Source organism: Struthio camelus, chromosome Z, assembly GCF_040807025.1.
Source record: "Struthio camelus isolate bStrCam1 chromosome Z, bStrCam1.hap1, whole genome shotgun sequence".
NCBI classification, from domain to species: Eukaryota; Metazoa; Chordata; class Aves; order Struthioniformes; family Struthionidae; genus Struthio; species Struthio camelus.
Window position 1 is genome coordinate 5,213,552 of NC_090982.1, and position 288,358 is coordinate 5,501,909.

At 42.9% G+C, this 288,358-nt stretch overlaps 6 protein-coding genes across 11 annotated transcripts; 4 read left to right on the forward strand and 2 right to left on the reverse strand.

Annotated features, from left to right (window-relative positions):
* Positions 1-63,616: 63,616 nt before the first annotated feature.
* LOC138064574 (RNA exonuclease 1 homolog) lies at positions 63,617-78,119 on the forward strand. Its single transcript, XM_068927819.1, has 16 exons — positions 63,617-64,966; positions 65,388-65,480; positions 66,032-66,233; positions 67,400-67,542; positions 67,945-68,145; positions 68,511-68,705; positions 69,796-69,892; positions 70,141-70,273; positions 70,469-70,668; positions 71,104-71,217; positions 71,812-71,885; positions 72,146-72,256; positions 72,523-72,638; positions 73,530-73,668; positions 74,396-74,516; positions 78,028-78,119. Exons 1-16 carry the CDS (start codon positions 63,827-63,829, stop codon positions 78,117-78,119), a joined length of 3,171 nt encoding a protein of 1,056 aa, XP_068783920.1. The 5' UTR covers positions 63,617-63,826.
* TEK (TEK receptor tyrosine kinase) lies at positions 75,980-122,992 on the reverse strand. Of its 2 annotated transcripts, XM_068927612.1 has the most exons (23): positions 122,566-122,992; positions 109,643-109,954; positions 104,548-104,658; positions 100,844-100,996; positions 98,609-98,740; positions 97,411-97,551; positions 96,553-96,681; positions 95,328-95,482; positions 94,465-94,606; positions 93,934-94,095; positions 92,885-93,019; positions 91,840-92,133; positions 90,631-90,930; positions 89,940-90,097; positions 88,504-88,714; positions 87,566-87,676; positions 87,042-87,232; positions 86,553-86,666; positions 85,597-85,667; positions 84,934-84,974; positions 83,725-83,821; positions 83,139-83,238; positions 75,980-83,030 (listed from the first exon to the last, which is right to left on the reverse strand). In XM_068927612.1, the coding sequence occupies exons 1-23, from the start codon at positions 122,615-122,617 to the stop codon at positions 82,956-82,958; spliced, it is 3,387 nt and encodes a 1,128-aa protein (XP_068783713.1). In that variant the 5' UTR covers positions 122,618-122,992; the 3' UTR covers positions 75,980-82,955. The 2 variants fall into 2 exon arrangements, with proteins under 2 accessions (XP_068783713.1, XP_068783714.1); XM_068927613.1 differs by lacking the exon at positions 91,840-92,133.
* An 8,984-nt stretch (positions 122,993-131,976) lies between these two features.
* On the reverse strand, positions 131,977-172,399 carry IFT74 (intraflagellar transport 74). Of its 3 annotated transcripts, none has more exons than XM_068929062.1 (20): positions 172,290-172,399; positions 171,664-171,804; positions 171,077-171,212; positions 170,508-170,556; positions 169,550-169,648; positions 169,327-169,387; positions 168,828-168,887; positions 167,678-167,739; positions 155,110-155,248; positions 154,000-154,062; positions 152,917-153,060; positions 152,256-152,296; positions 149,999-150,078; positions 145,976-146,029; positions 143,821-143,918; positions 142,257-142,383; positions 138,564-138,727; positions 137,738-137,863; positions 135,197-135,257; positions 131,977-132,879 (listed from the first exon to the last, which is right to left on the reverse strand). In XM_068929062.1, the coding sequence occupies exons 1-20, from the start codon at positions 172,395-172,397 to the stop codon at positions 132,764-132,766; spliced, it is 1,929 nt and encodes a 642-aa protein (XP_068785163.1). In that variant the 5' UTR covers positions 172,398-172,399; the 3' UTR covers positions 131,977-132,763. The 3 variants fall into 3 exon arrangements, with proteins under 3 accessions (XP_068785163.1, XP_068785164.1, XP_068785165.1); XM_068929063.1 differs by lacking the exon at positions 172,290-172,399 and adding an exon at positions 172,011-172,273; XM_068929064.1 differs by lacking the exon at positions 172,290-172,399 and adding an exon at positions 171,980-172,006.
* Positions 158,557-166,695, forward strand: LRRC19 (leucine rich repeat containing 19). Of its 3 annotated transcripts, XM_068929066.1 has the most exons (6): positions 160,446-160,579; positions 161,262-161,354; positions 162,859-163,369; positions 163,561-163,770; positions 165,076-165,285; positions 166,527-166,695. In XM_068929066.1, exons 2-6 carry the CDS (start codon positions 161,271-161,273, stop codon positions 166,577-166,579), a joined length of 1,068 nt encoding a protein of 355 aa, XP_068785167.1. In that variant the 5' UTR covers positions 160,446-160,579; positions 161,262-161,270; the 3' UTR covers positions 166,580-166,695. The 3 variants fall into 3 exon arrangements, with proteins under 3 accessions (XP_009678368.2, XP_068785167.1, XP_068785166.1); XM_009680073.2 differs by lacking the exons at positions 160,446-160,579; positions 166,527-166,695 and adding an exon at positions 158,557-158,636 and having other exon boundaries at positions 165,076-166,019; XM_068929065.1 differs by lacking the exon at positions 166,527-166,695 and having other exon boundaries at positions 165,076-165,551.
* PLAA (phospholipase A2 activating protein) lies at positions 172,312-192,333 on the forward strand. The gene is made up of 14 exons (XM_068929061.1): positions 172,312-172,544; positions 174,695-174,742; positions 176,338-176,438; positions 176,524-176,644; positions 176,770-176,937; positions 178,003-178,138; positions 178,648-178,817; positions 179,804-179,961; positions 180,908-181,127; positions 183,470-183,538; positions 184,601-184,672; positions 185,677-185,778; positions 187,726-187,890; positions 189,410-192,333. Exons 1-14 carry the CDS (start codon positions 172,445-172,447, stop codon positions 189,973-189,975), a joined length of 2,196 nt encoding a protein of 731 aa, XP_068785162.1. The 5' UTR covers positions 172,312-172,444; the 3' UTR covers positions 189,976-192,333.
* Positions 192,334-197,230: 4,897 nt separating this feature from the next.
* CAAP1 (caspase activity and apoptosis inhibitor 1) lies at positions 197,231-218,226 on the forward strand. The gene is made up of 6 exons (XM_068929067.1): positions 197,231-197,543; positions 198,705-198,905; positions 200,471-200,555; positions 201,472-201,547; positions 211,166-211,239; positions 216,756-218,226. Exons 1-6 carry the CDS (start codon positions 197,412-197,414, stop codon positions 217,097-217,099), a joined length of 912 nt encoding a protein of 303 aa, XP_068785168.1. The 5' UTR covers positions 197,231-197,411; the 3' UTR covers positions 217,100-218,226.
* Positions 218,227-288,358: the final 70,132 nt, after the last annotated feature.

The window sequence follows — 288,358 nt, forward strand, 5'->3', positions numbered from 1 at the left end:
ACTTCGGACAAGGTGTTGAGGAAGCTGCTCAGCATCTTGGAGGACCGACTGCTGCTCAGCAGGCTCAGAGCTCTCACAGAGGACACCTGCATCCTCCCCGTGGCTGTGAGTTACCACTGCACGCACGAGACCTCGCTGGCCCTCAGGCCTGGGCTTCCTTCTACAGAGAAGAAGGCATGGCCCCTCTTCCCCCGCCTCCCCACCCCTGCCCCCAAGTGCTGACCTCTCCTGGGGCATGTGGAGTCAGCCCTTGAGAGCCAGCAGCAGGCTTCCGCTGCGCCGGCCCCGCGGGGCTGCCAAGCGCTGCTTGAGACCAGGAGCCCAGGCTGCTGTGCAGGACACATAAGGCATGCCACGCTGACCCTGGAGGGCTCGTCGTGCCCATGTTAGAAGTGGGAGCGCAGCCCAGAGGGCTGCCGCTGACATGGCCGTGGCCTAGCAGCCAGGCTGCAGTCTCCAGCTGTGTCTCCTGCACACCAGGCCAGCGCCTGAGCCTCACCCCACAGGTGTCCCAAGGGCTTTGGCACTGCCCCAGCAATGCCTTGGCAGTGAGAGCTCTCTCCGGCTGTTTTCTGCAGGCAACCAAGGCGCTCTACGGGATCCTTCAGCAGCCCACCTGCCAGCAGATGGTAACAGCGCTCTTCCCCCAGCTCTACATGGCACTGCTCGTGCAGATTTCCTTTGCGGCAGCGTCCATCAGCCAGGACATGAGTGCCTGCTGGAGGAAAGGCTGCCCGCGGGAGCAGCCTTCTCCAGCCAGCCCCCTCAGGTGCTGCCTCGCCCTTCTCCTGTCTTTCCCAAGGGCCCTCAAGCAGGGCCGGGCCTCTGAGCGTGACTGGCCTTTGCTCCGCATGCAGGTCTGCAGTGCAGGCGCTGAAAGCTCTGCTCCGCTCTGCTGGCTACCAGGAGCAGCTCGTCAGCATCGAGAAGAGGGGCGGCTGGCACCTGCTTCTCCAAGCAGAGACTTTTGCCAGCGGAATCAGTGTGCTGGCCAGGTGAGAGACCCTTTTGCCCCGCACTGCCTCCGCCTGGCTTTGCTGGGGATGCGGCACCCCGCACACGGGGGTGCTGCACACGGGCTTTCCAATGGCTTGGTGTGCTGGGAAAAGACCCGCGCTCCAGGAGCAAAGGCTACAGAAGCGGCCGCGCAGTCCTGGCCTGGGCCATAATGGCTGGAGTGGGCCGTGCGATCCCAGAAGAGGTCGGCCTGCCTAGCTCCTTACCGGCGCTTTCTTTGCCCTGCCAGGCAGATGAGGACAAACGCAGTTCACGAGCGTTCCTGGATCTTCTGCCAGGCGGAAACACTCCTCAACCAAGGGGAGAAATTCCAGGAACTGCCTGCCATGACGTTCTTTGTTGAGGTAGGTGTGGTGGCAAGTAGTGGCGCTCTGCGATGCCTCTGAACGCTGCAGTCTCTTGGAGGCATGGCCGCGGGGTGGCCAATGGCCAATGGAGCCTGGCCAACCTGGCCTTGGCCCATTTGCTGCTGCGGCCAGGCTAGTCACCCCCCTCAACCCGCCAACATGCGTGCCTCCGTTGGGGCCACCTCTGGCTAGTCACTCGCTCCTGCAAGGCAGGAGAGCAGGGCCCAAGGGAACACGAGGGGGCCAGGCCAGCAAGAGCAAGCAAGGAATGTGTGCTGGGTGCCGTGAGGCACAGGGCATGAGGGCGTCCCTGGGGGCCCTCCGCAACCACGGCCGCCTCCAGCACAGCCTTGCTCTGCGCCTGGTGCCCTGGCCGGCAGCTGCCGGTGGCAAGCAGGAGCTGCCCGGGCCGCGCAGTGCTGCAGGCTCTGCCACTCTCTCCCTGCTGTGTGCCTTCCAGCTGCTGAGCTGCGTGGAACTCAAAGGCGGCGACTGTTGCGTCCTGTACCTCCTCCAGAGGTATCTGAGGCGTCCAAGCATGGTGATGCGCTCGCTGGTGCTCAGAGGCCTCCTGATGCTTGCCGAGAGAGCGGAGCTGGTGAGCATGGGCATGGGTCAGGAGAAGGCATGCTGGCAGCCTGCGGCTGGGCAGCAGGCCGTGGGCAATGCAGTGCTTGGCCTTTGCTGGGAGTCAGGGGCAGTGCTGGTTGCTGCAAGGTGCCTGGCGCAGCCCTTTGTCAGCCCCCGCGGCCTTCAGGGCAGTGTGGCCGTGGGAGAAGAGCGGGCAGCGCAGGCAGCGAGGAGGAGCCTTTGCTGTCCTGGCCTGCTTGCCCGCCGCTGCTCTCGCCCACCCTCCTCAGTGCACCAGCAACTCCTAGTGCCTGCCAGGAGGCTGCTGCAGCACTTCCTGTGCGCCCTGCAGGGAAGCAAGAGAGGAGGCCAGGGCTGAAGCAGCCGAGCAGGTGTGGCCGCCTGGGCTTTCCTTGCTTGCCCCTACAGCAAGGAAACGCTGTGTTTGCTACAGGCCAGGAAGATGCAGGGTCTGCTGCCAGAGGTGCTGGAGGTGGCGCAGGGGGCCGCCGCAGACGTCAGCAGGAAGGCCCTGGTCGTCTGCGGGAAGGTGCTGCGTCAGGCGGACAGGGCGGCGGTGGGCCCCATGGCTGTGCACCTGGCGCAGAAGCTCGTGCCGCTCTTTGAGGAAGTAAGGCTGGTGTGGGAGGCTGGGCTCAGGCCGTGGCCTGGGGGAGCTCGTGCCGCGGCTGGGTGGGTGGAGGTGGGGCTGGGATGGGAAGGCAGGTTGAGGCGCAAAGGCCTCCGAGAGCTGTGCGGAGCCTGGCCGCAGCCTCTTGTGCAAACCGATGGCATTGCCTTCATGGGTGGCAGGGCCACTTTGCCCTGGCTGCAGACGTGGCCGCCAGCTCCTTGGTGCACAAGTGCAGTCCCCAGCAGCTCTCTTCACACGAGGCGCGGCACTGCTGTTGCTCCGGGTGGGCAGGCAGTAGGTGTTGCTGAGGTGCCACCCTCCTGCGTCCTGCCAGGAGGGCTGCCAGGTGCGCGTGCTCTCCATCTGCCGCTTCAAAGAGCTGATGGAGCTTGTGGAGGGCGAGGACAAGAAGCAGCTGAAGAAGGAAGTGCGTCGGTGCCTGCTCCCGCTCTTCTTCCACGTGCACGACGAGAACCAGAGTGTGGCCAAGGTAGAGATGTGAAAGGTCGGCAGGGAGGTGGGGAAGGGCATGCTGGCATGAGCTGGGTGGGCCTGCGCCTGAGGGCCAAGGGCTGCTGACAAGTGGGCTGCCTGAAGGTGTGTCACATGGGGCCCCAGCAGTCGGAGTCCGGGAGGACCAGCAAGAGCTCCCGTCCTTGCTTGCAGCAGGCCCGCCCCACGGCTTTCAGCCTGCCTCCACGCTGACCACGAACGTCCGTGAGTCCCTGGTAACCCAGAGCTAGCTGGGCACGGACGTTTCCCAGAGGAAACGACCTGGTCCAGGAGGGCTCAGCCACAGTGTGCGGCCAGCGAGGCCTGGACACAGGACTCCCTAGGGGCTCGCCAGCTGTCCGCACAGGCAATTGCCCCAGGCCATGCTTCTGGCACTGGCCTGCCTGGTGCCTCTGTCACTCCGTGCCTGACGGTCTCCTGGGCTGCTCGACAGCGGGAGCTAGCTGAGCTGGTGGCTGCTGCATGTCTCTGTGCTGGGCATGGAGCCCAACTGAGACTCTGCCCCCGCTGCTGCATCTTCCCACCACGGGCTAGGCAAGGGGCAGAGCGGAGCCAAGCGGAGGGGCACAGCAGACCTCCTCCTCCAGGCCGTTGTGTCATATGCCTGTCTCTGCTGCTGTGCAGGCCTCTTGGGAAGCCCTCGGCGTGGCTGCAGAGTGCCTGAAGTGGGACGAGCTGCGCGACTGCACGCAGACCAAGCAGACCTGGAGGACGGGCGAGTGCTTGGTAAGGAGAGCGCCACAGCGCCGGGGCCCAAGCTCCACAAGGCCTGTCCCAACTCGCGCAGCTGCCTGTGGGGTGGGCAGCTGTGCCTCTCCTGCCCTGCTCCAGCCCCAGGCCCACAACCCACACCTGTGTCCTGGATGCCTTTCCTCAAGCACCAGTGGGCTCTTCTGCAGGCCCCGCTGCCCGCTCGGACCTCCTGCCAGGAGGAGGTTGCGGAAGGAGAGCCTGGCCCAGCTGGGCCTTGGCAGCACACAGGGCTCTCAGCACTCCCAGGGCACGCTCTGCCTGCAGCTCTCGCCAAACCTCGGCCCCAGGCCAGGGCTGCTGCCTGGCAGGTGCCAGTGTCCTGGTGTGGAAAGGAAGGGCAGGAGGGTGGTGGGAGGAGGGCTTGGCCCAGCGCTTTGCGGAAGGTCTGTGCCAAGCCGCGGGCTCGTGTGCTCTGTCCAGCTGGCGAGAGGCAGGAGGCAAGTGGAAGAATACCTGCGCCAGAGCGTGCCCTACTTGGAGGACTCTCAGGCATCCTTGCGAGAGGTGGCCGTGAGGTTCATAGGTGAGGCACACCCCCCTTCCCCCCCGCGCTCCCTCTCTTAGCAGCTGGGTCCTAGGCCTGGCAGCAAGCCCCGGGGCTGCCAGGGTCTGGACTGCATGGTGCAGGGCGTGGGCTTGCAGGAGCCAATGATGGGTTGAGGGGAGCCTTGCTCATTCCCACTGCAGCCCCACCTCGGGCCCTGTGCTTCCTGGGGTGCATAGGGAAGGTGGCAGGGCCAGGGGAAGCTGTGCCGTGCTGGGGAGGCTCAGCAGTGAAGGCTGGTGTGTGCCTAGGGCGGGCCGGGCGACGCTTGAAGAGCCCAAGGGAGGAGAAGGTGCGGGAGATCTGCAACGGTGAGTAAGGGCAGTGCTGCGCTGGCCGCGGCGGGTGGGGAGGGGGCCAGAGCATGGGCAGTGTGCTCCAGGGCCGTGCCCTGGCACAGGGAAACATTTCAAGGGCAGAGGAGTAGGTCAGGGGCATTTAGGGGCATTGCTGAGCAGCAACGTCCAGCTGATATGGTTGCCCCAGCTGCTCCTTGCTCCTGCTGGGAAGAGCTGGGCCGGGGTGGCGCGCTCTGCAGGCTATGCCTGGGGGGTCTGCGCGGACAGATGGGTTTGATGTGTGCTCTGTTGCTTTATGTGGCAGTCCTTCAGCCCTTGGAGAGCGACCTGCAGCCCGCAATCCGTTCCCTGGCCACTCAGACCATCCTCATCCTGAGAACTCCAAGGAAAGAGGCACCCTCCAGATTCAAGCTGCAAGCTCTGCGCTGCTGCCTCCGGAGAGCCCGGGAGAGGTGGAGCCGTCCTCTGTGCAGAGGCTCGCCTTGAGCAGACCGAGCACGACGGTCCCACTGCCACGCTGCCCTTGGCATGGGCACCAGCAAGGAGGCTGCGGAACAGGCTGGCTCATTCCAGGCATCTGCTGCAGTTCCGCCCTCAGGCACAGCCTGGCCCCACTCTTCTTTTACACCTGCAGCCCTCTGGGAAGCTTTCCGCAAAGAAGCAGCCATGTTTCTGCAGCACGCGTGGATGTCTTTTTCTTTGGCAGGCAGAGGCCAAGCGGGAAAGCTGAGGCCCTGAAGGAATCACACTGGCCCTGAGGGTGGCCTGACGTTCGCTCCTTCCCGCAGCCCGCGGCAGCCTGGAACGTACGGCCACACTGTGTCTTTGGCCCAAAGCACCAGGTGCCCCGCTGGAGCACCAAAGCCAGGCTTGTGCCAAACCCGCCCTCTCCCAAGACACCCCAGGGCAGGAAAAGGCACCCACTGCCTGCTAAGCTCGCATCAGGCATCGCTCTTTGTCCTGGTGTTCTGGTGTGGCCGCCTTCTGCACACGCGGGGCTTGGGCATCTTTGCCCGCGAGCCAGGGGACAAGAGCCACTGTGGAGAAAGGGAAGAGCTGTGCCACCGTGCCCTGCACCCGCTGGGCTGGGCTGCTGGCTCCAGGCTCCATGCCCCTGGGGGCTTGGGTGGCTGTGGCCTGCTCTGCAGCTGTGCCGCGGGGCTGCCGCTGCTGCGGGGAGTGTGCTGAGCTGCTTTCAAGGCAGGAGCAATGTCCCCCTCTTTGCCCCTTTCCCCTGCACCAAGCTGACCTGGGTGCAGCTTCCCACGCAAGGCGAGTGCAGCCCTGCACGCACCACAAGTCTGAAGACGTGCACACCTGGGAGCATGGAGTGCTGACCCAGGGAGGGAGCAGGCCCCTGCTGGCCTCTCGGGGCAGGTGGGTGAGCGAGACCTCTAGCTGGCCCGGAGTTTTCAGGCCTGTGATGCCACGTGCCCCGAGGGAAGCAGTCTGCGTTGGGGCTACTCTCTGAATTGCCACTCCAGGTCTCTCTCTCTCTCTCTCTCTCTCTCTCCTCGGCCAGCCTGGGCTCTCAGTGCACAAACCAGAACGGCACGCTGAGAGTGCCAGGGGTTGTCCCTGTAGAGCAGCACCACGGCGCTCACAGGAAGCGGCAGACTCTGCAGCTCAGGTGCCTCCTTTTGCCATGCCTCGTGGCCCTTTGTCTCTCTCGCTGCTGAAACAAGGCAGTCCCATTGCCATCTCGGTTTCTGGTTTGCTGGCTTTCCCGTCTTGTTCCACGTAGTCCTCGATGAGCTGGGTGAAGGCACAGAGTGCACTCTCAGCAAGTTTGCTACTGATAGTAAAGTGTGTGTGTGTGTGTGTGTGTGGAGGGCGGGGGGGGGCAGGAGTGGCTGACACACCAGAAGGCTGTGCTGGCCTTGAGAGGGGCGTGGAGAGGCTGGTGAGTTGGGTGGAGAGGAACCTGCTGAAGTTCACCAAAGGCAAGGGCAGGGTCCTGCACCTAGGGAGGAAGAAGCCCATGGAGCAGGAGAGGCTGGGGGTTGCCCTGCTGGAAAGCAGCTCTGCAGAGCAGCACCTGGGTGTGCTGGTGGACAACAAGTGAAGCAGGAGGCAGCAAGGGGCCCTTGTGGCCAAGGCGGCGCATGGGATCGTGGGGTGCATTAGGCAGAGTGTTGCCAGCAGGTGGAGGGAGGTGCTCCTCCCCTGCGCTCAGCCCGGGGCAGGCCTCCTCTGGAGTAGTGTGTCCCCATTGTGGGCTCGCCAGGACAAGAGAGAGGTGGCCCTACTGGAGAGAGTCCAGCGGAGAGCTACGAAGGTGACGAGGGGACTGGAGCATGTCTCCTGTCCCCTTGGCACCTTGCCAAGCAAGGCTGAGCGAGCTGGGCCTGTTTATGCTGGAGAAGAGAAGACTGAGAGGTGATCTGATCAATGCGCCCAAGTATCTGAAGGGAGGCTGTGCAGAGGATGGGGCCAGACTCTTGTCCGTGGGGTCTAGCAACAGGACAAGAGGCAGCGGGCATAAACTGAAACACAGGAAGTTCCGTCGGAACCTGAGAGAAAACGTGTTGACCGTGAGGGTGAGAGAGCAGTGGCACAGGTTGCCCAGAGAGGTAGTGGAGTCTCCTTTGCTGGAGAGATTCAAAACCCGCCTGGACGTGATTGTGGGCAATGTGCTGTAGATGAGCCGGCTTGAGCAGGGGGGGTTGGACTAGATGATCTCCAGAGGTCCCTTCCAACCTCCACCCTTGTGTGATTCTGTGTTCTGTGATTTCTGTGATTCTGGGCGCTTGCACGTGGGCCATGTGTCCGAGGCCTTTGCAGCAACTGGCAGCCACACCTGCGCCCACCAGCAGGTCCTGGAGGGGTTGTGCTGGGCAGACAAGAGCAGCTGCACCAGCCCGGGACCTCGCAAGGACCAGCAGGCTGCCCAAGCCTCCAAGGCTGCCATCTCCTCAGCAGCAAGCTGCTCCCACACAGCACACGCACGTTGCCAAGGTGCCAAGTGCAGCCTGCATTCCCTCCGGTGCGGGCAGAGGTTCAAGAACTGCTGTGCGGAGCAGAGGGAGGTTTGGCCATGGCTGATGGGGGTCAGGCTCGGACCCACCCCCAGAGGTTTACTGCTTCTGCAAGACAGGTGTGCCAGGAAAGGGCCAGGAGGCTGAGGAGGGGGGCTTGGACTTCTGCTTTGCTCCCCGAAGATGGGAGGAGATGTTGGCAGGGGAGCTGCGGGGCAAAGTGCCGGGCCGGGCCGCAGCGGGGCCTTGGTGCCCCACCCGCCTCTGTGACACGGCCGCGGCCCTGGGGGCGCCGCGGCGGCCGGGGCCCCGGCCCCGCAGTCTCCAGGAGGACAGGGACGGCCCCGGCTGGCAGCGGGCCCAGCTGCTGGAGAAGCAGCCGGAGCGCAGCCCCGGCGTCCCCGGAGGCGGCCAGGCCCTCGGCGGGGCCCACGTCTTGGCGCGCAGGCTCCCCGTCCGCCAGGCAGGCAAGAGAGACGCGGCTGGGGCTCGGCAGCTCCGCGGGGCCCTGGCGGGCCCTCGGCCGCGGCGGGCTGGCCCAGGGGCTGCCGCCCGGCACAGCTGGGGCCGGCGCCCGGCCCCGCCGCTGCCCGGCGGCCCGCCAGCCCCAGCGCCAGCACCCGCCAGGGACCCTGCCCGGCAGGAGGCCCCCGCCTTGCCCCGCGCTGCTGGGCCCGCTCCCTCGGCCTCGCAGCCTCGGCCTGCGGGCAGCGCACGCCCAGGGCCCAGGCCTGAGCGCGCCTTCCCCCCGGGCCCAGCCCCCAGCGCCTCTCCTCCTTCCCGCAGCATGGCCGACGCAGCCGCCGGCTGCCCCGCGGCGCTCTGGCAGCAGCCTCTCGGCCCGGGCAGCCCCTCGCTGGCCGGCCAGCAGCAGCAGGCGCAGCACAGCGCTGCCCAGCCGAGCAGCTCTGCGCCACAGCCCTGCCCGCTCGGCCCATCGCGGCACCCAGGTGAGTGAGCCGGCCCGGCTGCGCTGGCCAGGCCGAGCGGCGCCGAGCCTCTCGCCGCCGCCTCTGCCACGGCCCCGGCTCTCCGGCCGCCTGCCTCCGCCGCCCCTGGCAGCAGGCCTCTGCCCGCGCGCAGCCTCCTCTCCTCTCCTCTCGCCGGCCTCCACCTACAGCTCTGCCTCCTCTCTGCCTTTCCTCCACCCAGGCTCTTCTGCCTGCCGCCACCTGCACCGGCCAGCAGAGCAGAAGGAAGCTCTGCAGACCACGCACTCACTGAAGGTACCGACAGCACTGCCCTCTGCTCCGTGCCTCCACCTCTCGCCTCTCGCCTCTCGCCTCTCGCCTCCTGCCGTGCTCGCCCGTGCCACCCGCAGGGCTGCTGTGCGAGCAGAGCTGCTCCCCTCCGGCCACCCCACCCCATCCTGGCATCACCGCCCGTGCCTTTCCCACCCTCCGCCTCCCTTCCCCTTCCTTTGGCCTGCGCCACATGCAGCAGCTCTGCAGCTCTCAGGCCTCCCCCCGGCCGCTGCACTGCAACGGCTGCCCTCCCCAGGCCGCACAAACTCCACTCGCTGGCCTGTGCCTGGGAGCCACCCCAACAGCACTGCCACAACCCTCCCTTCTCCTTGCAGACCCCGAGTGCTCTGGACGACCTGCTGCAGAGGCTGGTGCTTGATCCTCTCCCCTCCGGCCTCCTGGAGCTGCAGAGCATCTTGCAGGTCTGCCTTTTACAAGGGGAAAGCCCAGGAGGGGCCCCCTGCCCTTCCTGGGCAACATCCTCTCCTGCCCCCAAACCTTCTCCTTGCCCCAAAGCCCTGCGAGGACTTTGACCCTTCTTCCTAAGCGCCCCCCCCCGCCCCCCAACTGGCCCCTAGCCCCGGCACTGTCCTCTCCGGGCCTCCCCCTCGCTCCAGCTTTCCTCCCCACCGCTCAGCAAGGCACACACTAACGGGGACCTGCGCAGCCTGCAAGGGCAGCCCGGCCCTGAAACTCTCTTCCTCTGCCTTCCCAATGGGCTGTAGCACAGCTTTGCCACTGCAAGCCCCTAGCGAGCTTTCTGCCCCAAAGTCCGCTCGCTGCTCCTGCAGAGGGGTCTGAAGGCCCCTGGGGCATTCTGCAGTGACAGTGGCCTCTGGCTCCCTGCCTGGAGCCAGCCGCAGCCACAGCTGCTCCGTCTGAGGGATTGGAGAGCGAGGCTGGGGGGGCCTCGAGGGGCAGGAAGGCCCTTAGGAGATGTGCGCCCCTTGCCAGGAGGCCTTGGCGGGCATCCTAGCTCAACGCTGCCAGAGCCTTAGCAGAGCTGCGGCTCCTGGAGCAGCTGTCGGGTCCCAGGGCAGAGCGCTGCTTTTCTTCTCCCAGGTCCTGCTGCCCTTCACAGAGTCCCCGAGAGCAGCAGAGCGCGAGAGGGCGTTGAGGGCCATTGCCCGGCTGAGCAAGTCCCTCGTCAGCTCTTCCTCGCTGCAGGTAAGGAGCCTCAGGCAAGATGCAGGCAAGCCCCCGGCACCTACCCCGCCACACCTTGCCCGTCTCCCAGGTCCGGGCTCCCTCAGGGGCAAGCCTGGACGGACACAGGGTAGGGCACTCAGCACGGCTCTGTCGCCAAGACACTGTCCTTGCCCCGTCTCTGTAGGCTTCTCTCTTCAGGCCCCCTGCTCTCCACAGCTGCCAGGCCTGCCCTGGCAGCATGATGTGAGCCCGCGCCTGGCGGCCCTTGCTGCCTTGGCTGCTGCCCAGCTGCTGTGGAGCTCAGGGCCTGCAGGGCCCTCTGGCCCGTCCCCTTGCCTGCTGCCCCCTCCCCACGCACTGCCACGGCCCCAGCCCAGCAGCCCCCACTTTGCAGGGAGGCAGCCTCCTCCTCCCCTTGCCGTGGCTGCTGTGCACGGTCACGGGCTGCTCAGGCAGAGGCCAGGTTGCCCCTTGGCGGGGCAGAAGAGCTTGCACTAGGCAGAGCAGGCTGGCCTGGGACAGCCCCTGCCACAGCCTTTGCATGCGGGCTGCGAGCAGGGTCTGGCCCCAGCTGCCCCACCTTAGCCCTGCTGCCACCACTTCCTGCCTCCGCCAGCTCTGCGACCCCTGCCAAGGAGTCAGTGACGACCCTGCCCTCTTGGCAACGGAGGACTTCCACATCCTGGGCAAGCTGGTGGGGCGTCTCCTGCTGTGCTACGCTGTCCAGGAGCAGGGCATCCGCTGGAGGGCTGCGGACGCTCTCCACCTCCTCTACACGTTCGCCCGGCAGCGCAAGAGTAAGAGAAAGCGCGGCGCCTTGCCTCCTTCCAGGCACACAAGGCTGTCCAGGCCCTTCCTCACCTCCCTGGGCCTCATCCTCTCGCTGCTCGCTCACTCCCACCTTCAAGCCTTTTGCAGCCGCTGGGCAAGCCTGCTGCCAAAGGTGCTCTGGCCTACTCACTGCTCTGTGTGTTCCCTCCTGTCTAGGCAGGAAGGTGCCAGAGGATAAGCCAGAGCAGGCCCAGCTCCCAACGCAAAGGGAAGCTGAGCACACGGGCTTCTGGCTTGCTTTCACCACCAGCCCCAGCCAGCTGACCACGGTAAGGAGCTCCTGCCTTGCCGCCACTCTTGTCCGTGCCATCAGCAGCAGAGCGGGGGGAGCAAACGGGTTTGGACTCAGCGGGGCTCCAGTGGCCTCCCTCTGCCTGGTGGGAGGCTTCCCACTGTCCCCCTGGCGCTGAGCCAGCAAGATCTGAAGGCTGCGCTCCAGGGTCAGCGCAGCCGCTCCAGCCCGCCTGCACACCAGGCAGCTCGGGCTCTGTCTAGCGCCACTGCCCTGGGGCCCTCTTCCCAACTCTGCTGCCTGCTCCTGAGAGCCCTCTTCCGTCCCATCCTCCACAGGACACTCTCTGCAGCCCCTGCTTCCAGCTTTGCAGCCAGCTGCCCGCACTGGCCCTGCTCCACAGCCGCTCTCACTGCTGAGCTCCACAGCGCTGCCAGGGCGCTCCGTGTGACACGTCTTCCCTGCCCTCCTTCCTCCCACAGGTGTTTGGGCCATACCTCGAGCCCTCGGAGAGGACAGACATCATCCTCACAGCCATTGAGGCCCTGAGAGATGGCAGCACGCACGACTTGCAGGTGGCTACCAGCGTGCTGGATGTGCTCTTCATGGAGCCTGCCTCCTGGCTGAAGAACGTAAGCAGCCAGCGGCTGGACTGCCCTGCACCTTCCTCCCAGCTCCCTTGCTGCCAAAGCAGCTGTGGCGGGCACCCAGCACCCCTTGAAGCCAGCAAAGGGTGATGGGAAGGGAAGGAGCAGTTCTCAGGGGCGGTGCAGGAAACGGCTGCCCTCCTTCTCACCCGTGTGCCCTCCAGGTGCCCGAGGTCGTCAGGTGCATCTATGCAAACCTGACGTGCATCAGCACGGGGGCAGGCCGGCGCAGCGTGGACTTGCTGCTTCTCCTGCTCGCCCACGTGTACCCCAGCAAGGTGGTCGTCAGCCTGCTGAACTGCTGCCCGCCATGTGACAGGTACAGGCGCCAAGAGCCTTGAGGGCTTGTAGCATGTGGGCAGGCTGCCCAAAGACTCTGCTTGCCGCACCCAAGGACAACTGCAGGCTATCCCCAAAGGGCAGGGCTGCCCATGCCCTTTCCAGCCCGGGGCCATCTGCCCCAGGCGCGCAGCAGCCAGAGCTGACCAAGTCAGCCGCAGAGCCCAGGCGCCGGGCCCCCGGCTGCCCCAGCGGGAACCTCCGCTCCGCTGTCTGCTGCTTGCCCAGGCTGGGCCCAGCAGGCACTCCAAGCGAGGGGGCAGTGGGCAGGCCGGCAGCCTGCAGCCTGCGTGCCCTGGGGCTTGCTCAGGCCACGCAGCTGTGGCCGAGGCAGCCCTGCTGACTGGGCGCTCGGGGCCTGCAGCATCGCCAGCGCCATGTGGGAGGTGATGGTGTGCCTGCCCAGCACTTCGGACAAGGTGTTGAGGAAGCTGCTCAGCATCTTGGAGGACCGACTGCTGCTCAGCAGGCTCAGAGCTCTCACAGAGGACACCTGCATCCTCCCCGTGGCTGTGAGTTACCACTGCACGCATGAGACCTCGCTGGCCCTCAGGCCTGGGCTTCCTTCTACAGAGAAGAAGGCATGGCCCCTCTTCCCCCGCCTCCCCACCCCTGCCCCCAAGTGCTGACCTCTCCTGGGGCATGTGGAGTCAGCCCTTGAGAGCCAGCAGCAGGCTTCCGCTGCGCCGGCCCCGCGGGGCTGCCAAGCGCTGCTTGAGACCAGGAGCCCAGGCTGCTGTGCAGGACACATAAGGCATGCCACGCTGACCCTGGAGGGCTCGTCGTGCCCATGTTAGAAGTGGGAGCGCAGCCCAGAGGGCTGCCGCTGACATGGCCGTGGCCTAGCAGCCAGGCTGCAGTCTCCAGCTGTGTCTCCTGCACACCAGGCCAGCGCCTGAGCCTCACCCCACAGGTGTCCCAAGGGCTTTGGCACTGCCCCAGCAATGCCTTGGCAGTGAGAGCTCTCTCCGGCTGTCTTCTGCAGGCAACCAAGGCGCTCTACGGGATCCTTCAGCAGCCCACCTGCCAGCAGATGGTAACAGCGCTCTTCCCCCAGCTCTACATGGCACTGCTCGTGCAGATTTCCTTTGCGGCAGCGTCCATCAGCCAGGACATGAGTGCCTGCTGGAGGAAAGGCTGCCCGCGGGAGCAGCCTTCTCCAGCCAGCCCCCTCAGGTGCTGCCTCGCCCTTCTCCTGTCTTTCCCAAGGGCCCTCAAGCAGGGCCGGGCCTCTGAGCGTGACTGGCCTTTGCTCCGCATGCAGGTCTGCAGTGCAGGCGCTGAAAGCTCTGCTCCGCTCTGCTGGCTACCAGGAGCAGCTCGTCAGCATCGAGAAGAGGGGCGGCTGGCACCTGCTTCTCCAAGCAGAGACTTTTGCCAGCGGAATCAGTGTGCTGGCCAGGTGAGAGACCCTTTTGCCCCGCACTGCCTCCGCCTGGCTTTGCTGGGGATGCGGCACCCCGCACACGGGGGTGCTGCACACGGGCTTTCCAATGGCTTGGTGTGCTGGGAAAAGACCCGCGCTCCAGGAGCAAAGGCTACAGAAGCGGCCGCGCAGTCCTGGCCTGGGCCATAATGGCTGGAGTGGGCCGTGCGATCCCAGAAGAGGTCGGCCTGCCTAGCTCCTTACCGGCGCTTTCTTTGCCCTGCCAGGCAGATGAGGACAAACGCAGTTCACGAGCGTTCCTGGATCTTCTGCCAGGCGGAAACACTCCTCAACCAAGGGGAGAAATTCCAGGAACTGCCTGCCATGACGTTCTTTGTTGAGGTAGGTGTGGTGGCAAGTAGTGGCGCTCTGCGATGCCTCTGAACGCTGCAGTCTCTTGGAGGCATGGCCGCGGGGTGGCCAATGGCCAATGGAGCCTGGCCAACCTGGCCTTGGCCCATTTGCTGCTGCGGCCAGGCTAGTCACCCCCCTCAACCCGCCAACATGCGTGCCTCCGTTGGGGCCACCTCTGGCTAGTCACTCGCTCCTGCAAGGCAGGAGAGCAGGGCCCAAGGGAACACGAGGGGGCCAGGCCAGCAAGAGCAAGCAAGGAATGTGTGCTGGGTGCCGTGAGGCACAGGGCATGAGGGCGTCCCTGGGGGCCCTCCGCAACCACGGCCGCCTCCAGCACAGCCTTGCTCTGCGCCTGGTGCCCTGGCCGGCAGCTGCCGGTGGCAAGCAGGAGCTGCCCGGGCCGCGCAGTGCTGCAGGCTCTGCCACTCTCTCCCTGCTGTGTGCCTTCCAGCTGCTGAGCTGCGTGGAACTCAAAGGCGGCGACTGTTGCGTCCTGTACCTCCTCCAGAGGTATCTGAGGCGTCCAAGCATGGTGATGCGCTCGCTGGTGCTCAGAGGCCTCCTGATGCTTGCCGAGAGAGCGGAGCTGGTGAGCATGGGCATGGGTCAGGAGAAGGCATGCTGGCAGCCTGCGGCTGGGCAGCAGGCCGTGGGCAATGCAGTGCTTGGCCTTTGCTGGGAGTCAGGGGCAGTGCTGGTTGCTGCAAGGTGCCTGGCGCAGCCCTTTGTCAGCCCCCGCGGCCTTCAGGGCAGTGTGGCCGTGGGAGAAGAGCGGGCAGCGCAGGCAGCGAGGAGGAGCCTTTGCTGTCCTGGCCTGCTTGCCCGCCGCTGCTCTCGCCCACCCTCCTCAGTGCACCAGCAACTCCTAGTGCCTGCCAGGAGGCTGCTGCAGCACTTCCTGTGCGCCCTGCAGGGAAGCAAGAGAGGAGGCCAGGGCTGAAGCAGCCGAGCAGGTGTGGCCGCCTGGGCTTTCCTTGCTTGCCCCTACAGCAAGGAAACGCTGTGTTTGCTACAGGCCAGGAAGATGCAGGGTCTGCTGCCAGAGGTGCTGGAGGGGGCGCAGGGGGCCGCCGCAGACGTCAGCAGGAAGGCCCTGGTCGTCTGCGGGAAGGTGCTGCGTCAGGCGGACAGGGCGGCGGTGGGCCCCATGGCTGTGCACCTGGCGCAGAAGCTCGTGCCGCTCTTTGAGGAAGTAAGGCTGGTGTGGGAGGCTGGGCTCAGGCCGTGGCCTGGGGGAGCTCGTGCCGCGGCTGGGTGGGTGGAGGTGGGGCTGGGATGGGAAGGCAGGTTGAGGCGCAAAGGCCTCCGAGAGCTGTGCGGAGCCTGGCCGCAGCCTCTTGTGCAAACCGATGGCATTGCCTTCATGGGTGGCAGGGCCACTTTGCCCTGGCTGCAGACGTGGCCGCCAGCTCCTTGGTGCACAAGTGCAGTCCCCAGCAGCTCTCTTCACACGAGGCGCGCCACTGCTGTTGCTCCGGGTGGGCAGGCAGTAGGTGTTGCTGAGGTGCCACCCTCCTGCGTCCTGCCAGGAGGGCTGCCAGGTGCGCGTGCTCTCCATCTGCCGCTTCAAAGAGCTGATGGAGCTTGTGGAGGGCGAGGACAAGAAGCAGCTGAAGAAGGAAGTGCGTCGGTGCCTGTTCCCGCTCTTCTTCCACGTGCACGACGAGAACCAGAGTGTGGCCAAGGTAGAGATGTGAAAGGTCGGCAGGGAGGTGGGGAAGGGCATGCTGGCATGAGCTGGGTGGGCCTGCGCCTGAGGGCCAAGGGCTGCTGACAAGTGGGCTGCCTGAAGGTGTGTCACATGGGGCCCCAGCAGTCGGAGTCCGGGAGGACCAGCAAGAGCTCCCGTCCTTGCTTGCAGCAGGCCCGCCCCACGGCTTTCAGCCTGCCTCCACGCTGACCACGAACGTCCGTGAGTCCCTGGTAACCCAGAGCTAGCTGGGCACGGACGTTTCCCAGAGGAAACGACCTGGTCCAGGAGGGCTCAGCCACAGTGTGCGGCCAGCGAGGCCTGGACACAGGACTCCCTAGGGGCTCGCCAGCTGTCCGCACAGGCAATTGCCCCAGGCCATGCTTCTGGCACTGGCCTGCCTGGTGCCTCTGTCACTCCGTGCCTGACGGTCTCCTGGGCTGCTCGACAGCGGGAGCTAGCTGAGCTGGTGGCTGCTGCATGTCTCTGTGCTGGGCATGGAGCCCAACTGAGACTCTGCCCCCGCTGCTGCATCTTCCCGCCACGGGCTAGGCAAGGGGCAGAGCGGAGCCAAGCGGAGGGGCACAGCAGACCTCCTCCTCCAGGCCGTTGTGTCATCTGCCTGTCTCTGCTGCTGTGCAGGCCTCTTGGGAAGCCCTCGGCGTGGCTGCAGAGTGCCTGAAGTGGGACGAGCTGCGCGACTGCACGCAGACCAAGCAGACCTGGAGGACGGGCGAGTGCTTGGTAAGGAGAGCGCCACAGCGCCGGGGCCCAGGCTCCACAAGGCCTGTCCCAACTCGCGCAGCTGCCTGTGGGGTGGGCAGCTGTGCCTCTCCTGCCCTGCTCCAGCCCCAGGCCCACAACCCACACCTGTGTCCTGGATGCCTTTCCTCAAGCACCAGTGGGCTCTTCTGCAGGCCCCGCTGCCCGCTCGGACCTCCTGCCAGGAGGAGGTTGCGGAAGGAGAGCCTGGCCCAGCTGGGCCTTGGCAGCACACAGGGCTCTCAGCACTCCCAGGGCACGCTCTGCCTGCAGCTCTCGCCAAACCTCGGCCCCAGGCCAGGGCTGCTGCCTGGCAGGTGCCAGTGTCCTGGTGTGGAAAGGAAGGGCAGGAGGGTGGTGGGAGGAGGGCTTGGCCCAGCGCTTTGCGGAAGGTCTGTGCCAAGCCGCGGGCTCGTGTGCTCTGTCCAGCTGGCGAGAGGCAGGAGGCAAGTGGAAGAATACCTGCGCCAGAGCGTGCCCTACTTGGAGGACTCTCAGGCATCCTTGCGAGAGGTGGCCGTGAGGTTCATAGGTGAGGCACACCCCCCTTCCCCCCCTGCGCTCCCTCTCTTAGCAGCTGGGTCCTAGGCCTGGCAGCAAGCCCCGGGGCTGCCAGGGTCTGGACTGCATGGTGCAGGGCGTGGGCTTGCAGGAGCCAATGATGGGTTGAGGGGAGCCTTGCTCATTCCCACTGCAGCCCCACCTCGGGCCCTGTGCTTCCTGGGGGGTCAGCCCTGCCAAAGGGGAGGAGGGTGCATAGGGAAGGTGGCAGGGCCAGGGGAAGCTGTGCCGTGCTGGGGAGGCTCAGCAGTGAAGGCTGGTGTGTGCCTAGGGCGGGCCGGGCGACGCTTGAAGAGCCCAAGGGAGGAGAAGGTGCGGGAGATCTGCAACGGTGAGTAAGGGCAGTGCTGCGCTGGCCGCGGCGGGTGGGGAGGGGGCCAGAGCATGGGCAGTGTGCTCCAGGGCCGTGCCCTGGCACAGGGAAACATTTCAAGGGCAGAGGAGTAGGTCAGGGGCATTTAGGGGCATTGCTGAGCAGCAACGTCCAGCTGATATGGTTGCCCCAGCTGCTCCTTGCTCCTGCTGGGAAGAGCTGGGCCGGGGTGGCGCGCTCTGCAGGCTATGCCTGGGGGGTCTGCGCGGACAGATGGGTTTGATGTGTGCTCTGTTGCTTTATGTGGCAGTCCTTCAGCCCTTGGAGAGCGACCTGCAGCCCGCAATCCGTTCCCTGGCCACTCAGACCATCCTCATCCTGAGAACTCCAAGGAAAGAGGCACCCTCCAGATTCAAGCTGCAAGCTCTGCGCTGCTGCCTCCGGAGAGCCCGGGAGAGGTGGAGCCGTCCTCTGTGCAGAGGCTCGCCTTGAGCAGACCGAGCACGACGGTCCCACTGCCACGCTGCCCTTGGCATGGGCACCAGCAAGGAGGCTGCGGAACAGGCTGGCTCATTCCAGGCATCTGCTGCAGTTCCGCCCTCAGGCACAGCCTGGCCCCACTCTTCTTTTACACCTGCAGCCCTCTGGGAAGCTTTCCGCAAAGAAGCAGCCGTGTTTCTGCAGCACGCGTGGATGTCTTTTTCTTTGGCAGGCAGAGGCCAAGCGGGAAAGCTGAGGCCCTGAAGGAATCACACTGGCCCTGAGGGTGGCCTGACGTTCGCTCCTTCCCGCAGCCCGCGGCAGCCTGGAACGTACGGCCACACTGTGTCTTTGGCCCAAAGCACCAGGTGCCCCGCTGGAGCACCAAAGCCAGGCTTGTGCCAAACCCGCCCTCTCCCAAGACACCCCAGGGCAGGAAAAGGCACCCACTGCCTGCTAAGCTCGCATCAGGCATCGCTCTTTGTCCTGGTGTTCTGGTGTGGCCGCCTTCTGCACACGCGGGGCTTGGGCATCTTTGCCCGCGAGCCAGGGGACAAGAGCCACTGTGGAGAAAGGGAAGAGCTGTGCCACCGTGCCCTGCACCCGCTGGGCTGGGCTGCTGGCTCCAGGCTCCATGCCCCTGGGGGCTTGGGTGGCTGTGGCCTGCTCTGCAGCTGTGCCGCGGGGCTGCCGCTGCTGCGGGGAGTGTGCTGAGCTGCTTTCAAGGCAGGAGCAATGTCCCCCTCTTTGCTCCTTTCCCCTGCACCAAGCTGACCTGGGTGCAGCTTCCCACGCAAGGCGAGTGCAGCCCTGCACGCACCACAAGTCTGAAGACGTGCACACCTGGGAGCATGGAGTGCTGACCCAGGGAGGGAGCAGGCCCCTGCTGGCCTCTCGGGGCAGGTGGGTGAGCGAGACCTCTAGCTGGCCCGGAGTTTTCAGGCCTGTGATGCCACGTGCCCCGAGGGAAGCAGTCTGCGTTGGGGCTACTCTCTGAATTGCCACTCCAGGTCTCTCTCTCTCTCTCTCTCTCTCTCTCCTCGGCCAGCCTGGGCTCTCAGTGCACAAACCAGAACGGCACGCTGAGAGTGCCAGGGGTTGTCCCTGTAGAGCAGCACCACGGCGCTCACAGGAAGCGGCAGACTCTGCAGCTCAGGTGCCTCCTTTTGCCATGCCTCGTGGCCCTTTGTCTCTCTCGCTGCTGAAACAAGGCAGTCCCATTGCCATCTCGGTTTCTGGTTTGCTGGCTTTCCCGTCTTGTTCCACGTAGTCCTCGATGAGCTGGGTGAAGGCACAGAGTGCACTCTCAGCAAGTTTGCTACTGATAGTAAAGTGTGTGTGTGTGTGTGTGTGTGGAGGGCGGGGGGGGGCAGGAGTGGCTGACACACCAGAAGGCTGTGCTGGCCTTGAGAGGGGCGTGGAGAGGCTGGTGAGTTGGGTGGAGAGGAACCTGCTGAAGTTCACCAAAGGCAAGGGCAGGGTCCTGCACCTAGGGAGGAAGAAGCCCATGGAGCAGGAGAGGCTGGGGGTTGCCCTGCTGGAAAGCAGCTCTGCAGAGCAGCACCTGGGTGTGCTGGTGGACAACAAGTGAAGCAGGAGGCAGCAAGGGGCCCTTGTGGCCAAGGCGGCGCATGGGATCGTGGGGTGCATTAGGCAGAGTGTTGCCAGCAGGTGGAGGGAGGTGCTCCTCCCCTGCGCTCAGCCCGGGGCAGGCCTCCTCTGGAGTAGTGTGTCCCCATTGTGGGCTCGCCAGGACAAGAGAGAGGTGGCCCTACTGGAGAGAGTCCAGCGGAGAGCTACGAAGGTGACGAGGGGACTGGAGCATGTCTCCTGTCCCCTTGGCACCTTGCCAAGCAAGGCTGAGCGAGCTGGGCCTGTTTATGCTGGAGAAGAGAAGACTGAGAGGTGATCTGATCAATGCGCCCAAGTATCTGAAGGGAGGCTGTGCAGAGGATGGGGCCAGACTCTTGTCCGTGGGGTCTAGCAACAGGACAAGAGGCAGCGGGCATAAACTGAAACACAGGAAGTTCCGTCGGAACCTGAGAGAAAACGTGTTGACCGTGAGGGTGAGAGAGCAGTGGCACAGGTTGCCCAGAGAGGTAGTGGAGTCTCCTTTGCTGGAGAGATTCAAAACCCGCCTGGACGTGATTGTGGGCAATGTGCTGTAGATGAGCCGGCTTGAGCAGGGGGGGTTGGACTAGATGATCTCCAGAGGTCCCTTCCAACCTCCACCCTTGTGTGATTCTATGTTCTGTGATTTCTGTGATTCTGGGCGCTTGCACGTGGGCCATGTGTCCGAGGCCTTTGCAGCAACTGGCAGCCACACCTGCGCCCACCAGCAGGTCCTGGAGGGGTTGTGCTGGGCAGACAAGAGCAGCTGCACCAGCCCGGGACCTCGCAAGGACCAGCAGGCTGCCCAAGCCTCCAAGGCTGCCATCTCCTCAGCAGCAAGCTGCTCCCACACAGCACACGCACGTTGCCAAGGTGCCAAGTGCAGCCTGCATTCCCTCCGGTGCGGGCAGAGGTTCAAGAACTGCTGTGCGGAGCAGAGGGAGGTTTGGCCATGGCTGATGGGGGTCAGGCTCGGACCCACCCCCAGAGGTTTACTGCTTCTGCAAGACAGGTGTGCCAGGAAAGGGCCAGGAGGCTGAGGAGGGGGGCTTGGACTTCTGCTTTGCTCCCCGAAGATGGGAGGAGATGTTGGCAGGGGAGCTGCGGGGCAAAGTGCCGGGCCGGGCCGCAGCGGGGCCTTGGTGCCCCACCCGCCTCTGTGACACGGCCGCGGCCCTGGGGGCGCCGCGGCGGCCGGGGCCCCGGCCCCGCAGTCTCCAGGAGGACAGGGACGGCCCCGGCTGGCAGCGGGCCCAGCTGCTGGAGAAGCAGCCGGAGCGCAGCCCCGGCGTCCCCGGAGGCGGCCAGGCCCTCGGCGGGGCCCACGTCTTGGCGCGCAGGCTCCCCGTCCGCCAGGCAGGCAAGAGAGACGCGGCTGGGGCTCGGCAGCTCCGCGGGGCCCTGGCGGGCCCTCGGCCGCGGCGGGCTGGCCCAGGGGCTGCCGCCCGGCACAGCTGGGGCCGGCGCCCGGCCCCGCCGCTGCCCGGCGGCCCGCCAGCCCCAGCGCCAGCACCCGCCAGGGACCCTGCCCGGCAGGAGGCCCCCGCCTTGCCCCGCGCTGCTGGGCCCGCTCCCTCGGCCTCGCAGCCTCGGCCTGCGGGCAGCGCACGCCCAGGGCCCAGGCCTGAGCGCGCCTTCCCCCCGGGCCCAGCCCCCAGCGCCTCTCCTCCTTCCCGCAGCATGGCCGACGCAGCCGCCGGCTGCCCCGCGGCGCTCTGGCAGCAGCCTCTCGGCCCGGGCAGCCCCTCGCTGGCCGGCCAGCAGCAGCAGGTGCAGCACAGCGCTGCCCAGCCAAGCAGCTCTGCGCCACAGCCCTGCCCGCTCGGCCCATCGCGGCACCCAGGTGAGTGAGCCGGCCCGGCTGCGCTGGCCAGGCCGAGCGGCGCCGAGCCTCTCGCCGCCGCCTCTGCCACGGCCCCGGCTCTCCGGCCGCCTGCCTCCGCCGCCCCTGGCAGCAGGCCTCTGCCCGCGCGCAGCCTCCTCTCCTCTCCTCTCGCCGGCCTCCACCTACAGCTCTGCCTCCTCTCTGCCTTTCCTCCACCCAGGCTCTTCTGCCTGCCGCCACCTGCACCGGCCAGCAGAGCAGAAGGAAGCTCTGCAGACCACGCACTCACTGAAGGTACCGACAGCACTGCCCTCTGCTCCGTGCCTCCACCTCTCGCCTCTCGCCTCTCGCCTCTCGCCTCCTGCCGTGCTCGCCCGTGCCACCCGCAGGGCTGCTGTGCGAGCAGAGCTGCTCCCCTCCGGCCACCCCACCCCATCCTGGCATCACCGCCCGTGCCTTTCCCACCCTCCGCCTCCCTTCCCCTTCCTTTGGCCTGCGCCACATGCAGCAGCTCTGCAGCTCTCAGGCCTCCCCCCGGCCGCTGCACTGCAACGGCTGCCCTCCCCAGGCCGCACAAACTCCACTCGCTGGCCTGTGCCTGGGAGCCACCCCAACAGCACTGCCACAACCCTCCCTTCTCCTTGCAGACCCCGAGTGCTCTGGACGACCTGCTGCAGAGGCTGGTGCTTGATCCTCTCCCCTCCGGCCTCCTGGAGCTGCAGAGCATCTTGCAGGTCTGCCTTTTACAAGGGGAAAGCCCAGGAGGGGCCCCCTGCCCTTCCTGGGCAACATCCTCTCCTGCCCCCAAACCTTCTCCTTGCCCCAAAGCCCTGCGAGGACTTTGACCCTTCTTCCTAAGCGCCCCCCCCACCCCCCAACTGGCCCCTAGCCCCGGCACTGGCCCCTAGCCCCGCTCCAGCTTTCCTCCCCACCGCTCAGCAAGGCACACACTAACGGGGACCTGCGCAGCCTGCAAGGGCAGCCCGGCCCTGAAACTCTCTTCCTCTGCCTTCCCAATGGGCTGTAGCACAGCTTTGCCACTGCAAGCCCCTAGCGAGCTTTCTGCCCCAAAGTCCGCTCGCTGCTCCTGCAGAGGGGTCTGAAGGCCCCTGGGGCATTCTGCAGTGACAGTGGCCTCTGGCTCCCTGCCTGGAGCCAGCCGCAGCCACAGCCGCTCCGTCTGAGGGATTGGAGAGCGAGGCTGGGGGGGCCTCGAGGGGCAGGAAGGCCCTTAGGAGATGTGCGCCCCTTGCCAGGAGGCCTTGGCGGGCATCCTAGCTCAACGCTGCCAGAGCCTTAGCAGAGCTGCGGCTCCTGGAGCAGCTGTCGGGTCCCAGGGCAGAGCGCTGCTTTTCTTCTCCCAGGTCCTGCTGCCCTTCACAGAGTCCCCGAGAGCAGCAGAGCGCGAGAGGGCGTTGAGGGCCATTGCCCGGCTGAGCAAGTCCCTCGTCAGCTCTTCCTCGCTGCAGGTAAGGAGCCTCAGGCAAGATGCAGGCAAGCCCCCGGCACCTACCCCGCCACACCTTGCCCGTCTCCCAGGTCCGGGCTCCCTCAGGGGCAAGCCTGGACGGACACAGGGTAGGGCACTCAGCACGGCTCTGTCGCCAAGACACTGTCCTTGCCCCGTCTCTGTAGGCTTCTCTCTTCAGGCCCCCTGCTCTCCACAGCTGCCAGGCCTGCCCTGGCAGCATGATGTGAGCCCGCGCCTGGCGGCCCTTGCTGCCTTGGCTGCTGCCCAGCTGCTGTGGAGCTCAGGGCCTGCAGGGCCCTCTGGCCCGTCCCCTTGCCTGCTGCCCCCTCCCCACGCACTGCCACGGCCCCAGCCCAGCAGCCCCCACTTTGCAGGGAGGCAGCCTCCTCCTCCCCTTGCCGTGGCTGCTGTGCACGGTCACGGGCTGCTCAGGCAGAGGCCAGGTTGCCCCTTGGCGGGGCAGAAGAGCTTGCACTAGGCAGAGCAGGCTGGCCTGGGACAGCCCCTGCCACAGCCTTTGCATGCGGGCTGCGAGCAGGGTCTGGCCCCAGCTGCCCCACCTTAGCCCTGCTGCCACCACTTCCTGCCTCCGCCAGCTCTGCGACCCCTGCCAAGGAGTCAGTGACGACCCTGCCCTCTTGGCAACGGAGGACTTCCACATCCTGGGCAAGCTGGTGGGGCGTCTCCTGCTGTGCTACGCTGTCCAGGAGCAGGGCATCCGCTGGAGGGCTGCGGACGCTCTCCACCTCCTCTACACGTTCGCCCGGCAGCGCAAGAGTAAGAGAAAGCGCGGCGCCTTGCCTCCTTCCAGGCACACAAGGCTGTCCAGGCCCTTCCTCACCTCCCTAGGCCTCATCCTCTCGCTGCTCGCTCACTCCCACCTTCAAGCCTTTTGCAGCCGCTGGGCAAGCCTGCTGCCAAAGGTGCTCTGGCCTACTCACTGCTCTGTGTGTTCCCTCCTGTCTAGGCAGGAAGGTGCCAGAGGATAAGCCAGAGCAGGCCCAGCTCCCAACGCAAAGGGAAGCTGAGCACACGGGCTTCTGGCTTGCTTTCACCACCAGCCCCAGCCAGCTGACCACGGTAAGGAGCTCCTGCCTTGCCGCCACTCTTGTCCGTGCCATCAGCAGCAGAGCGGGGGGAGCAAACGGGTTTGGACTCAGCGGGGCTCCAGTGGCCTCCCTCTGCCTGGTGGGAGGCTTCCCACTGTCCCCCTGGCGCTGAGCCAGCAAGATCTGAAGGCTGCGCTCCAGGGTCAGCGCAGCCGCTCCAGCCCGCCTGCACACCAGGCAGCTCGGGCTCTGTCTAGCGCCACTGCCCTGGGGCCCTCTTCCCAACTCTGCTGCCTGCTCCTGAGAGCCCTCTTCCGTCCCATCCTCCACAGGACACTCTCTGCAGCCCCTGCTTCCAGCTTTGCAGCCAGCTGCCCGCACTGGCCCTGCTCCACAGCCGCTCTCACTGCTGAGCTCCACAGCGCTGCCAGGGCGCTCCGTGTGACACGTCTTCCCTGCCCTCCTTCCTCCCACAGGTGTTTGGGCCATACCTCGAGCCCTCGGAGAGGACAGACATCATCCTCACAGCCATTGAGGCCCTGAGAGATGGCAGCACGCACGACTTGCAGGCGGCTACCAGCGTGCTGGATGTGCTCTTCATGGAGCCTGCCTCCTGGCTGAAGAACGTAAGCAGCCAGCGGCTGGACTGCCCTGCACCTTCCTCCCAGCTCCCTTGCTGCCAAAGCAGCTGTGGCGGGCACCCAGCGCCCCTTGAAGCCAGCAAAGGGTGATGGGAAGGGAAGGAGCAGTTCTCAGGGGCGGTGCAGGAAACGGCTGCCCTCCTTCTCACCCGTGTGCCCTCCAGGTGCCCGAGGTCGTCAGGTGCATCTATGCAAACCTGACGTGCATCAGCACGGGGGCAGGCCGGCGCAGCGTGGACTTGCTGCTTCTCCTGCTCGCCCACGTGTACCCCAGCAAGGTGGTCGTCAGCCTGCTGAACTGCTGCCCGCCATGTGACAGGTACAGGCGCCAAGAGCCTTGAGGGCTGGTAGCATGTGGGCAGGCTGCCCAAAGACTCTGCTTGCCGCACCCAAGGACAACTGCAGGCTATCCCCAAAGGGCAGGGCTGCCCATGCCCTTTCCAGCCCGGGGCCATCTGCCCCAGGCGCGCAGCAGCCAGAGCTGACCAAGTCAGCCGCAGAGCCCAGGCGCCGGGCCCCCGGCTGCCCCAGCGGGAACCTCCGCTCCGCTGTCTGCTGCTTGCCCAGGCTGGGCCCAGCGGGCACTCCAAGCGAGGGGGCAGTGGGCAGGCCGGCAGCCTGCAGCCTGCGTGCCCTGGGGCTTGCTCGGGCCACGCAGCTGTGGCCGAGGCAGCCCTGCTGACTGGGCGCTCGGGGCCTGCAGCATCGCCAGCGCCATGTGGGAGGTGATGGTGTGCCTGCCCAGCACTTCGGACAAGGTGTTGAGGAAGCTGCTCAGCATCTTGGAGGACCGACTGCTGCTCAGCAGGCTCAGAGCTCTCACAGAGGACACCTGCATCCTCCCCGTGGCTGTGAGTTACCACTGCACGCACGAGACCTCGCTGGCCCTCAGGCCTGGGCTTCCTTCTACAGAGAAGAAGGCATGGCCCCTCTTCCCCCGCCTCCCCACCCCTGCCCCCAAGTGCTGACCTCTCCTGGGGCATGTGGAGTCAGCCCTTGAGAGCCAGCAGCAGGCTTCCGCTGCGCCGGCCCCGCGGGGCTGCCAAGCGCTGCTTGAGACCAGGAGCCCAGGCTGCTGTGCAGGACACATAAGGCATGCCACGCTGACCCTGGAGGGCTCGTCGTGCCCATGTTAGAAGTGGGAGCGCAGCCCAGAGGGCTGCCGCTGACGTGGCCGTGGCCTAGCAGCCAGGCTGCAGTCTCCAGCTGTGTCTCCTGCACACCAGGCCAGCGCCTGAGCCTCACCCCACAGGTGTCCCAAGGGCTTTGGCACTGCCCCAGCAATGCCTTGGCAGTGAGAGCTCTCTCCGGCTGTCTTCTGCAGGCAACCAAGGCGCTCTACGGGATCCTTCAGCAGCCCACCTGCCAGCAGATGGTAACAGTGCTCTTCCCCCAGCTCTACATGGCACTGCTCATGCAGATTTCCTTTGCGGCAGCGTCCATCAGCCAGGACATGAGTGCCTGCTGGAGGAAAGGCTGCCCGCGGGAGCAGCCTTCTCCAGCCAGCCCCCTCAGGTGCTGCCTCGCCCTTCTCCTGTCTTTCCCAAGGGCCCTCAAGCAGGGCCGGGCCTCTGAGCGTGACTGGCCTTTGCTCCGCATGCAGGTCTGCAGTGCAGGCGCTGAAAGCTCTGCTCCGCTCTGCTGGCTACCAGGAGCAGCTCGTCAGCATCGAGAAGAGGGGCGGCTGGCACCTGCTTCTCCAAGCAGAGACTTTTGCCAGCGGAATCAGTGTGCTGGCCAGGTGAGAGACCCTTTTGCCCCGCACTGCCTCCGCCTGGCTTTGCTGGGGATGCGGCACCCCGCACACGGGGGTGCTGCACACGGGCTTTCCAATGGCTTGGTGTGCTGGGAAAAGACCCGCGCTCCAGGAGCAAAGGCTACAGAAGCGGCCGCGCAGTCCTGGCCTGGGCCATAATGGCTGGAGTGGGCCGTGCGATCCCAGAAGAGGTCGGCCTGCCTAGCTCCTTACCGGCGCTTTCTTTGCCCTGCCAGGCAGATGAGGACAAACGCAGTTCACGAGCGTTCCTGGATCTTCTGCCAGGCGGAAACACTCCTCAACCAAGGGGAGAAATTCCAGGAACTGCCTGCCATGACGTTCTTTGTTGAGGTAGGTGTGGTGGCAAGTAGTGGCGCTCTGCGATGCCTCTGAACGCTGCAGTCTCTTGGAGGCATGGCCGCGGGGTGGCCAATGGCCAATGGAGCCTGGCCAACCTGGCCTTGGCCCATTTGCTGCTGCGGCCAGGCTAGTCACCCCCCTCAACCCGCCAACATGCGTGCCTCCGTTGGGGCCACCTCTGGCTAGTCACTCGCTCCTGCAAGGCAGGAGAGCAGGGCCCAAGGGAACACGAGGGGGCCAGGCCAGCAAGAGCAAGCAAGGAATGTGTGCTGGGTGCCGTGAGGCACAGGGCATGAGGGCGTCCCTGGGGGCCCTCCGCAACCACGGCCGCCTCCAGCACAGCCTTGCTCTGCGCCTGGTGCCCTGGCCGGCAGCTGCCGGTGGCAAGCAGGAGCTGCCCGGGCCGCGCAGTGCTGCAGGCTCTGCCACTCTCTCCCTGCTGTGTGCCTTCCAGCTGCTGAGCTGCGTGGAACTCAAAGGCGGCGACTGTTGCGTCCTGTACCTCCTCCAGAGGTATCTGAGGCGTCCAAGCATGGTGATGCGCTCGCTGGTGCTCAGAGGCCTCCTGATGCTTGCCGAGAGAGCGGAGCTGGTGAGCATGGGCATGGGTCAGGAGAAGGCATGCTGGCAGCCTGCGGCTGGGCAGCAGGCCGTGGGCAATGCAGTGCTTGGCCTTTGCTGGGAGTCAGGGGCAGTGCTGGTTGCTGCAAGGTGCCTGGCGCAGCCCTTTGTCAGCCCCCGCGGCCTTCAGGGCAGTGTGGCCGTGGGAGAAGAGCGGGCAGCGCAGGCAGCGAGGAGGAGCCTTTGCTGTCCTGGCCTGCTTGCCCGCCGCTGCTCTCGCCCACCCTCCTCAGTGCACCAGCAACTCCTAGTGCCTGCCAGGAGGCTGCTGCAGCACTTCCTGTGCGCCCTGCAGGGAAGCAAGAGAGGAGGCCAGGGCTGAAGCAGCCGAGCAGGTGTGGCCGCCTGGGCTTTCCTTGCTTGCCCCTACAGCAAGGAAACGCTGTGTTTGCTACAGGCCAGGAAGATGCAGGGTCTGCTGCCAGAGGTGCTGGAGGTGGCGCAGGGGGCCGCCGCAGACGTCAGCAGGAAGGCCCTGGTCGTCTGCGGGAAGGTGCTGCGTCAGGCGGACAGGGCGGCGGTGGGCCCCATGGCTGTGCACCTGGCGCAGAAGCTCGTGCCGCTCTTTGAGGAAGTAAGGCTGGTGTGGGAGGCTGGGCTCAGGCCGTGGCCTGGGGGAGCTCGTGCCGCGGCTGGGTGGGTGGAGGTGGGGCTGGGATGGGAAGGCAGGTTGAGGCGCAAAGGCCTCCGAGAGCTGTGCGGAGCCTGGCCGCAGCCTCTTGTGCAAACCGATGGCATTGCCTTCATGGGTGGCAGGGCCACTTTGCCCTGGCTGCAGACGTGGCCGCCGGCTCCGTGGTGCACAAGTGCAGTCCCCAGCAGCTCTCTTCACACGAGGCGCGCCACTGCTGTTGCTCCGGGTGGGCAGGCAGTAGGTGTTGCTGAGGTGCCACCCTCCTGCGTCCTGCCAGGAGGGCTGCCAGGTGCGCGTGCTCTCCATCTGCCGCTTCAAAGAGCTGATGGAGCTTGTGGAGGGCGAGGACAAGAAGCAGCTGAAGAAGGAAGTGCGTCGGTGCCTGCTCCCGCTCTTCTTCCACGTGCACGACGAGAACCAGAGTGTGGCCAAGGTAGAGATGTGAAAGGTCGGCAGGGAGGTGGGGAAGGGCATGCTGGCATGAGCTGGGTGGGCCTGCGCCTGAGGGCCAAGGGCTGCTGACAAGTGGGCTGCCTGAAGGTGTGTCACATGGGGCCCCAGCAGTCGGAGTCCGGGAGGACCAGCAAGAGCTCCCGTCCTTGCTTGCAGCAGGCCCGCCCCACGGCTTTCAGCCTGCCTCCACGCTGACCACGAACGTCCGTGAGTCCCTGGTAACCCAGAGCTAGCTGGGCACGGACGTTTCCCAGAGGAAACGACCTGGTCCAGGAGGGCTCAGCCACAGTGTGCGGCCAGCGAGGCCTGGACACAGGACTCCCTAGGGGCTCGCCAGCTGTCCGCACAGGTGTCCGAGGCCAGGCTTTGGACGCGCAATCCCTGTGGAGCAGTGCTGCCGTCAAGAGAGGCCCCGATGTCGGGGCCAGGGCATGCCCCCGCTGCCTAAGGGCATGCTCAGCCTGGGAGCACAAGTCCTTCCGCCCAGCTCACCGTGCACTAGGCCAGTGAACTTGGTGGCTGCAGAGGGGCGCAGCACGTGCAAGGCGTTGAGAGAGGCAGCCTGCTGGCCAGGCCCCCCAGGCTGGCTCGGGAAGAGTCGTGGAAAGGGAGATGCCGTCAGGGCAGGGGACTGGCGTGGCATGCGGGGCTCAAGGCTGTGGCCAGCTGGAGCCTGGGCAGAAAGGAGCGGTGACAGAGCAGCAGGGGAAGGCCAGCATGCTGCTGGGCAATTGCCCCAGGCCATGCTTCTGGCACTGGCCTGCCTGGTGCCTCTGTCACTCCGTGCCTGACGGTCTCCTGGGCTGCTCGACAGCGGGAGCTAGCTGAGCTGGTGGCTGCTGCATGTCTCTGTGCTGGGCATGGAGCCCAACTGAGACTCTGCCCCCGCTGCTGCATCTTCCCGCCACGGGCTAGGCAAGGGGCAGAGCGGAGCCAAGCGGAGGGGCACAGCAGACCTCCTCCTCCAGGCCGTTGTGTCATCTGCCTGTCTCTGCTGCTGTGCAGGCCTCTTGGGAAGCCCTCGGCGTGGCTGCAGAGTGCCTGAAGTGGGACGAGCTGCGCGACTGCACGCAGACCAAGCAGACCTGGAGGACGGGCGAGTGCTTGGTAAGGAGAGCGCCACAGCGCCGGGGCCCAGGCTCCACAAGGCCTGTCCCAACTCGCGCAGCTGCCTGTGGGGTGGGCAGCTGTGCCTCTCCTGCCCTGCTCCAGCCCCAGGCCCACAACCCACACCTGTGTCCTGGATGCCTTTCCTCAAGCACCAGTGGGCTCTTCTGCAGGCCCCGCTGCCCGCTCGGACCTCCTGCCAGGAGGAGGTTGCGGAAGGAGAGCCTGGCCCAGCTGGGCCTTGGCAGCACACAGGGCTCTCAGCACTCCCAGGGCACGCTCTGCCTGCAGCTCTCGCCAAACCTCGGCCCCAGGCCAGGGCTGCTGCCTGGCAGGTGCCAGTGTCCTGGTGTGGAAAGGAAGGGCAGGAGGGTGGTGGGAGGAGGGCTTGGCCCAGCGCTTTGCGGAAGGTCTGTGCCAAGCCGCGGGCTCGTGTGCTCTGTCCAGCTGGCGAGAGGCAGGAGGCAAGTGGAAGAATACCTGCGCCAGAGCGTGCCCTACTTGGAGGACTCTCAGGCATCCTTGCGAGAGGTGGCCGTGAGGTTCATAGGTGAGGCACACCCCCCTTCCCCCCCTGCGCTCCCTCTCTTAGCAGCTGGGTCCTAGGCCTGGCAGCAAGCCCCGGGGCTGCCAGGGTCTGGACTGCATGGTGCAGGGCGTGGGCTTGCAGGAGCCAATGATGGGTTGAGGGGAGCCTTGCTCATTCCCACTGCAGCCCCACCTCGGGCCCTGTGCTTCCTGGGGGGTCAGCCCTGCCAAAGGGGAGGAGGGTGCATAGGGAAGGTGGCAGGGCCAGGGGAAGCTGTGCCGTGCTGGGGAGGCTCAGCAGTGAAGGCTGGTGTGTGCCTAGGGCGGGCCGGGCGACGCTTGAAGAGCCCAAGGGAGGAGAAGGTGCGGGAGATCTGCAACGGTGAGTAAGGGCAGTGCTGCGCTGGCCGCGGCGGGTGGGGAGGGGGCCAGAGCATGGGCAGTGTGCTCCAGGGCCGTGCCCTGGCACAGGGAAACATTTCAAGGGCAGAGGAGTAGGTCAGGGGCATTTAGGGGCATTGCTGAGCAGCAACGTCCAGCTGATATGGTTGCCCCAGCTGCTCCTTGCTCCTGCTGGGAAGAGCTGGGCCGGGGTGGCGCGCTCTGCAGGCTATGCCTGGGGGGTCTGCGCGGACAGATGGGTTTGATGTGTGCTCTGTTGCTTTATGTGGCAGTCCTTCAGCCCTTGGAGAGCGACCTGCAGCCCGCAATCCGTTCCCTGGCCACTCAGACCATCCTCATCCTGAGAACTCCAAGGAAAGAGGCACCCTCCAGATTCAAGCTGCAAGCTCTGCGCTGCTGCCTCCGGAGAGCCCGGGAGAGGTGGAGCCGTCCTCTGTGCAGAGGCTCGCCTTGAGCAGACCGAGCACGACGGTCCCACTGCCACGCTGCCCTTGGCATGGGCACCAGCAAGGAGGCTGCGGAACAGGCTGGCTCATTCCAGGCATCTGCTGCAGTTCCGCCCTCAGGCACAGCCTGGCCCCACTCTTCTTTTACACCTGCAGCCCTCTGGGAAGCTTTCCGCAAAGAAGCAGCCGTGTTTCTGCAGCACGCGTGGATGTCTTTTTCTTTGGCAGGCAGAGGCCAAGCGGGAAAGCTGAGGCCCTGAAGGAATCACACTGGCCCTGAGGGTGGCCTGACGTTCGCTCCTTCCCGCAGCCCGCGGCAGCCTGGAACGTACGGCCACACTGTGTCTTTGGCCCAAAGCACCAGGTGCCCCGCTGGAGCACCAAAGCCAGGCTTGTGCCAAACCCGCCCTCTCCCAAGACACCCCAGGGCAGGAAAAGGCACCCACTGCCTGCTAAGCTCGCATCAGGCATCGCTCTTTGTCCTGGTGTTCTGGTGTGGCCGCCTTCTGCACACGCGGGGCTTGGGCATCTTTGCCCGCGAGCCAGGGGACAAGAGCCACTGTGGAGAAAGGGAAGAGCTGTGCCACCGTGCCCTGCACCCGCTGGGCTGGGCTGCTGGCTCCAGGCTCCATGCCCCTGGGGGCTTGGGTGGCTGTGGCCTGCTCTGCAGCTGTGCCGCGGGGCTGCCGCTGCTGCGGGGAGTGTGCTGAGCTGCTTTCAAGGCAGGAGCAATGTCCCCCTCTTTGCTCCTTTCCCCTGCACCAAGCTGACCTGGGTGCAGCTTCCCACGCAAGGCGAGTGCAGCCCTGCACGCACCACAAGTCTGAAGACGTGCACACCTGGGAGCATGGAGTGCTGACCCAGGGAGGGAGCAGGCCCCTGCTGGCCTCTCGGGGCAGGTGGGTGAGCGAGACCTCTAGCTGGCCCGGAGTTTTCAGGCCTGTGATGCCACGTGCCCCGAGGGAAGCAGTCTGCGTTGGGGCTACTCTCTGAATTGCCACTCCAGGTCTCTCTCTCTCTCTCTCTCTCTCTCTCCTCGGCCAGCCTGGGCTCTCAGTGCACAAACCAGAACGGCACGCTGAGAGTGCCAGGGGTTGTCCCTGTAGAGCAGCACCACGGCGCTCACAGGAAGCGGCAGACTCTGCAGCTCAGGTGCCTCCTTTTGCCATGCCTCGTGGCCCTTTGTCTCTCTCGCTGCTGAAACAAGGCAGTCCCATTGCCATCTCGGTTTCTGGTTTGCTGGCTTTCCCGTCTTGTTCCACGTAGTCCTCGATGAGCTGGGTGAAGGCACAGAGTGCACTCTCAGCAAGTTTGCTACTGATAGTAAAGTGTGTGTGTGTGTGTGTGTGGAGGGCGGGGGGGGGCAGGAGTGGCTGACACACCAGAAGGCTGTGCTGGCCTTGAGAGGGGCGTGGAGAGGCTGGTGAGTTGGGTGGAGAGGAACCTGCTGAAGTTCACCAAAGGCAAGGGCAGGGTCCTGCACCTAGGGAGGAAGAAGCCCATGGAGCAGGAGAGGCTGGGGGTTGCCCTGCTGGAAAGCAGCTCTGCAGAGCAGCACCTGGGTGTGCTGGTGGACAACAAGTGAAGCAGGAGGCAGCAAGGGGCCCTTGTGGCCAAGGCGGCGCATGGGATCGTGGGGTGCATTAGGCAGAGTGTTGCCAGCAGGTGGAGGGAGGTGCTCCTCCCCTGCGCTCAGCCCGGGGCAGGCCTCCTCTGGAGTAGTGTGTCCCCATTGTGGGCTCGCCAGGACAAGAGAGAGGTGGCCCTACTGGAGAGAGTCCAGCGGAGAGCTACGAAGGTGACGAGGGGACTGGAGCATGTCTCCTGTCCCCTTGGCACCTTGCCAAGCAAGGCTGAGCGAGCTGGGCCTGTTTATGCTGGAGAAGAGAAGACTGAGAGGTGATCTGATCAATGCGCCCAAGTATCTGAAGGGAGGCTGTGCAGAGGATGGGGCCAGACTCTTGTCCGTGGGGTCTAGCAACAGGACAAGAGGCAGCGGGCATAAACTGAAACACAGGAAGTTCCGTCGGAACCTGAGAGAAAACGTGTTGACCGTGAGGGTGAGAGAGCAGTGGCACAGGTTGCCCAGAGAGGTAGTGGAGTCTCCTTTGCTGGAGAGATTCAAAACCCGCCTGGACGTGATTGTGGGCAATGTGCTGTAGATGAGCCGGCTTGAGCAGGGGGGGTTGGACTAGATGATCTCCAGAGGTCCCTTCCAACCTCCACCCTTGTGTGATTCTATGTTCTGTGATTTCTGTGATTCTGGGCGCTTGCACGTGGGCCATGTGTCCGAGGCCTTTGCAGCAACTGGCAGCCACACCTGCGCCCACCAGCAGGTCCTGGAGGGGTTGTGCTGGGCAGACAAGAGCAGCTGCACCAGCCCGGGACCTCGCAAGGACCAGCAGGCTGCCCAAGCCTCCAAGGCTGCCATCTCCTCAGCAGCAAGCTGCTCCCACACAGCACACGCACGTTGCCAAGGTGCCAAGTGCAGCCTGCATTCCCTCCGGTGCGGGCAGAGGTTCAAGAACTGCTGTGCGGAGCAGAGGGAGGTTTGGCCATGGCTGATGGGGGTCAGGCTCGGACCCACCCCCAGAGGTTTACTGCTTCTGCAAGACAGGTGTGCCAGGAAAGGGCCAGGAGGCTGAGGAGGGGGGCTTGGACTTCTGCTTTGCTCCCCGAAGATGGGAGGAGATGTTGGCAGGGGGGCTGCGGGGCAAAGTGCCGGGCCGGGCCGCAGCGGGGCCTTGGTGCCCCACCCGCCTCTGTGACACGGCCGCGGCCCTGGGGGCGCCGCGGCGGCCGGGGCCCTGGCCCCGCAGTCTCCAGGAGGACAGGGACGGCCCCGGCTGGCAGCGGGCCCAGCTGCTGGAGAAGCAGCCGGAGCGCAGCCCCGGCGTCCCCGGAGGCGGCCAGGCCCTCGGCGGGGCCCACGTCTTGGCGCGCAGGCTCCCCGTCCGCCAGGCAGGCAAGAGAGACGCGGCTGGGGCTCGGCAGCTCCGCGGGGCCCTGGCGGGCCCTCGGCCGCGGCGGGCTGGCCCAGGGGCTGCCGCCCGGCACAGCTGGGGCCGGCGCCCGGCCCCGCCGCTGCCCGGCGGCCCGCCAGCCCCAGCGCCAGCACCCGCCAGGGACCCTGCCCGGCAGGAGGCCCCCGCCTTGCCCCGCGCTGCTGGGCCCGCTCCCTCGGCCTCGCAGCCTCGGCCTGCGGGCAGCGCACGCCCAGGGCCCAGGCCTGAGCGCGCCTTCCCCCCGGGCCCAGCCCCCAGCGCCTCTCCTCCTTCCCGCAGCATGGCCGACGCAGCCGCCGGCTGCCCCGCGGCGCTCTGGCAGCAGCCTCTCGGCCCGGGCAGCCCCTCGCTGGCCGGCCAGCAGCAGCAGGCGCAGCACAGCGCTGCCCAGCCGAGCAGCTCTGCGCCAGAGCCCTGCCCGCTCGGCCCATCGCGGCACCCAGGTGAGTGAGCCGGCCCGGCTGCGCTGGCCAGGCCGAGCGGCGCCGAGCCTCTCGCCGCCGCCTCTGCCACGGCCCCGGCTCTCCGGCCGCCTGCCTCCGCCGCCCCTGGCAGCAGGCCTCTGCCCGCGCGCAGCCTCCTCTCCTCTCCTCTCGCCGGCCTCCACCTACAGCTCTGCCTCCTCTCTGCCTTTCCTCCACCCAGGCTCTTCTGCCTGCCGCCACCTGCACCGGCCAGCAGAGCAGAAGGAAGCTCTGCAGACCACGCACTCACTGAAGGTACCGACAGCACTGCCCTCTGCTCCGTGCCTCCACCTCTCGCCTCTCGCCTCTCGCCTCTCGCCTCCTGCCGTGCTCGCCCGTGCCACCCGCAGGGCTGCTGTGCGAGCAGAGCTGCTCCCCTCCGGCCACCCCACCCCATCCTGGCATCACCGCCCGTGCCTTTCCCACCGTCTGCCTCCCTTCCCCTTCCCCTTCCTTTGGCCTGCGCCACGTGCAGCAGCTCTGCAGCTCTCAGGCCTCCCCCCGGCCGCTGCACTGCAACGGCTGCCCTCCCCAGGCCGCACAAACTCCACTCGCTGGCCTGTGCCTGGGAGCCACCCCAACAGCACTGCCACAACCCTCCCTTCTCCTTGCAGACCCCGAGTGCTCTGGACGACCTGCTGCAGAGGCTGGTGCTTGATCCTCTCCCCTCCGGCCTCCTGGAGCTGCAGAGCATCTTGCAGGTCTGCCTTTTACAAGGGGAAAGCCCAGGAGGGGCCCCCTGCCCCTCCTGGGCAACATCCTCTCCTGCCCCCAAACCTTCTCCTTGCCCCAAAGCCCTGCGAGGACTTTGACCCTTCTTCCTAAGCGCCCCCCCCACCCCCCAACTGGCCCCTAGCCCCGGCACTGTCCTCTCCGGGCCTCCCCCTCGCTCCAGCTTTCCTCCCCACCGCTCAGCAAGGCACACACTAACGGGGACCTGCGCAGCCTGCAAGGGCAGCCCGGCCCTGAAACTCTCTTCCTCTGCCTTCCCCATGGGCTGTAGCACAGCTTTGCCACTGCAAGCCCCTAGCGAGCTTTCTGCCCCAAAGTCCGCTCGCTGCTCCTGCAGAGGGGTCTGAAGGCCCCTGGGGCATTCTGCAGTGACAGTGGCCTCTGGCTCCCTGCCTGGAGCCAGCCGCAGCCACAGCTGCTCCGTCTGAGGGATTGGAGAGCGAGGCTGGGGGGGCCTCGAGGGGCAGGAAGGCCCTTAGGAGATGTGCGCCCCTTGCCAGGAGGCCTTGGCGGGCATCCTAGCTCAACGCTGCCAGAGCCTTAGCAGAGCTGCGGCTCCTGGAGCAGCTGTCGGGTCCCAGGGCAGAGCGCTGCTTTTCTTCTCCCAGGTCCTGCTGCCCTTCACAGAGTCCCCGAGAGCAGCAGAGCGCGAGAGGGCGTTGAGGGCCATTGCCCGGCTGAGCAAGTCCCTCGTCAGCTCTTCCTCGCTGCAGGTAAGGAGCCTCAGGCAAGATGCAGGCAAGCCCCCGGCACCTACCCCGCCACACCTTGCCCGTCTCCCAGGTCCGGGCTCCCTCAGGGGCAAGCCTGGACGGACACAGGGTAGGGCACTCAGCACGGCTCTGTCGCCAAGACACTGTCCTTGCCCCGTCTCTGTAGGCTTCTCTCTTCAGGCCCCCTGCTCTCCACAGCTGCCAGGCCTGCCCTGGCAGCATGATGTGAGCCCGCGCCTGGCGGCCCTTGCTGCCTTGGCTGCTGCCCAGCTGCTGTGGAGCTCAGGGCCTGCAGGGCCCTCTGGCCCGTCCCCTTGCCTGCTGCCCCCTCCCCACGCACTGCCACGGCCCCAGCCCAGCAGCCCCCACTTTGCAGGGAGGCAGCCTCCTCCTCCCCTTGCCGTGGCTGCTGTGCACGGTCACGGGCTGCTCAGGCAGAGGCCAGGTTGCCCCTTGGCGGGGCAGAAGAGCTTGCACTAGGCAGAGCAGGCTGGCCTGGGACAGCCCCTGCCACAGCCTTTGCATGCGGGCTGCAAGCAGGGTCTGGCCCCAGCTGCCCCACCTTAGCCCTGCTGCCACCACTTCCTGCCTCCGCCAGCTCTGCGACCCCTGCCAAGGAGTCAGTGACGACCCTGCCCTCTTGGCAACGGAGGACTTCCACATCCTGGGCAAGCTGGTGGGGCGTCTCCTGCTGTGCTACGCTGTCCAGGAGCAGGGCATCCGCTGGAGGGCTGCGGACGCTCTCCACCTCCTCTACACGTTCGCCCGGCAGCGCAAGAGTAAGAGAAAGCGCGGCGCCTTGCCTCCTTCCAGGCACACAAGGCTGTCCAGGCCCTTCCTCACCTCCCTGGGCCTCATCCTCTCGCTGCTCGCTCACTCCCACCTTCAAGCCTTTTGCAGCCGCTGGGCAAGCCTGCTGCCAAAGGTGCTCTGGCCTACTCACTGCTCTGTGTGTTCCCTCCTGTCTAGGCTGGAAGGTGCCAGAGGATAAGCCAGAGCAGGCCCAGCTCCCAACGCAAAGGGAAGCTGAGCACACGGGCTTCTGGCTTGCTTTCACCACCAGCCCCAGCCAGCTGACCACGGTAAGGAGCTCCTGCCTTGCCGCCACTCTTGTCCGTGCCATCAGCAGCAGAGCGGGGGGAGCAAACGGGTTTGGACTCAGCGGGGCTCCAGTGGCCTCCCTCTGCCTGGTGGGAGGCTTCCCACTGTCCCCCTGGCACTGAGCCAGCAAGATCTGAAGGCTGCGCTCCAGGGTCAGCGCAGCCGCTCCAGCCCGCCTGCACACCAGGCAGCTCGGGCTCTGTCTAGCGCCACTGCCCTGGGGCCCTCTTCCCAACTCTGCTGCCTGCTCCTGAGAGCCCTCTTCCGTCCCATCCTCCACAGGACACTCTCTGCAGCCCCTGCTTCCAGCTTTGCAGCCAGCTGCCCGCACTGGCCCTGCTCCACAGCCGCTCTCACTGCTGAGCTCCACAGCGCTGCCAGGGCGCTCCGTGTGACACGTCTTCCCTGCCCTCCTTCCTCCCACAGGTGTTTGGGCCATACCTCGAGCCCTTGGAGAGGACAGACATCATCCTCACAGCCATTGAGGCCCTGAGAGATGGCAGCACGCACGACTTGCAGGCGGCTACCAGCGTGCTGGATGTGCTCTTCATGGAGCCTGCCTCCTGGCTGAAGAACGTAAGCAGCCCGCGGCTGGACTGCCCTGCACCTTCCTCCCAGCTCCCTTGCTGCCAAAGCAGCTGTGGCGGGCACCCAGCGCCCCTTGAAGCCAGCAAAGGGTGATGGGAAGGGAAGGAGCAGTTCTCAGGGGCGGTGCAGGAAACGGCTGCCCTCCTTCTCACCCGTGTGCCCTCCAGGTGCCCGAGGTCGTCAGGTGCATCTATGCAAACCTGACGTGCATCAGCACGGGGGCAGGCCGGCGCAGCGTGGACTTGCTGCTTCTCCTGCTCGCCCACGTGTACCCCAGCAAGGTGGTCGTCAGCCTGCTGAACTGCTGCCCGCCATGTGACAGGTACAGGCGCCAAGAGCCTTGAGGGCTGGTAGCATGTGGGCAGGCTGCCCAAAGACTCTGCTTGCCGCACCCAAGGACAACTGCAGGCTATCCCCAAAGGGCAGGGCTGCCCATGCCCTTTCCAGCCCGGGGCCATCTGCCCCAGGCGCGCAGCAGCCAGAGCTGAGCAAGTCAGCCGCAGAGCCCAGGCGCCGGGCCCCCGGCTGCCCCAGCGGGAACCTCCGCTCCGCTGTCTGCTGCTTGCCCAGGCTGGGCCCAGCGGGCACTCCAAGCGAGGGGGCAGTGGGCAGGCCGGCAGCCTGCAGCCTGCGTGCCCTGGGGCTTGCTCGGGCCACGCAGCTGTGGCCGAGGCAGCCCTGCTGACTGGGCGCTCGGGGCCTGCAGCATCGCCAGCGCCATGTGGGAGGTGATGGTGTGCCTGCCCAGCACTTCGGACAAGGTGTTGAGGAAGCTGCTCAGCATCTTGGAGGACCGACTGCTGCTCAGCAGGCTCAGAGCTCTCACAGAGGACACCTGCATCCTCCCCGTGGCTGTGAGTTACCACTGCACGCACGAGACCTCGCTGGCCCTCAGGCCTGGGCTTCCTTCTACAGAGAAGAAGGCATGGCCCCTCTTCCCCCGCCTCCCCACCCCTGCCCCCAAGTGCTGACCTCTCCTGGGGCATGTGGAGTCAGCCCTTGAGAGCCAGCAGCAGGCTTCCGCTGCGCCGGCCCCGCGGGGCTGCCAAGCGCTGCTTGAGACCAGGAGCCCAGGCTGCTGTGCAGGACACACAAGGCATGCCACGCTGACCCTGGAGGGCTCGTCGTGCCCATGTTAGAAGTGGGAGCGCAGCCCAGAGGGCTGCCGCTGACGTGGCCGTGGCCTAGCAGCCAGGCTGCAGTCTCCAGCTGTGTCTCCTGCACACCAGGCCAGTGCCTGAGCCCCACCCCACAGGTGTCCCAAGGGCTTTGGCACTGCCCCAGCAATGCCTTGGCAGTGAGAGCTCTCTCCGGCTGTCTTCTGCAGGCAACCAAGGCGCTCTACGGGATCCTTCAGCAGCCCACCTGCCAGCAGATGGTAACAGCGCTCTTCCCCCAGCTCTACATGGCACTGCTCGTGCAGATTTCCTTTGCGGCAGCGTCCATCAGCCAGGACATGAGTGCCTGCTGGAGGAAAGGCTGCCCGCGGGAGCAGCCTTCTCCAGCCAGCCCCCTCAGGTGCTGCCTCGCCCTTCTCCTGTCTTTCCCAAGGGCCCTCAAGCAGGGCCGGGCCTCTGAGCGTGACTGGCCTTTGCTCCGCATGCAGGTCTGCAGTGCAGGCGCTGAAAGCTCTGCTCCGCTCTGCTGGCTACCAGGAGCAGCTCGTCAGCATCGAGAAGAGGGGCGGCTGGCACCTGCTTCTCCAAGCAGAGACTTTTGCCAGCGGAATCAGTGTGCTGGCCAGGTGAGAGACCCTTTTGCCCCGCACTGCCTCCGCCTGGCTTTGCTGGGGATGCGGCACCCCGCACACGGGGGTGCTGCACACGGGCTTTCCAATGGCTTGGTGTGCTGGGAAAAGACCCGCGCTCCAGGAGCAAAGGCTACAGAAGCGGCCGCGCAGTCCTGGCCTGGGCCATAATGGCTGGAGTGGGCCGTGCGATCCCAGAAGAGGTCGGCCTGCCTAGCTCCTTACCGGCGCTTTCTTTGCCCTGCCAGGCAGATGAGGACAAACGCAGTTCACGAGCGTTCCTGGATCTTCTGCCAAGCGGAAACACTCCTCAACCAAGGGGAGAAATTCCAGGAACTGCCTGCCATGACGTTCTTTGTTGAGGTAGGTGTGGTGGCAAGTAGTGGCGCTCTGCGATGCCTCTGAACGCTGCAGTCTCTTGGAGGCATGGCCGCGGGGTGGCCAATGGCCAATGGAGCCTGGCCAACCTGGCCTTGGCCCATTTGCTGCTGCGGCCAGGCTAGTCACCCCCCTCAACCCGCCAACATGCGTGCCTCCGTTGGGGCCACCTCTGGCTAGTCACTCGCTCCTGCAAGGCAGGAGAGCAGGGCCCAAGGGAACACGAGGGGGCCAGGCCAGCAAGAGCAAGCAAGGAATGTGTGCTGGGTGCCGTGAGGCACAGGGCATGAGGGCGTCCCTGGGGGCCCTCCGCAACCACGGCCGCCTCCAGCACAGCCTTGCTCTGCGCCTGGTGCCCTGGCCGGCAGCTGCCGGTGGCAAGCAGGAGCTGCCCGGGCCGCGCAGTGCTGCAGGCTCTGCCACTCTCTCCCTGCTGTGTGCCTTCCAGCTGCTGAGCTGCGTGGAACTCAAAGGCGGCGACTGTTGCGTCCTGTACCTCCTCCAGAGGTATCTGAGGCGTCCAAGCATGGTGATGCGCTCGCTGGTGCTCAGAGGCCTCCTGATGCTTGCCGAGAGAGCGGAGCTGGTGAGCATGGGCATGGGTCAGGAGAAGGCATGCTGGCAGCCTGCGGCTGGGCAGCAGGCCGTGGGCAATGCAGTGCTTGGCCTTTGCTGGGAGTCAGGGGCAGTGCTGGTTGCTGCAAGGTGCCTGGCGCAGCCCTTTGTCAGCCCCCGCGGCCTTCAGGGCAGTGTGGCCGTGGGAGAAGAGCGGGCAGCGCAGGCAGCGAGGAGGAGCCTTTGCTGTCCTGGCCTGCTTGCCCGCCGCTGCTCTCGCCCACCCTCCTCAGTGCACCAGCAACTCCTAGTGCCTGCCAGGAGGCTGCTGCAGCACTTCCTGTGCGCCCTGCAGGGAAGCAAGAGAGGAGGCCAGGGCTGAAGCAGCCGAGCAGGTGTGGCCGCCTGGGCTTTCCTTGCTTGCCCCTACAGCAAGGAAACGCTGTGTTTGCTACAGGCCAGGAAGATGCAGGGTCTGCTGCCAGAGGTGCTGGAGGTGGCGCAGGGGGCCGCCGCAGACGTCAGCAGGAAGGCCCTGGTCGTCTGCGGGAAGGTGCTGCGTCAGGCGGACAGGGCGGCGGTGGGCCCCATGGCTGTGCACCTGGCGCAGAAGCTCGTGCCGCTCTTTGAGGAAGTAAGGCTGGTGTGGGAGGCTGGGCTCAGGCCGTGGCCTGGGGGAGCTCGTGCCGCGGCTGGGTGGGTGGAGGTGGGGCTGGGATGGGAAGGCAGGTTGAGGCGCAAAGGCCTCCGAGAGCTGTGCGGAGCCTGGCCGCAGCCTCTTGTGCAAACCGATGGCATTGCCTTCATGGGTGGCAGGGCCACTTTGCCCTGGCTGCAGACGTGGCCGCCAGCTCCTTGGTGCACAAGTGCAGTCCCCAGCAGCTCTCTTCACACGAGGCGCGCCACTGCTGTTGCTCCGGGTGGGCAGGCAGTAGGTGTTGCTGAGGTGCCACCCTCCTGCGTCCTGCCAGGAGGGCTGCCAGGTGCGCGTGCTCTCCATCTGCCGCTTCAAAGAGCTGATGGAGCTTGTGGAGGGCGAGGACAAGAAGCAGCTGAAGAAGGAAGTGCGTCGGTGCCTGCTCCCGCTCTTCTTCCACGTGCACGACGAGAACCAGAGTGTGGCCAAGGTAGAGATGTGAAAGGTCGGCAGGGAGGTGGGGAAGGGCATGCTGGCATGAGCTGGGTGGGCCTGCGCCTGAGGGCCAAGGGCTGCTGACAAGTGGGCTGCCTGAAGGTGTGTCACATGGGGCCCCAGCAGTCGGAGTCCGGGAGGACCAGCAAGAGCTCCCGTCCTTGCTTGCAGCAGGCCCGCCCCACGGCTTTCAGCCTGCCTCCACGCTGACCACGAACGTCCGTGAGTCCCTGGTAACCCAGAGCTAGCTGGGCACGGACGTTTCCCAGAGGAAACGACCTGGTCCAGGAGGGCTCAGCCACAGTGTGCGGCCAGCGAGGCCTGGACACAGGACTCCCTAGGGGCTCGCCAGCTGTCCGCACAGGCAATTGCCCCAGGCCATGCTTCTGGCACTGGCCTGCCTGGTGCCTCTGTCACTCCGTGCCTGACGGTCTCCTGGGCTGCTCGACAGCGGGAGCTAGCTGAGCTGGTGGCTGCTGCATGTCTCTGTGCTGGGCATGGAGCCCAACTGAGACTCTGCCCCCGCTGCTGCATCTTCCCACCACGGGCTAGGCAAGGGGCAGAGCGGAGCCAAGCGGAGGGGCACAGCAGACCTCCTCCTCCAGGCCGTTGTGTCATCTGCCTGTCTCTGCTGCTGTGCAGGCCTCTTGGGAAGCCCTCGGCGTGGCTGCAGAGTGCCTGAAGTGGGACGAGCTGCGCGACTGCACGCAGACCAAGCAGACCTGGAGGACGGGCGAGTGCTTGGTAAGGAGAGCGCCACAGCGCCGGGGCCCAGGCTCCACAAGGCCTGTCCCAACTCGCGCAGCTGCCTGTGGGGTGGGCAGCTGTGCCTCTCCTGCCCTGCTCCAGCCCCAGGCCCACAACCCACACCTGTGTCCTGGATGCCTTTCCTCAAGCACCAGTGGGCTCTTCTGCAGGCCCCGCTGCCCGCTCGGACCTCCTGCCAGGAGGAGGTTGCGGAAGGAGAGCCTGGCCCAGCTGGGCCTTGGCAGCACACAGGGCTCTCAGCACTCCCAGGGCACGCTCTGCCTGCAGCTCTCGCCAAACCTCGGCCCCAGGCCAGGGCTGCTGCCTGGCAGGTGCCAGTGTCCTGGTGTGGAAAGGAAGGGCAGGAGGGTGGTGGGAGGAGGGCTTGGCCCAGCGCTTTGCGGAAGGTCTGTGCCAAGCCGCGGGCTCGTGTGCTCTGTCCAGCTGGCGAGAGGCAGGAGGCAAGTGGAAGAATACCTGCGCCAGAGCGTGCCCTACTTGGAGGACTCTCAGGCATCCTTGCGAGAGGTGGCCGTGAGGTTCATAGGTGAGGCACACCCCCCTTCCCCCCCTGCGCTCCCTCTCTTAGCAGCTGGGTCCTAGGCCTGGCAGCAAGCCCCGGGGCTGCCAGGGTCTGGACTGCATGGTGCAGGGCGTGGGCTTGCAGGAGCCAATGATGGGTTGAGGGGAGCCTTGCTCATTCCCACTGCAGCCCCACCTCGGGCCCTGTGCTTCCTGGGGGGTCAGCCCTGCCAAAGGGGAGGAGGGTGCATAGGGAAGGTGGCAGGGCCAGGGGAAGCTGTGCCGTGCTGGGGAGGCTCAGCAGTGAAGGCTGGTGTGTGCCTAGGGCGGGCCGGGCGACGCTTGAAGAGCCCAAGGGAGGAGAAGGTGCGGGAGATCTGCAACGGTGAGTAAGGGCAGTGCTGCGTTGGCCGCGGCGGGTGGGGAGGGGGCCAGAGCATGGGCAGTGTGCTCCAGGGCCGTGCCCTGGCACAGGGAAACATTTCAAGGGCAGAGGAGTAGGTCAGGGGCATTTAGGGGCATTGCTGAGCAGCAACGTCCAGCTGATATGGTTGCCCCAGCTGCTCCTTGCTCCTGCTGGGAAGAGCTGGGCCGGGGTGGCGCGCTCTGCAGGCTATGCCTGGGGGGTCTGCGCGGACAGATGGGTTTGATGTGTGCTCTGTTGCTTTATGTGGCAGTCCTTCAGCCCTTGGAGAGCGACCTGCAGCCCGCAATCCGTTCCCTGGCCACTCAGACCATCCTCATCCTGAGAACTCCAAGGAAAGAGGCACCCTCCAGATTCAAGCTGCAAGCTCTGCGCTGCTGCCTCCGGAGAGCCCGGGAGAGGTGGAGCCGTCCTCTGTGCAGAGGCTCGCCTTGAGCAGACCGAGCATGACGGTCCCACTGCCACGCTGCCCTTGGCATGGGCACCAGCAAGGAGGCTGCGGAACAGGCTGGCTCATTCCAGGCATCTGCTGCAGTTCCGCCCTCAGGCTTCTTGGGCAGAATGCAATAAACTTAGGGGTTTTCTGAGCATAAATTATTTCATAAGTTATTATAGCATTTCTCACATTATATTCCGTTCTGGGTTTTTTATTTCCTTGTTTTTTTTGTTAGTTCATCCTACAGTAATTCTTTTGGGGAAAATCAAGTGAGAAAATCATAGTGTATGACATCATTTGGCCCAAGAACAGTTCCCAAAGGCAGGAGGGACCTCATCCCTGTTGAACACTGAAGCGGTCTCCTTCTGAATGCAGGCACTCAGCTAGGGTTCAGATCGGGCACGTTGATACTAAAGAGACCCTGTATTTATGTGTGGAATGTAATGTATTTGTAAAGGCCATGACAGAAAATTCTCAATCTCATTAGCCTTTATCTTGTAGCAATGCGTATTCATTAAAATGGCAGGCAGTATAATTATTTCCTGAAAAATGAAGATGGCAGAGATTCTGTGATTCTCAGCAAAATGAGACAAGCAAAGAATAAAGACAATGAGGTTGTTGTAGATCAACTGTAAAGCAGCTAAGAGCTAATACCCTGAAATTAAGCCTCTCATAAATTATATGTACAACACAGACATACATATTTCTCTTCATTTTCTGTTTAGGGATGCAAAATATAAAGATTAAATAACCAACCTGCATTTAATTCCAATAAGGCATAGTTAAAGCCGAAAGACAGTTTAGACCACGTATATAAACAAATGTACTTGAAAATAAGATCTGATTTCTATTTTGGACATTTCTAAGTAATGGCAATTTGTTACCGTGCTACTTTTAGCACAGATCTAAATTATTTGTTTGCTGCATTTGAAACCACAAGGAAATAAAAGAATACCTGGAAATCAATTTTGTCAGTCATCCTCACAGTATGCTAAAATGTTTTATGTTAAAAATAAAAAATATTTTCAGTAAAAATCTTTTGTGGTATTTGAATTGCTACAAACTGTTGTTATCATTTCACGACCAAGGCATTCTAACATACTTTAGAATCAAATTGTAAATAAACTTTCTCTGATACGATCTCATCTCTGAAGCATAAATTTAGATGAATTCAAATATACAGGAAGGGTAGTTTTTTCTCTGTAGTCTTTTAAAATACTGCTAACAGGCCAGGACAGGGGTGGGTGAGATAGGGGAAATATGCTGTAAGTAAGTTCTGCCTGTCCTTACAACGCCACAGGACTTCATATTGGTGGTTACCAATTTCATCATTGTCCCTCTTGTGTTGGCGGACACCCTTCTAGGTCAAAAGCAGCCTGCTCAGTGCAGCAGTTTCTCTCCTTGCCCTTCTGAAGTGTTTGTTGCAGCAGCAGCCGCTTAATTAGCCAAATTACGCTCTATTGCTAGCATAAGTCAATCCCATCACTGCAGTCATGAAGGAATTGTTGGTGCATAGTAACTTTACTGCATATTTCTCTGATAAATGACGTCAGGTCAGAATTGATAAGAGATTCCAACGCGAGGTCATGGGAATGTCACTGCCAGACACCGCCTAGAAGTAAGCCAATTTTCTGAGGTGTACAGGCTCATAGAATCAAAAGAGTAATAAGGTACCCCACAGAATGTGTTTAGCTATAGCAAGATATCAGACAAAAGGTGTGTGATATGAATTAACACCTTTATGCACTGGGACATGTGTCTTCACTAGAAGCACTCAGCCAATATATACCTCAGTGACTTGCTGCTATCAGAGGAGGCCTGCCTCAGTTCCTGTATTGACTTCAAAAGAAAAAAAAAGAGGGGGGGAAGAGGAGCTATAGTCTTCTGCTGTGAAAAATCAGTGGCTGTTACATGGGTAACTAATGATCTCTCTCTTTATTTATTTTTTTTTTTCCACTGACTTTTCTTCTTGCTCCTTCATTTTCCAGAGCTGCTGAGTTCCTTACTCAGCATTGCCTCTCCAAAGTCAGCGGGCCTCTGAGAGAGAGAAGTTAGTGGCTCAGCAATGTCTGGAAACAATATCCAGGATTAACTGCTCCACCACTTTCCTAAGGATCAAGGTGAGGCTGGCCAGCCTGAGGTTCTCTGGACCCTCTTTCTCAAAGAGACAGGTGACGACTGATTTCTTCCAGTCCTCAGGAACCTTTCCCAATCACCACAACCTGTCAAAGATAATCAAAGTGGCCTCACAGTGACATCAGCCAGCTCCCTCATTACTCGTGGATCCATCCCATCAGGTCCAATGGACTTGTGTTTGTTGAAATGTTTCCTCTCTTGATCCTTCTCTACAGAGGGTGAGCCTTAATTGCTCCTGACTTCCCCACTGCTCTCAGGCCTGTGATTCCTGAGGGCCAGTCGTGCTGCTGTTTCACTTGTAGAAGCCCTTCTTGTTGCCCTTTACTTCCCTCACCAAGTGGAGTCTGGCTTTCCAAATGCTGTCCTTGCATGCTCGGGCAGTGTTTCTATATTCCTGCTACATGATCGGACCCTGCTTCCACCTCTTGTATGCCTCAAGTATGCTAAACTTGAGTTTAGTCGGGAGCTCCTTGCTCATCCAGGCAAGCTTCCTGCTGCCTTTGCTTGATTTTGTGTGCAGGGGAAGGAATCGTTCCTGAGCTTGGAGCAGGTGAGCCTCGAAAAGTAACTGGCTCTCCTAGAACCCTCTTTTCTCTGGGCCATATCCCTTGGGATTCTTCCCAGCAGCTCCAAGAACAAGGCAAAGTCTGCTCTCCTAACAACGAGCCTTGTGATCCTGCTCTTTGGCTTGTTCCCTCCTCCCAGAATCCTGAACTCCACCATCTCATGGTCCAAGGTGCACCAAGGCTGCGCCTGACCTTCCCATCACTAACCAGTTTTCCTTGCTCGTAAGGATGAGATTCGGCAGAGCACCTCCCCTCCTCAGTTCCTTGATCACCTGCACTGTCACTGCACTCTAGAAACCTCCTGCAGTACTTGTGCCCTGCTCTCTTGCCCTTCCAGCGTGTATCAGCGTGGACCAAGGCCCCCGTAACGACAAAGATCTATGAATGCAAAGCTTCTGCCAGCACTCTGAAGAAGGCCTCATCTGCTACTTCTTCCTGATCTGCTACTCTGCAGTAGACATCCACCCCAGTGTCACCCACGTTGGTCTGCCCTCTAGTCCTGACCTATGAGTTCTCAGCTGGCTCCTCACCCATCCCGAGGCAGAGCTCCATGCATTCCCACTGCTCTCTCGCATACATGGCAAGCATGTTCCTCCTGCATGTTCACTGTTATCTTCTTCATCTTGTATTCAGTTTTCAGCCTCCCCAGCTAGAATACAAAGAGGATAAGCAATACTCCTACAGTTTGATGAGAGTGCACTGTTCATCCCTGGGGTAAAAGTTCACTGATGACCATCCTGAGGTCCTTGGCACCTCTTCACCTTAATGTCCTCCTTCTAACATCTTCCAATATGTTGATTTAGATGATTTTTTTTTCCCCCAAGAGTCACCGCCTTATCATACGTCCATGTCTGTTACCTCAACGCCTGAGTTCAAAATCGTGTACGTTTCCTCATCTCTCGCAGCATATAGGAGCTCCTGGTATTGCCTTATGCCCCTGTTCATTAGCTGGTCCGTCACTCTCTTCTAGGCTGCCTTGTATGCGAACCCTAACACTGCAACCATGCCTTGCTTATTTAGAAGACTCCCATTCTGTTTAAGTTTAAATGCTTTTAAACATATTTCTGCACTACCTGTAGTGACTGAGTAGGCAAGGAGAGCATAAAAGCCTCTTCGGTGCTACTCTTCTCACCTCTAGTAAGGGATTTGCTTATCGCTTGAAGAGAACATACTCCAGACTGAGGCTGAAACTCCCTGTGTCTCCAGAGAGCAATGCATCTTGTCTCTGGTGCTAAAAGAAACATGCCATCTCTTACGTGAGAAAGGGTTCAAGCTCTCAGGTCAGAGAGATGGCACACTGACAATCACATAGGTAGTTTGACAAACTGCTACAGTCTGGGAGTAGGTAGCTAGGGGTTTCATTTAAAAATAGCCACGCCAAACGTTCCTCTAAGTCTGCAGTCTGTATTCTCTGTACCAAGACGCTGCATTTAGAAGTAATGAAATCTTGAGAAAGCTTGGACAAAAACCTTGCGGTCAGAAAGATGTGTTCAAACTGGTTAGAGTGCTAGTGCTTATAGTCAAACAAAAATAATAGGTGAGGACTGGAGGCTGTGTTGAATCGCATGGCTGTAGCTTGACACTGCAGGATGGATGCTGCAGGAAGAATTTTCAGCAGGGGAGGACTTCTTTTTTTTTTTTTAACAGGATCTATTAAAAACTAAAGAATAAGCAACAAAATCCTCCACCAACAAAACAACCCATAGCATGGTGAAACACTGAGGAAATTGGAGGAACAAGGAGATGTTCAGTCCTTCTTGTACATCCATATGGCCCTCGGCAGCTCCATTTGTAAGATCAAAGAGTAACTGTGTTGTCTTAAGTCTATGTCATCTGTATCTCCAGGGTTATTTGTGGTGTCTTTGCAGAAAGCAAGGCTTATGTTCTTCTCTGACTCACTCCCTGCAGGTGAAAAGGTGATGGTGATGTCACAGTACTCCAGAACGTGACCCTAGTGACTGGTATACCAAAAGCAGCAATGTAGATCCGGGGCACTAGCGACTACGAACAGCAGCACCCTTGCCGCTATGAATCCCGTGTGGCTTATCTTTTTAGCTCTGTTGACTTCTGCAGGGACTCCCAGACAGTATGCTTCACCTTCTGAAGGTACGTCCTAATCAAAACCTGTTTCCGGCAAAAATAATTACAGAGCTTATGTTCAGCTACAGGAGGAGCTCAAAGGCATTCTTTCCTCGTATTACTTTTCTAAGGAAATGATCCTTATTTTTTCCTCAGAAAGCTTAATAAGACCTCTCCCTTCTGTGCAGCTGGTAGCATTGCTGGCTTGAAAACACATGCTACCCTGCTTGTTCTGCCTGGGTGGAGGTGCAAAACTGAACAGGAGGTGAAAGTGCACAGGGCTTCTCCAGCCTCCCCAGCAACCACGCTACATCCAGTCAGAACAAAACTGTTAGAGCTCAGCAAGCCAGAGAGAGTAGCATCTACTGTGAGCTCAGGGACCCAAGCAATGAGTTGAACTGAGACTGGCATAAGGTTTGCCCCAACCTTTTTAGTGGTGATTCTTCTTCACTCCTGCAGCTACATGAGAGAGCTCAGTCCACAAGGACTGCAAAGCAGTAATACTGACATACACTGCATTGTTTTGCTGGCTGGCTCAGGTTCACGGTTTCACAAAAGGAAGGCAACAAGAATTTTGTTTCGCAAGGTAAACAAAGGAAAGTTGGTTTTCTGGCCATTGCAGCCATTATGTCATTAAGCCCCAAACTTGAGTCTGGCATGGTTTTCTTAGCGTGTATAATTTCTTGGCCTGACTGAGAAATACTGTAACTGGCATGCTACACCCTGAAGGCGGAGGGTAGGAGTGAAGTGGCAGCCTGATGCAGGACACAGTTCCTGAACGCCAATATATGGACACAGGTGGTGGAAGCAGGCAGTACTTAGAAACATGATCTCCTGTGACGATGCAGGTCTTCTTTAAAGAGTGAGTAACAGCACCTCCGAAAAGTAAACAGCAGAGGTTTAACTTTTATAACACTATTTCTAGAGGGGCTTGTTGCAGCCACCACATTTTGCAGCTTGTCCAGTCAGCAGCAAATATAGTTCTCAAAACCGGTGCTTTTTACAAAAGAGCTGTTCCATTCTCTGCATCATGCCAAAGCAGTTTTACCTGAAAGCCACTTGGAGGACGATGAAGAAGAAGAAGATGATGCTGAAGAAAACAGTAATGCTGAACAAAGTTCAGGTAAGGAGATACTTATAGAAACGGGTAAAATTAAGTTCCACAGTATACATATACTGTCATTGCAGAGTCAAGTAGGCAAAATGCTCTGTGAAATGGAATTCTCCTTAATGTTCACAGTTCATCCCCCTAATATTCTCTCACAGAGCTGCTGTCCCCACATAAGGCCCTTGAATGGCTTACACACCAACATAAATCCAGGAGTCTGTAAGAACAAGACTTTATAAACGCATAGAGGATCCTATTAGTTATCTTCCTGAAACACAACCCTGTTCTTTTGTCATGGTATAACATGTGCAGTGCTTACAGATGGGACAAGAGTGAAAGGTCTGCCTGCTAGAAGACACAGGCAAGAAGGCAATAGGCCACCTCTCCAGGACAGAGTCAGCTTGGCTCTGCTTCTGGCACCACTGGGAATACATACATTTGTTATACGAGAGCATTGCAAAGGTAAAGAATGGAATTATAAAATACCCCTGTAAGGAACAGGTTTCTGCTAAATGGTTCTCCTTGTCATGTACTGCGGGAGGAAGGAGGAAGAGAGAGGGATTGTGCTGTACTTAACAGTCCTTGAACAGAATATATACAAAATTTGTGCTATCCATTTACAAGTGGGTTGTAGACCGGAAACAAAGCAGTCCTTAATTAAAAAATAGAGGAAGAAACGCATTATCTCTGACCTTCAGAGCACGCATTTCGATTGTAGTTTAGGCAGTTAGAGAATAGTGCAATCCAAAATTTCAAAGAGGAGGATGGTTGCTGTCTGTAAAAATGACTGCATTCAATGAGCCACAAATGAGTTACAGCACAACTAGGTAGCCAGAAAACCAGCGCTCTCACTTGGGTGTGAATGTTTTCTTTAACAATTTGCATTGTGCTGTCCTTGGAAAACACCAGACTCGTATGCCAAAGATAAGAGTTTAGCCTCATATGTATTCATTCAGACATTTCTGCAAGCCCACCTGTGTCCGAACTTTACGAAACAGAGGAGCTGTTAAAGAAGAGCGCACAGAATTTGCAGGAGTATTGTAAGTAGCAGAATATACCATCTAAACAGTAAGAAGCCATATGCAGCCGCTTAAGCAGCTGCAAAGTCCAGAAGGAAGAGCCCGACTGGGCACAAGCATCAGGTCGTCTTGTGCATCTCAGATTCTAGCCTGCGTCATCTTCATTTGCTACTGATAAAACTGTTGTAAGAACCAGACACATTGATAAGAGGTTAGACCAAGAAATCCTAAATTAGTCCCAAACTAATAAATACAATAACAGAATGACAGATGAGAGAGGGCAATGAGTGTCCTGCTGCCCTCCTGCCTTCTAACAAAATACATTTATAGAGATCATTTGACTTGCGTGGGAAATCAGATCCCACCGGCTCCCACATTGTTTCACCAACTAGATTGAACCTAGCGCTCACTGGTGACCACTGCGATCACCAGGATGGCTTACAAGCCCTGTTTAAAGGGAGCCCACCCCTGGATTCATTGCGGAAAATAAGTAAAGCCAATACAGGTAACCGCCAGCAAGCTAGGCATTGCCTACACACAGTTACAGATTGTTTCCAGTTCTGCCCCACTCACGCCTTTAGAGATCTTTGCTACAATTTCGACTTAACAACTGAGGATGGTGAGAACGGATTCAAATAGCTATGTAGTAGTGAGCTACTGCATATAGGAAGTGATGTATTTGCACTGGCCCTTACACTCATCAGCTTCTCTGCTGAGAAGCATAAAAGGTGGCCTCACGTGAAAACTGTACGAGTCCAACCAGTACACCGCAGGCAAATGACACATCGCCTTCTATAAGCGGCCACCAACATTCAAAGGTGAATTTCTGCAAAAATACTTCTGCCTGAAATCCATCTGTAGAGGCTGGGATTTGCACTAGTAGTTACTTGCTGTCCTGAAGAGATTCCCCTGCCTAACTTCGACTGCTTTGTCTGTCACTGCTCACAGCAAAACTCCTCTCCATCCAGAGAGCTGAAGAGGAGAGGTCTCAGGAACAGCAGGCAGTAGGTAAGCGCTAACACACACTTTTTCATTCAGGGTTTCTAGTATTATATTGTCGTGCTATAAAAACATGTTTTGAAATGCTAATCTGACACGATTCTCCCAGTTTCATTGAGCTCAAGACAAGGTACTCTTTTGCTATTCCTAATTCATAACATAGCTCTTTCAAGGTCTCAGTTTTTTAATCACTGTCGAAATGCTCGAGACAGCATTCAAGAGAATAAAATATGGGGGGAGGGGTTGTTCTACAGAAAGTGGTCATAGCATTTTCCAGTCATGCCTTCTGGGAAACTTCACTGATTTCTAATGTTTTGCCTCTTCGACTTTGGACCACAATGAAGCACATTTCCTACGCGTGCTTCTTGTCCTTCCCTTTGATCTCAGATGTTGAACTTTATAATTTATCTTTCACTGCTTTATCTGAGAAATAATCTTTGCAGCTCTTCTCTCTCTCTCTCACTTTTTTCTTTTTTTTTTCCAGAATCGAGATTTGGACCCCATTACCTTAGCATTCACACAGAAAGCCCCAGTGAAGAACAATCTCTGGATGGTATGGTATGGAGAAATCAGCAGAAGATTAAATATAACTTTAATTTTTCCAGCTAAAGCTGGAAAATAAGCAGACCATTACCTGCTCTGTATTTGGTGGGCACAAACAAAAAATGGAAAGGAAACTTGAAGTCAAGAGAGTTTGTCAGATTTTCATCTAAGAATCATAGAACAAGGAAAAATCAATAGGCAAGCCCTGCTTTTGAAGCATATGCTGATTAACAGGTTGACAATCTGAAGCCCAAAGAGGATGAGTCATACCCCAGGTCGTATAGCATGCTATGGGAAAGTAGTGGAAAACCTGTACTTTTAAGCCTGGAGACATGCTTCTGTCCCCAAACCCTGTTTAGCTGATATCCTTCCACCTCCAGTTACATTCTACTACTACTGCACCCAGGGAAAAATGTCACATTCACTCACAACCATATGGACAAAGTTAAGTTTCCACGGACCTAAGTGGGAGACAGGCATTTATGAGCCATAAGGTGGAATTTGGCATGTTCTTGATCTGTATTGATTCATGAATGGAACAACAGTATATGCTTTTGGAACCTCTGGCAAAGTAATTTGTCTTGCTTCTCTTTCTGAGAAGTTAGGAAAACATACTAATCTCATTTCATTTTCTAACCAAGAAAATTTGCCAGCAAACAAAAAAATACTTATACAAAACAAACTCTAAGGAAAGAGATTATCCTCAATGGTTGGTTGGTTTGCCTGTTTGTTTGTTATGAAGCTGTGTATGGGATCATAAAAGGAAAAAACCCAAGTTACTGCTTAGAGGTAGGGTCTTCCTTCTGTAATACTGGAATGCCACTATTTCTTACTACCCTTTTCCAGGTCCAAGAGCCAAACTTATGAATGTTCATTACAGAATGTTTCTGAAAGCAAGAGTTAGCTAACAGCTAGCAAAAAATCTTGGTCTGGTTGGTACTACCTCTTAGGACAAACTGCACTCAAGAAAACGAACACAAACCAGGAGAATCTGAGGGGGGTTTAGATCTAGACACATCACACCAAAACTAAGATACATAGATAGCTGTAAAAAGCAGTAAAAACCACTACAGAATTCAAAGACAGAAATAATGCACTCACTGAAGACAGCTCAGAGTTTCATTCCTTTTTACAGGCATTAGAAGCAACAAAACGATGCAATCAAGTGTAGCTGCTATAGTAGTTGCAGACAAATTATTTTAAATCCCTCCAGTACAGCCCACTGTTTACAAATTCTAGTCCCAATCCTTTCTGCTCAAGGGAAAGAATGAGCTATAAGCAGCATGTGGAGAACGAGGGGAACATTTGGAACAGCATAAAAAACATTCTTATCGCCCAACAAGAGCACTTGAACAGGTTCCTGGTTTCCGTCACACCAGTTATCATCCAAGTGATGTACTCTTCTGAGGAACACCAAGTAAGAATACAGTACAGCTGCCTTGATGGGTTTTGCATGCAGTAAACTGTCAAATATGTAGAACTGATTTTCCTAAGGATACTTAAGACCACGGCATCCTCTCAGAGAGAAAAAAAATCCATTCTAACAGAACTGGAAATGGCAACAGACCTCTGCGGTCCACGAAGCCTGCTGAACTTCTGTCAAAATTACCCTTAGGATAGATACAAATCATGTACCGAAAGGTTGGAAGAGGCCTCACTTTGGGTTAATTTATGGACAAATAAATGAATTCCTGTTTTGGCAGGACTAGTCCTTTTACTAGGAGTGCTAATTCGGACTGGCAAATTGCATAAGTATAATCCTTTTCTGGGTATGTCCGTAAGACATTACCTATCTGCATACAAGTGATGTGGTATGTTTTATTGTTGTAGTGTCAGGCAAGACTGATTTGCTCCAAAGGAACCCTCCAGAGGAAACGAGTCAAGAAGATCTTAAAGCAAATGTAACACTTGCCATGTTATCTACAACTCTCGTCTTCTCCTTAACACTTATGGTATGCTGTGGCGTGGCTTTCTACAAGTACAGAACACAAAAAGGGTAAGTTTTCTGATCATGTGCCATGTCCATGCTATTCAGGTCCCTCTAGTGCACCTTGGAGCTCTCCATGAGCTGAAGGCAGACACAAGGCCTCACGTACTATACATGTCTATTAGTTACTATGCTGTGTGTTTCCTGACAGTAAAAAGAACTCCCTACAGACCGTAAATGTTAAGAGGACTGTAGACTTGGGGGTAATAAAGTGAGGCTGTTACGCCACACATAGCATAAAAACTTTGCACAAACGTGACAAAAGCTGGAAAAGGCTGCATATGCACATAGTTAATTTGCTTGCTTTCCCTAGAGAAATTATTAAAACATACAAACTGTTATTTCCAAGAGTCTATGCACGAACAATTTATAACATGAGATAGTCCTGTTTGTCAGTTCAGAGCTTGAAAAATGAAAATTTAGTAATTTATTATTCATCTCCGGTGACAACCATCAAGATTATGTGGGATTCCCCTTGCCAGAATAACATAATGACTTTCGTTCTGTGTTTTAGGAACACTTCTAATACATTCAGATGCTCGCCCAAACAACAGAGAGTAGCTTGCCCACGATCTGACAGCTCAAAATCAAAAACTTTACCCATCGCAGATTCCATAGAGGATGTATCATCCATTTCTGCTGAATCGACTCACAGCAGTACTCCTTCATACAAAGCCTTAAACGCAGACCAGAATTAAATATAAACTCAATGACAGTGGCAAAGACTGATGAGATCTCCAGCTCAGATGCTGCTGGTATAAAATGTGTGCAGCTATGTTTTTAAAAATAGTCTCTGTGAATCACTGAAAACAGGCAACTTGAAATTTCTTGAAGGGACAGAATGAGCTTTATATTTTGAAGGGAAAGGGACGTGAAATTAATTTTTCATTACAAATAAATGTTTGCAGGCAAACATTAACTGCTTCAGAATCAAGGGCCAGGGCATACAATCTGGATCTGTGTAATGCAGCTCTAGGCTAATACTGCCTCATGCCGTCATCACGCAGCTAGGATCGCCCCCCCCCCCCACCCCCAATAACCAAAACATGCATGCTCCTGGTAACAAAATGTGACAAAAGCACCCTCCGCACAAAGAGTTTCAGAACCCCAAGAGGGAAAAACACCTCCAAGGACATAACAAGGTGGCAAGGAGCTGATGAGTCCAGGTAGCGCTTCGATGACTCAGTAAATAAAAAGGGATTGATCCCACCGGGGAATGTGGAATTTCCCAAGCCGGTTGCCTCAGCCAAGTTGCTTGCCTGAAGAAACCATGCTCTGCTTCCTGCAAGCTTGCCTAGTAGCTGTGGTTTTGTAAGTACTCACACGCCTACATATTAGCCCTAGCTCACTGTTTTTGGATGGCTGCCTTTGATTTTTTTTTGGCTGGAATCACAAGCATATTTGCTTGCCTTTATTATTATTCAGTGGTTTCACAGAAAACTAGTTAGCCTTAAGCTACTAGTCGTGGTGTCGGTCACCATAACCCAAACCAATTTTGCAACTAAAGCTTTCTGTCCTTTCTTTTTTTTTCTTTTTTTTCTTTTTTTTTTCTGTCAGAAGTGGGACATGATATAGAGCACCATGCCTAGCCCGGACCCAGTGACCACTGCCTTGGACTACCCCGCCCGTGGGCATCAGATTCCTTGGCTGAAGGGACTGCTTCTTCTCTTCCCTTAGCCACCTTGATTAGAGAAACCAGAAAGACCAAAGCATGGAAGGGAAGTTGCCTTGTTTATTTTTCTCAGCTCACTGTCTTGATCCTATGAGCACTGCCTGAATGCAGGCAAAACCCAGTTTGCCTCCCTACAGCAAGAATTAGCTCAGATCCAGTAGGACACTCAAGCTGTGAGAGAAGGTCCTGGCACTGCTTGTGTTAAGAGCCTCCAGGCAAACGTGCAGCAATTGGAGCACAGTTGCACGGTCCCTCTGCTAATTGTATCCATCTGAGAAAAACTTGCCTAGCAGTTAGAGGCTACAGAAAAGGGGATCCCAGAAGCAAAACTTTGTAGGGCTTTGTAGGGCTTTGTAGGACTTTGGCTGGGACTTTCCCACTGGTGTCAGGTTCCAGGGGGAAACACAGAGTCCAGCTTTTGGGCATCATTAGCATGTGCCTGAGGAGAAATGTTCTGAGATGACTGGGGACTCCTAGCTCTTCACTGGACAACTCCTGTAGATTTGGAATTGAGCATGGGTAGGCTAGTGTTTAATTATGCTCTGGCTGCTGCCCTGGGAGCAGATGAAGACTTACGGGGACACCCTCCCACTGAAGTCCAGTGGTGTCCATTAGTTAAGAAGGGTCCTGGTCCACTCAGAGCTCATCTGATGTTGATAGCCTCTAGCCTTACTGCTGCAGCCCCTAGTCCCACGGGTCTCAGTTGCTGCAAAAGGTAATCTCAGCCATGCCCTTTCTTTTATCTTCCTGTCTCCCTGAGGATGCTATTGTGGTGGCAAACTGCCCCGTACCTGCCTAGTCAAAAATCCATCCAAACTCACATTCAAAGGCCTTGACCCAAAACACTTTGAAGCTTGGAAAGTCTGCTTAGCTTTGGGCATTCCTGGGCAGGCAATTCACCAGCTACCAGCATCAGTGTTATTGCCTCTTGCCCAAAACCCCCAACACGCCACACATTCCTAGGCTGGAGGTAAGAGCCCAAGTGCTCCTCCCCCTGCTCCTCCAGCTGGGAATCTGCAGGCCAGGAATCCTCCTGACCCGCGTTACCCTGACCTTTTGGATGTACAATTAACAGCATAGGGGGGGGTCAATCCCTCTGAAAGGGCATGGAGGGTGCAGCTCATGGGATCCGCCAATCTTGAAAAAGGTGTCACCCTTCATGATTAGGTACAGCTACATTGCCTCATTGATACAAGCACTCCAATTTCTGTTATGAATAAGTTATACTGGCAGGGACCACTTCCTTCAAGCTCCACTCTGGTCCAGGCAGTCATGGGACCTCCCTTGACTCTTTCCATAGTTATAGTCAAGTCTGACTTCCCTCAGGGACGTACAGTTGGAGGAACTGCAGTCTTGGGGGACTCCGACATCCTAGGCATGATCTTACTTAGAGACCAAGCTTTCCATGATGCTTATGGGAACACATGGTGACCAGTGCCTCTGAACTAAACCTCCCATTAGTCCAAGTACTCCGAGAAGCACCTCCACCACCCTCTCTGACTCACGCTGTTAATCTGCAGCAACACCCTGTAAACCTGCATGCCCCAAAACCAATCAGTTCTCTCCTCTCAGAGGAGCAGGGAGTAATCAATCATCCACAGCCACTCCTCTTTTAATAGCTTTGTATGGCCTGTATGCAAACCCAAAGGCCCTTGGCACCTGACTGTTGACTACTCAAGTGTAAACTCCACCTCTCCTCCTCTCCATATGGCTGTTCCCATAGCTGCCAAGGTACTCAATGCCATCCACCCAACTTCTTCTCTGTGGATGGCAGTGTCCAATGTTAAACAGATGTTTTTCCAATTCCTAGTCCACCCAGAGGACTGAGCTCGTTTTGTTTTTACTTAGGATGCCATTCAATAACCTCTGCTCGGTTGCCTCAAGGCTATTGCAACAATCCTACCATCACTCACAACCTCTGAGCTGCAGCATTAGACAAAATTCTTCCCACTCCTGCTGTCTCCGGTCACCAGTACATCGATGATCTCCTCCTATTGGGTAGCCCACCACACAAGATTGTTACACAAGATAATGCTCTCTTGATTTGAATCCTTAAGGAACACTGGGATCTTTCTGTTCCCCTGACAATTGCCTGGGCCTCACCCAGAATGTAGTCTTCTTAGGGGGTTCCCTGCGTGCCATATCCCTGAAAATATTTTACAGTCTTCCTGTAAAACATTTACCTACTCCCTCCTCCAAACATGACCCGCAGAGACTCCTCAGTGCTATAAATTTCTGGCATGGCCAGAACTAGCCAGTCCTTTGTATTCCCTACTGGGTAAGTGCTCCACCTGGATCTGCACGAGCAGCCACTAGCAGGCTCTAACCTTACTCTTATGAAACATCCAGCAGAACCAGTATTTAGGCCCCCTCACTCCTACCGGCAGACAGGAGCTCAGCGTCCAACACAGTGAGTGTGGGGCCTGGTGGGGGCTATTCCAGGAAAGAGGCCCTAAAGCTCCCACCCCGAAGCCGATTCATTTTTGTGGCAGAGTGTGGCTTGTGGCAGAGTGCACAAGCCTCACACCGAGAATGGGAGTGCACCTTACTTGCCACTTTTCTTGCCCTAACATTGACAAACTTACTGGGTACCATCCTCTCACACTTCAAGTTTTGTATCATGTTCTCCCTGATGTCCTCTGCAATACTACCTTCCCAGATGGAAAAACCCGTCACAGTTCAACAACATCACATCAGCACAACCCATCACAGTTCATCACTGGATCATGGGTATCTCTGCCATCATTGACTGAGTTTGCCCTCTAAGTTCCAACCATTTTATCCTCACTCCACAGTCTTTTTCCTATCCTGTTTGAGATGATGATCCCATAGGCTCACCTATTAAAGAAGCCCCTGTCATTCACCACCACACTGGAGTGTATTTGGTTTACCAATGGCTCTGCAATTTTCCACAATAACATTTGGTTCGGGTGTGCTGCTGCTGTCCACACTGCAGATGTCCAGGCCACTAAGGCTAAGTGCCGAGGTGGTACCCAGACAGCTAATCTCTAAGCCCTCCAGTCAGTCATGTGTTCTTTTGCCTGCACAGTATACACAGACTCATGAACTGTTTTTCCTGGGTGTACACTTTGGCTTCCCTCGTGGAAGGCGTGTTTCTGCCAAAGGCGCATGGGGAAATTTGGGGTCACTGCCTCTACGAAGAAATTGGGGACTATGCTTATTCTCACACTTTAACTGTAGGCCATGTTGAGTCTCAGTCTACCCACTCCACAGCGGACGCTCCGTGAAATGCCCATGCAGGTGCTGTGATCCAAGGGGTGGAGGTGGTAGCAGGTGATGAGATCCATGACAAAGTTGATCACAGCTCACAGTAGCAGCTGAGCCTGGGAAAGCTCTAGCTTAAATGCACAGCCTGGACCACAAAACTGACATAGTAGCCCATTATACTACATGAATATTACGGTCACCCTCATGCTAAAGCTTTGGTTACAGCTTGGCTCCATAGCTCCATAGCTGCACTATATGCCAACAGAACTCATGCACAGGTAGAGATTTTATAGGCTATTTGGAGATGGGCATAGGGCTACCTAACAGTGTTGATGCCGACATCCTAGCTAATAAACTAGACACAATGACTACCACACCGCGAAACCTTCACATCCCCTTACAATCCTGATCTATGTTAGGAATGGGACAGTGGTTAATCACCAACACCCTCCCTTTATGGAGACATCTGAATAATGACAACCACATTCTGTTACTAAATGCCTTTGGGACAACCTAAAGGAACGTCTTCTTAGCCTTGAGCTGCCACCAGGCCCACATACAGGTCCAAGAAGCTGTAGCTGGAATCTTAAGGGAAGGTGACAGCAAGGTTCTACCCACTGAAACCCATAAAATCATCTGGGATAATACCACCGACACCGAATGACAATTACAAGTGTGGTGGCACATGGTGAACTTTACCTATGGTGTAGATATGGATTTATCCATCACCTGCGTACTAACTGTACAAGATGCTACCACTGAATGAATGCTACCCCACTGTATCCCTGGGCCTACACCAAGCCAAATCCATGATCTGTCCTGTGGAACACCAGCAGTGGGCCTGGTGGGAAGTCAAGGGGTGGTGATCCATAGCTATTGAAACCTGCATCCCTGAACCAGGTCTGGGGTTCCTGTGTGAAGTGGATTTCTTTCAAACGTCTGATGTGTGCCTTAATACCCACAGTGGAGTTTGCCATTTCTCAGTACAGCCTGACAAACACATCAAGACCCTACTTGTTTATATCGGAAATGACTGCATATGTTTATTATCTTTGTGTCCTTTTGTATTTATTGACTCTATGAGTAATCAATCATACCTTACCTATGAATACTAATCTATGTGTTTAGACATAGACCATACTATCTGGATGTGATTTACCTATACAACCCCAGTTGCTACTCATCAGTTATTGTCTACCAATCAGACTCTCCATCACCCCTACCCCTATTGGTATGAACCTATCATTGATTGAACTTCTACTACAACACAGTAACTTACAACAGCTATTAAGGAAGGTGAAAGACCAAACACAACAGACTTTAATTACTGTCTTCCATGAGACCAGAGAAATCAAACAAATATTAGAATATGTTCAGAAAATCCAGATACAGTTGGATGGTCTCCCACCACAACAGAGATCCTCAATACCCTGATTCATACCCCAATTGTCACCCTTTTTTTGTGTGGACTTTTGCTTCTTTTAACTGTTATATTGTATGCTTAGTAGATTTTTTTCAAAAGAAGATGATTTTTCTATTCTTCTGTTTTCATCCCTCCCCACTCCCATCATTCTTGTTTTTGCCCCTCCCAAATAGAAGAAGCAACTGTTCTTCAGTTGAGTCTGCTCTGAAATGGGGAAGAAAAATGCAGTGAGACCACAGGGTCACAGAAGTTTTAAGCAACAGGGCATGAAAAAATGAGGTTTTTGCAGAGCGTATGTTGAATGTAATCCCTTTAAGGCTATGCAATTGATTTAGGAAAAAAAAGTTGTTTAGCCACAGTCTTCTGCAGCCACCTCAAAACCCATTAATTATCAGGATCTCAAGCATAAAAGTAGCTATAAGGACTTAAGTGTTGAAAATTATTTTGTCCCATAATGCAGAATACAAGATAACAGTAACATAGTCTTCTTTTTCATCATTCTGCCTCATATATGGCTATTTCGTTATTATCTTTTTGGGGACCTGATAGAGCAGACTTATTTTTTCCAGAGAATCTACTCACCAGCAGGTGACAGTTATATCAGTGTCACATTTCCAATTAGTTTCTTCATTCTTTTTATTGTTATTCCTTTCATGTTTTCAATATTTTTAAACTGCCCTTGACTATTCTAGATAATGTTTGGCCTCAGGGGTGGTACTCAGCTCACCTGACCTGTATGTGTTAACAGTGTCAACGATAACCTGCAAGAATGATCAGGAAAAAAAAAAAACAGTATATAAAATATGATTGTGCTGTTGTACAAATTGCCAGATAATTCACACTATAAATACTGGTTGTAATTCTGGTCCTTTGGTCTTAAAAATATGACAAAATCAGAAAAGGGTCAAGACACAGCAACAATGATCATCAAAGTTAAGTAACTGCTTCCACATTAGGAACAACAAAGCAGGTTGGAAAACAGGATGTGTTGGAGGGAGGGGAGAGTGTTAAGAATCATGAAAGAAGAGAAGCCACGGAGAAAGTGGACAGCAGTTGACTACCTCTTCCAATAAGAAAAGCAAAGAGCATCAAATGCATCCAGCAGGAGCCAGTTCAAAGTATGTAGCACAGGCTGGTTCCTGCAGTGGATTAGTAGATCTGGTTATCAGAGCAGGCTGTAGGTGGCAGAGAGCTACACAGGTGCAAGGAGAGAATAGACAAGGAGGTGTAGGGACAAGGCATTGCAGGTTACTGAACAGATAAGCCACAGCAGGCTCAGTAACCATGCTAAGCAGGAAGCATTTGAGAGCACTGGAGAGAAGCACTGGGGAAGAACCCTTGATCTGTTCACTCCTCCCCAGCTACGAGACCCTTGCTGGACCAGGTGGACCCTCGGCCTGTACTCTATTGACAAGTCTGTTCTTACGCAAGAGTTGTCTGTCACTTCTCATTCCAGCTGTTGCTGGATCGAGCTCTTATAGTCAACAGAGATGGAAGCTTTTCAGTCAGCCAGAATTTGTTCTAGTTTAGCACAAGCAGAACTGCTGTCGAGACTCCCGTGATTGTAACAGTGCCCTGCAGGCATAATTCACAAATAAACATCCGCAGCTGGGGGGAACTAAACACCGCCTGGAGAGGAAAAAGTACTCCCCAGGAAATAATGTTTATTCCTTTCGATGCCAGGTTCTACCACTTCCTCTCACCAGTTAGGACCGGACCTTTAAAGCAGTTCTGCTGTGCTTAACTGTGATGAACCCAGAATTGCTACCTTCCCAGTGGGTCCCAGGTAGGTGTCAAGCCCCTGATCAGCATGATTCCCTCAACAGCTTCCTCCTCCTGCGCGCCGTGCAGACGCAAGACACTCAAACCCCACCTCTCACTGCCTTACAGCGAAGTGACCGGAAGGCTTCACCCCTTTCCCTAAGCCACCTCCCCGCAGGCGGGGTCTCCCCCCCCCCCCGTAAGGGCTGCGGGACGGGCCGTGTGCCCCTCCTCATTCCCTTGCGCATGCCGCGAAGCCCAAGCGCCACGGCCACACAGCCACGAATAACGGCGCTGCACGACGCCCTCTTCGCCTCGCCTCGCCTCGCCTCGCCTCGCCTCGCCTCGCCTCGCCTCGCCTCGCCTCGCCCCTGCCCTGCCCTGCCCTGCCCTGCCCTGCCCTGCCCTGCCCTGCCCTGCCCTGCCCTGCCCTGCCCTGCCCTGCCCTGCCCTGCCCTGCCCTGCCCTGCCCTGCCCTGCCCTGCCCTGCCGTCCTCTGCCCCCACCACACCCCCTGCGCCAACCGCCAACCGCCAACCGCCAACCGCCGCCCCACTCCCATTGGCCGGCGGGGGGCGGGGGCGGGGCCGCGCGCGGCCGGCATAGCGCCGGCGCCAGCGGCCACCTGGCCCGGCCTGCGAGGAGGGGTGCGGTGGCGGCAGCAGCGGCGCCGCTGCGGCTGCTGCTGGCTGACGCTTCCCTCGCGCGCCCAGCGGCCCGCGGCCGCGGCGGGAAAGGGGATGCTCCGCCCCGCCGGCTACTTCAAGACCTTCCTCTGCCCTTTCGACTGCCCCCCGGGCGGCGGGGGCGGGGGTGGCGGCTGCTGGCGGCCGCACTGCCAGTACCGCCACAGGGAGGCGCGCCGGGTGGAGGCGCCAGGCGCCCCGCCGCTGGCTGTCGCCCCTGCCCTGGGTGAGGACGGGGCGGGGGGAGGCTAGCCTGGCCGGCGGGGGGGGCGCGCCCCGCCCCGAGCTGGGGGCAGGCGCTGCCTGGGGCTGGCTTCCCTCAGGGGCGCTACGAATGGTAACGGTTCCTCGCAGTTAAAATAAAGAGCTTGTAGGGCGGTGCGTGAGCACCGCGGTGTGGAGTGACAGGGAATGGAGTCTCTGCAGCCTTCCTCTTGGCTCTTAAAAGGCGTCATAACCTTGACAAACAGGGCAGTGGAAGCGCTTGCATTATAAGCTGGTGCTTGCGACTAGGGTGAGGCTGCAGGGAGCTGGACTCTGGAGGCTGGTTTAAACCCCTAAACGATAGAACAATATCAGCTGGTGACTTCTTACTTGTTTTGGTAGGAGTACGTGGCTTTTACCATCCTGGTCAGTGACCTCTACCCTGGGTAATGAACAAAAGTTGTAACGTGCATTGCAGTTTGCTCTTAATCTTTGTAAGACACCATTAACTTCCTTCCAGTCTGCCTGCATAGAGCCTGCTCTCATCTCACTGGGGACCTGCTGTTTACTGAAATTTTATTTAGCATGCCTCTGTCGTGGTACCCTTACTTTGTTCTTAGGGGTATGAGTAATAAGATTTTTAACTGGCTTTTCTGCTGCTTGTTTTGCTATTTCTGGTATGACTTGTGTTTTCAGGCAGCTGTAAGCTACACCTAATTACTGAGGAAGAAACAGCTAGACGAGGGGGCAGAGTACTAAAATGACTTTAAAATGGGAAGCATAAGACTTAGTAATGCTAACAGCCTCAATCAGTGCAAAAAAAAAATCAGCTTCTGAACTGGATTTGAAGAACATGTAAATGTACCTAGTTTGAAATGTTATTGGGTATTTTTGGCAATTAAATTTGTAGTCATTAATATTTTTGATAAAATAATTTCTTCCCTCAGCTGAAATCAGTGAGTGGATTGCAATTTAGTATGACTGAACTTCTTAAAGTCATGCCTCTTTCGTTTAGAGAGGCAGGTGATTTGCAGCACAGGTACTAAAATAGCAGTAGCTTCAGTTAAGACTGAAGAACAGAAGGAACTCTTGCAGTGTAGTCCTTGAGATGAAATGATTAAAACCACTTTGACTTGTCATGTGGTTTGAGTTTCCAAGCACTGGAATAATATTGGCTTTTTTTTTTAAACTTGAAAAATACATTGTTGATTGTAGTTATCAAACAACTTTCTTGAATATAACTTTCTGGTAAATTATTTGGCAGATCTCCTTATCCCTTCAGTGATGAAAGAGGATGAAAATGCTAAGCAGCAGTCTAAGCCAGAGGAAGTATTTCCATGGGACTATCAGGCGGGGAGTTCGAAGATGTCACCGTTTAGGAGTAGATGTGGCTCCACAAAGAGGTCAAGAAACTCTTCCACTGTGAAACTTGAAATAAAACTTCAAGAATCTGATGATGAATATGATCTTGTCATTGATGTGCCTCCACTCACTGTTGATAAAAAGCCAAGAATAACTAGGAACTGTAAAAACTGTAATAAGGAAGAAAGACTGTGTGCTGCAGTATGTGCAGAAAAACTGCATGCTAGGAACGTAGCAAACAGCCCTTCTAAGTGTACAGTAGAAAAATCAGAGGAAATAGTCACTTTACAGAAGAATAGCAGAGGTTTAAATAAGTCTAAAAAAGTAGATGATGTTTCTCCAAAAAATAAAACACATTTGCCTAATGTGAACACTGAAATACCAAAGGTTTCCGATAATCTTGGGGAGCAAAGAAATATTCTTTCTTGTTCAAAGGAAAAACATATGCCTTCAGCTATTTCTGTTGAGGCACATATGCAGAAGGAAATTCTGAAACAAGAGAATGCAGAAAGTAGCACGGTGGCTGAAGCATCTCTTCAGGGACATAGCACTAATGAAAACTGCCTGACTAGCAAACGAGGAGCACAGTCTGTCTTGAACACTGGCTACTCATCAAACAATGAAGCTGTGTTAGAAGGAAGTCATAAGGAAATAACAGTAAATACAGACAAAATTCAGAGCACAGAAGAAAATAAAGGTAGTGATGTTCTAGAAGATAAGTACCCTCATCCGACTTATTACTTAGCTGTGGGCAAGGAGGCTTGCCATAATACAGGTCTGATCAAAAACAGTAATAATAGTTCTATTGAAACTGCATGTGCAAACAACAAAGACAGTGAAATGGCTGTATTTAATTCATCTTCTGAGAACACGGAATCTAGTGCGGAGGATACAGAGCTCTCAGAGTCAGATGATCCTATAGAAGAGTGTCGGAGAATTTTCTACGAGTTTGAAAGAGAAGCACAAAAGAAAGAAGGTGATAAGCAGGTATTTTGTTTCCCTTTTTCTGCTCGCTTTTTTGTAAGCATACGAGGAAAGGAAGCGATGTGTAGTCAAGTTCCGGTACTCTGTCCAAAATATGTGTTAGTAAATGTTAAATATTTGAACCTTCACTACTAACAGACAAATTTAAAAGGAACTATTTATCTTTTTAGACTAGCTTGATAGTCAGAGAGCTACGTATTTACTAACGTGGAGAACTGTCCTGAATTGATGAATTGCCCACGTCCTCTGGGGTGGGCATTCTTAGTCTTACAGTAATAAGCAAAGTCTTAGAGAACTTTGAATACCACTGCCTAAGCTTCAAACCTCTATGGCTCTGATTGTAAAGTAACTGTCAAATACACATGGAATTGTAGTTTTCCTGGTGAGTTTTTTGACTGTGAATATCCTGACATGCTGGAGTGATTGGGTCATGAAGATACTACTAAAATCTAGAACTTTACAATAGTTGATCTAAATGGCCTGTTCTTTTTCTTAATAGGACCTTGGAGGAAATATGGATCTAGGTTTATTAGAAACAAAAGTAAACATTCCTGGACGAAAGAAAAGAATTGCACACACTGCAAAATTTGATGTGAGTTATAATCCTATGATAGGCGGAGCTTTGACATAGCCCCATTTAATATCAGTAGACTCATGTTGACTTCAGGTTGGCTGAGGTTCTATCTTGTAATTTAATTCTAAAAATATTTTGAAATGAGTGAAAACAAATTCCTCATAACTGCTTCTGCTAAAAGTTATTGCAAATACGTAATCGTGTAGCACTTAGAGTTGGTTCCTGGCATAGGCGAAGTAAGCAGCTGTCTAGAGCTGCTGAGATTAACAAAGAGGGCCATGAAAAGTCAGTTTGGATTGGAGACTGATACTGTGAGCAGCAGTTACAAAACAAAAGGGTTTCTTGCTCTTCTCTTTTGTACTTTAGGTGGCAATAGTAGTAGCAGGCATAAATCTTTAAGCCTCTTAGCCTTCCTGGTGCTCTTGCAGCTTTGTCCTTTCCTTCTTAAGGCAGCATGCTGAGCTGATACCCAGTTCAGTTTTAAGAAGTAATATATTAACTTTAACACCATCCTGCTGTGGGATGGAACTGCTTTCATGTTAACTCATCTATTTTTGTGTGTATATCAGGTACATACAAAAAAAGAAATCGTGCCTTTCAAAGCATCTCCTCCACAACAGGAGGCCACAAGAAGCCAGCAGGCACAGCAGGAAACAATGGTATTCACAGCTGCTGGTAAAAACGAACAAGCTTTTGTTGCTGCAACTTCTAGACAGAAGAAAAGTGTATATGGGTTGTCGACTGCTGAAGTTCAAAGCATAGGACCAATGGGTATGACAATATGATCCATAGATTTGACAAACTAAAGTTTGTTTCGTGTCAGATAGGCATCTTTTGAATGTGTTTCCTTCATTTTGTTGTGGTGAGTGTTAGCTGTGAGTTGAATAATGGAGGCAGTTAGCTTGTGCAGATAGCTGTCATAGCCAAATGCAAGGTTATCTTTTGGAAGCCCTAGTGGATTGGAGACAGGTACTTTATGTTAAATTCTTTGAACAGGTACAATTTTGGACAGAATCATTAAATATGTTTGTTATCTTGAAAGTCTATGAATTGAAAGAATGAAGAAAAAGACTTGCTGAGACATTTTGCTTTTAGTATGGGTATCAGTGGTTAGGTTTCTGGTCTTGAGCGTTCAGGCTGTCTGAATCAGTTTTCAAGAGATAAGATTTAATGGCATTTAAAATGGCAGGAATTTATCTAGTAACTAAACTCATGTAAATACTTCTGTGTAGTTTTAATCATGTTTTTATACAGATGCTGTAAACGATTGTTTAATGTTTCACATTAAATTGAGTCATTCTGCTTATGTAAGCATTCTTTATGAATAAAACTTAGAATGAACTAATGTATCTCATGCTGTGTAACCGTGTCTCACTATATGATAGGTGTAGTGCAAGTATGGTTAAGAGCCATGAAAGCAAGTGCTGATACCCTGGCTCTAGAATCTCATGACAGTTTATTTCCGAGATCTGTAATGTTCCTGACTTTCCAAAGTGTAAACAATGCTTTAAAGCACTTACTGGTTAAATTGGAAGGTGAAATTAAAAAGGTATTTCTCATGATTTTTTTTTTTCCTTTTGCTAGTGAGCTTTCAGCTGGGGGGTAGGGTGGAGGATGGACAAATAATTACTTAAAAATCATAAACATTACAGCTTAAAGATGGTTTTTAACTTGACTTGCACAGCTGCTTTATTCTAATGTCTTTGAGCTGTTATATAATCTCCAAATCATTGGAGGACACTTTACAGAAAGTCATTTGGCAGAAGTGAAATCTTAACGTGTTTCCTGAAGTTTGAGGCTTGCTTCTGCAGTTTAATTTACTTGTCCCTGCTTTACCAAAGGAGCTGTGAAGTACCCAAGTACCAGCTTAATGGAATCTGAACAACAGAGTTTACTTCTGGGGATTAGGTTTAATCTATATCTCTTGTTTATTTCAGCCTGTTTAAATTTGCTTGAAGTTCAGCCTGTTGAAACCAGCAATAGTCAACTGGGTGCCCTACTAGAAGGAGATGTTACAACAGCAGTGCCCTGTAGCCTTTCTAATAGTTCTTTTAAAAGGATTGTTGCTGTGCCATATAAGGTACTGTAGAGTTATCGCTGCAGAACTTGGGCACGTAGATGGGAGCAGAAATGAGAAACCACTGTTAATTTAAGACAGTATTAGACAATATTATACTTTTAATAGTGTGACAAACCAGTATAGCTGCTTTATAGAAAAAATATTTATTTCCTGTGTGCATTAAATGTATTCAAGTAGCTTTAAGTTAAAAATAACCTTTGTAGAGAGTCTAGCAGTAATATTCAAAGCTATATTGTTCTATTGGTAGGATTTCAGCTAGGGGTTCAACCTGTTCTTCTCCAGAATTGTTGCCCATTTACTAAGAGATGATGCATTTTTATTTTCAGATGATAGAAATGATTTTTCAGTTTCGTAGTTCATGAGAAATCACATACGACTCTTCTAACTTTCTGTTTTATGCAGTGTTTCTCAGTAACTGAACAGTGTGCTGTCACACATTGTCAGGACCCCTACTTTCAGGCCTCTCAGCAAAAAGTAAGTGTTTTCATTTGCAGCAGTTTCTCCAAAATAAATGGTACCTGGATTCAAAATGCCTCTCAGGCCAGTCAGCACTTACGCATCAGAAAGAAAAGGAGAGATAAAAATGGGGAAGGTGATTTCCTTGCATTCAGGCTCTGCTGACTCCTGCAGTTTCCCATTCTCCCCTGCATTTGGCAGGGAGTGGGGAGGGGTGGGGGGAAAGAAAAAGAAAATCCCATTCATTCTATAATTTCAAATTACTGTATTAGAAGACTCTCATCATTCTGATGGTAGCTAATAAAGGTATTGCTTTTCTCCCAGGTGAAATCAAGTTGCTATTCAAATTATATTTTTATTTTCCTGCCTCTAGTAGCTACAGATGTAAGCAACTCTAAAGAAATTATTAATCCAGGAGATTGTGGTAGGAGAATTAAGTACACCTTTTTTTCAAGCAACCCATGTTTGCGTTTGGTTACTGTGCCTTAAATAGCAGCATGTTTCTATGAAAGATTTTATTTAGCTTTAAGAGAACTAGCCTGTTGTGTGTGGCTTTTTTTTTTTTTTTTAAGGTTTCTACTGGGAAAAGGCCTTCCATGCCAGAATCAGGATCCAAAGTACCACATGACATAAGACAGCGATATTTCAGTTTCTTTCTTGAAGAATACTTCAAAATTTGTAGTACAGTGAATGAAGCTATTGACAAGGTTTGCAATGTTTGGAAGTTTTATAGGTCTTTACAGTTCTTCTCAACTGATGAATAAGTCAGGAGGTCCTACCTTGCACGGTGTGGTGGTATTTTTTTTAGAAAGGCAAATATTTTCAGCAAGCAGAAGTTAAAATATACTGGATCTTATACTTCTCCCATTCTTATCAATCAGTTCAAGTTTTCCCAAAGGAAGACCTTCTGTCTCTAGCGCTACTGGTTATCTTCTAAATTAACATGAGTAGGAAAACAGAAAAGCTTTCTTTTAAAATATGAACATACAAAATAAAAATCTTCAAGTGACTGTGGAAGGTTTCCTGCAATGTAAATAATGACTTTGAGGTCGGAAGTTGCCTGTTCAGGGCAGGAGAAAAACATGTTCTTCAAAAGCCCTAACTGTCAATCATTTTGATCTTATATTAGCTGTTTACACAACTTCAAGCAATACTCAAACTTATAACCAACAGATACAGGCTGATAGGCACATAATCTTCAGATGATCTGCGTTTCTTGCATGCTGGAAGTTGAAATATTTTATGAAAGTGTCCTGATAAGACTGCACATGTCTGTAACTGCACCTTGAATAAAAAGTTTGGACTTGCGGATTGCGGCATAGCTGCTGCAGTGATTCTGTTAGAAGTCACTGTTTATAGCTGAAATGGGCTTCTCTTTGGTTGACTATATAAACGGTAAACAGAGTGTAATAAACCGGGAAAACTGTTTTTCTTCTTCCAAAAGATTGGAACTAAGAAGTATAGTTTACCAATGTGATGCTTTTCTTCATAGTTGCACAGCTGATGGAACTTCCTTTCATTTCTCTCTCACAATTTGCAAAAGGAAAGTTAAGAAAATATTTCTTGATCTAGAAATGTAATGATGCTGGGTGGGATTTAAGTTCTGAGTTGGAGCATTTCTCTCCCCTGCAAGGTGACTCATTCACTTGGCTTTGTGTCTCTTGTTACACTTTGAATTTAGGATTCTACTTAAAGGTCTCTCCAACTCTAGCTTCAAAATCTCATTATTTTTGAATGGTGAGGTTGATAAAACACAGTACTGCACTAACAGTTTTTTATTTTTATTTTTTAATATAGGCCCTGATAGAAGAAAAATCCATTTATGATCGTTGTGGCAGTAAAAAGATGTACCTAAACATTGCTGTGAAGACCCTCAAAAAGCTGAGGGATCATGGTAGTCTTTCTTTCAATAACGTTTTTTAAATGGGTTGCATGTGCACAAATCAGAATGGGGGTGGAACGGTCTGATAAGAATTACTTAGTTTTACTTCACTAAAGATACTTCTGCATGTTTAAATTCTTCTATAGAAATATATCACTTGAAAGAAATATGGATGTTTTAATTCTGTATATCTACTTAGAACTTCAACAAGAAATCAAAATTTGAGAAGTATGGTAAAAATAACGTTTCCCTGCATTCAGGGCAACTTAATGATGGCAAGTCTACCCATGGAACTGGACCCATGAAGTCAGAGGAGAAGAATGGTAAAGAAGGGGAAGGAAGATGTCAGTTCTCCGCTGCAGCAAATAACTGGGTTTATTTTACCATGAAAATGTAACTTGCTTTTGGAAAGCTTTTTGTATTAGCCATAGGTAATTAGCCAAGGGTGTAACACAATCTGCTGCTTATATCTGAAGATTCATTCTTCTAACTTAGGGGAAAAATGTGAACTTGTGAAGCGTGGTGTACATCTTAAGATTTCAGTTTCATTTTATTTTGGAAGTACTAGGATATTTAAGTGTTAGTTAAATTTGGTGTAATATTCACTAAGGATGGGAATTTTTTGTCATTTATTTACTTAGATCTTACAGGTGCTGCTCTATATGAACTTTTAAAAGGCTATCTTCTGACTGAGGAACAATTGAGTGAAAATAACTTCCCTCGATCAAATCCTGAAAAAAATGGTAGTGCTATATTTAATGGGGGTATAAAAAAAGCTGTATATGATGGTAAGTGAGACTGTCTACTAGATTACAACAGACTTGAACTTAACTCAGTGGTTACACAGGACAATAAAATACAGCAATATCAAAATATAACTTGCAGTGGTGTCCTGTACTTAGTGATTGGTATGCAAGTGAATTCGCAAGCTTTCATTACTAAACCATGAAGTTTCACAAGTATTTTGTTCACTAACTCTTGTTATAACCGAATGATGGAAGAAATTGCAGATAAACTAAATTTTCTTACTACGCTAGAATGGATCTTTTCCCATACTTGACTAGTCTTGGGAAACTATACTTGCGTATTGATGCTCCACTCTAGCAATTTGCTCTACTTGTAACTTTTATTCCTTGCATGTGAAACAATACTGTTTCACCTATTTAGCATGTTTGAACTCTTTGACAAGCCAACTAGGAAATGTGCTGCATTGTCTTTTTCAGCTTTCAGAAGAGTGTGCTGTAGGTGTGGTGAAGTATATGCAGTTAGTTCCTCAGGAAAGCATACACGTACAGAAGAATGCAATTACCATTCTGGTAGAGTATTAGAACAAAAAGGCAAGTATTGTTGGTATTTAGTCTTTGTGGAAGCCATTTTAAATTGTAACATCTATTGTTAAAAGTGAAGAAGAGCAGAGAATGAGACTTCTTTTGCATAAGGCTCAACTGAGATAAGTTCTGCTGTTCTCTTGGGAACACTGCTCTCCAGTGAAGCCTGTTTTCTGTGCATATGTTTTACCTTTGGGGAACTTGACATTAATGAAACCCTGTGGGAAGAAGGTAGAAAAATATTCACTGTGTGGCCTTGCATAGACTTCTAAATGAGCTTTGTCATCTTTTCTGAGATTCCTTAAATACTCAGAGGCTACACTAAATAGATAAATGTGAACCTCCATCTGTGTACTACAGATCTCTTCCCCCATTCACTGGTATTTTCTTAGATAAGCAACCTGATCTGAGGAGGGGATGATGTACAGTTTGTCATCTTGTCATTGCTGGGACTAAACTGTACTCAAAATTGCTTCTTTCCATTGTACACTCTCAGGAGAAAGTAAAAAAGAAGTTTGAGAGAAGGAGCAAGGATGCTGTTTGCTCTCCGTATTGCCAGTTGCTACAAAAACTGCTCACTTCTCAACTTCTCTTTTTTGGCAGTTCCAGGTGGCTTGGAAAAACGCTATAGCTGTTGCGAGAGAATAGTTGGGTCTGCTGGGTGTCAGGTTGCAAAGGTATGAATGATGCTCTCAGAGGGCTTAATGCAATATTTTAGTTTTACTTTTTGTGTCCTTTTGACTCAGAGCTGAGTCAGCTTTCTGTAAACAGTTGGATAAAAACATTGCTCCCTTAGTAGGGCTTAGTAAATTACATGGCAAATACTGATCAAGAAATTGTATACGCTCCTTAGTCTGTTAAAGAAACAAATTGTCTGGCAATTTGGGTACGATATACTTAGCAAACTTGCTTTTTAATACTAATGGAAATTTTGCAGTTTCATGTTCATGATGGGAGAAGGGAGAACTTGGAAGGCTTCATGAAGACATTTGTTAAATCACCCCCTTTTGATGGAAATTATGGTGTATATGCTCTGGACTGCGAGATGGTATGAGCAACTTAGTTTGATTCAATTAACGATGTTGGCACTTATGAGACAGTTTCCTAGGTGCTGTAGTTTGTGGCACTGGTGACTGAGAGGCATGCAGAACTCTGACAAGTCACTAAGTGGCTAGACTTCAGTGCCAAGTGTGTAGTGGGCAAAGTTATTTGGATTTGTTGAGTTGGCAGCCAGCTCTGCTCTCTGTGCAATTTATACCATAAGGAAGCAGCATTGCTGTATAAACACTAGCTAAATTTACTTTTGTCTCCTAGTGTTACACAACACAAGGTTTGGAGCTTACTAGAGTGACAGTGGTTGATTCTAAGCTGCAGGTTGTCTATGATTCATTTGTTAAACCAGATGGTGAAGTCATAGACTACAATATGAGGTATGTGTATTATTAATCAATCTATAATACTTCAAGATTAGGCTTAATAAGTTAACTGATAAATATATAAGAAGGGACCCACTCTCTAAAATGTCTATTTCTAGTAACATAATGTGGAGACCTTCAGTCAGGAATGAGGCTTTCATTCTGATAAATGCAATTAATACAGATTTTTTTCTCTTCAAAACAATTCATATTTTCCAAATTTGAAGACTTATTTTTCTGCTTTCTTTTAAAAAAAAAAAAAAAAAAAAAAAGTTAAGTTGAACCTCCTAGAACTTGCAACATTTCCTAAAGGTAAAAACAAATACAAATATTGTCTATAAATATATTTCCACTGTTAAGCAGAATAGTTATATGCCATGCATTGAGACAATCACACTATTAAATTTTTGTCTGTACAGTTTAATAAGATTTGGCTGGATTTAGTGCAGAACACTTGTGGACAGTATTCCTGTTTGGTTTTTATCTTTGAGATGAGTTATTTGGAAGAAACATTTTATACTCCTGTCAGTTTTTGAAGCCTTGCAGCTGCTCAGAGATGCAGCTTCTGAGCCTCACTGTAAAAAGAGGAGAATGAGCATTATGTATGCCTGCTTTTTCAGTGAGATCTGTTTGCTCAGAGTTCCTGTCTTTGGTCCGTGCTTACAAAGACAAGTTCAGTTGCTCGTAATGATAGAACTAAGTTAATTTAAGGTCATCTAGCTTAGTTCATCTAGGAGAAGAAAAGAATAAAAAAAAGCCTTGTGGTCTGATTAACTTCAGCACTGTGTGATTTCAAAGCTGGCTAGGGTCAACTTGGCTATCAGGGAAATGACTGCTATAGCTCTTATTCTTCGTGGTATTTCTTTCCCTTCTCAGTTGGTGAAACTTTTCAAAATCTGTCCTTAGATTCTCTGGAGTAACAGAGGATGATTTGAAGAATACCACAACATCTCTTCGGGATGTACAGGCAATACTGCTAAACTTGTTCAGTGCAGATACAATTTTAATTGGACACAGCCTAGAAAATGACTTATTTGCTCTCAAGGTAAAATATGCAGGTTTTAATTGTTTGAAGCAAATTCTAAGAGGTGATTACTTATAGTATGACTGTCATCTAGCACATCTTGAAAGGGAATGTTGCATTTTCGCAGGTGAACATGTAAAATATAGTTGATTTGTTAAATGATAGCTGTATTAAAAGTAGTATTCAGTTTGGGGCAGGAAGAGATGTGTATATGAACACAGTACAGTAAAGACTTTGAGGTTTGAACTGTCTACTTTACTGTTTCGTATTTCTAGCCAGGCAACTGTACTTCACCATTGAATAATATTATCCTTATTACTGGTTTGGTAAAAACCTAGAACTATGTGCTTTCTGATCTCACTGAGCTCGTGACCACAAATTCTTCAGAGTCATTAATTTATTTCTTTCGTAACTTCCATAAAAGCGGTATGGTGTTAGATGTCTTTCTGAAAATAGAGTTAGTAATGTTCACTGTATATATACAACTAGTGAACAAATGTTAATGCAGTGTACAGAAATAACTGCAGAACATAATTTTTCTACGGTTTTTGCCCCAGAGTTTGTCATTCTATAATGAATAGAAGAACACAGGACAGATAGCATAATGTGAATGGCTCATGGATAAACCTGAGAATATTCCTTGGAAAGGAAAGAGTTTAGATGCTGGGTGGGATTTTTCTAATAAATAAAGAGGTGAAAGACTATAGCTGGATGTGTAATCGTTAATGTGGTCTGTGCTCTTTTTCAGCTAATCCATGACACGGTAGTGGACATATCAGTAATGTTTCCTCATCGGCTCGGTTTACCTCATAAAAGAGCACTTAAAAGTCTAATGGCTGACTACCTCAGGAGAATTAGTCAAGATGATGGTAAGAGCCCAGGTTCCTATTAAGCATTCAGAATATTGTATCATGAAATGGGAAACGGGAATAATGCAGGAAATTGCAGATGTAGTAATCCTGTTGCTTGTACTGAAGTCTGTCTTGGATACCATTATTTCAACAGTAGAGTGAATACAGAGAACATGCCAGAAGAATAGGATGAGTGGCTTGTCAAAGTTGTCACCATCTAAAAGTGTTCTAGCTACTTTCCTGTGTAGAAGGAGCATTCTCAATTCTAAAGGTAGTACGACAAGGCTAATTATTATTTCAGATTCACTTGCTAACTAGTACTGGTACAAGAGCTCTTCAGTCTTCAGTTCAAGTCTTCATTTTCGTTAGTAAAATGATAGTAAATGTCTTGGCTGGCTTTTGCAGAATCACAGAATGGTTGAGTTTGGAAGGGACCTCTGGAAATCATCTAGTCCAACCCTCCTGCTCAAGCAGGGTCACCTAGAGCATGTTGCCCAAGACTGTGTCCAGAAAGCTTTGAATATCTCTAAGGATGAAGACTCCATAACCTCTCTGGGCAACCTGTTCCAGTGATCAATCGCCCTCAAACACAGATCAAATTTGTTCTAGAGTGTTCATTTAACACTGGTTAAACAGTATGTGTATTTTGGATTGACCATGTCATTCTAAGCACCTGTTTTTAATTTGATCTGAGATACTCAGTTTAATTTACTTTAATAAACTGGGAGGTGCACAGTTATTCTTAATTTTTCTCCAGAAGGCTTCACTGACAATAATCTGTTTGCTCACATGACTTCATTGCACAGCGTTGAGCAAAACTGGATGGCCTTTGATTTCCAGTGAATAAGCTGGATGCTGCACTTCAAAGCTCATAATATCTTCTGACATTCCTTGCTCTGACGATCTGATACCCAGAATAGTGGGGGTGGGGAGGGGAAGGAATGTCGAAGATATTTTTACAAACTTTAAGATGGCTGTCTGAAATAGAAGCTCTGCCTTTAGACTCTTGTGCTTTAGTTTGGATTTAATATTTGACCACTGCTGAGCTACATCCCAAACTTTAACTGCAGAGCTGTGCAGCTGCCATTTCAAGAAAAAAGAGAAGAGTCCTGACACATGGTTTCCGCTCCCTGGGTTTGCATTGTTTTGTGCTGTTGCTTTGTGTAGTACAAGAGGAGGGTAATAGCCTTTATCTAAGTCCGAATTTGCTTTATTCGTAAACCTAGGATTAATAGAATGAAACATCCTTTACTATCACGTGGTGTGAGGCCTGTGGTGATTTAACTTGCTCTGAATTTAATTGACTGCCAGTTTTTCTTGACCATCTCAAAGCAACAAAAATGAATGAGTGGAAGTAAAGAGTCTCAGCTCAAAGATTTTTGATATCCCAAGATACAAGAGATGCGACTGTTGAGATATTTTGACTTACAGTATATCAAATAGTTGATTTGAATCAAAAATAAAATAACACATAACAAAACTAGAAAACTAAGGATTTAATAATTGAGCCTTACCAGACAGCTTACTACATGGAAATCCTAACTCATATAGGGTCTGTTGTACTTTCTTCCCCCCTTAAAAATAGTAGCTTAAGTGTTAAATGGCAAGGTGGAGCACTAGTCACTTGTAGTGAAGTGAGTAAAAATTGCAGCCGCCTTTGAGATAAGACAGTGGAGGGGGGAGGGAAATGCAGGTTCCTCTGTGTTTTGTTATCCTAATGACAAGCAAACTAGCTTCTACCTGATCATTGGCAACTGTCTTATTATAGTTCTTAAAATGCATTTAGGAGAGAACCTGCAAGGTTATTATTAGCTGTCTTCTGATCCTGAGAACAGGAGAACTTATGAACTGTTCAATTTCAGTAATAAACTATGACACTCCTGGATAACTTCCACAGTGGTGTTTTTTTGTCCAGTCTAAACAGAAGCTATACAGAATCTATATAGAATATAGAATATTCTATATAGAATATTCTATGCAGAATCAGGAATAGTTTTTACCAAGTCTACCAGTGAAAGTGTTTATGTAAAACATTTGTGCTGTGCCAGCCTGAATTGCAGCTATCTATCTTTAAATGTCTGAAGATCCTTGCTTCTGATTATAGACTGCTACATATGAAAAATGCCCTTGAATCATTAACTCCTAAGTTTTACAAGAGAAAGCTAAAAGCTTGTACTTCTGTTTTGATAGTGATTAGGTCCATTCTCCAAAAAAAGCAAAGGAACATATAAATTAAATCTAAGATAAAGAACTATTTTTCCCTTGTATGAACTTGTGTTATATGTTGTTGTAGTAGATGTTTTTGGTTGTTTTTTTTTCTCTGAGGCGGTTGTGACTTTTTGATTGGATGAGGAATCTATGCATGCCTATAACTCTAGGAAGACTTCCCTTTTGCTTTTTGAGCCGCTTGCTAAAAATACAAAAAGGAGAGGAGATTTTGACACCTTCATTTGAAAGTGCTGAACTGGATGCTATCAGATTTTTCTTCTGCAGCTCTTTTGGCTTCTAAATTACTATTCTATCCCAAGCCTGTTCCTCTGGGATACGTCCCTTTGTTAAAACTCCTACATTCAAAATGGTATCTGAGATAACATAAACTAAACCGTATAGGATTTAGATTTCCCGTGATTAGCTCTTTTAGAATTTAATGAGATGTAGAAATTCAACTATGTCAGTGTGAAACCAATTTCTCTTTATGAAGAAAGAGCCAGCTGAATACATTACGACTGTTTTCTACCTATCCTGGAATCGCTAGCAGAGACACTGCATGCGGTTGTGGCTTTCAGTAGGGAGTGCTTTCAGTAGTTAACTACTATTTACCTGTCAGCCAGGACTTTATTGTCTTGACTCACTGTTAAGAAGGGAATCCTGATGCCTACATTAAGTGCCAATTAATGAGAACTGGGTGGATTTCTTATTTGGATGACTGCTATTGTTTTCCAGCCAATAGACATTAAAATCTTTATGTTGTTCTTGGCCGTAGTTACAGGAATTGGCTAAAGCATTTGCAAACTTGTCATTGCAAATCATTGACTTACTAAGTTTTGGATAAACCTATTATAAAAATGTATATCCATACATAATTTAAATCTTTTAACTTCATTCTTTTGGGATTTTGTGGAGCTTCTCAAAAGATCTTTCTCCTTAACTAATCGAGATAGAAATGTATTGTCTAGTTGCAGTATCAATTTGTCTTCAGTTGCTCTTTCAGCTTCTGATTTGAAAGTACACCATTTGGATGAGACTGGCTTTTCAAAGCCAATTATTTTGGCTAGTGTAATCCAGGCTCGGCTGCATATTGAAGCAGGATGTAGTGGGAAGTAGAATACTACCAGACAATATTGGACTGTTAGAGGTATATTGCTATTATGTTGAATCCTGGTAGCAAGAATTTGCACCAAAAACTGTCTGAATACAAAGTATTATCTTAACATTTGCAACAATTGTTCACCTTCTTAATGAACAGCGCTGCATTTCTTTTTTATAAAAGAAATACGTAAGCTAACACTTAATGTTTTTTTCTCCCTAGTTGGTGGTCATAATTCCAGTGAAGATGCAATTGCTTGTATGGAACTAACACTTTGGAAGGTCAAGGAGGATAATAAAGGGAGAAAATGGTGACTAGTATGGTTTGGAGGAGCAGGAAGGGAAAAACAACATTGATTTGACTCGCTGTTTTTTAATGCTTCAGTATCAATCATTTGTCTGATGTCCAGTGGTGGCAATGGATGCTTTAATAGGAAAATCTGATTATATCTACTTCTGAAGCTAAAAAATGCACAGGAAGGAGAGAATAGGAATGCACTAAATACAAGTAAGCTACGTGGAGTAAATTCTTTTGTGTTACATAGCAAGCCTGTGCTGTTTTGTAAAAATAATAATGTTTCTGTAATCATCGTTACTGCTATGTGCAGCTGAAAGCTAGCAATTGCAAGAAGTGAAAGTACTAATTATTTAAACTTCCGGATATAACTTTGATTTTGTGTCAGGTTTGTTCAGCATATGTGAAATAAATCCTACTTTCACATAGCAGAAACTAGAGCTCTTGAATTTTAAGATGCATATTCTCTTTCGGTTTCCCTTCACATTCCTCTTTACCTCTCCTCTTCATCTGCTTCCAGAGGAGAGGAGGAAGAACTTTTAACAAACTACGTTAATTGACACAAAAAGACATAACAGCATTAATGTGACCTCTTCTGGAGCAGAATAAGCTGGTCTCTTTTAAAAAATTTGTGCCTACAGGAAGCTTTTCAATAGTAAAAAACCAGTGAGCTTTGCTGCTTTTGTTCACTGTAGTCACAGTTAAGAGCTCCCACAAAGTACAGTATTTTAGGAATAAAATGTGCTCGCTGTTTCGTGTAAATCTGACTATTTTCCAAGATATAATTCCCTGCCTCCCACTAAGGATGTGCTGAAGCATATGCTGCCTTCAGAGAGCGAAGTAAGTCAGGGACTTTAAAAGTCTATTTTTGTCACTTATTTTTGTGGGAAGGGAGTAGAGGCTCTGAGATGAAATTATACTTTGCCTTAATTCTTCAGAGACTGTTGAAGAGTGGGATGGAGGGCAGGATCACAGAAGTATTACCAGAAAACATGACAGTAGGTTTGCTTGATTTGAGCCTTAATAGCCTGGAGCAGTTTGGCCACTTTGTTGCAGCTGCTGTTTAGTTAGAATTCCTCTGTGTTGAGCCAGTCACCTTTCATATACTAATGGCTAATTGTGTGCCTTGGAAAGGAATGGGTGTGTTAGGAGCAGGGAATGCCATACAAACCAGGACAGGAAGAGAGCTAACAGCAAGAGGGAAAACTTCTGTTTGACCACAGCTGAACTATTCCCTCATAATTTAATTGCTTGTTTTTTCTACCTAGGCCTCTGCTTATTTTCTGCATTTCCCCTTACCTCATCTTCCAGAGATCAGAGAATCACCAAATTGCTGAGACTGGCAGTCGCCTCTGGGGATCATCTAGTCCAAAGCCCTGCTCAGAGCAGGGTCAGCTAAAGCAGATTGCCCAGGATCGTGTCCAGTCAGGTTTTGAACATCTCCAAGGACGGAGATTCTACAGCTGCTCTGGGCAACCTGCTGCAGTACTCAACCACCCTCACAGAAAAAAACTTTTTCTTCTTATGTTTAAGTGGAATTTCCTGTATTTCAGTTTGTGCCCATTGCTTCTTATCCTGTCACGGGGTACTGCCAGGTCTCTCTTCCTTACTCCCTTTCATCTGGTATTTATACATACTTTGAAAAGACATAGGTAATGATCAGCACTTTGTATTTTTGTTTCAGTAGATGCCTGACCATTATATTTTGGGTGGTTGAAGAGGGCTGTGTTTTACTTAAAGCATGTGTCAAGCACTGTCTGCAGAGAGACAGGAACTGAATATGCCCACCTTTTGAGGCCAAGTATATGTTTCCTTTTGGATTACTGGGGAGTGGGAGAAGTGCAGGCAGTGAGTGGATTAGTTGAATTCATATTGCTGCAGGATGGTTGTGTCCTACATTTCAGCCAGTCCATGAGGGTAAAGGTGCTTGTTTGACCTGTTGTTAACACTCTCCTCAGAATGATGCCTAGTGACCTTGTGTTACACTAGTAAGAGATGTCTGTTCTCATTTGATGTCATAGCTTTCCTGCCAAGCACAAAGTGTGCCTCTGTGGCTCCTGAGGTTCTCCTTAATCTTTAGAAGTATTAAGGATTTGTGTGTTTTATCGCATTGTGCTCTGACTTTTAAATAAAGTTGAGGATGAACCAGGAGCAGGTTTGGAGGAGGAGCTGTGGAAGGGCTTTAGTTTTGCCTTTGTCTTTTAAAAGGTATGCTTTTTTCTGATCAGGTTTCTGGTTCGCCTTTAAAGCACTGATAACACTTGACTGTAAGCAGTTCCCTGCCTATTCAGTAACACATACTCCTGAAAGTGTGACCAACTCCGCTTGTCTAAAACCATTCTCTAACCTAAACCTAAACATATACTGGTCCTGAGCATGAGTTTGATAGCTGTATATGAGAGAATATAGGAAAATTAAGGCTGTAGTATCAGAAAAGAGAGCACAGGGTAGACTGACACTGTAAGCTCGTGCATAGAGGTAGGCAGGTGTAGATAAGCAGAAGTGCATGAAGAATATTAGGGTATGGAGAACTTAGGATAATGGAACTGTTCGGAGCTGATAGCCTTATGCTCTTGCCAGCAGAAAAACAGGCAGAAGACTCTTGGGGAGGAGAGGATATGGAATCTGAAATATTGTGCTGCGGAAGACAACATGCAACCCCCTAGTGATTAAGCTGAAAACTTACTACCCACTCCCATGAATCACAATTTCCTATGCTCGATAACAGACAGTAAAATCTAGTTTTCAAACCTGGAAAACCCAGTGCATGTTCCAAGCCTAGAAACAATTTAACTATCTGAGATTCTGATGCAACTTGTGAGTAATTTTTAATAGCTGTAGCTTTGCAATATATAAATTGAATGGAGACATTCAGAGGTGTTTGGAGTTGTTCTGTGTATTTTTTTAAATGGTGATTAAAGTTAATCTTAATTTTATCACAATAGATTAGAAAATTAATGTATGCCACAATGTTAACTACAGACATAAAGAACATTATCAAGGACATATTTAAATGACCTTCAGCTAAATTTACAGTAAGATTTGAGCCCTTAAAACGGAGACAGTATTAAGGCTGCTGAATGATCCTGATTCTTTTCTTATGTGGTCTATTGATCAAAGTAAAAGTTTCCCATAGAAGAGTCTCATATCAAAGTGGCAGAATAGTCAGTAGGGCTGTCTGCTTGTTAGGGAATGAGATGATAATTTTAGACCCATGAGAAATTGTTTATAGAAAGTGGAGCAGTTCCAGCAGATGTTGTTAGCTAGCTTTGCCTGGCAGCCAAGCCAACGCACAGAGGAGTCCATTTCTATTCACCTTGCTGACCTGTAGGAGCCTACTCAGACAGCAGAATGCAATTCTCATGCTTCAGAGAAAGGCCCTGCCAAGTAGTCTTTTCTGAAAGTTATAGTGGATTTTTTTCTCTGTTCTCATTTGGAGTTATTCTACTAAGATTTCATTGGTCCGGTCGATCTGTGATCTCTTTGTAAACTCAGATTTTAGCAGTGGGACTTACAGTGCAACTCTGCCTATTTCACAACCATACAAGTGATGTCAACATTCTTCGTTGAGCTTTTCAATAAGGCTTTTGGTGCTTTTCCTTTTTGAGTCAGAACTGATAATATGCCCGCAGTGTAACTTTATACTCTGCTATGATATCCCTTCCTGGTATCCACCCACATGTTCCTACCCAAACTAAGCATCAATAGGGAAACTCTTCTCTCCATCCCTTTCCCCTCCTGCCCCAAAGTCCTAGGGAGTGATCCACACATCTAGAGAGTCACTGTGATCTGATAGCCAGTTATGAGCTGGTAAGTCATTGGTGATGAGGGGAACATATGTGCAAAGCATGAGGTAAGCTCTATGTGAAGTTTGAATAGGGTAAGTCTTACAGGATCGCAAGTTGTTGACTTGGTGCCAGAAGCTCACGGCTCCACCTACCTCTAATGGTCTAACATTCTAGAAATGTCCAGAAGACATTTCTGGCAGGCCATATATCACTGTTTTAAAGCATTTTAGTTAAACATTTTTAAGAGGCTATATCATACAAAAGCCCTGCTTGTATAAAATTGGGTAGTAATTTATAATCATGCAGTGAAACTATTAAATCAAATACAAATTGCTAAAGCTCCATGTATATGCAGGCTAATTCTAACAATGTTTTACAATATATAATATGTTTCTGAATCCCATGGTTCATGATAATTGCCATATGGCTGTCTGAATAGCATCAAACACTTCAATATATATGTGCATTTTTTCAAGTTAGGTAAACATTGATATTTGGCATAGAAACTGGCTGTTAAACTGCACAATGAAAGAGCAAAAGCATTCATTGTATCCTACAAGTGTCAGAATTTTTGAACAAATTATTTCTGCTAGCTCAGTTTTCATATGCAAATAGGAGGCTTAATTATTCTTAGTGGGGATACTGGATTGACATCTGCTTCTAACTTGCACTTTCACACTGAGCTTAGCATTTTTGTTTGAATCACAATGAAATGTATAACTTGCCGTAAGATTGTGGTTTTGCTATCAGTAGCTCTTGGAAAGTATCAAAAATACCTAACATGGTAACACATAATGCATTACTGTAACTGTATGCATACATTATATCTACATTTCTAGGGAAAAAAAACAGCTCATGAAACAGCAGATTTTATGACTTTAGTCCATTCCTACTAAGAACAGTATGTACACTTGTGCAGCCTGTGGAGGCAAAGCTTACTGTGTGATATACACATACATATCTGTAGTTAAACAATATTATACAGTTAGAGCTATACAGAGTTCTCACATTTTGGACTCCAGAAGACTGAGTTAATACATTATTGATGAATGAAGATTTTTCCCTGTCTTATGCAGCTTCTTCAGCGGAGCAATCAATGCCTGCGTAGGTGAACTTCTCATACAGGGTGGTATTCACATATGTCTAGGGAGAAAAATTTTTTAAGTGTGATAAAAGCTGCATTGTTTCAAGAACCCTAAACTATACTGAAATTATTCATGGCCTAATTCTTGTCTAGGGATTCATTCTTACCTTTCTTTCTTCTAACATCCTGTTCAGTGACACCAGTATCTGAGCAAATGACGGTCTTTCGTATGGCTTCTCTCTCCAGCACTGTCTCATTAGGTCATACCTTTAAAAATCGAACACCAACACATAATGGTTTAGACACATAAGTTAAAGCTACAAGTTCGTGCTTATTGAAAGATTGTGTTAGACATTCCATTTTTCAAATAAACTGCATAGCTGGATTTACATTGCCCCAGCTTGTTGCTGTCTAGAAAGAATTCTCTTTTTTCCTAGAATAATCAAAATGTTCTCTTTCAGCTGAAGCCCAGCCATGTTGTACAAAGAATGTTTGAGTATATGTGGCAGAAACAGAGCCTGGGAAGGGGTTCATGGCAAATAGGAGTGCATGCTGGGTACAAAAGGCCTTAAATAATTATTTCCACTTGCGCATCCTATTTAAAGTTTAAAAAAAAAAAAAAGTAACTTGCATATTTTCCTGAAAAAACAATTATTTTCTTAGTTTCTTATAGAGATCATTTATCTTGTTTGGCAGATCCTGTGTTGTGTTGTATTATGTTCTTTTGTTTTGTTTGCGGAGGTAGTTACTTACACTTCATCATCACAATTGAGAGGCTTTTCCAGTCTGTACCCTTGAGGCAATTTTTCATAGAGTTCTGCACATGTCATTCCACAATAAGGTGTTCCACCTAAAACAGATTTAGCCATTGTCATGGACACATTCTTCATAGATTTTTGTAAATGAAAATCTAAGTTTAGCAGAAATGAAAGAGTGACTGATTCAGTAGCATATAAATTAGTCCAACATTAGGCTATTTGTTGCAGCTACTCTTCTTGTTGCTGTGTCCATCCTGAATACTTCATAGCAGTGCAGAGAAAAATAAAAGTATACGTTTTTATCATCTGCAGGCCCGGCCCAAGTTTCTGTACAGTTCCAAGGACCTGCATCTGATTTAATATGAAATAGTTTTGCAGTACCCTCAGTGGCTATAGGTAAGTCATTCCTTCATTAATGTAGTATTAATAAAGTCAGATTTGGATCTATGCAGCTATTACTATGAAGCAATTTTCTTCATGTGCAGATGTTTAAATGCTTAGAATCTTGATTCTCCACAGTGAGAATCACTGTATTAGTTCACACCCATATCTAGCACAAGCTCATTTGCTAAAAAGTACAAATGGGCACAAATTAGAGAATAAGAGTTTGGGATTAGTCCTACATGCAGTGTGAACATCAATCAGTTTGCACCCCTTGGCCAGCAGACACTCCAAGACTAGTGATAAAGAGTATGTAACACAGTCATTTTGAATGGTTTGAGGCTGTACCACAAGTATCATGAATAGTAGCGTTCGCAGAATAGAGCTCAAAGTTCTATCTGAAGACGAATCTTAAAAATCCTTCTTCTACACTACCTACAGTAAGAGAGATATGGCAAAAAAATCCTTCAAATGTAAGTCTTGATTTAAAACTCAAGGATGCTGAGCAAAAGCCACCCATAAACCTCAAAGCATATTGGATTAGGGCCATAAATCATGTAATAGGCTGGATTTTTACATTTAGTTATTGCTTATGTTTTGTAGTAAAATAAAAGCATGGTAGCTTTGTTACTCTCATTTGGAATGGTACTGGAATTGAAAATGAGACAGTCATTTTTCCAATTATATTGAAGCTAAGTCAGATTTAGTAAAAAGGCAAAAATGGAGTATGGTTCAGAGCAAGGCGTGCTTTAACAGACTGAGTGAATGGAGCTAGAGTAGCCCAGATTTGTTTATTTGTGCAGTATGAAATCCAGATACTTACCTAAACTGACAATTTCCCATAACAGGACACCATATGACCATCTGCAACAGAGGGATATAATTCAGAGTGCTACAAGAATGTAACAAGATGTCATGTTTCAAAATGGTAGATAGTTTTGCTAACATTCAGAGGACACAGAGAAGTGTGATTTATTCTTTTCACTTTTTCTTACTATTTTTGCATAACAATAGGGTTCTTAGAATCAGAGCACAGAGAGTAAGATCCTCAGCAAAATTTATTGTCTTAAATCCATCCTTTACTAGACTGTTCTCTCTTGGAAAATAGCACTATTATAGAATTACTTTGCCAAATACTAACTCCAATTTCCTGACTAAAATACTGAATTACTTTGGATCTTCAAAGAATCCAGCACAATTCTGTTTAAAAAAAAAAAAACAGATATAGCTAAATTAGTGCCCCAAATTCAATTACCTTGTGGACTTAGAATAGTTTCATAGATATTGATGATGAAATAAAAATCTTTTTTTTGGTGATTTTTTTTTTTCCTTGCCATTTGCTCACTCATATGCTGACACAATTACTGATTTTTCTGAGTTAAATGAGTGGATGTCTCATCTCAGTTGTCAAACTTTATTTGATATTGATAAGGATATATATATATATATATATAAAATATATATAAAAGTTTGAAAACATGCTTACACATCACTGTTTGTGGTGTAAACACTGTAATTCAAAGACTCAATTGCCATCCATCGCACTGGAAGCCGTCCCTGGAAATTATTCATTAAAGTCAGTTTGTTAGTTGTTGGAGTAACAATACTGCAATTGATGCAATTTTTTTGCAAAAGCTACAGTAATGAAAAATTACTTCATGCAAGTCAATGTTATCAAGCAAATAGACTTACTCGGATTCCAAAACTTAAGTTGTGCATTTACTTTCCGGAGTTACAGTTCCCACTAAGGCTAACAAAAATTTATTGAACGAGAGTCCAGAGGAAGTGGAAATAATTCATGAGTGATGCTGTGCTATGCCTCTGACATTTCTGTCCCTTTCCCATGAGAAACATCTCATGGTCTGTGAGTGCATGAGGTTCATTAGGCGTCTTCCTGTTCCAGAGCTCTGAAAGCATTAGCTCCGGACAGCTGCTACTTTTTCCACACAGATCCTCAAATGCCTTTGGTTACCATCTTGTTAACTTGGGCCTCGTTCCTTAGAATTAGACCAGCTTATCAGCTGAACAAATCTAGTATGGAAATTTAATTGTCATAGCTGTACAGATATACACACATGCACATATCCAGTTCATATCAAATATATATTAAATATGTGCCTATAACCTAATTTGACAGTCTGATAACTAGCTTGCAAAACCAGTGGTTTTAGAGTTATTTTAGTTATATTATCAGTTATTCATATAATTAATTTTCAGTTATATTGTATATAATATTACAAATATTGTGTAGAATTGGTTTACAAGTAAGGTAAGTATAGTTATAAACATTTGATATAAGTGTTTATGCACTTTAATGATAAAGTATAAACAGTTAAATAGTAACTATGAGTATGCATTTTTGTTTACATGAAAACGCAAGAAAAGAGACAAAACAAAAAAGGAAGAAAACAGGCTATAGAAACAGTTTGTTTTGATCCTTACCATGGTCTTCTTAACATAAACTTCTTGACCTCTTGATAAGCCAAAGTCAGCTATTTTTGCAACATAATTTTCTCCAACCAAGATGTTCCTTGCTGCCAAATCTCGGTGAATAAACTACAATTTGAAAAAAGGAAATCAGCATGGTATGGTATCTGTGAGCTTTGCACATACTATTCTACTACTGTATGGAAAATTGTGGACATTCAGAGTAAAAGCCAAAACCAAGTGATTGGTATGTCACTACCAAGAACATTATTAACTTTAGCTAGAGAAGAAAGGAGATAGTTACCCAGTCAGTTCTGTTTTAATGTCTCTGCCATGATTCTCCATGATGCAGATTCTAATGGGGCTCCGTAAGCACAACAAAATGTGGTCATTCAGGTGGGTGTTATAGAAGCTAAAATTATAACCTTACTTGGATTTCATTAAAATGCATAGTCCTTAAAAAATGAATTGCTGTGCTTTCAGTGAGTAGAGTTTGGGACTGACCTGTTTCTGGCTTAAGTAGTCCATCCCTCTAGCGACATCTGCTGCAAAATGCAGAAGCTGCTGAGAGGAAAGTGTAGATGCAGTACTGTTGGCAATAGCAAATGCTGGATCTGTCTCTAGAACTCTGCTTTTCCGAAGGAAGTCCAGTAAGTTTCCATGGGGGGCATATTCAATTGCCAGGTAAAGATACCCTAATGTAAAATCAGATAGCACATCGCAAGGTAAGAGATCACTAATAATAGTATTTGGGCCCTTACACGGCTGTGTGTAAGAAAGAAAAAACAGACAAGAAGGAAAATATCAAACTAATTTCTATATGCAGAAAAGGGTTTAGAACTACTGATAAGCATCATAATTTCTGGAGGATTTATGTGATTTTGTAGCTCCAAAACCGGGTTTGTTTGGTTTTTCAATGGAAATGCTGCACAGAAAGGCCTGATCATGAACTGATGTTTCTGTGGACCAAATGGGCTATGCTGTTTCTTTTAACTAACTCAAAATACATGTACTCAGGAGTCTCTTACCCCGATGTTCGCATGCTCCCAAAAGATTTATGATGTTGGGATGATGACCAAGTTTACAAAGAACTTCAAGTTCTCCAGCAAAGTCTCTGTGATCATCTTTTGAGGCATACTCTGAAAATCAAATCAACGTACACTTATGTTTTCATTTGTGTTTCATTTGAACTGATTTTATGATGGTATCCTTGTTAGTTATGATGACTCTGGGCTGCCTGGGGCACTACTGCCTCATCCCCAAAAGAAAGAGGAAAAAACTCTTAAGATGTATCAATCTTTACTGAAAAAAGTATGATTTTTCTATTGAAAGGAAAAAAAAAAAGGCCAACATTATGCCTGTAGCAGCCATCTGCAGAAAAAGAAAGCATCTTAGTATACTAGATATATCACTTTCCCTGTCACTTTCAGATATATCACAAGTTTTTGCAATATCCTAGGTACTGCAGGCCTCTCTGAAACATGGCAGTTATGCGTAGCAAGTACAAAGAGTTAAGTGATCCTGATAATATATACCAATACGCATACATGGTTCTCTCTGAACTACTGAGCAAGGTGACCAAATGCTGTGCTCCAAGGTTAGCTCTGTGCTGTTATCACTCTGAAGTGTATCTCCTAATGACTCCCACTTTACAGATAAACTCACGTATGAGGTTCATACTACACTATGGATTGAAAAATAGATAATACTATTAGCAATTATTATTAGCAATAAATATTAACTATTAAAGAGAAATATGGAGCTGCAGCTTGGCAGAGCAGAAATGCAGTCCTTGCCAAGACATACGTCTTGGCCAGGTAACAGCTGATGTGATTTCATTAGTAACTTTGAATCCTAAGTATTTAAATTTATTTTAGGGCTAGGAGAGGGCTATTCAGCCTTTCTTATGAAGTGCAACACTTGAGCAAACAACCAACAGAAGTCTTTCGTCTCTAACCATTACTACCTTTCATTCTTTTAATCGCGGCATCCATGCGTAAGCCATCCTTCTTAATTCGTGCTTTTAGGACTTGCCCAAAGTTACCTTCCCCAATCACATCTTGAAATTTGATGTCATTCCACTCGAGAACTGGATAAATAGTGGGATCTGGGCTGTTTTTGGCTTTCCTGCTCAGGGTGAGAGTACCTGAGTTAAACTGTACAGCTGGTTCTTCCCTCTATAAACAGAATTAAACAAATGACATTAACTGTGGTTTATACCTTACAAATGTTCTGATTACACTCCTGAATACATGCTCACTCATGTATACATACAGAGCACGGTCTATTTCTTGCTTACAGCAAGTACAGCAGAAAATTATGCCTGCTTTACACACTGGCTGCATCAAGCACCAAGCACTAGTTCTAGATCCACAAAAATTATTCAGGCTCGTTATTTATACCCAAGTGCCTTCATAGAGTTGGGCCCTCTGAACAATTCTATTATAATTATCTTGAGAGCTGAAGGAGATGGGTAAAAATGCTCTTAGAGCCAATTTTAAGTCTCAGGGTAAGATTTATCACATAGTAGGACTGACTAAATCCTGTGCCAGTCAGGCTCAATGAGAAGACTGAGGAAAGGAGAAACAAGAAAGGAAAAGAGAAAATAATCCTTTGCACTTCAGCAAACACTTCAATTGCACATGACCACAAAACACTTTTGTGCAAAAAGGTTTAGGACAAAGAGCAGGAACTGTTCTGCGTGCCCTGGGAACTGATCATCATCTTGAATGAACATGCCTCCAGCCCTGTTTGTATGAAACAACCTATGCAGATCCAGGCAGAGCAGCTCTTTAGCCCGACTTCATTCTACTTCACAGGTGAGAGAACGCACTGGAAGGCAGAGTGATGCAGAGACTCCGGGAGGGTATATAGAGCACAGATAAGGCACAGATAATCTCAGCAGCTCTTTCTCTATCTCTACATGATGTTAGAGCCTTCAGCAGTTTCCTGTGCTCCTCTCAGCCAGGGCTATGATGCTGCCATTGGCTGATCCCTGGTTTCCTGTTCCGGGACTGAAAAGCCATGGTAGAGCAGTTGCTGACGCTCAAAAGCGACAGTAAAAAGTACTGCAGTTTTCAACATAGGGCACAACTTTACAGAGGGAGGACACACTCCTCTATTCTGTCTAGCTTGCTAGTTTTCATACACAGGTGCAGCAAGGCAAAGAAGAGAGATGGTCTAAACAATGTGCATCTTTTTTCAAGTCAGGCCTCTTAGCTTACAAATATGATTGCTTCAGCTCTAGATAACTAGCAGATAAGTTTTACAACAATAGTGCTAATTGCACACATGAAGAGAAGACTATATTTAGAAAGGCTGAAGAACAGGAAGTGGAAAGAACAGGAAAAGGTGGTGCCCAAAATGAATAACCACACTGACTCAGGAAAACTGGAAACCCACCACCACATTTTGGAAAGCCTGAGCCATTCTGCGCTGGAAGTTGGCTCGCTTTAACTGTAGCATGATGAGAAAGGCCAGGAGAATTGTTACACAGGTCATCCCTGCAGAGCCGAGGATAGCGATAAGCAGCATTTTGCTTCCCTTTGATTCATATGGAGCTGTTGATGAAACACAAAGAGTTCTTCATTACTTCCAGCTAACTCTGAAAGAGCTGTTAACAGTGCATAGCTAGATAGTCCCAAATTGTAGACAAACTATAAAGACATGAAAGTACGTTTCTTTCTTTTCTAAAAATGTCACAGACGCTGGATGCTCTGATTTTTCAATGTCTGAGAAGCTGTAGCCCCTCTTGAATTCCGGCAGATGTACAACTTCACTGCAGGGTGGCTAATCTCAATAAAATTCACTAGAGAGTGCAAGTCAGAGGTCAAATTAGGTGATGTAACAATCCTATACTCAGCTCATTAGTTTATGAGCTGTTGGGCACTTGCTAGTGTATATACACCAGTGTTGTATGTTGCCATTTCTCCAAGGCCGTGCAATGAGCAGGGAATCAAACTCTGGTGCTGCTATGTCAAGTGTCAAAAATCAGAGCAAAAGTAAAGTAATAAATTAATGTTTAAGGCTTAATTTCAGCTAACTAGTCTATACTATCAGCCCTAGTTTGTGCACATCCAGCATGCTGACCAACCTTTAGTTTCTGGAAGAGTCTTCAATTCAAAGGATGTGTTTGGGTTGCTCAAGCCAACATTATTCTGAGCATTAATCTGTACCTGGTATACAGTGTTTGGCTCAAGCCCCTTGAGATGGTACTGAGTAATGGTAGTGTTCTTTATGATAATATCGATGTGGTTGTACTCAGCCTTGCCATAAATTTTGTAGCTGATGATGATGGAGGAGATGGAATGCCCCTCAGCAGTTGTCCAAGAGATGACAGAGGATGTGTCTGTGGTGTTAGAAAACCTGATGTTGTAGGGTGCAGGAGGGATTCCTGCAAACAAACACAAGGACACACAAAACATTCTGGAGTATATCCACATCTTTCTCCTTCCCTCTCCTTCCCTTCAGTGTGACAAATACTTTCCTCAGAATTTTGTTGACAAGCTATGCTAACTGAATGCAATTGTTTTTGAACTTGATGTGCTATCACCCATATTGCAGTACTAAGCACTTCCAGCAGAGGTTAGAGTGGCATGCTTCTGTCCTTGGAAAAAGATGGGAATGCTCCAGACAGTACTGCAAGACAACATGATTGCCTTCAGATTAATGCAGAAAGGGTTTGTTTACTCTTATACCGACTTGTCATCTCCATGTGATTGCCAGGTCCTATACTTTCCACTGCTACGGAGAGCTTCAGGAATTCAGGAACATTAGTGCAGCACACTTAACAAAGCTCTGCTCTCAGCGTATTTACCTTGCATTGCATCTTCTCTTCCTTCTTTAAAAGCTGACTCTTTCAGTATTGACATAGCTGAATTACAGGGTCTGAGTATGTTTTTTGTTTGTTTTTTGGGGGGAGGGGGTTGGAATAACAAAAGAGCTTGGAGTATGGAACTTTGTCAGTTCATCATTATAAGGAGAAAAAAATGCTAAGTGTTTTAAAAGCATCATTCACACTGAAACAGAACACATGGACTCCCAAGGTTTTTGTTTGTTTGTTTGTTTTCAGTTTTTAGAAAAATCCTTATGAGTGCTTGATACTTCCCAAAGTAAGAATTGCTTTGGACACTGAACTTATCTTCATGATAATAATAATAGCAACAACAAGAAGTGGTCCTCAGAAGCTGAGTGTTACCAAAACAAAGGATTACATTTCTTGGAATCATTAGCTGATGATAGAACTCTGATCACTGGAGAAAAGAGAAAAAATTAAACAGAAGAAAGTGAATCAGCTACTTACTGTCACTGAAAGTCCATGCATACAGATAGTTGCTCCATTCTCCTTGTGATCTGGTGTTCACCCGTACCCTGCACATGTATTGCTGTCTAGGCTCAAGGTCTTTTATGATCAGAGTGGACATATTTCCTGGCACTTGGGTGATAACACTGCTCTCGTCACCATTGTCATTCACACTCTTCCTTTCCACTTCAACATGAATGTCATCCTCTGTCCTCAGTGTTAAAGGATGCCATGACAAATTCAGCGATGTCATACTTTTTGGAAGGAGGGTGAGGCCTTCTGGTGGAGGAAGACCTTGGAGGAGCCACAGTGAGACAGGGAATAACATTTCATGTCTGGTATGCAAGCTAGAATAGGGGTACCAGTTATTCCCTTGTCCCAACCACAGGCCATAGCCTAGAGTGACAAAGGATAATTCTCTCCCCCTCCCCACAAATTTGACTGTCATTCAAGGTGTTGATAGGCACAAAGTGTCTTATCAAGTGGCTGTTGGCATACATGGTAACAGATGGATCTCTTCACTGAGCTAGTGATGCGAATGCACTTTTTAGACAGGAGAAGAAGCCAGCTCTTTTGTGGTCTTTTTTGAGAATTTCTGTTGGAATCTGCATTCGTTTTGTATGTTAGCATTTAATTTTGGTGGTTTCTTCAATAGTTTGGACCTGTTCTGTGTGTTCAAGCATCTTAATTTTAAAAGTAAACTGATCTAATAGGAAGGAGTGATCTAGAGGAAGGACTCGCATGCAAAAGAAGTGATTTCTATTGCCAACTCTGCTGCATACTCAGACAAAATATGCAAACTTTCCATTCCCAGATTTCCCATCTGTGAATCAGGGAGAATAATAGCTCTGTCTCCCATATAAGGTGCTTTTCTTCACCTCTCATTTTTTTACTTTGCCTGAGATTGCTTCAAAAGGCTCTAAACAGACTTCAGGTCAAGCCCTTCTTTGCTCAAATGAAAATGCTCTGGCAGAGATCAGAGAACAATCCACAGAAGAAAACAACTGAAACATCCCTCCTGTGAAAAGCCAAGCTCATGACATACCAAGCGCAGCGGTTGTGAAGCTGGCCTGCGGTCCAGGATGGCCTTCCCCACCTTCACCTTGCCGACTCAACTGAACACAGAACTGATACTCTGTTTTTGGTTCCAAATTGTCCAGTCTTTTGGTTGAGCCTTTCACTGAGAACAAAAGGAGAAAGGAATAGTAAAGCCATAATCCATAATGGAAAATGCTAAAAAAGAAAAGGTTTGGAAAATGTTCCTGAATCACAGAAAATGGAAGGTAAAATACTCGTGCTCTTCTGGTGTTCCCATGCACTAAGACAAACTGTTATAGACAAACTGTTATAGTACAGAATGCTTATTATTAATGAATGTGGCACAAGCCAGTCATAGCCACTTGGGCTCAGCCCAAGGGATATTCCGTCTGTCCTTCCTTCAGGACGAAATAAGACTGATTGCTTAGGTAGTGTGTATTATGTATGCAGATTTTGTATGATCTTGAATTAATGTAACAATTATTTGTTTCTTGTTAAAGTTCCTGTAATGTTTACTTTAATATTTTAGGTCTTTCGTGTGGTCATAGTAAAAGAGGACTGGAAGAGGTCGTCTAACTCACAAGCATATTCAATTTTACTTGTACCACTCCTGGTAAATAAAAAAAAAAATATATATATATATTTATTTGTTTATCTAAATAAAAACATATTTGTCTAAATAGATGACACAATAGATAAGAAGGAAGATTGTAAATACTCTAGGACATCCCTGTGCTGCTCACTGGTTTTGAAAACCTGATATATGCAGGGGAGTTTTCAACAGCTGAGCCCAGCACTGAGGGCTGTGTAAGTTGGCAGAGGGGAGAACCTTTTGGTCACTTGAATAGACACTTGTAACTGCTACTGATGTGCCACATCCACATTAATATTATGCGGTAATGATATGCAGAGAGTTACATGTCCAGTCATGAAAGATTAAATGTTTATAGACTGTAGAGTCTTTGAGACTAAGTGAAGAGTAGCAACCACATTAGAAATAAGTTTCAGCATGCAGCTAACGTTTATTTTTAGTAGAATTAAAGACCGGACTCTTACCTTCTACAGACATCCAGGACTGATAACGTTTGGCTGGCTTGTACAGGAGTTTTGTTGAAACAACAGGTCCATCTCCAAGATGTAACTCAGCATTGATATCAATAATGAGAAAATTGTGTCCACTGTCTGTCAGCCTTGGGGCGTACTGAGGCACAGGAGGAACTGAGCAAGAATGCAAGTATTAAACTAGCCTTTTAATTCCCTACATCAGTAAAACCCTGGCACTTTCCTAGATTTACAGGAAAATGGGAGAAGTTCTTACAAAGCCCTACAAAATAGGGGTTTATATCCTAAAGCTTGTGGTTTACATCTTTCCAAGAAAACTTTTTTTTTTGTCATCTTTGCCATCACACTTATTTTCCAATAAATGTCATTAGGATGCTGCTTATAACAGGCTTCTATTCATATTCTGATGGCAGATATTTATTCAAACATTTTCCTACGGTGCAGAGAATAGAAGCCCTGCCACATTAGACTAAAGCTGCCTTTTAAAAAAAAGGCAAATGCATTTGAAGAGATTCATACTCTTACCTTTAACTGTAACTTGAAATGGTTTCTCTGCCATTCCTGCCACTGTCTGCACACTGCAGACCCAGGTTCCCGTATCACGGGGCTGAATTCGATTAATAGTAAACATAGCTTCAGAGCGATTACTAGTAACGATTAGGGAAGGCTGAAATGACAAAACATATAGGACCTGAAAAATGCAGTCATTTTAAAAAGTCCTCATGTCACTTTTCTCATAGCTTAGGAAGTCATCCAGAGTTTAGTGAAGGCAGTAGAGAGGCCTATGTCAATTACGTACGCTTTTTACATGCTCCAATTCACAAGTCCTTATGCTCCTCATCTGATGACTACTGTTTTTGATCATACATCTCCTTTCCTTCTGTTTAAATCAGCAGCTTTTTTAGTCTTTGTATATCGCATGTAACTTTGATCCACAAGGTTGACTGAATAATCACTGAGTATTTCAGATAATAATTTGCTTCCACTCTGTTTAATAACAAGGTGTACATCTTTTGCCATTTTGTCCAAAAAATCAGGACTTCTGGCTGTTCTCATTTATGAGAACATTGCCATGCTCTGACTTACTGGTTGAACAGTACCTAGCCTATGTGTTGCTCATGAAACACTTGTCTAAATCACTGGCTGATTATTATTTTGCTTGGTTTGTGAGTGACCCTTCAAGTCATGTGATTTCCTGCTATATTTTAAGCTTCTTTAGCAGTAATACAACAAATAAAGAACAGCAAATAATGAGGAATATGGTCATCTCAGAATACTGGAATTTCACATTTTCACATTTTCTGCTTGAAAGGCATAGTGTACATATTAACTACAAACAGAGTCACTAAATACCAGAAATAATAGGAAGTGATTGATCAGGAACCTACCTTAAGGACAGTTCCATCTTGTTTCAACAATTTAAATTCTTCAGCTTTAGGAAGTGGCATTCCTGTAGCTATACAAAAAGGCTTGAACTCTACGCCAGAATTGAGTTCCACAGGATCTAGTAAGTTTTCTATCTGAGGTGAAAGATCTGCTGAACCTAAAGAAGGTATACAGTGTTTATAGTATCATCCTTCAAACAGAACTTGACAAAGGCAGCAGCAAATCAGAGGTAGGCATAAAATAAGCACACACACTGGACAGCATAGCCATCTTAGGTGTTTCGTTCTTCCTTCACTTACACAGGCATACACAAGCATGGAGTTTGCCAAAGTCAGTTCTACTGCATCAGTGTAAAACTGGTGTGAGAAGAAGCATAAGGCCTGTATCCTTTCCCTTCCCTTCCCGTCCCTTCCCTTTCTCTCGTTCTAGGCACACACAGTCTAGCTGTGGTAAAATCATGCACATATTTTGTACTGAATGTGCAATATCTATCTATTCTTCATTACCTCAGTTTACAAGAGCACAGTGAATTCACAACAGTATAGAATTGTCTGGTTGGATCATGGTATTATTTCTCTGCTTGGTTTTGTGCTTAAAGCTTTTACAAGTTAGCAGTAGGTTTGTCACTTTCTTTATCAAGTAGTAATAATAGATGCTGAGTGTATTTCATAAAATATGGTGTGCCAACCTTGCCCGAATGCAAAGGATGATATGAGATAGCAACCATTAGATTGCATTGCCTTCCATTCAGCTCTGCAAGATTAACTTTTCTCTCAGAGAGATAGAACTGCTTTCAACTCTGGCATTGGCTTGGTGTTTAGTCATCGATTTCATGAGACAGACGGTTTAGGAATGCATGCAGCTGAACAAGAGGTAGGCAATGGTAAGGCATCATGAGCCTATCTAAAAGTTATCATTGCCACCACGATGTGCAGTTTGTGTCAGTAATTGTTACTAAGGCCAGTGTCAAAGCCTACAGTTTGCAAATCTACCTTTAACAAAAGCAACGTCAGATGAAACAGTTGCCTACTAGTCTACTAAATGCAACATATGGGGCAAGCGCTTAAAACCACTGCATTGCAATAAAGGTGTGTGGATGTGTGTGGGCCCTGAAATGCAGTGGATGATTTACAGATACCAGGCTGGAGTGGAAATGCTGTACCAGCATGAAGATCTGTTTCATTCACACTGGGGAAAGCCATTTACTACCGTGTTACCTTGCTTTACCTTCTTTTTCACATTGCAGACCATGCCAGCCAAGAGAGCAGATGCAGCCCTTAAATCTGTCGCACGTTCCTCGATTGTGACAATTACATTTCAGTTTGCAATCAGACCCATAAAAGCCAGGTTTGCACTCTGCAAGTATGTATGTTCCCAGTTAGTATAAAGATACTAAAAAATACCCTTCATTAGTTTTCAGTCTCGTGCATCAGTTCTCTAATAGGGCTTACTTCCCCAAGCTGGGCTGAAACTACAGGTATTAACACTAAATCAACTCTAGGGGATTCTGAGAACCTACTAGCATCAAAAAAATGGAGCATATTTGTGTCTGTGCCTGTCTTTTTTAGGCTAGATACCATTGTGGAAGCATCTTCTGTCTCCACTTGTTTTCACTCACACTAGGGTGGTGTGCAAAGGCTTCATCTGAGTTAGGGCACCATTGAGCAAGATGGTTCATACTCATAAACAAATATTTAATTCATATCCCAGAGTAACTGCCATCTGATTAAAATGGCAGTTTTAATACTGATCATGCTCAGTATTGTGCAGTAGTAAATCTATGATAGGCACTAAATCACTCAGTTTGACTTGTAGAAATACATCAGGACTGTGGCTGTTAAAGAATTTTTAACACCTCAGCAGAACATCAATGCATTTTGCGGAATACTTTGAATAATATGCAACTTTACTGTATCCTTCTTATGAGCATCTGAAATGCTCCTCTGTGGTAAGTAAATATTATTATCCCTTTGTTTCAGAATAGGAAAAATCCTGGCTTTGACCCTCCTCTGTTACTTCCGTTCTGTATTTTCTACATCCAACACATTAAGGACACTTCAGCATTCCCCATATTCTTGACTTTACCTTTGTCGCATTCCAATCCCATCCATCCTGCAGCACAAGAACAACCATAAGGATCTGGTAGACAGAACATATAATTTCTGCAGCCAGAGTTTTCTTTACAGTTCTCTTCACATGTTCTGCCAAACGTATTGGCTCCACAAGCTGTTGAAGGGAAAGAGGGGAAGAATGGCCCAAAAGCATTAAGTTCACAAAAGAGCTAATGCTTCCAGTGATACTGCCGTAGACAATACTAAAGATGAAGTAAAATGAAAAATAACCCTTTTAACGTACAAGCATTAGGTCTCTTAGCATCTGAACATGTTAAGCCACTGCTGCGGTAAGGGTAAATTCAGGCAACAGAAACAAACATAGCTTTCTCTCATGTGAGGCTCCATCAGCAAGGCACACGTTGCTTTGGATACTTTGGGATAGAGCTTCAGCAGTAAGCCGTCTTTCTATAGCCGTTTTAGTATAGAGTGGACAAACAGTGCCATGAAAACCAACTTGCCTTCTCAGAGGTCAGCACATGTGAAACTGCCCAGCTCAAGGTTTTGCTTTTCTGATACAATCAGTGCTACACTAGTGTGGTTCAGATGTCAGCTATTCCAATAGCTTAGCTCTAGTTTTTGCAGCGCTTCAGTTCAGTCAAAGTACTAAGATATATATTTATCATCAGGTTTAGAAGCTACGTAGAGAGATCAAGGCAGTGTGGTGCCTGCTCCAGTTATTTCAGAATCAAAACTAATTGTCACAGACGTAGATAGCACTAACAGAAATGTATGATTAATGTCCCCTTGTGGAGACACGTCACCCTGTGAGGAGGTGCCAACTTGTTCAGAGGTAGCCTGGGGATCTCTTGACACAGGCCTGCATTTCCCAGTGCTGATGTACCCTTAAGATCTCATATCCTATCATGCGTTCAGTCAGTAGCTTCAAGCAAACTGATTTTGGGGGAACTGGAAACATTCATTCGCTCTGGCAATATAATGTCTTTCAGGAAAGGAGAGGGAGAAATTAATTCATAACCGTAAGAGCAGCCATACTACTTCAGATCAAGGGTTCATCTCACCCAGCCTTATCCTGTTTCCAACACTGGCTCTAAATAGGCATCTACAAAGAGTAAAACAGCGCAAGCATACATGATGCTTCCCCCAGTATTCTAGCAACCTTCATTACTGTGTACAAATTAGTAGGAAATCTGTAAAAAATGTTTGCTTACCTTTCTCACATGTTTTTCCCATAAAACCAGGAGGACAGATGCATTCTCCAGTGTCTTCATGACATATGCCATTATTCATGCAAGCAGGGCAGTGGGAGCTACAGGAAGGGCCCCATTTCTGAGCTTCACACCCTTTTATGCAAAAACGTAAGGGCATATTAATTGTTTTATTGTTCCGTAGCTAGTCAACCAGTACAACTCTTTCTGATTAGGCAAATAGTAAAATATAGAGCAATAAGATCCGTATGGATCCCCAAAGTCCTGGCCAGCTGACCTAATGTAAGGAGTCACTTTTTGCATTGTAGAAATGCCCCCACTTCTGGAGCAAAACAGTTTCATAGTGCACAGTAACATTATATAACTTCAATAATCCTCATATATACTCTTCAGGGAAGGAACTGAAATAGTGTTTCCTTTTTGAAACTAGCAGTAGTTTTTTTTTTTTTTTTAAATTTGGAAAAATTAGTTTAGAAGTTGGCAAAGATGTTATGTTTAATTTTTTTGTTCCTGCAGCATGGATCCAAGACCTATAGACGTTTCAGGGCACTGTACTCTGGTTCACCTAGAACTAGCTGTGCTAATACTACACTAGCAAGTCTGAGCTTGGCATTGTTGGCATTGTGCTAGCATTTGGCAAGCCATGACTTTCTGTAACAAGATTTTTCTTTGAAGTACACTAGGTCAGTTTCATCTCTGTTGTATCTTTCCTATCTTCATAGTATCTTTATAACAAGGCTCAATCAACTGATGACCTGTTTCCAGAAGAATGGACTAAGAACAATCAGTATAAATGTCAGTTCTAATGCCTGTTAGGATTTTCTTTCCCATTTTTTAATCTAAAAATATACCACTAGCATTAATCCTGTCAGTGCAAGTTTTGACAGTGTTTTAGCAGAAGCTGAGCTCAGGCTCTCAACTTCATTACAAGAACATATGATCCCATCATGCAAATGCTTGATCTATCCCTGCAAAAAGCAAAATTCTCTCATCTGCTTTTGAAGTCAGTGGGAGCTGAGAGGACTCAATAATTTTCAGTATTTGATTTCTGACAGTCTTTCTTACATCATAGCAAGTGCTCTGCATTAATCCCTCTAATGCAAAGCCAGGAATGAAAAGGTGAAAAACTGGGAAGTCCTGAGGCAGACTCACTTAAGATGGAGTAATCCAGACTTGGAACAGCATTTTCAGATTTCAGTGTGCATTTCATGAGTCAACATAGCATGTAGACCTCCTTTTCCTCCTTCTCCTAAACGAAACTCTTAAATGTGAATACTTAGGGAAAAAGCCTTGCTAAAAACCTCAGGCTAAATCTGTAATAGTAAATCAAAGAAAGCCGGGACACATATTTGAGCAGTAGCATGCAATCATCCATTCTGTTTATTGTTAGCATGCTCTGTAGGACTCTCCAAAACTATGCCTGCTGAGCGTTCCCAATAGGTAAGATGGACAAAGCTTTTATATTCCAAAGGTGAGGAGAATTTGTGGATATGTCATCTGCTGTGCAGCTTGGCCTTAGAGCAGAGAACGGAACGCAGACCATTTTATCTAGCAAATGTGGCAATAGTTTTAAAATCCAAACTTAGGGCTTACATTGGTTCATTTGCAACTCCTGGAAACATCCTGTGGATGTTAGCAAATAAAATTTGTTTGACTATCAAAAATATTTGTATAATATAAGAGCTTTGAAGAGGTATTTATTTTCACATTATTTATTTCGCATACCTATTCAAGTAAAGGGAATATAATTTTGTTTACATTTGATGAAAATGAGCATGACAGCGTGACCTGTGATGGTTCATGAAATGAAAATAATGCAAACTAAAGGTGATTATCTAAGTATAAGCATGGTTTGGATCCAGGCCACTGCAGAGAAAGAAGGCATTTAAAAATTCCTATTTTGTTCTTAGATCCACATCTGATAGTTATGGAAGCTTCTATCCTTTCTTTTTTGTTCACACTTATTTGATGTTTGAAAAGCTGAGATGCTGGTAAAATAGCTCTTTCTCCTGATCCTAGCTAAAATGATTTGACTAAATTTGATATTATTATTTTTTCCCTCACAGTCACTTAAATCAGTATCAACTTATACCATTGCACAAAAATTTCTTCTAACATAATGTGATGGCAGCTTACACCAAGAAAGGATCAGGCCCTTTCTGGGAACAGTAGAAGTTTCATCTTAGATTCATTACAACTTCAAACAATGAACCATCAGCATGTGTTAATGAAACTTACGTCTTACAATAAGCCTTGTGTAAGCAGAAGTAAAGAGGTTTCCTCCTATATATCTGGCAGAGTAAACCCCTGCATCTTGTGGCTGAACATGAGAACAGGATACTTCCAGCTCACCTGGCACTTCATGCCTGGGCACAGAGTGAATGAAGGAACCTGGGGAAAGATCACACATGCGCAACAGACAGGTCATTCACCCTTTACAGTCAGATGAGCTTGAATCAGTTACTAAGGAAAGACAGTGGGGATGAACTGAGCAGCAAAATGTGTTTATTGGTTATGAATTTGCTGATAGGTCTTTAGCCGTACTAGAGTTTTTGATGTTTGGAGAGGTGCAAGTAAAAGCAAAGCTAGATCTTGAGAAGGTTGTACATATGAAAGGGACAAATAACTTTGAGTTAAGCATTACTTTGCAAGAGTGTTTTTAAGAATCTAGTGACAAAAAGTGTTAATTTTGTTTGTTGGCCTTTCTAGGATTGAGGGATTACTCTGTAAAAACTCTAAATGGAATCAAATAACAAATGCTAACCGTGTCCTATGTCATCTCAGTAGCAGAGGGATCTACTAAGCAGACCAAAGCAGGAAGAGCACAGTATGGCTTTATTTTTATTTCCTAGAGTTAACATGTTTCTGTCTCTACTATTTTTTCACCAAGGGAGCTTATCTGTGTTATTCTAGGCTTGCTGTAGTCAGCCTGACTTGCTAAATAGGACAACAGTATTCAATCTTCCCCCACCCCACTGGATCACTGAGTAACAAGATTGGCGTGTTGATTTCTGTCAAAGATAAGCTGAATCCATTGGACTTCAGGACCCATGGGAGTCTTCCCATCTCAGCCTGCTAGGACCAGGCTGGTACCAGGTCCAGGCTGAGCAGGTATCACCAAAACACACATGTGCACATACACACACACACATTCACCGTACAGACAAAGCCGGCCACCAACAGAGGAGGGTACACACACAGGGGAACTGTGTCTTTTCAGGCACTGCAAATGCACAAGAGCGCTCGCATACACTTCCGCAGTGCAAGCTGTCTGATTGTGCTCTCATTTGCCAGCTAGTCAGGCTTGCTAGCAGATCTCACACACTCACCCCTCCAGTAACAGGCCTCTCCAGTAGCTGGCCTGGACCTATGGTCTCTCCAATAGCTGGCTCTCAGACCTCTTATCCTACTCACTGGCTAGCCTGGCTTGAATTTCTCTAGTGGGGCTCCCTCGACCCCTAGCATCTGTCTCCAGTTGCTGGGACTCAGACCTGTTGTCCTACCTGTCTGCTAGTCTGGCACGAAGGTCGTTAGTGGATCATGCACATGCACGCAGGAAAGAGAGCATACTCACCAAGGAAAATAGTTAAGGATGGAGTTTAGTAAGATAGGACAAACTGCAGGGTAGGTCTTAGCCAGACAAGTGTACTGAACTGCAGCTTGTACATATACAAATCCTCCTTCCTCTTCATTTTCCCGTGCTTGCTCCTCCTTAGTTCACTTTGGTTCCTTCTCTTTCTTCTTTTTTCTCTGTCTCTAAATATCCCATAATCACAGCCCCCTCAATTATGACATAGTGGGTTTGCTCTTTCCCCAGGAGCTATGTGATAATCCTGTTTCCCCCTTTTTATCAGTTGCAAAGCTCTGGCAGAAGCTCCTCAGGGCTTTGCACGGTGGCCCTTCAATCAGAGATTAGGGAACTCTGGGCTTTTGTGGTGTCTCTGTTACCTTCTGCTCCTTAGCATTTCTGTATCTGGGGGTTTATATTCCTTCTCAGGCATCCTATCTTAGTCTTTAATGCTGAATGGCATTAACCAGATGGTAGGCTTACAAACCAGGTACCCTTACTATCCACATATCCTTACAGTTACAATGATAATAAAAAAAAATAAGGAGTCAGAGAACTTTTTTCACTTTGCTGAAACTATTTAGGAATTAAGGAAAATAGTGTCAGGCAAGATCTTTACTATCTGTGATCATACCATCTGATAGTCAAATGGCAGTATTTCAGGCAGCCTAAGAACACAAAAGTTTATTGAGGATCACAGTAAAAACAGCAAACAGGTCTTGGGTAAGCTTAATCCATGCAACACATAAAAGCTCTTGAAGAAAATGAGACCAAAGGAAAAGAGTGAAGGATGAAAATGAATTATTCGGAATTGCAGGGCTTTTGCACATTTTTGAGTTACAATCGGCAAAGTTGGCAGCAAAGTATTAGAAAGTCTAGCACCTTACACTCAGAGTCTGCTAATGAGGTTGTTTTTGTGGCCCATTATCTAAGACAGCATGTTATGTTTATGGCTTAAAGGAACCTTGTTTAGGAGAAAGGTTTGGTTAACAGACAGCCTTTGTGAGGGTCTACAAAGAGGAACTTGATACTTTAGGACACTGAAGTAAAAGAGAGCAGCAGTCAAACATTTCAGGATGTGTTTTTTTCTTATCCCTGCCAGGTACTGCATCAGGAATCCTGAAAGAAGATGTTTCAGTGGTAGTATCAGGAGGAGGACTTGACCTATTGTCCAGAATCATGGCTAATTTGGGGCTCTTTGACACATTTCCAGTGGGAAGCCCAATTAAAGCAGGACCAGTATGTGAACACTACTGCTCAAATGCATCAGTGGGTTTTTATATGGCAGAATACTGACGGAGGTCACAAAATTTCCTCTGGGATACTGAAAGGAAAGTAGTGGCAAACCTTCTGTACTGTGCACTGTCCTAGAGGAATCTCTGAAGAGTGAAGAAACAGATCCTTAAGAAATTCTGCTTTGCATATTGCCTTTTAAAGACACCTTGTGGTTATTTTTCTCCTCCAGCCTGTGGAGAAGTGCTCCAATTATTCAGTAACTGGGGGTAGGGCTGGCCCATAGTTTACATTCCTTTGCAGTGTACTGACACCTATTTCCCTTGTCCTGTTCTACTTAGTCCCAGCCTGTTTCCTGATACCTTACTCTAAGCCAGACTATTAGGACACAAAGATGGGCTGGTATGTTGCATATGCTTCGCACCGCTGAAATGTATTGGGGTTTAACATCCTGATGAAATATGAATGCACTGTGAATTTAACCATTCATATATTGGTACATTTCTATAGGAGATAGACAGTGAGCTGTACTTATTCCCAAGTGCTTAGCAGTTGGACAACTGAGACAGTTGACTGTGATTTAGGAGTTACCTTCAATAGAAAAGTTGATATCTTGAATTTTTACAGCCCAAGCCTGATTTTTACAGTTGAATGAAGTAAGGTTTAGATTTTTTTGACATCTTTCCCTTTTCAATAGAAGATTACTCATGCTTAATTTCTTATCCTGAAGTGCATCATCAAATTAAAGTCACTTCTAAAAGCCATATGAGGCAGGAAAGGTATGCACATGAAAGCAGTAGAAACACAAAGAAAGTTGAAATAAAGATGTCTAACGAGCAGCACAGCAAAAAGAGATGCCAGCAAAAGATAGGAGGGGATAGGGTAGGAAATGAAAAGGGAGAATGAGAAACAAAATCAAGGCACAAAGAGGATTTGGCATTCTGGAGGAAAAACAAATAAGCAGATCAGCTCAACACTTAGGTGTGACAAATGAGTCTGTTAGGCAAGGTTAAATGCAAAGAAATTATGCCTCCTCCATTTTCACAGCATGAGTATCATCAGCAATGATTTTAGTGAAGTTCTGTGGGGATTTGGCTAAGAAAATGAAAGTTGGAGAAGAGAGAAGACAGAGATTAACTACCATTTTTGTAGATCACTGCATCTTCCTCTTTTGCTGCCATTCTGATGAAGGAAATATTCACATGCTCTCCCTTATTTGCTGTAACAGTTAAGGCCACCGGGTGGAATGAAGCTGAAATCAAAACAGGAAAATAGTATGGGATCGATAATAACAGTTCTTATGTCTGTGTGATCCCTGGCCTGAAAGCTGAGAATAGTTTACAGCACACCCTTCTTCATAGCTTCTATTTTTAAATTTCCTTATAGCATTCATTTATCCTTTTAGCACCAGCGACCTCGACCTTATGTTTTGGCGGGGATAGAGAAAACACCTATGCCCTGGAACAACAGAGTGTGGCTTGAACCTGGGCTATAAAATTTAAGAGGAATTTGGCTGAGTAATTACTCAGTGGAAACACTTCTTAACTGGGAGCTCCAACTGTCTGTGAAATACTTTCCCAAATTTCTTCATCCCTTGAGACATTTTTAAATGCAGGCTGGATAAAGTACTGGAAACTATTGTAGGGCACAAGCTGTCATTGGCAGATAAATATAGCCTGAGTGACTCGTTTCTTTTCTGCCTAAGCTTTATGATGTAGAACAGTCACGGCGGTTCAGGAGACCACAATCAGGTAGGGTTAGCAGGGGACGCAGTTAAGATAGAGGAGGCCTGTGCTTGTGTTAATTCACCATACTTTCCATAAATAATGAGAACATTAGTTTGCACTGAGAAGAAAAGAGTAAACGATATTCACAGCTAGTATTATTTTTATGGAAAAATACCTGTATCTGAAAATGTAGCTTAATTAAAATAAAAATATTCCAGGAGGAAATGTCTAGATCAGTGGCATTTTTCAATTTTCCAAATGAAAATTCAAATTAATTTTACTACTCAAATAGAAAAATATTTTAATGCAATTTTTTGAAGTTCTTATTTAAAAAAAAAAAAAAAGGTAGTCAATTGAGGGATTTTTCACAGATTTTTTGCATTTTCCCTATCATTACCAGGGAAAAAAGAACCAGAAAACAACCAGAGAAGGGGAAGAAAAATCTCAAAAAAGAGTATTGTTTTGGACCCAGTGAAATGGTAATTTTGATTGCAACATATCACTTTTAAACAAGTTAAGAGAAGTTAAGGACACTTCTTTTCATTTAAAAATTGCAAGGGACAGTTGTGAGGGTTTTTTTTTTTTTTTTTTTTTTGGAGAACAAATTTCAGGGTGTTCTGACCAGTTTTAGCTCTGAGTTTTGATACCATACTGTAACTGATAAGCAGTGTGGCCAAAAAAAAAAAAAAACCAAAACCCTATTCCAAAAATATGTAATGTTTATTCTCCAAACTGTTCAGCGCTTTATCTGAGTGAGAACATCCTTCTTACATCTTTGTACTTTTTCTTTTAGATCGCTCACAGATGCAGAGCGTTGATTTCTACCACATTCTTTCCCCTTTCCATTTTTGGGGTTGTTCAGCCTCAAAGTTCTTCCTGCACAAGTTCCTCATGGGTAAGACCCTCTTGCATCTTGTTTTTGTACAGCTCCCAGGAGCCTCTTGGCACTGCTGTCACCTTCCTCACCAGCAAGATGAGTGGGACCTTTCAGACTGGAAGTCTCTCCCGAGCCTCACCTGGAACAAATCTTTCAGAAATCATTCATGCTCCTAGTTGGCTCTGTATTTGCTCAGGCTCTTTTTTTACTGAACTCGGATTTATTTTACAGGGAATATTTTGTTTAAGGAACACATATACAAACTGGTATAACTGGTGACATAATTTAATCTTTTTTTTTTTTCATTTATCTACAGTCATGCCTCTTTTTTGGTTCATTTTCAGAAAATCAGCAAGTGATTACAAAAAACAAATTTGGGGATTTGTAGCTGAAATTTGATTTTGAAGAAATTCATAGAAATAAGATAAGAAAGCAGAGAAAAAATAATGAACTAAATTTCTGTTATCTTAGGTATGCAGTAGAGCTATAAAAACAAGTGGGTAGATGTTACGTGAAATTTGAAACATCTACCTGTGGAGCTGAAACTGTTAGTATTTACACAATACTGTTTTGTAAAATCTGTGGAAAAAGTATAGTATTACTGCAATATTGGAGGAAAAAACATTTAAAGAACATTTTAGTATTTCTATTTTGAATACCGTTTTAGTTAAACATCAAAATGTTTTTGTAATGTAATATTAGATAAGGAAAATTTGAGAGAAAAAAATCAAGACATTTCAATCAGACTAAACCAACCTGTCTACCAATATTTTCTTTCTTGGAGAATTTTGATATTTTAAGGTTTCATTTCTAATTGGAAATAAGACAGCCATTGCAAACTCAAAATTCTTTACAAACTGGAATTTCCATCCTCTGTGCAGTTTTAGTGTTTATATTCTGAGCCTTTGGTATGTTATTTCATGCTTTTGTTTGTAAGTGCTATCCAGTTGGTTTCAGCAAGACTCTTCCTGCATGATGCTAAACACTGGGGGTCTACTGATCACCTGCCATATTACCTTTGTGTCAGTATCTGGACCTGTATCCTAGACAGAGAATTCTAATATGAAACAATAAAGTAAGTTCTCATTGGAAACAGGCAAACAAAAACTGAGAGCAGTGTCAGCTTCCCATCAACATCTGAGCTGAAAGTTATTTATGAATAATAAATGCATGGCAAAAATCATGATCTGTTTAAGGAACTGAAAATTGAACAGCTTTCCCAAAAATGAGTTGTTAATTATAAATGACGCTCAGTGTTTTTCTTGCAGTCATTTTTGGACCAGATTTAGTAAGGTACTATTAAATTTTTGTAATGAGGTATTAACTTTTGTCTTCCCATTTTGTTTTCTTTGTATGTTGTTTATCTTATCCACAAGACTTTTTCTTCATAGTATTTTTGCAGTGAAAAGGAACCCACAGTCCCTGGTGTGCTCAGTTCCAAAGTATTTTTCGATTGCAACTTGCATTTCATGTTTTTACAACTTGAGTGTACCAATTCCTTATAGAGACATAATGAACTGAGCTGCAAGGCAAACACCAAAACTCTTTCATTAGTGTTTCTATTATTGTCCATTTGCCTATGGTAGAGATTTTCTGTACGGGAAATTCATGTATGTATGAAAGTGTACATCTATTGCATAGAAAAACTGAATAAACTAGATTTGACTAGATGCAGAATAGGCTATATAGTATTCTATTCTAGATATGTGTACTTTATACGGTATAGTTATTACTCCCAATATATTTATAAAAAACATAGTCTGTTTTCTCTTATTGCATATATGAATATTACATGCTAACCATAACGCTAAAATATAACAGATGTGGGTTAATGAGCATCTTACTTTCAGTGTGGTGCATGTGTAGAGTCAAATAGGAAAGTGAACCACTTATCTTTCCAGATTATATGGGAAAAAATCTTCATGGTATCTGCATATCTGGTAATAGATACATAATTAGGCAAATGACAAATCCCGCTAAAGCCAGCGAGGCTACCCAAATGGATAATACTTTTGAGTAATTCAGCAGGTTAGTAGTAGCTACCTTCAGTAGTCTAAGGCCATAAAACTGTGGGTTTTCAAAAGTGAAATTTCAAAAGTGCTGCTCCTTCCTCTGTCTCTTGTGTCTTCAATGAGAAACTGCACATTTCAACTGTTACTCAACTTTTTTATTTTGAAGAACACTCTCTGACTTTAAAAATTTTTCAGACTACAGCAATAGAGGTGAAAAAGGCCTGTTTTCCAACTATGTTGGTTTGCCAAACCTCACAGTCCTTCACTGACCTCTTCTTCCTTTTTCTGTGGACTTTAATAGCTTTGAGAACTTCTGTCACACCTCTTTCTCACCCATTCAGCGCGACAGTGTTTATGCACATGCAGTGATGAGTTGCTAGCTCAAATTGTGTCATCCAAAGCTTTTGCAAAGAAAAGATGAGAAAGAGATTCAGGACCCAGAAACGACTCATAGAAATCTATCTACTGCCGCATGAATATTATGTTGTTTCTGGTCAGAATAACTTTTGCCATATAGGAAGCTCTCAAAGTTTGATTACTTAAATTCTCTGCTCCTGGGGCCACACATACTGACTGCAAAAAAAAGCCATGAGTGATTCGGAAGACTATCTTCCACCCTTGGGGATGGCTTTACATGAGACCCAGAGATGTGCTCAGTTCACTGGCACCCTGCCAGAGGCTTTAGTGTTTCATACTAACGGTTTAGAAAGACAGATAGGAGGACAGATAAATGTGTCCTCATGAATTAGCTGCCACAGTGTAAAACATTAGTACTGTAGTAAATTCTACTAAAGATTAGTTGAAGTTTGGGAATTTGGACTTGCTGCAGAAAATTACCCCAAATGTCTTACATTTATCTGGAGTTTTTAGTGAACTCTTTGCTTTGGAACTCAGCCTGGAAGTCAAATAAGGTGTAATAAGGAAATCTCACCTTCTAATCTTACTACTTCCCTGCTGGCTTTGTTTTCCTACTGTGCATAGCCTTACGACCAAAAATCAATAAAATAATCAACAGTGAAATCTGTAGTGGATCATTGTGGATAACTTTCTTAGATTCGGATAAACTTTTCTGGAATTTCTTTCAAGCGCTGTGCCAGATTTTTTTCTCTTGCTGACATGCACTGTGTAGATCCAGTGCTGCTGATCTGTGGCTTCACTGAGCTTTTGACAAAGCGGTTATTTTGAGGCACAGGCTTCCCATTTATGAAAAGAGGGTAGCATTGTTTACTACCTACCTCACAGACCTGTCGAGATTTGAGATGGAAGCATGTTTAGATCCAGTGGAGGAGTTACCACATGTATTATTTCATGCCATCGGTGAGGCCAGAACAGCTGTGCTTACCTTATCTACCACCTGCTTTTTTGTTCCTGGCAGTAGCCAGATACAGGCAGGATACCTACAGATGTCTGGCTAACTTGCATAGGAAAATGACTAGCTACTAGCATCAAACAATTGTCTCTGCACTTTAGAAAAACAAATGGACTTGAGCCAAGTCTATTTTTATTGACTCCTAACTGCCTTGCCCACTTTGGAGCCACTTTTGCACCCACTCCTCCTAAACCCAGGATAACTGCCGGGCAGCAAGGATTAACAATTCAGGTCTGACCAGCACACAGTACCTCCCAGAGGCATCTTCATAGTATGTATTCTCGTAACTTCATCCTTGAGTTTCCCTTCACAGTAATATGCTCCAATGGTTTCACTGGCCTGTTCCCTTTTCCACACCACTGTTTTGGCTGTTGCTCTCCTTGAATCTTCGTTAACTTCCAGTGGCTCTCGATGCTGGTTTGTCACATCCTCCTGGTCTCGGTCTATTGTGATAGACTCACGGGAACGCCATTTGGAAGTGATACAGATAAGTGATGTTTCTGAGTTGCCCACCAGAGGGAATGAATTGATCAGTATGAGGTCCAGGGCTGCTTCCACTTTACCTAGGAAGAAAACCAACAAATGAAAAAGTTTTCTACAGACTTTGAGTACGTGGTTATTCAAATCACTAGAGAAGCTCTTTCACCCAGTACTTGGCATCTCCCTGGCTGGTGTCTTACACAGCTTTTGAGAAAAATAAAAAGACTGTAGATAAACTGTTCCATTATACTATCTTTAGGATATATTGTTTGTCATGAACAGTTGGGGTTTGTTCTTCACAGCTTTCTTATTCTCAGAAAAGGAAATAAGCCTCCTGAACTCATGAATCTTCTTTTAAGATGGCTCAGCTGATGCAGGAGCCCAAGGAAAACCTTGGTCTGCAGAGGCAGATAGCTCCTTGGATAGTTCAATAGAAATATACACCTGTCGTAAGTACCATGCTTTGCCATAAAGGTGGTTGGTTGATCACAAGGTTGCCGGTTTAATAATGTTGTTTACTATGCCTTTAATAAGTGTTTAACAGGTTTCCGGAATAGAGACCATAAACAAAGTGTACATTTAGGTATGTATTATTACAGAGCAGGCACTTTTTTTAGTTATAAGATTTAATACTGTATATTTTGCACACTTGAAATATTGTTTCAACTATTTATGAATTTGGATTAATTTGGACTTCAAGATCCTTCGCATGCCAGGCCACTCACTGCCCTAATAGATAAGTGCAAGAATCACAGCACAAAAAAATTCTTTTCCAAAGGCAAATAACAAGTCAGGGGCAGTAGCAGAGCCACTTTTTTATAGGATTAGGCTTTAATCAATCAGCAGGGCTCCTTTCGATAAATAGAATCAATAGAAATACAGGGAGGTGGAACTTCTCTGAAGATGACAGATATAAGCCTATTTAAAAGAGTCCCTTTTAGAGACTGTTATATGTTTCAGTGGTTCAAATGCACATAGCAGAAGGGAAACACAGGTCTCCTATAATCAGCTCTTTGCAAATAACAGACATTTCCCTTTACTTCTGATGTTCAGAGTAAGGAGAAGGGAAACAGTAACATTCTTTCCAGACAAAACAGGAAGAATACTTGATTTCTTTTATGTATCACATTTGTTTTCCTGCTTTGGATTCAAATATATTTTGTAGGTACATAGAGAGACTTAAATATTTAGTGCCGTTCAATTTCCTAATGTTTCTTTAATTGGAAGAAATTGGAATAATCTTAAACAGAGAGGTCAAAGGGTCTTAGCGCTTATTGCAGACTTTGCGTGTTTATATTTAATGCTTGGGCCAAGGGAGGAGGTCCTTCTCTGCATTTAATGCCAGCAACCACTCTGGGGACTGAAGTATCTTGACAGCACATTGACACTTACCACACCCAGCCAGTCTGCTGCAGTTACCACCCTTTAATGTGCCAACCCAGATAACCTGAAATTACTTAATAGAGAAGTGAAACCTTCTGGAAAGGATGCAATAGCCATAGAAGCAAATATTGCATAAAAGTACAGGACATCCTCCTACATGTTAGAAAAAAAATGAATCCTTTGAATAAAGTTAAAGAATCACACAATACAAAGGAGGCCAGATTTGTGTGTCCATTTTAGAGCAGCTAGTCTTAAAGTCACTACTTATCTGAGGAACATTTTTGCTCTCACTACAGGTGTGACGTATCAGTTGAAGGCAAATGTAATTAAACAGTAGTCACCACTGAAAGAAAATGGCTCTGGTTTATATCAGCAAGGATATGAGCTATACTCTTGCAAGCCAGTGGAGAGAGTCTTAAAAAAATCATAAATTGCAAGATCCTGGTTTCCACAAACTTTGCGGAAGCTCAGAGTCAAACTCTGCGACTTGGTGTGATTATCTGTGGTGAGTGTTATGAACTAGCTAGTTAGTAACAGGGTGTTAGTTCTGACAGGGTGCTGTAGATTAGAATTCAAAGTTTTTTACATTTCTGCCTGGTAAAAATCTCAGGGCACAGAGATACAACTGTTTCTTTCCGGTACAGAAGTGTGGGCTCAAATTGCTGGGGTCCTTCAGGAGATGGATGCTTATTCAGGGTTGCAGCTCCATGTCACTCTAGGATTTCTCTGTTCCTGTGACTTCCAGTGCAAATTTAAAAGTGAAAATAATGTATTTCCCTCCTCACATCTCAACCTCATTTTAATATGCCAATAAAAAGTAGCAGTAGAAGTCTGAATTCTGAGGCCTAGCTTTTGTGTTGCCTTTGATCTTTATGCAACATATGGCAAAGCAGTATCATATCAGAGTCGTGGCATTGGCTACATAGTTTTCTCTTTCTTTGGAGTTGCATAAATCAAGTAAATCAAGGTGTAAAGCAATTATAACCCAGGCCTACTGCTTATTTACACTGGTGGTTATCCAAAATGAGTCAAAAAGACACTGGTGCATGGAGGACGTTTTCATTATCTAAACAGAGGTGTTTTGTGTCATATTAGATGCTGCAGGGTAGCCCAGAGATCTGCATGAGGCTGATAAAACGCAGATGGAGATCCACGTCCTTCTGGAGAAAGACCAAAAAGCCTTTTGGTGTCTAAAAGGGAGTAACTGTCTATGCATAAGTACCAAATCATTCCCCAAAGGTCTCTTGGTAGATAAGGTTTCACAGTTGGAATATATTGCAAGCAGAAGTGAAAATATAGTCCGAGTGAAAGTTTTGCACTCAGGTATGTTTTAAAAAAAATCACCTTAGCAGCACATGTACTTGAAGGCACTCAGGTTCTTCAAGACAGAATCTAGCAGGACTGGCTTTTTAAAGTCATTCTAATACTCAGTGAAATGATAAGAAGGCTTTCTTTGTCTCTTCTGGGAGTTACTGCCCTCAGATTATGAAAAAAAAGAGCAGAAAAGTGTAAAATGTACTTCTGCTGCATGCAAAGGGATTCCCTATGGCATTTCTTTCTGGTAATGCATCTCAGACTAATCCAGTTGCTTGCTAAAAAGAAATTTGCACTACTTAGCGCGGCAAAATTTAGGCAAATCCTGCCCTTGATGATAAAGAGGACTTTTGCAAGGACTGATTAAGGACAACAGGATTTAGCTCTCTGAGAAAAGTACAACAAATATAGGCAGGAAACAGCCTGCTTCTGTAAAAGTGACTGTCCTCTGTGTTTTCTTGAAAATGTCCTTTGACTCCTGCCCCAGTTCTTGAAGAAATGACCTTAGCAGGAAAGCAATTTGCTGTGTGTGCAAATGGATTTTGAGAAGACAGCACTTGCAGCAGGCTAATACTGAAAATGAGAGATGCCATGCAACCGGCATTCGTTGCCCGGTATTTATGACGTGCACCCATTGGTGCCCAGTGCTTTATGGCCTTCTAGTACAGGAAAAACGGAATCCTCTAAAGCAGAAAGTTTAAATAGCATTTTCTGCCTGCACCCACCATAACCCATATAGCAACATGTGTTCAGGGAGCTCTTTCCAGTTCCACATGGTCACTCTTAACTACAGGATTGCACATTTCCTTGTCAGATGGGGCCTGGCAATACTGGCCTGAGCACCACCAGAATGATCCTGTCCTTGCTCTTTCCCACCTTCTCTAGTACGTACTCATGTAGCAAAATCATGCCAGGCAAAGGACGAGAGTGTCTATTATGCTGCCTCTGCAATCCCTGTGTGTTCTTATTGAAATGCCATGTTCGTACAGGCATAGAGTCACCATGCTTTCTGGTCTGTGTTGTTCCAGTAAAACTCAGTCAGCACCAGCTTAGAAAAATGTCTCTGAGAAGTTCCCTGGAAAACATCCCAGACACAAGTCAGTTCATGGAGCAAGAAAGTCTCTCACAGAGTTTAAAACAGCACTTCCTTCAAACAGAATTGGCACTAGATGCTAGCTCAGGAATAAAACAATGAGGCAATCTCAATTTGAGACAGCTCAGTGCCACAGATTAATAGATACAGCATGTGCATAACAAGAATAGAAAAGTGTTACTGTTTGTCCTTTAATCTCTGGAAGTCCCTACCCAAATATTTCTAGAGTTGCACTGTTAACCCTTGCCTGGATCCGAGGAAATGTTCAAGTGAATTTCTGCCTCATGTGAGGCTTTGACAGAATTGCCTGTTACCGGGAAAGCTCTGCTCATTGTTGTGGCACAGCTAACGCTCCTCTACCATAGTGATCAGTGAGCTCCGTCAAGAGACAGTATAACTGTACTCCCAACACAAATTAATTACTAGTCAATATTTGCAGAGTGTATTGAGAATGAAAAAAACGTGAGTTTTAGCTATTTCTTAATTAATAAGGTAATAGTTTATGGGGCTAGAAATCTAATGATATATTCATTTCTGCTAGATCTGTTAAACCTTATTATTAATTGCCTGATGTGACTGTAAGGTGGAAGTCCTTTTCTTTGCATTTAGAGCATAACAGAAAAAAAAGAGCTGCAGGAAAAGATGGGTAGAAAGATTAATATGCTTAAGATGGACAGAGTATATGGCACATTCCAGCCAGGAATCAAGGACCAGGAATTTCCTTGCTATTTTCAGTTAATTATTATTCCTGTCACTTATTCATTCACGTATCTAGGCACAATTGTTTTCCACATGCTTTGCTTAAACCCTATGATTCATACCCCCCCCCCCCCCCCCCCGACGTTGCTTTTTCACTTGTTTGTCCTTTCAGGGAGTGTCCATAGTCACAGAGCACAGTGCTAACAGAGTTAGTTTGGGGTCTGAAACTTGCCCTACGGGGTGCCTTCCCGACATGCCCTATAGTTAAGGGATCTTCATGTTTCCCCTGGCCCTTCCTTTCTTCTTTGAGTGAGAAATCTATGCTGTTTTCATAGGAAGAGCTATCTCTGAATACTTTGTTCAATAAAGAGCGAAGAAAAAGACAAGGTCTCTCCAGACTTGAGCTACAGTTGACTCTTATCCTCAGGGGAGAATTTCACTCAGAGGAAGGAAATAGGAGCAGCATATAATCTAGCAGAGCACACACGGAGTCTGTTCCGCCTGGGCAACTGCTGTAATTGTAAAGATTTGTCCAGCCTCAGGTGATACCTGGTACCAGAGAGTCTACAGACACCTTGGTCTGACATCCACCTCCAGCGAAGTCAGTGGCAGAATTTCTAGTCTTAAGAAACATGTTCAGCAACTGTTTAAGAACAGACAAACAAATGCAAAACACTATGTTCAGGTACTATTATTTGAAAAATCTCTTTTAGAAACAGGACACTGCCCCTGTGTGCATTTTTAGAGCAGGAGAAGCGGAAATTTTTTGTTCTGCTTCAAAAAGCAGAAGTGCTTTCTGCTGGGTGATGCTTGTTAGAGGACTACACAAAACTTCAGAGCACTGAACTGTTTGTAGGAGGTGCTTTTCATGGCTGAAGCAGTAGTCAGAAAGGCAAAAACAGCATGAAAAGGCTTTGGGAGATGAGAGGAGTGATAAGAGAGAAGTTTCTACCCAGTAAATTCCATCCCTTTTTTCATCACTTGTAGCAATGGGAATGAAAGGTGATATAAATTCAAAATAATTAGGCTATTTTTATATTTATTTCTTATTGGTTGTAACCCAAAATATTTCTGCTAGTAACTACCTGGGAATATGAATATAAATCCTATACCTACTGTACAAGCAGGGATAGTAGAATCTGTGCCTAGCATAGGTTTGGTGTTGTTGCCTGTTAAGAGTAAAACAATCATCAGTTGCGTACTTCCAGATACCAACTGTGAGATTTAATTACTTAATTTTATTAATTATTTTGAGATTGGTGGAAATATATATCCCAAGCTGCAAAGACACCCATCCCTTCTCTTTCAAGTCTCTTAGAAAACAAGGTTAAGCACTTTGCTTGTAAGGTAAGGTTTTGATTTAGAACAAACCTAATTTGCTAAAGATCCTACACATCAGAATTTCTCTTTCTGGTATTTACAAGTTCAGTACCAAATAACGTCCTTGAGCATATTTTTCTTTATAAATTCACACACAAAATTAAAAGAATAAAATCAATCTATTTAGGAATACAAGTGGCAATCATTCCAGAAATTTTGCTGCAGAAGTGTAGTGTTTGATTAATTCTTAGCTAAAAGTGTTGAATAAATTATTCTGAGATTTATTTATTAACTAACTAATCAATATGGAAGGCAATCAGTACTGAAACAAGTGGAATATATATTAAAAAAAAAAAAAAATTAGACACCCAATCCCCATAACTCTTCTGCCTTAAATGAAAAGGGAAAGTAGAGTAATCCTTAATTTATATTAACTATAGTCAGAAACTGACCCAAACTTTTAGCTATTAGAGGATGTTAGAAGATGTTTTTGATGGGAGAGTGGAATATTGACCACCCCAGAATTTGGCAATCCTTATTTCACCATTTCCTTTTTTTTTTTTTTTTTTTTTTTCCTTACTGAACATGCATCTTGGTAAATTTTTGTTCAGTCATTTTTTTGAGGGGAGGTCTTTGAAATCACACATTTATTTTATGGGCTCAGTAGTCTCTTGATGTCGTGAATATTGATGCCTAACTTCTGTTACACAAAGACAGCAGTAGTTGGAGCAATTTCTCACAGTTAGTTGAGCTCTCCTGAGAGCTCAGTCCTTGCCAGAAGGACAATGCTGTCACATTTATTGACAATACTGTCATGAAATTATTATTACCCAAATTGGTTAGGATTCTCTGCCACACACAGCAGAAACAGGTGGGAAAAAGAGAGAGACAGAACTGCAGCTGATAAATAGCTGATGAATGAACAAAAAATTAGGTCAGGAATCTCTTATGAGAAGGCTCTTACTGCTTTTAGACCTTGCAGTCTGAAACAAACTGCAGGTCCCTTCCCCCTCTCCACTTGCCGTTCACCCATTCTCCTGAATCAAGGAGATTGCTTTGCTGTACAAAATATGTGTCTCACATAATGCTGCTGAGCAGCTGTGGGACTGCCTGTAACTCGAGGAATATTGGGGACTTTTGTCCTTAGAAATGACACATTATATGGGGAGAAAGGGCATCGTTAAACTAACAAGAGGTAAACAAAAACTAGTGATAGAACTTGATTCTGCTATTTAGTAGTAGCAGAAAGACGAGAGCACAAGTTTTAAAAATAAAATAATCTTGTCAAAGCTCCTAGAGCTAATATTTTCTCATGGGCTGTTGAGTACATCAGAAGCAACTGTCATGAAGGAAATGCAACTAGCTTCTTGTAAAATAGACTAAAATTATTTCCTCTGCATTTCAGTTCTTTCACAATCTATCAGAGCAATCTTTAAAGCTGAAAAAGCTAGAAAGGAAATATTAGTGGAACTTGGTTTAGAGCTTCCCAGTGAGGTTGTCTAAATGTGTGTTTGTGGGGAGTAGTCAAAATACAGGAAGAAGAAAAATGCTCTCGCATGACTTCTCCTTGGGCCTGGTTGACCATAAGCGAGTTAAGTGGAAAACAAAGTGTCTGCAGAAATGGCTTGCTCAGTAATCAGCTGCCAATGTTCTAGGTAATACTGAGAAAGGATGAAGAATGTGGTTTGAGTAGAAGAGGCTAAATATAGCTGAATTTGCAGGTAGCCAAATATGGGTCCTACTGTCAAAAAACTTCTTGCAAGCTAGAATATATCTATAACAAGGATGCTCTTTGTCAATTACATTGTAAAACTACTGGTGTGTATCTTGTTTGTGTGCATGTGCTAAAGTGTACAAAATAACCTATGAAATCAGTTGGTCTCCATAGAATATATCAGAGCATATAACGTGCATAAAATAAGCAGCGACGGGAAGCGTTTAAGAGCTTTGGCTGCTGCACTGACATACTCTACTCTGTTCTTGTCTGTACCCTCACTTTACTATTTACTGCTTTGTCTAAGTGAAGAAATGCAGGAGATGATTCTGGTGCTAAGCACACTTTGCCACTAAGGAGGCTAAGGCTCCCCAGGCTAGTGGTGTGGCTGGGATAAAGAGCCAGAAAATAATACAAGAGCATTGTATTGCATGCACCATCATTGTCAGAAATGCAGATGGAACTGTTTTGTCTAGACAAACTTGTTAAACTCCAAATATGAAACTAACCAAGCCACTTCATTAGACAGGTTGACCATAGAACAATGTAAGAAGCATCATGCAGAAGCAGTAGATGCATCCACTTTTGATATTGTTCTGTGCCTACAGCTTCCTCCCCATACGGCGCGCACCTTAAGACTCCTGAACAGGAAATGTATGTGCTCAAGAGCCAGGTCTGGGCCAAACAGGTTCAAGTCTGTGTGACTGACTGACAGCAGACTTCCACCACGAATAATTGCCAGGCGGCATATGAAGGACCAGCTCCTCACCTCCCATACACTAAAGCTGCTGTCAGTCTATATAGTAAAGCTCTCTGACTTTTCTGCTCCCTCTTCTCCACCTAAAGACTCCCAAATGATACTTTTGTGGCGATCAGACCATCTCTGCAAAGTGTTTCAGCTTCATTTTTCCCCTGAAATAAGCATATAAGCATCAAAAAAAAAAAAAAAATCCATTCAACCAACTTAATTATGATGTAATAGCTGAACAATCTAATATATATTTATATAAATATATATATAATGTGTTTTATATATATATAAAAATATAAATATATAACCTGTATCTAAAACGATAGCATATATTAATAATTGAACATAGCGTGAACATAGCGTGATTTCTTTTTACCCTTTTAGATTTGATTTTGCCTGATCTGATGTAACGTCTTTTCACTTTGACTGTTCCCAGCTGCTGGAATGGCTTTTGGGAACACAGGCTTCCCCAAAGCTACTCTGCTTTTCACTGGGGCTGAATCAGGCACAAACCATAAGCAAATGTAAGGCTAAAAAAGGAATGATGGGAATCAGGCCACTGTCGTAACTCCACTTAGGGTAGGTGCCCAGAGCTGACTGCACAGGCTGAAGCTGCTGTTTTTGGCTGCTAGCTGCAGAGTCAGAGAGCAATTAATCAGGTCACAGCTGGTACTTTTTTCTTTGCAAACATATAGCCAGAAATGTAATTAAAACAAGATAGCCCTTTTTTGTCCCAAAACAGAGATACATTGGTTTCATAGTGATGAACATCCAAATGAAATTATGCAGAATTGCTAACATTCAGCAGGTCACAGATGTTCAACCAGAAATTCCTCTGGCAGACCTGTAATTTCTGTAATTAGATGAAGGCTATATCTAAAGAAGAGTCCAAGTTTCACGTAAACTTAAGGCTCATGAAGAAAACACCAGGACAGCGCTCCTTGGGTGCTAGTGTGGCAGGCAGATGCAAATGCCAGATCTCACAAATCAAATACACTTCACGAATAAGAACTGGAAACCCTTTTTTTAACTTTTCCTCCAATTCAGAATAGTAGTTGTTTGAAAATGTAGATGTCCTAAGGGTACTGTACCAGTCTAATGTCTAGTTAAAATAGTTCTGAAATAGCAATCATAAGCTCAAGTGTGGTTTTTGTCAGCTGCTTTAGCTGTCAAAGGCTCAGAAACCCAGAGCTGTAGCCATTAGATAGAGCAAGTCTGAAGTTCAGGTGCAATTTCAATCTGGCAATAGTATGTTTGAAGACAATCACATGATTCTAGTCTCTGGAATTATGGGAAGAATGACATTCACATTCATTGTCAGAGGCCTGTATTAACCACAGAAAATAGGTTTTCTTTATGTTAACATCAAGCTTCACAAAAGGAAAAAAAAATATCTTGAAACAGAGTTATTAGGACTTACCAGTCTGTAACTAAAAAGTGCCACTTCTTTGTGATTTTGAAGTGACTACAATATACTAGCTGTGCTTTTGTGCATGTAGGAATGTATTTTGATTGAAGTTTTTAGCTTTGAAAGTATGGAAATGAGTGACATAACAATAATAAATGATTATATCTTTTTCTCATGATAATACCTAACTTATCCCAAAGAAAGTTCAGCTATCTACAGTTATTATACATCGTTATCACAGATTTCCACTGCACTGTTTGTTAGTTTCACTGTCATCCTTTCTTAAAAGGCTAATATAACCATATGTGGATGCAACAGCAAAATCCCCCCAAAAATAGTTCTAGTATTTTTAGAAACCCACTGGACCTAACATCATTGGTGCAGCGCAAGGCTGTAACACAGAAGAGTCTATCTCTCTTTGAGAATGGAGACATTTGATAATGTACGTTTCCTGCCAGAAACAGTCTATGAAATGTACTTGAAACTGGTTTCACTTGTTGCTGGTTTACACCGATCTCTGATTGATGGCGGCTATCTTACTAACATAGACTACACACACATGAACATTTCTGAGTGCTAGCCCACTGTGAGAGGCTGCAGGCGATTTTCCAGACCATATGAGGGTATTGTTAACAGCCAAAAGGCAAGCTGTTGACAGTCATTCCTTGTTGTGGCACTCAGCCTTTAAGGGAATACCCGCGTATAGAAGACTTCTTCTCTCAGGATTTAAAAGAATCTGTACGAAGCCGCAACCTTGGGGCTTGGATCCACGCTTTTTTAAGTACCAGAATCATTTTCATTCTACAAAACGTTGGCTGGAGCAGAATCAACCAACAGAAAAAAGTGATGATGCTCTGTTTGATTCAAGCCTTCCACTGAAATTAAATTCAATTTTTTATCAGTTTAACATGTGCCGTGGCAAGCAGTGATTGTATATATAGTGTGAAAGTGAATATGGACTATACTATGTACTGAACACTACCCCTTTCAAAGTTAAATTTTTATCTCTAGCTAACAATGGAATTATGTTATTAAAAAAAATAAACTAAAGGACATTTCTTGCGATAGGAGACAAGTCCAAGGTCTTACCTTGGAACAGGATGGAGCAACACACCCTCAAAAGCCCACTGTCACTGGAGACAAGGTTAATTCAGTTCACTGTCTGCCAATTGCATTGACTTTAATGCCACTCCTGCTCAGGGAATGTCAGTGCTGCTTTCCTGAACTCCGCCTGTTGAATCCAGACGAAAGCAGGCTCTCATTGTCTTCCACCGCTGGCCCCAGGAAACATGATATCACGCTCAAACAAAAGCGGGAAAGCTGACAGATCTATTGAGATGGGTGTGACTACAATACACACCTAACTGGTCAGCCACTGTGGAAAAGGCTGTGACTGGCAGCTCTTCGGTACTGGACTGTCTGCACCGTCTGTGTATCTGGCTGTCTGTGTAGCTGGCTTTTGTTTCACCCATACCCTGACTTAATGGATGTTACTTGATTTCGGTAGCAGTTCAGTACACATTGTCGTGCATAGAGAGACTGAAGGACAAACGGAAAAACTGTTGGAGTACCTGGATTTTCTTTTCCTCTCCATCCATTATGCTTAGAGCACCAGATATTTCCCTAAAGTGAAAAGCTGCCCGTGATCTGAAGGCTGAATAGGTTGAATGCAGCTCAACAACCAAGAAGCTTGAGCCATGAAAGAGGAACTGGTTAACAATACGCAGCCTGTTACAGCAACGACTAGATAAGAACACTTAAAAAGCACACGCAGGAGATTTTAAATCCTTTTTTTTTTTTTTTTTTGGTCTACATTAATCTCTAGCCTTTCTAGGTGCTAAAAGTAATCCAAAAATCAGAAACATCTATCCCATTTGTTCATAATTACACTGAGTTTTTAATTTTGTGAATCATGAAGATCTGGAAATCGTAAAGCAAACTACACTACAGTGAAGACCTCTATCTTTTCTTGCTACATTCTGTTTTCCATTGCAGCGCAATCCGCAGCTTTACAGCGCGTTACGCTTTATCTGGAGATGGACTGGAACAAACTCACTATACCCCAATGAAATATTTAGGACTGAGTAAGAGACTAAAGTTATTGTGTGAGTTGTAGGTCTCCTTTTCAGACTTTGCTTTGTATGTTACTCCTGAAGAAAAGGTTTAGAAAACCACAGTATGGGTGGTACTAGCAATACTTAAGTGCTGAGAGACTGAGAATCCCGAGGGAAGAGAACATGCTTCTTCAGGATTCACCTTATGATAGCTTCAGTAAAACATCTCTAGCATTAGTGTTCTGAATGCTGTAAACTACATCTGTATTATTAAAATCTTAACTGTATACCTTTCTGCAGATCTGCCTGTTCTGACTGACACCAGCTTCTGACTTGCTAAGCTAATGGCATTTGCTGATAATACTGAATCTTTCTTCAGCTGTATTTCAAGTGCTGTGAATAGACTACATACAATGGGCATTGTTCTACCTTTATGTCCACTGACTTATATCTAGATTCCATAATGAAGGGTTTGTCTAAAATCGAGTGCTGGAATACCAACACTAGAGAAACACCAGTGCTTCCTACTGCATGGGCCAGTTCCTGAAGTGCACAGAAAGAGTTGACGTTCAATGTCTATTCAGAACAGATTTGGGGGAAGGCGAGGTGGAGCTGAGGGTTTCAGAGTAATCAGCTTTATGGAAAATTTAATACCAGTAAGACGGCAGAGAAATCTTGTTACGATGTGCCTATGTGTTAGTAAATGACTTCTACACTTAGAAAGAGTAAGCAACAGGTCCTAAAAACAACTAAATTCTCCCTGATGACTTAGTCACAGTCCTGCTCTCCTCACTCACTGTAAGAGAGCGTCACAGAAATAAGCCGTGTTACTGAAGCCAACACAAGTATTTACATTAGCAAAGACAAGTCATAGTGTAAGAAGTAGGGAATCTTGTCTGCACATGAGAAGCAAGAAAGGCATGACATGTCAACTGCAGAAATTAAAGCAAAGGCTTACCTGAAATCATCAGGCTGAATCCATAAAAAATTAGATGTGCTAAAGGGTCCATGCTTTCCAAAATATATCCATCCAGTTCTTACAGCTGCTCATGGAGTATCCTTTTTATTGGAGTAGAAAGTTTACCAGTTACTCTTCTCTCGCATGGTACTCTGAATCTTGTTTACAAGTCACAGGCAAGAAATTGCAGCATGGGAGCAAGCTGGAACAGTCTCATTGCTGTCTGAGCGCAGGGAGTTTAAGTTCCTTTTCCTGTTTCCTATGTAGATTAGGATGGGAAAGGCAGGATCTTAAAGGCATTTTTGTATCAGCAGGACTGCAGGGCAGTGCAAATCCTGTCCATCTAGCAATATATCAAAACAGTTATCTGGAGCTGCTGGAGAGGCAGAGGGTTGCTGTTGGTCACAGTCAGCAAAATAGGAGCAATAATGGCATCCTCCAGTAGGAGAGAGAGTGCAAGTAAAAAGCCCTCCATCTAGCTACAGTAGGCAGAAAACGTCATCCCCTGCTCAAAGTGTAGATATGCTAATTGCTCAGGATACAATCATATTTCCAACTACTTATTTAATCCATGGGAAAGCTGCTGACTCCAAAGAATTCCATCACCCAATAATAAACACATGAAACAAAACTCTAACAAAACAACTAGTTGAATCCGGTGTACACCAGCGCTAGCCACACTCCAGTAAACTATCTCATTAGTTGTTATGAAACGATTGAAACGATTTTTCTCTCCATTTGATTATTGGAAACAGACTAGAAACTTGTTGCAATAATAAATCACAAGCAGAGTTTTTCTGACTTCAGTGGAACCAAAATGCCACATCACGCAAAAGGTCTTCAAAACACAGAAGCAATAACAAAATACGAATGAAAAACCACATGGACTGAAGAAGATGAATCAAATAAATGGAGAGGCAGCACTTAGATAAATAAACGTAACTGCAAATAAAGGGAAATCTTATTTACCATTTCACTAAATATAACCCATCACAATGTAGCATTTGAAATCCTGAGGCTCTGCCAAGAAACTAACACCCAGAATTACTTTTACAGAAATACCGAAAAGTGAATGTTTAGTCCCATTTGGGAAATGGGGTGTGGAGTGATACTGCTTTGATTTAACCTCCTTAACCTTTTAGCTGTTAGCCTTCAATTGGCACACATTTCACAAAGGAAGGCTTTCATATCCCAAATCTATTGCTGTATGGACCGAAAAGTATGACCAGCAGAAGTTTCAGTGCATCAACCACAGGCTGCTCCTTACATCCTCCAGAAATAAACCCAAAAGACAAATCAAGTAGGAAATTAGAAATTTCTCCAGCTGCAAAAACAAGGTGCCTATGCACTACTAAAATTCTGTGTTAAGGCTTAAAGGATGAGGCATATGTGATCTTTCCCTGCTCTGGGTTTTTTGCACATGTGTATATTTTGTTCACCTTGGATATTTTGAGAACATATTCTTCTACTCCTAGACATGAAAGGCAAGTGATTCATTCACAGAAGCACTCCAATTGCGTGTTAGCCTTTACATACCTGCTGGGATAAGTCCACTCAATATCAGAATACTTACTTATGAGATAATCAGTATTATCATAATTTCTGTATAGAGGATAGCTCTGCTTTCTTGCTCATTTAACCTATTTCTAGCTTAGGCTATCTGCAGTTTCTCTTCAGTGCTTATTGTTTTAATTTTTCTGGGATGCATCAAGACTTTCGTTCTTCAGATGGTTATTCTGTATTTAGAGTTTTTTTCAAGTATTTCATTTAAATCTCATTCCACAGGATGTAAACAGCTCACTGAAGAGAAAGCCTTGATGTCTCTTACTTGTAATGCACCTAAATACAAAGCAATGCACATGGATGGCTGCTGATACTGATTTTTCAGTACGCAAATTGGCTAGGTCAGCTAAGGTGAAAATTCACTGTTCTTCGAAGAGTCAGATTGTGCCTGCTGGTCATTTCATCTGCCACAGAAAAGTAGCTGTCCCCAGGATGAGTGTACAGCAAGACTATGCAATACTTCACAGATACAAGAAGAATGAAAAATCTTGCTGAAGCCAGAAGAGGAGAAATATGTAACTATGCAGGTTAGAATGTGATTAGGATAAGAGTCTCAGCAGGGTTATATTCTGTTTTGTGTTTCATTATATTGTTTCATTTTTAAACGAACAACAAATAGTTAAATATTTGCTAAATCATAGGTGCTACTTGCTTATGCATAATTTTGAGCTTATATCTATTTCTATTTAGAAAACAGAAACAGCGCCACAGTTTGATTATTGTTCCTTTTGAAGTCAAATCTAATGATGGATTGTGGAATTAAAAGGATTTCACTGTAACTAGCTCACTTTTACTTATTTATGCATCTGTCAGCCTCACTTTTCATATTTTGATCCTTACTTTTCATATTATTAGAATGTGAGTCTTCCCAGAAGTAGTTTATATTAAGCTCTGATCATCCCTCTGACTTTCGAATCGCATAGAAGTGCAGTAGAATCACCTGTCCTCTACCACCAACCAGCCGTAATACCATAGCCATACCCCATATAATAGTCCAAACACTGGTATCCAGTCCTCGGCTTATGTTGGCTGATGCTACAAATAAGAGGATCGTGTATGTCAGCCTGTATTCCCTATTAAAGGGAACAAGAAATGGCCTTCTGTCAAAATCAGATTATCAGTGAAAGAAACTTGGTGTTTAATTAGACAGCTTTCACCTGCCTGGTAAGGTGAAAGTTTAGTGCTCACTGCTAGGGACTCAGGGTTCCTGCACAGTGTAAGCGAAGATCAACATCTTAGAATTTGAAACTGCAAAATGGGGCACAGCGTGATGCTAAAAGTCAGAATTAAAGGTACAGTTACCCAGATGTTAAAAGTTATGAAAGAAGATGGCAGCAAGAACAAAGTAAGATATTGCGTTACTTAGGTTTTATTTGATGAGGGGCTAACGGAGGCTGATGATAACTGATCTGAACAATAGGCATGTCGTCAGGTGGGTTGCTACCTGCATTTGAGACCCACTCACTGCACCTGTTGCCTTTTTTTAAAGATACTGGGCAAGATTCAGAAAGGTTGTCCAATCCAATCTGGATCCTAAAGTGTTCCGCTGTCAGGAACATCAGTTCTATAAGTGGTTGCTGCTGATTAATAAATATCAGCACCCATATCTAACTTAACAGCCATCAGGATAGTTTATTTGAATTTTTAAATTGGCTACAATAGAGAAATAAATAATCTTTCAACATGTACTTATAACCCCAGCATTAAACATGACTGTCAATAACTCTGTTTATTGAAGGCTAATTTTATGACACGTCAAGTGCCCTGAACTCCTGACACCAGGCTTTCCTCTTTAGATAAGCAGCATGCTTGTCTCAAGGACAGTCCATTCATACATGCGGTAGCACATGGAAATATGTGAGGAGGAAAAGAGACAATGCAACTCTGCATTTCTTTAATCAGGTAGATATATTAGCAGAAAGTACATATCCTCTTGCAGCATCTGGCTATATTATGCTTTTTTGGAAACAAGCCATTGCTTTGGCCTTGATATGATAATAATATGTGTGTTTTAGCAAGAGGCAGCAAGCAGTAGGAATTAGAACTAAAGCATTAAAATGTAGGAATCATTACCACCGCAAGCAGCTAATGTGAAGCAGATGCTCATAAGTTAGAGTTCAAGCTTCCTTACTGCAGGTCCTACTCTGCACTATGCTGTAGAGGCTAATCACAGCTCTGAAAGCCATATATTTTGGCTCACCTGGAAGTTAGAGGTAGCAGCCCGTTGGCCAGTCTCCAGTTAACCAGTCGGAATGAGGTATCCCCTAGGCTGGGAATGGATACAGCGGCAGTGCGGCAGTGTGGGAATGGGAAGGAGATAAGGGTTTCTCTGGTGAGGGCTGTGGTTATGCTGTGAAAGATAGGAAATACCAGGATAGAGGACATTATGTGTGGAAAGCTATGATGTTGCAATGGTGCAAAATGTTAACATGGGCTCATAAGTGTGAGACAGTCTGTTTTTTGTAGCTCAGTCACTTGATTTGGGAGCCCCTGCTGAGAATTTTCAGCTACTTCATGCTTTTTCTACTCTCTCTTCTGCATATACTTAAAGGCAACCCAGGGGTGCTAAATAAAGCTATGATCAGTTTTTTATTCAGCACTTTTGTTTTCTTGTCAAAAAGGTGTTTTTCTGGAGCCTTCTGGAAACTATGGTGTGGAAAATGGCTGAGTATTGAGCAATCTATAGAATAGCCTTAGCCAAGGGGAGCTTTTACTCTCTTGTTTTCCTTGCTGCTCAAACGAAAGGGATTTTACTACAATAAAATCAAAGCCAAGATCTTGCGGGAATTTCTTTCAAGGGGGAAATTCAGCTGATTAAACAATACCGCATTATATCTTGTACAGAGAGGCCTCTCTAGCAGTAGTGTCGTGGAGAAGGACAGTCGCCTATGTGACTATGGACTAATACTTATATTCTGGAAACTTACTGTGACAATGACTTATATTTTGCTGAAATAGGCTTTATATGGGTTTTTTTAGATTTTAAAATGGCCGGTTGTCAGCAGAGGGAAATATTTTTGACAAAATAATTCTTGTTTCCCAGTTCTTTGCTAGTGATGAAAGGAAATGAGACTATTTTAAGAGGTACTGGAAAAATTGAAGTATGAGACATGAAGCTAAGAGTCAGCAACGATGATGGCTACTGATAGTGTCAAACAAATCTATGAAGTCACATGAGTGAGAAATAAGCTGTTTACTCTGGTATGTTTGTATGAAGGGGATATAATCACATCCTTGATGTCATCTCTTTTTGATCCCATTGTTGACCTGTTTTGGCGCATATCTGCTTTGCTTTTTAAATGGTGTGCTAAAAGGGGTGATTCTGAACACATGCTAAATTAATCCAAATTCAAGCTTTGGTTCTTTATGCCAAGACTGGATCAGATTCTTGGAGGACAAACCTAAGGGATGTTAATGCAAATGCTGTCCTGAAGTCAGTACAAAGTCTGGAGATGATTGAGGTTTTGCAGCCTTCCAGGCTGGAAGAGAAATCAACCAACATCAGATGACCGAAGCTGATACAGAAGCTATAGAGTTCATAATATTTTTCCTCTCTATATTTTGTTACTGCTTTTCTACCTAGTATTACTTTGCTACAACACATTCTGGAAGACGAATAAGTCTATATATTTACGTTTAAATGCTAACAACTCAATATCCAAATGTCTATAAAATATTAACACTGAATCATCCCTTGTAATTCTGGTGGGTAATACTAAGTCTGCCTAGAGTAGCCTGCCATTATAAATGAAACTGAACTGTAAGTAAATAAGAGCACTTTGGAGAAATAAAGATTATTTGTGTAACCCACTTAGTACGTATAAAGTTTGCAGTCCTGACTATTGCTTCCAAGGACTGTGAAATAGGTCATGCTAATCAGATCTCAAGGTTATCATTCTTATCCATTAAGGCTATAAGAGGTCATTCTTGAAATCTTGTGTGCAAGATCCACTATCTTCCACTGAATTCATCTCATAGCGTTAATGTGATTCTAACGGTAACTTTAATTTGATGACTGCATTGTTTAACTTTACAGTGATTAGAATCCACCCAAGGTTTGAATAGTTTTTTACTCATTTGTTAATTTGTCCTATAATTCTCCCAAAACATACATAGGCATTTTTTTCTCTCAAAAATTGAATGTTGGCCTCCAGCCTTCAACAGCAAATGTAACTTAGCAAGAAATTTGCTATCTACCTGGCTCTCCTTTCAAATTTACCTCACAATGAGACTGGCTAAAATCTTGTACTAATATAGGACAGTCAGAGACATACTGTGGGTGAGCTGCAGTGTACCCATCCCCTCCCTTGAAACCTTCAGCTTTCGATTCAGTCTTAACTCTGTACGAAAGGATGAACTGTAAATGGTAATTTTTTTGAGATCTTGAACAACATAATTAGAGCCATTCTTGAAATAAGGAAGAGTGAAGGAAATACACTTTTCATCTTGAGACGGGAAGTTAAAATGTGGATTTGCATATGGATAAATGACTATCAATATTCTACACTAAGCTCAATAACCCTGAAAAAAGGAAATAATCTTCAAACTATTTCAAATACAGCAAATCTGAAAACAAGTCCAAACCAAGCGATACCCTCTCTTTATTTGTGGAATAAAAAAAGGAACAGGAAGGATATTGGAAAGTCTATTTTGAACTTTGTCTCTCCTGCATAGCTGTTGGTATGATGATAATACTTTTTGATAATTATTTCCATTATAAGCACTACTGTACCCCTTCTTTTCCTTCTACATATAAAGTCTGATTTTCAGAGATGCTGAGTCCCCATTGCCCCACTTGAAATAGTCTTTGTGGACAAACTGACATCATATGTCAGACACAGAAGTCTTACACCTTTCTCATTCTTTACACCACAGCAGAAACGCTAGGACTGATCCAAAGATATCTGTGATGAGAGAAACAAGCTCAGCCACTTTTAATGAATGTAGCTTTCAAGTAGTTAGTTTTATAAATAGAAACCAGGCAGATCATTTTACACTTCTGGCTCATTTTTTTAAAATATGGGAGGATTCCTCCATTTTACATGCTTGCAATATCACCTAGTTAGCCCTCCTTCCTGCAATGAGAACCTGCAGTCTAGACCATAAGTAAAGGCAAGGAACGTTTCTTCTTCTGCTCCAAACTTCTGCCAATCCCAGTGAGTGATGGATCAAAGCTAGATTTGAATTCAAGTCATCTGTGCAGTTGTAAAATGCTTAAAGGCTTCCTTCCTCTTTACTGAAGAAGGAAAAAAAGATATCAGCTTGGGAATAATTCAGTTCCCCTTCCCGGTGATTAACCTGCATTTGGCAATACTGCCCTGGCTGCAATTGCCACCTACTGTCTAGCGTTCAACTAGTATTCATTGTTGTTGGGGGTGCATTCAAGTCAATCCCAACTTCATCCAGTCTCTCTCTGAACCCTTTTCTTTTTTTTTTTTTTTTTCTTCACTCCTGACAATTGCAACATCCACCCCACCCAGACGGGTGCCTCAGAGTAGTCTGAGGCAAATATGTTTCCAAGGAGTTCACTCCAAGACACTTAGCAGGATAAAGGAAAGCATGTTAATAGCTTTATCCTCAAAGTAAGATACTCTTATCTCTAATGCTTCATCATGAGGTCTGCTTTATTTATTTTTGTTTTACTTTTGCAGCAGAAAAATGGGTGTGTGCTGAAAGACTATATAGCACTTCAGAAATGTATCCCTCTGATTTTGAAACAGTACATACCAGCATTAAGAAGTAACTAACGTGGTCAGGTGGAACTAAATAAAAAGGATCTGAATCTTCTGCTTGTCTGAAATTGCTCATGGAAGAACTGTATCCTACTTTCTCCCAAGCTCACTAACACAAGCTAAGAATTCAACTGATTTTTGAAAGAAAAATAACTTTTTAAGTCGAAATGAGCAGCGGTGAAGATAAGATGTAGCAGTAAGACCAACAAAGGGATTGCTCCTGCAGCAGATGCACAGTTCGCCTGGAGATGCTGTGATATCCTGGGGTATGGAAAGATCAGTGCAACGTAGTCAGATTATGAGGCGGGAATAACAATTATTCCTATATTCATTGTCACACAAAGCACAAATACAACATAGAAATAAGGGACCTTCTGGCTAAATATTTTGAAACTGAAAGGCTTATTTCCATGTAGGGCGTCAATGAAGCGGGACGCAGGCTGGGGTTGTAACTACAGCCCGGTATTAGACAGTGACACCTAGTGTTCTGGATGATTTATAGAGGCAGATGTGATCAATCCTTGTACCCTCACACCTCAAGTGTGACACTTTTCTGCTCAGTGTTTATGCTGCCACTTAATTCATGCTCTCTTGTTTGAAGGCACTGCATAAAATGGGGAAAAAATTGCCTGGGTACAAAGACCTGTGCTATTGAATTAGTGTCTTGATACACACAGAGGAGCTTCAGTAGAAAAATGTTTATTCCATGCGTGCGTTCAGTACTTAAACTCGGCTAGAAAAATGACAAAGAGGGTTAAAGAAAGGGTATTTGACTTCAGACTTTGGGAGCTACATATGGATACAAATTACTCAGCTCACAACTGGGAGTGGCATGTTAGCAAACACACTAATCTCCTGGAAGGAAATCAGTACCACTTTTGCAATTCACCATTCGGATTCCATGCAGCTTTTTTCAGCCAAGAATAATGTGACCATTATCTCGGATCTTGAAGATGAACTGTTAGAAGAAGGAGTGACTGAAGCAGTTCTCAGGAAAAAACATGTAACCTGGAGAATCTGGAGACTATCCACAGCACAGGAACAAGAATAGAGAGCTGGAGAGAGTGTTTTTATGACTGACATCTCCTGGAGAACACCACAAATCTTTACCGCGCTATCTCACAGAATCAGTGCCAAGGAACAAAGAAATCCCCTGCCCTGAGTGAATGGGAATTAAAAGCTGTCTGTTTATTCAGTTTGCAGCTTCTTTCCCTTGTCCATTAAAACATGTTATTGTAGCACGAGTTGTACTTAGGAGGCAATCTCACTGGTTAATGAACGGTTCGAGTGGTGAGAACAGTAGACTTAATTTGAGCAAATAACGGTTCTCTCTGGAATAACTAAAACTCTGAAAGGAAGGAAGAGGCATTAGTGGGAATTTCCCCTAGATAACAAGACTCAGGTTTATAGAAATCCTGTTCCATTATCTCTAAATATTATATGGGCATAAATATAGAGAGTAATCGTTTTTACTGAGCTGAATTTGGAAACGGTCCTCCGTGTAAGAATCTTCAACATATTTGTTGTAAACATTTTTCCTACCTACTCAACATGACAACCACAGATGTGGAGAAATTCAGACATAAAAATATATAATTTATATTTTAACAAACAATGCATATTTTTAAATTCTCTGTCTGCTCAAATTTTATAAAGTGAAGCTGACAGTCTGCTTCTTTTTTGTAAAGACTTTCCTAAGGTCTAGTCTCTACTGTTCATGCCTCCTTCTTCTTTTTCTTCTTCTTTTTTTTTTTTTTTTTAATACATACATAAGACTAGATGACTGTCTGGCTAGGATTCCCAGCTACACTCTGCTATACTTCTTTCTCACTGACTAGACCTAGCTTAAAATATATAAGGTTAAGGAAATACCAACAGGGAGTTCATAATTACATTACAGGTAGAATGTGAGGGAAATAAATATACAGGGAAGTTTTGTTTTATTTCAATGTTTTCTGATATTTCTTTATGATTAAGCACATTGATGCTTCTATATTAGTCCTGGTTTTGTTCTAGGTTGAATGCTCTATTCCATGCGTTTTTCTCAAAGTACAGGTCACATATGACACTGTAGCTGGAAAGCTGAGGGAAAAAACATTGCAGAAAATACAAAGGATTTTACTCTTTACTTTTTATTGGTGAATACCACAAAACTATTGTTGCTGTGTACAAAGTCAGTACTAGCTATGTGTTTCACTACATTTTTATTGCAGTTCTCTCCTCATAACCACATTAAAAACATATAAAATAAGATGATGCTCCAGAAATTAATCAGTTCTCCTTTAGGAATTGAATATTTGTTGATACACTTGATACATCTTTAAAACATGCTTATTTTTGCTATGAGATTTTATAATGTGAAAGCATCCTAATTTAAGGAGTCCTTTTGTTCTTAGCTATTGTCCTTCATCACCATAAATTGCTATTTAGAGAAGGCATGCTTATATATGTTAGCTGAAGAATCACTTATTTTATTATACACTTTCATTCAATATCAATGTGTATAAAAGCCCAGACAGTCCTTTTCCAGGGAAGACTTCCATTCTGTTTTGTAGGAATAGGACTACAAGACAATTACACAAATTCATTGTGTAAAGCAGTCTGAAACTGCACCCCTAAGTAAAAATCTAGCAAGAGGCCTAAATAAATTTTTAATGCTTTTACACCTAGTACGCAACATATATTCTATTCATCTCTAAATATTCCTAAATACTTATTAACATTTAACATTTCTAAAATAAGGACTACTTTTAAAACTTGTAATTTCTATAAACCTGGAAATACACTTTTAAGAGCACCTATCACATTACTGCTGAGCCAATAAGCTCAGTAGCTCAGCTTTCCACGCTACTTGTGCACATCTCTCATTGATGGTCCACTGAACAAGAAGGAAGCGTCTGGGTTCAGTTCTTGGTGTTCTGTAAAGATTCTATGAGAGCTTTGTTATATTCTGTGATCAGCTTTCTCACGTTCTTCACTATTGGCTGGTAGTCACTCTCCTGACTTTTTGTTGCTATAACTGATTAAAAGAATTAAGGAAACAAACTGTTGATATAGCTACTAGCATAATATTAGCATAATAAAATTAGAGATCACAAGGGAACCATATTGCAGTAAGTTTTCTTCTGCAAAAAATGTCGAGGGTGGCAAACTCTACAGTTGAAAAACTCTAATTCAATTGAAAAGTTTTACACTAATCTGCTAGTTGTCAACTCATCTCGAGCATGACAAAAAGAGATTCCATACCTGAGTAACTGCTGTTTTTACGTGTATTGCCTCTTCAGCTGCCTCAAGGAAGACTCTGCCCACGTCAAAGCACACCAGCTCTTTAAAGTCATATGTTTGTGCACCCTAGAATTCAGGATACAAAAATCCCCCCAGCCCAAGCAAACTGGATCGTTTCTTTTCACGAGCCCAAGCAGACACATAAAACTGTGCAAGCATCTGCACTTGGATGAGTGATACATCGCAGTAAGCTAGGAGAAGCTTGTAGTAGTGTAATAATTATTTTTTTCTCTTGAGTTTTTTTAGAGGGTCTTTTTTTTCCCCCATTAGAAAGAGTAACATTCTTGACTTAATAAAATATTCCTATAAAGCCTTCTTAATGGTGCAGATTGCTCTATTTCTTGAATGTCAGTAGGCTCTTCTGGAACTTGATAGTAAGTCCTAAGATCTATCAAGGTGTGACCTCAGTCATGTGGAGGTAAGCTGGAGCTTACCAGAAGGTAAAATATTAATATTCACCTGATCCTATCTCGAAGAACAGTAGGATGCCCAGAGGTCAAAAATACATCATGTCATAAGGTGGTTAGTCTTCTGGTGGAAACCTGAGAAGGCACATACAAAGAATAATCCAAATGTGTATTGTTGATTCTTTTTCAAGAAAAAAAAGAACAGGTTATTTCACTTGAATTACTTCATTCTATTAGACTTTTAAGTATAACAGCTTATTATTGAACAAATATATTTTTCCACAAATATAGATATGGAGAGAGAGAAAGAGAGAAAAAGAGAGAGAGAGAGAGAGAGAGAGAGAGAGATGTATGCATACATATGTGTTACATATGTAACATATGTTACATACACATACACAAAAATTAAAAAAATTCACTACTGCTAAAGGAATATGCCTTTGTCCAAGACTCTCATTAGTGTCTTTTTTTTAAGGATTACAGCACTTATGAAACATAAGAATTGTGATATTTTGTACATGAAAAAAATAATAGTTTATGCAGATTCTATATTCAGCTCTTTTTCTGAGGGCTAAGGTACTATAGAATTGCCTGAAATATATCTTCATGTGTCTTTTTCTGAGCGCTGTCCATTATTTAACACACAGCATTGGTGTAGGGTTGTGAATACATGAATATGGTCTAGTTTTGCTGTTACTTTTCTAATGTATTTGTTCTGTAATTATAAAAAGTGATTCTATGTATCTTTGATATTTCATTAAGATGATCCAGAAGACAAAAATAAAGTGGGGAATTTACTGCAGTGAATTCATACTCACCGGAAAATAAAAGAAATTTACCACTACACCCTACTCAGATCTCTACAAGAATTATGGTAAACAGTACACGATGAGAAGTACACCAACTCTTAGAAACGTGACCACTTTTGTTAATTTAAAAAGCTATTTTATGAAAGTCATTTGCAGCAAATAAGATTTTGCTGGTAATTTGGAAAATCTTATGTGATTAGTGGGGGAGATTGTGGAAAGTACCTCTTCAATTAACATCATATAATGAGAAAATAACATCACAGTTCCCCCATCCTAGTTGATTCTGCAGTTAAAGACTCTCCTTGTCATATCTGACTAGATTTATTCCAAATTTTTCTCTCTAGTATTCAAATCCTCTTTTATTTAACAAGAAATACATAAAAATGCATAAAATAGATTGTTTTTCTTTTTCATTGTTGATATTTATTGTGCTTTGCAACGGCAAAATATCAGGCAAAGTCACCATGCCATATACATTTTCAAACAATACTACTCTTGCTGGATAATTTGAGGTAAGAACGGATAGACATAAGGATAATCTTTGAACAGGTATGAAACCTAATGGCAAAACTGACTCGACAGTAAAAAATCTGGACTGTAAAGACAAATCCCATTCTTTAAATGGGATTAAAATTGTTTCAGACTAAAGAAGCAAGTTTCATCATATATAATACCTACTAGGTGAAACCGGTATTTGCAAAGTATTGCTTTTTTCCCCTCCTCCCCTGTCTCCTGCTTCCCATTCTGTCCTGTCTTGTGCTGGTAGAGGAAATAGACTTCTTCCTTAATTACTACTGTGTGTGAATTTCACAGTATTTCTTAAATAAAAGGATACATTCCTTCATCATAAAGTTATTTTGCTCATGGTGCTGCCACTTCCTCTCCAAATTTGTAAGCTGAAAACACAAAAAGAGACTTTAGTAAGAGCCAAAACTGAAAATCATTATTACACACCTACTTAATATAAGAAATCTTCCCAAACTCATATTTCAGTACGCTGCATTCTATCTACTGGTAAGGTCAAGGTTATTCCACAAGAAAACTAGAAATGATAAATACTGGGAAAGCCGTTTTTAAAGCTGTCAACAACCAATTCATGCATAATTTATCATTTCATGTAGGTACTTTTTTGCTATGTATGTAGAAATATGGCATGTAACTGCAATGGTACATGGAAAAAATATGAGTATTTGAGATTGTTGTCATGTGGAGAAACATGTAAGCACATCAAAGGTAAAAAGATAAACACTGGAGGGTGATATGATTTTCATTATACTTATATCATTTAAATGATCTCTTCTTAAAATCAGTAAGACTTAAAATCACCAAAGATACAATATTTCCTGACACTGTCTTGGACTCTCAGCTATACAGAAGAAACTTCCTTACTTCCATAGTTAAGTTTCCTGTCTGATGCCAGAAGCTGTGATAAGAAGAGAGCTGCAGTGAGAAGATTGTAGGAGTTTGGATTAACTGTTGGCACTTCTTCAATTTTTTCAGCATCAACAGGAAACTAATGTGGACATTATATCGATGGCTGCTTCCTCACAATACAATTTTATAACATTAAATTGTTTTTTCTGATGCTACTGTTCATGATTTCGCTTTTCAAGATATGTACATGTTATTTTTAAATATAAAAGATGAAAATCATTCTGAAACTAAATTTTCAATGGAAATCACAGTAATATTTTAGAACAATATTGCTATATTTTACTTTACTTGAAATTTTATTCCTAAACCAGAAGATATGAAAATACTTGCTACTTTATACAAAATAGATTTTATAAGGGATATTCAGTTACATAGTGTACTGTTTCACAACAAATATGGCAGCCATTTATTTGCATGATAAGATATTTCTGACCAATTATGACTTTTACTGCATTCTTTGTGGATGTTGCTATGCGCAATACAGCTAGTAAAGGCACCCAGATTTAAAATACTTTTGATACAGGGTAAAGGACCTATTCAGTGATTTTTTTTTTAGTAACTCCTTGAGGGCCACACATCATACAGTTAATTGCCTGTAAAATCATTGTTTTCAATCATTTAAGACCTAACTTAGGATGTGCACTCTCTCTACATTTCAAAATGCTTGGGGACATGTCAGCTAATTAGGTGGTTTAGGACCATAGTTTTATTCATGCTAAGCTTTTAAAAGGATTACATAAAAAGCAAAGAAAAAAAAAAACCTTTTTTGCACACACTGAAATAGAATTGCCACAGCTTAATGAAATGAATAAACGTGTTAGTTACCTTTATGTAGAAACTTTTAGCATTATTAGGCAAATATCTTAACACTGATTGGGAGTCTGATTTACATAATCTCTATGAACGAGAATCTGATCTTGCATGAAGACTTACAGACTATGGCATGAGTCTTTGGAGATTTCTATCATCACCTCAGTTACTCCACAAAAATTCGCATAACATGAGCGAATATGTATCTCATTCAGAAGTATGCACACTTGCTCTTACTCTTCTCATCCATAAAGTTCACTCCAGAACCAAGTTATCTTAAATAAGTACAAATATCACCTTCACCTTGCAACTGAACTAGAAAAAGTAATGCTTCTGAGATAAGGGACCAAGATCTCCATAACCTCAAATAATAAAAACGAAGAGCAAATAAATGAATCAATTCCTCTGTTGGTCCAGCTTATTTCAAGTTTAACCTGTTTCCCTCTGCGCATACATACTTAAATATTTGACTGGGAAGTTCTGTTGCCAAAATGACAGCAATTTATTATACTGGAAGAATCAATGCTGCTCTAGACTCGATAAACATCTACCCTCCTGATTCACTCTTGAACTGTAAATGTAAATGTACTCATACACCAAAGTTAAATGGGATTAAAAAAGCCCAAATGAACCCTAAAACTCATTGGTCTATAGGGAGAGAAAGGATTGAAAAAGGAGAAAAGAAATTGTAGTACAGGTTGCAAAGCAGGAACTTATTATCACAAATTTAAAAGCAAAAGTGATCTTATCAAACTAATTGTGAGCTTTTTTTCCAGTAGTTTCTTTCCTTCTTGGTCCTGAAAACTTCTCAAGCAATCCCAATAAGATTGAAGGGAAAAGGAGGAATAGTTCTGTGTAAAAGTAATGCAAACACTTAAACGGTTTTCACAATTTTTAAGCTCAAAAAGATCTGCACTCAGCAATTTTGAAATTCAAAACTAAATATAAATTGCTTGGCTTGACATTATATTCGATTTGAATGCAGAAAATTTGGATGTGTATGCACACCACATAACTTTGAAAACTCACTCAGATGGAATTAACTGATTCAGTTCACACAATGCTTTATGCACATGAGAAGAGTGAAACCAGGACAACAACAACTGAAGACATAACGTGTCTTGAGCAATACCTGAGAATGAGTCTCATTCTCTTGCAGCTGTTTCTTTAGAGTCTCATACTCTGTATTCAAGCATTCCATTATTTTCTTGAAAGCACGACTACGTTTTGTCAATTTTATTTTGTCATCCTGGAGTTTCTAGTTAGGCAAAAAAAAAACACACACAAAAAGATTAACGGATGAGTCCATCCATTTTCTGCAGGCTAAATAGAAATTATTCTAATACCACTCTCAAGATGCTACTCTTTCTTCCTCTTTGAACACTACCATTTACCTAAAGAACCCATACAGCATTTCTCTAACAGTGCTTTCTCTAACCCAAAGATAATATTCAATAGTTATGGCAAAGTTGTAGCCCAGACCTTACTATATCACACAAGCGTGAACTCTGATGTTAAGAGTTTGTGGGAAATTTATCACATGTCAAATAAGTGCTTTAGCTGGAGTTTGACTTAGAGCAAATTAAGGATACGCATGACAGATTTTTCTTTTTGTTTGGGTTCTGTGATTAGATTTATATTGCCCAATTCAAGCTTATTGGTAGTTTAAGTTACAGCAGAAAAGGTCAGATGGGTCAGTAAAGCAAAATTTTGTGGAAAATTCTGTGGAAGGAAGTTATACTAAAGTGCCCAACTGATAGCCTGGCACATGTGCCCAGGTATTAAGTCATATATACAAAAAAGAAGCATTTGGATTCACGTGTACTGATGCGTAAGCCAGTTTTCAGTTACCAGCCATGATTCCCAGACACAGACCTGGATTCCCCTATAGTAAGTGTTGGAAAAACACACAAAACCCACATCTTCTGCATAATTCTAGGTTTCAGTCCTGTTATTACCTTTTTCTTCTCTTCTCCTGCTGCTTTCAGAGCAGGCAAATTATTATAGATTTCCAAGTCCTTTTTAGTTTGTTCAATTTTGTCTTTAAGAGAAGCCAGTTCATCAACCATCTTGCCTTCCAAGAGTTCCATCTTCTGCAGATCCATCTGCAGTCTTTGACTCTCTAGATCACAAGATACACAAACTCTAAATATCAATACTTTTTATGTTACAATATGTTACCCAATGTACAAGGGATTATCTGCACAAAAGCAATATAAACAGCTTCTGCATCTCGTTTTAACTTTGACATCTGTGGGAATGTTAATGTGAATGAAGTGAACCTCTTCATCTCCTTCACAGCCTCCCCATCTGTTAGACACCTGTATTACAAGTACTGTATTATACTCTGTAAGTGAAGAATAATGCAAACATGCGGTAATTTCATACACCACAGTGTGACACTCCTATTGTCGGGATTGTTTATACTGTCAGTCAATTTCAAGTTTTAAAGCAGCAGCAATCCTTTACAAAATGCTGATTGAAATAATGCAGACTAGGAATAAATTTATTTTTGTTAGATTTTTAATGTCATGTTTATTTTTATTTCTTTACTCAGTTACTTTTTATGGTAAGTCTTGGTTTTATGAGAGTAAATTTATAGAGAATTTTTCTTTAAATATTGACTATGTAAAAGAAAAAACAAGGAAAAAAAAAACTGTGGATGGTTTTCCAAACTCTAGGTCTCATTTTTTTATTTTCTTCATGATCCTGAATGTTTAAACACATGGCTAAATAGCCTTATGTTTCAGTGCTGTATATAAGTGAGAACAATTAATCAAATAACACATTTCCAGCGCATGATTTGGTTCCTGAGGTTTCTTTCTACACTTTAAAGTAACAAGTAGGCTATTGGAAATGATGAGATCACACAAAGGAACTTCTCTCAGGGCACAGACTGTACATGATACTCACACACTCAGTCCCCCGAGTTAATCATGGCAGTAGAGACCTTTGAGGCAGAAGGGAGTGGATATGTGTGTGTGGGTGCACGCGCGAGAGAGAGACAGAGAGACAGACAGAGACACAGAGACAGAGAGAAATTCACCTTTCCAGAAAATGTGGATATGGTTTATTATTTGGGAAAATCCTACCTGATCATGACCCTATCATAACAACATTTTGGTACCTATTTGGTACTTATTTCTCTTGTGTATTTATGCTACATACTCATTTTTGAGAATGAAATATTGGTATTTACTAACATTTTTGACTTATTATAGAGTGTTTTAGTGGTGTCTTTAGGAATCTCAAAAAAAAAAAAAAAGCAAAAAGCAAATGTTTTTTGTACAATATGTACTTATTCTGAGGAACGAATTTCCATTAAGGTTAAGACTTAAAGGGTCTGCATGTGTAAAGAGCATTTACATAGACACTACAAATTTCCATATCTGTAAAAGGAAGCATTTAAAAATATAAGGTTTGGAACTGTATTACTTTTCTGTGATTCAATATTTAGGCTGCCTTTGTTCATAAATGGCTTAAGACGACACTTTTCTTGTTATCTGAGTATTTTCTAACCACCCATAATTTCACTCTGAAGTGGCTGAAATTTGTCAATGCCAGATCCTAGAACAGGACTGAACAGACCTGGGCTCTACTTCTTTTGTTCCTAGAGCACCGCCATTTGAAGAGAATGATCAAGAACCTTGATAAATTAGGTCTTTAGCAATAAAAGCAATGAATAATAAAATTCTAAAATTAAAAAGAAAAATCAGAGGGAAATGGCTGCAAAAACAACTTTCAATTTTCTTAAAGATTTACACCTTATCACAGTGTTTTTGCTTTTAATATTATTGTTATTCTAACATTAATATTATTGTTATTTTAAAATAATATGTAAGCCAAAAGGAATAGATTCTCTGAACAGAACAGATTCTTTGACTCTTCTATCCACATACTGATAAAAACTGTAGCGAGACAGAAATGAGCTATACAGTCACGCTTTCTAGAGAAAAGGGAAGAAACTGGAGAGGGTGAATTTTACCTTCACCCCTTCAGCAATAGCTTCATTGAAAAAGAAATGAATAAACAAATAAATTCAAAACTTCTCTAGGGGAAGAGACAGGAAGAGGATGCAGCCCAGTTCCTTCTGATATGCCACGAGGTTGCAGCATCTAGCAGGCAGTGTATACTCAGTAGCAAACTCTGAGACAAAACTGCTGTGACCCAGGGAAATGTTTTTGGGAAATTATGCCATCAGCACTTCTGTTTACTCTTCATAGTTTCCTTTTCTTTTTTGCTGTTTTTCTTTAAAGGACTCCACTTTTTATACATTATTACAGCAAGAAAATACGGAAATCCAGATTTTAATCACAATAAAAGAATCCTGAAGATGACTGTGCTATAATTCAAGAGTTAGGAAGTGCTTCAACTGTGGAAACTGAATATTTGCTGTATTTTTAAAAAAATCTAAAGTTGTTTACTACAGTACCTGTGACTCCTAGCTTTAGGAATTTTACTTACGAATCACTTAAATTATCTGCGGAAAATTATATAGCTTAAGTTCTTCCTCTCCCCTTGCCAAGAAAGAGCTACATCTTTCAATAATGTCTCTATACTGCAATGTGCTTCCAGTATATTCTTCTACTGTAAAATAGTAAGGACTGATGCTCATACCGAAGAACAAAAAAATCACATTTGAACTTGTAATGCAAGACCTAGCTTTTTATACTAATTTACAACTGCAAAATGCACATTTGCAAACAAGTAAGTGCACAACTTACTGTGCACAACTGCACAACAGAACAATTAATTTCAGTAGCATTTTGTGCGTAACAACTGCTTATTTGCACATAACTATTTTAAAGTCACACCATAGGCTTCTATTTTGAAAATTACTACCAAGTACAGCACATAACAGTATTCTAACAAGAAGATTTATGGTCCTTCGTTCCTCCCCCTTCCTTTCAGTCAAATAAACAAGGAAAAGCTTGCTGAACCAATAATGATACTGGCAAAGGTTTAGAATTATGCGAACAATTGCATTATAAACAGTGCAACTGAAAAACTAAATAGATACCTGTTACGGAATGAAAGAAAAATATTGTCTGCTTTTTAGAATTACAGGCAAGAAACTGCAAACTCTTAGACTTAAAAATTAAGTGTTTGAGCATTCGCAAAACGAATTTAACATGGATATTTGCTTTGCAGAATCAAGACTGAGAATTTAATCCTTAGGACTATTCACATTGTAGTTGTCAGCTACTGTCACACGGCACGCACCCTTTTAGAAAAGCACAAACTGTAAATGATACTAAGAACTACACTTACAAATATATATACGGTTACTTAACTATACAGCTGTTTATTATTATTCTGTTTATTAAACGTTATTTTAAAACTGTGAATAACTTTTACTTTGAAGTGAATACTAATAAAATCAAACTTCTAGCTCAGTGAACATTACACGTCTGTGTTAAAATATACTTATATAACATATCTGTGCAAGTAACCTAATCATTTACTCATAATAGTAAGGGAAATATACTTATCAGGAATATACATAATTTGTTATTCATAATAGTTTCAAATGGTCAACTTGTCACTCTATTTTAATGTTCGGAGATCACCGACATTATATTTTCTTATAACAACTCGGGTAATCTAAGATTTTTAAAGGAATTAATTTGAAAATTCATTGCTCATCTCACCTGTACTCAGATTCTTAGCAGTGCTCTGTGATTTCTGCATTTCAGTTGATTTGAAAGAGAGGTCTTCCTGCATAATCTTCAGTTCTTGATTGGTAACAGATGAAATTTGTTTCATTCGATTCACATTCTGTATGTTACCAATAACAATAATGAAACGTTTTGTATTTTTGAAAACTATGAATGCTAACCGATAAGCAAGAAAGAAACTCTCCTACTACATTATCTATTATTTGGCTCTTCTACTACAAAGATTGAAAATACTGTCAATAGTCTGAAATGATTTAAATTTAATTTGATAAAAGATATACTGACATGCTAGTGAAGACAAACAAATTAAGATAAGGACAAACTCTGTCGCCATACCCATCTCATTTAAAGCAAGTGTCACCTGGAGTGCTGTGTCCAATTCTAGGCTCCTCAGTAGAGGAAAGACATGGACATATTGGAGCAAGTCCAGCAAAGGGCCACAGAGATGATTAAGGGACTGGAGCGTGCGTCATATGAGGAGAGGCTGAGAGAGCTGAGACTGTTCAACTTGGAAAAGAGCAAGCTCTGAGAAGACTGTACAGACGTTTATAAATGTGTGATAGGAGGGTATCAAGAGGATGGGGTCAGAATCTTCTTGGTGGTGCCCAGTGACAGGATGAGTGGCAGTGGGCACAAACTGAAACACGGGAAATTCCATCTAAATATGGAAAAAACACTTCTTTGCTGTGAAAGTGATCAAACACTTCTCAGATAGACTGTGGAGCCTCTACCCTTGGGGATATTCCAAAACTGCCTGGACACAGTCTTGCGTAACCTGCTGTACCTGACCCTGCTTGTGCAGGGAGGACTAGATAATCTCCACAGGTGCCATCCAACCTCAACTAATCTGTGTGATTCTGTGTCATTATGTAAGATACATCTTATAGTACGTCATACTAAAATAGTGCAGGAGACCCTTAAAATGATTATTCAGTCAAAACATTGCGCTGTTGAAACATTTTTATGCTAAAAAAAAATAAATTAAGAGGAACTAAAAATGTTACAAGGGAAAATATTTTGTAAGGGCAAAAAACGGCAAAGACTGCAAATGCAAATAAAATTTAAAGTATTTATGTTAAATATTACACCGGAGCATACTCCAGGCATAATTTTAATAGATCAGGAGGATAAGTGGAATACTATCAGTTACCTAATAGAGGTTACAGAATACCCATTAAATGAGATTTTGTATAAGCAAAATATTGCAAAAACAATAGTTTCATTTGCAGTACCCTGAATTGTTTTAGCATGACTGTAATGCTGTTCATTACCGCAATGACAATGAGTTACAGTAATGATACAGGCATTTCCTTTATTGTTGTCATCTAATTTTCAAAATCCTGAGAAATAACGAGAAATTAAATAAATCCTTTTTTTCCTTACAACTGTAAGTGGTATCTCTTTAATCTTGTTAAAGTTTATTATGTAAATACATACTAGATAATACGTAAACACCATCTTCCTGCTTATCGCTTCAGTTCCCTGTTCTGTGGTTCTAAATTCCTAATTGACCACAGCAGGAAGGAAATGCACTTACCCTACTTGAGTGCTCCAAGAGTGCAATAATATTGGCTTCTGTTTGGGCCTTTCTTTCCAGTTCCTGGGTCTTCACCTCTTCAAAAGTCTCAAGAAAATCTAGAGATCCACAAACAAGATAAAGGAGGCTGCTGTTTATACGGGCACAGCACAAGCCCTGGTGGTTCTTACCTAAAACTGTATTAAATTGGTAACTTATACAATTTCATACAGACTGCCAGATGAATAGTTTATTTAAAAGACTGGTGGCAGAGACCTTGAAACTTGTCAAATTATGGGTTGGAATGACAGACACGAAAAATTTTCCAGAGATATATATTTGACTGATTAATGAAATGAGGTGGGCACCCTCTTGGATATTGTTTAGTTGAGGAGTTGCCGTTCAATGGGAAAGCAAAGAGCTTCATCACCGTCATCATCATTTCTAATACTCCTTCTGAATGCTTGTCCCAGCAGCTGCTGGTCTTCATTCTTCTGAAAACTACCAAACTGGGCTACTAAATAAAGGAAACATAACTTCACTACCTCTAATAGCTTGGACTAAATCACCGCTTGGGTTCCGAGATTGATAATCACCTTGTATCACCTCTTTCTTACCATACAATTTCCCTTTGCTTCTTTTCTCTCATCACTTTACTTTTACATTCATTCTAGTATGTGTCCCACAAGGCAGCATGTACTGGTGTTATGCACTCTGCATTTGTCTCCTAAGCATCCTGAACTGAATTTCTGGTGATACATATACTGAAGAAGATGCTGGACACATCACAAATGTTAGAGGTCCATGAAGATTCCACCCATGGCTATAAATTACCATCATCTCTCACCTGCTGGGTCTCCTCCTGGAATATGGCTCATATACACAGAAGCACACTCTCTCTTCCATCATCCAATAGGTTAATAAAAATATTTACTAACCTAAATACTCCACATAGACTGCAACACTCCATTCAACACATCCTTTTATTTTGACAGTGTATCCTTTATAATTATTGATTTTTCCATGAAATGCTTAATAACGGACCATGTTTCCCTCGCTTGCTTCTAACAACTTCACGTGAGACGGCAGCAGAAGATATACTCATGTCAGCATACATGTCATCTGCTGCTTCTCCTTATTCTATATTATTTTTCTGTCACAGAAGGAAATTAGCTGCTTGTTCTTGACAAATCAATGGTAGCTTTCCTCATCTTCACGTTTCTATAAGGTTTATAATTTTTTTGTTTGAATACTTCTTCCAGAATCTTTCTGGAAATTCATACTAAGCTATAGTATGGTCTATAGATTGGTCTATAATTCTCTGGTTCTTCTTTTCCCATTTTCAAGATCCTTGCATATTCTCCCAAATCCCTCAGGGATAACCTCAAACAGCACTGGAACTGCATCAGTGCTCTCTGATGAAGTTTAGGAAATCAGGTAATTTGAAAATACAACGTCTCTAAGTACTGTCATTCATCCTTTGTTACTCCCAGCTAAGGCTTTATTTTTGCTACTGTGTTAGCCACTAAATTACAGTCAATATTTTTAGTGAACACTCACAAAAAGGTGTTATATATTTGGGCGCTCTTGGCACTATTTATTGATCATTTTCTCCTTTTGCTGAGTGTTGTAAGCTTCCTATTACAGTGCACTAGCAATAAGATATTTTTTAAAAACAGTTCTGTTTTTGTCCTGTGTTAGCTGCTGCTGAGACCTCTACAAAAACCTTTTCATAGGGAAGGGAGCTTTAGTAGCACTCATCTTTAATAAGTAAATATCAGCAACTTTAATTTTAAAGCATTATGCGGTCTCTATGCTTGTTCATTTTAAAGCTTTGCTTTTACTAGACCTGATTAGCTGGTTCTATTTATCTTTTATTTAAATTGATTACAAAATTAATTTCAGCATTGCTTTCATAAAATGCAACTGTTTTCCTAAAAAGCTTAATGTTTAATGCAAAGCCATGAAAGGTGCTCCAAACACCTGTAAATACCCTGTAAGTCTTAAAATACCAATTACCTGTTATTGTTCTGATATAGCTCTAAATCAGATCACAGAAACCCCACACTATGATCAATAGATCAGCTCTTTTCACCTCTAAATTAACTGAGATTTAACTATCCAAGTGGAATTCTTAGTGGAATTAGGCTTAATTAACGTATATTAGACAACTTACTGTCCATGCTTTCTTCTCTCTTCTTCAGTTCCTTGTATTTCCAATTTTCCTCTCCTGCAAGAAGTGTAACATCAAGCTGACTTGATATTGACTTAGTCCTAGATTCCTGACAAAATGTCAGTTTAAATCTACAAATTCTGCACGCCTACAAACTACAGGATGCACTCCATGTCATTTACCATAGTCATTTCAATTAACTGTAAGTCACACTTTTATATAAAAAAGGTAATTATCTTAACAAATCAGCTTCAATGTAATTTTAGAACTTTAAGAGGTCAGGATTTTTGACAAATAAGTGGAGGATAAATACTGTTGTAATAGCGTTCACAAACAGGGCATCATTGGATTTTACTGTTTGGACAAAGAAAGCTGGCAGAATTTTTCTGAAGTCAAGTGATTACAGCCATATAGGAAGAGTGCATTCACGTATTTGGGCACCATGGTTAGTTAAAACTTTCTGCAGTTCTGTTCAACACGTGGACCATTTCAACAGCACTATTTCATAGTTTAATGGACTTTATAAGGATATGCAGCTAGTAAGCAATAATGTGACATTCACACAGAAATAAGCTGGAAAACTGAACAAGCACTGGAATAAAAAAATAGAAGGCAAAGAAAGCTTTCTGCACTTATGCTGAAGAGCAGATCTCCAGAACATTCTTTACAGTGGTATTAGGAGTAATGAATACCATACAGCATACAATTCAGTCCATCTTTAAATGCAGTAATCTTAAGTTGTGAACATCTCTTTTTTAATTGTTCGCGTCTTGGTCATTGATTAAATTTCACATGCTTTTAACTTTAAGGAATACAAAGAAAAAGAATAAAGTGTGTATAAAAGAGTAAGCATATTCTCTCCATGTCTCTTTATTTCTACATCCTCCTGCTTTCCTTTTTATCTAGTACATACAAACAATAAGAATGTCAAGGGGCCTGAGGGGACTGTCATTTTGCTCCAGCTTCCTTGCAGCTGTGGTTCTGTTCCTTGCTCCCTTTCATTTTGTAAGGCAGGTCTTCAATACTTACAACTCAAAAATCTGTTCTGCTCTTAAAAAGTCTAATTATAGTGAGTTGTGAAAGAGGGAGCTACATGCTCTGGCAGGTGTTTAAGGAAATAGCTATTTAAATTAAAGACTGCAACCTTTAAAATGTCTTTATAGAGCAGTGCTCTTTGAAATTATTTTACCAATATTTTAACCGTTCATGTAATTTTTAAAGCGTTAAGTCTATTTCACCGTAAGTGCATTTCCATTTTGACTAATCATTTAAAAGTATCTTCTAATACATGAATCACATACAATAACTTGGTGAGTTATTTACTTCTTCAGATTTTTGTAAGTGAAAACTAAAAAAAATTGTTTCTATTTATGATCTGTTTATTTTTGATATTTCTGTTCCTACTACTGAAGTATTCATATTGAAATATTCAAAAAATTGATTAGTTGTAATTTTTGTCCAATTTAACTACAAAATTTTTGAGGCTGAAATGTTGTGAATGCTTTGTGATATGTAGTTTAAATACTGAGCCAGAAGTAAGTTGATAGTAGAGGAGGGAGGATAGCTGTAATCTTGAGGACTCCCTGAGATACTGAGTTAAAGCAGAAGTATGAATGGCCCTCTCATATATTTTTTGTTCATTCACGAATGAGGGAGTGTTGGGAGCTTAGCTTTCAGTGCCAAAAGCTAATCTTTACAGATACCTCCTTTATTCCTTGTATATTATATCAACTGTTTGTCAGAAAGTAATTGAAAAATTCAATGGGAATTTGGGAATTTGGTATACATTATTTCTCCTATGTTTCAATCAGCGTGAAAAATCAGTGCTTGTTTTCATAATTCTCCAGGATAGCACTACTTCACTTCTGCCCTTAGGACAGGTCCCACTAAAAATCTCACTTAAGCAGCTCTTTAACAGAGAGACATATCTGATATATGAACTGTGTACAACAGTCTTCAGAAATTGAGAATCACAGGACAATTATTATATACAATACAGAGTTAGGAAGAGGTATTGGTTCGCAAAGGAGAAATGACAATAGCTCATCAGAAGTCCTGTTGTTCCACTGTGGGACAGACAATCTAGCGAGGTCAAACTCTGTAGCCCTGGCTAACTTGCTTCCTCCCAGACTGGACTTCAGCTTGGTCACAGATTCACACAGGACAGGCCCAATTGCTGATTGTATTATTTAATTGAGCATAAGACCTGCTTTCACCTCAGAAATACGGGTTGGCCATCCTTTCTTGTTAAGAACCATGTCAATTCAAAAGACTCACAAAGAAGAGGACAGAGGACCAGAAGTGTTCCTCAGCATAAAAGAAATATTATTTCTGCTACTGATTTGAGAAAGGTCTTTATACATGATTCTGTTATTCTTTATATTGCTACAGAAAGCACTCAGGTACACAATCAAGTTAGGCATGTTAATTAGATTCCACAAATATGTTAAGTGTTGTAGGCACTGCATTCACTCTGCATAAACACGGATAAAAGAAAATTCAGATCGCTATAACTAATGGTTCGTATGAACACTTCAACAGCAGTTCAGTCAAACACAGAAAGATGTTCTCACGCTCCAACATATTGCAACTTTTGTAGGCATAAAAAAAGGCATTTGATTATGCTCTATTTCTTTTATTGCAAAAGTAAAAGGCCAGAGGGAACCTGTTTATGAGCTAGATCTATTTGCAGTTCATAATAGATGTGCCCTAAAAACTATTTCTCCTACACCACAGTGACAAACAAACTCCGGTTCAATGCAGACTTCTAGGTAAGTTTATGGGGTGGCTTTTTCTGCATATCCCGACTGTTCCTCACTTGTTGACAGAAAGTACGTGCTGTTCCTCTGCATGTACTTCAAACACTCCTTTTCAATAGAGATCTTTTTCTAAAATGGTGACAGCAGCACAGATGTAAGGAAGATGTAAGTAACAAATGCCTGCGTATCTAAACCTAAGTTTAAACTACAAAAGGCAACTCATTTCTTACCTTCTGCATTTCTCCAAAGATACAAAAAAAATGTTGCACACCAAATGAAAAAGAAAAATAAAAGTAAAATAGTAGAGTTGGAAATTATATTATCTGGAAACAAGAGAGCTAGCAAAACAGCTTTAATAAATTATTTGCAAAAAAATAATGACATATCTGAAGAAACACGGAATAGATTGTAATTTAAGCAACAAGAAGAGAAATAAAAAGATCAAGCATTTGTTTAAGGTCAATTTCAAAAATATTTGTCCACTTTGAAGAAATTCACAGTTATATTTTACGCTGTGTCTCACATGAAAGGAAAAGGTAGAAAGCAAAAGGTCACAAACACATTAGTATATTGGTGCTATAAAATTTAAGTAATTTGTTACAGAGTTTTCCAGAATATATGCATATTTATATAACTCTTGTCTAAAGAGAATTTCTTATCTCTAGAAGGTTTCTCTTGGGATTGACTTTCATTTTAAACAGAGTCTTCCACAACTGTTGAGGGCTAATACTTAATCTAATCTATTTTCTCCAAAGTAGTAATTTCCACTACTAGAACAAATCCAATCCTAACCTAGTCTAACATACTACAGCAGATATTTGCTGGAGAAAAGTTTCCAAGCTCATTCCATTTCTAGGCTGCTCCCAAAACTCCTGGCAAAGATTAACACAAGAAATTTCAAAGAAAGATGATAAAAGAATTGAATTTTGTCTTCTTTAATTATTATTATCAGTAAACATTCCCAATTCCACATTCACTGATAATATTTCAGATCATATAAAGGATAAAATAAATAAAAGCTTTTTTAAAAGCTGAGTTGGTTCTACAATTCTGCAGTAAGAAGGACTTTTATTTCTCAAAGAGTTCTGAAAATAAAACTGGGACAGAAAACTAGATAGCTGTAGTATTTGTACATTATTTTTCTTAATTAGTACAAATCCGATGAAACTCAAATCTGAGTATGGGTACTTGCAGTTCTCACATCCAAAGAGAGAGTGTTTTTTTCCTATCTGTTTTATGTCATCTGCTAGAAAGCTACTGATATTACCTTGATGATCCTCCAGATCCATATCAAGGCGTTGAATGACTTTTCTGAAATGGTTTGTCTTTTCTTTTACTTCTGTCAGCCTAATAAAAGAAAATGAAAACTGAAGTTAAAAAGAGTTGTAAAATATTTATATTTTTCGAGAGCAACGAAGAGAAGGTTCAGAATAAAAATAGCAAGCCTAATTTTACCAATAATAAAATATTAGGAAGATTACTGTTATTAACTGTTATATGTAAAGTACCAGTCACTTTAGTTCCTATACGTACTAAATATAACTACTGCTGCTCTTTTACTAAAAAACATTTCCTTTATGAATCATCAGTATTTGCTCTTATCTTACTCAATTGGTCCCTCTTCTGGTTCTTACACAGCTTTGCAGAAGTACAATATAATCAGCAAACTATTAACAAGAAACTGTTTTTCAGTAAAATTACCCATATAGTCACTAAAACTAGTTAAGAAATTTCCCAGTGGAACACTATGTTGCATAATCAATCAAATGAGAAATGAAATTACCTGAAAAAAATTTTTTGGTAAACTCTAAAATACAATTATCTGTTATTGTTTCTTATCAAGAATCCTTTTAAGCAACCTATTAGCCAATCAAAAGATGTCAATGCAGTTAAAAATAATCAAATGATCACAGTTGGAGATATTGTTTAAAAGAGTGCAAAATTTTTTTCTAGAAGATTTCAGAAATTATCTGTTTTTTTCTGTAAAGATGGAAAAATCAGAAGATTTAAAATCATATAAACATTGTATTACTCTATCCCCCTTGTAATATAGCACTGTTCATTATGACATTAACCAGAGCTTCTGGCAATTGTCAGAAAGATGTGGTACCCATGAATCAGGAAGGAATACTCAGCTGCTCTTTATAATTGAATTTTTAGTAAGTAACTTCATTAGATTGTGACAAAATAGAACAACTAAACACTCCAAAATGTGAGTGCAGTGTAAGGTAAGTTCACATTTATGGATGTCGCAGACGAACAGCTCTTACGCGTGAATGTGTTTTTCTACCTTAAGGAAGTTTATGTCAATACTATTAACAATTTATCTTCTTAGGGCATGTTCCTAAGAATAGGAGGTCTCCTATTATGCAGATCTCAACAATCCATCCGAACAATTATTCATTTCTAGTGGTCTTTTAAAACAAACAGCGGAGTTGAAGGAACACTACTGTTTTTAATTTTTGGTTTGGGGTACATAAGACAGAAGGCCTTGTTTTCCAAAGTTAGAAAAACACTTAAAATGCACTTTAATCTGTGAAAAAATAATTTTCTCAAAACACAGTAAAATCAATTTTTCTTGACTTGTCTGGCCTTGTAACCCTCATAACAATGAAGTGTGCTCCAGTGGTTTACCAATGTATTTTGCCTTACTGCCATAATAAACCAGAAATTATTGTTTCAAAGCAACATAGTGGTCTGGATTAAAATGTATACATAGGGATAATAAAAGATAATAAAAATGAAAAAACTTCAGGAGGAAACTTCATTCTTAATTTAGTTACTTATCTTCTGACTGCTATTTTACTTGAAACTACGTATTACAGACCACTTTGACTTATGCATGTTCATCCAGATTGGATAACACATATCAAATATTTATATATATGCAGTTTCCAGAATTTTGGAAATGCTTTCTGAAAACAATCTAAAATGAAAACATCCCAGCTGAGCACACTAGCTACATTTAAAATGATTCTCCAACCATCAGAGTTTATAAAGTCTAATAGACCTGATAAAACTCTTACAGATATTTTATCTAGAAATTAATGAGCTATTTAGGAATGACATAAAAATGGTCTATCACATTAGAAATTATTTAAATACTCCTGCCAGGTCTAAATTATTACCTCAGTATTCTAGTTATTCACTGAGAAGACTGCTATGGCAAATTAAGATATTATCACTTTCCAGTTGCTAGCCAGTATCCTTTAATCAGAGGTTGCGCTTCCCACAAAAGGGCTGGCACAATGGAATATGCATACTGTAACTTCACATTTTCACATTTTTGGTTCAGTATGTCGGCACAAATCTACCTACATTACTAAGCAAAGCTGGTAATTATTGGTGTTTGAATGGGTGTGGCTGAAATAGAAGGATATATTCTGTTTTCTGTGGAGGATTAGCATCAGATGAGGCTGGAAAATGTGATGATACTTTAAATGTCCATAGAAACATGTGATGGAATTCACCTGTCTTTAGGAGCTAAATGTAATTTGCAGCAACAACACAATAGCAGTACTCACTGTCTTTCCATGCTTGCTATTTCTTGATTATCTTCTTTAACCTATAAAAATGTATAACTTTCTTAACATATGAAATAAAATTTACAAATCAATACAGGGAATAGAAACTTATCATAGAAAATTACAAACTTGCTTTCACATTGCTCTGCAACAGTTCTTCACTGAAGAGAAGTGATATTTAATAGTGCTGTCTCCTCCAAATGCTCTCCTTCTTTCTCAATACGTATTTAAAACTTGAACACAGTAATTAGTGTTTTCAGTCCAACAACCTGCATAGTATATACTGGTTGTTGGGCAACACGGTATAGGCCCACACAAACAAACAATATTACTCCTGAATTAGTACATCTGCTCACTATCCCCAAAGGACACTATCTGGGCTTATGTTACTGTTAAACCAGATCAATCTAATTTTCCTATTCCAACATGACTGATAAATTGGAATAGGTCACCTAATTGAGAAGCTTACTGCCAATTTTGTTTTGGCTCAACCAGAAATATCCCTTCCAGTGAATCCATTAACTGTAGTCAATTTCAACTGATTTGTGCATCTGAGAGAACCATTAAGGGCAAGATTGAAAAATAAATATTTTCAAATATTACCATCCCTTATAACAGCATAACACAGAAAGCTTTAAAAGAAATCATTTCAGGTTCTTGCCTGCTTTAGCAATCTCTCTCTTTCTTCCTGTGGAGAACCCATGTTCTTGTCCTCAGTAATCATTTGATTTCGATGTTCCTCAAGCTCATGGAGCTTTTCATACAACTTCACAGCCTCCTGCTTCACCTGGGAGTGTGCTATTTCCTGTTGGGAAAAGTAAACACGTGTTCAGCTGCAGTTTCCACTTGGCAAGAATACTGCAGAAATTATGCTTTAGTTGAGCAACATTTATCTATATATTGAAAAAAGCTTATTTGTTACAAACAGTACAAAAAACCCGGTATAAAGTAACATCCTTATTCTCTATAACCTCACTACTGCCTTTTCTGGAATGGCATATTCCATTCATTCCCATTCAGCTTTACAAATCCATCCTCAAGCCAATTTTCTGAGTAGATTTTCTTCACCATTTCTAGCAGATCACCCAATATTCAAAAGGACTACAAAAAGTATATACTAGTATTCAGAAAAAATGCTTTCTTAAGATGTACATGACTGTACGTTTCAGCTCATGGATCCACTTTTGCCTAAGAGACTCAATACAAGAAATTTTCTCCCATTCTAGCAAAGCGGCAGCATGTTAGAAACTTGGGTTTATGCATGTCTGTAACAGAAAAAATTTCTCAGTCAGGTACCACTTTGTGTTTGAAATGTCAGTTCCTTTTCAAATGGAACATGGAACAGTAAAATCCTTCTCACACATACTAAAAAGCTGAAATCATACAGAGAAATTAGGTCTCACAACTCCTCAGGAAAGCTGTGAATGATAATTTCATGTTTATCTTCAGAGAATAACTGCTATTAAGTCAAATGCCAAAGGAACATTTAACAATCACATGAGTAACTAAAACTAGGAAACTTCATTGCATCAAACTTTTGTACCTGACATCTAGCAAAAATAACTTCTACACTCAACTGATTATAAACTGTTCGTGGAAAATATGAGCAGCACCTTTGCCACTATATTCTACAGCATGATCCTACAGTATCTGAAAAAGATTTTTTTTCTACTGCACGTTTTATTGTTTTTGACATTAGAGATCAGGAAAAATTGGTATGATGACTGGTTGTTGTCACACATACAGCTCTTAGAGACTCCTCCTTTACATTCAGCGCATCCAGCTCCTGCTGTTGAACAACCAATTCCTAAAGAGGAAAAAATGCAAAATTTAGCTAAGAATTACTATGTGGTGAGATTTACCTTTCTTGTTTGACAACTTAGCATTTAAAACATCTCATTGATCTTTTTAAAAATACAAATGACTGCATTACGTCCAGCTTCTCCAAATAGCTCAGGTATGAAATCTACTTACTTTTAGCATCCAATTTTTTCAATAAACAACTTATTATTGTTATTTGTAGTTAGGCTATAATCAAAAATTGTTTGTACTTTTTTTGCATCATATTTTTTAAAAGTAGTATTAAGAGTGGAATTGATCATTTCCACTTTAGATCTTTGAAGTCAGACTCTCAAATCTGAGCTAGCCGCCACAATTTATTTATAGTCATTAAAGAGATAGCTAGCCCTTGGATAGTGATCCAGGTGGGAAGCATTCACCTCAGAAGATGCTTATGTCTTTATACTGACTATAACAGGGAGTCTTACTAAGAATGTATGTCTGAAGTTAGATGAGGTTATTCCTATCCTAGAGATCTTATTTCTTTTGTTAATAATGATATCAGTGAAGTCACGTGAATTTTAAAAAGCCCAGTTTACTTTTCCTGTTCATACAGATAGACAATAACAACAACAAACAACAAAACTCAGATTCATTTTTGTACACAGGAGGAAATATCTTTACTTAGAGTGAAGTAAAAAAAAGCTAGGACTGTTTCTCCCTTTTGCATATTTTTTACACATTTGCCTAAATATCTAAGGACTACACAGGTTCTTAAAAGCTACATGTGTGTCAATCTCCAAATCTGAAAGGAAGAAAATGATGAACATCATTTTTTTAAATAAGAAATAAATAGTATGTTTTTTTTGTTAGTTGCTAGATTCATTTTTCAGGAACTCCTACAATATATAATTTATTTTTCAGGCACTCCTACAATTTATCAGGCACTTAAGATACCAGCAAGCTTTTCTGTTATATTACTCAGTTCTCAAGTTCTTTAATAGTTAAATTGTATCTGGAACTTACAGACTTGGATTCAGAAAGATTTTAGATATGTAATATGAAACAAACTAACCTGGCAGAGTTTTTCATTTGCAGCCTTCATCTCCATATATTTCATCTGATTTTCCTGAGACATGTCTTTTATTATGTCATCTGCTACTTTTTTTTGACATTCAATATCATCTTCCACAGCTTGAATTAATTTTTCTTTGCTGTAAAAAATAGCATACGTTTGTAACTTTTACTAATTGATGTTTATTTTAAGCACGCATTTCAAACTCTGGTTTGCAATCTGGCTTCGATCTCCCTGAAATGATCCCCTAGCACAAAACTAAGCAGACTCTCCAAAGAGGAGTTATCTTCTTGTATCTGATCTTCCTGGGGCTGTATTAGCTACATAAACATTCTCATCACGAGGTACAGCAAATGAAGACTTCTTTGCCCTCACAGTACTCATTTTATACTTCCCAATACCCCCAACCCTATCTGCAAGGATAGTCCCCGGAACTGAAGGGGACTCTTCCCTCTGAGTTTTTCTCAGTCAATGAATTCTGAAATAAAGAAGCTGGAATATGATTTGTGAATGCACATAAAGAAAACATATTATAAAGACAGCAGTACTCACTGGTGCTGGACAGTGATGAGTAAAAGGCCTTCTTCTAACAATGAATCGTTGGATTACTTAACAATGGGGAGCAGCTTATGATACTTGGGCAGTGTGGAGCTTCTCATTCATGACAGAATTACTAGTTCATTACTGTCCTGATTCATGATTGTAATCCCATTAGAAGAATCAAGAGACTGTAACCAACAAAAAATTTTCTACCAATGCACAGCTGTAGCATTGTACAGGCAAACATATTAGCAGAATCAAGGAACGCATAAAGAGTTCTTTCCAGGGCTTCGTGTAGAGTCTAATTCATGTGAATTTCTGTGACATTCCTACGAATTTCTATGACATTCATGAAAGCTAGAGAGTTTCATAATTTCAGAACATAGCTGAAGAGAAGATAAAGGAAATGAATAAAAACTGAGCAGAAGCTGAAGAGTATACCTTCTTCCTCAAAAAGCCCTCCCTTTACAGTTCAGGAAGGATTATTTAGACTGTTTGCCTGTTTCTAAAGTCACCTCTATTATTAGAAATGACAAAATTAGTTGGACACCTTCCTTCCAGATTTGTTTATTTTTCTTCCTTTTTTCACCAACGCCTCCTGAGTTGCAAGATGTTAAAAATTGCAAAGTATATGACTGATATTATCAGATCAACAATTACAAACAAAAACACCCTCAGGCTCAAAAGATGGTGCAAAATAATAGAATTGCAAAAGAGTACTTTCACAATAAGGGAATGATTAATATTTCATAGAAGCACAGTACAGTTGAGGTTGGAAGAGACCTCTGGAGGTCGTCTACTCCAACCCCGCTGCTCAAAGTAGGATCAGCTAGAGCAGTTTTGTCAGAGCCTTGTCCAGGAAGCTTATTTTAAGAATCTCCAAGTCAGGAGCCTTCATACCCTGTCTGGGCAATTTGTTCCAATATTTGACCACCCTTAAAATAAAAAAAACATTTGTGTCCATTGCCTCGTCCTGTCAATCAGCACCACTGAGAACAGTCTGTCTCTGCCTTTTTACTCCTTCCCATTAGGTATTTATACACATTAATAAGATTACCCTCAAGAGCCTTCTCTTCTAGAGGCTAAACTATCCCAGCTCTCACAGCCTCTCCTTCTCATTCCATTACCTCCAGTGATTATTCACGAGTGGAACAAACCTTTCAATCAGCTTCAGGAAAGATCTGTAATGCCCAAGAATTCGAGGTGGCTGAGCCACCGGTATGGCAAACTGCATTGCAAAGATGCTTTGGAGCCTGATGGTGAAGAAAGAAACGGAAGTGATGATGTTCTATGCTCCTCGTTGTGCAGTAGAACTGCCCAAGAAACGCTAGATAATTGTAATATGAAGGTACATGGAACAAACTGCTGAGAGTAAAGGTGGTTTGTTCAAAACCAGCCCAAAGAATGAGGCCCCTGCAGTAAATCCATCCGTCTATGACTGGATTATTATGTTCCTCTTCATGGTGGAAAGGGGTAACTTCTTACATGAAGTATGTTCTTAAGCTACGACACTAGTTTGCTTGCGACTGTACAGAAGCTTCTTTCTCTGGGCCTCCTCATGCCTATGAAAATTGTTGCTAGGTCTCAGCAGCAAATCAAGCCCAACAGGAGGCACTAATGAAAACAGAATTGGCAAGGAAGGATGCAAGAAAATGACAAGGTTGCTGATACCTGGAATACATCGCCACACTAGATGTAACTGTTCTGGAGAGGCTCTCAGTCAGTTACAGGGAGCTTACCTTTAAATACAAATAGTGCCTTTTTCTGGAAATATTGGAGTGTTTCGGGAGGAAAAGAAGAACACTACTTGCTACGTTCCTCCCATGTTCCAAAACAGCATGCAGAATGAGTTGCTGCTGCTGAAGACAGTGCTGTCTCCAAACTGCACTGAATTCTCCTCAGAGAACTGCAAGTATGTATGGCAGAATAAGGAAAGAACGTCTACTTTTTCAGTCCCACTGATTTAATGTGGGTGTGGCTATGTTACTGAGCAGCCTCCTTACCTGAGGCAAGTCTCTTTTTCTTATAGGATATGAACATGGAGCAAGATCCCTCAAACTTATCCAGTATGTCCCTAATAGCAGAAATCACTGATTTATCAGAGATCCATCCCCTCCGGTAGCCTACTTTCACAGAAGGTGAAACTGCTTTTCTAATAGGTAATGGAAATATTAACAATAGCAATCATATAAGGATAATTTATAACTTTTGAAGACTATGGGGAAACTGAACCAAGGCTGAGGCTTGGAAAACATGCAGAATGTTCTGTGATACTAAGCAAAAAGCAAAGTAGCGAAAACATCACAAAGAACTAGTGAAGTAAAATGCTTCCTGCTTAGCCAAGTATTTGAGATCAATGGAGAAGGACAGCAACCTAAACCTTTCTGTAGTTTCCTGCTATGCATTGGAGAGAATGAGGCTTACAGAGTAAGTACCAATACAATAAAAATTTCCTCGCCATACTGTGTATATATCAATATAATCCCTTCGAGAATGTGTTTATAGACATGCTCTCAAATGACGGTATCATTTTCTGTCAGATTTTCTTCACAAAATACCTCCCATATAACAGATGTCTCCAAATGCCTGAAATTCTTTAAAGATAATGAAATTTTATTCATTTGATGGTTGGATCACGTTAAAAAAAAATCTTTCTTTAACTGAACATAACCTCGCTCGCTTGTAAATTCCCCGTGGCATTTTACCTTAGTGCTTCCTGTGTAACCTGGAACTTGATACCTAAGTATATTACTATTAGACTTTCCTATTGGCTGCAGATCTAATTAAATCTAAGCCCATTATAAGAAATTGCTCAACCTAGTCAATCTTTTGCTAAAGATGTTCTAGTTTCATTTTTTTTTAAGCTCCTGCTTATTCATCAGGTACAAAGGTTGATAAAAACCAAGTGCTGTTGCACCATATCATTGTCAGAGCACGGGAAAGTATACTCATATGTACATACGCTGTCTCTAAGAAGCAACAGAAAGGTAAGACGCTCGGCACCAGATCTTTTTCAAAATGCAGGCAAGGATTTGATAGTGCAACTTGGCTGCTACGTTGGAATAAGATATACCCTGGGATGCGTTAAAGGTTCAGGAATTACTACGAACCTTGGACATGCCATGCTGTCAAGTAAATTGTGGTTCAGTAAAGAGAACAGTCAGATTCTTTTTGAAAAGTAGACTACTTGAATATATAAACTCCACTACCTCCCCAAATCTGCCTTTTTCTTTACAAATATGAGAAAAATAACAGCAGTTATTAAATGAACAAATCTTCAAAACCTCTCCAAGGAAAACTTTTTAAGAAAACACTTGTGAGCTCTAATTAGAAGAAAACGTCAAGATATTATCAATGTATTGCCAGCCTCAATATTTTTCTAAAATGATTACCTTAATTGGCAAGTCTTCTTTAAATATGGTTTTAGTGAAAAGCTACATTGCAATTAATTTATGGATGTTTTTCTGTTCTTCTACTGATTATAAGGGTTCCTTCCCTTCCTTGTAGTAGAGTAGTAGAGGAAGTCGTCTTTACGAAAAAAAAACCCGACTTTTGAAGAGACATGAAAGAAAAAACCCGGAAGTGTGTTGTGTGTTTTTAACATAATTGCATGAATTTTTAGAGAGAAGAATGATTTTCAAGTTGATGGCATCCCTTTCACTGAGATTTATTAACTTTTTGCTTAAATTTTTAAAAGATTTTTTGATTTACTTCGATTTTTAACTTGAATAACTGGTATAGATAATTTATAAATTGATTAATTTTAAATAAACGTGTATGGATTTTCCCCACTCTATGAACTACAGTAATTTTTCTTTAACTCTCCAAACCAAAATAATGTTGTTAATCTGTTCCTAGACTACCTGGTTAAGGCCTGCTTCTACTCTGTTTCTGAATTGTTTGGAAGAAATATCTATGAACTCCAAGTATGCCACAAATTCCGACTGTAAACAAAAAACAAATTCCAACTGTAAACATAGTCTGCAACAAGTGTTCAGACACTGTTATGTTTACCACTAGCAATACAAAAACTGGCTCCAAAAAGCATACAGGCCAACAGTATTATTATTGCCAAGAACCCAACAGTAGGCCAACTGTATTATTATAAGACAAGAACTTATTGCCTAATACCACAGTGGCTGCTGTTGCAGCCACTTGTCCCTGCTGCTGATAATCTGGTGAAAAAAAGTTTATGAACTTTGTATGCATTTAATGCAAATTTCAAAAAGCTGTAGATTTACACAGTGGATCAGGGCAGTAAACGTGCCATTTATCCTCTCATTCTTTCAAAAAAGTGAGAAAGTTACCACACAAATTCAGTTACGTGACTAAGGTCAGTCCTGGATCAGAGACACAAATGCAGAGAGGCGATCAACTACATTTGACCAGTTTGTCCTGTGTTCTCATCTATTATCATGCTGATAATAAATGCAGAGGCTTCCTAGCAACCTTTTTAAGAAGTGATGGAATTATTTTGCCATCTGTCTGACTTCTTAGATTTGGTATTATTCTTTGCTGGTGCAGCTGAGCTTCCTTACACAATTTTTTTCCTTTTTCTGTTAAATTCAGTGAATACGCGCTGCTGCTAAAGATACAGTAAACATTTTAAACAACTATCTATTCTTATCTTTTGGTCTTTTTTCTCTCTTTTTTTTTTAATCTTTTCTCTAAGAGACTTCAGATGCTTTAAAAAAGTGTAAAAATATCATCAAAATAATAATCTACCTTTTACATGCATTTTAGTTCAAATCTGGCACAAATAGAAATCACTTTAATATTTGATGGAAAAGATTGGATATTCCTGTTCAGAATGAGTAGATCTTGCAAATAATGCCTGATTCTAAGGAGAATATGGATGAGTTACACTTTTTCTGAGAGAAGTTAATGTCACCATTTGTCAGAAAAGCTCTCCTGACTTTCAAAAAATAAGGTATGTACCTCTTCAAAAAATTCAGCACTACAGACTGAATTGTGTTTTCTTAGTTCAAAAGACCAAAGCAACCATTAGACTTTCATAGCGCAGGGGTGCATGTTTACATGACATGATATATGTTATACTATGGATCATAAATACCATGAAGGTCAATCTACTCATTATAAATTTACAAAAAGCTGCTTAAGAACATGCATAACAACATAAAAGATGCCTGACTCGACAAACCCACAATCCATCTAGTATGTTATCCTGCCTCCATCAGTGACGAAAAGAGAAATTATTTGGAGAAAGCATGCAGGCTTGGACACTTTCTGCAGTTTATTCCTCTCATACTCTTCTAGTGTCCACAACTGCTTTATTAGGGATACTAATGTGTGCACTCCTGCCTATTCCGTTTACCCATGTATGCACCTGTTGTTCGCTAACTTGTTTAGTCTCTTTTTAATCTGCTGATTCTGCCTGGTCACTTGGTTTTAGGTTTATCCAAATTCAGTGAAAGCTGAATGCATTAAGGCTGTTAAGCGAAGATTATTTTCTTCCTTATACATTTGACAATAATTGTGTGGAACAAAATATATTAGCATTGAAACAACTACATCTATTAATCCATTAAAGAACTACTACAGAAGGAACTGAAATTCTGGTTTTAATATACAAAAGTGTTCTTTTTTGGTAGATTCTGAACATGAAACTCTCTTGGTTCATGATCTGGGCTGGAACACTGTTTTGGAATCCAGTCACTGCTGATTGCAACGTTACTTCTCAAATTGTAAGTTGTATATGTCTGTAAACTACCCCTTTTTTGAAAGACATGCTAGAAACTGAACATATTTTAAAAATAATATTATGAACATCAAATACTTGAAGAAAGAAGCGCCTATAGACAAACAAAAAGTCAAGGATTTTTATGAAGTGGACAATGAGCTGCCAGTAATCATTAGAGGTGGAACAGCACTAAAATACATTTGAGATGGTTTTATATCTCAGTCAAATCTCACTGCAGACCACAGGAGTGTATCCTTTGTCTTTATACAGTTTGGAACAGGCCTAAAAAGCAACAGTTCTTTGGAAAAGGCTAACTAGTGCTCAAGCTAGAAAGAATTATTGACTTAACAGCTGCCCAAGTCAAGTCCAAATGAATATAAGATACTTGAATTTTAAAGCATTCTTTCAAATATTAATTTAATAGATTTTGTATTTTGGGAGAATGGAGGGAAAGAAGGGAGTCTTGATTAACTGTCAAGTGGTAAAACGAGTATTGTAGTGTTCGCCCTGACTCATGGCTTACAGTACTGTGGCTGTTTATTTACCTTTGGGATGAACAGGAAGAACAAAAAAAGGTGTATGAAGGGTATGTACAGTGTAGAACAGTCAGGTCACATCCATTTATTTTTAAACAAGCCATCTAGACTCAATCCGGCCACAGTAGCAACAAATTGAGCACGGGTTACTTGTTTGGAAGAGGGTAACACAACCAAGCTGTTTCCAGGACTTTGAAGCTAATTTAAAGCCAGTTAAAGCATCTTGACACTTAACTGTAATCTGCATGCATATACATACACGTAAAACTACCCTTTTCAGAAAATAGAAAATATTTCAAGGCATGGAGAGTAAACATTCTCTAGCCTAAAGACTGCAACTGTGTTAAATTTTAATCCAGAAACCCAAGACAAATTCAAGTGCCGTATTTACAATAACAATATGTACTAAATCTTTGGCTGAAAATCTGTTCCAAAGCTGTTACAAAAAGTAAATATCATTACTAAAAAAAAAAAAAATATATATATATATCAAAAAAGCACACTTGAATTAATTCTCATTCTTGAATCTATGTTCCTCTATGATACCTTCTTTTGGTGTTTCCGGATTATGTGGAAAGGAATCCTTTTTATGATCAAACAGCTTTCATATTTGAACCCCCCCCCAAAAAAGCATATTATTTTGGAATTAGTAGTGCTAAAATGACTATATTTTGGCTGACAATCACATAATGTGCCCTGCACTTCAAAGAGAGTTTTCGTCTATGTGCTTTGGAATTTCAGGTCTCTGATACAGCAAAACAATTCCTTCTCCTATACTATGAGTCCACAAGCAAATTAAGAAAAACAAACAGAATTGCAGGAAGACGGGTAGAACTTCTCTTTCAAAGGGCTGGCATGACCAATTACAAAAAAGATTTTTTGTTCCATCAGTGGTCATCATTGGAATTCCATGGTCTTCAGATTTCCCTTCAAGATTTATTTTAATTCTCAATGTTCTCTTGTTTTCAACAGGTCACTTGTGAGGAGTTTGGAAAAAACCTCTGTGCTATCCCCATTAACCTCTGCCAAAACGTTACCAAATTGAGCCTCAAAAATAACAAAATCACTTTAAATGACAGTGACAGAAAGGTTCTTCAAAGGCTTACTAATCTCACTGAACTCTACTTAAATGAAAATGTAATTACTGTACTGCCTAATAACAGCTTCTGCAATCTGACAAAACTCACAATCCTGGATATCAGTAATAATCATATTATCACAGTACATCAAGCAGCGTTTGCAGGCTTAAATCAACTCTCAAAGTTGAATCTACTCCATAACAACATTACTCAATTAGATTCAGATGTATTTACATCGTTGAAGTGTCTGACAGTTTTGAATCTACAGGATAACCTGTTGAAATCTCTTCATATAAAAACATCTTTTAAGTTGATTACAGTCATCTTAGCTGGAAACCCATGGAACTGTTCCTGTGGCCTTCTTGATCTACAGAAATGGCTAACTACCTCCAACGTGACAATGGGTACGTAAAAGCAGCATTTCATATCTGTTTACGTCAAAGAGCCTTACCTTGTTTTTTTCTAGTTGAATAACATCCAGCATCAACTTATCCATAAATCATATTTTGCAATAATAAACGAGTTATCCATGGACATGTTTTAAATCTGTCAATTCATTAGTATCTCATAGCCTCTTCATTGTTCATATTCACAGAAAATGAAAACAACACTGTATGTGCATACCCAAACACTCAGAAAATAATTTCTATCAAGACTGCAGTTATCCAGACAACTGACTGTGATTTGAAAAAAGATTCTTTAGAAACCACTGTAACTTCCACTTCTGCCAACAAGCTTAAAAGCATTGCCTTTCTAACATCTCTGGCTTCTTCAAACGTTACCAGCGGCAATGGAACGCGTGTAGGTAATACATCGATGTTCCCCTTTACTGAGTATATGCTATTCAATTTGCTGTCTCGTGTTTTTTAAATTGTTCTGTGTTCCTAGTATATTGTAAACTTTCCATAAAAGCTAGGGCTATGAAGACAGTCCTATTTCCAAATTGTGTTAGGCTGTAAAAACATCATAGTAAATGTCGAGTTTTACTTAATAAGCACTCAAAACAAATAAACCACACCTTACCTCTCAAATGAAACTACAAATTCATCATATGAAAATGTCAAAGGATTAAAATTCAAACAACTGTATGGGTCTGTCTAACAGAACTAGGAAAGCATCTTACAAATCTGCCACCTCTTCTTCCAAATTAGTTTTTTTCCGGATGTAGTTGTTGTCTCAATACGTAAAAAAGCAAGCCTATTAATTATAGTCCTGCCCTCTACTGCAGTTCAGTGTAAAGGACATGGATGTGCCTGTCCCATGTTCTTTAAAATCTTCAGTGATATCTTCAGACCCTTTTCTTCACCTCCTGAGGCTAATTCCATCATCACACTGTAACACTCTTTCTCTTTCCTTTTGGCAAAAACCAATTATTTTCTTTTTCTTCCATCTAAATTAATGTTCCTCTCTGTTCTCCCATCTTGAAATGCTTCACTCCTTGCTTTCAGATAAAGTAGAAATACTGATCTCCAGATACACAAAGACTGTAAGCCATCACAAACTCTTTCTGCTGCAGCAGCTGAATGTATTCTACAGCAGCAGCCAGCATATAAAAACAATTTGTAAATAAAGACTATTAGCACCTACAATCTATTGAAATTTTATTATAAAAAAATTATAACTGAAGGAATACGCCAGACAAAAGAAATAGTATGTCCAGGTGCAGACATCCTCACCATATCAACTTAAGAGTGGGAACCAGAAACTAAAGTCAATGACTGATGATTTTTCCCATTTCAACATATAATCCTGGAATGGGGTTAAATTTTGAAAAATGATTATTTTATCTTGCATTTGTCCCAATACTTCAGCTGACTTTGAGGAAATTAATTAATTTTGATAAATATGCATGGGATGTATATTTATGTACTGATAAATATGCATATTTCTTTACAGTGCTAGGAAATATATGAGATATACACGCATTTTTGTTCTAAGTGACGGCAAAGGCTCTCTAGTAGTATAGAAATAACATTTTACTAATCCTTTGGAGTCACTAATTCCCCTCTAATCTTTTATTGCATGAGCTCAATCCAACTATGAAAAAATTCATATTACAGTTCTTTTAGGTATTACACATAAAGATTTTTCTTTCTTGTCTGTTTTAAAGAGTTACCACTTCTTGGCAAAAGTTGGACCTTCTTAGTGGGTGTCCTAGGGTTTGTCCTAAGCACTACGCTCCTGATTTTTACTGCTATAAAATGTCCAACATGGTATCGCCACTTGATCAGCTACAATCACCGTCGTCTGGAAGAAAATGACCCAGAGATGTTTGAACAAGAGTTCTCAGCTGATACGAATTCTTTTCCCACTGTATCAGGTACAAATAATGAACATTCCATAGTAATATTTGAGAAAATTCATGCATTTGTGCCTGAGGAGGACGGATTTATTGAAGATAAATATATAGATACTCATGGAATAACTGAGGAGAGCTAATTTCTTACATAATGGATGATCTGACTTTCAAAACTGTAGTAACCTTGTTCAATCTATTCAGCCTTGCATATTCTGTTACCTTATGTATGATAAAAAATGACACTGAGCAGTCCATCTCTTTCTCTTTCATCTGGTCAAATCTATAACAAGGTATTATTGCATGAATCACGAAGCCAAAAAAACAGGTAACAAGCATGCATTACTGTCATAACGAATATTTCAAAACATGTAAGAATACGCATCATCTATCTTACATGAAAACCTACTTGATCATTTCTTTGGGAAAAAAAAAAGCTTATTGTACGCTGCTTAACTTGACCAAATCTTTACAAAACAGTTTGTGAAGCTAACGTTATTACTGATGCTTTAAAGGTGAGGAAGCTCAGAGAGAAAAAATAATTCATCTAAAGTGCTGAAGCAGACCACGGCCAGACTGTGGACTGAATACAAAGTAGTGGTATCACAGCTCCATAGTCTGTTAGGCAAAACTAACATCCTCCAGTTAGAGAAGGGTATGCAGATTTTTTTTCACTTGAATTAGCAGAACAATAAGCTAACTTTTCTGCTGGCTTAAATGTGCTCACATACAATACAACAATAAATTAACATTACTGCATATGTAACGCCTTTATGTCTTATTTTGCTACTGAACCAAGTCTTTTCTCTTGACATTCTATTAACACTTGAAAAGACATTTAACAGGATAAAACAGATACATGTGCAAGCCGTCAAACACAAAAGTGTTATTGAAAAATGGCTCATTATTAAACAGCAAATTGCTGTTTTTAAAACTTAGTATCATCCTTATTGAATTACGTACAATAAGCAAAAAAAAAAAAGCTACTACCTACGTATTTTTTTCTTTCACAAAAGCAAACATAAATTAAGAGTAATAATGTTCTGCACTGTACAGTTTGATCAGAAGCAGTTCTTTCAATATCTACAGGATGAAATAATAAGAATTTAAACATGATTTTAATCTATTCTTGGACAGTTGGTAGTATTACTTAAGTATATATAGAGTTCTCACTAACAAGTTAAAAATGTATCACAAAATCTTGTGCACAGTGGAATACGTATGTGTTTTAGTATACTTAAAACTCCATAATTAATTTTCAACAGCTGTGTACGTCCGCTGTGAAGTGAAGATCACACTCAAACCAACAAGCTTCTAAATCTTGAACCGTGATCTAAGAATCCCTGAGACACCTAACCTATGCAGGTGTCTCATGTACTGATTTTAAAATTTCCCACCTAGCTATGAACGTGCCTATGCGCATGCACAGAATCATCCAGGGATGACAGAGATGAACATATTGAGGCCTATGGCCAGCCAGTATCTAAAACTTAGGTAAGATTTTGTTCAAGTATCTAGAGGAATGCACTCTGATGACAGTTCAATGTGAAGTAGAGAAACAGGACCAGAAAACGGAAAGAAATAATTTCTGTTTTCAAGTGAGTCTCTTAAAAGCCATGTGGAGGAAAAATATTTTTGAGTTTTTCACCTAGCTAGAAACTACCATTATTGTTAAAGCATATTGGAAATTATTTTTAAACTTATTTTAGAAGCCTGTTGGATACATAAAAGTTGTCTGTACTACAGACTATAGAAGTTGCATATAAAGAAGCTGTCCAGCTGAGTTTTTTTGTCTTTGAAACATAAGTCAGGGGCCATGGTAGACAGCATGTTGCCATCATTAGATAATGTTTAACAGAGAAAGGTACCACACGTTAGTTAAATTGGGAGCTCCTAATTTTAATTTAGTTTAGTGTTTCTACTGGCAACGGGTGCCCTTAAAACATTAGCGATAATTACCTTTTGCTCTGTTTCATATCAAAGGGAAGAACAGGATCGGGTATGACAGCCCCACCACCTCCATAAGGTATTACTATCACTACTAGAAAAGGGAGCAGCAAAGACCGCATTTGCAACATAATTTATCTTCTGCTTCCTCCTGTCAAGTCTCCAATTCCTAACTTACACAGCACAGCAAAACCTCCAAAAACCATGACCTTGACATTAGGTCCCTGAAAGCCAAAGAATCTCCACCCCCACTTGAACTCCTCTTAAATGAGATGGTAAGCATCTCCACGGCAGTTACTCCGAAGAGCTAAAAGCCAGGAACTCCAGCTGCAGCCTGGCACTGATTCTGAAACTGTTGCACGCATGGCACTGTGAGGGAACTTCTGAATTAGATCACGTCTCAATCTTCCCTATTTTACCAAGCTCAGATGTGATTTAACAACTTCTGAGAGGCATATAATATACTTACGCTTGTTTTTCTGTGAAAATTATATCCACACTCTGAGCTTCCCGGTCATTCTGAACCTTCAACTAAAAACAAACAAAAAAGCACACAACAAAATTAATATGCTAAGAAAAATACAGATTCTATGCACAAATTCAAAGCTGCATTTAAATGAGCAAGAGGCTGCTCAGAATGCAGTAGAGCAAGAAGCAGCAGAGGCCTCCTGCTCCAGAAGTTTTCCCAGGTGAAACTGATGAAATGGTTTCTGCAATTGCATTCTTCCACTGAAGGTCAAGGGAAATAAGAAGGCATTCACTGTCTCTGTTTTTGAGAATGAAATACTATCAAATTTGTAATAAATTAATTCACTATTACTGTGGAATTCATTAATGGGGCACTTCTTGGCAAAACACTGTTTAAGCCTACAGATAGTGTGACACTTGCAAAGCATTCCTGTTTTTATGACATCGATGTTGTGACCTTATTTTTCCGTTAAATGTGAAGAAAAATTATTTATTTTGTCTAAGAAATAAATAGTTGGCTTTTCATTCTATCAAAACGACCTTTTCTAACACTACTTCCTTTTGCTTATGGACAAAATGAGCACGAGGAATGGACCAGGATTAATGCCCCTTATTGCCTAGGGGCACAATCTTACTAACTTAGAACATCAAGAAAGAAACGCAAGGAAGAGCAAAGTTCATGGTTTCTGTTGTTTGTCATGACATAGAGCTATTTAATAATTACTATGCTGGAATAATTTAAAGGGTGGAAAACAAAAAAGAAATAAGGTTCCAGAAGCTCAGGCACCTTTACATGGCAACACAGTCCAGTGAGTTTGCCTTTCAGAAGATTAGTGTTCTCTGCTTCCTAGTCAAATAAACAATACATTTCAACACTGGTAAATTGTGTTGGGAAGATAACCTTCTCTTATCGAAAAGACGGAAACACTACCACAGAGCTTAGAAGGCAACGTTTCAGACAATTGTATCACTGCGAGCATTTATGTCACCAAGTATTATGCTCAATTTATTTGGGAAAATAATTACAGAAGTTTTAAATTAGAGCAATGCTTTTTATATATGTCATAGGATAGCATGCTTTAAAAGTGCCAATAAAGTAACACACAGTTTTTCATTTTATGTTGAAGCACAGCAAAAACTCTAATTCTTACCATATTGAAATCACTAATCATTTCTGCCATATCAGTACTGGTGTTAAGTTTATCCACGAGCTGAAACAAGACAGAATTCCAAGCTATTAGTACTCTTCTTTCTTTTAACTACACAACAAAAATATCAGACAAATAGGTACCAACGCACAAAGCACTCAGCACACAGCAAATTTCTATTATTGCAAATGGAAAATAAGAAAAAAAGGATGTAGGAATCTGAACAAATTAAACACAGTTTTCAGAATTAATCATCCTCATATGTAACTGTACAAAATCAACAACTATTATGCAGCAGTAACTTAAATCTATGTGCAGCTGCATCTCCTACGTTTTCTTCTTTTATGTTTTCCTTAAGTTCCACTTCATCCCTTTTCAACAGCTCAATGAAAGGTAGTATTAACCAGTACATTTTTACAGCGATGCTGAAATTAAGCAAAGACAGTACAAAGCAAACGGCAGAAGGGATAGTGCTGAGTATCAAAACCTGACAGCAGCATACCATGTTGTAGTCTGCTAGCTGACCTTGAAATTCTTTGATTTCACCAGCTAAAGCCTCTGCCCTAAACACAAAACAAAAAGCCAAACTTACAAAAGGAAGCACTACATATATTAAAATAAAATAAAATAATTATTTAATGGTTCCCTAAAGCTTGCACAGTATCCTAGAATATAGTCTTGTGACTGAAAAAAGCCAAAATTCCATTAGCTGCAACACATCTCACCTTTTCTCATACGACAGATAGACAGAATTCTCTTGGTTGTACATTTCTACTTCTTTTTGCAGCTTGTTAATTTCTGCTGTGAGGTCACTTATTTTGCTTCTGCAAAAAGGCATTAAACAAAAAAGAATTATTCAATTTTAAACGTGCAACTGAAACATAGTTGAGACAGTGGTACTTTATTATCAGTTATGTGCAACCAGTAGGTCTGCATCATGTTTCTAATCAGCTATTTGAAAGAAGAGCTGGAGAAATGAGGAAAAAAAGCAGAGTAGTTCTATCAGATAGAATCCGAGACAATCAACGGAATGTTTGGATATGAAATAAAATGTTTTGCTTTTTGCCCCATCACTAAAAGAGACACGAATTCTTCTCAGGCTGATTGGCAAAAAAACACAGAATCTTTTCACAGAACATGGCTATGATCCCTTTTTAAAAACAACCTCTCTTAGGACTGATCATTCAATATTGCAATGTGATCACGTGACAAAGCAGCATATGCAATACAGTTCCACAATGGCCTTGCCTTTTTTAGTGCTAGCTCAACGTATAATCCAAGGACTGCCTCTAACCAAACAGAAGCATACACCAAAAAGTCTGTCATCTGAAATGCTGCTTCATACAACTGGAGCTTTCAGACCTATCAGGTGGCACAGAGTAAGCTCAAAAAGTCTGACGCTCATGTTACTAATACTGCGGAGAGTGCATTTAACTTAACAAGCCCAACAACAAAATGGCCAAAATATCTACTTGTATCTAGACACAAGCATAAAATTCCTCTCCCCTAAAAAGCATGTCCAAAATAGCCTTCATAACTCTTGTACTAGAAATACCATAAATGAACACCACTTATCCCATGTTATCATTAAATACAACTCTTAACTTCACGTTGCTGCATTTCATTCCTTGGAATAAAGCAAAAAGGGACGAGCGCACTAAGCCTTCCATTGTTAACACATACCTCAGCAGTCCAAGATAATAGGTTTTATCCATTATCTGTCTCTGAGGACCTGTCAAAGGAGAGCAAATGATATTCTGATGACCTGTAAATTATGGGGGGGAAAACACACCCATCTGCAGTACTTACAAGCAGTAAATTGCCACATCCTTAGTATTCTCAAATGATTTTACCTGGTTAAAATAAATGAGGGCAAGGCAGAAATTCATTTTAGACTGCAGTAGAGATATACATTGCCCAATTAGCTATATGAAATTTGCTGCGTAACAAAATATTTTTTATTGTTCTGCAGTGCTGGAAGAAGATAAAGCTTATATCCTCCTCTTCTTTTTAAGGATTTTTAGTGAGATATGAACATCATAACAAAGCTTAGACACAGAAAAGCCTTTTTTTCTGATTGCCAAAAACAAAGAAAACCAAGGAGGGATGTGTTAATCGCCCTTTTCTTTCTCCTGCCAGTCATAGCTATTCACTCTGCACTCTGGAATAAAAAAGGTTTTCCTCTAAAATCTTTTAAATATTACTTTAAAAATATTTCAGACATGCTGATAGCTGTCTTTAGTAAAAAATACCTTTCATTCCCATTTTCATTCCACTTAATCCCTGTTGTGTCACTGGACGGTCTGCAACTTTAATCTGAGATGGCAACACTCCTCCAGTACTTGAAGAACCACCACGAGAACCAGGTCTTGATGTACTAGGAGGCATCTAGACAAAAACAAAAAAAATCTCAACTCAGAATTATGAATTTTTTATCCCTGTGCAACTGTCAAATCAATTAAACCTTAACAGTGAGACTCCTTTAAACTTTAGATTGTTCGCCTAGGAATCTGTCAGTATTTGTACATATCCCAGTAAACAAGCTTTAGTCAAGTGTCCAGCTGCAGGAAGGTAAGTGATTACCACTGACCAACCTGTCCACTGCTATTTCCATCTGAAACATTGCTGCTTTTAAGATATACCAGGTGAACTCTTGATGCAAGACTTCCTCGGCCCCTCTCACTCAACGTTACAGAGCTTACAAAGCAAGAAAACCTACATTTCTTCCTGAGAACTTATCAACCCAGTCACGGTACCCATGGTTTGTCTCATGAAAAATTACCAAAACCTGGTTAAAAATCTAAATACATCAAAGTCAACATTCAATTTTTTAACACACCGCTGTTCCTGTTCTGGTTGCGGATGGAGTCCTTAACGAAGAGGCAGGCCTTGCTGTCACCCCTACTCCTCCTCTTGAAGAAGGACGTGCTGTTGGAGGCCTGTGGTTGCTGGCCATATCTGTTTCCTTCTGAACTTGCTCCTAGAAAGAAGCATAATAAGTAGTGCTTTGATTTGCAGTGATTCTTAAAAAGTACCAGAGAAAAGAGCTAGAGGCAGAGGGGCGGCGGCACCCAAGGACAGCCAGCAGCCACCGAGGGGCGCGGGTACTACGCGCTACCCGCGACCGCCATGGCCGCCCGGGCGGACACAGATACCCCGCAGGCAGCAACGGCCCCTCGCCCTCACCGGACACCCAAGCGGCCGTTAAGCCTCCGCCGACAACGACGCCGGTATCGCAGCAACCGTCGGGCCAACCACCGCGGCTCCCTGCTATCGCGAGATTCAGAAATCTCGTTCCGGACGGCGCTTGCAAGGGGAGAGGGGAGGACGCGCTCCCAAGCTACCCGTGAAGACTACAACTCCCAGAGGCCCCGCGGCGGCCACGCGCCTGCCCGTCTTGCGCTCTGTGGCGCGGTCCCTGCTGGGACATGGAGTCTAACGCCCTTCTCCCCCCCTCCCCCGTGCCTGATGACGCCTCTTCCGGCGCGGTGGATGGCGGTTTCCGGAAGCGGCGGCGGCGGAGATTGTTGCTGTGTCAGAGCGCCTCGTCGGCCTCCTGCGCGCCGCCGCCATGGCTGGCGAGGGCCGTGTGTACCGGCTCCGCTGCTCCCTGGCGGGGCATGGTCAGGACGTGCGGGGCCTCACCAGCGGCCTTTTCCCTCAGGGTGGTTTCGTCTCCGTGTCCCGGGACCGAACTGCCCGGCTCTGGGCTCCCGACGGGTGAGTGCTGGGCCGCGCCGCCGCCTTGGCCGCCGAGCCAAGGGGGGCCGCGCCGCGGCCGGGCCTGGGGGAGCAAGGGGCGACGGTTTAGCTGCAGGTGCCTTCCCTGGGCCTTGCCGCCCCGGCGAGGGCCCCGGCGGTTGCTCCCTCAGGAGCTCGATGCCGGTCCGCGCGGACTGCCCAGCTGGCAGCCGCCGTTGCCGGTCTTGGGACCGCTTTGCTTCATCGGCTGCGGCGGGGGTGGGGGGGAGGGGGGGAGATGCGCCTGGCTTGTGCGCGGCGGTAGTGATTTTTTTTGACTAGTGTTTTTGTCAGGAGTTCAGGGTGAGCCGTCAGGTTTGTGGATGGCCGTGGTGCTTTTTTTCCCCCAGAGCAGGCCATCTTTTGGGGAACGTGGTGTTTGCCCAACCATGGGCTGTATTTCGACGTTTCAGTATTCTTTATGCAAGCTGGTAATCTCTGTGAATGTAGCATTGCTTTCTAGGTGATGTTCGGTGTCGGTTTCATCTCCCTCTACTCAATGTCAAAGTAATTTTACTATGTAAAACTATTCCTATATGGATAATAGGGCACTGTATTTAAAATGTTTTACGAAAAGTCTTTAGTCCTCTTGCTGAACAGATTTCTAAGAACATGAAATGAAACATGAATGAAACTACAGACAAAGCACAAATAGGCCAAGACAGTGGAATAGAAAGGAAATCTGTTATTTTGTCTCATATTCTTGCTACACAGTGTGGTTTGCAAGCGGATTTGCCAGTCGTTTAGTGAATTTTTCAGTGTGTCTTTATGATCAGAAGAGGTACTGCTAAGCAGTGTGGATGTGAGATGGTGGAGATACAGGTTACTGTATGCTGAAGTTGCCAGGCGTGCGTGTTCTTTACGCTGCCTTTCTTGTGAAGCAGAGATAATTGGCATGCTTGCATACGTTTTTATTAAGTGGATGTATGCTGCTCTGCAGTTAAGAGTGAGGAATAATAATTTGCTACATGCTGTTGGATTGTACCTCACTAAAGGAAAAAGTTTTTAAATTGCTTAAAATTTTTTTGCAAGAAAGGAAGTCTTTAGTTCTGACCTCTCATTTTTGAGGGTTGTGAGAGGAAGATATAGGTAACTTAAAGTCATAGTGTAGGTATTGATCATCTTTCTGCTTTGAAGATGTGGGATTACAGTAGACAGGGTTCAGTAGATAAGCAAACTACTATATACATTATTTTTATACTTCAAATTTCAGCAGAAGGTACATCATTACCTGCATTTTTTCTGTATAGCTTTGGCAGAAAAGGCAGAAAGGTAAATTTTAGAATTTAGAAAAATATCACAGCCTCCCTACCTCTTCCAAGCTTTAGAATGCAAACATGAAAATGTAAAATGGTATATGGTTTTTTTGAAATAAAACCTTTATCAAGTGGGGAAGATTACCGCTTCTCCCTCCCCTTCCCTCCTCCCCTGCCCTTGTTGAGTGCTCTGCCTACTGAGGCTGGCTCAAGATGGAGAAGTAAGGGTGCTACTTGAATCAGTTATAATCCATTAATTATTAATCTGCTATAGCGCTCATAACTAAAAGCCAGTGAATAGATTTTACAGTCAGTAAGCTTTCTTCTCTATTTACGTAGTCTGCTATTGTTACAGTGTACTGGAATAAGTATTTCTGTCTTCAGACAGCCAAGAATTTCTTACAGAGAAATTGTAGCTACAACTACTTCTGGTCACATTGGCCATAGTGTTTGCCAATGAGCAGGAAAAATATAATTACGTCCTTCCAGGCCCCTCACTTTTTGATAAATAAGTGAAAAACTTTAACTATTGCTTATTGGGCTAGGTTTTCAGAATAAATTTTTCTCTTAAATTATCATCTTTGTAAGTAATCCATAGTGTATTATTTAACCCATTGTAAGGATAAGTATTAATTCAAGAATTGGATTGTCAAACACCTGTTATATTTCAGTGCCTCAAATAAGTAATTTCTGTCATGACTCTAAACTGATTATCGCATATGTTTAGTCTTAACAGGGGTTTTACTGAAATGCACTGTATGAGTGGCCACTCAAATTTTGTATCTTGTGTGTGCATCATACCTCCAAGTGACCTGTATCCTCGTGGGCTGATTGCAACTGGTGGCAATGATCATAATATTTGCATTTTCACAGTTGACAACCCAGCTCCTCTTTATGTCCTGAAGGGCCATAAAAACACAGGTATGTAGTAATTTTGTTTTAGAGTTTGTTGCATAAAAGTTTTTATGATATGCTGGAGAGGAAAATAAGTTGAAGTTGTAAAACTGTATGTTGAATTCACTGGTATTTTAATATATTGAACTGTTTAACTACAGTCTCTACAAATACGATTTTATAATTTCAGTTCATGCAGTTCCAGTCAGTCGCAATGACTTCCTAGTTTGCACTATGAATGTATGATCTTTTCCTGTATAAACTCTCTATATATTATATCACATGCCAACTTACAGGCGTAGCAGAATGATGTTCATTTTGTCAAGAGCTTCATGTTTAAGAAGCAATCCATTTAGTCTGCTCTACAAGCCGTGTGTTTTGTTAAGCATAATTCTGTATCTAAACTGATAGCAGTAGCAAGAGTGAGTTTCCTAAACAGATAAAGAAACTTTCACTCTCTGGTTACTCAGACGAGGATCTAATATTAGTTGATGCTCTAGATACGTAATGAAGTCTAAAAGTACATTGCAGAAATTTTCCCTCTCTTCATTCTGGTCAATGCAGCATGTGATGTTTAACACGGTATTACGTACCCTTCCTTGAGCAATATAATAAAATATTCTGCATTTTTCATGTTAGCATACTAAATTCTTTTTTTGTGAGCTGATCTAGTATTTGATACACCTTTGAATGGTCTATTCTCATAATTATAGAATGCAAAATTTATTATTTCAAGTTTTGGACTCTTTTTCTGCTTTCTTATATCATTATATAAGATGGCAAGAAATAGCTTATGTACTTGGATGGGAAGCTGGGATGGGGGTGAGTCAATAACAGAACATGTGACATGCTCCCCCCAGAGTTGTAAAAAGGGATGAGGGTGTTCTAAAGAGGTTATGTACTGCCCCCTGCAACCTAACAATGAAATGTTTAGAAATAATTAAATTAATTTTTACAGTACTGTGAAGCTCAGATTAATCATAAATCTACTTTAGAAATGGGAAAAACTAGGGCATGAATAATTATTTTGTTTGATGACAAGGCTGGAATACGATCCAGTTCTCACTACTGCATCACAGAAGCAAGACACAGAAGGCTGTACTCTTCTTTTATGAAAGTCGGGTGGACCATATACTCTGCTCATGATTTAACTGCTTTTGTGAAGTTATTGGTTATTAGAACTTTATTTAGCACTATAGCGGTTTTATAGCAGCGTATTACTGGAGCATTTGCAGATTATTATTTGTTAAATAAATCTTTGAATTTAAGCACTATTTCTCAGTAAAGTATTTTGCCTTCCAAGAAGATGAGTTGAATACTTTGCTATGAAGTCTTGTTTCCTGAGGACATAAATTAACACAAATTGACAAAATCTTGGCTTTCTCATTAATCTTACAAGGAAATTGTTGTATTAATTCTCTGTCTTGACTGATTTTTTTGCCCTGCTTGTCAACTTATTCTTAATTAAAGGAGGAAAGAATGGGTGCTAAGAGAAATTTAGCTGCTAAATAGAACGCTGCTAATAGAACTAAATCTCCTTAAATGAATCTGCTTAAATTACAAGTCTAAGATTGCTGATAATGCAGGAAACATATCAGTGTTGATTGGCACCTTCATTTCAGTTTGCAGCCTTTCATCCGGGAAATTTGGCACGTTACTAAGTGGATCATGGGATACAACAGCCAAAGTGTGGTTGAATGACAGATGTATGATGACATTACAGGTATGAAGTTCTGCGTGAGTATTAAACAGATGCTTTATGAATTTAATTTTGTCAACAGAAATCAACAATGTTGGTTTTTTTGCAGGGTCACACAGCTGCTATTTGGGCAGTGAAAATACTGCCTGAACAGGGATTAATGTTGACTGGTTCAGCTGACAAAACTATTAAACTGTGGAAGGCAGGCAGATGTGAAAGAACATTCACTGGTAAATACTGTTGCAGTTGGTAATTTCATAGATGGTCACATGTGCTTTTTATAAACAAAAATTTCAAAAAAATCCTGAAGCCTCTGGTAAATTTTCTTCTTTTTTTTTTTCTTCCTTTTACAAAGGTCATGAAGATTGTGTGAGAGGTTTAGCTATTCTCAGTGAAATGGAATTCCTTTCCTGTGCGAACGATGCTAGTGTCCGAAGATGGCACATCTCTGGCGAGTGCCTGCAAGTGTATTATGGACATACAAATTATATATATAGCATATCTGTCTTCCCTCAGTGTAAAGGTAAGGTGGTTTTTTGTGACTATTACCCAACATTCTTCCAAAATAAAATGGCAAGGTAGACATTTGGTAATTCTGTAGTAGTTCTGTGGACCAGCCGTAACCAAAGATCTCAGGTGGCATTTCATTTCCTTCCGCACCCATTTGCTTCTTCCTTTTGCATAAGTACTAAAAGCGTCTGTGACTCAATCCAAATCCTGTATCAGAGCAATTCTGCCAGAGACTAGATGAGATGAAAGGTCCTGGGCCAGGCCTAATTATAAAGCTAGAGTAAAACTTCTGGTTTCTTGAAACGGTCGCCTGCGTTGTCACCTGCATATTGGCAGTGTGGCAAAGTAATGGAGTGTGGTACATGTGGCATTTTGAGGTAATATAAATTTAGGTAATTCCACAAAAAGTTGTCGAAGCACATTATAAGTAGTTTAGATTAAGAATTTTTTGTGTGTATGGGTTGATTACATTTATATTTGAAGTTTTGAAGTTTAGAGTTCAAAACTAACTTACAGAGAGTTGCAGAAGATGTTCCAAGTCAGTGACCTTTGTGTGGTATACGCAATACTTGCACGTTTGTTCACTAGGTGAATGGATCGATGTTACCGGATGCGTAGGTCACAAATATCTTCTATCTTAAACTGTCAACAAGAAGATGCTAAAAGTTAGATGAAGCACCATCAAAAGTCTATGTCTATGCTTCCTGAAAAAGCAGAAGCTACTCTGCAAAAACCTCGGAGATTTAAAAGAACTGTGAAACTCTGGAAACAGAGGTTGAGATAAAACTATGATGGTCTCAACATTACTCTAAGTTCTTTGTTTATATCCTTGAAAGGAGTAAAGAATCTCCTCTGCCATGAGCATAACTTCATTCCCTGTCTGGCTGATAAGTCCACAATTTATGTGCTTATTGTCTTTTATGAAGACCAGTATGCATGATTTTTGCTTTCTTCTAGCAAAAGGTTCCTTTTGCTCTTTTAATAGTTAGATGTGCAGTTGTAGGAATCCTTGTATCACAATATACTAAAAATACGTATAGCTTTCAACTCAGAAATTCTGTTTTTTCTTCCTTTTTAGATTTTGTAACTACTGGAGAGGACAGATCTCTTAGAATCTGGAAACAAGGGGAATGTGCTCAAACAATCAGACTCCCAGCTCAGTCTGTGTGGTGCTGCTGTGTGTTAGACAATGGTGACATCGTAGTTGGTGCAAGGTATCCTGGGTTTATTCGATAACTATGTTTGCAGATCTAAAATTGGAGAATCTTTGAAGTCGTATGCATTGTTTTGAATGTCAGAGTTAATTCTGTATTTAAAAATAAGCCATCAAGGTGAGAGAAGGTTAATTTAAGTATGTTCTTCTGTACTTCAGAAAAAAATCAAATTCTTTTTTCTGCGTAAACTGCAGTGGTAAAGAGCGAGTGCTTTGGGAATTTGCCTAACAATTGAATGCAGTGCTGTGGATAAGCCTATAGGTATTGTATCAGAACCTATTTGATGGGCATATCCTACCACGATTTTGAAATTATACTACAGATGCAGCTTCAAGTTAAGTAGTAAATTCCTGTTCTGGGCTATTTTCAACATGAGAGCTGGATTCTGTGTATAAAAATAATTTGAGGGTTTATTAGAAATAAAGATGTTTTCTCATTACATGAAAGACATTATTAGAATGTATATGAACATTCCGATATTTAAATTTGAATGTTTTCTGTCTGCTCAGTGATGGAATCATAAGAGTGTTTACAGAGTCTTTGGAACGTACAGCAAGCGCTGAGGAGATTCAAGCTTTTGAAAATGAGCTTTCCCAAGCATCAATTGACCCTAAAACTGGTGATTTAGGAGATATTAATGCTGATGATCTTCCAGGAAGAGAACATCTTAAGGAGCATGGTAAGCTACTTCACTTTTATTATATTATAGGTATCTTCAGATCTTAGTTCTGAGACATTGAAGCTTTTAATATCTTCCAAAATTGAGAAGACTTTGGTCACTTTATTAATAGAGTTACTGAAGAAAACAGCTTAATTTTGCTCTATCATTTTATTGTTGTCATTTCATTGATTCTTTTGGAAGCTATCCTGCAGTTTAAATGCATATCAGCAGTAGACTTACATGGTTTAAAAAAAAAAAAAACCTACAAGATATTTTAAAAAATAATTTTCAAGATGCTACAATGCGTTCAGGATGTGTTTTGGATCTGTTATGCCAGCTGTGCTAGCAGTATAAGAAAAGGTTGTATGATTTGTGAATGGACTATTGAATGTGGAATTTTTTTCCTAAACAAGAGAAGTAGACGTGTGTGTGTTTTCCCCCACCGCTGCTTTAGCTTTCAGCTTGAGAAACAGTCCGTCCTGATTGACTGAATGTACTTCTTAGAGGTACTCAGGACATTACTAAGGATACAGAAGAAGCAGTGATAATTAAGATTATTCCTAAACAGAAAAATATTTTTTTCCGGAGGTAACCAAATGACCTCAGCCCTTGGCGCTGATCACCAAGGGGCGTAAATTGCCAGTTGCCTTTCTTACAGCTATATGAAGTTTCCCATCTTGTTAGATCATGAGAGATTATTACCTCTCTTGATTGTCACCTCCTTGGGAAAATGATGAACTTGTGGAATACTTGACTTGAGGATCGCTTTTGTATCTTAGTCTTGTGGCAGATACCAGTACAGTAATTGTAAATGCTGTTGTCAGGATTTCTGTTACTGTTGTTGCAACATGTAATATGTTTTCATTTTCTGTGCTGTGACTTTGAATCTTTAGGAACTATCTTCTCCTCTTTAAATCTGGGTGCTACTTCTGAAGACTTTTTTTCTCCCTAAGGTAAATCTTGTTTTTAAATTTCTTGATGTTCTCAAGCACTTCTGTTTACAGGAACAAGAGATGGACAGACACGGCTCATTAAAGATAACGGGAAAGTTGAAGCCTATCAGTGGAGTGTTAGTGAAGGAAGATGGATAAAGATTGGTGATGTTGTTGGTTCTTCTGGAGCCACGCAGCAAACATCTGGAAAGGTTTTATTTGAAGGAAAGGTATGCAAACTTTTAAGTGTTTTACTCCATTGAGTAAAATACTTAATTGCACATTCAAAAAAATGTTATTCCAGTCTTTGCTTGCATCAAATGTAAATTAGAAAATAGGGATTTGGTGATACTTTTTTGTACTTCTTTGGGCTGCTAAAACTGGGGTAGAAGCATAAATACTAGCTTCTGTACTACATTAGAAAAGCATTTTGTAAAACCAGCTGGCCAATGTAGACAAATTATTTGGCAGAAAAGTAAACTATTAGCTAGTAGAGAAAGGATCAAGTTCTCTACTATTTATTGCTTATACCTTGAAACATTAGTGTTGACTTCATTTCCAAAGAGAATGGCCCTTACAACTGATCTGAGGATCATCTAATGTATTAGTTATCAGATTTCCTTGCCCCTTTCCTTAACTTTTGAACCGAAAGACAAATGATAATTTTAAAGGTAGCCATGTCCTTTATTGAAATTTACATAGAGAAAAGTCTGTATCTCGTGCCACCACTGAAAGAAGGGCTTTCAGGTCGTGATTGTATTGTATCTAGCATGCTTCAACAAAACCTCAGGGCTTTGTTCTTTTTTAGTATTAGAAGTGTCCTGAATTTTTTTTGAGGCATCTGACTGTCCTACAGTTTTACAGGTAGCCAAATTTGTCTGTGTAGGGTTATATCTGATGCATGAATTATTTTCTTGTAAATTTGCATATGTATTAGCATGATTTGTTGTCCTAGCTTGCTCTTTCTTGAGATACGGCATTCTGGAAAACACTCGATATGGATTAAATATTTCAAACTTGCAGTCCATATAGGAGACTAATATTGTCACTTGCAGTTTGTATCAAAAATAAAGACCCAGGGCTAAGAATAAGAACTTCTACCTACATTATATGCAGCTCTGTACAAAATATGATGACAAGTTTCTCATTTGCTTGTATATTTTATTCTACTTAAAGGAATATGACTATGTTTTCACTATTGATGTAAATGAAAGTGGGCCTTCCTACAAACTGCCGTATAACATAGCTGAAGATCCTTGGCTGACTGCATACAACTTCCTGCAAAAGAATGATCTAAATCCTATGTTTCTGGATCAAGTAGCAAAGTTTATTATGGACAACACTAAAGGGCAAACACTGGTGAATACAAGCACTCAATTTTCAGATCCCTTTACAGGTAAAAATTTAAACTTCCTGGTGCGCAACTAAAGATGTTAACTATCAAGGAGATAAAGATACGTATTATTAAATATTCATATTATTCTCTAATATAATAATTATAGTTAATAATTGCATTTTTTCTGTAAACATATTTCTTTGCAGAGATGGGATAGGAATCTAGCAGGATGCTACAAAGCATTTTGTACACTATAGTGCCAATTTAAGCCTGTTATTAAATATTTGCCCAGCATTGCAGGTCGCTTCATAAGGAGACGTCAGTGTCCTAGCTTCTATACTTGATTATACTACTGTTCATTTCATATCCTCAAATTATTGAGGAATGGCATGGGTAGTTTTGACAAGAAAAATGTGGAAGTTTAAGTCTCAAGGTATTTGTCGGAAAAAATCTTCAACAAAATATTAATCAAGCCTGTTGTATTTTTCAGTCAATTCTTTCTGTTCTGATGGGTAGTATTGGAAGAAAGCTGCTTTTTTGCATTAGTTTGATAGGTGGCCAGATGCTGTTATGGGGGTGAATACAATACAAAAATTTAACTAGAGAATGGACTGAAACTAAGCTGAGAGAGATACATAAATGACCCTTTTCAGGCAGGAGAAGGAAACTGTGATCATGTTAATTACTCAACAGCTGAATCATGTAAATCAATTACATCCTGCCTATCTCACTGCAAAATAAACCACTCTTATTTCAGCCCTCTTCAGAGTTGAAATTAAGAGTAGAAACTCCACGAGAAATGATTTTGAGCTAAATGTTTTTCTTGCAAAGGACTAGAAATGAGCGTACATACTATTACCAGGTTCAGATATAACTCATGAAACTGCAGGCATGTGTACTTATGCACATACAGAATTAACCAGACTCACAGAATGGTTGAGGTTGGAAGGGACCTTTGGAAATCCTCTAGTCCAGTGCCCCTGCTTAAGCAGGGTAACCTAGAACTGGTTGCTCAGGACTATGTCCAGGCGGGTTTTGAATATCTGCAAGGATGGAGAATGCACAACCTCTCTGGGCAACCTGTGGCAGTGCTCTGTCACCCTCATAGGAAAGAAGTTTTTCCTCAGGTTCAGACGGAACTTCCCGCGTTCCAGTTTGTGTCTGTTGCCTCTTGTCCTGTCGCTGGGCACTACTGAGAAGAGTGTGGCCCCATCCACTTGACAGCCTCCCTTGAGATATCTATATGCATTGATCAGACCGCCTCTGAGTCTTCTCTTCTCCAGCATAAACAGGCCCAGCTCTCTCAGCCTTGCTTCACAGCAGACATGCTCCGGTCCCCTCGTCACCTTCGTAGCCCTCCGCTGGACTCTCTCCAGTAGGGCCATGTCTCTCTTGTCCTGGCGAGCCCACAATGGGGACACACTACTCCTCTCAGAGGAGGCCTGCCCAGGGCTGAGGAGAGGGGGAGGAGCCCCTCCCTCCACCTGCTGGCAACACTCTGCCTAATGCACCCCACGATCCCATGCGCCGCCTTGGCCACAAGGGCCCGTTGCTGCCTCCTGCTTCACTTGTTGTCCACCAGCACACCCAGGTGCTGCGCTGCAGAGCTGCTTTCCAGCAGGCCAACCCCCAGCCTCTCCTGCTCCATGGGCTTCTTCCTCCCTAGGTGCGGCAGGGCCAAGGCCCTTGCCTTTGGTGAACTTCAGCAGGTTGCTCTCCGCCCATCTCTCCAGCCTGGCCACGTCCCTCTCAAGGGCAGCACAGCCTTCTGGGCTCTCAGCCGCTCCCCCCAGTTTTGTATCATCCTCAGGCTTGCTGAGGGTGCGCTCTGTCCCTTCCTCCACGTCATGGATGAATACATTGAACAAGACTGGAGCCAGGACTGACCCCTGGGGGACACCGCTAGCTACAGGCCTCCACCTGGACTCTGCGCCACTGACCGCAACCCTCTGAGCTCTGCCATCCAGCCAGTTCTCCATCCACCTCACCGGCCACTCATCTAGCCCACACCTCCTGAGCGTGCCTATGAGGATGTGATGGGAGAGAGTGTCAAAAGCCTTGCTGAAGTCTAGTGGAAGACAACATCCACTGCTCTCCCTTCATCTACCCAGGCAGTCATTCCATCAGAGAAGACTGTCAGGCTATACCTCTGCTTTGGCTGTGATCAAACATAACATGCATGCTTCAGAAAACAAATATCTAACCTTGGAATAATTAGGAAGAATTTTGTTTCTGGGTTAAGGGAAACCTGTGTGGAGGGGATCGGGTTTGTCATAATTCCACAATACGCTGAGACGTGTTCGGTGTTTCACTTTGGTTTTGAGCTGCTTCTGTTTGGAAGGCGACGATTCAGTAGTAACATCTAGCTATAGTAGTCATTGCTTTTCTTACTGTTTTTCTAGGTGCTGGACGTTATGTTCCAGGTTCTTCATCTGGATCAAATACAGTACCTGCAGCAGATCCATTTACAGGTAACACGTAATTTGTACTCCTTATTGCAACATATCTTTCAGGAAGTTAAAGGTTCAGTTCCAATCAGTCTTCACCTCCAGTCTGCTCTTCCTTTCAGTTCTCCATCTGGGGCAGCACTGTTGCACAGTCTTGACTAGGTGGACTCCACAGCTGTGATACTTAAACATGAAAAATGACAAGGCATGTCCAGATCTGTTTCGTAGAGGAGGGCTTCTCTGCTACCTTACCTATGTCATATCATTCTGTTTATCTTCTACAATGTACTAATGCTCCAACAACAGATGAATAAGGTCTCATAGACCTCTGAATAAGGTTTCATAGAACTATATACTTTTTTCTTATGACTTGACCTTAAGGCCTGTAGTAAATTAGCACTTTAAAATATGATTAGTCATGCAGTGTTTTCAATAAGGGGGCTGATGAGCACTATTATAAGTATGAGGATAAAGTAATCGGGCATTTGAGGAAGACAGTGGTTTGCATTTTCTTCAAGCTTATGCCTAAAGGAAATTAGAAGTATTTAACATGGCAAAATAACAAAAATATAGAATAATTTAGTGTGGAAGGGACCTCCAGAGGCCATCTAGTCCAACTCCTTGCTCAAAGCAGGTCTAATTAGATCAGGTCACTCAGAGAGTTGTCCGTTCTAGTCTTCAGCACCTCCAAGGATGGAGATTTCCCAACCTGCCTCGACAGCCTCTTCTAGTATTTAACGTCCTCATGCTCCTCATGCAGCTGCACCCTGTCCCTGGAGCTCTGCTTGGGTCAAGGCCTCTGCTCTGCTAGGCTTTTGCACCAATTGGTGCTGAAGAGCATGCTAGAATGCGTCCCAGCCATGGTTCACTTGGCTTGTGAATGCCATGACCACTGCCTGCATGACTCTCAGATAAATACAGATATAGTCCTTACATTTCAGAAAGTGTTGAAGACTTCTTTTTAGTTCTGTTAATGAAAAACAACACCTTTAATATTTACTAGTTTTTGAAACATAACTAAATATATTTATAAATGAGTTATTTCTTTACCCATGATGGTGTTTAAAAAGCCTAATCTCCGTTCAGGTGCTGGTCGTTACGTTCCTGGTTCTGTGTCAAATGCAGTAGCTTCCGTGGGTGAAGCTGATCCGTATACAGGTAGGACACGAGGCCTGCCAAAAAAAAGCATCACTGATCTTTTGTTTTGATATAGATTATTTCTCTTTTGACATAGACTCAGATTATTTCTCTTTTGACATAGACTCAGATTATTTCTCTTTTGACATAGACTCAGATTATTTCTCTTTTGACATAGACTCAGATTATTTCTCTTTTGACATAGACTCAGATTATTTCTCTTTTGACATAGACTCTATATTGGTGGAAGTTAATAGTTAATTAAAAGTAATGAGTGAATTGTTAATACTCTGGAAATTATTCAGAAAATATGGGGAAGGAAGGTTTTTTACATGCAAGAATCTTGCACTAAAGCTTTAAAATATAGGTTGGTAATCTGCTTTTGAAAGATTTTTCAGTTTGCTACTAGTGATGGTGTTGATTGGAGAAATTAATATATGCTGTTTAAATGGAAATTACAAAGTGTGAGACTAATTCACATGTGGCTGCAGAAAATCATTATAGTTCATGTATCAAACTATACTCTGTTCTGAAGAGATCTCAGGCTAATATTGCATGTGACATCTGCAGATACCACAAAGTATATCTGAATTCTTATCTTCTAGTATATAAAAACTGCTGAAAATAATAAAAAGATAAATTTTGGGTCGCAGAGAGGGGTCTTCTATCTAAATTTGGTCCTTGACGTTTTCACGTCTTAACTACAATCCCTGTTCCTAAGGAGTGACTGCATGTTTAGAGTTTTGCAGTAATTCAGAAACCACTGTTAATAATTTGCAGCTGTATAGTAAATTTGTAGAGGAGGGAAAGAATAGTTTATGAAGGAATTGCCTGGGGTTATTCCTTTAGGTTTTGTAATCCTTTTATGTACTAATAACATAAGGAATGACAGTTATTTGTGTGACCATTCAATTTCCTTAAAAGGTTTTTCCAAATGATAGCCAGCAAGGAATTATTGGTAGAATACCGTTCTTTATCAAATGTTTTGATATGCTGTTGGAACTTGTCCTTTTTCCTTTATGTAGGAATGGGTGCCTACCAGTCAGCTGCAGCTAAAACAGAAAATATTTATTTTCCTAAGAAGGAGGCTGTCACCTTTGACCAGGCCAATCCTACACAGATACTAGGTCAGTGTTTTAACTTTGAAGTTAGCTTTGTTTTTGATCTCTTTGAAATGGTAACTTCATTTTTTGATCTTTCCAAAAAGCTAACTGATGTCCCATAACTTTCCAACTCTTTCTCGGTTTTGCCCTTGAAATTGGATTCATTATTTTAACGGTGGATGTAGATGAAGACTCAGGAGTACATTTCACAGGAACTTTAAAGAACATATAATGTACCCCTCCCCTACACACTTATGTCTGCTTTTGTTTGGCATTTTACTTACCAAGCTAGTAAGTAAACTTACCAGTTTAACATGGCTTTTTTTCTCCTGGCTGATATGTAGGTTATGTGCAATCCCTTTCTGATTCTACTGCTGAAAATTTCAGTTCACCAGAGAGCCATATAGTTTAAGCTACAACATGTTAAAGTAAGGTGCTTGCAGTTTCATAGGCTGTCATCTTCTCTTGGATATTTAAGCAGAAGTTCTGTGTAACAGGAAGAAGAAAGCCATGTACCACACTTACTAATAATTTGCAGTAGATAAACATTCAGTATTTCTTGGTACTATTCCATTCTCCTTCCTGTGGTGTATCATTTTGATGAATTTTACTGTTAGTTTGTTTTCCTTTTTCCCCATGCCTCATTTCTATTTCACCACCTCCTCCTCTGTATTTTCTGTACAAGTGTTCCACAGAATAACTACCCTATTTGTCTTCAGTTTATTTCAGTATGTGTCTGTGGAATGCCTTAGTACATTTGAGTTCTGTAAAACTAGTTCATATTCATATTGTAGGAAAAGGTATTAGCTGTTTTAAAATATCAGTTGGAATCTTCAGTCAGCCTCTTCCTGTTACCCTACATTCTTACATTTTTTTTTGCACTCTGGTGTTTGTTCAAGGAGAGGACAAGGGATACACAAGCTAAATTCTTTTATGGAGGTTATTACTAGTAAATAAATCTAGCTTCCTCCTGGTTTCCCATAGATTTTTAGAGCAAACTTTTGTCCAGAACTTCCTCAGAGGAAGAACGCCAAGACTGGTTGGCTTTCATTCTACTGTGTTACAGCAGAGAGTTTCACTTAGTCTTAAAAACGCTCTACATTAAGGGGTTTTATTTTGTCCAATATTCTTGAAGGATAACCTTTTTAGCCACAAGAACATAGTGGTTTTCTGCTTGGTTTTGAACCTTAGAGTCTGAAAACTAGGCTTACTGTGTGCGTTTCCTACAATATTGTAACAGTGCATGGTTAAATACATTTGTAAATATTATGGCCAGACTGGACTAGGTTTACTTGCTGTGTTATGATTTTTTCCGTAATAAGCCCTTGATTCATTTTTCTTTACACTACAAATCTCATAAGGGCATACTAACATGAATGCTGCTGCCTGCTGACACTTTTATTGATAATGACCATCATCAATTCTGGAAGAACTGTGAATGGCAGGTGCCTAATCCTAGATCTACTCTGAGCAAAATGCAACACATTAGTTCTTGAAAACTTTGATTTTTAAATTGCATTCAAATTTGAATGCAAGACACTGAGCAATCATACTTTGTGATACAATCAAAATAAGAACGTTTTGATTTACTGTTACTCTGAGTTATAGATTGTTTTTTTATTTTGGCTCCCTAATAATAGAAAAGAAGAAAAGGAGTTGCGGTTCAGTTGTACAAACCTAATCCTTTTGTAATTCTTTGCTGCGTCTTTGCATGCACGTGAGCTAAGATACAAATTCTGACTCCTTGTGTTGCAGAATTAGAGGACATTGTAAGATTTTCGTCATCAAAATGATTGTTACTGTCAAATAGGGTGAAGGGAAAAGTAATATTTTAATATTTAAAATAAATCTACAAAACACAATTACAGCAGTTATGGCTTGTTTGTAAAATGCTTTGTAGTATATTTAAAATTATTTCAGTTGTAAAGCTCTAAAGTCAGAGAGATATGCCTTTTCTCTTGGTCATCACAGGTAAACTAAAGGAACTTAACGGAAGTGCATCTGAAGAACAAAAGCTTACAGAAGATGACTTGATAATCCTAGAAAAGATACTGTTCGCAATATGTAATACCTCTGCAGAAACACCTACAGCACAGCAACTTCAGACTTTATGGAAAGCGGTCAACTGGCCGGAAGGTAGACATTTGCAATTTTTTTTTTTTTTGTATTGTCATGCCATCAGTACTTCACCACAAACCAGAAGTCTGTAAATAGAGTCTGTCCCGAAGATCTTATAACCCAAACAGAAATCAGAAAATAACACGTAGGAACTAATAGCACTGTACAAGGAGACAAACAGTGCTGGTCATCAGCAGAGGCAGTGGCATGAACTGCAGAATCGGTAAGAGGTAGTCAAGTTTGGTTGTTGGCACAACAGTATAGATGAAGGAGGAACTTGATAGAAAAACAGGCACAGTAATTTTATTGAGGAGTGTCTTCTAAAAAGAGCAGTGAGGCTTGTTTGGAAATAGAGCAGAAGTGTGAGGCTGGAGTTCGTAAGTAGTTATCAAATGAGAAGTGAAATTATGGAGATAAGTTACGAAAGACTTTGAAAAAAAAATAGCTCCCGTTTAATGTGGTAGAAGAGAGTTGGTTACTGAAAAGTAGGTTATGAAGCCGGAACTGCATTGGTGAAATGATGTTCTCAATGGATATAAGTGGAAGTAATGTAATTTCATTTGATAAATGTCACATTATAGCAATAACCAGTTTTGGCTTGACGAGAGAGACTTTACCTTGGCTGTTACTGACACATTCTGAAAAACTGGATATACTGCATATGCAATTATGTTAATATGCAGTTTAGAACAAACTGCTGTCTTAAATCTGTGGCTAAAAGCTTACAAACAGGAAGGTTTTTTTTTAATTAAAAAATTCTGTTCATTGCGTAACATCACTTAGAATTTTACTCTGCCGAGCTAGCAGCTGATCATGGTTAGTGTCTCCATATCTTTGGAGCTTTTTTATTGTACAAAGTCTTTATTCGCAAGAAACTGCTCAATGAGTAGCGGAGCAGATTCAGCTTCCCTGATTTGGTTATAAACTTGAGATTTTGATGGAAAACTCAAGGAGCATGTATATATTTGAAATTGGGAAGTGGGTGGAACATGTTAGTTCAGTCTTAGAGTAGACTTCCAGTTAAGGTTATCCTTTTTTTCCTAGAAATCATGTCTAAGAGAGTTGATGCTAATTAACAAAAAAAAGTTTTATTTATCTGTAAGCAGTACTATAGCTGTACTAAGCTGTAACACCTAGAATGAGGGGAAAGATATGCTGCTGACGTAAGGGTATACTGTCACTGAGAAGCTTTGAGAAGCCTTCATGGATTAGTTACCTTGAATATTTTGTGCTTGCCTTTAGTCTTATCAATTAGAGGTTTTAAGGAAAGATTTCTGAAAAGTCTAAGTCCATCTTAGACTAGGGAGTATATTTTTGTGATTAACTGAAGTGCTTGTAGAACAGATTTCAAAATTTGTCTCTGTACATTTCTAACAACTTGTAGTTTGTCTGAATCTCTTTCTGCATGAAACTGTTAATTTCTGTTTTCCAAAGTAGGAGTTTACAAATCTATGTATCTGAAAGAAACTTGCCAGCATGTTTGCACATAAGGCAATATTAAAAAATATTAAAACCTTTTTTTTTTTTTGTTCCTTAGATATTGTCTTTCCAGCTCTAGACATTCTTAGATTGTCTGTCAGGCATCCCACTGTGAATGAGAACTTCTGCAGTGAAAAGGATCATGTACAGTTTATCCTCCTCCTCCTTAAATTTTTGAACCCAAAAGGAAAGCAAGCAAACCAGCTGTTAGCACTTAGAGCTCTTTGCAATTGTTTTGTCAGCCAGGCAGGCCAGAAGCTCATGATGCAGCAGAGGGATGAAATAATGACACAAGCAATAGAACTGAAATCGGGCAGTAATAAGAACATCCATATTGCACTTGCCACACTGACGTTGAACTATGCTGTTTGTTTACATAAAGTCAACAACATTGAGGGCAAAGCTCAATGTTTATCAGTAATCAGCACAGTTATGGAAGTTGTTCAAGATCTTGAAGCCATTTTTAGACTGCTTGTGGCTCTTGGGACACTGATCAGTGATGATACAAATGCTGTGCAATTAGCCAAGTCTCTCGGGGTTGACTCTCAAATAAAAAAGTATGCCTCTGTATCAGAACCAACTAAAGTAAATGAATGCTGTAGGTTTGTTCTTAATCTGCTGTAGTTGTTTTTGTTGGCATTTGAGAGATACAGTGTATGCAGAAAAAAAGATGCTTTTGTGCATTTTATGTGACAGAATATAATTGAGAAAACACTGTGGCTGAACTAAACACTCGATAATTTGTCAGAAGCTGCACAGTAAATAAAACTTTTTACATTGTTATATGTATATTGTTTTATGACTTTGTTATATGATGATTGTTACATGACTGCTTTTCTGAAGTCTACGATGTGCAGCATTTTTGCAGGAGGTCCTTCTGGAATAGCTCAGTTCAAAATAAATCACTAAGAAGTCTAGCCATCTCAATACTTAAAGGTAATCTGGATGAAAACCTAGGAAATGGCTGTGATTCAGTGACTGCCAACCAAGAAAGAATAGTATGCAAAAAAAAAAGCTTCAGCAGAATGACTGTTTCTCAACTGTGCTGTTTGTCAACAGAGAAGGGCACTCTTCTCTGGCACTCTTTTCAAGTTCGTTAATCTTGGCTAATATTAACTGTAGTCAAATACATTAGTAAAGAAATTGCATTAACCTTATTTTCCATCAGTTTTTTTTCCCCACTTTCTTAAACCTAGCTGTTTTGTTGCTGTTACCGTGTGCCATTTGTACTGCAGCAGTTTTTAACCTAGAACTAGGTGAACTTCTGAAAGGCAGACTCTTTGCCATATAGATGTAGTGCTTCAATGACATGTTAATGTCTTGTTGTTCGTAAAACGGCCTAAACATCCATTCCTAGAAAAACTTCTACATGATCTTAACTTAATGCACTGGAATAGTCTATTAGTAGCAAAAGTCTTATTCTAAAATATGCTGGAAAATATTGGATTATATTTCCGGAGTGCAAGGATTGAAGAAAAAAAAAAAAGTGATCTTGGAGAGTGGGAGAGAAGAACTCTAGGTGCGGAGGATGGATCAAACAGTAGAAAGTACAGAAATGCAAAGTCAAGTTTTAGGAAGCAGCTTTAACACAATGTCTTTAGTGATTTTGAAAAGGGGGAATAATATTTTACAGCTAGTCTAGCAGATTCAATATGCTCAACTCAAAATGGAGGTATTGTTTCCTATTAGTCTTTTTAGCTACATCTGCTTACAAATTTAGGAAAGCTCCCGTGGGCTGTTTTGCTTCTGCATAAGTAGCTGTCTGTCTGAAGGACTGGACAGCTCCTGCAAGTGTTATTCTCCTGCTTAGAATTGAAGTGAGAAAGTAGACACTAATGATGAACAGCTCCATGTTCAGCATATCTAAGACAAAGTTTTTAAAAAATATTTTTCATTAGACTAATATAATGGAAAACATGGAAAAATGGGCAAGCTTTTCTGGCACAGGAGTTCTTTATGACATCTGATATCTATGTCTGCCTCATCTGTGCCAGACGTGAAGCACTTGGTAACAAAGTAAGCTCACCTTTTTTTTTCCTGGTATCAACTGAGATAGTTTATATAAGTTGCTAGATTACTTCCAGCAAAACTTGTTTCTTAAATCCATACTCATGCTTAGATCCTTAGTTGCAGCACTGGTACTGTGACACTTCTGATGAATTTTCAGATTATATCCTCAACAGCGGGCTTGATCATGGCCCTAGTTGTCTTTCATGTTTGATCCATTGTGGATTATAGTACAAGGCACTCAAAAAGATTGTCCAGGCCTCAGTGTTTTGTGACAGATCGACCCCGTCCTGAGAAAACATTCTGAGAAACTACCTTCAGAAAATAATTTTAAGAAATAACATACCTGTCTGAATTTTTGTGTCCTATTACACAACTGTTCTTGAAACTCCAGCTTTGAGATGTTGTGCTCTATTGTGTGTTTGTGCGTGTACTAAGAAACCTATATACATCTAACATTGTTTTTGCTATTTTGGGATTGCTATATTGCAGATTGCCTGTGTGGAAGATGCACTGTCATAAATTTCCCAGACCAAAAATGATGTGTATGTTAATAAACATACTCTGGTAACTCCAAGAAATGGTATATAAGAAGAGATGTTATAAAATGTGTTAAAACTGAATTTGCAGGGAAATGGTTTGGCAAAAAATCCTCCATCTGGGGATGGCAGCAGTAAATGTGAAGGCAAGATATACCAAGCAAAAGAATAGCTGGATGAGAAGGTGCACAGCTTCTACTATGGGATGCCGTGTTACTTGATCACAGGGAATACAGGAAGCAGGACGTTGGTCCATCTCTGCTAGAATCTTTCTCGGATGTTCTGTCTCAGCAAACACATGCAGTGGTAGCATAGGCAATAGTGGTAATGTATTCCAGAAGTAATATGTAACAAGTTAAAACAGCATCGTACAATATGTAATACCTTACAGTGGATTTTTTTTTATTTTAATTAACATGACAACGTTTTTGAGTTTTCACAGACTCACAGAATCATTTAGGTTGGAAGGGACCTCTGGAGATCATCTAGTCCAACCTCCCTGCTCAAGCAGGGGCCTCTAGAGCAGATTTCCCAGGATCGCGTCCAGGCGGGTTTTGAATATCTCCAGCGAAGGAGACTCCACTACCTCTCTGGGCAACCTGTTCCAATGCTCAGTCACCCTCACAGTGAAGAAGTTTTTCCTCAGGTTCAGATGGAACTTCCTGTGGTTCAGTTTCTGCCCGTTGCCTCTTGTCCTGTTGCTGGTACCACGGAGAAGAGGCTGGCCTCATCCTCTTGACACTCCCCCTTCAGATACTTGTACACGTTGATGAGATCCCCTCTCAGTCTTCTCTTCTCCAGACTGAACAGGCCCGGCTCTCGCAGTCTTTCATGCATTGATGCACTTTTGCGTAGTAGCATTCAATGAGGATGTCCCCAAGCCTGCAAAATTTGATATGTGGCAGCCCAGAGGGAGTGCAGAAGGAGCACATGGGAAAAAGTCACATCTTCTACAAAGCGACGGGCATCTTTTCTGTTTTCCTGTGTATAAAAAATAAATATCTTCTTCTTGTTAGAAATGTATTGAAATAATCATCTATATTCTGTTGTTTTAGATGATACTATTCACCAAAATGTCCATCGCCGTACACGATATGTGTACCTAAACACATAAATGCAAATATACTACAAAATCTACTTTTGAGATCACCAGCAGCTAAAAAGCATTGAAGATGTCACAGGGATGAAAGTTCCCCTTCAATGTAAGGTTGTTAAGTCTATACCTAGTAAAAAGGGACAGCCAGCCAGGAGACACACCGTCCTATAATCTATGCAGACAGTATACTTTAAACAGGCAAGTGCCTGGCAGAAAACTTACACCTGGTGCTCCATCTAAAGGAGCGAACTTCACTGAAGTTGATCTGTGTGCTAGTTGCTTCTGATTTGAGCTTGCTTTGTCGTAAGTTCAACAGAGTAACAGTAAAAGTATGTTTGAGAGATTTTTAAGAGCCCCTTGAAGAGAGGTCTTTGTCCTCTGCTAACAATTTATAGCTTCTCATTAGGGCAAATCATTGTTCCACGGACATTTTTTCTGAGCTATAATGAAAGCTCTTAGAAGAACAGTATGTTTTACTTCATTAAACCTGTGCTGTTAGGCCTGCCTGTGGTTTTATTTAGTGGAGTTACTCAGTACTTAGATCTGACTCCAGTACAGGAATACAAAATGTCCTGCTATGGAACAGAATAAGGAGTGAAAAACTGTCATGTCAGCACCTTTCTTGCTAGTTGTACTTGCTAAGACAAACGAAGACTGTTATCACAGAACTTGAGGTATGTAAATGAACAGACTTTATATAATGATTATTATTATGATAAGCTTTACCCTTCTCTGGGCCTAATCTTAGCCAGACTTTAAAAAAACACTCAGTAACGTTCAGGTTGCAGAGAGAAAAAGACTAACCTTGAGTCTGCAGATCTATTACATGAATGTAGAAGGACATGCTCATGATTTTCAGGATGCAATGTCTTCTGTATCACAGAATAGTTGAGATTGGAAGAGACCTCTGGAAATGATCTAGTCCAAGCCCCTTGCTCAAGCAGGGTCACCTGGAGCACGTTGCACAGGACCACGTCCGGGCGGGTTTTGAATCTCTCCAGCAAAGGAGACTCCACTACCTCTCTGGGCAACCTGTGACAGTGCTCTGTCACCCTCACAGGAAAGAAGTTTTCCCTCAGGTTCAGACGGAACTTCCCGTGTTCCACTTTGTGTCTGTTGCCTCTTGTCCTGTCGCTGGGCACTACTGAGAAGAGTGTGTCCCAACCACTTGACAGCCTCCCTTGAGATATTTGTATGCATTGATCAGACCGCCTCTGAGTCTTCTCTTCTCCAGCATAAACAGGCCCAGCTCGCTCAGCCTTGCTTCACAGCAGACATGCTCCAGTCCCTTCATCATCTTAACAGGCCTCTGCTGGACTCCCTCCAGCAGTGCCATGTCTCTCTTGTCCTGGCGAGCCCACAACTGGACACAGTACTCCGGATGTGGCCTGCCCAGGGCTGAGGAGAGGGGGAGGAGCACCTCCCTCCACCTGCTGGCAACACTCTGCCTAATGCACCCCACGATCCCATGCGCCGCCTTGGCCACAAAGGCACACTGCTGCCTCCTGCTTCACTTGTTGTCCACCAGCACACCCAGGTGCTGCGCTGCAGAGCTGCTTTCCAGCAGGGCAACCCCCAGCCTCTCCTGCTCCATGGGCTTCTTCCTCCCTAGGTGCGGCAGGGCCAAGGCCCTTGCCTTTGGTGAACTTCAGCAGGTTGCTCTCCGCCCATCTCTCCAGCCTGGCCACGTCCCTCTCAAGGGCAGCACAGCCTTCTGGGCTCTCAGCCGCTCCCCCCAGTTTTGTATCATCCTCAGGCTTGCTGAGGGTGCGCTCTGTCCCTTCCTCCACGTCATGGATGAATACATTGAACAAGACTGGAGCCAGGACTGACCCCTGGGGGACACCGCTAGCTACAGGCCTCCACCTGGACTCTGCGCCACTGACCGCAACCCTCTGAGCTCTGCCATCCAGCCAGTTCTCCATCCACCTCACCGGCCACTCATCTAGCCCACACCTCCTGAGCGTGCCTATGAGGATGTGATGGGAGAGAGTGTCAAAAGCCTTGCTGAAGTCTAGTGGAAGACAACATCCACTGCTCTCCCTTCATCTACCCAGGCAGTCATTCCATCAGAGAAGGCTGTCAGGTTGCTTAAGCATGATTTCCCTTGGGTGAATGATATGTTGACTACTCCTGATCCCCTTTTTGCCCTCCAGATGCTTAGAGATGACCTCCAGGAGGAGCTGTTCCATCACCTTTCCAGGGATGGAGGTGAGGCCGATAGGGCTGGAGTTTCCTGGCTCCTCCTTCTTGCTCTTTTGGAAGGCTAGAGTGACATTTGCTTTCTCCCAGGCCTCAGGCACTTCTCCTGTTCTCCAGGACCTTTCAGACATATAACATGACTTGCTAATATAATCTTCTACAGAAAAATAGTACTACAGAGTAGTACTAAGAGCTAATTGCAAATACTTTGTGAAATTGTATAGACTACTGAATCCAATTGTGTGATTTTTTTTTTCTTCAAAAATATTCAGTTAATCCTTTTTAGCTGAATTATCTGATATGTTGCTATGTACTCTGATCACTTTCTCTCATTTTCTTTTTTCCCTGTCAACAAATCCAAAATCTAGGTGCGGTAGACATTTCCCATAGCTTTTCAAAATGTGTACTGAATAGACTGTGAAATTAAGTGTTCAGTGAAAAGCTATCATATGGGATTGTTAAACAACCTAAAGAAATTTCTGGATGTTTTCAGACTTCATATTCTTCCAAAGGATTTTTGATGTTTATTCACTGTAGAGATTAAGCTTTCCGTTTAGGGGGGAATTTTTTTTTCCTTAGCCTTTCTAGTTGCAAAGATAAGTTTGGAAACGGGGACGAAGTCACTATTTATTTGTAACAAATAAATGGAAATAACAGTGTGAAGTATGAGCCATGACCACTTAAATGCCAGTATTCTTAGCAATAGTCTTATGAAAACACAGAGATAGCTTCCTTACTCTGTGAATAGATGCCATATTCATTGGAATCATATTCCACACAAGTAAAGGTGCAGGTTTGGTACATAATAGCAGCTTAGACAGATATTTGATTATTTCTGATTTATCTTTAAAAGTTGAACATTTTCCCTCGTTTGGATGCCTAAATATCCAAGAGAAAAAGAGGAAGAAGCTGAACAACCCAGTGATATATAGGAAGGTGGATTAGATATCAGTGAATCACTCAGACTGGTCAGATTTGACATCACAGACAAAAAACCAAAAAACAAACAAACAAATAAAAAAAACCCCACTCTGCCTAACCTTTTATTTTCCATGCAGATGCTAAGGAGATGCTGATTTTATTTTAAACTGGTATGTCCCTCTTCTCTATCTCCTGATTACTTCACTGAAATCTCCACCTCCACTATCTTCAGAGTATACTAAGGCTGTGATTTTATGATTATCAGTATGAAGATCTATGCCCAACCAGATCACCTAACAATACAGACTAATCTGTCTCAGACTGAAGTCTCAGTAGAAGTTCGTGACAGTCAGTAGGAGATTTCTGGGGCAGATGAGTCTGAAGAGAAGCCAAGTGTTCTGAACAACTCAGGTATAGAGAAGATAAGCTATGCATTGTCACATGCCACCTATTGCTTAACACTTCCTACCAGAGGCTTGGAACAGCAAACTGCAGCACAAATTTTTGAAAAGGTCTGCAAGTTGGATCCGTGGAACAATAGCTAAATGGGATGCTCTGTTGGGCAGACTGTATGGATTATAGAAAAGAACAGATGCAGTACATATGGAGGAAAATATACGAAAGTTGGGCTTTTGTAGACAGGACATCTTACAAATCTATTCAGATTTTTACAGGTGACATGAGTACACAGACCACGTGATTTGGCTGCTTGGATTTGCTTGGATGGATGACATCTATCTGGATGTCTAAAAGACTTCTGACAGGCTCCTCTGTTTCTAAAAGCTGCCACGGAAAGGGTGTTCATGCTAATTAGTAACAGGTGAAATCAGTTCAGGATTAAATAGTCATTGCGGAGAAATCAGACATACATGCACAAGTAAGTTGTTTGCCTACACCTCGGAAACAGTCCCATTTTCGCGCCAAAGGCGAGCGCGGGGGCGGGCCGAGGCGCGCCGGGACACCCCCACCCCGCCCTCAGGCGCGGCCTGCTGCCGCCCCGCCAGGGGAGCGTCCCCAACGGCCGCCAACGGCTGCTCGCGCGCGCTGCGCCTCGGGGGCGGGGCCAGCCCCCGGCGGAGCCCCGCCCCCCACCGCCAGCGCGCGGTCCCTCTCCGCCCTCCGGAAGGGCGCTGACGTCTGGGGAGGCGGCCTATCAGGTCTCTCCGGAAGCGCGGAAGGCCGGGCCCTGCGCGGGGCGGTTGGCTCGTGCCGCGGCTCGCATGTGACCGTTGGGGTTGTGGGGGTGGGGAGGAGTGCGGCGCCAACGGCCGCGGCGGGCGGGTGCCGGCGGGGCGATGCCAGGCCGGAAGTCCTCAAAGGAGAAGAAGCGGCGCCGCTCTCGCTCCGCTTGCCCGGAGGGAGCCTCGGGGCCGGGTGGCAGCGAGAGGAAGCGGCGGAGCACAGAGTCCAGCCATGGTGTTCCGGAGGTAACTCTGGGAGGGCGGGCGGTGGCCTCTGCCGGGGTGGCCGGTATCTTCTCCCCGCCGTGTCGGAGCGAGGGGGCGCTGAGGTCCTTCTCCTGGCAGTTCCTGTGCTTTGCCCGCCTTTCGTGGCGGCCCCTGCGGGCGAGGCCTGGCGCTGTCTTCTCTGCGTGTGGGGAAGCTTAGTTTGCAGGCGCCTGCTTCCTCTTAGGCGCCTGCTTCCTCTTCTCGGCTGGTTCATTGCCGTCGCATTCTCTTCGGACCTGTATTATGTGTGTTTTATGCTTACGTTTCAGTGGCACAAACACAGGGTCAGTTACGTCTAGTCAAAACTTACCTGTGTGAAGCTGGATGGAAGAGAGAATCCTGGCTCACTAGAGGCAAACGCAGAGCAAAGGCAGGCACAGAGCTATGGCAAGGAAGAGAAGCAGCGTGGTGGTGGTCATGCACGTGTCAAGGGAAAACTTGTGTGTGTTTGGCCTGGGAAAAGTGACCTAGAACACAAGTTTAGCGATGACCTGAATTGTGACGCTCGTTTTTCAAAACTATGGGTGTATTCTAATAAGTTTTGGCTCTGAGGTACACTGCAGGCCACATGAATCTAATTCCTGAGTGAATCTCAGCACCTTCAAAATATATTCTTGTCTGTTAACTGTACATGTCTTCCACTGATAGAACTTTCTGATATGAAACTCACTTTTTTTTTTTTTTTTCAGAAAACTATCTTACAAATGGTATTGCTTGCAAATCTCAATTTCAGCAGGGTACTTTTAAGTTAACGGATTAATGCTTTAACTGTGCAAAACAAAAAAAAAAAAAGAAGAGGAAAAAGGAGAAATTGATTTATTGCTGCTTCTATTTATGTTTACAGCACAACTAAATGAATCAATTTCATTTGCAGATAGTACTTTCTCATTGATAGTGAAAACTACTCTTTGCCTCTTAAAGGGTTGTAAAAGTTTCTCTTATGTACCGAAACCATCTTTATGCAACTTTCCCAGTGCAATTACCTTTCAAACTAAAGCAATATTTGGAAGCTTGTAAGTCACTTGCAATGGTAAAAAGTTCTGAAGGAAGAACTATTGCTAGCACAAATGAAGCTGTAAGTTTTCTTCTTTTCTAGTTCACTGGAAAACATGGAAACTGTATTTTCCCACTCAATTTTAGGAAGCAAAATGCAATGTACCATCTGGAGAAAAAGAGGAAGAAGCTGAGCAACCCAGTGATATAGAGGAAGGTGGATTAGATCTCAGCGTGTCACTCAAACCAGTCAGTTTCTACATCGCAGACAAAAAAGAAATGCTTCAACAGTGTTTCTGTGTCATAGGGGAGAAGAAACTACAGAAGATGCTGCCTGATATTTTAAAGGTACTAATATACATTTGCTTTTTATACTGATTTTGCAAGCTTGAAGAAGCAAGCTTTTGGAAGAAACCACCTTTCTCTATTAAGTCTAGAGGGCTTCCAACTAAAAACCTGCCTATCTTATTTCTTAAATCAAGGTTATGTAAAGTTTGAAAGTGGGACATTTTTGAGATTTGGTATAGTTCTAACTTAATGCTTTTTCTGTGGCTCAGCTGTTGCTGAGTTGCAGGCTGTTTATTTTTACACCTTTCATCTGTACTGGTTAGTCATATGCAAATGGGGTTCCATAACTGGATAAATAGTTAATTCAGTAACGTTATTCAGTAATACTTGTGCTGATTTGTTATGAAAGTTTGAATTATATTTGTGTCAGCTGAGTTTCTTTGTATGTCATTAATTTAAAGTCTGAGGCAAAGCAATAAAAGCCCTCCTGGATAAATAGCTTCTAGAAATTGTAACTTCTGTGGACTCTATCTCTAGAGTTTTACTGGCTTGGAACATGCACTTTTGAGTCTTGTGAACTAGAGGACTCAGTAAAGAAATTAGAATAGCAGCCTGTGCGGAAGAATCTGCAGGTAAAATGTTTGATTGTTTTTCAGTTTTTGTGTTAATCTGAGAGTCACGTTGTGAATATAACTGAGGCAGTGTTTACTCACTGTAAGCTCTTAATGAATTGCATGCAATCTCATCTGTTGTTCTCTGGGAGAAGAAAGGAGGTCTGGAGTCAGTGGAGGCAAAAGCATTACTGAATTGGAAGCAAAGAACTTTGTGGTGTAGAGCTAAACCTACAGTAGCATCAGTGTTACAATGTGCTCAGCACTTGCTAATTTTGATACATGTACATGCATCATAGTTTCATGCTTCTAAATGAACTATCACTTCATAAAGAGGACTCTGTCCAGACTTTGACAGAACTGGATGATGTTCGAAAAGGTTTAAAAAAATACGAAGTTAACTGGGAAACGCATACGCTTTGTGACAAGGTGTTGTATACATGAGTTATGAAGCTTATATGTTATGTATGAAGCATGAGAAAGGTACATATGAAGCCTGAGAAATGGATCATAATTTAATATTTCTCATGTTTCCTGTTGGTGTTTTGTCAATAGCAGTGTTTGCTTCAGTTTCTGAGTTTGAATCCTACAGTCAGCCCTGGTCTGTGCAGACTGGGTTATGTAATCCACGTGTTTCATAGTAATGGAGAATTAGGAGTAATCTGGACTACAATTGGCTTACTGTTTCATACTGAACTGCTATGCCTCAGTGTTTCCACTGCTCAGTGTTACAACGACAATGAAGATTCCCAGCTGTAGGTCAAGTAACCGATACTATTTATTGCTTAATTTTTCAAAAGCATAATTTTTGGTGACTGTTACAATTGAAACACCTACCTGGGGCTTTTCAGTAATTGCATCAATGCAAGTCGGAATAGAGAAGGGACTTGCAATCTATATTAGCTTCACTTTAGTGGGATTGGATTGGAGAGCTTTCTATCTTTCATATCGTTCATATCGTTCTGTCCTGAGAAATGTTTAGTAGCTCGTGATATGTCTTATCTGTCTTCTTAGAACTGTTCCATGGAGGAAATTAAAAGGCTTTGCTTGGAGCAGTTGGAGCTGTTATCTGAAAAAAAACTGTTGAAGATTCTTGAAGGTATGAATGAAACTTTTCTTCTGTAATGTACAGTGATCCCCTTTTTAAAAAAAAAAAAAAAAAAAAAAAGTAAGGCTGCCTTCAGGTCTTTTCTCTGTGTGCAGGTGATATATCCTATTTTGAATCTACAGCATATATCTGTACTACTATATATCCTGTTTTTGATCTTTTAAACTCGAATGAAGTCATCCAACAGTTTCAGAAGCTCTTAGGGACCTGTTTGGAGCACAGCAGTATAAGTTTCCTGTCCTTAACACTCAAAAATAAAATTTTTGGATTTCAGGGTAAACAAACAAAGTTAGGAATGTAGAAATATTGTTTGAAATCCATTGCTTTAGGTAAATTAACGTTAAGCTGCCTCCTGGATCTCTCCAGGGAGAATTGTGACGTATTGTAGTATTAGCAATTGCACTCAGTGTAGGTAAAAGGTCTTTGGTGCGTGCATGCCTGTGCTCTGCTGAGACATACAGTTTGCATGCCTTGTTTAGGATATGGCATTCTAGCTTTTCAATACCTTATTGAATTTACAGTTGATATTTAAGGGCTAGCTTCTGAAATAATGTTACTATCTTGTCAATTACGTGGAGTGCTCTGGTACTTCCATTTGGCAGGGCATTTTCTATTAGTTCTTCGTGTTTCTTATGCTTGACTTCAGTACTAGAAATACCAATTCTCGGTTATTAAGTAATTAAATACAATAGAAGAATGCTATAAAAATGCTAGTCTTAGCTTGTGGCAAGTAGCTATTTCAGAAATCACTTTTTGTGCACGGGTAAGTTGAATTTTAGTACATTTCTTTCAGAGGGGGAAAAAAATTCTCCTTAGCTCAAGTAGAATTAATCATCGAAACTAACTATGTAACAGTAAGTCTGTTCCTTGGTTGAATTTTCATATGTTTGAAATTGTATATGTTTAGGCAAGAATGGAGCTGATTCTGATACTGATGAGGATGCAGATGGAGGAGACAAGACTGGAGGTGAATCAGTCAGTCAGTGAGTAAAAGAAAACACTTTGAAATTTAATTTAGAAATACTGAACGATACCTGGATTTCTCATGAGAAATGAGCAAACATAACATTGAAAGACCTAATCACTATATCCTTAATTATGAGGTTAATCCAGTGGAATGACAATGATCTGTTATTGCTAGCAGCATTACTTAAAATGTTACTTAAACTTAAAAACATGGCTTTGTCACTCTATAGCATCGAATTTGTCTTAGGCACATAACTGAATTTTGTAGTGGCATTATTGCTTACCAGTTGAGTTGTAGTGCAAATCGAACTATGCACACACTTAGCCTTCAGCAAAAGTGTTGTAATATAATTTAGTTTAACCCTCTTTCACTGAGTTAAAGCAGGTTGAATAACCCCTTCACGTTTAAGTCAGTGAACAGTGCTAAGAGTTATTTTCGGTTCAGCTGAGAGATCTCTTCCTTTTCCCCCCTCCTCCTGCGGTCTTTGTTTCGTGCTCCAGTTGGAGTAGTGCTGTCACTCACCTGATACCATGCTCTCTGCTGTGGACCTTATATAACGTTTAGGATTTCAAGTAGAGGTTACTGGTTGCTTATTGCTGGGCTGGCATCAGTCAGTTTTAAAAAGGACAACACTTCTTAACATCCTTGTGTTTTAGTTCTGTCTTTTAAAGAGAAAAGTCCTGCGTAACATGTTACTGATTCCCTCCTTTACAGAAGGAGTGAACCCTGTCTGAGACTTTTTAAGGAAAGTAGTTAAGGGGGGAAAAAAAAAAGTTACGTCATCAGGCACAATATATCAACTGTTATGAGTCCAGTCCTGTTCTTACAATACAACAATCCTGTATGAAAGCTGTAATTTTGCGTTCTTGGATGCTGACTCAGTTACAGCTGGTCCACAGATGCAGTGCATAAACTTAATAATCACTCTTGAGACATAGTTGACTTATACCAGGTTTGGGCTGATTAAGATACCTTTTAGTTGCTCATTTAGTTAGTTCTTCTGTATTTACTAAATTGAAATAGAGAGATGGGAGGGATGATGACAGTACTTCAAATGTCACAGTCTCATCAGTGTTTTGAGTCAACAGACCTAGTTTCTCATCTTAATTTTGGCCTAAAGAGGTTATGAAGTTATTAAAGTGGTTTTCTTTAATCTCGTCTTGTCACACGTCAGGTTCTTAAAAGCAGAAAAACTCTATGGAATGTAGAGATAATAAGATGTGTGATGTTTCAATTTTTTCCAAGTGTGGTGCAATTTTAGTACCCTCTGACACTGTTTCTTTTAGGTTTCCATTGGGAGCTACTCGGACTGTATTGTCCTCTTTGCTTTGTTTTTCACATGGTCTGTGAATTTATGTGGACTAATATAATCTTTTGGTCTTTACCTTCTGCTGAACAGTTCCTTGTTTTGTGTTTTTTTTTTTTTTTTTTTTTTTAACTAAATGTCAGGTCTCTTTATGTAAAGTTTCTTTACCAGTGACTGATGTTTTACCAGTGAACTTTTAAATAGGGTGGACTTGTTGGCTAAGAACATCATGAAAAATGACACACAATGTTGATATCTGAAGGAATTCTGTGAGAGATATAGATATATCTATATATTTTTAAAGGCCTAATTCAGAAGATCTTTATTGCAGAGAGGAATGGCTCATTCCATGCTGCCAGATTTCGGGACGGTAGTTCCATGGCCCCAAGGTATTTCAAACCCACTGTTCAAAACATTTAATTATAACCTCCAGCTGCAGAAGACTGAGTAAAATTTTACTCAGTATGTGAATAAAGTAATGACTTGAGCTGGGAGAAATCTACAAGGTGGAAATTATTGTCACTTAATAAATAAAATGCAACAGAATAAAGAAAAAATAGTCACTAGTTAAAAATTGTAATTCTGTCTGAAGGCATTGAGCAAGCCTGTGCCACTTGGCCATGTCAAGTAGGAAGCTTTCCCAGGAAAACAGCATGAACATCTGTAGGATCTAAACTGTGTTTGAGTTTACCGTCCTCACTACTGTACAGAAAACCTTCTAGGCATAAACAGTGGGTAACTAAAGTGATTTGGCGTCGTCTAATCTCTCTCATAGCTATGTAAAAGTGCAGCAGAATTAAAACTGATCAACTTCTTTAATCTTTGCTGCAATGCTAATAGCATTTCTGCTAAGAAACTAAATAGCTAGGTCACTTTACTTAGCTGATGAGAAAGAAGTGAGCAGTGATGATAGCAAAATTGAGAAGAAAGTATTAAAGCAGAACAAGAAACTGACAGGCTCTGACTGAAAGAGAGAATTGTTGAGATGCCTCTGCTTCTTGTAACTCCCTCTCCGTACTGTTAGAAGACTTTGATACTTCAAACTCCTCCAAACTGCAGAGGCATGATATTTTGGTGTGGGAGTTGTGGTACGTTTATCTTTCTCCTTTCAATTGAGGTTTTTTTCTCAACCTGTGTGAGAATATAAGTGTAACTTTGAAGAACTTCAAACAAATGTGTCAGCCAGAGCAGCAGCAAGTCAGTAGCAGAGAAGTTGAAGATGCAACAGTGAAGAAAGAGCAAAAACACTGTTGCTGAAGTAACCTTATGTTATTTATGGTCGTTAATGTTTTTGATTATATTTGAGTTTAAATGGGCAAATTTATCTGTCCTGGGAAGAGAAAAGGTTTTTCAGAAAAAAATAGCAATTCCTTTGTTTATACTCTCACTGAAGATTCAGTATAATTTGTCAGTGTTTTGTTTCTTGTAAAAGGCTACATTTTTCTGCATTATATCAATAATAGAACTTTAGAACTTTTTTTTGTTTTAAATCCTCTTTGTCTTGGTTGCTTGGATGGACATGTAAATGTGACAATCTAGTCGGATTTATTATCTTGTTAGGAAGATGAGCTTGATTTGTTTCTTTGGTCCCAGTTCTGGTTTAAAAAAATATTTACAAGCTTCAGCAATGCCTGTTTATCAGTAGCAATCCAGAAGGCTTAAACCAACACATGTGAAGAGAATCAAAAATATCAAAATACAGAGGCTTTCCTGGAAGAGTGTATTGTTCATATTATGCTTCCCCCCCCCCCAACTATGCAAATACACATCTATCTCCAAAGACCTGCTTAAATCTAACTTCATCTGTGTACCTGAAAGTAGCAGGCATTTAGAGAAGCTTCTCTAGGTATAGAGATGATTCCAAGTCGCAAAACTCAGATCTTAATCTGAAGCCCTTAGATAGCATCATGTCTGTAATTGCAGTTTCAACCTTCATTTTTCTGATACATACATGGAGGTCCTCATTCTGAGATTCTGAGGCTTTTCTTAAAAGTTCAGCTCTGTAAAAAGCTTCGGCTCTTTCCATCAGCATGCAAAAACATTTATTCTGTCATTCATAATAATGCAGAAGGACAGAAGCATCAGGACCTATGTTTGCCAAAAACTGAAAATTGCTGTTACAATAGATGTGGTCCTTTGAGAACTTAAGTAGACAGTTTTCAAATCTTTACTTTTATTTGTTTCTGTCTTTCTGTTCCGTCACGGAATACTGTTGAGTCAAGAGAATTGCTGTAGGCCAAGCTTTCCAACTAAATGGCACTGTTAGTTGAAAGGAGTCAGCCAATTAGCATCCTTCAAAACCACCTATGCATTCTTTCCATCTCATTTCAAAGGTATAAACACGTTCTTAAGCTATTTCTCTTGCATTTCCTGAACTGTTTCTTTAAATATGCTCTGACAGAAGGACTGAAAGTGTATTATTGGCTGTAGTAACAGAACATGTAGTATGAGAAGAAACATACCATTATAGTTTATAGTGATCGTATGTTAATGTGTGTAATGGGAGCAAATTATCTTTTGCTCTGAAATTTCATGTGCTTATGACTTCAACATGTGAAAACTTGCAGTTTAATATTCACAGCTGGAAGAGTTTTAAAGGCTTTTTGCTACTTTGCTGTCACAAGTACAATTTTTGCTCAGTTTCTTTTAGAAAGGTTATCAGTTTAAATGTTTCCTTTGTTTTAACATCTCTTGCTCCTGGATACTGAACTGATCTCAAACATGCAATTGCTATCTGATGTTTGACTACTCTAGGACAATTTGATTATCTCCGCCATTTGGAATCACTGGAAGAACGGATTACCTGAGTCACTGAGTAGGATGTATTAGCACTTGGCATCTGTTCACTGTCTTTTGTTCTCATTGTGGTCTTGTACTGCGCTTGTAATGGGACTGAAGGACTTTTCGTAGCACAATTAACTGTTTGATTAGAATCTGTCATTTGACATAGTTTTTCATGGGGGCAGTAGTTCATAAGGATTTTTTTCTGTGCCCCCCCCCCCCCCCCCAATTGTTGCCGTTAATCATTTTAGTACTCATTTGCCTTGGAAGCCTACACTTTAATTGAAAAAAAGTTGCAGGGAGCTTATGGGAATTTATAATTTATAGAAGGGATTTTTAGAAGTGAAACTGCAAAGAGACAATTTACCTTAGGTGTGTACATTTTCTTTATGTCAGAGGAGCTCAAGCCTCACTCCAGAGTTTAGTCGAATGTTTCTTAATGACCATTAAGAAGTCCTGTAAGGAAAATGTGAGGCCTTGAACTTTAGTATAAGCAAGTGACTTATGTTTTAAGGTTAATTCATCAAGCCTTGATGAGGCTTGATCTGCAGACTGGAATTTCTCCAAAACAGCTTTGGAGCTGGATAGAGTCCATTTTTTCTAGTCAAATGTACAGGTATTTAAAGCCTTAGGATGGTACCTCATGTTGTCAGATTGTCCTCTAGTCCAGTAATTCATAACCTTTGCTGTTTCTGCCACAGATCTCTTCTTTCTTGTTGGATCACCAACACCCAGCTACTGCTGTTGCTTGGAACTCCAGTCTGTAGCTGTCCACACCTCCAGCCAGTAGCCTTTTCCCTAACCTCTGCTGATATCTTACTGCACTGTGCATAATCTGCTAAAACTGTGGTACCAACTCGCCCTCGACCCCTGATTACCTGATAGCTATGCAAATTCCTGAAAGTACTGGGTGTTGCACAGAACGCAAGTGCATGAAGCCCAGCTAAGCATTGTGCTGCTGTGGGGCATAACAGCATGAAAGGCCAGAGTAGAGCAAACTTCAGTTTACAGCCAACTTCAGCAGAGATCCTCTCTGCTGAAAAGAACATGCTGTTAAAATTTGTTGAGTGAAGATTCCTTGCTCTATTTTAAAAAAAATCTTCTCTATTTTAAAAAAAAAATCATGGTTTGTCTCTTTGAAGAGTGACCTTGAACTTAGCTATCATTCTAAGGGAGAGATAACCTTTGATAACATAAAAAGAGCTCCAAATTAATGTGGTCACTTACTAAGCAACGCTGACATGAAAGAAGAAGATAGTAGATTTCTACACTGTGTCATTACCTTAGTTTTAGATTAATATGTCTTCTGCTCCCATTGTTTAGAGGTGCAATTTACATTCCCCTTTCTTAAATCTGTTTTTCCGGTTTTGAAAAAAATGTTGCTTACCAATAAGGTTAATGGGCAGAGAGCAAAACTGAGCTGTAAACTGAACTACTGGTGGCTGGCCACAAGATGGTGCAAAATACCTGACTATTAAGTAGAGAAGCTTGCTCAACAGTCCAGTCCAACCCAGCCAGTTCTGATAAAGTAAAATATGCTGTAAAAGATTACTTCTGGGATTGAAAAATTGTTTTTCTGACAGTAGATAGTCTTTATAGGAGCCTGTTTTACTGTAGCCGTTGGTACTGTTTAGGCAACAGGGATAGATTTTTACAGCAAGTTTTGATGTGTGATTTTTTTAGTTGATAATTTCTTTTAATAGCTACCAAAAAAAAAGAGTTGTAATTCGTTTCTCTGTCTGTGTTTGAAACAAGCTCCATAGAGGTCACTCTGAAATTTCTGTTAAATGGGTAATTGTATTTCTTCAGTGAAATTTGGCTTCAGGACTCTGGGAAATAAGAACTTTATTATCAAGGACTTGAAGTTTCTTGACTTTTTCTTTTTGAAAACTATATAATTGCACAAAATCGGAGCTTCCCAAGCAACACGTTGCTATCAGGCGCTGAGATGACCACTCAGTTCAAAAGGATGAAGTATGTGTGTGAGAGAGAGGATGGGATAGGAGTGGCAGAAGCTTGCAGACCCTGCACCTTTTGCTCTTAGTGATGAGTAGTTATTATGAGGGCCTTGTGACTTCATCTTGGTCAAGAGTTGGGTGACTGAGTATTGCTGAATTGTGGTTGACAGTGGCAGGAGTTGCTAAAGTTGCTAGGAGTAGCACTTGCACAAGCTAACAGTATGGATGGCCTCATCCTGTTCCTCTTCTCCAGCTGATCAGGATGGAAGACTACTTGTGGAATAAATGCACATATATGTGTATTAATGTATGAGTGTGTAGATGGCCTTTGACCCTCAATCAATCCAGTAGCAAGTCCCAGATCCCTTAGTCTCCCTGGTTGCTTGCACTTGGATGTATGAGCCCCCCAGGTTTACGGCCCCACTCCAGCTGCTGGTATTCGGACTTGCATTGCATATGCATGCGTGTGCAATGCATAAGTCTCTCCGGTAGCTGGTCCAGACCTAAGATGTCTGTAGTAGCTGACTCTTAGTCCCCTGGTTTCTTCAATATCTAGCTTGGACATGTGGTCCTTCCAGCTGCCTGCTTGCAAATCCCAGTCTCTCTCTGGAACGTCGCCCCAGACCTTACAGTCTCTCTGATAACTGGCTTCGAAACCTCTTATCCCCCTTGCTGGTTAATCTTAACTTGAAGTGTGGTCCGAAATTACATATATCTGCATGCACACTAAGGCACAGTATTGAAGTTCCCTAAGCAAGTGTATGCATACACCAGTCTGTCCAGTTGCTGGCACTTACTTACATACACATGAGCTCACTCATTCACAAGAATAGTTAGCAGTAGAGTTTAATATGAAGACAGAATAGACTCCAGTTATCAGGTGCAGGGTTTGGCCAGAAAAATGTACTAACAAGCAACCTGTTTATGCTGTACTGGCCCCTGTTATCCCCCTTTCTCACCTTTAATCCTTTCTCTAAACTTCCCATAATGTCTCACACATTTCCACAATGCTCTTAAAAACATCCCGTAGTAAGTTTTACACAGTCCCCAGGTGCAGTTTGTGGCATCCCATAAGGAGACCCTTCAGTCTGTAGGGTGATCTGGAGAGCCTCTGCAGTTGACTGGTCTCATGAGGTTTCAGATCTGGACAATGGGCTGGTTGCTTTCCTTTGGCAGCCCTAGGAGCAGCTCGGTCAGGCTACTGTCCCTGCACTGATTAGATTACTGGAGTTGTTTTGCTTGTCATTGTTCTGCTCCTCACTGGGCCTCTCTGTTGATGGTGATTAACACATAGTCACATAACGTAATGGACAGGACAGTGCAAACAAGAACTAAGCTTGGCGAGCCTTGGCTGTGCCTCTGCAGGTGTCAGGAGAACAAAACCTGAAATTCCTGCAAAGGCGTGCTGTGATACCATTGTGGACTGATTTAATTGACAGTCTGTGCTGGCACCGAACATAATCCCATCCAGTAGTAGAGATCAGTGGAGAAACATCGCTATGTGATGTCTGATGCTGTCTAAAAGCAGAGCACCAGTTAGGCTTTGCTTCCAAGCCACTGCCTGGAGCATGACACTGAGAAGTGGGAGGGATTGTTGCATTTACCCCAGGCTACACTATGCAGGCTCACTGGAGTAGTAATTGAGATGGGACTCAGTTAACTGTAATTGTATGTCTATGTGTACGAGTGGGAAAACGTTTCCTGATACCCTTTCCTTTGCTTGGTCCCCCTAATAGACTGAGCGTGGTAGTGTCATATTATCTGTTGTTTTTTCCTCCTCATGACAGAAGACCCTGGTTAACAAGTTTAATCCGTCAAATACAGGAGACTCAATTTATTTGCAGAACTCCTGGGCTTATTCTGCATCTAACAGGTGCAGGCTGTAATCCATCTTGGAACACCTCTGGCCTTTCTGGTGCAAAACTGAGGACTGAAATAGAAAATAAATGAGTAAATTCTTTGTACATGAGCAGGCAAAGTTTGAGTGATTTTTATAAGGAGATTAGCCTATATGCACAGCTTTCTGTTCAATATATCTATTTGTACATCTAGTTTGTATCTGCTCTTTCTTTCTCAGTCCTTTCTGGGAGTGGAATGTGAAACAGAAATTATACAAAGCTAGGCTTAGGAGAATACTTTTTGAGATGAGTAAGTAGGGAAGCAGACTTAAAGGAAAACACACCAATGAGATGTTCAGAGAAAAATATATCACAGTAAATAGTCTAACCCTAGTTTAGAATAATGCCAATTGGCAGTAGATTTCTCTTGGAGTTCTGTACTTAAAGTGATCATTTTCTACTGATGCAAAGCATTTTTTAGTCTTTTTTTTTTTTGAATGCTATGTCCATATGATAATGAGAAAGAGCGGCTGTTTTCATTTGTTTCATATCTGCATAAGTGTTTATGTTGCAGTGGGCACAAAACATGTAGGAGAAACAGAGTGAATTGATTTGTAACCTTTGCTACTGTAGAAAAGGCAATAACCATCAAAATAACTCTCTGAACCAATCTGGCTAGAAATATTGCCATGTTCTCCATCCTACCATGATCATTGGACTTCTGAAACAAAAATACATTTTTGACAGCCTTAGGAAAATGAATCTGTATTCAGCTTTAGGAAAAGCTTTCAGGCCATTACTGGAAAACAAGTTACTAAAGTCATTATGTTTACATCTGTGATATCACAATATCTCTGTCCTTTTTATGGTACTGTTTTAGCTCCTACAGACAGATTGGCTGCATTGATTCCATATGAATATAATGTGTTTTAAACCTAAGAAGCTGGCAATTCTGCTGTCAAAATGCTCATTAAATATGTGGACTGCAGCTGTGGTTTTGGGACCTTCTGTGAACACAGTCCTTCCTTCTTCCTGTATATTTCACAATTTCTCATTTATATTTTCACAACTCACATAAGTAGTGCATGTGGGAGATGTAGGAGGGAGGATGAACGTTTCACAGAAACGTCTCTTCCTTATACCGTATATAAAGCATATGAAACCTTAAAGGTCGAATGCAAAAATCCTTAAAATGCAGGAAAAATTTGTGTATATTAAAGTGGAGAAACAGAGACTGAACAGAACATAATAGTTTAAAAGCATTTGCTTTTAAAAAGCAATTCTTTGTAAAAATGTGGGATTTTCCTACAGGAAAGGTAGGTGGTGGTAGGGTAATAGTTCCTTCATGAAAACAGCTACTTAATTCGAAAATAAAAGAATAAATAGTATTTGAATACAACTGAAAGTATAGTTTTCAAATTATTTAGCTGTGTGGTGATTTGTTTTTGAGTTTTGGAGACAGGCTCCTCATATTAGGGAGATACTGCCACTGAGGGTTATTATTCTGAAGTACTAGTGTAATGAGAGCAATTACTTTAGCGTTGTGTATTATTAGGGAGAGCAAAGTGAAAAAGCTTTTTCTCAAGTGCTTAGAATAGCAGTATGTGAATTTGTTTCACTTTTTTTATACAGTAGCTGGCATTTCAGCCTACCACCGTATAGTTTCTTTAATGTAAAGCAGACATTTCTTTGAAAAGTCCTCTTTATGTTGTAAAATGCATAGACAAAAATGTCTTCTTATTTACCTCCAGACAGGACAACAGTATAGACTCTACTTCATCTCTGAGAGAAGACAACAAGCTCGAAGGTCAGGAATCAAAACAAGGTATGCAGTAGAGAAATGGAAATTTTGTACTCCTGATGCTAGGCTAGTGACTAGTTCTAAATAGCTCGTACCTATCTCTTGAACGGTAGCTTTAATCACAGAGAAGCATCCTCAGAGGAATCAGATGGCACAGGGTTACAGCCTCTCCATCAGGCCCAGTTGCAAAAAAGGACAAGGGATCATTGAAAAAGTTCATTGTAGAAATGTTGGCTCCTCAGTTCTGTGGGACTGGAGGGTTTTGTAGCTTGAATAAGCGAATCACAGCTCTTCAAAGCTTGCTAGTTTAGCATCGGGAGTAGGGAATGTAGTGGAGGGGGACATGACTGAAGGCTCTTGCAAGTCGTCTTTGGCTCCTCATATCTAGCTTTTCAGCTAAAGAGAAACTTGAGTCTTTTCAGTTTCTTGGGATGGTGGAGTCCAGGATCCTGCAAGGAGGAAGCAGGGCAATAAGTAGGATCGCAACCCTGGACTTCAAGAGAGCTAACTTCGGCCTCTTCACAGACCTACTTGGAGGAATCTCCTGGGGTAGGGCCCTAGGAGGAAGTGGGGTCCAAGGAAGCTGGTTAATATTCAAGCATCACTTCCTCCAGGCTCAAGAGCAGTGCATCCCTCTGAGTAAGAAGTCCAGCAAAGTGGGCAGGAGACCTGCATGGATGAGCAAGGAACTCCTGGCAAAACTCCAACAGAAGAAGGAAGTCTACAGAAGGTGGGAAAGGGGACAGGCCACTTGCAAGTAATACAAGCATATTGTCCGAGTATGCAGGGATGCGACAAGGAAGGCTAAGGCCCATTTGGAGTTAAATCTGGCAAGGGATGTCAAGGACAACAGGAAGGGCTTCTTCAAATAGATCAAGAGCCAAAGGATGACTAGGGAAAACGTGGGCCCGCTGCTGAATGGGGTGGGTGCCCTGGTAATGACGGATACAGAGAAGGCAGAGATTCTGAAAGCCTTCTTTGCTTCAGTCTTTCCTGATAAGGGCAGCCCTCAGGAATTCCCGACCCTGGGGACAAGAGAGAAAGTCTGGAGAGAGGAAGACTCTCCCTTGGTGGAGGAGGATCGGGTTAGAGATCATTTGGGCAAACGTGACATCCACAAATCTATGGTCCCCGATGGGATGCACCCCTGAGTGCCGAGGGAGCTGGCGGGCGTCATTGCTAGGCCACTCTCCATCATCTTGGGAAGGTCCTGGAGAAAAGGATAAGGGCCTGAGGACTGGAAGAAAGCCATTGTCACTCCAGTCTTCGAAAAGGGCAAGAAGGAAGATCAAGGAAACTCCAGGCCTGTCAGCCTCACCTCCAGCCCTGGAAAGCTGAGGGAACAGCTCAGCTCCTCCTGGAGGTCATCTCTAAGCATACGGAGGACAAGAAGGTGATCTTCTCTGATGGAATGACTGGCTGGGTAGGTGAGGGCAGAGGAGTGGATGTTGTCTTCCACTAGACTTCAGCAAGGCTTTTGACACTCTCTCCCATCACATGCTCATAGGCACGCTCAGGAGGTGTGGGCTAGATGAGTGGCCGGTGAGGTGGATGGAGAACTGGCTGGATGGCAGAGCTCAGAGGGTTGCGGTCAGTGGCGCAGAGTCCAGGTGGAGGCCTGTAGCTAGCGGTGTCCCCCAGGGGTCAGTCCTGGCTCCAGTCTTGTTCAATGTATTCATCCATGACGTGGAGGAAGGGACAGAGCGCACCCTCAGCAAGCTTGCTGATGATACTAAACTGGGGGGAGAAGGCTGAGAGCCCAGAAGGCTGTGCTGCCCTTGAGAGGGACGTGGCCAGGCTGGAGAGATGGGCGGAGAGCAACCTGCTGAAGTTCACCAAAGGCAAGGGCCTTGGCCCTGCCGCACCTAGGGAGGAAGAAGCCCATGGAGCAGGAGAGGCTGGGGGTTGCCCTGCTGCAAAGCAGCTCTGCAGCGCAGCACCTGGGTGTGCTGGTGGACAACAAGTGAAGCAGGAGGCAGCAAGGGGCCCTTGTGGCCAAGGCGGCGCATGGGATCGTGGGGTGCATTAGGCAGAGTGTTGCCAGCAGGTGGAGGGAGGTGCTCCTCCCCCTCTCCTCAGCCCTGGGCAGGCCACATCCGGAGTACTGTGTCCAGTTGTGGGCTCGCCAGGACAAGAGAGACATGGCACTGCTGGAGGGAGTCCAGCAGAGGCCTGTTAAGATGATGAAGGGACTGGAGCATGTCTGCTGTGAAGCAAGGCTGAGCGAGCTGGGCCTGTTTATGCTGGAGAAGAGAAGACTCAGAGGCGGTCTGATCAATGCATATAGATATCTCGAGGGAGGCTGTCAAGTGGATGGGGCCAGACTTCTTTCAGCAGTGCCCAGCGACAGGACAAGAGGCAACAGACACAAAGTGGAACACGGGAAGTTCTGTCTGAACCTGAGGGAAAACTTCTTTCCTGTGAGGGTGACAGAGCACTGTCACAGGTTGCCCAGAGAGGTAGTGGAGTCTCCTTTGCTGGAGAGATTCAAAACCCGCCCGGACGTGGTCCTGTGCAACGTGCTCCAGGTGACCCTGCTTGAGCAAGGGGCTTGGACTAGATGATCTCCAGAGGTCCCTTCCAAACTTGGCTGTTCTGTGATTCTGTGATATATAAGTGGTTGCTAATGCTGCTGTTGTTACTCTCTAGATTCTTTGAGAGCCAGATTTATATCGTGTTGAAATGATCATATGAGACTGCAGGAATCTGTTTTGACATTTCCGTTATAATAATTGTCTGCCAAAACACTGTTTGTAATTTAATCATTCTCTTAAGTCTTCATATGTGATTTTTTTTGCTTTGTCTGACTGCAGAGCTGAGGGCCATCTAAATGGTTCTTAACACCCACCACTCCTGATGACTGGCTCATTTCAGTTGAAGTCAATGCCACTGGAAGTACACACTCCAATTTTTGGATCTCTGAGGGGGAAATTTTGCACTGCATATTTTCTCTTTTTAAATGCAAAACTGCAGTGGGTAGATATTCAGGTGCTACAGTGACTAGCAGAATAGGAAATGCAAAGGCAGATAAATGAACAATATACACATAAGTACCTGCTGTTTAAGGAAACCACTTCCTTAACATGGATCTTTATCTGTCAATTGCTGTCATTACATGAACACTGAATAGCAACTGCCAGTATTATTTTGTATGTGAAGCACTAGAAGTTTTGCTGTTTCTATCTCTTTTATTTTCATTTAGACTAGCTGTAGACAGTAATGTCGGAAATAACTGTCCCAAGAGGGAAATGAAGTCCATCAGCTAATTAAATAACATTTAAATGTCCATGTGGCTATATGAATACTGTGCATTATACTCTTTTGGAGGCTTCAAATTCTGAGTGGAACCTAAAGCAGTTTTGCCCAGCTTCCTGGCCCATACACATACTGCATTTATATCTTATATCTCTGTATGTGGTATTGATTCCTCCTCCCACCTCAGGATAGCAGTTTTGTCGTAAAAGCAAAGAAAATTGTTTTCTAAAGGTTTATCTTCTCTGCTATGAATAAGTAAATGCATACTTGCACCAAAAAAAACAATTCTGTTTGGATTTTTAAGAAGAATTGGATTTTTTTTCTAAAGCCTGTTTGTCTTTCTCTTAACAGTAAAATTGATTTCTTTTAAGATTTGTTGCTTAAAATTTTCAACAAGGAAAAATTTAATTTTTGGTAGTCCCTCTTCTACTGCTAATCTTGGCACAGAACTTCCACTGAATGAGAGGAGTTTGCAGAAGGATGAAGAAGCAAATATGATCCACTATGTGCATGCAGAGTATTTCAGTTCTTGCTTATGTTTTCAAGAAATGCCTCCCGTTATTTTTACTGCATTTTTGAAGAAGTCCTTTATAATCAAAGGCACTGAAACACTAACGGCTTAAAACAAAGACTTCTAAAAATGTTCTTCCAAAGATGCTTTACCCTTTATGAAAGGGGACAGAATTATTTGTGTTGAACTGAAACCCAAGTCCTCAAAGGAAAGTTTTTATCTGGAAGAATGATAGTAAATTGTTTCCAGAAGTTTTCCGAGAACAAAACAGTAAATGTAATCATCTTCAAGGAAAAAAAAAAAGCTAGTAATAGGAACATAATTAGCAAAAGGTATTCAAATCATAGGTCCCTCTTGCGTCAGACTGCATTATTAATATATTTTTTTGTAGTCTGAGCATAAAGAAAACTGACTGCTTAGTTTGCATTGGTTTCCAGTATATCAGGTTTTTTTATCGTTGTTGATAAGCAATACTCACAAATCAGTAATACTTGTAGCCCTGGAGATGTGAGATTCAGAACTAAGGTATGGATGGAGAAAGCTAGTAATTCTTAAAAACAGCTCAGTGAAAGAGAACATTTTAAAAACAGATGTCAAAAGACTTAATTTTAAGGAGGTTTGTTTTTTTTGGATTTTTTTTTAAAGACTTAAAATGTAAAGGCGAACAGGTTTACCATACAGTCTAAATATATATTACATACATACTATTTTTGTTAGAGGATTATTATGGAATAAAGTAGCTCACATAAGAGCTACTTAAACTGTGTTTGAATCTTCATAGTAAGAAATTATATGTATTTCAAAAATACAGGTCTATAGCTCTAAACCCTCATTCCTGACTAACTGGAGACACAGCCTTAGCTGTTGCATGGCGGTGCTGCCCAGCAAAATTATGAAACTTTTAGAATCGGTGGCTTTACTTTCCTCTGGCTATGAACTGTTCACTTTAAGCATAAACCAATATTATTGGTAACCGTCCAGAGATACAAAGGTTGGTCAAGCACTAGTAATTTCTGAGGCAAAGGTGCCAAAAGCAATAGTTTCTCTGTAGTCAAATTATGAGGTCAGTTACGAAGGTTTGTTAGTTTTGCTTTTATTTTACTGCACTGCCTTTTCTAATTATTCTTGTAATAAAGCCAAACTTTAGTAGGCATTAAAAACCGGGGCCAGAACCTTCCCTATATTTTATCGGCCTGAACTAAATACATCTGAAATACTTGTGTGATAGGTTCTGAATAAGTGCACTGTAAAGGAAGTTTCCTATCAATATTTAGTGTCCTGTTCAGCTACAATGTCCTCCTGCTTTTAAAATACATGAAAGTTTTTAAAGTGTCTTCTTTTGAATTATATTTTGCAGATTAAGTTTACTTTACAAATAATACACCGTGATCAATCCCAGAGTCTTCCCGCATCAGTTCTCATTTTACACTGCAGGGGTTTCATTGTGATCTAAAACCTTCTGACATTTTAATTAGGAAAATAGATCATATAACGCTGTATGACAGAATAAATTTTCCAGACACTGCTGCTTTGCTGTGCTGCATGTTCTTGTAAATTGGAATAAAAATCCATTAAAACTTGTCTAAATTAGATCAGCCTTAAAAATTGGAGGAGGAGGGAAAAAGAGGAAATTGTTGTCTTTATTTTATAGATATTTTTGGCACTCTGAATCTGCAGAGAAACACTTTAAGCAGAAGCAATTTTTAAGATGAAATGGAAATCTTTCTTTTAGACTTCCTGGAAACACTATATGATTGTTACATTTGTGTTACAGGCAAAGGCGAAGATAGTGATGTCCTCAGCATAAATGCAGATGCATATGATAGTGACATAGAAGGCCCATGCAATGAAGAAGAGTGTCCAGATGTGCAAGAAAATGCTGTCAAAAGTGGAGCTGGTCATATAGATGACCTTCAGAAGGACATTGAGAAAAGTGTGAATGAGATATTGGGGCTGGCAGAATCCAGCCCAAAAGAGCCCAAAGCAACAGCCTTACCTGTTCCTCCATCAGAAGATGTTCAGCCATCAGCACAACAGCTGGAGCTCCTGGAGCTTGAGATGAGGGCCAGAGCTATTAAAGCTTTAATGAAAGCCGGTGATGTGAAAAAACAGCCCTAAGGTGGTTTTGTTTAAATTTTCAGTATTTGTTTTGAAGGGCATGATGTCAGTTCTCTTCAGTGCTAAAGTATATTTGAACTGGGTATGACATTCCTCATTCAGACACTTATTGTGTATCCTGACCTGTGGCTTAAACCATTGATAGTTGTTATTGTTGACTTTGGTATGCCACTTCTATGACTTGCACGAATGGATTGAGTTGACACTGCACTTAACCCAGTACAAAGAGACACTGATTTATCTTTTCATATGAATCAAGAAGAAGTCACAGATTGTACAGAGCTATGCCAGGAGCTTGGTGCCTTTAAGAAAGGTTAAAAGAACAAAGTTCTTTATAACCCCCTGGTTAGAAATTAACCAGCTACTTTATTTATAAGCAACTTGTTAACTATTTGAGAAAACTGATTTATATGTACTTTCATTAAAAATACCATTTTGAAGAGATCTTTTGTAGTGTGACTGCCTTCAGCATTCTGTGATGTGATGCGAGATGCTTATTTCTCGTTGGGGCCCAGCTTATAGCAGTGAAAATGTGTTAGTTAAAATGAGTGATGGTTTACTTTGGGCAAATTGAAAGGGTGCTTAATTTTTAGAAATTTAAATTGCTTAAGTGTTGTTGTTTGGTTTTTGGGGTGGTTTTTTTTTGCTTTTAAATGAACAGTTGAACTATGTTATTATCAGAGTTACAAGAATGCCTGGAATTGACATGCACCAGGGTTTTTATGCTGTTGGTCATTTAATCTTGTTGTCCTACACTATTATCTTGTGTCATAACTGAAACCAAGAAAAGAGTGTTTTTCTTGACTGTGAAGCTTTTTTCTTGAATATTTAGCATAATATTTAGGGCAATGCAGCAAATCAGAGACTGTTTAGAAGACCTTGAGGTTTTGATACTTAACTGATGTAGTCATTTCATGCCCACTGTAAATAAGAATATTTGCTGAATTTCAATATAAATGCTTCTGAGAAAAAACATTTTATTTATTTGTTTTATATAGGATTTTAAAAACACAAATTTACATTATCCATTTCAATTATACTTCTTTTTAAGTAACTTGTATTATATAGTTCATTTTCCTGATATGATTACTTCTAATAATTAAACTCATTCTGATTTTGTTGGGAAATAGTGGTATTTTTATACTTGGCTGCTAATCAACTGCATATTAAAATGTGTGTGTGCTTGTATATATGTTTATACACACACACACACACACACACACAGAAACACACACACACACACAGAGAAACACACACACACACAGAGAAACACACACCCTTCCCTTTCTTCCTCCTTCCCTTCCCCCCACTCTCCAGTTTCCATTAAGGTCTGAAGTTTGTGTGTGTGGTCCTTGCTAAGTAAAATGATTTGTTGCATATTGTTACACTGGATATTTTCTTGTTTAGAAAACAAGGTATTTATCAGTAGTGGCATAGAATAATTTCTACATGCTACTTTGAAATACTACTGTAGACCTTGCTCTAGTCATACTATATCTTAAATGTTCTCACAACATTTGTTATCCTCTTTTGCCTTTTAACTCTTTTCCTTTTTTCAACCCTTTTCCTTTTTTCCCCTTCTTTTCCTGGTAGATATGTCTTCAGTAGCAAGCTTCTTATATATTTCTTAAAGGTAAAGTAGGATTGATTTTTCCTCCAGCATCAACAGTACTATGAGTAAAATAGGAACTATGTAATGTAGCATAAATTTGATTACAAACTAAAAACTTCATTAAACACAGCTGAGAGAAATCTTACAGTGAGCATCCTCTAATGATGGCAGTAACCTGAGTGAATTACAGCTGACTTCAATCACTGTATCCACAGCAACTTTCTTCTATTATTTTTAGCGATTGGAGGACATTTTAGAATATATGCCTCCAGTTCAATAGTAACTTTCTAAATCTGTGTTGTCTCCAGTTAATTTTATTTAGCTGTTTGAGGGAACCTGTGATTTACTCGAGGACTGAGATACAAAAGCAGGTAATGGGTGAAAGGTGTTTGGCAAAGCTAGGTATACTGTCTTGTTCTTTTACTGTGAAGTCATAGGCTAGTGGAGCTATGTCAGACTGTAAAAATAAGTTTTTTCTGCTTCTGTACTAATATATTTTCTATCCTTAAGGTACTGAATATATCACTTTGCCTACGTGTGGGAACTGAAAATCTTACCTGCAAGGACATTTGCTTCCTAATCATGTTAGTGCAACTGCGTATATCACAACCAATAAGAAAACTTTATTTTTATTGTTTGCTTCTGTTCTTCGTTTCTGTGGTTCATTTGCCAGTTCTCCCTACAATCTACTATAGCATTGATGAGGCTTATAAAATCCCAAGCAATGTGAATAACAAAAATCAGTTCTTAATATTGAAGAAGAATGTACGCTATTGTAGTAATTGATTGATAAGACAAATGTTTACAGATTTGTATGTTTTCTTTTCAGCTGGAACTCTCTACCATATATGGTTTCATCAGCAATTTATCCTCCCACCAAGATAGGTGGTTTCCTGCTGACTGCAAACTCCTGTGTAGCTCTAATATATTTCTGCCAGCCAGTAAATGTTTATTTCATGCAGCGATCATGCTTTGATAAGGCTTAACTTGGAGTGTCTTAGCAAAGCTAAACTGAGATTGAATTTAAGACAGAAATAAATTCCACATGCTACAACAACAACTGAGACAGTCAATGTACAAAGTCTTTTTGCACAGTGATGTCACAGAATGATGCATTTGCAGTTGTTTGGAAGCTAGGAAGTGATGCTTCAGTTTTTAAATGATGATAAATTAATGCTTGGTTTTCTTCTGCCAGCTAGTTATTGGAGGCATTTAGCATTTGTTTCTGTAACGAGCTCCCATTTTCATGCTGTTTTTTCAGGTCACCTTTAAGAGTTCATTTTATAGTCTGTTGATAGTCTCAAAGGATATTATTTCAAGGTCTGTAGCAAGACACAGTGTATGCGAAGCATTTCTTAGTACGTAGTGTAAACAAGAAAAAGGCTTACTATGCGTATGACAAGGTATGTAATTACAATCTGGTTAAATTTGAAATTAAAAAAAAAGATTCCAAGAAAATTAAATTAAACTTTTTACAAAAAAATATGTATTTTTATATTATAAGAGAGGCCTTATGTGATGGATTACACAGTGCTAATTCATTTTTAGGATGTTAGACAATTGTTGCTTAGGTTAAAAATAGATCAACTAAATTATATGGGTTCCTCCACTTGTTCCTACCCCTGAACAGTTTAAAAAGTCTAGTATATTTAAAATATGTAATAGACTCTTGTTTTATTTTTCACTCTTAAATATCGCTTTAACTTTTTTCCATTAAAAATAAATTCAGTATTTCACTTGAAGAAAGAGGCAATTGCTATGTAAAATGCAGCCATGAATTATTTATGAATTATTAAAATAACTTTACTGTTTTTGATGAAGCACTTGAGGAAAAAATACACACTAGATGTTGGTCAGCATGAGGAGAAAGATCCCGATTATTTTCTTGACTGGCACAGAAATTTCTTCTAATTTTGCCTTTCCTAAATAAATGCAGCGCAGTGCTCTTTTAGGGAGGAGGAAAGATTGTGTGTGTTATATTTGTTATAGATTATATAAATAGAAAGGTGTCTCTCCCCAGAGCGCCAGAAGTACCCATTATTCCTGGTGGGAGGCTGTAATGTAATTATTATGATGATTTGATAGAGAACAATAATTAGATTTCAAGATGTCACTTTCTAGAGACAAATTGTAGGCATTTCCTCAGAACAACTTAGGTTTGTTTATAAGACTCTTTTCATTACAGTATTTCTTCTCTCAGAAAAATATTCTACCTAAGATGCCAAGTAATGAGAGCCTTGCATAACTTGTTTCTAAACATCTCTCTATAAATTTTCTTTGCTGTTTAAAATAGTTGTGATTAACAAATCATAATGATGAAAGTTTTGATCACTGGCATCAGTTTGCTTCAAAGTAGACATAAAGTAATCAAATCATCTGTACAGAGATTTGCTTAAAGTGTTTCTGTTCTAACCTGATACCAGTTAAATGCCATATTTAGCATGAATAGTATTGTGCTGCATTCTGAATCTCAGAGCTAGCTAACTGGAAAGTTGGCTGCAGGAGCCTTGTCAGCCTTCTAGTGAGCGTGGCTCCATGAACAGCAGCCACTGTGTGGTAACAACCCCATGATGGGACAAAATGTCTCCTTGCCCACACTATCTTTAAACGTTAAGGGCAATAAAGATAGTACAAAATTACTTGATTATTACTGCTAGCTTTTTTAATATTAGTCTACAAAAAGTCATTGTCTTAACTTTATAACTAAAGTTATTTCATTCTTGTCTGTAGCATAAAGTGTATTAAGGGTTTTCTGAAAAACAGATGAACTGAGAATTGGCTCAGTTTTGGTGAGCCAAACAATTGGTTTTGTGCACACAAACTTGTAAGAAGTTGTCACATAATATTTTGTGCATGCATCTTATGCATACAAAATGTGTATGCATTTATGAGCCCTGATTTAGCCTTGTCAGGTCGTTGAAATAGGTACCCATACCCATTTCACAGAAAATGGTTGAGGATAAATTGTGAAGTAGTTTCTTTAGTAAGGAAGGGAGATGAGGTGGTTAATTCATGCAGCAACGTGAAGAAAAGGGGCATAACTTTAGGAGCACAGACACCAAATTAAAAACTGATTATGAAGACCTGCGATTTAGTCATGGTAATATAAACCTTTGTGTTTACTGCTAAGTCAATCTGCAATATGTAGACAGAAGAAGTTTGTTTACTGTATTTATGGCCAAATTTAAATGTTAAAATACTGCAATTTTTTGTCAAGTCTAAAGTTTTATAGGTCTCTCTTGACATTAATATTAAAATATGTAAACAGGATACATAGAAGCTGAAGAAGAATCTGAAGCTTGTAAAAAGGTTTTAGCCATACATGAGTTAATCAAACCGACTCAGTAGTCAGACGTGGAAAGACGCAGAGAGTATAACTGTAAATATTGTATGATTATTAAACTGTAAAGCACAAGTAATCATCTGTTTAAAAATGCTTGTTCATATGGTGTACCCTGCCTTTCTTAAAGACGTGAGAAAATCCTATCGTTTTTCAGGGTCTTGATTATTGTCAAGACTCAAAGGTGAATTTTTGTCTTTTTTATCTTATGGCTGCGCAAAGTTGTTCTTGGGTTAGTATTTTACAATGTAAATTGTTAAATCTGTGATCTTGCATCCTATCTTCTGTTTTCTGGCTCCAGTCAAGCTATTTCACTTAGGAAATTCTGACTTTTCTTCCCTGGAATACTGTGCACAGTTTTGGATATGCATTTTGAAGATACATCTACTGGAAGTGCAACAAATGTAGATAAGTCTGCTAAGGTAATCAAAGAAATAGAAAACATGAGAAGCAGCTAGAAGAGCCTGTTTAGCCTAATAAAGCAAAGAAGGACTATGGTTCCTGTTTATAAAGACAGAAAAGGAATCCTAGGAAAGAAATTTAAGCTGAGTATGACTACTGGCAGAAGATTGAATGAGGTGGCTGCGAATGCCTTTTAGCTAGACTGTTTTCTCTCAGGCTGTTTCCATGTGTCCGCTTGTTTATTGCGCCACTAGTGTCTACATGAATATGTGGAGAACCATATTAGAAAGCTGCTCTGATCAAGAGATTGTGTTTTTATGTTTCCCCTGCCAGTCCCCTTCCCCTTTCCAAACTGGATCATTATCCTAATCTAATTTGCTATGTTGCACAACGGAGTGGGTGGCCTGGACAAGGGAGGAGAACTGGGGCTGTACAGTTGGCACTGCTGCTGAAAAACTATATATTAAACTATGGTCGTGGGAATTAGGGGTTCAACAACAGTTCTACTTGGGTGAAGATCTAACTGCTGAAAATGGCACTTGATCTCACTAAAGTGTCAGCACAGGCTCTTCCAGTCCTTGAAATCTGAGGTGTCAAAATTAAGGCCCATGATTTAATTCTGTCCTGTTGAAGTGGTACAGATCTGCACTCAAAAAGAGTAGTAGACCTACTCCAAATTTAAACTATTTTAGCTGAGTACTAAGTTTGCCAGTCTATGTACCTCTGATTATTGACATGATTTTCAAGTACAGTAATTGTAAATTTTTAATAAATTGCAAATTGTAAATAAAAACTATATGTAGTCTGGTTGAAGTTAGACTGCTACCTTACTCTCCCAGTCATATAAAAATTGAACGTTTTATTCACATCCACACTAGAGGGCTGTATTGCTTTAAATATGTCAGTTTCAGAGAGCAATACCAAATCTGTGTAAGCAAATTCTGTGCTGCTTTTCCCTACTAATGAAAAGGGGATGGGAGTAGAACTGGAACAGGGAATGACTTGCAATTTAGACAAAGGAGGTCTTGTTATATGTGTTGTTTAGATGAGATATTGAAGTTTAGGGAGGAAGTGATTCTCTTACTGTCTTGAGTTGAAATGAGCAGCAAGGCTGAGACCAGAACCCTGGTCACTTCAGTACTACTATAGCAATTCAGACCAAGGATACACTACTCCGGTAGAATTGGGGGCAGGTAAGATTTGCTGAATGGTGACATTTGGCCACCCCAGCATTTTTCGCTCCCCACTATTTCTACAGCCTGCATCTCGCCATGCTTTTCTTACTGTCCTATTTTTTTTTGGCGGACGTGTCCCAGTTCCCATATCATCCCAATGTTTTGGGACTGCTGTTACAAATACAGGAGCTTCTTAATCTGTTTTTTTAGGAAGCTTTCTCCTGCATCTCCTTATCAAAATTAAGGCTGACTAAATATCTTCTCCAGCTTACTTTCCTTGCCTCATCAGGTTGTTGATGCAGAAATATATTGAAACTAGAGTGGAAGTGTTATTGGAAAATGAACTGATGGGACTTCCTGCAAGTGCAAAGGCAGGTAGTGCCTTTTTGACCTTTAATTCCTACTAATAATTAAATACTTGGTGGATCAAAGCCACTGCATTAGGCAACTGACTTCTATGCCACCCAAGAAATTGGGCCATAGTAGGGTGATATTTAGGCAACCTAAATTTCCCTTAAATTCCTGAGCCTACTGTTTCATATTGTTTGGGCACCTCTGAAGAGCGAGAACCAGCTAATAACAAAAGGTAGGATCTAGGCCATTTGAATGTGTCTCTTCTTGCTGAAGTATTAGTGTCAGGTCGTACAATATTAAAGCTTCATCTGTTGTTTCATTAACTGATCTGGAGTTTCCTTTAGGAAATTTAATAGCGTCACAGGAGACACTTAAAAATAATGTAAACAATTTCTACACTTTCACTGTTTTAAGAGTATTCCTCTGCACATGGCATGGCATGATTTTTGTTATCATCAGTAAATTATTAATTTGCCAAAATAAAATCACATAGGAATTGGTAGATCATGGTTTTGCTTAATCTCCAATTGGTAAATTTTGGCCCTGTCGTAAGAATAGTGAGGCCCTACATGCATCCATTTTTCAGTCTACAGCCTAGAAGCTTTCTGTTGTGGCGAGTCCTATTCTTTAGACACTTACTAAGTTGGGTAGGTTAAATAAAACACCTTTTCAGTTCTCAAACAACAACTAAGTTTGCTATGATTTTTATTGTTTCATGAAATGTATAACATGTCAATGATGCGAGTAAATTGAATATTTTTTAGTGGACTGCTTTTTGAAAATGTCTTCATTGATATTGCCCTAGATTAATATTGGAAGTTGTGTCAGGAAGCCAAGCTGTAAACAACTGAGGTGGAGAACAGTGAGACACTGGGCCACAGGATACACTTCTGTTTGCTGCAAGGTAATCTTGTCGGTATTGTTCAACAAATATCAATAGGTCAAAGGGGATGAACTTACTAAAGTAAGATCTGTGGTTGATGAAGAATGACAGGTCTCATAAAGCTGTTGGGGTATAGCGTATGTTTATCACTGAAAGCTATAATCAGTCCCAAGAGTCCATGGGCAGTGCCTGACACAGCAAAGATGTACTTGGTGAGAACTGCAGTTCAGACTAGCCCTGGAAAAATGATTTGAGTAAAGTAACTTTCAATTTATTGTTACTCAAGCAATTACATAGATTAAGCAAATATTTTCTCCAAATGTCAAGCTTTCTACGTACCAGTAAGTTTTATGTATAGCTTACAAAAGGCTTTTCAGGTTAGTTGTGCAGTCAGGCAAGCAAGCAGTGAACCCTGTCATGAGGGATATACGTTCTGAGACCTACTCTCCTCATGCTTCAAACAAAGGACGCAGATGCAGGAAGGAAGGTGGTACAGAAATACACGTAAGTGATTTTTTTGTGCATTTATGATTATACTGTGAGAAGGCAGGCAGATTTACTGATAACTTTATACATGAAATACATGTCTGTATATAAAAGCTAGGCGTTTTCATTCCCTATTCCACTATATGCAAAAGGAAATAAATGTTTGCTGTTTGCAGCTTCCTGTATTTTTATTGATAAAATGTAATCAGCACTTTGTCTCACTACTTCATTTCAATATTTTTTGTGTGTATCTCAGAGGGGAACTCTAAACTGTATTTTTATAATGTCCTCTCTCCCTGCTAACTTGTATCTTTAGCTAGTCAAAAAGATTAATAGTCCCCATACCTTAGCTGCAGAAGTTTAATAAACAAAGCTTAATTAAAACAAGAGAAGCACGGTAAACCCAAAGGGTTCTGCTTTAGCACTGCAGATTCATGTCATTTTTCTTGTTCATTGTGTGTGTGGGTTTTTTTTTTAAACTGTTTAGGGGGAAGGGCTTGAAGAGAACTTCAGGTTTTTATATTTAATTGACCCAGCAACATATGCTGACAAGTAATAAATAACAGCGACATAGAGCGTCTAAATAAATTGGTTTCTTCAAGCAATGATTCATTTACTGTCTTTCATTGCCATCAGGTTAAGAGATAGCTTCTTTTTGTCAGCCTACAGGAGAAATACTTGATAGTGAAACAACCATCTTTCCATTCCAGCCACAGCAGCCCTTTTAAACGCATTGAATTAGTATAAATAAAAATGCAGCAATTAAACAAAACTTGGGCTACTCATTGACTTATGAAAAACCATGCAGAACAAATTACCTAGAAAGCTTCTTGCAGTCATTCAGTGCACTTTAGAGGAAGGAAATATTGCAGATATGCAAGGTGGTTCTACTTTTTCAGAAAAAGAGTTCTTGGTATTGAATAATGGATAATGTCTCTGGCCTCAGTAGGCTTATGCTAAGCTCTCGTCATTCAAGTGTAAACCATGTTCTCGCAAAAATTCTCTGCTGGCAGATCTATGCGAACTTATGAAATAGATTGAAAATTTTCCAGATGTTGCACTATTAAGAACTGACCAAAGTAGATTAATATATCATGTATTTTTTCTAACCTTGAATGGAGATCATTGCTATGGAGTTTGGCAACAAGAAACTAAAAAATTAACTAAAAATCAACTTTCCTAACCTTCCCATCACATAGTCTGACAGCAGGATAGTAGAGCAGCCTTGAAGGGATAATGCCAGAGTGGATTTTATGGGGCTACTGTAACATGCACATATAATTCAGACTGAAAAAATTTACTGAATTCATTGCCTATTTCTCTAATTGGATTCATTTCAGAACTGTGATCTGAAGAGCCTCGCTGATCAAAAGACCATTTTCCATTTAAGACCATCAGGGCAGCTAGGATAATATGCTTATAGAGTGGTAGTTCAGGAGTAACTTTCGTGTGAGGCCCCTTGCTGCATAACTCTTCGTTTGAAGAACCCATTAGGAATCTTAAGCTGACCGTTTGCAAAGTGTAGTACGTGACTGACTTCTTTGCATGACTGCATGACTTTTAGAACAACTCAGGCTGTTATTACTTACCCACACAGCACTCTAGAAGGCAAGAAACAGTAATGAAAATGAGAGAATTAAAAAGTAGTAGCCTTTTTAGCTATAATGAATTTTGCCATTTGGCTATGTAAGTGTTACAAAAGGCATTTTAAATGCCCAGAATTCTTTCTCAAAGTTTTCCACACCAGAAACTGCATCTGTTTTTTGATCAACTCTCCAGTTTTATGCGTCAGAACTCTTTTCCCCACCTACCATACTAAAGTCACTAAAGCAACATCCAACATAGACTATAATATGAAAAAAACTGTAACTTATTTTTTATGATTTCTAAAACAATGAATCTGTTTTGATCCATAATTACACTCCTTCCTGATCACATGAGAACCTTACTGTTTATAGAACACTTTCCAGGGAATACTAACTTTCCTTCTTAAGCCAGCCAAGGTGAATGCTAGAGTAGTCTTGAACAATGCCGCTACCATATTGGGACACACAGCTTTTACATACCTTTTACTTCTAGCTCAGCACCAGAACTGCTTGCAGTGTTCAACTTCCTCATTATTTAAGTTGTTTCTCCCAAATGACTGTGCTTCATACCTGCAATTATTGCTACTATACTTTCAGGTAGTTCCTGCTCTCCTTTTTTTTCCTGTTTGTACTACTTAGTCTTCATCTGTTTAATATTTATTTCTGTTATCTGCCTATAACTGACCTTTCCATCCCATTGTCATGAAACAGTAAAATTGAGGTCTACCCTACAAAACAATGGTTTAAAACAGGCATACAATAAAGAGCTGTTCTATGTGTGCTTTGAGTTGGATGTGCTGCTGTTACGCCTTGACAGCAAACACAAAATGTACTGTTCTAATGATACTGGCCAATTGCAGGTACTAGTACTACTGATGTCATAACACCTTCCCAGCACAAAAGGATCGCTTCTGCCCCACATACGTTTCCTTCTCATTATGTGCTGCAAAAGTATAGACCTTTGTAGATGAGGCCTGAATTGCTGATCTGTGCTCTCGTTAACCCTGCAGAACTATGACAGAAAGCCCAGAATAAACTTGTCTCCTTTTTTTTCATCATCAGTACATTGTCAGCTTATAGTTGGAATCTGCAGCTCCATTTTTTTGTTTCATCTGGATTTAGGTTTCTTTCCCGCTGTAGGCCTTTCTCCCAATACTTTACTTTTATATCCTCTCACTTAATGGCTGATTTTCATTGTTCAGTTTTTGGTCAAAAAAACTTCTATCCGATGTTCACCTTTTTTTAGAAAAGAAGTATTGATAACAGCATTTATGTCACATTAAAGGCTTGACTGCCAACTGTAATTGAACCTGCTTGCATTCTATATAGTCCAGATTTCCACAAATTAAATGCTTAATTATTTTCCCTAAAAAAACCCTCTATGCTTATTCTGTCTGAGATTTTCTTTTTCTCAGCCAGTGGGTCCTGTTATAATGTTTCCTGTCAGACTGAAAAGTCTGGAACCTGTAAGACAAGGTACATAAGTTCTGTCTTCAAGAAAATTTTACTAGGCTTTCCTATAACTGCACAACAGCAGTGGAGATAAGTCTTCAGGACATAAATGAACATTTTGGACTGAGAAGTTTTTCAGATTATTAGATCTTATCACTTAGAGAGCATCAATTTTTTCCCATGGATTAAAGAGAGATAGCTCTTTCATTGCCGAACACTAGATGTAGAGCAAAGCAAGAGATCATGTAAGGAAAGGTGAACAACATGTTTGATGTCCATTTTGTTGAAAGAATATAGAGCAAGATAGTAGCCTCCCACCTATCTCGGAGTTCTTGATTCCAGTGCTACTCCCACAACTAAGAACTAGTCACTCTGATATTCAGCATCACAATGCCCAAGCAGCTGTGTAGACTGAACTCCAAATCTCTCTTTCTCAGATGCTCACCTCAGTAAATCAGATGATACTTCCCTACGTCTTAAAGACAGTTTATGAAGATTCTCACTCATTCTAAAACTTGCAGGCTGAAATTGGGGAGAGTGAATTTTTTTGCCATAGATCTCACTTGGTACGCGGGCAAAACAGAAATAAAAGCTTTGGTAGCTCAGTGCAGCCAAAATTAAGATCAAAGAGCTAATTCAAAAAATGCTGGGGATTCCACAGACAACTGTATTTCAGAATATAAGACGCTGCTGCAGGAAGAAGTGCCTGAGTAGTAAAAACAAGAACTTATCAAGAAGCAGAAAAGTGTCAAGGAGTTGACACAGGTGCCACTGATGATAAAATACTCCATCTAGTCCTGATATTCTATTCAGAGGTTCCTCAAAAAGGTGGAGGAAAGGGCTAACAGGGCCCCCATGATATTCAGCATAGACAAATGTCCACTTTGCCCTGGGAAGGCAAAGCCCCAACCATGATATCTGCTGGGTCCGTGGGACCAGAAGCAGCTCTGTGGAGAAGCTCTGCTCAGCACTTGTCACACTCCGGCTGGATATCCTGGTTTGGGCCCCCAGTGCAGGAAAGATATCAATAAACTGGAGCAGGTTTAGGGGAGACCACCAAATTTTGGGGCTGGAGCCCTTGCCCTCTGAGGAGAGGCTACAGGCTGGGATGGGTCAGCCTAGAGCAGGGATGGCTTCTGGTCACATCACTTACAGAGAGAAAGATCATGGAGATTGGGCTGGGCTCCTCATGTTGGTGCCTGGCAAGAGACAGCAGGCATAAGCTGAAGATAAAGAGGTTCGGACTGCATATAAGGAAGAACTTTTTCCCTGCGAGGACAGCCAGATAGTGAGGATGAGGCCCAGCAAAGTTGTGCCATCTGCGCCCATGGAGGTTTTTCAAGCCTCGATGGGGTAAAGCCTTGAGCAGCCTGATGTGACTCCACGGGTGAACCTGCTTTGAGCGGGGTTCGACTAGGGACTTCTTGAAATTTCTTCAAGCCTGACGTATTCTATGATGATCCTATGTCCATAATTCAAGAAGAATATCAAAATGTCAAAGGATTCAAGGAAGAGCTAGTTAAAGATGAATTACAGTTGGAAAAGGTACAGTTTAGAAAAAGATTTAAGGATCTCAATCATTTTATCTCATTTGAAGACGGTTAGTGGATGCATTGGTTGCAATCTTTAGGGAGCACAGTTGGTAGCTTGGTAAGAAAGATCCCAAATGACTAACTTATCACTCTCAATGTTGAATATGTAATATGAAGGTTTACAAGTTGACTTGCTTTTATATATTATCAAATAAAAGTTAAAAAGAATTGCCTGAACAGAGATATGCTGGTTTATACCATCTGAGACTCAGGCTCAAAATTTTCTTGATGGACTATTGAAATATTTGTTTCTCTAAATGCTGCTAATGAATGATTTCTGTCATATCCAGATACAATTTGCAGTGGCCTTCTTCAAGGAAGGGAGAGTAGCTCTCTAAATTATTTATTAGACTACCTAAACTTACACGATAAACAGTGCAAAATTTGAATTAGCTATGATTTCTTCTGTCAAGCTTTAGGGCTGCTATTGTTGCCAGGCTGCAAGTTTTTCTAACTCAGAAAACTGCAGATTTGTTCTGAAGGTTTTAAGATGTATAATAGGGTGTTGCCAGGTTAATAAAGAGAAACAGAAGTACACTGCTAGTATTCCTATGCTATGTGTGTGCATGCATGTGTATATAAATACGAAGCTTTTGTTTCTTTCTTACCAGCAGATGGTGAAAATAAAGGCCTTCCTTGGGAAAGGAATGACTAGAAAACAATGTGTGTCACTAACTGGATGAGGTCTCTGGGAAGAAATTCTTGGAAGAAAAATCATAGATGAGTGATGGCAAGTATTGATAAAATACTGTAAACATCTTGATCAGCTAAATGATTTCATTCTCTGATAAACCACTGTCTGTGTATGTGAAGAGTAAGTGGACTTAGAAATGATAATAGATTGAAGTGCCTGAACTAAAGCTCTTTACGAAATAAAATTCCCTGAGGTAATTCTGAACCACTGCCTAGTACAGTTGGGTTGGGGACAAAATTATTACTGGAATTCCTTGCTGATTTTCTTTCTTCTTCTCATCTGCTTAATAATAAGTCTCTCTATGGTCGTAGTAGTGAGGGGAGAGAGAGTAACAGACAAGGCATTACAAGGGACTTGGTGGACATTTTAATTTCTCATTTTGGAAGAGGAAAATTTAAGGGCAGGAATGAACTTTACTTATGCATTTTTGGTAGGATGTATTGCTTTAGTAAGAAAGTAATTTTATACTGCACAAATTTGTGTCTAACTTTTTAGGAGCTAATGGAAGGTCAAAATAGTGGTGAAGCCTTTTGAAGATGAATTTCTCCCTTGGAGCAGACCTAGGTTAGCATATTCTTAGGGCAGAGCTCCATCTAGCCTCTCCTTGGGTGCAGTGATGGTTAAGGCCCTTCTGCTGCTCTAAAACATCCCCCCACCTGAAAACTCAGAATCAGCTGCTGGTGTGTTAAACTGGTCAATGAACTAAGAGGATTTTGTTGGTGTGCAAGACCTGGTTTTGAGCAGGGTTGGCTTTAAGCTGGGCTTTGCTTAGTGCACAGCCTTACAGGACAGTTATGTCAGTATAACTGAGGGGAAGCACAGAGATAAGAATGAGAACCAGCATTTGAGGCAGGAACTCCTTAAGCAGATGTTTTCCTTGGGAAAAATCCCATGAAACTGTATCTTAGTATCTGCAAAGCACTATTAATACACGTGTACTTCATGGAACATGTGCTTATACCTTTCTTAACTGATGAAAATTTTTAATGGCAGAATTGTTACTCCATTTCTTGAACTTATGTGAGTTTTGTAGCATCAAGTTGCTAAATTATGAGTAAAGTTCCTCAAGTAGTTATATACTAAAATAACTGAAGAGACAAAACCCCAAAGCCACTTTTTGTAAAACTGGGCCTAGGCTTTGAGGTCACTGAAGGCTTTGGAAAATTAAATTTCTGGCCATATACTGACCAAGTCAATTGTCTGTAATATTTGCGTATAAGTTTGAAGCTATGTCTTGAAAGAACTGATTGAGCTCTCATATTAATAAAAAGGACACCAGTGGAAACAGAAATAACAACGACAAGAGAAAAATGTGGAGAAAAGCAGGCTGATGACTCAGAAGCAACGTCAGAACTTACTGATAGTCTCACAGCCGTGGCATCACAACACGTAACATGATGTTAGGTGTATTAAAAACATGTTGGAATTCAGTCAGTTTTGTTGTAGGGCAGAAGAGTCTTAAGAGCTCTGGAACACAAACTGCTTATTGTTGCTGTTGTGCTTTATCTTTTAAGCTATCCAGAGCTCCCTGGCAGCAAATTATGGTTAGCACAAGTCTATTGTCAGCAGTTTACTAGTTAGGCAGTTCTCGGTCCCTCTTGGGAAGGGCAGCAAAATATATGACCTAAGTCAATCATAACTTACTTGCACCTAGAAAACTTAGGACTACCTTGACTAGGAAGCTGTCATGGCTTTGTAAGGCTCTACCCTAAAGTCTTTATTATATCCCTGCTACCTGCACTATATGACTTTGCAGGTTCCAGTCGTAGTGACGCTACTTAAATATTAACAAAGAAAACAAAGTAAGTTGTATTTGTAGCAAAAATATTACAAGCATTACCATATAAGCAAATACAGGCAGAGGACAAAACCAGTGAAAGCCGCTTTGCCTCTAATATCGTTTCCTCAAATGCAATAGCTTCAAATCTTAGGGTTCTTCAAATCTTAGGGTGACAGAGCATTGGAACAGGTTGCCCAGAGAGGTCGTGGAGTCTCCTTCGCTGGAGATCTTCAAAAGCCGTCTGGACGTGATCCTGGGCAATATGCTCTAGGTGACCCTGCTTGAGCAGGGAGGTTGGACTAGATGATCTCCAGAGGTCCCTTCCAACCTAAACGATTCTGTGATTCTGTGATTCTGTGATTAGGAATTACTAGTCAAAAAGACTATGGTGGAATAAGGGGGTTGTCAGAGCCCTGAGGGCGCCTATAGGTCTTACTGTTCCTGACTCAGCTGCCCCAGGCTCCCCACCCCTGCCCAGGACCCCATTTCAGCTCAGCGTGGGGCTGCCAGTCTGCCCCTGGCTGCCCTGCTCCCTCATGGGGCAGTGGGACAGACCTTGGCTGTCATGGGGATCCCCTGCCACAGCTGCCACCCGGCCCCCATGGTGCCCAGACAGAAGTAATTTTTGTGAGCGTGTTTTATTTTTCTGTCCAGTGACTTCTCTCTTGATTGTAAGACTCTGCGGCATTAATTCGTGCCGAGACCAAGAAGCATGTTGGCTGCATAGGAAAGCAGATAACTACATATTAACATGAAGAACAATCAATAAAATGTTCAGTGTATGTCACAATTATTAGAGAAGTGTCTGGCTTCTTCTCCCTATCTCCTTACACACTGGGAGAAAATAATTGTTTACAGTGGGATCCTAAACCCACAAAAGTCAATGTTTTCTTCCCACCAATGAGTATGAGATTACTACTTACAGTGGTGACCCCCAAGATCACTTTTTTCTCTGGAAAATCAGTAAAGTGCTTCTTAGCTTCTCTATCCAGGACATTTGAGGAAGAAATGAAACTGAGCTCAAACACAATGAATCAAGTTTTCCAAAATCATGAGACTGACATTACAAGATTAAAAATACAGTTTTTAAGCATGAAAGTGTTTTTTTATTTGCTTTCTGCTCTTTTAACATAGAGCTGACCTCTTCTAGTTTTTTCTCTACAGCTGGGAAGGCTAAAAGCTTACTTCTAAAGTATGAACACAAAACAAGAACTTCGCTGTGTCACGTGACTCCAGAAGCAGAGCCTATGTGAATAATGTATTTTGTGACATTCATGATAAAATCGCAGATATTCCAGTAAGCCTGTCAATTAATTTCCTTGATGCCTAGAATTGTATATCAATAACACTACCTTGTTATCCTGTGCTGAAAATCCTATGGGCAGATAAAATCCGTGGAGATTCAAGACAGTGGCATTTTATGGTCACAGTTTGTCCAAATGATTCTTAGCACTACAGTGAGAGCTAAGTCTGTCTTTTTTTTTCCTTCTCAATTTTCTTTATTTCTGCTTACTGATGGTACATTTTAAAAGGTAGTGAGTATTTCTGCTGCTTTTGCATCTGGACTGTACACTTGTACAAAGGTACTCTTGCAAACTTGACACTGTACATGATGGTCGCACAATAATACTGAACCCTGTTCAAATTTCAAACCCTCTTTATTCTTATGAACTCCATCACTATACACAATCTTTGTGTTTGTTTTGTTGCCCTCATGCTTTTCCTTGCAAAATTCAGCTAAATCTTCAACAGCTGTGGGCCTCCATATGTATTTTTTTTTCTTTTTTTGAATTTCAGGGTCTCTAAGCAGCTCCTCTATGCCTCTTGTATTGGCTGCTTCTTTTCCCCCTTTATTTTTCTTTTAGAATTATTCTTTTTCAGAGAAGCTGGAGTCTGCTGAGTTTTAATTATGCAGCCTCTTAGGATTCCCCCAGCTGCCTTCTGCGCTCACAGCTCCTCTCCACCTCCTGCCTTCTGCAGCACTTCTTGTTCTTAACATAATCAGTCTCCTGGTGTAACAGTTGATGGCTGCTAATGTGCAGATGCTACACTCTAATGCTTACTGGCAGCATACAGCAAATGAAGTACAGAAGTAAGAACTTATAACCTTTAACTCAAAATATAGGCCTCCAGCTGATGGGGAACAAGATGGACAGAGCTGCTTGTCTCAGTAGTCCAAGAAACAAGCACCTAGCGGGAAGGTCACATGTTCCATTCAGTAACACAGACCACCTTGATTTTAGGACTGTTTCTTCTTTTCTCGGCAATTTTTGGATGGGATTCTTGCGAGGACTTTGTAGACATCTGCCAAGGAATGTAAGGGTTGTTTTCTGGGTGAGTCCTGCCTCACAGGCCAGGCTGCGGATAGACGCTTTCATTCCTTCTTGAAACTCTGAGCAATTTGTAGCAGGGTCTGCATAAGGTTATCCTGGTTTACGTGGTGCTGTTGTCCACTTGAGCAACACTTTTTCCCTTTGTAATCTTGATCACACTTTCCTAAATCATCCCCGTAATTGCAGGTGTGGCTGGGCTGTTTCATATTGTAGCCTGTTTGGAGGCTTGCTGTCACTGGTGTCTCTCTGACTGTTTCAAGCAAAACTGATGAGAGGAAGGGAAGAAGAGGTGTTAGCTGGTTTTATGATATAACTCACTTTTTTAGCATTTACTTGCATCTGCCTAGTCAGGGTTGCTGAAGGTTGAGCAAGACCACAAGAAGAAAGCCAAAGAAGAAACATAGTACTTGGAACCACACCTGCAGCACTATGTCCAGTGCTGGGCTCTGCAGAACAAGAAGGACCCAGACCACCAAAAGCCCACAAAGATGATGAAGGAACTGGAGCATCTGTTATACAAGGAGGTGCGGAGAGAGCTGGCACTGTTCAGCCTGAAGAGGAGAAGGCTCAGGGGGATCTTATCAATGTGTATAAATAGCTGATGGGAGGGTGTCAAGAGGATGGGGCCCGCCTCTTCTCGATGGCACCCAGCGACAGGACAAGAGGCAACAGGCACAGGAAATTTCACTTGAACATAAGAAAAGACATTTTCACTGTGAGGATGATTGAGCAGTGACACAGGTTGCTCAGAGAGGTTGTGGAGTCTCCATCCTTGGAGATATTCAAAACCTGACTGACGAGAGTCCTGGGCAAGGTGCTCTAGCTGACCTTGGTTGGGCAGGGAGATTCGATATCCAGAGGTTCCTACCAGTCTCAACTGCTCTGTATGATTCTGTGTTTCTGCAACATTTCTAAGCGTCTTGACAGGGGGATTGATCATGCTCTCAATTTACCACAGTGATACTAACAAGGAGGTTCTTTTTTTTTTTTTCCTCAAAGGGTGGTCCCCGATTAATATTATTTTGTCTGTATATTGACCTCAGATTAAGTCTGTTTAGCCTGCTACCCTGATCTGCTATTCATATTTGCTCTAAGTTATTCCTGCATATTTCTCCAGGAAATCCTGAATCTTTGTACCCAGAGAAGCTTTGTGTTGAGGATAGGAAGTGTCGACAAGCTCTTACGTAAAAATGTGGGTGCCAGTAGCATGCTTTTGAAAGTTGTTAAAATGAGGCTTGGTTGGCTGGCAATCTTTTTTTTTTTTTAGTTCAGTCTGTTGTTGATAATGTTCCATGTGGTGATAACTTCACTAAGAGATACTTAATGAACTTTAAAAAAGTTTTGAATATAAAGGTTGTATTGTCAACAAACGGTGGTTTGAAAAGAACTGAATAGGATTATGAAGATTACCCTTCTCTAACAACGCCTTAAATTTTTATTTCCTTATCCCTTCCTCATTGCTTTCTTTCTCAAGACATTATGGTTTATTGTGTCTCCAATAGGTACCTTGCATAAGATTTACACACTGAATGGCTCTGCTTTCAGAGCAAGGTAATGATATAATATCCCCATTTTTATTCAGCGCAGTCAACGTTTTCTAGCTCTCTGAATAATAAAACCACCTGCATTTAATATACATGGAAAAATGGGAAGGCAAATAGCAGATACGGCACAATCAGATAAGTGTAATCAGATAAAATATCACAATATTATAGCAGATCAGCATCTGGTAATGACTTGAATTTTAAAAGACTGACAAACAGCATGGCCTAAAGCAATCAGGCATGCCTCATTCGGAGCTACTTATCCCAGATTTGATTGCTCCTCTCATGTGTTTCTGGCGGATTAAACATTCAGGCTTTCTTACTTTAACTCTTTTGGTGCTGTGTCTCTTTAAGTGGAAAAACACCAGCTTTCTACCTTTTCTCTCAGAGTGAGAATACAACAGCACATTATGTAACAGAGAAATGAGCCCAGCTCCCCTCAACTCTAGGGACAAGTTGCTCTTCTGCAATGGGCATGCAGTTGTTGAGCAGCTTGTATCCTTTGTCTTTGCACTTGCTACCAAGCCTTTTGCATCCGTCTTGGTTATAGTGAAATTAGTGGAAACTCAAAGGTTTTTTATATCTTTATATATAAGGATTAAACCTGCTACTGAACTTATTGAGACCTTTGTCCTCTTTGAGATGTCCTGGAGTTACTGCAATGCCAGTAATACTATTCAAGCAAAACCACTTGTGGTCCTATATATAGGTGGGATATTGCCTGTTCTCTAGTTATTCCTAAATCTCTGTCAATAGCAAGTCTGAGTAGTTAATACAGGCACTGAATTATCACCTAAAAATGATTTTAGGAGAATGTCACTGTCTCCTTTCTTCTCCCTTTGTTGTATGTTTTTCTCTTATTCAGATAAAATGTTTTTAGTCTCATCAGGACTGCTAATTATGGTGTAAAGAAACATTGCTGTGAACTCCCTGTGCAGCTTGGTTAATGCAAGCACTGGTGGTGAGAAACTGCTCTAATTTCTTTCTTTCTGATTTGGTTTCCCCAGTTATGCTACTCAAGGAAAGCATATCCCTTGCCTAACCCCTCGGTTTTGGGGAGTTCGTTCACACCTAGTTACTGAGTTTGCTACTGGATTTTGCATGCTGAAAATTGAAACCTTGCATTTCCAGAGTATATTGGGAACTACATGCTTGTTCTTGAACTAAGTAAGCAAGTTTTTATTTGTTTTTTAAAAAGTACAGTACCTCTGTGCATTCACCCTATGCTTACTGGAATACAAGAAAATATCTTTCTATAGCTAAAAACATGCCACTTACAGCATCCAAGAAGGAAGCAAATGCCCTTTAAAGGTAGCGAATAGTGGATACCCTGTAGGGATTTGCTCATTCCTCTTTTTTTCCATTTGATTATATCTGTGATTCTAAATGTAGACTAAGGGCAACATGCACAATAAGTAAGTTACAGCCCTTATTTGAAGAGGTCTTTCAAAATTAAAGAATTCTTTTGCCAGTAGGTTATTTTTCTTTTGAAGCTGTTACTGAACTTAATTGAAGTGAAAGCCGTTAAGTCCAGCAGGTTGGAGCTACTAACTAAGCAATAAGCAAATCAAATGAAAAGAGAGTATCTGCAGAAGCAGAGAAGGGTTGAGATTGGAAGAGACCTCTGGAAATCATCTAGTCCAGCCCCCTGCTGTCAGCAGCAAGCACCTCGCAGTCCCCAGAAAGCCCCCACAACTTCCAACAAGGTTCTCAGAAGTTCTAAGCAGAGCCCAGACACTGCTGCACAAACTGCTGCATCTTCAAAAGAGGCCTAGTATTTTTTGCTGTTTGAAATGCAGTCAGTGCTTATCAGAGGGGAGAATAGGCCTAGCTGACTTATTTGCGTTCAGATCGGTATGTGTCTGATCGTTTAATAATATTTCACATATTTTGCGTGGAGGAATGACAGAGATTCTACAGTTGAAGGATATTAGCATGCTTTATAAATGTAAAAAGCTCTGAGATGAATGGAGCCATTAAGCCCCAGGTACAAGGGTAATATGGAGCTGTACCAGCCTTGGAAGAAATCGTTTCCAAAAAGGGGTGTACGCCTTGGAGAGGGCCCAGCAGAAGTTATTATCCTACTGAAGACAAGGCTTATTTTAATATTGATGCAGGTTAAGTACAGGTGAGTTTTTGCCTCACCAGTCCTCAACAAATAGTAAAAAGTGTTGCTATTACATACTGCCTTCTTTTCATGAGGCACTGTCTTGGCTTCATTTTGGCTACTGTGACTTGAATAAAGTGCAGTAAGAATACATAATCCTTTCTAGTAAGGATGGAACTAGAAAGCATTACATTCTTTCCCTTGTCTTCTGTTCTGCTTTTCTAGTGTTGAGAATGGAAAAATCAGATTTTTAAACAGGCATCTACAGCCTACACCCACCTTACCTCCTCCTGTAAAACCCTGCTCCACAGTTCCTACTCCTCTTCGAAAGACTGCGTTTTATTCTCTGATGTCCAACTCCTGGTGAGTGAACAAGAAGATGATAAAGGGGGATAATGTTCTATCCCCTCTTTCTCTCAATTACATACTGCCAGAGTATTACAGACTCCCAGAGAGTGACATATGCTATGCAAACCCCTTTCATGTATGGGTAAAAAAAGGCATGGAAAGCGTGACGAAAATGCCACTGCAAATCAGCAGCAAAACATGGAGAAAAGGTCAAAATGTAAGTTTTTCTTCCTGTCACATGTTTAAACTTCATAAATCAGAAATATGGTCGGTGTTTTCTCTATCTTTTTTTAATAATATAGATCTCTTGAATTAATAAAAAGAAAGTCAAAGCATTCTTGCCACTGTATTCTTTCTTATGACTGTATATTCTTGTACTGCTTCATTATTGCAAGAGATCAGTGAGCAAATATATTAGGTATCCATTGTGTACAAGGAAAAAAAATGAGGGATGATTTGTCATGAGTTCTTCCTCTGTAACAGTAAAATTTGTAGCACAGAGATTAGATATGATCTGTGCTTTCTTTTGTCTTCCATCCCTTAACAATTGTGATTTCGGTTGCTTTGTCCTCATGACTTTATTAGCCTCCCTCAGTTTGCAATATTCTGTTATAATGACCTTGTATTTCACAGGTCAGTGCTGTTTATGGCATTACAGCTGAGCTGGATTGTAGCTAAATAGCTAAATCAGTTTTGAGGGACCTAATATAATGTCACTGTTGTCAGTAACAGCAGTGACATTACATTAGGTCCCTCAAAACTGATTCTTTGGCATGAATATTGCCACTTAAAGTTGACTATGCATATACCAGCCAGAACAATAGAATATGCTTGCCAGAGGCTACCAAAATTGAGAGTGTGAAAACCTGGCTCCAGTGACGAACCTCTCACTTATTCCCTTGAGACAGGACTTTGGGCAAGATGTATGTCTTTCACTGTAACATGGCTTTAGAGCGCTGACTGAAGGAGTATTCCCGTGACCCTACTTCTAGTGCTGTTTCAAGCCTGCTTTTGTAGGGAGGAAAGAACCTTTTTAATCTCTGAGAGGTGAGAAGTTCTAATTTCGTGCAACAGGAGCAAACAAGCAATTTAAGCTCAGTTTCCGATCAGCTCTATGAAAAACTCTTAAACAAATTTCTTTTCTAAGCTAGAGATAACAGTTACTAATCAGCGTAAGTGTAACACAGCTGTTCAGATATAAGTAACCAACCTAACACTGGTCAGTTGGATTTGAAAGTGCCTCAAGGGATTGTGGGGCTCCCTTGAAGTCACTGCTCTTCAGCAACTGTAAATTCATTAGTTCTAGCTGTCACATGATGGGATTGAACTGCCTGAGATTGCTGCCAGACTAAGACCTTCTCAGGTAAATGGGCTGGTTCTCTCTTTATCTCCTCCCTCTCAAGAGTACGTTCTTCCTTCACAGCAGTACCATATATAACGCTGTGAGGATGCATACTTCTAGATGGATTGTCGTATTTATATATGTGGATTTTCTGTCTTTGTTCTCTGTCAAATAGTGTTGTGCTCCTTGGGTTATTTTTGCAGACATTCTGAGTGTCGCATTTGTCTGAAATAGCATCAGGAGATGCTGAGCACCTTTTGAATATCTTAGCTGCAACTTGGTAAGATTTGAATGCCAGATCACCTTAGGCTTCTTTGAAAATCTCAGCCTAGATGCTTAAATCAAGAAGAAATTCTAGGTTATTGGTACTGGTTTCCTTTGAGAGCAATCCACAGGAGCAAAATTATTCCCTCTTGAGGTTCTGAATCCACATCCTCCTCTTCTGTTTCTTGTTTGGATTATGATACTTTTTTCTTTAGCCTCTAATCTGGAGTATTAAGTACATTAATATGTGTGAAATTAGAGTGCTTTGGAGTAAAGCTAGGAAGTGAGATTTATCCTCTTGGATAAATTATTTCTCCTGATGTCAGAGAAGAGCAAGGCGGAGAAACTTTGAGGGGAGAAGAGACAAAGGAGTAATAGCCCGTAAGATGATTGTCACTCATTTTAAAGAGAGAACAAGTGGGGAGAATAGACAGTGCTCCCCCTGCCCCCACCTTTGCCCCTCTCTTGCTCCTGTTCACCATCAGAGAGACAGTGATTTTCTGATTTATTACTTGAGAGGCTATCGTCTCTCTTCATCACTTGAAAGGGAACCTTTTTTTTTTTAATTTGTGTAGATAAGACCTCAGGCAGCCCAAAACAAAATTTCAGTCTGAGAGTGAAATATCAGAATGTGGAACTTGACAACTGAATGTTAAAACATATATTCCTCCATATACATTCCCCCCCTACCCCAACCTCCTCCCCAAAAGCTAAAATAGAACTGGACCATTCAGTGTTCCAGGCCTCCAAAAATGAATGGGAAAATGATGCATTAAATCACAATTAATATTATGCTTCCTTATACACATTGGTATGCTGTAAAACTGTCAATCTGCAAACTGAAGAGAATTATGGTCATTGCTGCACAATCATGCCTATATTAGCATTAGTAGGAATTAGTCTTTCTGAAGAGAAAAATACACTCTCTTGCTTACTCTGACTTTTAGAATTGCATAGCTATTTTGTAAAAGAACTGTAATTGAACTGTTGACAGGTTTTGTGAACCCACCATGAAAATTTCTGGTATGGAAAGCTAATTAGCACTTCTACTGAACTCAGATGGCTAGCTTTTATTAGTAATAGTGGCTGAAAGACAGCCTAAAGCATGTACCAAATGTTTGTTAACATCTATCTCTACTGATTTCTCTACAAAAATTCTCATGAAACTCATCTTTTTTTCAATTAGAAAAACTCTGACATTTCAAAGAGTTCAGGTATGATTTTTTTAAATGTTAAAATATGTCTCATGACTTTTGTTTAGGAAAGTAGTATTGGAAAGTAGCTAAGTGGGCTGAATAATGAGAAAGGCAATTAACATATTTTCAAATGCATCAATATTATGGGTTGGCATGTCCTTGTTCCTGTTTAAAATTAGTAATGACAGACACTGAGACCCTATTAATTTCTTAATAGGCTAATAGACACAGTGGAGCATGCAGCATAGAATAATATAAATCAGTACTCACTTTTCTAAACCTACAAATCTTATTGGGGTTGATAAGGAGATAACATGCTGTGTAGAAAAAGATGTGAGTTTGAAGTCAAAGCCCTACAATGTAATTTTCTGTTCTCTTTCTTGCAGATCCTACAGGGCACTGGGTTCCACTTCCAAAATAATTCCCTACCTTTCCTTAAGAAAGAATGCTGCACCAAATCCAAATCCCATGTTGCAGGATCATAAAACAAGGTTTATTTTTCTTTTTGGACCTTGGGAGATGTTGAAAATTCAAAAGTTCCTGAATGCTTTTTCTCTCTTCAGTATATACTTTCCTCCCTTAATATTATAATACATCTCTTGAATGAGAGATACAAAAACATTCACATTCTTTACTGAAATTATGAACATATTTATTCTGGCTTTCATACTGCCTAAATGAATTTGCCTTCACCAAGCAAAAACTTAGCTTCTTTTCAAAACTTAGCAAGAATGTTTAGAGAAATGAAGGTATTTTAGTTAATTATGACTGTGGTAATTATTACCTGTGGTAACAGGTAAAGAAAATGAAGTCTGAAGTCTTGCATGTGGAGACGATGAAGAGGGTAATTATATCAGTCTAAATTCATATAAAAAAACGTTTTTCTGTAATAACTAAAATGTTTTTGATAACTCTTCCTTTCAGAACTCCTGATTTCTTTTGCGATCAATGTATTTTAGGGGGAGGGAATAAAAAGTTTTTTACAGAAAGGAGTAGAGGAATAAAAATAAGAACAGTGCATCAAATATTCCTGGGTCCCAGTGGGGTGCTGCTGGACAGAAGTTTTACAAAAGCCAGCAGCATGCCCTTCAGGCAAAGAAGTCCAATAAAACCCCCAAAGCTATGTTAGGCAGAACTTTGCCATCAGGTTGAGGGGGGTGATCCCTTCCCTTTACTCAGCCCTGGTGAGGCCACATCTGCCGTGCTATATCCAGTGCTGGGCTCTGCAGAACAAGAAGGACCCAGACCACCAAAAGCCCACAAAGATGATGAAGGAACTGGAGCATCTGTTATACAAGGAGGTGCGGAGAGAGCTGGCACTGTTCAGCCTGAAGAGGAGAAGGCTCAGGGGGATCTTATCAATGTGTATAAATAGCTGATGGGAGGGTGTCAAGAGGATGGGGCCCGCCTCTTCTCGATGGCGCCCAGCGACAGGACAAGAGGCAACAGGCCCAAAGTGAAACACAGGAAATTTCACTTGAACATAAGAAAACTGACCTGTGCCAGTGCTCAGTCACCCTCACAGCGAAAATATTTTTTGCCCGGAGTGGCTGTGGAGTCTCCATCCTTGGAGATATTCAAAACCTGACTGACAGAGTCCTGGGCAAGGTGCTCTAGCTGACCTTGGTTGGGCAGGGAGATTGGACTAGATGATATCCAGAGGTCTCCGCCAGCTTCAACTATTCTATGATTCTATTACTCTAGACAATATCATCCATTACTTACCGATAACAGAAACAACATGATTGAATCTTAGTATTTTATATTAAAAGAAATCACACATAGCTAAAAAAACCCCTAAAATATCCTATTATTAAAAATACTTTTGGATCCGAGATGCAATCTCTTAATTGAAAAAGTAAAAACAACATGTAAAAACGTATTGCTTCCTGAAAATTTCAAGACAAATAGAGAACAAGCACATACTCAAATAAATTGCTTTCATGAGTAGGTTCAAATCAGGGTCTGTTTCTAACTGCAGTCAAGATGCTTGTATTGCAGCTTGAGTTTTCAGAGAGTGACTGAAGCTCAAGCTGATTTTACCATTCATTCTGGGTGATGTGAAGAACCCTGAATGGTGTGATGTATTTGCCACTTCTTTGTTATTTCAGTAAGAAAATTTAAAAGTTCATTGTTTAGCACTTATGTCCTTTTTTTTTTTCTTGTATGATTGGCTAACATGTTGCATTCTTTGAAATGCCGCTTGAAGGTAGGACTCAACCCTGATGTGTATTTCAAGATATTTTGGGTACAGGGAACACAATGGACACCTCTGAAAGTATTCTTAAGTTTTGATTCAGTTTATTCCTATTTTCGATACTATTGAACTTAGAATGGCTCAGCTAGACAAATGTTACATGTATATATGAAAAGTTATTTCAAGTTTATGGTTTTACTCCTGAATCTGACAGAAGATGCTTCCACCAGGCATAACACATAAATCATACTTCATCCACTGCGGTATGTTCCCTTTTCAAATAACTATTGTAACAGCTTTTTCTTTGCAGCAAGATCTTCCTTTGTTTTTGTTTTTATGGCACGTAGCACAAAGGGAGCCAAATATCCATTATGCGGAGTCTGGAATACAGCCACTGAACAAGCAATAAATTAAACTCACCATTACTATAATTTAGGCAGAATTCAAGCTAATTCTACTCACTTCTGATTTGGTACCTCTCTATGCAACTCTCCAAGTCTTCTCTCTCCTTTCAGTGCTTCCTTTCATGCCTTTAATTCTACTATACAAGGAAAGCATCCGGTCCCAGATGAATATCATGTCATACTTGTTTCCATCACCTCAAAGTTCCCCTCATGCCATCCTGAGGGATCTTTTTTTCCCTTTTTTTTTTTTAAACCTCTTTCTTGATAGTGTAAAAACTGAATAAACTCTAGTCCATATTCTTCCACTTAATATTACATTGGCAAAAGTGCCTTATTTAAAGGAGAAGGTTGCTTCTGGTGCAAAATATCAGAAGTATGTCATGGGAATATTCTTAATAATTGAATTACAGCATTAGGTGTTTACCTGACGTAGCTTGTGCTTATGCCCCTTTTGCAACCGCCTAAGAGATTCAGGTTCACAGTGAAACATTGATTTATTTCAAGAGTTATGCCACTTAATCCAGCAAAGTGCAGACCCATTATTTCATGAAGCTCAGAAGAGCTAAAGGCATTACTAATTATGGTGGTAATCAGCAGTCACAGGAGAGTTGCAGCTTTATTTCAGCTGGGGTGAGACATGAGGGTATTTGTGATGTGTGCCATAGAGGTTCTTGGGAGTTTAATCATTAAACACAGTCGCTCTGATCCTGTTTTTTCCATTATTTGTATGTTCTCATTCCAGATGACAGAATCGTTTTTTGAAAGTACATGCTGTATGAGTTGGTTGGGTGGAGAACTGTGAAAAACTTCAATAAATTATAGGTAGATTTATTAGATTCTACTCAGGGCCATGGTAATAGTACTGAGTTGAAGGGAAATTATACTTGTCCTTTTAGGTAGGAGAGCACCACTAGTTTAAAAAAAAAAGAAAGAGAGAATGTATAAGTCAGGACCATTTCAACTGCAACCAAATTTCAAGGTAAGAAAACTATATCTTTTCACCTACTGCATAACTTTAATTATCCTCCCCCTCCATACTTCCAACCTCTCTACAAACTAAATCAACAGAGAAAGGGAAGATGTGTGTTTGTGAAGAGCCTGATTCAAAGCTCACTGATTATGTCTTGAATACTCCAAAGTGGTGTGAAGTTTCTGAAAACATTTTCTTCTGAAACCCTCTAAGCTACTCATGTCCTACTCAAAAAATATTTGGAGGACACCACTTCTGAGGGAAAAATGGGTAAAGCTCATATGCCCTCTGCAAAATATCTCTCATGCTGAAGATGAGTACTGCACTTTACTAGGAGTGGTGAATAGATGAGAGCCATCATCTGTGGTGGTTTTCTTATTGGGTATAAAATGCAATTTATTTTCCTTTATATTAATTTCTATATATGAGCATATCAGATGTGAGCATATCAGAAGTGTTAAATGCAGGCATTTCCCTGTTGCTTATATGCAAAAAAGAAATTTTGTGTGAATATACATATACAATATATATATACATATACATATGCTTATACATTTGATCTGAATATAAATACATAGAAATAATCCCGCTGGCATGTGTTTTACTAGTATGAGCAATGATGGAGTTGTGTTAATTCCACCTTGCTAGTGGATTTTTGCAGGATTCTGCAAATGTTTGCAGGGTTTTTTTTTTTTTTTTGGGGGGGGAAATAGTGATGTGTTAGTGACACAATGACTGAAGTATTGGGAAATGAAAAGCTAGACTTGGTTAATTCCATTACAGGATGGGGAAGGGGGTGGGGAAAAGCAGCTTTTCTTTGATTGTGAAACATCTTCTACGAAATCCAGCAAAAAGTAATTCTCCTTTTACTTTATGCATCTTGTTATAGTATCAGTTGCAACTGTTTATACCTAAGCAGACTAGTAGTGGAGGAGGCAATTAGGAAGCAGTGTGCTGCTGTAAAATGAAGTAAGTAAGTGGTGAGCAGATTTAGTAATGAACTTGTTGTCCCTGGCCAAACTAGACACTGTTATGAAGTCTGCGCTTAAAATGAGAGATGAGGTTAAGCCACAGGAGCCAAACTAAAAAGACAAATATTCTCTATAATTTGAGGTACAGAATTTGTATTGTGGAGGTAGGCTGTCTTCTGTTAAGAAGACACACCCACACACTGCCTGTTTTGTGAGGTGAGAGGATATAATACATGATATTTTTGATCTAGTTTGTATTTGTACTTAGTCTTGTTTAAGAGCAGTAGTGAAGCTCTTTAGGCCACACATTGATTCTGCGGATGCTGGTGTAAATTCAAAAAAAGGCATTGCATTATTCTGAATTCAAATCAACAAGGGTGGAATCTGACCTTATCAAATGCTCTTCTTTCCCTCAGAATATTAAACTAAGCTTTAAATTGACTTTGAATTAGTCTATGGTACATGGGTATCCTGTAGAGCAAGTAGAGATTTTTAGGTTAGCAGGACAAAATGTATGCTAATACAGTTTAAAATGAGCTTGAAAACTTGTTCTGTTACTAATATTCATTGAAGGAAACCAGGACAAAATTTAAAAAGCTGATCTATCATAGAATTAAAAGTCTAAATTCTTCTGAAAATATGCAATTAGTCTCTCCCTTTAAACAAAATGGTGGTGTCTAGGGGAAGTGTTTTCCAACATCACCAGTTGAAAATTAGTTGTTTTACAGGAAAAAAATACTATGTAAGTTTTTCATTGCAGCAAATGCAAAATCTATGATCAAACTAAACTCCTCTGCATTTTGGAGTAGATTATTCTTAGGTACAGATAGTTATAGCTCTACTGGGTATCAGTGGAGCTATTCTGATTTATGTCCACATAGAAAAATGGCCCATATATTTTTTCTTTTAGTGCAAGATGCCAGAAGTACCTTTTTTTTGTTAAAGAAATGCTACAAGTTATTCAACTAACACCAGAAATGAGTATAAACAGATGTCATCTTTAATTAATGACTTCTACCTTAACGTGATCATTATAGGTGTATGTGTTTCTCCTACAAGCTATTGCCTAATCTAATAAAACCAGGAATAATGAGCTAGCATGACATTTTTCTTTTGTGACTGCGGTATACCTATGGGGCAATCCTTTACCTTTTTCTTATTAAAAGTAATAGAATGTAACATTTTGGAGAGAGAGAAGCACAGACTTTCTTTGAAATAACATTATTATTAGCCACTATTGAATAGTGAGTATTTGTTTCTGAAGCGGCATAAAGTGATTTTAAAAATGATTTTGGTACTTATTGCCACACGTGATTAGATATTAGCAAATATATATTTCTGGATGCCAAACATTTGGTTGGAATCCTCTGGCTAATGCGGAAACAAACCATGTTATCTATGTTATGTTTTGACCACCTTTATCCCCATCCATTTCAGTTGTTTTCAGTCCTTTGATTTAACTTCTGTTATGCAAGCTTTTTTTCACTGGATTGCAAACTTTATATTTTGAAGTTGGTTGCAGTTTGAGGTTGAGATTTGGAAGAACTGCCTTTAATTTCCAGTTCTTCTTCATTAAGACCTGTTGTAGCGATTTAAATGATACATAGATCTTTTTCTGTTCTCCTGCTTGGCGATGAGTATCATCCTTACTGCATTGTACGATAAGAGGAAAATGTTTCAGATAGAATCACAACAAAATCATGGAAATAAAAAGCATAAACAACACACTGATTAGTCAAGCCAGACAGCACTGGGAAAAATACAAAACACCATCTTAAACCTCATTTCCTGAGCCAGATCCTGAACCAATATAAATGGGTCCAGTGTTTTCCAAATGACTTTGAACTTACGCTGCTATAAGTCAGAGGAGAATTAGGTATATAGGTATGGATGTTATTTTGAATCTCAGCATGGGTTAGCAGTAACAACAAATAATCATTATTAGTGTTACCAGAGTGTCTTACCAGCAAAATTGAGAACTGTACTGACTGTGTTAGGTATTGTACTGACTCAGAACAAAAAAAACCACATTCTGTGCTGAGGGGTTTACAAGCCAAGTGTAAGATAAGCCAACAGCAGAATGGGTGGAGTACAGAAATGCTCACTGGAGTATAAAGTTCTCTGGAGCTGGCAAAACATTGTAAGGTGTTGTACTAGCTGCTTCAGTAAACATCTCTTCCCGTACACAGATCTCCCATTAACAGAATCTTTTTTTCTGATATGCTGGATTTTGTACACTGTTTTTTGTACATTCTATGTTCTTAGATTTTGAGTGCATCACAATTTTGTAAATTAAATGGAAAGACTAGTCCCTGCTAGCAGTTTTGAAAACTATAGGTTTGATAGATCTCTGTCCCTGGACCTACTGAGTAAGTGACAAGTTTCCAAGTACATGTGTGAATCACTTTAATAGTCCTATTTATTTGGTTTGATGGATCCAGAGGACCTTGGACCTCCTGTTTGTATATTGTGTGTACCCTTAGCATGAGTAGACTACAGTAGAGTATCACGGGTGCGGAAGAGCTGTTCTCAGGGGTCCAATGGCCATTTCTGGGTGCTCTATCTGACATTCAGAAGGCTGGTAGAGTCCATCTCCCACCACAAAGAGGTAAGATAGCAATGAACTAAGAGCCAAAAATGATATTCTACCTCCAGTGTTGGTAAGGTTGGTGGACTTCGATCACATCAGTTTTCACCTCCAGGGAGAACTGATAAACAAGAACCTAACAAAGGTGTGAGCAGAGCACAAAACTCTCCTTCTTCCTTTCTTCTGAAAGGCAACACGACCTATCTGGGGCTAACTCTCCTGCTCCACCAGGATAAGATATCATTGGAATTGAGTGAAAGCTGTATTTATACTAGAGGGTTATAATCAAGAACTTGATGATACAGAAATGGAGTTGGAGGAATCATGTTCTCTTCTTTCCTGACCAGGATGTATGTTTGCACAGATATGTGTGATTCAACCTGTGTGCTTGTGAATTTGGAATTTTTGTACCCTTTTCACAGATCATGTGAGGCTGTGAATTTCTTCGCGGATATTTACAAGAGATTTACTTGCATGTACATGGAAGAGGGAGAATTGCAGTGAAAAAGGTTCTGGGAGCAGGATCAGGAAGTTATTCTCTTGCGTTTAGACTACTGCTTGAGCCATACCTACAGAAAATCTATACTGAAAGTAAGAAGAAAAGGCCAGGCAGTGTAATGTAGCACAGAATGTTGATAGTTAGTAACCTGCTATTAATCTCTTTCTGGATTTTCTTTCCTGAAATTCATTCATTTTGTCCCTTCTTGAGATTACAGTTGCTTTAAGAGAAGTGCACAGAGTACCTCTTGTGGTTGTTGCTGCTTTGAATTAGAGGTGGAGAAACTTGAAGTTTTTTGGAAAGGAGAATATTTAACCAAATTTCCAGGATGTCTCTGTTAATTTTCTGGAAACATAAAAGCTTTTAGCTATGAAGGGATGCTCTGAATGCAATGAAGACCCTCACTGGTAATCACAACAGTTTTTACCATGCAGAATGCCAATGGCTGCCTCATTTGCTTGTTTAAGTCTGTTCCAAAATGAGGGTGTCCATTAGCCGTGTTTTTTGGTGAGGTGCTGGTAATTTGCCTCACTGGAAGTTGCAGTATGTCGGTGTGGCCTTTGGCAGACCAATGCGCTCTCTGTGATTGTGTTCAAAGCCAACTGATAGGAACAAACACCATTCTGAAAGGTGTGTTGCTTCATTAGCATGACATGGTGGCCTTGATAAGGCGTTCTTAAACACGCTATTTTCAGGGCCTAACAGCACTGGAGCAAAATGAGTGCATATTAGTTTGCAAAAAATTGTGAGCACAGATTTGTCTGAAAAGGCTACGCAAACGTACCCAGTGCACATTGAAAGCAGGGAAACTTGGCTGCTCAGTATACAGTGATATTTTCAGATTTTATACTTGAAATGGAAGACAAATTCAGGGCTGTAACCCTTATATGAAAGCAATTTTAACTGGAACAAATGCAGTTTTTACAAATTTCTGTATTATTACTTGTTTTATCACACTTGTATGTGGTATCACAGTATTAGTTGTTAAGCAGTGACCTACTCTCCAAGGTACCTCACTCTTGTACTGCCATTAAAAGTGATCTCAACTGTGCTCTAACATGACTCCACAGCTGGATCTGAATGCCTACGAGCAGAGGAATTTCCAGATTCAAACCTAATCTTAAAATTCCTTAGTTCAGCAGAGAATTTCAGTGCTCACTGAAATGATCATAATGTCTTTTTGCTTTAGTAGAGTCAGGACTCAGTGCATCTGACTGTATTGTACGTAGTTTATTCTGTCGCACAGCCTTGAAGCTTGTTAGCTCACGTCGAAAGTTCTTGCTTAGGAGGACTGAAAATGTTTTCTGTCATGCTTTAGCTAAAGCTGTCATTATGTTTAATTTTAATGCCAATAACCAGCAAAGAGTGCTCACTAACCAAATCTTGCCCGCTTTTTCTCCATGTGCTAAGTCGTAAAATCTGGTTATGTGTTCTGGAGGCTGTTCAGTTAAACTGAAACAAAGGTAAAATGGTTTAATTGGTTGGTATGTACAGAAATGTTGAAAGGAATAGTACTATAGGAGCCTGTGATTAACTAATTCTTCCTGAATGAAGTTGGATAAACTTCGCAGAATCAGAGAAGGGTGGAGGTTGGAAGGGACCTCTGGAGATCATCTAGTCCAACCCCCCCTGCTCAAGCCGGCTCATCTACAGCACATTGCCCACGACCACGTCCGGGCGGGTTTTGAATCTCTCCAGCAAAGGAGACTCCACTACCTCTCTGGGCAACCTCTGCCACTGCTCTGTCACCCTCATGGGAAAGAACTCTTTCCTCAAGTGGACATGGAAAAGGTTGTTTGTTTTTAAAACATGCGTCCCAGCTGAAATATTTGTGGAGAGGCCATCTGTTAATTAGGGAACCTAAAGATCAGGATATTCAGCTGCTGGGTTATTTGTGGATCCAAATTTTACTTTTGACACCTGATTTTGGTGCATTCACTTGTTCATGATCTCTTGTCTAGCTACACTTTCATGCATCTATTTGAATTGCATATTACCCACTATCAAGTAGGTCAAGTTCACGCCATGAGACATAACTACAAAGGAAATTTGTCTTAGGTGTATAATTCTTATAAAGCTGCAGGAACTACAGCTTTAAAAATAATCTCTTTTGTGATGCAGTTTCAACATGCTCTCTTGTACTTGGGTACATCTGTCGACATTTAAAATACTCTCTCAACAGACAAAATAGTCGCATGCAGAAGTTATAGCAGAAATACTTGTTGTAATCAAAAACCATCTTAGAAAATGACGATACTCACTGGAATTGTTAAAGTGGATATTAGAAGGTGGTTCTGTCTACAGGCAACTAATAGTGTGTGCAAAAGTGGCTCCTCTGCCAGCCGCAACAGCAGAATTACTTCTAAGGACTGTTGAGTTTAGCTGTCTTGTAAAAGATGTGCACGTGGGCATGTGCATAATACGTTATGAGAATGCCATTGAAAATGCTAAGAATGAAGTGGATAGAGCTGGAAGAAAGGATCCACATCAATGAAAAATAAGACTTGCAATTCATTACCTCTGCTCATTGCAGTTACAACGGGAGCTGTTGGACAGAGAATGCAAAGGTATGTTTGTCATCTTACTCAGAGGCATGCTTGTATTGGCATTTCTTTGACATGGTTGGTAGGCATCAGAGATGAATTAGATCATGACTTTTGCATTTTGCTCGCATGAAAAGACTTGTAGAGCCATTAGCTTTGATAGCAGAATGAGAGAGGGTCAACTTTAAAAAGTGCTTAGAGTTCACCAACAGAAGTCTGTTTCGGGCAGCTTTACCATTTGTTTTCGTTCTATGCAAGTCAAAGGCTAAGATTCTCAAAAGCTTTCAAACACATGCAATTTTACCAAAACATCTGTTTTTTGGGACTTGAACCTGTCCGTTCAAAGACGTATCCTTGGAGACCAGCTACGGATCCCTTTTCTGCCTGCTTTGGAGCAGAGCCTTTTTTCTCTGATGTTTCCACATAAAGTGAAGCAGAAGTATGAATATGCCTTTTCATACTGCCCAAGTCTATTCCTCTGTGTAAGGAAAACTTAGTCTAAATAAATACATCTCCACAAGAGCACTGAGACTTCCATGAAATCTCATGTAGCCACAGTTGTCTTAACAATTCCACTGAACACCCTCAGCTGGATCCAGCATTCCCTGAGAAATCAACAAGACCATAATTACAGTTGCAGAGATGGCAGAGTTGCATGCTTTGTGACCGCTTTGCTCATGTGATTTCTAGATTTGTGATCTTAAGCCCTGTCTCAGGTTGTTTATAAGCCCTACTCTGGCCCTCAACTTCCCATACAAGCACAGATTCACAACTTCATACGAAAACCGAAGTGTCTGGTGGGTGCAACGCAACCCTCTTTCACCTGCTCAAGCCTTTTTTCCAAGCTTAGTGTATTTTCTGCAGTAGACAGTTCAAACGCCTCATTGGATGCAATGCCTTTTTTTATTTCTAGACTATTAGTTTGGTATGACCTTTGGAGCCATGGCATCTATGCATTACTTTTGCAATCTGCATGACAATTAAATTTCATTTATTTCTTAACATGATTTCCTCTGTAATGACTTATTTACTCTCTTTGCTGTGGGAACAAGCTTGTTACCCTTTCATAATTAAGTTCAAGTAGTGTTATCAAAGCTACTTTATAAAATCCTATTTAACTATTAATAATTGCAGTATTCTCCTAAAACTGCTTGGTAATTAGGAGGCTACCAACGGAGAACTGGCTGCCTGCTAAGTCTGCCAACACGGTTTCCACACATACTGAAGCCCCTCTGTGTTGTTTGGACGGTGAAAAGTTCAGTTACAATTGGGCCTTAAAAGTTTGTGGTTGTATGAGTGGACTCCAGCCACTCTATCTGGTACTGATTTTTCAGAAAAATTGGCTTAGTATCTTTTTATACAGAAAACTGTGGTACGGAAATTTAGGGAAAACTGTTGACAATAAGTTAATTTCAGCTGTCTCATTAATGTCTCAAACTGGCCGTATTTGTTTAAAGTATACAAACTGGTTTAACGCCTACGTTTAAAGTATATCCTTTGGAAATATACAAAGGCCTGAGCTGATGAACTGCTCATTACCTGAATGAGAGCAGAACCTGAAATTAGAGTGTTTTTCAGGGATATGAACTCTGTCCAGTTTCCTTGGATTGAATGTTGACCCTGAAATCTAATGATTATATATTGAAAGTTAAGGTTGCTAAGTCACCCTTGGGGATTACCTTAGAAAGATGCATCTAGCTAATATATTTCTCTCATTACATCACACCACCTCTGCTACCTTCTGGTGTGCCTGTCACTTACTCCGCAGCTGTCAAAACCTTCAGTTTGTGTCCAATAGCTCCTAAGTCGTAAACAAGGCAAGGCTCTTCAGGCTTGTGGTGTAGCTGCTGTTAAGTGTAGGGGCAGCATGTAACAGTTCAGTGCTGCTGACTCGTTTGTCATCTCTGGCTTATTGTTTCCCTTTGCTTCTTATTGCATTAGCAACATTTAAATGAATGGCATCTTTCTCTTCTACGATCACTCTGCAGTAAGGGCAATTTTGGGGTTTCAAATATCGCCGCTGGAAGAACACATGTTATGTACCCCTACAACCAGCACACCCTGGTGGCTGTGTTTTGCCATTTTCTGGGAAACATGATGACCTCAGCTCTTCAAACTTCAACCCGGCACATATCTTAATGTTACACAAAATAAATATAAAGGAGTAAGTAATTTGCAGTACTAACATCTCTTTTGGAGGAGGGAAGGAATAAGATTCTGCATAGGTCCGGGAGTAGGACGTTTCCCAGCTCTGTGCTCTCCTGCCATTGCTCTATGCTTTGGTTCCCCAGCTATAAAAGAAGTGGAGTCTCATGGAATATCTCCCAAAACCATAAGTCACACTTAACACTTAACTTTACTGTATGGAGGGAAGCAGTAGTAAAGGGATTACTTTCTAGAACAAAGTGGCTTTTCAGGTAGTTGTTATATTCCAAGGTGGCAGAGCTTTAAGGAGTCAAAAAGTCCATCCATACAAGTGTGTGACAAATTAGCAGTTTGCATTCCGGAGGCTGTGCAGAGTTATGGTTATTTAGTGGAAAAAGTTCAGTCTTTAATGGAAAGTGATCCAATTCACAGAAACGATCACACATAATTTGGCACCACTGAACTTCATCTTTAACCTTTTACTGTGATTTATGTGATTAGGTCACTCGAGGAAGTGGTTTTGGAAAGCACGGTTAAATCTTTAAGGAAATAATTTCTGTCTTCAAACACACTGTGTAACTTCACTTTTCAAGTGTTTGTCCTTCCTCGTCAGCCTTGCTGCATCAAAATGTAGAAACATATCCTTTGAAATGCTGTCTTAGTTTTTTTCAGATAAAAACAAGTGGGAACAACTGAAGCTGCTAGTAACTGAGATCATTCTGATTCTGAATTTATTTTACTTTTTTTTTATTCTATTAATTTCAGTTGCATAGTACATTGCTACTTATTGAAAGAATAACATAATAAATGTAATTTCTGTGCAGTTATCTGCTGCAACCTACCATTTTAAAACTGGTATCTGAAACTACAACCAATAGACGATGCCTGAAGAAACATTTAAAAGACATGCGAACTAGACTTCTAATTAAAGTTCCATAATATAAGACTTTCAACATGTTCATTGCCTTTGGAAATAACCAGAGAGGAGAAGTGGGCTGCTTATCACCAAACGTCATTATCACAAAAGGCCCAGTTCAGCACTTCTCCATTTCCCATCTTCACCATGATGGCTGTTCATCAACAGAGACAGACACAAGCCACAGAACGGGAGCATGAAATGGGAATATAGCATTTCCCCTGGGTCACTGAGGCTTGTTTCCACCTGGTGTTTGGTATTTCTTTCTTATGCCTGAGAGGTCTGATTGCAGCTCTGTTGTTAGGTTCATGCTCAAATATCAAAGAAAAATTAGTTTTCGTCTATCAATTTACTTAGGCAGTCTCTGCTGAACTTCAAAGTAGTTTTAGCTAATAGCTCTAACATTAGGCCTCTAAGGATAGTTTAGCAACTCAAGTCTTAATCCCTGGAGATGATATCTAGGAGACCTCTCCCGCTTATCTGTACCTCTTTACAACTCCTATCAAGGTACACTCTCTCTCTCTTTCACTCTTTCCCTATCCACAGCCAGCATTATGAGACCTGCCTGGATGAGCAAGGAACTCCTGGCAAAACTCCAGCAGAAGAAGGAAGTGTACAGAATGTGGAAAAGGGGACAGACCACTTGGGAGGAATACAGGGACGTTGTCAGAGCGTGCAGGGATGCGACAAGGAAGGCTAAGGCCCAGTTGGAATTAAATCTGGCAAGGGATGTCAAGGACAACAAGAAGGCCTTCTTCAAATACATCAATAGCAAAAGGAAGACTAGGGAAAACGTGGGCCTGCTGCTGAATGGGGCCAGTGCCCTGGTGACGAAGGATACAGAGAAGGCAGAGTTATTGAATGCCTTCTTTGCTTCCGTCTTCACTGCTAAGGCCAGTCCTGAGGAATTCCAGACCTTGGAGAAAAGAGAGGAAGGCTGGAGAAAGGAAGACTCTCCCTTGGTGGAGGAGGATCAGGTTAGAGATCTTTTGTCCAAACTTGGCATCCACAAATCCATGGGCCCCGATGGGATGCACCCACGAGTGCTGAGGGAGCTGGCGGATGTTATTGCTAGGCCACTCTCCATCATCTTGGAAAGGTCCTGGACATCAGGAGAGGTGCCTGAGGACTGGAAGAAAGCCAATGTCACGCCAGTCTTCAAAAAGGGTAAGAAAGAGAAGTCAGGAAACTCCAGGCCTGTCAGCCTCACCTCCCTCCCTGGAAAGGTGAGGGAACAGCTCCTCCTGGAGGTCATCACTAAGCATCTGGAGGGCAAGAAGGTGATCGGGAGTAGTCAGCATGGATTCACCAAAGGGAAATCATGCTTGACCAACCTGATAGCCTTCTATGATGGGATGACTGGCTGGGTAGATGAGGGCAGAGGAGTGGATGATGTCTCCCTGGACTTCAGCAAGGCTTTGGACACTGTCTCCCATCACATCCTCGTAGGTAAGTTCAGGAAGTGTGGGCTAGATGAGTGGACGGTGAGGTGGCTTGAGAACTGGCTGGATGGCCGAGCTCAGAGGGTTGTGGTGAATGGTGCAGAGTCAAGTTGGAGGCCTGTAGCTAGTGGTGTCCCCCAGGGGTCAGTCCTGGCTCCAGTCTTGTTCAATATATTCATCCATGACGTGGAGGAAGGGACAGAGTGCACCCTCAGCAAGTTTGCTGATGATACTAAACTGGGGGGAGCGGCTAACACACCAGAAGACTGTGCTGCCATTCAGAGGGACCTGGACAGGCTGGAGAGGTGGGTGGAGAGGAACCTCTTGAAGTTCAACAAAGGCAAGTGCAAGGTCCTGCACCTAGGCGGGAATAACCCCATGCACCAGTACAGGCTGGGGGTTGACCTGCTGGAAAGCAGCTCTGCCGAGAAGGACCTGGGAGTGCTGGTGGACAACAAGTTGACCATGAGCCAGCAGTGTGCCCTTGTGGCCAAGAAGGCCAATGGTCTCCTGGAGTGCATTAGGCAGAGTGTTGCCAGCAGGTGGAGGGAGGTGATCCTGCCCATCTCCTCAGCCCTGGGGAGGCCTCACCTGGAGTACTGTGTCCAGTGCTGGGCTCCCCAGTGCAAGAGAGACATGGCACTCCTGGAGAGAGTCCAGCGGAGGGCTACCAAGATGATTAGAGGGCTGGAGCACCTCTCCTATGAAGAAAGACTGCAAGAGCTGGGCCTGTTCAGCCTGGAGAAGAGAAGATTGAGAGGGGATCTCATCAACGTGTACAAGTATCTGAAGGGGGAGTGTCAAGAGGATGAGGCCAGCCTCTTCTCCGTGGTGCCCAGCGGCAGGACAAGAGGCAATGGGCAGAAACTGAACCACAGGAAGTTCCATCTGAACCTGAGAAAAAACTTCTTCCCTGTGAGGGTGACTGAGCATTGGAACAGGTTGCCCAGAGAGGTAGTGGAGTCTCCTTTGCTGGAGATATTCAAAACCCGCCTGGACGCGATCCTGGGAAATCTGCTCTAGAGGCCCCTGCTTGAGCAGGGAGGTTGGACTAGATGATCTCCAGAGGTCCTTTCCAACCTAAACGATTCTGTGATTCTGTGATTACACCATCCATTGCTAACATTGGGGAGGGGGTATTAGTCTGGGGAAGACTATTTGCAGTTAATGGAGGCAGGTGGGCAGTGTTATTTTTACAGTAACTGTTCTGTGTTGCAAAATTCATTTTTTTTCTTAATTTTCTTTATCTCAGCTAGATTTGCAGGAACTTTGTTTTCTTTTGTATGCGTGCCTGCATACGATGTTGAATGCTAGCTGCAAAATCACAGACACGAGTTCTTAACACTGCCATACGGCAGGTTAGAAATTGAAGCCTGGTGTTCCATAAAGAGTCGTGCTTCGTTTGAGTCATTATTGGCATGGCCAAGTTTTTAATGCTGTTTTATGTGATGTTGCTTCATTATGAAAAATAAGAAAGCATTTCTATATGCCACTGAGGATGTTTTATACCCAGGTAATTCAATAGGACCTGGGGATATTTAGCAGTTCAAAAAAGTCATCTCTATCTTTTTTTGCTTCTGGTATTTGAATTCCTTCATCTTACTATTCATTTGCAAAGATATATACCATATAGGATTTTTTTTTTCCTGTCTGCCTTGGAAAGATCCTGATACCTGAGAGAAGGAAGAGAAGAAAAAGATATTAAATCTCCTATCTCCTTTCCTGTCGGTTCATGTAAATGATTTGAAAGGTCCCATGAGACATCTCAACACAGGAAAGGAGCGTGGGCTCAGTGCCCTGACTAATATAGCTTCACTTGATTAACTACTACAGTTTAAATGCCACTAGTGCAAGAATTCATGGTACTGTTGCTATTTTCACAATAAGGCTGAAACATACACTTGCATGTCAGTACCCCTCAAAAACATAATATGTTGCTCCATAAACTGCTTTGTGATAATACGTTTTTGGGATATTAAATGTTACATACCAATACTGCTCATAAAATAGTCTCATACTATTCTTATGAATATCTGTTATAAAATATTATAAATTTATACTATAAAATTATATATCATATATTATATCTATAATATAATATATAAAATATATATTATACATATTATATATTATAATATTATAAAATATAGTGCTTATTGTGATTATTGCATTAAAAAGAGAGATGGAAAGGGCAAAGGAGCAAAAATTTATTCTGCAACACACATAACACTATCCAAAATACAAGGATCATAAATATTTTCTCAGATATCCTTGTGTATGATCAGGTTTTTAAAAGCCCCGTATTCTTTTCCATTAAATTGCCATTGAATTGTCTCATCTTTCTCTCTGTTTGTTTTCAGAGTGCTTATTTTGAGATACCTGGAAAAGGGTCAAGGCTGGGGAACTCCCTTCTGACAGTAACACCCCTTAAAAGTATCCCCAAATCAGGAGTGCAGAAATGACAAGACTTAAAAAAAAACCCTTTTAAGTCAGTTCCTCATAAACATTGATACTGAACATTAAATTTTCCACTTGAACACCCATATGTAAGGCACCAAGCCCAGCACCATTGCCTTCTCATTTGTTCAAACAGAAGTATGAGTAAAAAATTGCTTTTTTGAGTGCATGATCCTGAAGGTTAATAGCTAATTGACTATAGCATAGGAGGGCTGATTATTCAACTAAGTGTAGGATTCCAGGCTCCCAGAAATGAGTGGTAGTGTTGTTTTAAGTTGCTTTGTTTAAGAACACAGACATGTACGTTTATGTCCTGATGTCTCTTATGCAGTTCTCAGGGGAGAATGAGGCAACTAACCTACTGAAATGGTTTGTGCACTCTGTCATCAACAAAACCATGGGAAATGACTGTCCATCCTGAGCCACTGCAAGAAGAGTTGTCTGTTGGACTATGTTGCCTTCAACAGATGTTAGAGTTTTAACTTGAAATCAAGTTAAAAACAAAAAACCCTCTGCTGAAAATATATGTACTGATGTTATCAGCAACACTGCTGAATTGACATGCTTTGAAGCTGAAGTCATTCATTTAACCACAACACAAGTTCAGTGTGGTATGAGCTCTCCTTTGACATGAAGACATTACTTCTGGGAACGATGGAGTAATTCATCCTCCCTGACCTTGTCAGCTTGTCTGGTGAGAGTGAAACCAAGTGCCAGATATAGTGAGCTCTGAAAATGACATCTTTCTTATGGGAGCGGATGGAGGTCACCAACTCATTTTTACATAGGCTTTCTATTCTGTACTACACATCCCCATGGTAACCGAATACCAGGGAGAGGATCACATTTATCACGTGGTAGTTAAATTTTCATTGTCTCTTACTTGAGTTCAATGTTAAAGGGAGGGTAAACTTTTTGATATATTTGGTGCATACTTACAAGAAATGCAGTAATTCTTTATAATGCACAAAATAGGCGTGGGACCTGTTAAACTCATCAGGTCTTTGCTCTATTACAGATTTTTCATGGCTCTAACTTGGTATCTAAATTACAGTCTATGAAGCCAATTACTAATTATGATTTACTAGCAGTTGCTTTTTTTTATATTTTCAGTTGCTTATTTTTATATTTTAATTGTGTACTGAGGGACTAAGCTAAATCTGTTAGTGTGTGACACAGTAATAAAGTTCCCTTAAAGAAGGACACCACTTAATCAAAAACTGTCAAGCGATTTGTCTTCCATTTGTTTTCTTCAAATTCTTTGCCACCTTGAGCGAGTCTGCTCCCATGACCATAGCAACAGTCACAGCTGGTGACAGAACAGGACATGTCCTGCTGCCATTTGTGTTAGTGTTAGCAACTGTTTTTTAAGTGTTTGACAATTCCCCTAACACAGCCTGATTACCCATGTGAGCAACAGTTTCATCATCAGATCCTATATTTCTCGTTTCAGGAGAAGGGTTCGTATAGTGCACATTTATTGCATAGAAAGAATACAGGAAAACTGTAGGTGAGCCAAAGGTCTTCAACGAGATACAGCCTGCTCACCTCCCATATTTCCTCTCCGAAAATACTCTACTGCTTATCCATCCTGGCTGCCATGGTATATAGGCATTTGATAAGGAGATTTCATGAGTTATGAAGAATGTAAGATCCTCTGTGGCACCAATATTCTTGTAGTTAGCAAGAACTAGTAGAAAAGATTGCATCAGGAATTTGCTAGCACTAGTCTAACAGACCTAGAGGCTGAATCACAGCCCTCCAGACTCTACTGCTATCCTGCTGGCTGCAGGGGCTTTTAGGTGATCCTCATGACGTAAAGAGCACCCTTATTAGACCATGCAGGCTACTGATTTATAAATGAATTCACTCAAACAGTCATGGAAGAAGAATGTGATGTAATGATTTGAGAAAACTTTATAACTGTTTGATATTAGACCCTAGCTTTAGGACTTGACGAGCCTTGTACCATACAGAACTTCTGCATCATTAAAAACTAAATCCTATAAGTGCAATGACTTAAACATCAGGCCATGACAGTATCTGCCTAATGATGAACTACTGTATGTTAAAAAACAATTCAGGAGGTAATGCTGCAATAATTTTTCTATTTAGACCGAATTTAATGGGAGAAAGAAATTTTCTTCAAGTGTTTTCAGCCAGAAGTTGGCTTAAGAAAAAAGAAACACATAATTTAATAAACATTTGTGGACTTTTCACATGTTTTGCAGTCCTTAGATGTGCAGCAGTGGCAAATATGTGCAGTATGAAAAAATCATTATTATTAAATGAGGATGCTATTATCAGTGCTGCATAAGAACTAAGCGCAGAGACAGCTGCTGCTTGGAATGAACAAAGCTACTTTTCTGGGACAACATGTGCACCACCGGCTGAATCAGAGAGTCAAAAAATGCCTAAGTTCTTATTATGTTCATGCTTCCCACTCCTTGCCGGCAGTTATGTGCATTAAAATAGTGCACGATACATCACTTTTTACTTATGCGTGTGTTTGAATACTTTCCTATAGATCTAGGTTAGTATTAACTTCCTCCCTGATACTTGGGCCCTCAAACTTGGAATAGCTGTCCAAAAAAGAAACCACGTTAGCAGCTCCACATTCGGGAGAATCTTGCTGAGTGTGAGTGAATACGAGCATGTCTTGTAGGGCTAACGTTACAATACAGTGAAACCCTTCTGGAGTTGGTGGTGGGGTCTAACTATTCTTCTACTCTGGAATTTTTACCAAGATGGCTTGGCCCATCTCCTGAGATGATTTTCTGAAAAGAGGATGCAGGCACTTGAGGCCTGATAAGTTTGGCCACCATCTGAACCTGTATCAATGAATTCTTCTTTTAGTTAAAAGTACTACCTATTTTACAGAGGAAAATGACTTCTCAGGCGACTTGAGCCAATCCTCTCAAAGCCACTGAAGAGAAGGAAACCATCCTCAGATTTAACTGGTTGATTAGTGGGAGGTGGAATTGTTAGCCCTCATTCCCTTTGCAACACCATTTTTACTGAAGTTTACATTTGTAAGTAAGAAATGTAAAACAGAAAATGGGAGAAAGAAAGATCCAGAGACAAAAATTACTTGTTAACTATAAAAAATTGAGAAAATAATTGAGATAGATTACTAGATTTAGTAAAAATAAACTTCACCATTAAAAACTAATTAAACATTTGAATTTCAACATTAAGTGTCTGCTTAAAAGTTTGGGAAACAGCAGGTTGACAGTGAGGATTACTGACTATAATTTACTGAAGTTTTCTAACTAAATTAGTTGTGTGCAATGTATGGAGAGTTTACTTAGCCCTACATAGCTGCATTATTATTCCTTTAAAGTGAGTCATTTATAACTGTTCTCAGAGATCTTTTATCAGTAGCTTATCTCCTTCAGCTGGACTTGTGATGTAGAGGGATAAAATGAATTGCTGGCTCATATTGTAAGATTTAATCAGACCATAACAGCAGGCGAATAATGACTCACAGTGAAATATTTTGCATCTGGCAGCAAAACTACAACACAAAATGTAAGGAATTCAGCAATTTAACCTTATCTGAGTATTGTATCTGAATACTGAAAAAGATCAGTAACACAATGAATTGTAAGACTCGTGCTGCATTTTGTGATTTTGGTTGTCACTAACTAAACAGAGCTATTAATTTTAGCAAAGAAAGTTCCTGGTGGCCATCCATTTCTTCCTCTCAGATCTCCTGCGATATCTTCAAATCTTTCACCCACCAGGCTGGGATATTTTCTTCAGAGCTTTGCTACACTGTTGCGACCTTTAGATCAGTTAAAGTGTTCTTCTGTGGATTTTACTGGCTAATTTGTAAATGTGTGTTTGCCATTGCTACTTTAACATCGGCAGCAACAGAAAAACTGTGAAAATTCTGCGTGAGTGCTGTTGGAATGAGTTTGGTAGTGCACCCATTCTCCTGACTGTCATCTGCCATATCTGGCACTCTGCCGGCTAGCACACTCAATTATTGAGTTTCGAACGAATAAGTGCTCCTTTACTTTCAGGATATCGTTATACATCTTCTGTTATAACACTGTGCATTGCTCCTCTGAGAAATTCCTCTGAACTTTGCTGTTCTCGACTGCTTTGACCACAGTGCATGCACTTCATTTGGGGATTGCAAACCTTTTCAAAGGGGAGGCAATTTCCTGTGGTTCCTATGTCTTCTGTGAATGCTGGATAATGTCTTTGTGTGTGAATGCAACATCAAAGTCATTTTGTTCAAGATCTATTTTCTTGTAGCTTCTCGGTTTTCCACAGTATTTATGGTGTCAGAGCAAGGACTGCACTTGCAAGTTTCCTTTTGGACCAGAAATCTTCCTTTGCTTTCCAAGTCTGTGTTTCTTCGTTAGCTGTCTTTCTGGACCTTCCTGGAGCCTTCATCTCTGAGTGCTTTTTGTTCCAAAGCACAATCTCAATCCAGCCTGGTGTCGTACAGTCAGCTCCTTCTAACTATGAGATTGGCTTTTCTGCTTTACATCACTTGATAACTTTTGTGTGTGATCTCTTTACATACAGCTCTTTTGCTTGCTATGTTTCTAGGTGGAGTGCAGTACTCCACACTCTTCTATATTACAGTTTTTGAGGTAGCATTTTCCACTTAGGTTCACCAACAACTAGCAAGAGTATCAAGAACTTCAGAGCCATCTATTGTCAAGGTATAACTTTATGATTTGCTTGGTGGCACCTGTTATTAAAGTGCTGCTTGTCCTTCACACACTTCAGGAGTTGTGGGCTTTTAGCTTTCTTTTCTTTTAAATTTATCTAACTCCCACTAGCACGTGTTAGTCAGTGATCACTCAGAGTAAAGGAGGCCAGGAGAAGATTGCACCGTCATGGCTGTGATTTTGAAGGAGTCTTGCAAAGAGAGTAAGATAAAACATTTATTCCAGAACATCCCTGAAGGTGAAAGGCTGCTCATGATCATGACTGCTTTTGGACTGTTTTGAATTGTTTGAGGCTGTAATTGAACCGAGGGAGATAACAAGTATTTCCCCAAAATATGATGAGAAATACGCAGTCATGAAGACGCTTGAAAATTCCAAGCCTTATTTTCCTTGTTTATCTAAAAGATGCACGTAGAGTTTTAAGCAGATATTTGGTAGTCACATCAGAAGAAACCACTTCTCAGTCTATTCTTGGTGAGCAGTGAATAATTCCTGTGACTGTAGATCATCTCAGTTGCTTAAAAAGTCTGAACTGTGACTCTTGCTCCTTCAATCTGTATTAAGGTAAACTTAGAATCAACTGTAACAGAAGTTTAGTATGAGATAATTATATTGGATTAGACCCCTCCCTTTTTTTTACCAATCGCTAAGTATAATGACCATCTTTATTAGCAGTTTGCAAAATCCATAATACATCCTTATGTGTTTACAGTATGCAGCAGAATGTAATAAGATCTCATATTGTGCTCAGATTAAAATAATCCTAAACTTGACGTAACTATTATGGTGTAAATTAAAATTATTAGAAGCAACTGCTAATCCTTTTGGCCTTTGATTAGAGTCAAGTGTTTTTGCAATATAAAAATTCATCTATGCTATGAATAAGTCAAATAATTTACTTTGGGCTATAAATGCTAAGGCAAGAATTTCTTTTTTTAAAATTGTTTTCTCATTTTCTTCTGCTCTCTATTTTAACACTTTTTTTTCTTTCTGAGTTTCAGAGAGGCCTTTACTTTGGACTTTCCATAATCACAGTGTGATGAGAGTCTCTCATTTCCACAGGCAAAGGTTGCAACAACAGAAGAAGAAATGTTCTAACCAGAAAGATTTCGTATATAATCTGCAGGAGATAATATATAGGTCCAGAAAAACATCTCACTACGAGGTTGCAGTACATAGATTTTACTACATCATTTTGTATGTACAGATGAGAAGGTTTTCATTGAACACCAATATCCACAGGTAATTTGCTTCTCCTAAATAGTTTTATCAAGACAGGATGTCTCAGGAGACCAATAACAAGAAAACCCTATAGTCATGGCATGAAGAAATCTTTGCGTTTAGGTCACTAGTTTGAATCTAGTCGATCTCAGATTCATTTAAAAATCGTTATCATTTAGTAGCTGGACAATAATTCAGGACTTGGGAAATCAAAATTCAGTTCTTCTGCTATAAACTTCTTGTGCTATCTTGGGGAAGTCACTTGGGTCAGATTTACAAAGATAATCATTTAAGTACCTCCATGGATCTGATGCTTTAGTCCTTTGCTTTTCAGTCTCCATCCATTTTACACACATAAGTACAGCTCACTCTCTCAATTCGCCCTTTATTCTTTAGAAGTGGAGACTGGCAGGTATGCATTGACATCCTGCATTTACACACTGTTGTTAGATATAGCAGCAAGGAGCTGAGGAACGGAACGGCTTCTTCAGCAGAGGTGTGAGGCCAGGTGGGGTGGAACGACAGAGATATTTTTATCACTCCTCTGAATGATAATGCAGCCAACCTGTTTTTCTTGAGCGGATATGCTCACTAGGCTAAGTCACCTAGACTGTGGATGTTCTGTTTTTCAAGGGCTCTTCCAGGTCCATCACAGGACCAAAACACTGCGGGGTGTTCCATGCCTCATGGCCTATTAATTTATAGCAGACTTATGAGAGACTCAGAGCACCTAAAGCTAGGAGCTAGGCTTCCTTATATGTTTAATGAGGAGAAATAAAGACTGGGGAATTGCTTTCTGGACATGCAAAAGTTAGATGTACAAAAATACCTTGCCTCACTCCTTATGCAATAGAGTTTGCTCCTTTTGCCCCTTTATAAACTCTTTAATGGTGTTTATCAAACAACAGATGTGCTAGGGTGTATTAACATCAGGATTCTTCATAATAAACATCTGCCAAACCTTCCACACAGTGAAGCAATGCCCTGCATTAAACATGACATTGGATCCAAGCTTCCAGCTAGGACTGAAACTTCTGCTGGTTTCAAGGCAGAGTGGGACTGAGCCAAAGTCCGTGAATTCACCCCTGCTTCCCCCCCAACTTTATAAAGAAGGGAAGAAAGATAGAGTCTTTTTATTTACCTAATTTATAACTGCTAGATGTAAACAATGTGTGCAACTTCTAAAATCCATTGCAAATTGAAAGAAGGGAAAGACTTTCCCTAAAAGGAACAAATAATCAAGCTAATGAATTTACTTCAGTGAGAATTGTTGAGCTAAGTGATTACTTTACAGATGTTCATTAAGATCTTCTTAATTACAGCTATTAGCCACACACTGTGTCAAAAAGCACTGCTACTGCCAGTTTCAACACAGGACACAAGGTTCTATAGCAAATATTATTCAGTTGTAACCACCAGAAATTTGAGTTTTTGTGCAAACCTGTTTCCATATAGCACAAACCACTTGAAAGTTGACGTTCATCTTGAAAGCATCATTATTTTAACAGAGACTATCTTCTACTCTAAGAGCAGAGCACATGGAGAGCAGGCCAACGAAGTTCAGCTTCTGTCTTAAGCCTCAGTACTAAGCCACGACTCTAATCAGCGTTATGGACACCCAAAAAATTAGCAGTTGACACTTTCTACTGATCACTAGTCAAATACAGGATTATAGCTCCAGCTTTCACCTTCTGAACGTGCGCAAAGTCAAACTGATCACCTGTGCTAGAAGCTAATTATGTTCCAAACGTCAAGGTGAGCTCAATGCCTGAAGTTCGGACTCTGTTGTTGAGATTGCAGGTAGTCCTATTTAAAAGGAACAAAAGTGTCATCATTCAGGATGACACTTCATCATTCAGGATGAGTGATTCAGTTTACCCTGAAGAGATCTATATGTGTGTGAATTTTCAAATAACCTGTAAATAATAACATCTGAATATTGATCAGGTGATCCTACAGAGGATCCTACATCATAAAAGGAAAGGAAAATATAACCAGAATATAAAATATTCTGTGATATATGAATGTTTATAAAACTAAATATTTTCTGCCTTTAACAAAAGGAAATAATGCACAGTGCAGTGCAGTATTGCAGATTGACAGCAGTATTGTTGTTACTTTTTTTTATTATTTCAATTGTAGCCATGCGCCCATTATGCCCAAACTAATGTATATACAGCAGAAGGATGGCCCTTGTCCTAGGGAACCTTTAGACTGGGTAGAAAGCAAGGTACAAGAGACATGTAGCCCCAGAATGTTTGTTTCCAAGGAAACAATGCTATATATCAGTTTGCAGAGTAGACAGCTGCCACTTCCATTGCCTAACTAGCCTAACTGATGTCAGCTATTATTCTACTGAGGTCATTAATAAAAAGAGGCTTTATCAGTAGTTCTTCGAAAAATGCATGAGAAATTTATTGTTTCCTGTCTTACATATTGGAAAATATTAATGAGCTTTGTACAGGACCAATGAGGCAAATGCAGTGATTCCTATACATCACAATGTAATAACAGTAATTTTTTTTTTTTTTGAGCAAGGCTGTACCCATCTTACGTACAAGGTCAGAAAGTATTACTATTTACTGGTGATCTACGTATGCTGCATGAAACTTATAAGTGGTTGCCAGGTTCCAACCTTTAATTCTGTGCCAAGATTTTAACTTGTCCATAAGTCAAATGCATTAAATATTGGCATTTTGTTTGCATCAGTTGCTGTTAAAACATGATTTTAACAGCAATTTTAATCCTTTCAGTGTTTCCCTTTGAACTTTCGAAGTACATTTTCTGTAAATTCAAAGGCACTGCTAGTGATTCCTTTGTGTTTGGGTTAGGCTTGGAAAGAAATGCGTTAAGGGTTTTGTAATGCCCAAGAGTTTGGAGTTGCAGAATACCTGTTTTTAACAAATTATTCTATGACTTAAAGAACTTTCAAAGTGCTTGGGTGCATTAATAGCTTATTTAGTGAAAGTATAACAATGCCTTAACAAAAGGAGCTAATGAATAATTTATTATATTCTTAATGTTCTTCATATTTGGTATGAATTTGGTAGAACATTGGAGGGGGAAAAAATCCCAAATTTCTTGAGGGTTTTATTCACTGCAAAAACTCCAAGAAGAAAGGCTGTATCCAGCTATCTCCTCCATTCTGCAAAGCGACGGAGAAAGAACATCTACTGTGAGTTGTTCCATGTTCAGAATTCCTAATCTCTCCCAGCTGGTCATTCCGGATCAGCATTTGTTGCAGCCTCTGATAGTTTACATTACTTGCCCTTCAGCCGGAAGGAAAAGCTTCCAAACAAATGGAGCAATCAGGAAAGAAGCAGGAGAAGAAATAATGAATAGTAGAAGAGGAAGGAAATGGAGTTATAAATGACACAGTAGGTGCTGCCAATATTGTGATGAAAAATATCCTAGAACAGGTCAGTTCATAAAATCAATTAAGGTATCGTGAAGAGTGGATACGATACAATTAACTTTATCCTTATCTTTCATGAAAACGGGCAGATGAACAAATATGGCAGCCAGGTGGGAGAGTTTTGTAAAGTTAGTATAAATGGCTTGACTGATACCTTTAGTATAGTAAATCTAGAAGAGGTGTTATTGCATTGAATACCAAAACTATTATAAAGTCCTTTGTACAGGTAACAAACTTCTGACTGAAGTTTCAGTCAGAAACCTAGTAAAATAAATCTGAAAATCTTCAAATGTGGGCATAGGATTCTTTAAACAGTAAAATGGTATTAGAGCCAGTCCTAAATCCACTGCGATCCTCATTACAGCTCTGCATTACTATCATCCTTTCTGGTGCCATCATCACTTGTGTGTAGATTGCTTTCAGCTCTTTATAACAGCGAAATTCATCTAGGTCTGCTTAGATAAAGAATTCCATATTCTATGCAATCGTCTGCAGCCATATATGGTGTTATGCATATGGAATATTAAAGTGTTTGTTCATTTTTTAGGGAGCAATTTCACAGCATTTATGACTATGTGTTTTGTTTCTTTGGTCCTGCCTATAATCTAAATTTAAATGTTGAGCTTACGAAGATGCAAGATTTGCCAGTGTAAATACAGTACAAACTTTCCTATTTCCTACCTTAGTCATGAGCTGGCATTTTTTTGTAGAAGTGAATTCACATATCAACTTCAGTGCCAGCTTGGCTTTCACTGCTTACTGAGGAATAATAGCAAAGAGGTTGACTTCCTAAGATGTCCTCCAACATAGACACACCTGATATAGTAAACAACGTAGCAGAATATTAGCATAAGCATACTGAGTCCTAAAAACAGAAGTTCCAATGTTCAACTGGATGAAGAGCTCCATAAAGCAACAGTATAAAAATACCCTGTCTGTGACCTGTGCAGAATGACTGTACTTTGCATGTGCAATAAATATGTGTGCTGCATAGTGTGCAGCCACAACCACAGCTGAACACCCTGCAACCAATAAAACATTTCTGAAACTGGTAAAAGAGTAGATAATCTGACTGGCACGTCTACAGATGTTTATTTAATTTTACAAGAATCACAATGAAAACAAAATGGAAATAATGGGAACAAAAAGTGCTTAAGTCCTTCCTGGATGCCCACTGGTGACCTACAACTGTAAGACTCTCTAGGGTATTATTATTCTGCCAAGTCAGCTAGAGCTTTATCTTTCTGTGAAATTCTCTCCTTTATTGAATGAGGTGATGATAAGGTGAATGTTGCTCTTTTGTCTCCTTCCAGAGAATCCAGTCCTCATTACAAAGCTGTCTTTATAAATATTCTGGACTACATTCATTCTCTTTTAGGTGCAGTTATAAGACAGACTTCATAAAATGCTAAACCAAAATTCTGGATCTGCCTAGTTCCACATCTGGATCATCTAAAACTGAGTTCATGTTTTTCAGTCCAAGTTGCTCTGTAACCAGTACAAAATTAACCATATTGTAGTTTGTAGCTAGAAGGACAAGAAAAACAGTGAAAGACACATCATATTGTTCCTGCTGAACTTTTTTTGGATGTATTGACTGTTCTTCTGAGGTTAGGGAGCTGTAATCGGAAATGTTGGTTGGTGCTTCTGTTTTTGTTTATTTGGTTGGTTTGTTGGTTGTTGAGTTTTGATTTGGTTGGGAAGAAGGCAGCAGAATCTCTTTCACTCTTTTTTTTTGTTGATGTCAGCTGTGATGAGGAGCAAGCAGTTAGGACTGAAATCCCACTGTCTGTAGAATCAGAAAGTATCGTTGCTCTTCAGTCATGCCAGGCTGAAGACACTGTATTTTCTTCTGTAATGTATTTACACTTTTCATTAATTCTGAGAGACGTGCTAGTTTAGAAATGAGGGCAAACAGGGTTGTGTATCGGACTAGGCCTGCACCACGAATAAACTGATTTTCTGAGAAATGTAAAAAAAATGAGCAAGGCCAAAACCCCTCAGAGCACAAAATGTCACAGTGATTGCTAATACATTACTGTGCAGAGAAATGCCTAATGAAACTCTTATTAGGATGTCATACCTGCTTACTACCAAATTCTCCAGAAAGTTTATTTAATTTGTCTAAGCTAATTATCAAATTCTTAGTGATAAGCAGCAGCTCACTGGGCTTGAATGTGTCCGAATAGAATGACTGTGAGGTTTCATAGGCCTCTGCTTCGTATAATTAACTTGACTCTTTATAGAACGCGCACACTTTGGAAACTAATTTTCTCTTTACAGAAAGGATTTTGTCCTTGTGCTGCCTTTGAAAAATAAACCGTTTAGCTGTGTGGTTATTCTCACTTCCATCCCATTCATCTCTGAGCTTTCTGCTGTAATTTCCCTCTCCTCTCTACTTTTTGCATTGCGGTTGTGGCGCTGACAAGGCCCTGTGCTTGGCTGAAGCCGAAACGTGAGACCGTCATTTCCCACCAAGTGGAACCCGTGCGTCTTCTCAGCGATGGCTTTGCCGCACTACACACAGGCACTCCAGGCGTTCAGCGCTGGCTTTTTCTACTTTCCCCCAAAATGCTGGTTATATTCAGAGAATGAGCTTCACACTGAATCAGCGAAAGAAATAAGCAGCTGATTGTATACCCAGGGAGTATAGCTGGATTGGCAGGTGGAAATTCAGATATAGCCTCTTGTGCCTCCTGGGTGAAACTGTTACTGCGCGGAAGGTAGCGTCAGACCCCTGCCAACTTCTGTGAGACTGAGATTGCATTTTTTCGATCACCGCCTCTGTCCCTGGTTTGTAGGAATTGCTGAGAATAATGCTGTTGACTTTATGATTGCGGGATTAAATTGGATCCCAATCTGCTTCCCAGTATACTGTATGTCTACACTGCAGAAGTCACCATTGCATTCGACAATTTCAGCATAAGAATTAATGCATGGAGGCCAAGCAATGTTTTAATCAATGATCTTCCCTTTTTAAACTTAAAAAATAGTAAACCAATAAGCCAAAGACTTAAAGAATAGTAAGTAAATAACAAACTGTAGCATCCAGCCTCTGGATAAACATGTTACCTGGATCATGCTTTGAGGAAAAGGAGAAGACTGCATGGCATCCTGACCTCTTCCAACCATACTTCCTCTGATTGTGTGACATGACCTGTAGTTCCAGCTGGAGAGCACTGGATATGGGCTGTGGGCACCTGATCTCCTGGTGGCTTAAGGTAAGGAGGATTTGTACTTGCAAGTAGATCTGACAGGTACAATAGCATGAAAGAAATAATAATGTTTGCAGAAGAGTATTTACCTCGCCCAGTCAAAACAGCAGTGCATGTATCTAAGAGGAATTATTCATATGTTACAGCCTCTGCCCAGATTGTTTGTTTTCTGAAATGCAGGAGTACCTCAGAGTATTTTGTGCTGCCTGTGCCGGCAGACTACCATAGCGCTATTTCTCTGCTGCACTCTCTTGGAAAGCACACTTTTGTTAAGTCCTGGTGGAATACACCATGGACAGGAGCTAATCAGTCTCTGATGTCAGGACTGTGCATCTAGGAAGTGCTAAGTGTGTGCTTGTCATTCTAAATGCTTGTGTTTTCCATGTATTCTTTGGAATTCAATAGGGGTCCTTCTTTGCCACCCAAGTAATGACATTTGCAAGGAAAGGAGTGTGGTCCTCAACAGCTGTTGTATACCAAGCAATACAGATTTTCTCTTCTAGATGAGCTTCAGGTAAAAAGAGACAAGGGCTCTTTGAAACCTGACTTGAGGAAGGCTTGAAGAAGGTTATCTTCAAGCAACATTTATGTGGTCTGTGCTGGGCTTTGCTTTTAATAATCATGTTTTAAAATTTTCTCAAAAGTACATTAATGTACGTTGCAAGCCAGGGTTTACTACAACTGGTCCAGGCTGTATGTACAACTTTACAACTTAGCTGTATAACTATGCAACTAAGACGGAGTCTACACAAGATGGACCAGAACTCCTACACTAGATATAGCAAGGAAGCAATGTCTTGAAGAGGGTCCCTCGAATTTGCCTGTAACCAGGAGCTCCTGAGATCAAGGATACTGAGAAAGCACACCAGGGAAGCACCACTGCTTGTCATACTTGCTGCTTTTGCTCAAGATCTTACATTCTTACCTTATTCTCTGCTGCAGGCCAAAGTCCAGTGAAAGTACTAATCTAGACTGATTCTTGGTCTGACATGGTGTGGCATAACATTATCCAATATACCGGCTTTGTAAAACTCAAACTTTTGAGAATGGTTTCTGGATCAGAACAGAGCAATTGCACATAAAAATTTCACACCATTGAAATTGCTGAGTGTTTGTTTTTTGTTGTTGTTGATTATTTCAATCAATCAAAACTTCCTTTTCTATGAAACAAAAGCATTCTATATGTTTGTTATCATATCCTGTACTATTAAATAGATATGAAAAGGAGTTTCAAGAAGATGATTTGAAAAATTTCACCTCAGCCATATCAAAAACCTTATTCTTTATCTTTCCAAAGCAACCTGTTTTCTATGTTGATGAGCAGTTGCAGAAAGCTTTGGTTTTTTTTCTTACTTCAGAAATATTTCATCAGAAGATTTTCATCCTGATTTAATGGCGAGTAATCAGAAATTTCTGATAAATGACATTATAGCACAGTAAAATTTGGAAGATTAGTTATATTAAAAAAAAAAAAGCTGAAATAAGAGTTCTGCTTTAATAGAGCAAGATTTAATTTCAGAACTACTGACTTCTGTATTAGTTCTTCCATGTTTGTGGCCCTGAACTTGTGGCTAAGCCACATTGTTCTGGGAATAGAGCATTCCTTTTTCAGATGAGGCGTACTTGTCGTGTTTTGAAATGCTATAACAGTAGTTTTTAAATAAAACAGTTGTGTAGTAGTTAGACATATATTTTTGTGCTTAGTATAAGCACTTTCTTAGATTTATTACCAGATAATAAATTCAGATTAGCATAACTTTGGTTAAATTGCTTAGTTACTTCCTTACTTCTATTATTATTTTTATTATTATTTTTAAAATACTTTGTCTTTTCAACATAGTGTGGTAAGTATGGTCACTTTTGGCACTCTAAGTATTTTACTCAGCCTGGGGAAAAAAAGTTACTCATATTTTCGTTATTAATACTCTGACTCTGAATTTAACCCCAACAAATCTTTCCTTGCCTTTTCAGCTGGATAGGCCAAAAGATTAATTTGAATTAAGTGACAGGGAGAGACAGAATATTCAGTTTATTAAACAAAGGAGAGTAGGCTGAGGTAAGGAGGAAATTCACACATGCTTTGTACAGCATGGAATTTCCTCTTTCAGTGGTTCCAGGCAGGCGCCGGTTAGGTCTGGTGCTCCTGCAGAAGTGCTTTGGCTTTGGGATGAATATCATCAGTATATGCTAGGCACTGACCTAAACTTTTTGCTGGTATAAACTCTTGACATAGATGTGCCCACTTCTGCTAGTTGCAAGTTTAGAATGTGACTTCTGAGGGTACACAAGTGAGTAAATAAATGGCTCAAGAGATTTTGAAGTCTTCTCTGAGGGAGCAGAGGGTAGAACAAAATAAACTTGGACTAGGCAGATTAAGCAGCCACTAAACAGTGGCTTTCCCTGTTTGAAGGCCTCTTTCCTTTTCTGATCATCTTCCTTGCCTTTTCTTTACCCTACTTCATATCTTGATTTTGTTTCTCTGCAAGGAGTAAAGAATATTGAAATTTTCCTTACAGTAATATTTGTTTTCATAATGACCCATGCTGTTAGTTTGTCATAGTCACAGCCAAGAGCACTGAAAATAAAATGGATTGAAATGTCTTGATTTCAGAGAACATTGCCTGCCCCATGCAAAACCATTGTTTGTATTATCTGAGAACAGGCAGTACTTATGCTCTTGTCATCTGGCTGGTTTAAGTTGATCTGCAGGGGCAAATAATAAACTTTAACCTGTTTAAGAGAAGCAAAAGTCTCCCACAGGTATGGTTTGTTATACGCCTGAAAAGACACGTTTGAGATCAATGGCTCTTGCCTCTGTAATAAACTCTGCATATAATTGCATGGTGTGTCCTGCTAAGCTGTGACTAATTTTACAGCACATGCACAGTTCTCTTGAACACACTGCCATTTCAAATACACAGTAAATTTTAAGTTTAATTTTTAGTAAAAGTGTCAATCATTCTATAAACTAAAAAAAAGAAGAAAACAAGAAAGAGGAAAAAGATCAAATATGGGTAGAGTTCAGTTGCGACATTTTATAAGCTTTTATAGAAGAATAACCTGAGGATCTAAGGGATGGTGTTAAACTGGATGGCATGCGACACTTACCTGTTTTTCTTTTTAGTATTGAGTATAAATGCTTATGAAGAGGGCTATATTAGTCTGAGTCACAAAGCAGGTGTTAGAAACTTAAGGAATTAGGTATAACCTACATGGACTTGATGTGTGCTAGGTACACAGTTTAGGGCTGGTATCCAAACAGTGGATAATTTGAAAAGGAACAGAAACTAATCCTTTTGGGAATAACCTTTCTCTGTTCTGGACTGTAACACTTTGTCTTTCAAAAAGATATGAAGATCAAGCTAGTTATATCACCTTTTCACTCTTCAGGACCAACGTGCCCTTGTCAGCCAGAAAAGGATATAGTGGTAATGTTATGGGTCTTGTAACGTTCTCCCTAACCCTCTACCCCCAAATTAGAGCTATCTTACTGCCATGCGTGTTCCTCCTGCAGCTAAAAAGGTCCCATCACTGAGACTGCATCTGCCTCCATCGTAACTTATGCTAACTTTTTATTAGGGTTGAATTTGGCTTGGAGATTTCCTTGGAGGGCACATTATCAAATTTGCAGCTGGTTTAAGCAGCAGAACTCTGCAGAAGTCTTTAGCACTGTACGGATGTTTCGCAACTGGGAACCAGAGCCGTGCTTCCGCGATGAAGACACTAGTGAACGACTGGCAGCAGTAACTCTTCACAGAATAGGCTGTCTTGCTTTGAAAAGTGTGTGCAGTTCTGATAGCATTGCCTGGTTTACTGTACTGCAGCCGTGTAGGCTGGGACTTGTACCACAGGAGTGTGGAGCACAGGATGCATGGCAAAACTAATGGGAATATATGTGAATACTCTGCCTCTTGTCAAGGTCTGTGTTGCTGGTGTTGTGTACTCTGCCTTGCCTTTTGAAGGATACTATAGCTATGACTACATGACAGTCATACTTCTGACTACAGTGGAGATAGGCACTTCTTTTCAAAAGGGAAAAAAACCCCAAGACACCAAAACTTTCATTACAGATATACGATATAAAGCCCCATGTAGCCCCCTCTGCTGCCCCAGTCTTCACCTGCAATACTTATATGGATAATTACTTTTTACTGCAGAATCTGTCTTGACCAGTCAGGATAGTATCATCCTTACTGCAAAGAGATCATGCAATAAAAATAGATTCCTGGCACTGCGTTCTACAGAAACCCTCAAAATAGTATATTATCTGTTTTTATACATGCCGTCTGTTTTGATCAGGAAAGTATCAACATACTTAAGATGCCAGACAGAGATTTTAGCTAAAAACATGATAGAAAAAAGGAGCTACATTCTTCTAGCCACTGGTCTGGGTGCTAGACCTTAAACATTTTACCAGTGGAGAATCTAAAGTCCGGATGATATGAAGGCAATTCAGTCAGCTCAGCATCTTTTTTTCTGATGTCGGTTAACACTTGTGAGCTTTATTGTACTTGAGTTTATTGGGAAACTGCTGAGTTTGCACTAGTGCAGAGCACATTATTCATAATTTTAAATGGATTTTTCTTTTTACAAATGATTTACCATCTCTCTAGAATCATAGATATTAGAATTAGAAAAGACGTGTAAGAACTGTTAGTTAAACCCTAATTCAGAGCGCAAGATGTTACCTGCAGTGTACATTACGCAAACTTCACAAAATTAATCAAACAATAGGGCTTCCAGCTTTATTCTGCTATTCCAGAAGATTACTTCTTTGTAGATTCTGCCAGGAAAAAGGCTCAATTTGCTCTTGTTAGTCTTGAGCTTACTTCCTTAAAAAAAAAAAACACTTCTCACGTTGTTCATACCCTTATTAAGGCTTTGGGCTAATTCTTCTGTTGTACTTCTCAGTGGTCATTTTCTTCTGAAACAGAGGGCGGAGGAGTGAATCAAATATCTTTGCAGCATGCTTAATTTTCACCTACTGGGGGACTAAGCGCTGGATAATGGAAGCAGCTTTCAAGCATTACAGAAGTAGAGGGAATTTAATATATTAGGCTGTGTGTGTTTGTAAAGTACTTGTGCTTTCTAGTCTGCCATGAAAAAGAATCTGCAGGAGAATGCAGCAACTGGCTCAGCATTTCACAGGGCTAATATTCTGTTGTAATTCATTGTACCAGATAGTGATGTATAAGGAAAGAGTAGCCAAATCTTTTACAAATAAAGTCTGTAGATTAACCTAGCTATATTTGAGATTAAAGACTAACTTCAGGATTGTAAGTGCATGCTTGTGAAGAGCAGAGGAAGAGTATGCGTAAGAGATGATACCGGTCACTCAGAACGGAATGAAGAAAGTGGTAAAATTATGACAGGTCTTATGAGTAACTGATGATTTTCTGCCTCTATTGTAACCCCAAAAGTTGAGATTTCCTCTTTGCCTCTTAAATGTGAATTGACTCCACAAGCACATTTAACACATTTAGCACATTTCCTCCCTCTCCTTTAAAAAATAAACAAATAAACAAGCAAAATTCCCCTCTGAACCACAACCTTCAGAGATATCTACCCTTTTTAAAGGGTAATCTGCCCTCTAAAGAACAGTCTTCTGAGGTCTGAGCTGGGTAGCACTTGCATCTCCATCTGGTCTGGGCTTGTGGTTGCTGTTCTTGTCAAGTTCTCACTTGTCAAATGGCACTGTCAAATGCTCTGAGTTTCTCAGGATGGAAATCTCTTGACATATGCATACAAAAGCTTAATGCAGCTTTGGCTGGCTTCTCTCTACAGGGAATTTGTCATGCGATAAGGTGGAAGACCTGTATCTAGAACTATTCTGCAGAATCTGGTGCATTAGATGTTCACAACAAGGAATTAAGAGTGGCTAGTGTGTTCTCACTTGTGCATAATGAGGATTAAGTTCTCCAGACTTTTTTTGCATTTTTGACTATTTCATTGACCATATGAAACATAATTTTTCTCTCTTTGCTTGCAACTCACTCAGGGTTGCACTGAAGAAAAAAAAAAAACCTAGAACATTTCTAGTCCCTCCATTATATGCTTTAGTTCTTACATTTTTGTCTTTCTTTGGGCTAGAAAGCTGTAGATCCATATGTCTTGCATACTTGAGCTCGTGACCGTAAGTAACAAGACATCACAACAATAACATCAAATATCCGGAGGTAACTCTTGTCATACATGCTATCCTTGTAATGAAACCTTAATACAGGTTCCTTTTTCTGCCATAAGTATATGTGAAAAATATTTTTGTCATGGCTGACATTCATTTTTTAAAAATGAATCCTGCTTCCAAAGTAGTATGTTAGTTATCGTGAATATGGAAGGGCTGGTATGCTTTACATTTGTTTACATGAGTGCAAGTAGCCTGAAAACACAAGCTTCCCTCCTGCTCTCTTTCTTTTTTTAAAGGAGGTTTTGTCTTCAGTGGCCTGAATGCATTCTTGTTTTAAAGCAATGTTAATTTTATTTTCTTAAGCTAACTTTTGTTTTGTTTGTAGCATGCAGGTGTTTGTGCACTCACATGCACGCTGAATTCCAAAGTCACCTCTCTGTTGCTTATTGCTCTTTCCAGTCACACTGGGAGAGAGGTTAGAACAGATTTTTAGATTAAAATACAGTTATTACCTCTTTGATATAATGCCACAGATTAAAAACACTTGAATGTAGCTGAGTTGCAACAGACACATTTGAAAAAACTTCATCACTCTTGCGCTGTCTTTATGTGTAATGATTAATGTACTGTTGCAGGATGATGTATATGCCCATAGATTACTGTTTGAATTACTGTGCCTGCTTTATGACTTATTGTTTGCCAGATATATCTGAACCTTTTATTTAAAGATCAGAGAAGGATTGAAGCATTTTCTTTTTCTTCTCGACTTAAAAAACTGAAAATAAAAGGAGGATGATGGGGGAAGAAAGATGACTCATTCCGGCCTGAAATTAAGCACCTACAATCAAATCAATAACCTGTCATTTTCAAAGACTTGAACACATGATTGCTGGAGAACAAATTCAAGGAATAGATACAGGATGGAAAGTCCTTATAGTTACTGGACACGGGGCCGTATATTTTACTAGATTTACTGGCACAGTTTCAGACACATCTTCTCGTAGAGGAGAGGTATGTATTGACACAATTAGAAAGAACAAAATGTGTAGTAATTTTTTTGAATACTGATGTTCTGTTTTTTATTACTGTGAGGCTGGCGAGAGAAAAATAGGGAGAGTTCATGACTACGGGAACCTGCTCTCTTGCAGGATAGAAGTGCCTCCTCTACAGGAACTGCTGAGAAAGACCCAGACAGGGTAATGTGGCCCTTCCAGGGCAGGAGGCATTTTAAACCTTGGGATTTGTAATCCGCTGTGGTGAAACTGGCTGGTGGCCCTGTCAGTTATAAAAGGAGGCAGAGATGTGGCATACTTTTATGACATTTGTTTCTGTGGTGTTTTGTTCTGCTTGAATTTTCTTTTTCTTATTGCAGGACATGGAAAAGAAGAAAAGTGTTGACCTTTGAAATGGGTGACTTCAACAAAGCAGTTTTAAAGTCCATGAAGTCTGTAAAGTCTGTCCCCCACACCATGGCAGGAAAGTGAGGGTTAGGAGTGTAGCCTCTTTGAGTCCTGTGTTGGACTGTCTTGGATCAGATGACCTGAACCAGATGGAAGCACAGGGGGATCACTGACTGGAGTAAGCTGCGACAGCTCCATTGACTTCGGGCGGACTGGGATACCTGGCACAGGTAGACTCCATTCCTAGGAGGCGTAAGGCCATTGCCATAAGAATCTTGCTCCTGAAGACTTTTTACAAGAAAGCTTTGGAGTAGAACAGCAGAGATACAGCAGCCTTTCCTGTTTTATTTTAAAGATATTTTTATTAGGATAAATGAATAAAAGAAACTTTGATGAACACTGAACTAACACAAACAAGACAACTGTGAAAATTCTGTAATATTTCTCAAAATAAAATATGAAATGAATTGTTTTCATCTTATTCATCTAAGAAATAAATGGCATGATGTACAATAAAAGCAATGAAGAAAATTTTACGAAATATTTATGAGGGTGCAATTTTGAATCTGTGGAAATGATTGTGAGATATATATGTATACAATTAGGGAGCAAAAAGCCCGCTGCGTAATATTTCTGATCAATGAAAACTAACGCATCTTGACTTTTGAATTCTGAGAAGTTAAAGTCCTTCGTGGACAATATTAATTATTAAAGAACAATTACAAAGTACTTGCCATTTTCAAAAATCTTTCCTGACTAAAACTGGTCTGGAAATAGAATTTCTTACCTGCAGTACATTATATAAATTTGGAAACACTTATAATAATCAACTGGGCCTGAAAGCCAAATGAAAAAGTGGGAATAGAACAGAAATTGGAATAGGAATACAGTGGAATAGGAATGATTTTTGATGAAATATCTAATTTTGCATGTTTTTGTTTTGGTAACATTTAGTTATTTTAATGTGAAACTGATGACTGTTCAGTAAGACATACTAAACCAGAATGCTACCATAAAACAAAACGTAAATTGTACGAGAAATAAACTCTAAAATGCTCTGTTTTGAATTACTTTTAATATTTTCTTTAAAACTTGACAAAATCAACATATTTCTATGACAAAATAACAGTTTGCTAGTATAGCATTTTCTGATGGGAGAACATCGCTTTGAAAATTCTCTAGAGAATTTAATCTTTTTCCTGGCAGAGTAGCTACTCAGGTAACAGATTCAGTGTTTTGTCTACTTGTTCACAAATTCTCGACGTTGTGTGCGTCTCCACTGTAGTACCTGTTACCTGTTATTCCTCAGATCCATTCATTTGTAGGTTATTTTCTCTGTGTGATTTGTCATATGATGTGGTGCATCCATGACAGGATCCATCAAGAACTAACCAAGAACCACTGCCAAAAGAATCTTCTCAATTGACTATGTAGTGGACTAAAAAACACTGCAAGGCTGTTACAGTGAAAAGGAAAATTGTCCAGACTGCTCTTGTCTGCTTTTTCTTCTGGCTTATAACATTTGCTATCAGTTTTTTGTTTTCCTTGTAAGGGAGCAGGAAAAACCTCAGTAGCTCTTTCTGAGACCACACACTTCTAAACTTTCTTGAGTAATTCCTCCCGAATACAATGAGTTGCTTGTGCTGTCTATTCCCATGGCTTTTCTTTTGCTTTTCTCTGTCCTACTGCTCCCTTTCAGCTCCTTGCAGAGAAGCTACAGAGCTAATTGCAGCTTGCAGAGCTAACTCTGCTGCAAGTTACAATATCTTACTGCACACACGATTTGGAGGACATCTTGTCAGATAAGGCTGTTGTGTTAGCCAAAATCATGTACCTTTTCTGTTTCCACATATGGAAAAGGGTCTTGGGCTGCTGCTTGTCAGATAAGGTGGCCCCCAAGCACTGGCTTTATTTACTATGATATTTTAGTGAGAACTTCATGAATGGGAATGCATATTGACATGAAATAGGCAAAAAGGATCTTCCCAATGCAAAGGAATTGTACTCACGTTTTATTGTAAGGCAGAATTCTTCTTCAAAAAAAGACAGTAATCACGACGCATCCTTCTTTGTAACTGGATGTGTGTAAATATATTATCCTATATGTTTATTGTTTTTAAACTATATTTGCCTTGTGTAACTGAGGTAAAGTTGCTCATCCTCAAAATTATGTTTACTACTGTTCCCTAGTGTGATGCATATGTCCAGCTCTACTGGTAGCAATGCTGAGCCTCTGTAAAGTGACAATGTATTCCTACTATAAGCTATGTGCTCATGTGCACATCCTACTGGATAGGCAATTTTTCATTGAGAAGAAGCAATAATTTCCCTTTCCTATCCCAGATATTTGTTTTAACTAGAATTGGAAAGCTTTGCGTCACATCCGTAGTAATATTATGTGTATCAATCGAGGTTTTTTTGATTTAAGTTTTTGTTTTCATGTCCTTTTATTTTCCCTCATTGACTTACTTCATCTCTTAGTTTCTAGTGTGACTGATAAAGAAGAGAGTACTAACTGTATGGAAAGCTATTTCTCCTGTTTTCTCTGTCGTGGTTGACCTGAATTTTCAATTTTTTCTTGAAACTCAAAATGGCTGTTCAAGCATGAAAGCACACACACACACATACACACACACACACAGGCCCTCCAAAATGGAAGAGGAAAAGTGGTGTAACTTTGCTGGTGGTAGACGTGTGGATCATTGCATATGCAGATCACAGAAGAAAGCCCTTCTGCTTAGCTCTAATTCTACCAGGATCATTTACTTTTTGAAGGATAGGAAAGAATGAATTGAAGATCAAAATCATCACCCTTATTTGGCTTCATGCAAGATTTATGGCAGCTACTTTCAAGGACAGCTAAAACCAGCCACAGAATTCATATCCATATCACTTTATTTCTTCTCTCTCAATATTTTATACATGTTACAGGCAAAGTCAACCTTTGGGGACGTTAAAATTAAAGATTTTTGTTCTGGTTTTCCTGAAACTTTAGTGAATTCTTGTGTCAATAGTAACTATGTTTAGCATCTTCCTTGGCATTATCCCCTTATTCTTTCTTCTTTTCTGCAGTCTTAAAGTTTTATACATAGTTTTCTGTCTGTTTGTCAAATGTGGTTATGATGCTTGTGTCTTTCTATTGCTTCAAATTGGAAAGCAGTAAGTTTTGATTTTTTGGACTTGACTGTTAATAAGATAGTACCCATTCCTATTGACTTTTGACTCATATTAATTTTTTTAAACAATCATTTTAGTTAGATCAGTCAGTCAGATCATGTGAAAATATGTGTTGTAGTTAATTTAAATAATATGACATCCGGCATTGAAATACCCTAATTATTCTCTATATGTTTAAGAAAAGGCTTTTTTTCTGTGGTCTCATTGTGAGTACAGTTCTTTGCTTTCTTTTAGATGCTTTGATCAAATTTGATAGCGAGAAGTACGTCTCACATGCATACGATGAAGAAGAATTGTACATGTGAAACTGATACAGTGACTCTCAAATTATCCTGAAGACCAAGAACAGTGGACAAAAATTGATATAGAAAATTAGTTTGTAGATATAGAAAATTTGCAAGTTGCTCCAAATTTTTTCCTTTATATGTAGCACTTACTCTGCAATTCCAAGGGTTAGGCAACTTCTTGGGATAATCTTTACTACCCTCTTGGACAACATACTCAGAATGGCATGGAGTTTACATATTTAATAGTATTTGGAAATCTTTGGAATTAGTTGAATGAAAGATATGTGACCAGAGCAAGTCATAATTTCTTCAGCGTCCTTGATCTGCAGTAGAGAATTAAGTTATGTGTGATCCAAAGTATATTGAAGCATGAGGCAACTCAGCCTCCAGTCTGACGTTCATTGTCTTAGATTCTGATGCCCATTTTTTACAAACTCTCTGGAATCCAAGTTTATAAATGTTTTTCACTGTCTTGCTCAATGTCAGATAATATCAGGTTACCCAGACAGGTTGCCCAGAGAGGATGTGGAGTCTTCTTCTCTCGAGATATTCAAAACTTGCCTGGACGCAATCCTGTGCAACATGCTCCTCTCCTGCTTGAGAGGAGGAGTTGGACTAGATGATCTCCAGAGGTCCCTTCTGACCTCAGCCGTCCTGTGATTCTATGAGATAGCTTTCCTGATCGGCATGAGCCATCAGGAGGTGCTTCTTTCCCTCAGATCTTTGAGTTCCCAGATTTCAAAGGAGCCCCCAAGACTTATATTGAGAGAAAAGTACTTGGTTTTGAATCCTTGAAAGGATTTGGGCCTATTTGTTATGTTGACAGTGCATGGTCTATTGTACCAGTTGGAAGGATCACTATGCTTATAAGAATGCAAAGTCTTTGTTTTTCCTGAGTTAGCTGTGTCTTAAAACAAGATATAGATATAGTAACGAGTTGCTTAAGGAGTTCAAGAGCAGAGAAAAGACAAAATAAAAATGCACTATTTAGCTCATATTTAGCTAAGGAAAATTCTTGTTAGTGACATGCCGGGGTAGTCAATTAAATGACTTAATAATCTCTACAGTTTGCTCCTTATAGGTGGTGCAAATATTTCTGTAGTTTTACCATTGCCAGTTTAACCTTGGCCTTACTGGGAGTAAGCATGCATGAAGATGCACTCCCTACAGACACCATAGCAGCACATCTCTTCAGAGCAATTAGGACTTGGTGTGCTACCTGTAATTTAGCTAGACCCCAGAACAGGAAAACTCTGATCACAGAAATTTTCTCAGCGCATAGAGAAAAGTTCTCCTTCTGCAGAGACCTCTTTTTCATCATATCTCCTATTGTCCTGTGCTGCTAAAAGGAGATTCCTCTTGTTAGTCTTTGGGTAATATATTACATAAAACTTTTTAATATTAATTTAAAGTTTGACATGCAACTTTAAAGTGCCTTCAATACTATAGAGTATAGCCTGTGGGACATATACTAAGGGATTGGTTCTTTCATGACTTATTTTTAGATTTTCCACCTCGACGAAATGGAATTACTTAGCATTCAGAGTTATGCTGGAAACGGTCTAAACACAAGTCAGAATAAGCTGAAAGCGGGTACAGTTTTGAACTTGTAAATGTGTTGTATATCCTAGATTTTGTGAAGTCCACAAAAATAAGTGAATGTAAAGGAAAGGAAAAATTCCAACCGCGTTCACATCTAGTTTTGCTACTTACTATCCTCTGTCACTATTTGTAGTTCTGTTAGGAAGCTGGCAGATGCTGCACAACATTCAGAGACTACAATTTTATTTCTTCTGTCTTCAGAGTCTGGACCTGGGAGACCTCTACTTTTCTTTATAGTACAAACCCATTAAGAGTCATTCAGATTCTTCTCCTTCCTTTCCGCTTGAGTTGATGAATACTGAATAAAGAGTTCAGTAGTCTGAGTAGTAGGAGAAATTTTCTCTCTATCAAACCAGTTTTCTATCTCCATTCTTGGAGATGATCACTTTCAGCAACAGGAAAGAGGCTTTTCTTTTGCCTGCAGATGTGTAATGGCAAGATGACTAAAGGCCCTGGCAGCAGGTGAGGAGGAGCAAGTTCTTGTACTTCCTCTATGAAAGCAGCACAGCTGCAGGTCTGTCTCGAATGCCTGTACACAGGCAGATACAGCTGTTCTTGGGGGACAGCAGCTTGGCCACAAGACAACAGTATGCCCAGGCAGTGATGAGGGCTAGCTGCTTATTGCTCCTGTATTAGACAAGGCATTGCAGCAGGTGAAGGGAAGTGATTGTTCCACTCTCCTATGGCAGAGTAAGAGTGCCAGAGCACTATGCGCAGTGCTGGGATCGCCAGCATTGGAAAGGTAATGACAAAGTGGAGTGACCATCATGACGGTTTGAGAGCTGGAGTACATGATGCGCAAGGAGAGGCTTAAGGAGCTGGGTTTGTTCAACCTGGAGAAAGAATCTCAAAGGAAGACTTAATTGCTGTTTATAGCTAGCTACCTAAAGGGTGAAGACAGTCATATTCTTCTCAGGGGGTGCACAGTGACAGGATGAGAGGCAACTGAACCAATTTACTTTAAGAGAAATTCCAGAAATATAAGGCAAATTCCAGTTTTATATATATATATATATATTGTTACAAATGGTACAAAGCATTCAAATGGAGCCCAAGGAAGCTGTGGTGTCTCCATCCGTGAAGGTTTTCAAGGCCCAGATGGACAAAGCCCTGAGCACCTCGTATGACTTCAGAGTCAGCCCTGCTTTAAGCCTGGGGTGAAACCAGGGCACTTCCAGAGGCCCCTTCCAGCCTAAATTATTCTGTTATTCTAAAATCCATTGGGCATAGTCATCATCATTCCAACTGACTCTCAGGCACCCACATATACAACTAATGGCTACTTTCATTCTTGGTTAAACTCTTAAGATTTTTAACATGTTCTGAAAAAAAAGAGTTACTACCCTTTTGAGCTGTGATACGCTCAAAATTGCACACAGAGTGATTTATTTTTTTTAATACATAGACTTCTCATTTCATATATACGTATAATATACTGACCATACTTTTTCAGTTGAACAGTTGAGATCAGGGCAACATAAGGGTTACTGACTCTCACTTGAAAGCTGAATTTCTCCATCTCTGGATTGGATCTTTTGAAGTATACCCCACAAAGTTTGGCACACATTGAAGGTTCTCTATAGGAGTTCTCTACTTGATGGCAGAATGAATTGTATGTAAATATATTAGTTGAGCAAAGTGTTCTTTGGTTATTTGACCTTCTGAATTTGAGGCACTGAGTGAATTTAAAATCTTAGGCACTTATTCTCAGTCCTTGGACTGTGAATTTGTAAAATTTTGCATGCCAACGTAGAAATGAGATGTGTTTAAATGCTTCAGCCATTTTGGTTTTCTCATTAAAATTTCACTTGGATAAGTGGCTCAGAATAGAATTTGTGCAATACCAGTACCAGTAGTGAAGTTTCAGCTGCCTTCTGGCAGCATATGCAAATACGCTATAGCAAGCTTTTGGAAGAACGTATTAATCCTAGTGGCGCCAATATTAATGCTTGGAGGGATGTGGAGGTGGAACCTTAGTTCGGACCAAAAATACATTGGCGCAGGTGTTTCAAATGTTCCTGTGAAAAACTAAGAGGGTAGTAAGAATACAAATTCTGTGTTGTTGGTGAATGTAGGTGAATGGCAAATGTATGTTTATGTATAAACTGGAATGGATGGCTATTTCTTTAGGAAAGACAAAGAAAGATAATGTTCTGTCTTTTGTATCTTCTTGATTCTTGTGTCAAGGCCACAAATCTTCTTACAGGAGCTGACGCAGACATTTCTGTTCTGTTTTTTTTCTGGATAAGAAATAGTTTTCGGATAAAATATATTTACATTTTTTACTTGAATGGGAAGTGTTAGTGTTAATAGAGGCCTTGTTTTGTGCTAGTTGAAAAGGGAAATTTTTCATTGTTGATAGCTGAAGAACAAAAGTCTCAAGGACCAAACAGTAAGTTTTAAAAATTGTAAACTGAAAAAATGACAAAGTTCAAAAGTGTCCCATTCAAATTGCTTCTCTTTTGAATCTTCTGCTGCTGATGATAGGGTTTACTTCTCAGCTGTTGCTTCTGAGGAGAGAACTAAACTTCATCTTTTACCACATATAACAGTGGCTGAAGGAGAAGTCCCCTTGTACTTACCAATTGGAGAGCTATCTGAAAGCTAATCTAGCTCCTGTTGACTGTTTACATGAAAGAAAAATTGCACAGTATGCAAAAATACAGTCAGTGCCTTAAAATCCTCTGATAGTGGGAAAATGCCCCTTAAATCTTATTATACTCGCTTCTTCAGATAACAACTGTATCTTTCTAATCTACTGATTAGTAAAGTGGATCAAGGGCAGGATTAATTGCTCTCAGTTTTCAAAACTGGCGAGTAAATTCAGAGTACTTCAAATTTTTGGATGTCTAATGTGATACACCCAGGATAGGCTTGTTTTTCAGCAAGTGCTGAACATCTGCACATCTGCACTGAGGCATTTTTCCCTGTTATTCAAATTATTGTAGATAAACATGCAGTTAATAATTTGTAAAATTAATTTAATTTGTAAATTAATGAAAAATTAAAATGTAAAATTAAATCCCTTTTCAACCCTGTCTGGGATGTTGTGTAAAGGGTGGTTTTTAATAAAATGGGCTAAATACCTAGAATGATTAACAAAGAAACAAACAACTATATGAAAAGGAGAGAAAGGGTAAAAAAGAAAATGACCAAGAAAAGCTGATTTCAGGAAAAAGTCCCTGCATGAAAGCTACAAGACAACTGGACAGAGCATACTAGGAAGTTCCTCTTTAGAGGGATTCCACAGACGGAGGTGGGAGGTACTTTCACCAACCAGTTTAGATGTGAAAAGCTCAACGCGAGAATGCAGTGGTGATAAACTGTCACTGATCCCTTGCTTTCCGTGAGTCAGATTCAGCTTCACAAACGTTAAGTGCCCTGAAAGGAGTAAAGATGGAGATATTACCAGGGGTTTGAGGAAAGAGTGCACCAGCTTCTTCTCTTTACTTGAACTCCTCTAGGAGCTTGCAAGAGGATGCTTCAGTATGTTGCTGTAGGCTGAATAGTTTACCAACACTCCAAGCTTCTTTGATAATCCTAAAATAAAACTAACATTTTCTGCATTTCCACCTGTGCTCTGTTTGATATCTGTGAATGAGTTATCTACAGGGATGTTCAACAGAACATAGATTTTGGACTTCATGATGGAAACTATTCCTGGAAAGCAAACTTTGAAGCCGGAGCGCTAACATGGATAACTATTTGGAAAGGTATACTCTTCCTACAAAAATATTGAATATACACAAAGCTGCTCATGACTGGTCTTTAAATCAATAATTATTTGTAAGTTTTTTTGTAAAATAACTTGAGATAATGAATCAATGTGGAAAAAAAAAATCATTAGCTACTCACAGAAATTTCCAGAGACAAAAAGAGATCAGATTTATTGAACAAAAGAGATTAGTACAGATCATCTGCTTTGCCTTACTAGTCAATTCTGTATTATGTCTCCTGCTAACAGCATTATAGATTAAGAGAAATTGGGAAGAGAATATGAGAAAATATAGATAGTTATGTGCAGAAATCAGAGAGCCCATTAAAAAGAAACAGAAATTTGGGTACAAATTTTATATTAACTGCACGAGGCTATTAAAACATAAACATGAGTGTAGGTAGGAGGGGCAGCCCAGGAGTAACAGTTAGCACTGCAATTCATGCAGAAGGGTGCACAGAAGGGACAAGCAGCTCTGCTCAGACCAGCACACACATTCTCAGCTATGGTGGTGATGCACTAGAGGGCTCAGTCCCCAAAAGCCATGGGACCAACTGTTTTCCAACGTTGGCGGCTCTGACCTAGTTGGAGGACACAACTCTGCAAGTTCCTGGATGCAGGGAGAACCTAGGACGTCTTGCTGGGACTTGGGCGAACGGTCTTCTAAACCACAGGAGATGTGCAGTAGCTGAACAGCTGAGCCACCAAGTGAAGGAACTGTGGGAGGAGGTCACCTGTCTGAGCAGCATCATTGCAAGGCCGCTCTGGACTACCTGGGTTGTGGTGCC

Bases quoted from the DNA above. Each gene is read 5' to 3' on its own strand.
- LOC138064574 (XM_068927819.1), top strand. From the start codon at position 63,827: ATGAAAGAGGATGAAAATGCTAAGCAGCAGTCTAAGCCAGAGGAAGTA. The intron at 68,706-69,795 runs GTTTGCAATGTT...TTTTTAATATAG, and splicing joins TGAATGAAGCTATTGACAAG to GCCCTGATAGAAGAAAAATC. The intron at 71,886-72,145 runs GTATGAATGATG...GAAATTTTGCAG, and splicing joins CTGGGTGTCAGGTTGCAAAG to TTTCATGTTCATGATGGGAG.
- TEK (XM_068927612.1), bottom strand. From the start codon at position 122,617: ATGGACCCTTTAGCACATCTAATTTTTTATGGATTCAGCCTGATGATT. The intron at 88,715-89,939 runs GTGGGTTTCCAG...TTCTGTTTATAG, and splicing joins AGGCTTTCCAAAATGTGGTG to AGGGAAGAACCAGCTGTACA. The intron at 87,677-88,503 runs GTAGTAATGGTT...TTTGATTTTCAG, and splicing joins CGCGATTAAAAGAATGAAAG to AGTATGCCTCAAAAGATGAT.
- LRRC19 (XM_009680073.2), top strand. From the start codon at position 161,271: ATGAAACTCTCTTGGTTCATGATCTGGGCTGGAACACTGTTTTGGAAT. The intron at 163,370-163,560 runs GTACGTAAAAGC...TCATATTCACAG, and splicing joins TACCTCCAACGTGACAATGG to AAAATGAAAACAACACTGTA. The intron at 163,771-165,075 runs GTAATACATCGA...TCTGTTTTAAAG, and splicing joins CGGCAATGGAACGCGTGTAG to AGTTACCACTTCTTGGCAAA.
- IFT74 (XM_068929062.1), bottom strand. From the start codon at position 172,397: ATGGCGGCGGCGCGCAGGAGGCCGACGAGGCGCTCTGACACAGCAACA. The intron at 170,557-171,076 runs GTATTTTTTACT...CTCCTTTGACAG, and splicing joins AATGAAAATGGGAATGAAAG to GTCCTCAGAGACAGATAATG. The intron at 137,864-138,563 runs GTAATAACAGGA...TTGCCTAACTAG, and splicing joins CAGGAGAAGAGAAGAAAAAG to AAACTCCAGGATGACAAAAT.
- PLAA (XM_068929061.1), top strand. From the start codon at position 172,445: ATGGTCAGGACGTGCGGGGCCTCACCAGCGGCCTTTTCCCTCAGGGTG. The intron at 176,439-176,523 runs GTATGAAGTTCT...GTTTTTTTGCAG, and splicing joins GATGTATGATGACATTACAG to GGTCACACAGCTGCTATTTG. The intron at 184,673-185,676 runs GTAGGACACGAG...TCCTTTATGTAG, and splicing joins TGAAGCTGATCCGTATACAG to GAATGGGTGCCTACCAGTCA.
- CAAP1 (XM_068929067.1), top strand. From the start codon at position 197,412: ATGCCAGGCCGGAAGTCCTCAAAGGAGAAGAAGCGGCGCCGCTCTCGC. The intron at 197,544-198,704 runs GTAACTCTGGGA...ACTCAATTTTAG, and splicing joins CCAGCCATGGTGTTCCGGAG to GAAGCAAAATGCAATGTACC. The intron at 200,556-201,471 runs GTATGAATGAAA...GTATATGTTTAG, and splicing joins ACTGTTGAAGATTCTTGAAG to GCAAGAATGGAGCTGATTCT.